This window comes from Camelus bactrianus, unplaced genomic scaffold (genome assembly GCF_048773025.1).
Source record: "Camelus bactrianus isolate YW-2024 breed Bactrian camel unplaced genomic scaffold, ASM4877302v1 HiC_scaffold_44, whole genome shotgun sequence".
Taxonomy (NCBI): domain Eukaryota; kingdom Metazoa; phylum Chordata; class Mammalia; order Artiodactyla; family Camelidae; genus Camelus; species Camelus bactrianus.
In genome coordinates this window covers 530,970-819,327 of record NW_027413960.1, presented here as the reverse complement: position 1 = coordinate 819,327, position 288,358 = coordinate 530,970, and the positions used below count along the sequence as shown (strand labels likewise).

Sequence of the window (288,358 nt, the reverse complement as noted above, 5' to 3'; positions counted from 1 at the left end):
AGCTTGTTGCGAACAGAAAGTTTTTTTTCAGTAGCAAACTCCACTCCATACATATATATAGGGAGGTACTAGCACCAACTCGGTTTTACAGTGAAAAATGCAGGATCTTCAAACCAGCATTAGGAAACAGCCTGAGAAACCAGAGTAAAACTTTCTCCTGCAAACAGTTTTCTTTGCGATAGATGAAAGAACGTCTCTCCAAATCCTCAGTTCGGAGAGATATGTGTGTGTGAAAGCCGTCCTTCACCTAGCTTGTTGAGAATACAAAGTTTCCTTTCAGTTGCAAACTACACTCCATACTTATATATGGGGAGGTAGTAGCTCCAACTCGATTTTACAGTGAAAACTGCAGGAACTTCAAACTAGCACTAGGAAACAGCCTGAGAAACCAGAGAAAAAGTTTCCCTGCAACCCGTTCCCTTTGTGCTAGATGAACGATCGTCTGTTGACGTGCTCAGTTCAGAGAGATAAGTGTGTGTGAAAGCCTTCCTTAAACTAGCTTGTTGGGAACACAAAGTTCTTTTAAGTTGCAATCTCCAATCCATACATATATAAAGGGAGGTTCTAGCAACAACTCGATTTCAAAATGAAAACTGCAGGAACTTCAAACCGGCACTAGGAAACAGTCTGATAAACCAGAGTAAAAGTTTCTCCTGCAACCCGTTACCTTTGGGCTAGATGAACGTTCGTCTCTCCACATGCTCAGTTCTGAGAGATAATTGTGTGTGAAAGCCGTCCTTCACGTAGCTTGTTTGTTAACACAAAATTTCTTTTAAGTTGCAACCTCCACTCCATACATATATATAGGGTGGTACTAGCTCCAAATAGGTTTTACATTGAAAACTGCAGGAAATTCAAAGCGGCACTAGGAAACAGCATGAGAAAACAGAGTAAAAGTTTCTTCTGAAACCCGTTCCCTTTGTGCTAGATGAACGAAAGTCTCTCCACATGCTCAGTTCTGAGAGATAAGTGTGCGTGAAAGCCGTCCTTCACCTAGCTTTTTGGGAACACAAAGTTTATTTCAGTTGCAAACTCCACTCCATACATATATATGGGGAGGTACTAGCTCCAACTTGGTTTTACAGTAAAAACTGCAGGAACTTCAAACCGGCACTAGGAAACAGCCTGAGAAACCAAAGTAAAGTTTTCTCCTGCAACAAGTTCCCTTCGTGCTAGATGAACGAACGTCTTTCCACATGCTTTGTTCTGCGAGATAAGTGTGTGTGAATCCGTCCTTCACCTAGCTTGTTGGGAACACAAAGTTTATTTCAGTTGCAAACTCCACTCCATACATATGTATGGGGAGGTACTAGCTCCAACTCGGTTTTACAGTGAAAACTGCAGGAACTTCAAACCGGCACCAGGAAACCGCCTGATAAACAGAGAAAAAGTTTTTCCTGCAAACCGTTCCTTTTGTGCTAGATTAACGAACGTCTCCCCACATAAACAGTTGTGAGAGATAAGTGTGTATGAAAGCGGTCTTTCACCTAAGTTGTTGGGAAAACAAAGTTTATTTCAGTTGCAAACTCCACTATACATATATATGGGGAGGTAATAGCTCCAACTCAGTTTTACAGTCAAAACTGCAGGAACTTCAAACCAGCACTAGGAAACAGCCAGAGAAACCGGAGTAAAATTTTCTCATGCAAACCTTTCCCTATGTGCTTGATGAACGAACGTCTCTCCACATGCTCAGTTCTTAGAGATAAAGTTCTGTGTGTTAAAGCCCAGTTTTGTGTGTGAAATCCGTCTTTCATTTAGCTTGATGGGAACACAAATTTTCTTTTCAGTTGCAAACTCCACTCCATAGATATATATGGGGAGGTACTAGCGCCAACTCGTTTTTACAGTGAAAACTGCTGGAAATTCAAACCGGCACTAGGACACAGACTGAGAATCCAGAGTAATAGTTTCTACTGCCACCCGTTCCCTTTGTGCTAGATGAATGAAAGTCTCTCAACCTGCTAAGTTCTGTGAGATAATTGTGGGTGAAAGCCGTCCTTCACCAAGATTATTGGGATCACAAAGTTTATTTCACTTTCAAACCCCACTCCATACATTTATATGGGGAGGTACTATCTCCAACTCGGTTTTACAGTGAAAAATGCAGGTACTTCAAACCGGCACTAGGAAACATTCTGAGAAACCAGAGAAATAGTTTCTCCTGCAACCCGTTCCCTATGTGCTAGATGAACGAACTTCTCTCCACATGCTCAGTTCTGAGAGATAAGTGTGTGTGAAAGCCGTCCTTCAACTACCTTGTTGGGAACACAAAGTTTCTTTTCAGTTGCAAACTCCAATCCATATATATATATGGGGAGGTACTAGGCCAACACGGTTTTACAGTGAAAACTGGAAGAACTTCAAACCGGCACTAAGAAACAGCGTGATGAAACAGTAAAAGTTTCACCTGCAAACCGTTCCCATTTGCTAGAAGAACGAACGTCTCTCCACATGCTCAGTTCGGAGAGATAAGTGTGTGTGAAAGCTGTCCTTCACCTAGCTTGTTGGGAACACAAAGTTTCTTTACAGTTGCAAACTCCACTCCATAGATATATATGGGGAGGTACTAGCTCCAACTTGGTTTTACAGTGAAAACTGCAGGAACTTCAAACCGGCACTAGGAAAAAGCCTGAGAAACCAGAGAAAAACTTTCTCCTGCAACCCGTTCCCTTTGTGCTAGATGAATGAACGTCTCTCCACGTGCTCAGTTCAGAGAGATAAGTGTGTGTGAAAGCCTTCCTTAAACTAGCTTGTTGGGAACACAAAGTACTTTTAAGTTGCAAACTCCAATCCATACATATATAAAGGGAGGTTTTAGCTCCAACTCGATTTCAAAATGAAAACTGCAGGAACTTCAAACCGGCACTAGGAAACTGTCTCAGAAACCAGAGTAAAAGTTTCTCCTGCAACCCGTTCCCTTTGTGCAAGATGAACGAACGTTTCTCCATATGCTCAGTTCTGAGAGATAAGTGTGTGTGAAAGCCGTCTTTCACCTAGCTTGTTGGGAACACAAAGTTTCTTTGTAGTTGCAAACTCCACTTCATACGTATATATGGGGAGGTACTAGCTCCTACTCGGTTTTACAGTGAAAAGTGCAGGAACTTCAAACCGGCACTAGGAAACAGCTTGAGAAACCGGAGTAAAAGTTTCTCCTGCAAACCTTTCCCTTTGTGCTAGATGAACGAACGTCTCTCCACATGCTGAGTTCTGAGAGATAAGTGTGCGTGAAAGCCGTTCTTCACCTAGCTTGTTGGGAACACAAAGTTTATTTCAGTTGCAAACTCCACTCCATACACATATATGGGGAGGTACTAGCTCCAACTCGGTTTTACAGTGAAAACTGCAGGAACATCAAACCGGCACTAGGAAACATCCTGAGAAACCGGAGTAAAAATTTCTACTTCAACCCGTTCCATTTGTGCTAGATGAGCGAACGTCTATCCACATACTCAGTTCTAAGAGATAAGTGAGTGTGAAAGCCGTCCTTCACCTAGTTTGTTGGGAACACAATGATTCTTTTCAGATGCAAACACCTATCCATAAATATATATAGGTTGGTACTAACTCCAAATATGTTTTACAGTGAAAACTGTAGGAATTTCAAACCGGCACTAGGAAACAGCCTGAGAAACCACAGTAAAAGTTTCTACTGCAACCCGTTCCCTTTGTGCTAGATGAATGAACGACTCTCCACATGTTCATTTCTGAGCGATAAGTGTGTGTGAAAGCCCTCCTTCAACTAGCTTGTTGGGAACACAAAGTTTCTTTTCAGTTGTAAAATTCATTCCATACATATATTATGGGAGGTACTAGCTCCAACTCGGTTTTACAGAGAAAATTGCAGGAACTTCAAACCAGCACTAGGAAACAGCCCGAGAAACCAGAGTAAAAGTTTCTCCTGCAACCCGTTCTATTGGTGCTAGATGAACGAACATCTCTCCAGATGCTCAGTTATGAGAAATAAGTGTGTGTGAAAGCCGTCCTTCACCTAGCTTTTTATTAACACAAAGATTCTTTTAAGTTGCAATCTCCACTCCATACATATATATGGGGAGGTACTAGCTCCAACTCGGTTTTACAATGAAAACTGCAGGAAATTCAAACCGGCACTAGGAAACAGCCTGAGAAAACGGAGTAAAAATTTCTCCTGCAAACTGTTCCCTTTGTGCTAGATTAACGAACGACTCCCCACATACACAGTTGTGAGAGATAAGTTTGTATGAAAGCGGTCTTTCACCTACGTTCTTGGGAAACAAAGTTTATTTCAGTTGCAAACTCCACTATACATATATATGGGGAGGTAATAGCTCCAACTCAGTTTTACAGTCAAAACTGCAGGAACTTCAAACCAGCACTAGGAAACAGCCAGAGAAACCAGAGTAAAATTTTCTCATGCAAACCGTTCCCTATGTGCTTGATGAACGAACGTCTCTCCACATGCTCAGTTCTTAGAGATAAAGTTCTGTGTGTTAAAGCCCAGTTTTGTGTGTGAAATCCGTCTTTCAGTTAGCTTGATGGGAACACAAATTTTCTTTTCAGTTGCAAACTCCACTTCATAGTTATATATGGGGAGGTACTAGCTCCAACTCGTTTTTACATTGAAAACTGCTGGAAATTCAAACCGGCACTAGGACACAGACTGAGAATCCAGAGTAATAGTTTCTACTGCAACCCGTTCCCTTTGTGCTAGATGAATGAAAGTCTCTCAACCTGCTCAGTTCTGTGAGATAATTGTTGGTGAAAGCCGTCCTTCACCTAGCTTATTGGGAACACAAAGTTTATTTCACTTGCAAACCCCACTCCATACATATATATGGGGAGGTACTATCTCCAACTCGGTTTTACAGTGAAAAATGCAGGTACTTCAAACCGGCACTAGGAAACATTCTGAGAAACCAGAGAAATAGTTTCTCCTGCAACCCGTTCCTTTGTGCTAGATGAACGAACTTCTCTCCACACGCTCAGTTCTGAGAGATAAGTGTGTGTGAAAGCCGTCCTTCAACTACCTTGTTGGGAACACAAAGTTTCTTTTCAGTTGCAAACTCCAATCCATATATATATATATGGGGAGGTACTAGGCCAACACGGTTTTACAGTGAAAACTGAAAGAACTTCAAACCAGCACTAAGAAACAGCGTGATGAAACAGTAAAAGTTTCACCTGCAAACCGTTCCCATTTGCTAGAAAAAAGAACGTCTCTCCACATGCTCAGTTCGGAGAGATAAGTGTGTGTGAAAGCTGTCCTTCACCTAGCTTGTTGGGAACACAAAGTTTCTTTACAGTTGCAAACTCCACTCCTTAGATATATATGGGGAGGTACTAGCTCCAACACGGTTTTACAGTGAAAACTGCAGGAACTTCAAACCGGCCTTGCGAAACAGCGTGAGAAACTAGAGTAAATGTTTCTCCTGCAAACCGTTCCCTTTGTGCTAGATGAACGATCATCTCTCCACGTGCTCAGTTCGGAGAGACAATGTGTGTGAAAGCTGTCCTTCACCTAGCTTGTTGGGAACACAAAGTTTCTTTACATTTGCAAACTACACTCCATATAGATATATGGGGAGATACTAGCTCCAACATGGTTTTACAGTGAAAACTGCAGGAACTTCAAACCGGCAGTAGGAAAAAGCCTGAGAAACCAGAGATAAACTTCCTCCTGCAACACGTTCCCTTTGTGCTAGATGAACGAACGTCTCTCCACGTGCTCAGTTCAGAGAGATATGTTTGTGTGAAAGCCTTCCTTAAACTAGCTTGTTGGGAACACAAAGTTCTTTTAAGTTGCAAACTCCAATCCATACATATATAAAGGGAGGTTCTAGCTCCAACTCGATTTCAAAATGAAAACTGCAGGAACTTCAAACCGGCACTAGGAAACTGTCTCAGAAACCAGAGTAAAAGTTTCTCTTGCAACCCGTTCCCTTTGTGCAAGATGAACGAACGTTTCTCCATATGCTCAGTTCTGAGAGATAAGTGTGTGTGAAAGCCGTCTTTCACCTAGCTTGTTGGGAACACAAAGTTTCTTTGTAGTTGCAAACTCCACTTCATACGTATATATGGGGAGATAATAGCTCCTACTCGGTTTTACAGTGAAAAGTGCAGGAAATTCAAACCGGCACTAGGAAACATCCTGAGAAACCGGAGTAAGTATTTCTCCTTCAACCCGTTCCATTTGTGCTAGATGAGCGAACGTCTATCCACATACTCAGTTCTGAGATATAAGTGTGTGTGAAAGCCGTACTTAACCTAACTTGTTGGGAACACAATGATTCTTTTCAGATGCAAACACCAATCCATAAATATATATAGGGTGGTACTAACTCCAAATATGTTTTACAGTGAAAACTGCAGGAAATTCAAACCGGCACTAGGAAACAGCCTGAGAAACCAGAGTAAAAATTTCTACTGCAACCCGTTCCCTTTGTGCTAGATGAATGAACGACTCTCCACATGCTCATTTCTGAGCGATAAGTGTGTGTGAAAGCCGTCCTTCAACTAGCTTGTTGGGAACACAAAGTTTCTTTTCAGTTGCAAAATTCAATCCATACATATATAATGGGAGGTACTAGCTCCAACTCGGTTTTACAGAGAAAATTGCAGGAACTTCAAACCAGCACTTGGAAACAGCCCGAGAAACCAGAGTAAATGTTTCTACTACAATCCGTTCTATTGGTGCTAGATGAACGAATATCTCTCCAGATTCTCAGTTATGAGAAATAAGTGTGTGTGATAGCCGTCGTTCACTTAGCTTTTTATTAACACAAAGATTCTTTTAAGTTGCAATCTCCACTCCATACATATATATGGGGAGGTACTAGCTCCAAATCGGTTTTACAGTGAAAACTGCAGGAAATTCAAACCGGCACTAGGAAACAGCCTGAGAAACCGGAGTAAAAATTTCTCCTGCAAACTGTTCCCTTTGTGCTTGATGAACGAACATCTATCCACATACACAGTTCTGAGAGATAAGTGTGCGTGAATGCCTTCCTTCACCTAGCTTGTTGGGAACACAAAGTTTCCTTTAAGTTGCAAATATCACACCATACATATATATGGGGAGGTACTAGATCCAACTCGGTTTTACACTGACAAATGCAGGAAATTCAAACCGGTACTAGGAAACAGCCTGAGAAAAAAGAGTAAAAGTTTCACCTGCAAACCATTCCCTTTGTGCTAGATGAACGAACGTCTCTCCACATGCTCATTTCTGAGAGATAATTGTGTGAAAACGGTCCTTCACCTAGCTTGTTGCGAACAGAAAGATTTTTTTCAGTAGCAAACTCCACTCCATACATATATATGGGGAGGTACTAGCACCAACTCGGTTTTACAGTGAAAAATGCAGGATCTTCAAACCAGCATTAGGAAACAGCCTGAGAAACCAGAGTAAATCTTTCCCCTGCAAACATTTTTCTTTGCGATAGATGAAAGAACGTCTCTCCACATGCTCAGTTCGGAGAGATAAGTGTGTTTGAAAGCCGTCCTTCATCTAGCTTGTTGGGAATACAAAGTTTCCTTTCAGTTGCAAACTACACTCCATACTTATATATGGGGAGGTAGTAGCTCCAACTCGATTTTACAGTGAAAACTGCAGGAACTTCAAACTAGCACTAGGAAACAGCCTGAGAAACCAGAGAAACAGTTTCTCCTGCAACGAGTTCCCTTTGTGCTAGATGAACGATCATCTGTCCACGTGCTCAGTTCAGACAGATAAGTGTGTGTGAAAGCCTTCCTTAAACTAGCTTGTTGGGAACACAAAGTTCTTTTAAGTTGCAATCTCCTATCCATACATATATAAAGTGAGGTTCTAGCAACAAATCGATTTCAAAATGAAAACTGCAGGAACTTCAAACTAGCACTAGGAAACAGTCTGATAAACCAGAGTAAAAGTTTCTCCTGCAACCCGTTACCTTTGGGCTAGATGAACGTTCGTCTCTCCACATGCTCAGTTCTGAGAGATAATTGTGTGTGAAAGTCGTCCTTCACGTTGCTTGTTTGTTAACACAAAATTTCTTTTAAGTTGCAACCTCCACTCCATACATATATATAGGGTGGTTCTAGCTCCAAATAGGTTTTACAGTGAAAACTGCAGGACATTCAAAGCGGCACTAGGAAACAGCCTGAGAAAACAGAGTAAAAGTTTCTTCTGAAACCCGTTCCCTTTGTGCTAGATGAACGAAAGTCTCTCCACATGCTCAGTTCTGAGAGATAAGTGTGCGTGAAAGCCGTCCTACACCTAGCTTGTTGGGAACACAAAGTTTATTTCAGTTGCAAACTCCACTCCATACATATATATAGGGGGAGGTACTAGCTCCAACTTGGTTTTACAGTAAAAACTGCAGGAACTTCAAACCGGCACTAGGAAACAGCCTGAGAAACCAAAGTAAAAGTTTCTCCTGCAACAAGTTCCCATCGTGCTAGATGAACGAACGTCTCTCCACATGCTCTGTTCTGCGAGATAAGTGTGTGTGAATCCGTCCTTCACCTAGCTTGTTGGGAACACAAAGTTTATTTCAGTTGCAAACTCCACTCAATACATATGTATGGGGAGGTACTAGCTCCAAATTTGTATTACAGTGAAAACAGCAGGAACTTCAAACCGGCACTAGGAAACAGCCTGAGAAACCAGAGTAAGTTTCTCCTGCAACCCGTTCCCTTTGTGCTAGATGAACGAACGTCTCTCCACATGCTCAGTTCTGAGAGATAAGTGTGTGTGAAAGCCGTTCTTCAGCTAGCTTGTTCGGAACACAAAGTTTCCTTTCAGTTGCAAACTCCACTCCATACATATATATGGGGAGGTACTAGCTCCAACTCGGTTTTACAGTGAAAACTGCAGGAACTTCAAACCGGCACCAGGAAACAGCCTGATAAACAGAGCAAAGGTTTTCCTGCAACCCGTTCCCTTTGTGCTAGATTAACGAACGTCTCCCCACATACACATTTGTGAGAGATAAGTGTGTATGAAAGCGGTCTTTCACCTAGGTTCTTGGGAAAACAAAGTTTATTTCAGTTGCAAACTCCACTATACATATATATGGGGAGGTAATAGCTCCAACTCAGTTTTACAGTCAAAACTGCAGGAACTTCAAACCAGCACTAGGAAACAGCCTGAGAAACCAGAGTAAAATTTTCTCATGCAATCCGTTCCCTATGTGCTTGATGAACGAACGTCTCTCCACATGCTCAGTTCTTAGAGATAAAGTTCTGTGTGTTAAAGCCCAGTTTTGTGTGTGAAATCCGTCTTTCAGTTAGCTTGATGGGAACACAAATTTTCTTTTCAGTTGCAAACTCCACTTCATAGTTATATATGGGGAGGTACTAGCTCCAACTCGTTTTTACATTGAAAACTGCTGGAAATTCAAACCGGCACTAGGACACAGACTGAGAATCCAGAGTAATAGTTTCTACTGCAACCCGTTCCCTTTGTGCTAGATTAAAGAACGTCTCCCCACATACACATTTGTGAGGGATAAGTGTGTATGAAAGCGGTCTTTCACCTAGGTTCTTGGGAAAACAAAGTTTATTTCAGTTGCAAACTCCACTATACATATATATGGGGAGGTAATAGCTCCAACTCAGTTTTACAGTCAAAACTGCAGGAACTTCAAACCAGCACTAGGAAACAGCCAGAGAAACCAGAGTAAAATTTTCTCATGCAAACCATTCCCTATGTGCTTGATGAACGAACGTCTCTCCACATGCTCAGTTCTTAGAGATAAAGTTCTGTGTGTTAAAGCCCAGTTTTGTGTGTGAAATCCGTCTTTCAGTTAGCTTGATGGGTACACAAATTTTCTTTTCAGTTGCAAACTCCACTTCATAGTTATATATGGGGTGGTACTAGCTCCAACTCGTTTTTACATTGAAAACTGCTGGAAATTCAAACCGGCACTAGGACACAGACTGAGAATCCAGAGTAATAGTTTCTACTGCAACCCGTTCCCTTTGTGCTAGATGAATGAATGTCTCTCATTCTGCTCAGTTCTGTGAGATAATTGTGGGTGAAAGCCGTCCTTCACCTAGCTTATTGGGAACACAAAGTTTATTTCACTTGCAAACCCCACTCCATACATATATATGGGGAGGTACTATCTCCAACTCGGTTTTACAGTGAAAAATGCAGGTACTTCAAACCGGCACTAGGAAACATTCTGAGAAACCAGAGAAACAGTTTCTCCTGCAACCCGTTCCTTTGTGCTAGATGAACGAACTTCTCTCCACACGCTCAGTTCTGAGAGATAAGTGTGTGTGAAAGCCGTCCTTCAACTACCTTGTTGGGAACACAAAGTTTCTTTTCAGTTGCAAACTCCAATCCATATATATATATATGGGGAGGTACTAGGCCAACACGGTTTTACAGTGAAAACTGAAAGAACTTCAAACCAGCACTAAGAAACAGCGTGATGAAACTGTAAAAGTTTCACCTGCAAACCGTTCCCATTTGCTAGAAAAACGAACGTCTCTCCACATGCTCAGTTCGGAGAGATAAGTGTGTGTGAAAGCTGTCCTTCACCTAGCTTGTTGGGAACACAATGTTTCTTTACAGTTGCTAATTCCACTCCATAGGTATATATGGGGAGGTACTAGCTCCAACCCTGTTTTACAGTGAAAACTGCAGGAACTTCAAACCGGTCTTGCGAAACAGCGTGGGAAACTAGAGTAAATGTTTCTCCTGCAAACCGTTCCCTTTGTGCTAGATGAACGATCATCTCTCCACGTGCTCAGTTCGGAGAGACAAGTGTGTGTGAAAGCTGCCCTTCACCTAGCTTGTTGGGAACACAAAGTTTCTTTACAGTTGCAAACTACACTCCATATAGATATATGGGGAGATACTAGTTCCAACTTGGTTTTACAGTGAAAACTGCAGGAACTTCAAACCGGCAGTAGGAAAAAGCCTGAGAAACCAGAGAAAAACTTCCTCCTGCAACACGTTCCCTTTGTGCTAGATGAACGAACGTCTCTCCACGTGCTCAGTTCAGAGAGATAAGTGTGTGTGAAAGCCTTCCTTAAACTAGCTTGTTGGGAACACAAAGTTCTTTTAAGTTGCAAACTCCAATCCATACATATATAAAGGGAGGTTCTAGCTCCAACTCGATTTCAAAATGAAAACTGCAGGAACTTCAAACCGGCACTAGGAAACTGTCTCAGAAACCAGAGTAAAAGTTTCTCTTGCAACCCGTTCCCTTTGTGCAAGATGAACGAACGTTTCTCCATATGCTCAGTTCTGAGAGATAAGTGTGTGTGAAAGCCGTCTTTCACCTAGCTTGTTGGGAACACAAAGTTTCTTTGTAGTTGCAAACTCCACTTCATACGTATATATGGGGAGGTACTAGCTCCTACTCGGTTTTACAGTGAAAAGTGCAGGAACTTCAAACCGGCACTAGGAAACATCCTGAGAAACCGGAGTAAATATTTCTCCTTCAACCCGTTCCATTTGTGCTAGGTGAGCGAACGTCTATCCACATACTCAGTTCTGAGATATAAGTGTGTGTGAAAGCCGTCCTTCACCTAGCTTGTTGGGAACACAATGATACTTTTCAGATGCAAACTCCACTCCATACACATATATGGGTAGGTACTAGCTCCAACTCGGTTTTACAGTGAAAACTGCAGGAATTTCAAACCGGCACTAGGAAACAGCCTGAGAAACCAGAGTAAAAATTTCTACTGCAACCCGTTCCCTTTGTGCTAGATGAATGAACGACTCTCCACATGCTCATTTCTGAGCGATAAGTGTGTGTGAAAGCCGTCCTTCAACTAGCTTGTTGGGAACACAAAGTTTCTTTTCAGTTGCAAAATTCACTCCATACATATATAATGGGAGGTACTACCTCCAACTCGGCTTTACAGAGAAAATTGCAGGAACTTCAAACCAGCACTAGGAAACAGCCCGAGAAACCAGAGTAAAAATTTCTCCTGCAATCCGTTCTATTGGTGCTAGATAAACGAACATCTCTCCAGATGCTCAGTTATGAGAAATAAGTGTGTGTGATAGCCGTCCTTCACCTAGCTTTTTATTAACACAAAGATTCTTTTAAGTTGCAATCTCCACTCCATACATATATATGGGGAGGTACAAGCTCCACAACGGTTTTACAGTGAAAACTGCAGGAAATTCAAACCGGCACTAGGAAACAGCCTGAGAAACCGGAGTAAAAATTTCTCCTGCAAACTGTTCCCTTTGGGCTTGATGAACGAACATCTATCCACATACACAGTTCTGAGAGATAAGTGTGCGTGAATGCCTTCCTTCACCTAGCTTGTTGGGAACACAAAGTTTCCTTTAAGTTGCAAATATCACACCATACATATATATGGGGAGGTACTAGATCCAACTCGGTTTTACACTGACAAATGCAGGAAATTCAAACCGGTACTAGGAAACAGCCTGAGAAAAAAGAGTAAAAGTTTCACCTGCAAACCATTCCCTTTGTGCTAGATGAACGAACGTCTCTCCACATGCTCATTTCTGAGAGATAATTGTGTGTGAAAACCGTCCTTAACTTAGCTTGTTGCGAACAGAAAGTTTTTTTTCAGTAGCAAACTCCACTCCATACATATATATAGGGAGGTACTAGCACCAACTCGGTTTTACAGTGAAAAATGCAGGATCTTCAAACCAGCATTAGGAAACAGCCTGAGAAACCAGAGTAAAACTTTCTCCTGCAAAAAGTTTTCTTGCGATAGATGAAAGAACGTCTCTCCACATGCTCAGTTCGGAGAGATATGTGTGTGTGAAAGCCGTCCTTCACCTAGCTTGTTGGGAATACAAAGTTTCCTTTCAGTTGCAAACTACACTCCATACTTATATATGGGGAGGTAGTAGCTCCAACTCGATTTTACAGTGAAAACTGCAGGAACTTCAAACTAGCACTAGGAAACAGCCTGAGAAACCAGAGAAAAAGTTTCTCCTGCAACCCGTTCCTTTTGTGCTAGATGAAAGATCGTCTGTCCACGTGCTCAGTTCAGAGAGATAAGTGTGTGTGAAAGCCTTCCTTAAACTAGCTTGTTGGGAACACAAAGTTCTTTTAAGTTGCAATCTCCAATCCATACATATATAAAGGGAGGTTCTAGCAACAACTCGATTTCAAAATGAAAACTGCAGGAACTTCAAACCGGCACTAGGAAACAGTGTGATATACCAGAGTAAAAGTTTATCCTGCAACCCGTTACCTTTGTGCTAGATGAACGAACGACTCTCCACATGCTCAGTTCTGAGAGATAAGTGTGTGTGAAAGCCGTTCTTCAGCTAGCTTGTTCGGAACACAAAGATTCCTTTCAGTTGCAAACTCCACTCCATACATATATATGGGGAGGTACTAGCTCCAACTCGGTTTTACAGTGAAAACTGCAGGAACTTCAAACCGGCACCAGGAAACAGCCTGATAAACAGAGAAAATTTTTTCCTGCAAACCGTTCCTTTTGTGGTAGATTAACGAACGTCTCCCCACATACACAGTTGTGAGAGATAAGTGTGTATGAAAGCGGTCTTTCACCTACGTTCTTGGGAAAACAAAGTTTATTTCAGTTGCAAACTCCACTATACATATATATGGGGAGGTAATAGCTCCAACTCAGTTTTACAGTCAAAACTGCAGGAACTTCAAACCAGCACTAGGAAACAGCCAGTGAAACCAGAGTAAAATTTTCTCATGCAAAACTTTCCCTATGTGCTTGATGAACGAACGTCTCTAAACATGCTCAGTTCTTAGAGATAAAGTTCTGTGTGTTAAAGCCCAGTTTTGTGTGTGAAATCCGTCTTTCAGTTAGCTTGATGGGAACACAAATTTTCTTTTCAGTTGCAAACTCCACTCCATAGATATATATGGGGAGGTACTAGCGCCAACTCGTTTTTACAGTGAAAACTGCTGGAAATTCAAACCGGCACTAGGACACAGACTGAGAATCCAGAGTAATAGTTTCTACTGCAACCCGTTCCCTTTGTGCTAGATGAATGAAAGTCTCTCAACCTGCTCAGTTCTGTGAGATAATTGTGTGTGAAAGCCGTCCTTCACCTAGATTATTGGGAGCACAAAGTTTATTTCACTTGCAAACCCCACTCCATACATATATATGGGGAGGTACTATCTCCAACTCGGTTTTACAGTGAAAAATGCAGGTACTTCAAACCGGCACTAGGAAACATTCTGAGAAACCAGAGAAATAGTTTCTCCTGCAACCCGTTCCCTATGTGCTAGATGAACGAACTTCTCTCCACACGCTCAGTTCTGAGAGATAAGTGTGTGTGAAACCCGTCCTTCAACTACCTTATTGGGAACACAAAGTTCCTTTTCAGTTGCAAACTCCAATCCATATATATATATGGGGAGGTACTAGGCCAACACGGTTTTACAGTGAAAACTGGAAGAACTTCAAACCGGCAGTAAGAAACAGCGTGATGAATCAGTAAAAGTTTCACCTGCAAACCGTTCCCATTTGCTAGAAGAACGAACGTCTCTCCACATGCTCAGTTCGGAGAGATAAGTGTGTGTGAAAGCCGTCTTTCACCTAGCTTGTTGGGAACACAAAGTTTCTTTACAGTTGCAAACTCCTCTCCATAGATATATATGGGGTGGTACTAGCTCCAACTTGGTTTTACAGTGAAAACTGCAGGAACTTCAAACCGGCACTAGGAAAAAGCCTGAGAAACCAGAGAAAAACTTCCTCCTGCAACACGTTCCCTTTGTGCTAGATGAACGAACGTCTCTCCACGTGCTCAGTTCAGAGAGATAAGTGTGTGTGAAAGCCTTCCTTAAACTAGCTTGTTGGGAACACAAAGTTCTTTTAAGTTGCAAACTCCAATCCATACATATATAAAGGGAGGTTTTAGCTCCAACTCGATTTCAAAATGAAAACTGCAGGAACTTCAAACCGGCACTAGGAAACTGTCTCAGAAACCAGAGTAAAAGTTTCTCCTGCAACCCGTTCCCTTTGTGCAAGATGAACGAACATTTCTCCATATGCTCAGTTCTGAGAGATAAGTGTGTGTGAAAGCCGTCTTTCACCTAGCTTGTTGGGAACACAAAGTTTCTTTGTAGTTGCAAACTCCACTTCATACGTATATATGGGGAGGTACTAGCTCCTACTCGGTTTTACAGTGAAAAGTGCAGGAACTTCAAACCGGCACTAGGAAACAGCATGAGAAACCGGAGTAAAAGTTCTCCTGCAAACCTTTCCCTTTGTGCTACATGAACGAACGTCTCTCCACATGCTGAGTTCTGAGAGATAAGTGTGCGTGAAAGCCGTTCTTCACCTAGCTTGTTGGGAACACAAAGTTTATTTCAGTTGCAAACTCCACTCCATACACATATATGGGGAGGTACTAGCTCCAACTCGGTTTTACAGTGAAAACTGCAGGAACATCAAACCGGCACTAGGAAACATCCTGAGAAACCGGAGTAAAAATTTCTCCTTCAACCCGTTCCATTTGTGCTAGATGAGCGAACGTCTATCCACATACTCAGTTCTAAGAGATAAGTGAGTGTGAAAGCCGTCCTTCACCTAGTTTGTTGGGAACACAATGATTCTTTTTAGATGCAAACACCTATCCATAAATATATATAGGTTGGTACTAACTCCAAATATGTTTTACAGTGAAAACTGTAGGAATTTCAAACCGGCACTAGGAAACAGCCTGAGAAACCACAGTAAAAGTTTCTACTGCAACCCGTTCCCTTTGTGCTAGATGAATGAACGACTCTCCACATGTTCATTTCTGAGCGATAAGTGTGTGTGAAAGCCCTCCTTCAACTAGCTGGTTGGGAACACAAAGTTTCTTTTCAGTTGCAAAATTCATTCCATACATATATAATGGGAGGTACTAGCTCCAACTCGGTTTTACAGAGAAAATTGCAGGAACTTCAAACCAGCACTAGGAAACAGCCCGAGAAACCAGAGTAAAAGTTTCTCCTGCAACCCGTTCTTTGGTGCTACATGAACGAACATCTCTCCAGATGCTCAGATATGAGAAATAAGTGTGTGTGAAAGCCGTCCTTCACCTAGCTTTTTATTAACACAAAGATTCTTTTAAGTTGCAATCTCCACTCCATACATATATATGGGGAGGTACTAGCTCCAACTCGGTTTTACAGTGAAAACTGCAGGAAATTCAAACCGGCACCAGGAAACAGCCTGATAAACCGGAGTAAAAATTTCTCCTGCAAACTGTTCCCTTTGTGCTAGATTAACGAACGACTCCCCACATACACAGTTGTGAGAGATAAGTGTGTATGAAAGCGGTCTTTCACCTACGTTCTTGGGAAAACAAAGTTTATTTCAGTTGCAAACTCCACTATACATATATATGGGGAGGTAATAGCTCCAACTCAGTTTTACAGTCAAAACTGCAGGAACTTCAAACCAGCACTAGGAAACAGCCAGAGAAACCAGAGTAAAAGTTTCTCCTGCAACCCGTTCCCTTTGTGCAAGATGAACGAACATTTCTCCATATGCTCAGTTCTGAGAGATAAGTGTGTGTGAAAGCCGTCTTTCACCTAGCTTGTTGGGAACACAAAGTTTCTTTGTAGTTGCAAACTCCACTTCATACGTATATATGGGGAGGTACTAGCTCCTACTCTGTTTTACAGTGAAAAGTGCAGGAACTTCAAAACGGCACTAGGAAACAGCATGAGAAACCGGAGTAAAAGTTCTCCTGCAAACCTTTCCCTTTGTGCTACATGAACGAACGTCTCTCCACATGCTGAGTTCTGAGAGATAAGTGTGCGTGAAAGCCGTTCTTCACCTAGCTTGTTGGGAACACAAAGTTTATTTCAGTTGCAAACTCCACTCCATACACATATATGGGGAGGTACTAGCTCCAACTCGGTTTTACAGTGAAAACTGCAGGAACATCAAACCGGCACTAGGAAACATCCTGAGAAACCGGAGTAAAAATTTCTCCTTCAACCCGTTCCATTTGTGCTAGATGAGCGAACGTCTATCCACATACTCAGTTCTAAGAGATAAGTGAGTGTGAAAGCCGTCCTTCACCTAGTTTGTTGGGAACACAATGATTCTTTTTAGATGCAAACACCTATCCATAAATATATATAGGTTGGTACTAACTCCAAATATGTTTTACAGTGAAAACTGTAGGAATTTCAAACCGGCACTAGGAAACAGCCTGAGAAACCACAGTAAAAGTTTCTACTGCAACCCGTTCCCTTTGTGCTAGATGAATGAACGACTCTCCACATGTTCATTTCTGAGCGATAAGTGTGTGTGAAAGCCCTCCTCCAACTAGCTGGTTGGGAACACAAAGTTTCTTTTCAGTTGCAAAATTCATTCCATACATATATAATGGGAGGTACTAGCTCCAACTCGGTTTTACAGAGAAAATTGCAGGAACTTCAAACCAGCACTAGGAAACAGCCCGAGAAACCAGAGTAAAAGTTTTTCCTGCAACCCTTTCCCTTTGTGCTAGATTAACGAACGTCTCCCCACATACACAGTTGTGAGAGATAAGTGTGTATGAAAGCGGTCTTTCACCTACGTTCTTGGGAAAACAAAGTTTATTTCAGTTGCAAACTCCACTATACATATATATGGGGAGGTAATAGCTCCAACTCAGTTTTACAGTCAAAACTGCAGGAACTTCAAACCAGCACTAGGAAACAGCCAGAGAAACCAGAGTAAAATTTTCTCATGCAAACCGTTCCCTATGTGCTTGATGAACAAACGTCTCTCCACATGCTCAGTTCTTAGAGATAAAGTTCTGTGTGTTAAAGCCCAGTTTTGTGTGTGAAATCCGTCTTTCAGTTAGCTTGATGGGAACACAAATTTTCTTTTCAGTTGCAAACTCCACTTCATAGTTATATATGGGGAGGTACTAGCTCCAACTCGTTTTTACATTGAAAACTGCTGGAAATTCAAACCGGCACTAGGACACAGACTGAGAATCCAGAGTAATAGTTTCTACTGCAACCCGTTCCCTTTGTGCTAGATGAATGAAAGTCTCTCAACCTGCTCAGTTCTGTGAGATAATTGTGGGTGAAAGCCGTCCTTCACCTAGCTTATTGGGAACACAAAGTTTATTTCACTTGCAAACCCCACTCCATACATATATATGGGGAGGTACTATCTCCAACTCGGTTTTACAGTGAAAAATGCAGGTACTTCAAACCGGCACTAGGAAACATTCTGAGAAACCAGAGAAATAGTTTCTCCTGCAACCCGTTCCTTTGTGCTAGATGAACGAACTTCTCTCCACACGCTCAGTTCTGAGATATAAGTGTGTGTGAAAGCCGTCCTTCAACTACCTTGTTGGGAACACAAAGTTTCTTTTCAGTTGCAAACTCCAATCCATATATATATATATGGGGAGGTACTAGGCCAACACGGTTTTACAGTGAAAACTGAAAGAACTTCAAACCAGCACTAAGAAACAGCGTGATGAAACAGTAAAAGTTTCACCTGCAAACCGTTCCCATTTGCTAGAAAAAAGAACGTCTCTCCACATGCTCAGTTCGGAGAGATAAGTGTGTGTGAAAGCTGTCCTTCACCTAGCTTGTTGGGAACACAAAGTTTCTTTACAGTTGCAAACTCCACTCCTTAGATATATATGGGGAGGTACTAGCTCCAACACGGTTTTACAGTGAAAACTGCAGGAACTTCAAACCGGCCTTGCGAAACAGCGTGAGAAACTAGAGTAAATGTTTCTCCTGCAAACCGTTCCCTTTGTGCTAGATGAACGATCATCTCTCCACGTGCTCAGTTCGGAGAGACAATGTGTGTGAAAGCTGTCCTTCACCTAGCTTGTTGGGAACACAAAGTTTCTTTACATTTGCAAACTACACTCCATATAGATATATGGGGAGATACTAGCTCCAACATGGTTTTACAGTGAAAACTGCAGGAACTTCAAACCGGCAGTAGGAAAAAGCCTGAGAAACCAGAGATAAACTTCCTCCTGCAACACGTTCCCTTTGTGCTAGATGAACGAACGTCTCTCCACGTGCTCAGTTCAGAGAGATATGTTTGTGTGAAAGCCTTCCTTAAACTAGCTTGTTGGGAACACAAAGTTCTTTTAAGTTGCAAACTCCAATCCATACATATATAAAGGGAGGTTCTAGCTCCAACTCGATTTCAAAATGAAAACTGCAGGAACTTCAAACCGGCACTAGGAAACTGTCTCAGAAACCAGAGTAAAAGTTTCTCTTGCAACCCGTTCCCTTTGTGCAAGATGAACGAACGTTTCTCCATATGCTCAGTTCTGAGAGATAAGTGTGTGTGAAAGCCGTCTTTCACCTAGCTTGTTGGGAACACAAAGTTTCTTTGTAGTTGCAAACTCCACTTCATACGTATATATGGGGAGATAATATCTCCTACTCGGTTTTACAGTGAAAAGTGCAGGAAATTCAAACCGGCACTAGGAAACATCCTGAGAAACCGGAGTAAGTATTTCTCCTTCAACCCGTTCCATTTGTGCTAGATGAGCGAACGTCTATCCACATACTCAGTTCTGAGATATAAGTGTGTGTGAAAGCCGTCCTTCACCTAGCTTGTTGGGAACACAATGATACTTTTCAGATGCAAACTCCACTCCATACACATATATGGGTAGGTACTAGCTCCAACTCGGTTTTACAGTGAAAACTGCAGGAATTTCAAACCGGCACTAGGAAACAGCCTGAGAAACCAGAGTAAAAATTTCTACTGCAACCCGTTCCCTTTGTGCTAGATGAATGAACGACTCTCCACATGCTCATTTCTGAGCGATAAGTGTGTGTGAAAGCCGTCCTTCAACTAGCTTGTTGGGAACACAAAGTTTCTTTTCAGTTGCAAAATTCACTCCATACATATATAATGGGAGGTACTACCTCCAACTCGGCTTTACAGAGAAAATTGCAGGAACTTCAAACCAGCACTAGGAAACAGCCCGAGAAACCAGAGTAAAAATTTCTCCTGCAATCCGTTCTATTGGTGCTAGATAAACGAACATCTCTCCAGATGCTCAGTTATGAGAAATAAGTGTGTGTGATAGCCGTCCTTCACCTAGCTTTTTATTAACACAAAGATTCTTTTAAGTTGCAATCTCCACTCCATACATATATATGGGGAGGTACAAGCTCCACAACGGTTTTACAGTGAAAACTGCAGGAAATTCAAACCGGCACTAGGAAACAGCCTGAGAAACCGGAGTAAAAATTTCTCCTGCAAACTGTTCCCTTTGGGCTTGATGAACGAACATCTATCCACATACACAGTTCTGAGAGATAAGTGTGCGTGAATGCCTTCCTTCACCTAGCTTGTAGGGAACACAAAGTTTCCTTTAAGTTGCAAATATCACACCATACATATATATGGGGAGGTACTAGATCCAACTCGGTTTTACACTGACAAATGCAGGAAATTCAAACCGGTACTAGGAAACAGCCTGAGAAAAAAGAGTAAAAGTTTCACCTGCAAACCATTCCCTTTGTGCTAGATGAACGAACGTCTCTCCACATGCTCATTTCTGAGAGATAATTGTGTGTGAAAACCGTCCTTAACTTAGCTTGTTGCGAACAGAAAGTTTTTTTTCAGTAGCAAACTCCACTCCATACATATATATAGGGAGGTACTAGCACCAACTCGGTTTTACAGTGAAAAATGCAGGATCTTCAAACCAGCATTAGGAAACAGCCTGAGAAACCAGAGTAAAACTTTCTCCTGCAAAAAGTTTTCTTGCGATAGATGAAAGAACGTCTCTCCACATGCTCAGTTCGGAGAGATATGTGTGTGTGAAAGCCGTCCTTCACCTAGCTTGTTGGGAATACAAAGTTTCCTTTCAGTTGCAAACTACACTCCATACTTATATATGGGGAGGTAGTAGCTCCAACTCGATTTTACAGTGAAAACTGCAGGAACTTCAAACTAGCACTAGGAAACAGCCTGAGAAACCAGAGAAAAAGTTTCTCCTGCAACCCGTTCCTTTTGTGCTAGATGAAAGATCGTCTGTCCACGTGCTCAGTTCAGAGAGATAAGTGTGTGTGAAAGCCTTCCTTAAACTAGCTTGTTGGGAACACAAAGTTCTTTTAAGTTGCAATCTCCAATCCATACATATATAAAGGGAGGTTCTAGCAACAACTCGATTTCAAAATGAAAACTGCAGGAACTTCAAACCGGCACTAGGAAACAGTGTGATATACCAGAGTAAAAGTTTATCCTGCAACCCGTTACCTTTGTGCTAGATGAACGAACGACTCTCCACATGCTCAGTTCTGAGAGATAAGTGTGTGTGAAAGCCGTTCTTCAGCTAGCTTGTTCGGAACACAAAGATTCCTTTCAGTTGCAAACTCCACTCCATACATATATATGGGGAGGTACTAGCTCCAACTCGGTTTTACAGTGAAAACTGCAGGAACTTCAAACCGGCACCAGGAAACAGCCTGATAAACAGAGAAAATTTTTTCCTGCAAACCGTTCCTTTTGTGGTAGATTAACGAACGTCTCCCCACATACACAGTTGTGAGAGATAAGTGTGTATGAAAGCGGTCTTTCACCTACGTTCTTGGGAAAACAAAGTTTATTTCAGTTGCAAACTCCACTATACATATATATGGGGAGGTAATAGCTCCAACTCAGTTTTACAGTCAAAACTGCAGGAACTTCAAACCAGCACTAGGAAACAGCCAGTGAAACCAGAGTAAAATTTTCTCATGCAAAACTTTCCCTATGTGCTTGATGAACGAACGTCTCTTAACATGCTCAGTTCTTAGAGATAAAGTTCTGTGTGTTAAAGCCCAGTTTTGTGTGTGAAATCCGTCTTTCAGTTAGCTTGATGGGAACACAAATTTTCTTTTCAGTTGCAAACTCCACTCCATAGATATATATGGGGAGGTACTAGCGCCAACTCGTTTTTACAGTGAAAACTGCTGGAAATTCAAACCGGCACTAGGACACAGACTGAGAATCCAGAGTAATAGTTTCTACTGCAACCCGTTCCCTTTGTGCTAGATGAATGAAAGTCTCTCAACCTGCTCAGTTCTGTGAGATAACTGTGTGTGAAAGCCGTCCTTCACCTAGATTATTGGGAGCACAAAGTTTATTTCACTTGCAAACCCCACTCCATACATATATATGGGGAGGTACTATCTCCAACTCGGTTTTACAGTGAAAAATGCAGGTACTTCAAACCGGCACTAGGAAACATTCTGAGAAACCAGAGAAATAGTTTCTCCTGCAACCCGTTCCCTATGTGCTAGATGAACGAACTTCTCTCCACACGCTCAGTTCTGAGAGATAAGTGTGTGTGAAAGCCGTACTTCAACTACCTTGTTGGGAACACAAAGTTCCTTTTCAGTTGCAAACTCCAATCCATATATATATATGGGCAGGTACTAGGCCAACACGGTTTTACAGTGAAAACTGGAAGAACTTCAAACCGGCAGTAAGAAACAGCGTGATGAATCAGTAAAAGTTTCACCTGCAAACCGTTCCCATTTGCTAGAAGAACGAACGTCTCTCCACATGCTCAGTTCGGAGAGATAAGTGTGTGTGAAAGCCGTCTTTCACCTAGCTTGTTGGGAACACAAAGTTTCTTTACAGTTGCAAACTCCTCTCCATAGATATATATGGGGTGGTACTAGCTCCAACTTGGTTTTACAGTGAAAACTGCAGGAACTTCAAACCGGCACTAGGAAAAAGCCTGAGAAACCAGAGAAAAACTTCCTCCTGCAACACGTTCCCTTTGTGCTAGATGAACGAACGTCTCTCCACGTGCTCAGTTCAGAGAGATAAGTGTGTGTGAAAGCCTTCCTTAAACTAGCTTGTTGGGAACACAAAGTTCTTTTAAGTTGCAAACTCCAATCCATACATATATAAAGGGAGGTTTTAGCTCCAACTCGATTTCAAAATGAAAACTGCAGGAACTTCAAACCGGCACTAGGAAACTGTCTCAGAAACCAGAGTAAAAGTTTCTCCTGCAACCCGTTCCCTTTGTGCAAGATGAACGAACATTTCTCCATATGCTCAGTTCTGAGAGATAAGTGTGTGTGAAAGCCGTCTTTCACCTAGCTTGTTGGGAACACAAAGTTTCTTTGTAGTTGCAAACTCCACTTCATACGTATATATGGGGAGGTACTAGCTCCTACTCGGTTTTACAGTGAAAAGTGCAGGAACTTCAAACCGGCACTAGGAAACAGCATGAGAAACCGGAGTAAAAGTTCTCCTGCAAACCTTTCCCTTTGTGCTACATGAACGAACGTCTCTCCACATGCTGAGTTCTGAGAGATAAGTGTGCGTGAAAGCCGTTCTTCACCTAGCTTGTTGGGAACACAAAGTTTATTTCAGTTGCAAACTCCACTCCATACACATATATGGGGAGGTACTAGCTCCAACTCGGTTTTACAGTGAAAACTGCAGGAACATCAAACCGGCACTAGGAAACATCCTCAGAAACCGGAGTAAAAATTTCTCCTTCAACCCGTTCCATTTGTGCTAGATGAGCGAACGTCTATCCACATACTCAGTTCTAAGAGATAAGTGAGTGTGAAAGCCGTCCTTCACCTAGTTTGTTGGGAACACAATGATTCTTTTTAGATGCAAACACCTATCCATAAATATATATAGGTTGGTACTAACTCCAAATATGTTTTACAGTGAAAACTGTAGGAATTTCAAACCGGCACTAGGAAACAGCCTGAGAAACCACAGTAAAAGTTTCTACTGCAACCCGTTCCCTTTGTGCTAGATGAATGAACGACTCTCCACATGTTCATTTCTGAGCGATAAGTGTGTGTGAAAGCCCTCCTCCAACTAGCTGGTTGGGAACACAAAGTTTCTTTTCAGTTGCAAAATTCATTCCATACATATATAATGGGAGGTACTAGCTCCAACTCGGTTTTACAGAGAAAATTGCAGGAACTTCAAACCAGCACTAGGAAACAGCCCGAGAAACCAGAGTAAAAGTTTCTCCTGCAACCCGTTCTTTGGTGCTACATGAACGAACATCTCTCCAGATGCTCAGATATGAGAAATAAGTGTGTGTGAAAGCCGTCCTTCACCTAGCTTTTTATTAACACAAAGATTCTTTTAAGTTGCAATCTCCACTCCATACATATATATGGGGAGGTACTAGCTCCAACTCGGTTTTACAGTGAAAACTGCAGGAAATTCAAACCGGCACCAGGAAACAGCCTGATAAACCGGAGTAAAAATTTCTCCTGCAAACTTTTCCCTTTGTGCTAGATTAACGAACGTCTCCCCACATACACAGTTGTGAGAGATAAGTGTGTATGAAAGCGGTCTTTCACCTACGTTCTTGGGAAAACAAAGTTTATTTCAGTTGCAAACTCCACTATACATATATATGGGGAGGTAATAGCTCCAACTCAGTTTTACAGTCAAAACTGCAGGAACTTCAAACCAGCACTAGGAAACAGCCAGAGAAACCAGAGTAAAAGTTTCTCCTGCAACCCGTTCCCTTTGTGCAAGATGAACGAACATTTCTCCATATGCTCAGTTCTGAGAGATAAGTGTGTGTGAAAGCCGTCTTTCACCTAGCTTGTTGGGAACACAAAGTTTCTTTGTAGTTGCAAACTCCACTTCATACGTATATATGGGGAGGTACTAGCTCCTACTCTGTTTTACAGTGAAAAGTGCAGGAACTTCAAAACGGCACTAGGAAACAGCATGAGAAACCGGAGTAAAAGTTCTCCTGCAAACCTTTCCCTGTGTGCTACATGAACGAACGTCTCTCCACATGCTGAGTTCTGAGAGATAAGTGTGCGTGAAAGCCGTTCTTCACCTAGCTTGTTGGGAACACAAAGTTTATTTCAGTTGCAAACTCCACTCCATACACATATATGGGGAGGTACTAGCTCCAACTCGGTTTTACAGTGAAAACTGCAGGAACATCAAACCGGCACTAGGAAACATCCTGAGAAACCGGAGTAAAAATTTCTCCTTCAACCCGTTCCATTTGTGCTAGATGAGCGAACGTCTATCCACATACTCAGTTCTAAGAGATAAGTGAGTGTGAAAGCCGTCCTTCACCTAGTTTGTTGGGAACACAATGATTCTTTTTAGATGCAAACACCTATCCATAAATATATATAGGTTGGTACTAACTCCAAATATGTTTTACAGTGAAAACTGTAGGAATTTCAAACCGGCACTAGGAAACAGCCTGAGAAACCACAGTAAAAGTTTCTACTGCAACCCGTTCCCTTTGTGCTAGATGAATGAACGACTCTCCACATGTTCATTTCTGAGCGATAAGTGTGTGTGGAAGCCCTCCTTCAACTAGCTGGTTGGGAACACAAAGTTTCTTTTCAGTTGCAAAATTCATTCCATACATATATAATGGGAGGTACTAGCTCCAACTCGGTTTTACAGAGAAAATTGCAGGAACTTCAAACCAGCACTAGGAAACAGCCCGAGAAACCAGAGTAAAAGTTTTTCCTGCAACCCTTTCCCTTTGTGCTAGATTAACGAACGTCTCCCCACATACACAGTTGTGAGAGATAAGTGTGTATGAAAGCGGTCTTTCACCTACGTTCTTGGGAAAACAAAGTTTATTTCAGTTGCAAACTCCACTATACATATATATGGGGAGGTAATAGCTCCAACTCAGTTTTACAGTCAAAACTGCAGGAACTTCAAACCAGCACTAGGAAACAGCCAGAGAAACCAGAGTAAAATTTTCTCATGCAAACCGTTCCCTATGTGCTTGATGAACAAACGTCTCTCCACATGCTCAGTTCTTAGAGATAAAGTTCTGTGTGTTAAAGCCCAGTTTTGTGTGTGAAATCCGTCTTTCAGTTAGCTTGATGGGAACACAAATTTTCTTTTCAGTTGCAAACTCCACTTCATAGTTATATATGGGGAGGTACTAGCTCCAACTCGTTTTTACATTGAAAACTGCTGGAAATTCAAACCGGCACTAGGACACAGACTGAGAATCCAGAGTAATAGTTTCTACTGCAACCCGTTCCCTTTGTGCTAGATGAATGAAAGTCTCTCAACCTGCTCAGTTCTGTGAGATAATTGTGGGTGAAAGCCGTCCTTCACCTAGCTTATTGGGAACACAAAGTTTATTTCACTTGCAAACCCCACTCCATACATATATATGGGGAGGTACTATCTCCAACTCGGTTTTACAGTGAAAAATGCAGGTACTTCAAACCGGCACTAGGAAACATTCTGAGAAACCAGAGAAATAGTTTCTCCTGCAACCCGTTCCTTTGTGCTAGATGAACGAACTTCTCTCCACACGCTCAGTTCTGAGAGATAAGTGTGTGTGAAAGCCGTCATTCAAATACCTTGTTGGGAACACAAAGTTTCTTTTCAGTTGCAAACTCCAATCCATATATATATATATGGGGAGGTACTAGGCCAACACGGTTTTACAGTGAAAACTGAAAGAACTTCAAACCAGCACTAAGAAACAGCGTGATGAAACAGTAAAAGTTTCACCTGCAAACCGTTCCCATTTGCTAGAAAAAAGAACGTCTCTCCACATGCTCAGTTCGGAGAGATAAGTGTGTGTGAAAGCTGTCCTTCACCTAGCTTGTTGGGAACACAAAGTTTCTTTACAGTTGCAAACTCCACTCCTTAGATATATATGGGGAGGTACTAGCTCCAACCCGGTTTTACAGTGAAAACTGCAGGAACTTCAAACCGGCCTTGCGAAACAGCGTGAGAAACTAGAGTAAATGTTTCTCCTGCAAACCGTTCCCTTTGTGCTAGATGAACGATCATCTCTCCACGTGCTCAGTTCGGAGAGACAATGTGTGTGAAAGCTGTCCTTCACCTAGCTTGTTGGGAACACAAAGTTTCTTTACATTTGCAAACTACACTCCATATAGACATATGGGGAGATACTAGCTCCAACTTGGTTTTACAGTGAAAACTGCAGGAACTTCAAACCGGCAGTAGGAAAAAGCCTGAGAAACCAGAGATAAACTTCCTCCTGCAACACGTTCCCTTTGTGCTAGATGAACGAACGTCTCTCCACGTGCTCAGTTCAGAGAGATATGTTTGTGTGAAAGCCTTCCTTAAACTAGCTTGTTGGGAACACAAAGTTCTTTTAAGTTGCAAACTCCAATCCATACTTATATAAAGGGAGGTTCTAGCTCCAACTCGATTTCAAAATGAAAACTGCAGGAACTTCAAACCGGCACTAGGAAACTGTCTCAGAAACCAGAGTAAAAGTTTCTCTTGCAACCCGTTCCCTTTGTGCAAGATGAACGAACGTTTCTCCATATGCTCAGTTCTGAGAGATAAGTGTGTGTGAAAGCCGTCTTTCACCTAGCTTGTTGGGAACACAAAGTTTCTTTGTAGTTGCAAACTCCACTTCATACGTATATATGGGGAGATAATAGCTCCTACTCGGTTTTACAGTGAAAAGTGCAGGAAATTCAAACCGGCACTAGGAAACATCCTGAGAAACCGGAGTAAGTATTTCTCCTTCAACCCGTTCCATTTGTGCTAGATGAGCGAACGTCTATCCACATACTCAGTTCTGAGATATAAGTGTGTGTGAAAGCCGTACTTAACCTAACTTGTTGGGAACACAATGATACTTTTCAGATGCAAACACCAATCCATAAATATATATAGGGTGGTACTAACTCCAAATATGTTTTACAGTGAAAACTGCAGGAAATTCAAACCGGCACTAGGAAACAGCCTGAGAAACCAGAGTAAAAATTTCTACTGCAACCCGTTCCCTTTGTGCTAGATGAATGAACGACTCTCCACATGCTCATTTCTGAGCGATAAGTGTGTGTGAAAGCCGTCCTTCAACTAGCTTGTTGGGAACACAAAGTTTCTTTTCAGTTGCAAAATTCACTCCATACATATATAATGGGAGGTACTAGCTCCAACTCGGTTTTACAGAGAAAATTGCAGGAACTTCAAACCAGCACTAGGAAACAGCCCGAGAAACCAGAGTAAATGTTTCTACTACAACCCGTTCTATTGGTGCTAGATGAACGAATATCTCTCCAGATTCTCAGTTATGAGAAATAAGTGTGTGTGATAGCCGTCCTTCACTTAGCTTTTTATTAACACAAAGATTCTTTTAAGTTGCAATCTCCACTCCATACATATATATGGGGAGGTACTAGCTCCAAATCGGTTTTACAGTGAAAACTGCAGGAAATTCAAACCGGCACTAGGAAACAGCCTGAGAAACCGGAGTAAAAATTTCTCCTGCAAACTGTTCCCTTTGTGCTTGATGAACGAACATCTATCCACATACACAGTTCTGAGAGATAAGTGTGCGTGAATGCCTTCCTTCACCTAGCTTGTTGGGAACACAAAGTTTCCTTTAAGTTGCAAATATCACACCATACATATATATGGGGAGGTACTAGATCCAACTCGGTTTTACACTGACAAATGCAGGAAATTCAAACCGGTACTAGGAAACAGCCTGAGAAAAAAGAGTAATAGTTTCACCTGCAAACCATTCCCTTAGTGCTAGATGAACGAACGTCTCTCCACATGCTCATTTCTGAGAGATAATTGTGTGAAAACGGTCCTTCACCTAGCTTGTTGCGAACAGAAAGATTTTTTTCAGTAGCAAACTCCACTCCATACATATATATGGGGAGGTACTAGCACCAACTCGGTTTTACAGTGAAAAATGCAGGATCTTCAAACCAGCATTAGGAAACAGCCTGAGAAACCAGAGTAAATCTTTCCCCTGCAAACATTTTTCTTTGCCATAGATGAAAGAACGTCTCTCCTCATGCTCAGTTCGGAGAGATAAGTGTGTTTGAAAGCCGTCCTTCATCTAGCTTGTTGGGAATACAAAGTTTCCTTTCAGTTGCAAACTACACTCCATACTTATATATGGGGAGGTAGTAGCTCCAACTCGATTTTACAGTGAAAACTGCAGGAACTTCAAACTAGCACTAGGAAACAGCCTGAGAAACCAGAGAAAAAGTTTCTCCTGCAACGCGTTCCCTTTGTGCTAGATGAACGATCATCTGTCCACGTGCTCAGTTCAGAGAGATAAGTGTGTGTGAAAGCCTTCCTTAAACTAGCTTGTTGGGAACACAAAGTTCTTTTAAGTTGCAATCTCCTATCCATACATATATAAAGTGAGGTTCTAGCAACAACTCGATTTCAAAATGAAAACTGCAGGAACTTCAAACTAGCACTAGGAAACAGTCTGATAAACCAGAGTAAAAGTTTCTCCTGCAACCCGTTACCTTTGGGCTAGATGAACGTTCGTCTCTCCACATGCTCAGTTCTGAGAGATAATTGTGTGTGAAAGTCGTCCTTCACGTTGCTTGTTTGTTAACACAAAATTTCTTTTAAGTTGCAACCTCCACTCCATACATATATATAGGGTGGTTCTAGCTCCAAATAGGTTTTACAGTGAAAACTGCAGGACATTCAAAGCGGCACTAGGAAACAGCCTGAGAAAACAGAGTAAAAGTTTCTTCTGAAACCCGTTCCCTTTGTGCTAGATGAACGAAAGTCTCTCCACATGCTCAGTTCTGAGAGATAAGTGTGCGTGAAAGCCGTCCTACACCTAGCTTGTTGGGAACACAAAGTTTATTTCAGTTGCAAACTCCACTCCATACATATATATGGGGAGGTACTAGCTCCAACTTGGTTTTACAGTAAAAACTGCAGGAACTTCAAACCGGCACTAGGAAACAGCCTGAGAAACCAAAGTAAAACTTTCTCCTGCAACAAGTTCCCATCGTGCTAGATGAACGAACGTCTCTCCACATGCTCTGTTCTGCGAGATAAGTGTGTGTGAATCCGTCCTTCACCTAGCTTGTTGGGAACACAAAGTTTATTTCAGTTGCAAACTCCACTCCATACATATGTATGGGGAGGTACTAGCTCTAACTCGGTTTTACAGTGAAAACAGCAGGAACTTCAAACCGGCACTAGGAAACAGCCTGAGAAACCAGAGTAAGTTTCTCCTGCAACCCGTTCCCTTTGTGCTAGATGAACGAACGTCTCTCCACATGCTCAGTTCTGAGAGATAAGTGTGTGTGAAAGCCGTTCTTCAGCTAGCTTGTTCGGAACACAAAGTTTCCTTTCAGTTGCAAACTCCACTCCATACATATATATGGGGAGGTACTAGCTCCAACTCGGTTTTACAGTGAAAACTGCAGGAACTTCAAACCGGCACCAGGAAACAGCCTGATAAACAGAGCAAAGGTTTTCCTGCAACCCGTTCCCTTTGTGCTAGATTAACGAACGTCTCCCCACATACACATTTGTGAGAGATAAGTGTGTATGAAAGCGGTCTTTCACCTAGGTTCTTGGGAAAACAAAGTTTATTTCAGTTGCAAACTCCACTATACATATATATGGGGAGGTAATAGCTCCAACTCAGTTTTACAGTCAAAACTGCAGGAACTTCAAACCAGCACTAGGAAACAGCCAGAGAAACCAGAGTAAAATTTTCTCATGCAATCCGTTCCCTATGTGCTTGATGAACGAACGTCTCTCCACATGCTCAGTTCTTAGAGATAAAGTTCTGTGTGTTAAAGCCCAGTTTTGTGTGTGAAATCCGTCTTTCAGTTAGCTTGATGGGAACACAAATTTTCTTTTCAGTTGCAAACTCCACTTCATAGTTATATATGGGGAGGTACTAGCTCCAACTCGTTTTTACATTGAAAACTGCTGGAAATTCAAACCGGCACTAGGACACAGACTGAGAATCCAGAGTAATAGTTTCTACTGCAACCCGTTCCCTTTGTGCTAGATTAAAGAACGTCTCCCCACATACACATTTGTGAGAGATAAGTGTGTATGAAAGCGGTCTTTCACCTAGGTTCTTGGGAAAACAAAGTTTATTTCAGTTGCAAACTCCACTATACATATATATGGGGAGGTAATAGCTCCAACTCAGTTTTACAGTCAAAACTGCAGGAACTTCAAACCAGCACTAGGAAACAGCCAGAGAAACCAGAGTAAAATTTTCTCATGCAAACCGTTCCCTATGTGCTTGATGAACGAACGTCTCTCCACATGCTCAGTTCTTAGAGATAAAGTTCTGTGTGTTAAAGCCCAGTTTTGTTTGTGAAATCCGTCTTTCAGTTAGCTTGATGGGTACACAAATTTTCTTTTCAGTTGCAAACTCCACTTCATAGTTATATATGGGGTGGTACTAGCTCCAACTCGTTTTTACATTGAAAACTGCTGGAAATTCAAACCGGCACTAGGACACAGACTGAGAATCCAGAGTAATAGTTTCTACTGCAACCCGTTCCCTTTGTGCTAGATGAATGAATGTCTCTCATCCTGCTCAGTTCTGTGAGATAATTGTGGGTGAAAGCCGTCCTTCACCTAGCTTATTGGGAACACAAAGTTTATTTCACTTGCAAACCCCACTCCATACATATATATGGGGAGGTACTATCTCCAACTCGGTTTTACAGTGAAAAATGCAGGTACTTCAAACCGGCACTAGGAAACATTCTGAGAAACCAGAGAAATAGTTTCTCCTGCAACCCGTTCCTTTGTGCTAGATGAACGAACTTCTCTCCACACGCTCAGTTCTGAGAGATAAGTGTGTGTGAAAGCCGTCCTTCAACTACCTTGTTGGGAACACAAAGTTTCTTTTCAGTTGCAAACTCCAATCCATATATATATATATGGGGAGATACTAGCTCCAACTTGGTTTTACAGTGAAAACTGCAGGAACTTCAAACCGGCACTAGGAAAAAGCCTGAGAAACCAGAGAAAAACTTCCTCCTGCAACACGTTCCCTTTGTGCTAGATGAACGAACGTCTCTCCACGTGCTCAGTTCAGAGAGATAAGTGTGTGTGAAAGCCTTCCTTAAACTAGCTTGTTGGGAACACAAAGTTCTTTTAAGTTGCAAACTCCAATCCATACATATATAAAGGGAGGTTCTAGCTCCAACTCGATTTCAAAATGAAAACTGCAGGAACTTCAAACCGGCACTAGGAAACAGTCTCAGAAACCAGAGTAAAAGTTTCCCTTGCAACCCGTTCAATTTGTGCAAGATGAACGAACGTTTCTCCATATGCTCAGTTCTGAGAGATAAGTGTGTGTGAAAGCCGTCTTTCACCTAGCTTGTTGGGAACACAAAGTTTCTTTGTAGTTGCAAACTCCACTTCATACGTATATATGGGGAGATACTAGCTCCTACTCGGTTTTACAGTGAAAAGTGCAGGAAATTCAAACCGGCACTAGGAAACATCCTGAGAAACCGGAGTAAGTATTTCTCCTTCAACCCGTTCCATTTGTGCTAGATGAGCGAACGTCTATCGACATACTCAGTTCTGAGATATAAGTGTGTGTGAAAGCCGTCCTTCACCTAGCTTGTTGGGAACACAATGATTCTTTTCAGATGCAAACACCAATCCATAAATATATATAGGGTGGTACTAACTCCAAATATGTTTTACAGTGAAAACTGCAGGAAATTCAAACCGGCACTAGGAAACAGCCTGAGAAACCAGAGTAAAAATTTCTACTGCAACCCGTTCCATTTGTGCTAGATGAATGAACGACTCTCCACATGCTCATTTCTGAGCGATAAGTGTGTGTGAAAGCCGTCCTTCAACTAGCTTGTTGGGAACACAAAGTTTCTTTTCAGTTGCAAAATTCACTCCATACATATATAATGGGAGGTACTAGCTCCAACTCGGTTTTACAGAGAAAATTGCAGGAACTTCAAACCAGCACTAGGAAACAGCCCGAGAAACCAGAGTAAATGTTTCTACTACAACCCGTTCTATTGGTGCTAGATGAACAAATATCTCTCCAGATTCTCAGTTATGAGAAATAAGTGTGTATGATAGCCGTCCTTCACCTACCTTTTTATTAACACAAAGATTCTTTTAAGCTGCAATCTCCACTCCATACATATATATGGGGCGGTACTAGCTCCAAATCGGTTTTACAGTGAAAACTGCAGGAAATTCAAACCGGCACTAGGAAACAGCCTGAGAAACCGGAGTAAAAATTTCTCCTGCAAACTGTTCCCTTTGTGCTTGATGAACGAACATCTATCCACATACACAGTTCTGAGAGATAAGTGTGCGTGAATGCCTTCCTTCACCTAGCTTGTTGGGAACACAAAGTTTCCTTTAAGTTGCAAATATCACACCATACATATATATGGGGAGGTACTAGATCCAACTCGGTTTTACACTGACAAATGCAGGAAATTCAAACCGGTACTAGGAAACAGCCTGAGAAAAAAGAGTAATAGTTTCACCTGCAAACCATTCCCTTTGTGCTAGATGAACGAACGTCTCTCCACATGCTCATTTCTGAGAGATAATTGTGTGAAAACGGTCCTTCACCTAGCTTGTTGCGAACAGAAAGTTTTTTTTCAGTAGCAAACTCCACTCCATACATATATATGGGGAGGTACTAGCACCAACTCGGTTTTACAGAGAAAAATGCAGGATCTTCAAACCAGCATTAGGAAACAGCCTGAGAAACCAGAGTAAAACTTTCCCCTGCAAACAGTTTTCTTTGCCATAGATGAAAGAACGTCTCTCCACATGCTCAGTTCGGAGAGATAAGTGTGTTTGAAAGCCGTCCTTCATCTAGCTTGTTGGGAATACAAAGTTTCCTTTCAGTTGCAAACTACACTCCATAATTATATATGGGGAGGTAGTAGCTCCAACTCGATTTTACAGTGAAAACTGCAGGAACTTCAAACTAGCACTAGGAAACAGCCTGAGAAACCAGAGAAAAAGTTTCTCCTGCAAACCGTTCCCTTTGTGCCAGATGAACGATCGTCTGTCCACGTGCTCAGTTCAGAGAGATAAGTGTGTGTGAAAGCCTTCCTTAAACTAGCTTGTTGGGAACACAAAGTTCTTTTAAGTTGCAATCTCCTATCCATAAATATATAAAGGGAGGTTCTAGCAACAACTCGATTTCAAAATGAAAACTGCAGGAACTTCAAACTAGCACTAGGAAACAGTCTGATAAACCAGAGTAAAAGTTTCTCCTGCAACCCGTTACCTTTGGGCTAGATGAACGTTCGTCTCTCCACGTGCTCAGTTCGGAGAGACAAGTGTGTGTGAAAGCTGTCCTTCATCTAGCTTGTTGGGAACACAAAGTTTCTTTACATTTGCAAACTACACTCCATATAGATATATGGGGAGATACTAGCTCCAACTTGGTTTTACAGTGAAAACTGCAGGAACTTCAAACCGGCACTAGGAAAAAGCCTGAGAAACCAGAGAAAAACTTCCTCCTGCAACACGTTCCCTTTGTGCTAGATGAACGAACGTCTCTCCACGTGCTCAGTTCAGAGAGATAAGTGTGTGTGAAAGCCTTCCTTAAACTAGCTTGTTGGGAACACAAAATTCTTTTAAGTTGCAAACTCCAATCCATACATATATAAAGGGAGGTTCTAGCTCCAACTCGATTTCAAAATGAAAACTGCAGGAACTTCAAACCGGCACTAGGAAACTGTCTCAGAAACCAGAGTAAAAGTTTCTCTTGCAACCCGTTCAATTTGTGCAAGATGAACGAACGTTTCTCCATATGCTCAGTTCTGAGAGATAAGTGTGTGTGAAAGCCGTCTTTCACCTAGCTTGTTGGGAACACAAAGTTTCTTTGTAGTTGCAAACTCCACTTCATACGTATATATGGGGAGATACTAGCTCCTACTCGGTTTTACAGTGAAAAGTGCAGGAAATTCAAACCGGCACTAGGAAACATCCTGAGAAACCGGAGTAAGTATTTCTCCTTCAACCCGTTCCATTTGTGCTAGGTGAGCGAACGTCAATCCACATACTCAGTTCTGAGATATAAGTGTGTGTGAAAGCCGTCCTTCACCTAGCTTGTTGGGAACACAATGATTCTTTTCAGATGCAAACACCAATCCATAAATATATATAGGGTGGTACTAACTCCAAATATGTTTTACAGTGAAAACTGCAGGAAATTCAAACCGGCACTAGGAAACAGCCTGAGAAACCAGAGTAAAAATTTCTACTGCAACCCGTTCCCTTTGTGCTAGATGAATGAACGACTCTCCACATGCTCATTTCTGAGCGATAAGTGTGTGTGAAAGCCGTCCTTCAACTAGCTTGTTGGGAACACAAAGTTTCTTTTCAGTTGCAAAATTCACTCCATACATATATAATGGGAGGTACTAGCTCCAACTCGGTTTTACAGAGAAAATTGAAGGAACTTCAAACCAGCACTAGGAAACAGCCCGAGAAACCAGAGTAAATGTTTCTACTACAACCCGTTCTATTGGTGCTAGATGAACGAATATCTCTCCAGATTCTCAGTTATGAGAAATAAGGGTGTGTGATAGCCGTCCTTCACCTAGCTTTTTATTAACACAAAGATTCTTTTAAGTTGCAATCTCCACTCCATACATATATATGGGGCGGTACTAGCTCCAAATCGGTTTTACAGTAAAAACTGCAGGAAATTCAAACCGGCACTAGGAAACAGCCTGAGAAATCGGAGTAAAAATTTCTCCTAAAAACTGTTCCATTTGTGCTTGATGAACGAACATCTATCCACATACACAGTTCTGAGAGATAAGTGTGCGTGAATGCCTTCCTTCACCTAGCTTGTTGGGAACACAAAGTTTCCTTTAAGTTGCAAATATCACACCATACATATATATGGGGAGGTACTAGATCCAACTCGGTTTTACACTGACAAATGCAGGAAATTCAAACCGGTACTAGGAAACAGCCTGAGAAAAAAGAGTAATAGTTTCAATTGCAAACCATTCCCTTTGTGCTAGATGAACGAACGTCTCTCCACATGCTCATTTCTGAGAGATAATTGTGTGAAAACGGTCCTTCACCTAGCTTGTTGCGAACAGAAAGTTTTTTTTCAGTAGCAAACTCCACTCCATACATATATATGGGGAGGTACTAGCACCAACTCGGTTTTACAGTGAAAAATGCAGGATCTTCAAACCAGCATTAGGAAACAGCCTGAGAAACCAGAGTAAAACTTTCCCCTGCAAACAGTTTTCTTTGCCATAGATGAAAGAACGTCTCTCCACATGCTCAGTTCGGAGAGATAAGTGTGTTTGAAAGCCGTCCTTCATCTAGCTTGTTGGGAATACAAAGTTTCCTTTCAGTTGCAAACTACACTCCATAATTATATATGGGGAGGTAGTAGCTCCAACTCGATTTTACAGTGAAAACTGCAGGAACTTCAAACTAGCACTAGGAAACAGCCTGAGAAACCAGAGAAAAAGTTTCTCCTGCAAACCGTTCCCTTTGTGCCAGATGAACGATCGTCTGTCCACGTGCTCAGTTCAGAGAGATAAGTGTGTGTGAAAGCCTTCCTTAAACTAGCTTGTTGGGAACACAAAGTTCTTTTAAGTTGCAATCTCCTATCCATACATATATAAAGGGAGGTTCTAGCAACAACTCGATTTCAAAATGAAAACTGCAGGAACTTCAAACTAGCACTAGGAAACAGTCTGATAAACCAGAGTAAAAGTTTCTCCTGCAACCCGTTACCTTTGGGCTAGATGAACGTTCGTCTCTCCACATGCTCAGTTCTGAGAGATAATTGTGTGTGAAAGTCGTCCTTCACGTAGCTTGTTTGTTAACACAAAATTTCTTTTAAGTTGCAACCTCCACTCCATACATATATATAGGGTGGTTCTAGCTCCAAATAGGTTTTACAGTGAAAACTGCAGGACATTCAAAGCGGCACTAGGAAACAGCCTGAGAAAACAGAGTAAAAGTTTCTTCTGAATCCCGTTCCCTTTGTGCTAGATAAACGAAAGTCTCTCCACATGCTCAGTTCTGAGAGATAAGTGTGCGTGAAAGCCGTCCTTCACCTAGCTTGTTGGGAACACAAAGTTTATTTCAGTTGCAAACTCCACTCCATACATATATATGGGGAGGTACTAGCTCCAACTTGGTTTTACAGTAAAAACTGCAGGAACTTCAAACCGGCACTAGGAAACAGCCTGAGAAACCAAAGTAAAAGTTTCTCCTGCAACACGTTCCCATCGTGCTAGATGAACGAACGTCTCTCCACATGCTCTGTTCTGCGAGATAAGTGTGTGTGAATCCGTCCTTCACCTAGCTTGTTGGGAACACAAAGTTTATTTCAGTTGCAAACTCCACTCCATACATATGTATGGGGAGGTACTAGCTCCAAATCGGTATTACAGTGAAAACAGCAGGAACTTCAAACCGGCACTAGGAAACAGCCTGAGAAACCAGAGTAAGTTTCTCCTGCAAACCGTTCCCTTTGTGCTAGATGAACGAACGTCTCTCCACATGCTCAGTTCTGAGAGATAAGTGTGCGTGAAAGCCGTTCTTCAGCTAGCTTGTTCGGAACACAAAGTTTCCTTTCAGTTGCAAACTCCACTGCATACATATATATGGGGGGGTACTAGCTCCAAATCGGTTTTACAGTGAAAACTGCAGGAACTTCAAACCGGCACCAGGAAACAGCCCGATAAACAGAGCAAAAGTTTTTCCTGCAACCCGTTCCCTTTGTGCTAGATTAACGAACGACTCCCCACATAAACAGTTGTGAGAGATAAGTGTGTATGAAAGCGGTCTTTCACCTACGTTCTTGGGAAAACAAAGTTTATTTCAGTTGCAAATTCCACTATACATATATATGGGGAGGTAATAGCTCCAACTCAGTTTTACAGTCAAAACTGCAGGAACTTCAAACCAGCACTAGGAAACAGCCAGAGAAACCAGAGTAAAATTTTCTCATGCAAACCGTTCCCTATGTGCTTGATGAACGAACGTCTCTCCATATGTTCAGTTCTTAGAGATAAACTTCTGTGTGTTAAAGCCCAGTTTTGTGTGTGAAATCCGTCTTTCACTTAGCTTGATGGGAACACAAATTTTCTTTTCAGTTGCAAACTCCACTCCATAGATATATATGGGGAGGTACTAGCGCCAACTCGTTTTTACAGTGAAAACTGCTGGAAATTCAAACCGGCACTAGGACACAGACTGAGAATCCAGAGTAATAGTTTCTACTGCAACCCGTTCCCTTTGTGCTAGATGAATGAAAGTCTCTCAACCTGCTCAGTTCTGTGAGATAATTGTGGGTGAAAGCCGTCCTTCACCTAGCTTATTGGGAACACAAAGTTTATTTCACTTGCAAACCCCACTCCATACATATATATGGGGAGGTACTATCTCCAACTCGGTTTTACAGTGAAAAATGCAGGTACTTCAAACCGGCACTAGGAAACATTCTGAGAAACCAGAGAAATAGTTTCTCCTGCAACCCGTTCCTTTGTGCTAGATGAACGAACTTCTCTCCACACGCTCAGTTCTGAGAGATAAGTGTGTGTGAAAGCCGTCCTTCAACTACCTTGTTGGGAACACAAAGTTTCTTTTCAGTTGCAAACTCCAATCCATATATATATATATGGGGAGGTACTAGGCCAACACGGTTTTACAGTGAAAACTGAAAGAACTTCAAACCAGCACTAAGAAACAGCGTGATGAAACAGTAAATGTTTCACCTGCAAACCGTTCCCATTTGCTAGAAAAAAGAACGTCTCTCCACATGCTCAGTTCGGAGAGATAAGTGTGTGTGAAAGCTGTCCTTCACCTAGCTTGTTGGGAACACAAAGTTTCTTTACAGTTGCAAACTCCACTCCATAGGTATATATGGGGAGGTACTAGCTCCAACCCGGTTTTACAGTGAAAACTGCAGGAACTTCAAACCGGCCTTGCGAAACAGCGTGAGAAACTAGAGTAAATGTTTCTCCTGCAAACCGTTCCCTTTGTGCTAGATGAACGATCATCTCTCCACGTGCTCAGTTCGGAGAGACAAGTGTGTGTGAAAGCTGTCCTTCACCTAGCTTGTTGGGAACACAAAGTTTCTTTACATTTGCAAACTACACTCCATATAGATATATGGGGAGATACTAGCTCCAACTTGGTTTTACAGTGAAAACTGCAGGAACTTCAAACCGGCACTAGGAAAAAGCCTGAGAAACCAGAGAAAAACTTCCTCCTGCAACACGTTCCCTTTGTGCTAGATGAACGAACGTCTCTCCACGTGCTCAGTTCAGAGAGATAAGTGTGTGTGAAAGCCTTCCTTAAACTAGCTTGTTGGGAACACAAAGTTCTTTTAAGTTGCAAACTCCAATCCATACATATATAAAGGGAGGTTCTAGCTCCAACTCGATTTCAAAATGAAAACTGCAGGAACTTCAAACCGGCACTAGGAAACTGTCTCAGAAACCAGAGTAAAAGTTTCTCTTGCAACCCGTTCCCTTTGTGCAAGATGAACGAACTTTTCTCCATATGCTCAGTTCTGAGAGATAAGTGTGTGTGAAAGCCGTCTTTCACCTAGCTTGTTGGGAACAAAAAGTTTCTTTGTAGTTGCAAACTCCACTTCATACGTATATATGGGGAGGTACTAGCTCCTACTCGGTTTTACAGTGAAAAGTGCAGGAACTTCAAACCGGCACTAGGAAACATCCTGAGAAACCGGAGTAAGTATTTCTCCTTCAACCCGTCTTATTTGTGCTAGATGAGCGAACGTCAATCCACATACTCAGTTCTGAGATATAAGTGTGTTTGAAAGCCGTCCTTCACCTTGCTTGTTGGGAACACAATGATTCTTTTCAGATGCAAACACCAATCCATAAATATATATAGGGTGGTACTAACTCCAAATATGTTTTACAGTGAAACCTGCAGGAAATTCAAACCGGCACTAGGAAACAGCCTGAGAAACCAGAGTAAAAATTTCTACTGCAACCCGTTCCCTTTGTGCTAGATGAATGAACGACTCTCCACATGCTCATTTCTGAGCGATAAGTGTGTGTGAAAGCCGTCCTTCAACTAGCTTGTTGGGAACACAAAGTTTCTTTTCAGTTGCAAAATTCACTCCATACATATATAATGGGAGGTACTAGCTCCAACTCGGTTTTACAGAGAAAATTGCAGGAACTTCAAACCAGCACTAGGAAACAGCCCGAGAAACCAGAGTAAATGTTTCTCCTACAACCCGTTCTATTGGTGCTAGATGAACGAACATCTCTCCAGATTCTCAGTTATGAGAAATAAGTGTGTGTGATAGCCGTCCTTCGCCTAGCTTTTTATTAACACAAAGATTCTTTTAAGTTGCAATCTCCACTCCATAAATATATATGGGGAGGTACTAGCTCCAAATCGGTTTTACAGTGAAAACTGCAGGAAATTCAAACCGGCACTAGGAAACAGCCTGAGAAACCGGAGTAAAAATTTCTCCTGCAAACTGTTCCCTTTGTGCTTGATGAACGAACATCTATCCACATACACAGTTCTGAGAGATAAGTGTGCGTGAATGCCTTCCTTCACCTGGCTTGTTGGGAACACAAAGTTTCCTTTAAGTTGCAAATATCACACCATACATATATATGGGGAAGTACTAGATCCAACTCGGTTTTACACTGACAAATGCAGGAAATTCAAACCGGTACTAGGAAACAGCCTGAGAAAAAAGAGTAATAGTTTCACCTGCAAACCATTCCCTTTGTGCTAGATGAACGAACGTCTCTCCACATGCTCATTTCTGAGAGATAATTGTGTGAAAACGGTCCTTCACCTAGCTTGTTGCTAACAGAAAGTTTTTTTCAGTAGCAAACTCCACTCCATACATATATATAGGGAGGTACTAGCACCAACTCGGTTTTACAGTGAAAAATGCAGGATCTTCAAACCAGCATTAGGAAACAGCCTGAGAAACCAGAGTAAATCTTTCCCCTGCAAACAGTTTTATTTGCCATAGATGAAAGAACGTCTCTCCACATGCTCAGTTCGGAGAGATAAGTGTGTTTGAAAGCCGTCCTTCATCTAGCTTGTTGGGAATACAAAGTTTCCTTTCAGTTGCAAACTACACTCCATAATTATATATGGGGAGGTAGTAGCTCCAACTCGATTTTACAGTGAAAACTGCAGGAACTTCAAACTAGCACTAGGAAACAGCCTGAGAAACCAGAGAAAAAGTTTCTCCTGCAACCCGTTCCCTTTGTGCTAGATGAACGATCGTCTGTCCACGTGCTCAGTTCAGAGAGATAAGTGTGTGTGAAAGCCTTCCTTAAACTAGCTTGTTGGGAACACAAAGTTCTTTTAAGTTGCAATCTCCTATCCATACATATATAAAGGGAGGTTCTAGCAACAACTCGATTTCAAAATGAAAACTGCAGGAACTTCAAACTAGCACTAGGAAACAGTCTGATAAACCAGAGTAAAAGTTTCTCCTGCAACCCGTTACCTTTGGGCTAGATGAACGTTCGTCTCTCCACATGCTCAGTTCTGAGAGATAATTGTGTGTGAAAGTCGTCCTTCACGTAGCTTGTTTGTTAACACTATAATTTCTTTTAAGTTGCAACCTCCACTCCATACATATATATGGGGAGGTACTAGCTCCAACTTGGTTTTACAGTAAAAACTGCAGGAACTTCAAACCGGCACTAGGAAACAGCCTGAGAAACCAAAGTAAAAGTTTCTCCTGCAACACGTTCCCTTCGTGCTAGATGAACGAACGTCTCTCCACATGCTCTGTTCTGCGAGATAATTGTGTGTGAATCCGTCCTTCACCTAGCTTGTTGGGAACACAAAGTTTATTTCAGTTGCAAACTCCACTCCATACATATGTATGGGGAGGTACTAGCTCCAAATCGGTATTACAGTGAAAACAGCAGGAACTTCAAACCGGCACTAGGAAACAGCTTGAGAAACCAGAGTAAGTTTCCCCTGCAACCCGTTCCCTTTGTGCTAGATGAACGAACGTCTCTCCACATGCTCAGTTCTGAGAGATAAGTGTGTGTGAAAGCCGTTCTTCAGCTAGCTTGTTCGGAACACAAAGTTTCCTTTCAGTTGCAAACTCCACTCCATACATATATATGGGGAGGTACTAGCTCCAACTCGGTTTTACAGTGAAAACTGCAGGAACTTCAAACCGGCACCAGGAAACAGCCTGATAAACAGGGCAAAAGTATTCCTGCAACCCGTTCCCTTTGTGCTAGATTAACGAACGACTCCCCACATACACAGTTGTGAGAGATAAGTGTGTATGATAGCGGTCTTTCACCTAGGTTCTTGGGAAAACTAAGTTTATTTCAGTTGCAAACTCCACTATACATATATATGGGGAGGTAATAGCTCCAACTCAGTTTTACAGTCAAAACTGCAGGAACTTCAAACCAGCACTAGGAAACAGCCAGAGAAACCAGAGTAAAATTTTCTCATGCAAACCGTTCCCTATGTGCTTGATGAACGAACGTCTCTCCACATGCTCAGTTCTTAGAGATAAAGTTCTGTGTGTTAAAGCCCAGTTTTGTGTGTGAAATCCGTCTTTCAGTTAGCTTGATGGGAACACAAATTTTCTTTTCAGTTGCAAACTCCACTTCATAGTTATATATGGGGAGGTACTAGCTCCAACTCGTTTTTATATTGAAAACTGCTGGAAATTCAAACCGGCACTAGGACACAGACTGAGAATCCAGAGTAATAGTTTCTACTGCAACCCGTTCCCTTTGTGCTAGATGAATGAAAGTCTCTCAACCTGCTCAATTCTGTGAGATAATTGTGGGTGAAAGCCGTCCTTCACCTAGCTTATTGGGAACACAAAGTTTATTTCACTTGCAAACCCCACTCCATACATATATATGGGGAGGTACTATCTCCAACTCGGTTTTACAGTGAAAAATGCAGGTACTTCAAACCGGCACTAGGAAACATTCTGAGAAACCAGAGAAATAGTTTCTCCTGCAACACGTTCCTTTGTGCTAGATGAACGAACTTCTCTCCACACGCTCAGTTCTGAGAGATAAGTGTGTGTGAAATCCGTCCTTCAACTACCTTGTTGGGAACACAAAGTTTCTTTTCAGTTGCAATCTCCACTCCATACATATATATGGGGAGGTACAAGCTCCAAAACGGTTTTACAGTGAAAACTGCAGGAAATTCAAACCGGCACTAGGAAACAGCCTGAGAAACCGGAGTAAAAATTTCTCCTGCAAACTGTTCCCTTTGTGCTTGATGAACGAACATCTATCCACATACACAGTTCTGAGAGATAAGTGTGCGTGAATGCCTTCCTTCACCTAGCTTGTTGGGAACACAAAGTTTCCTTTAAGTTGCAAATATCACACCATACATATATATGGGGAGGTACTAGATCCAACTCGGTTTTACACTGACAAATGCAGGAAATTCAAACCGGTACTAGGAAACAGCCTGAGAAAAAAGAGTAAAAGTTTCACCTGCAAACCATTCCCTTTGTGCTAGATGAACGAACGTCTCTCCACATGCTCATTTCTGAGAGATTATTGTGTGTGAAACCGTCCTTCACCTAGCTTGTTGCGAACAGAAAGTTTTTTTCAGTAGCAAACTCCACTCCATACATATATATAGGGAGGTACTAGCACCAACTCGGTTTTACAGTGAAAAATGCAGGATCTTCAAACCAGCATTAGGAAACAGCCTGAGAAACCAGAGTAAAACTTTCTCATGCAAAAAGTTTTCTTGCGATAGATGAAAGAACGTCTCTCCACATGCTCAGTTCGGAGAGATATGTGTGTGTGAAAGCCGTCCTTCACCTAGCTTGTTGGGAATACAAAGTTTCCTTTCAGTTGCAAACTACACTCCATAATTATATATGGGGAGGTAGTAGCTCCAACTCGATTTTACAGTGAAAACTGCAGGAACTTCAAACTAGCACTAGGAAACAGCCTGAGAAACCAGAGAAAAAGTTTCTCCTGCAACCCGTTCCTTTTGTGCTAGATGAACGATCGTCTGTCCACGTGCTCAGTTCAGAGAGATAAGTGTGTGTGAAAGCCTTCCTTAAACTAGCTTGTTGGGAACACAAAGTTCTTTTAAGTTGCAATCTCCAATCCATACATATATAAAGGGAGGTTCTAGCAACAACTCGATTTCAAAATGAAAACTGCAGGAACTTCAAACCGGCACTAGGAAACAGTGTGATATACCAGAGTAAAAGTTTCTCCTGCAACCCGTTACCTTTGGGCTAGATGAACGTTTGTCTCTCCACATGCTCAGATCTTAGAGATAATTGTTTGTGAAAGCCGTCCTTCACGTAGCTTGTTTGTTAACACAAAATTTCTTTTAAGTTGCAACCTCCACTCCATACATATATATAGAGTGGTACTAGCTCCAAATAGGTTTTACAGTGAAAACTGCAGGAAATTCAAAGCGGCACTAGGAAACAGCCTGAGAAAACAGAGTAAAAGTTTCTTCTGAAAATCTTTCCCTTTGTGCTAGATGAACGAAAGTCTCCCCACATGCTCAGTTCTGAGAGATAAGTGTGCGTGAAAGCCGTTCTTCAGCTAGCTTGTTCGGAACACAAAGTTTCCTTTCAGTTGCAAACTCCACTGCATACATATATATGGGGGGGTACTAGCTCCAAATCGGTTTTACAGTGAAAACTGCAGGAACTTCAAACCGGCACCAGGAAACAGCCTGATAAACAGAGCAAAAGTTTTTCCTGCAACCCGTTCCCTTTGTGCTAGATTAACGAACGACTCCCCACATATACAGATGTGAGAGATAAGTGTGTATGAAAGCGGTCTTTCACCTACGTTCTTGGGAAAACAAAGTTTATTTCAGTTGCAAACTCCACTATACATATATATGGGGAGGTAATAGCTCCAACTCAGTTTTACAGTCAAAACTGCAGGAACTTCAAACCAGCACTAGGAAACAGCCAGAGAAACCAGAGTAAAATTTTCTCATGCAAACCGTTCCCTATGTGCTTGATGAACGAACGTCTCTCAACATGCTCAGTTCATAGAGATAAAGTTCTGTGTGTTAAAGCCCAGTTTTGTGTGTGAAATCCGTCTTTCAGTTAGCTTGATGGGAACACAAATTTTCTTTTCAGTTGCAAACTCCACTTCATAGTTATATATGGGGAGGTACTAGCTCCAACTCGTTTTTACATTGAAAACTGCTGGAAATTCAAACCGGCACTAGGACACAGACTGAGAATCCAGAGTAATAGTTTCTACTGCAACCCGTTCCCTTTGTGCTAGATGAATGAAAGTCTCTCAACCTGCTCAGTTCTGTGAGATAATTGTGGGTGAAAGCCGTCCTTCACCTAGCTTATTGGGAACACAAAGTTTATTTCACTTGCAAACCCCACTCCATACATATATATGGGGAGGTACTATCTCCAACTCGGTTTTACAGTGAAAAATGCAGGTACTTCAAACCGGCACTAGGAAACATTCTGAGAAACCAGAGAAATAGTTTCTCCTGCAACCCGTTCCTTTGTGCTAGATGAACGAACTTCTCTCCACACGCTCAGTTCTGAGAGATAAGTGTGTGTGAAAGCCGTCCTTCAACTACCTTGTTGGGAACACAAAGTTTCTTTTCAGTTGCAAACTCCAATCCATATATATATATATGGGGAGGTACTAGGCCAACACGGTTTTACAGTGAAAACTGAAAGAACTTCAAACCAGCACTAAGAAACAGCGTGATGAAACAGTAAAAGTTTCACCTGCAAACCGTTCCCATTTGCTAGAAAAAAGAACGTCTCTCCACATGCTCAGTTCGGAGAGATAAGTGTGTGTGAATGCTGTCCTTCACCTAGCTTGTTGGGAACACAAAGTTTCTTTACATTTGCAAACTCCACTCCATAGGTATATATGGGGAGGTACTAGCTCCAACCCGGTTTTACAGTGAAAACTGCAGGAACTTCAAACCGGCCTTGCGAAACAGCATGAGAAACTAGAGTAAATGTTTCTCCTGCAAACCGTTCCCTTTGTGCTAGATGAACGATCATCTCTCCACGTGCTCAGTTCGGAGAGACAAGTGTGTGTGAAAGCTGTCCTTCACCTAGCTTGTTGGGAACACAAAGTTTCTTTACATTTGCAAACTACACTCCATATAGATATATGGGGAGATACTAGCTCCAACTTGGTTTTACAGTGAAAACTGCAGGAACTTCAAACCGGCACTAGGAAACATCCTGAGAAACCGGAGTAAATATTTCTCCTTCAACCCGTCTTATTTGTGCTAGATGAGCGAACGTCTATCCACATACTCAGTTCTGAGATATAAGTGTGTGTGAAAGCCGTCCTTCACCTAGCTTGTTGGGAACACAATGATTCTTTTCAGATGCAAACACCAATCCATAAATATATATAGGGTGGTACTAACTCCAAATATGTTTTACAGTGAAAACTGCAGGAAATTCAAACCGGCACTAGGAAACAGCCTGAGAAACCAGAGTAAAAATTTCTACTGCAACCCGTTCCCTTTGTGCTAGATGAATGAACGACTCTCCACATGCTCATTTCTGAGCGATAAGTGTGTGTGCAAGCCGTCCTTCAACTAGCTTGTTGGGAACACAAAGTTTCTTTTCAGTTGCAAAATTCACTCCATACATATATAATGGGAGGTACTAGCTCCAACTCGGCTTTACAGAGAAAATTGCAGGAACTTCAAACCAGCACTAGGAAACAGCCCGAGAAACCAGAGTAAATGTTTCTCCTACAACCCGTTCTATTGGTGCTAGATGAACGAACATCTCTCCAGATTCTCAGTTATGAGAAATAAGTGTGTGTGATAGCCGTCCTTCACCTAGCTTTTTATTAACACAAAGATTCTTTTAAGTTGCAATCTCCACTCCATACATATATATGGGGAGGTACTAGCTCCAAATCGGTTTTACAGTGAAAACTGCAGGAAATTCAAACCGGCACTAGGAAACAGCCTGAGAAACCGGAGTAAAAATTTCTCCTGCAAACTGTTCCCTTTGTGCTTGATGAACGAACATCTATCCACATACACAGTTCTGAGAGATAAGTGTGCGTGAATGCCTTCCTTCACCTAGCTTGTTGGGAACACAAAGTTTCCTTTAAGTTGCAAATATCACACCATACATATATATGGGGAGTTACTAGATCCAACTCGGTTTTACACTGACAAATGCAGGAAATTCAAACCGGTACTAGGAAACAGCCTGAGAAAAAAGAGTAATAGTTTCACCTGCAAACCATTCCCTTTGTGCTAGATGAACGAACGTCTCTCCACATGCTCATTTCTGAGAGATAATTGTGTGAAAACGGTCCTTCACCTAGCTTGTTGCGAACAGAAAGTTTTTTTTCAGTAGCAAACTCCACTCCATACATATATATGGGGAGGTACTAGCACCAACTCGGTTTTACAGTGAAAAATGCAGGATCTTCAAACCAGCATTAGGAAACAGCCTGAGAAACCAGAGTAAATCTTTCCCCTGCAAACAGTTTTCTTTGCGATAGATGAAAGAACGTCTCTCCACATGCTCAGTTCGGAGAGATAAGTGTGTGTGAAAGCCGTCCTTCATCTAGCTTGTTGGGAATACAAAGTTTCCTTTCAGTTGCAAACTACACTCCATAATTATATATGGGGAGGTAGTAGCTCCAACTCGATTTTACAGTGAAAACTGCAGGAACTTCAAACTAGCACTAGGAAACAGCCTGAGAAACCAGAGTAAAAGTTTCTCCTGCAACCCGTTCCCTTTGTGCTAGATGAACGATCGTCTGTCCACGTGCTCATTTCAGAGAGATAAGTGTGTGTGAAAGCCTTCCTTAAACTAGCTTGTTGGGAACACAAAGTTCTTTTAAGTTGCAATCTCCAATCCATACATATATAAAGGGAGGTTCTAGCAACAACTCGATTTCAAAATGAAAACTGCAGGAACTTCAAACTAGCACTAGGAAACAGTCTGATAAACCAGAGTAAAAGTTTCTCCTGCAACCCGTTACCTTTGGGCTAGATGAACGTTCGTCTCTCCACATGCTCAGTTCTGAGAGATAATTGTGTGTGAAAGTCGTCCTTCACGTAGCCTGTTTGTTAACACAAAATTTCTTTTAAGTTGCAACCTCCACTCCATACATATATATAGGGTGGTTCTAGCTCCAAATAGGTTTTACAGTGAAAACTGCAGGACATTCAAAGCGGCACTAGGAAACAGCCTGAGAAAGCAGAGTAAAAGTTTCTTCTGAAACCCGTTCCCTTTGTGCTAGATGAACGAAAGTCTCTCCACATGCTCAGTTCTGAGAGATAAGTGTGCGTGAAAGCCGTCCTTCACCTAGCTTGTTGGGAAAACAAAGTTTATTTCAGTTGCAAACTCCACTCCATACATATATATGGGGAGGTACTAGCTCCAACTTGGTTTTACAGTAAAAACTGCAGGAACTTCAAACCGGCACTAGGAAACAGCCTGAAAAACCAGAGTAAGTTTCTCCTGCAACCCGTTCCCTTTGTGCTAGATGAAAGAACGTCTCTCCACATGCTCAGTTCTGAGAGATAAGTGTGTGTGAAAGCCGTTCTTCAGCTAGCTTGTTCGGAACACAAAGTTTCCTTTCAGTTGCAAACTCCACTCCATACATATATATGGGGAGGTACTAGCTCCAACTCGGTTTTACAGTGAAAACTGCAGGAACTTCAAACCGGCACCAGGAAACAGCCTGATAAACAGAGCAAAAGTTTTCCTGCAACCCGTTCCCTTTGTGCTAGATTAACGAACGACTCCCCACATACACAGTTGTGAGAGATAAGTGTGTATGATAGCGGTCTTTCACCTAGGTTCTTGGGAAAACAAAGTTTATTTCAGTTGCAAACTCCACTATACATATATATGGGGAGGTATTAGCTCCAACTCAGTTTTACATTCAAAACTGCAGGAACTTCAAACCAGCACTAGGAAACAGCCAGAGAAACCAGAGTAAAATTTTCTCATGCAAACCGTTCCCTATGTGCTTGATGAACGAACGTCTCTCCACATGCTCAGTTCATAGAGATAAAGTTCTGTGTGTTAAAGCCCAGTTTTGTGTGTGAAATCCGTCTTTCAGTTAGCTTGATGGGAACACAAATTTTCTTTTCAGTTGCAAATTCCACTCCATAGATATATATGGGGAGGTACTAGCGCCAACTCGTTTTTACAGTGAAAACTGCTGGAAATTCAAACCGGCACTAGGACACAGACTGAGAATCCAGAGTAATAGTTTCTACTGTAACCCGTTCCCTTTGTGCTAGATGAATGAAAGTCTCTCAACCTGCTCAGTTCTGTGAGATAATTGTGGGTGAAAGCCGTCCTTCACCTAGCTTATTGGGAACACAAAGTTTATTTAACTTGCAAACCCCACTCCATACATATATATGGGGAGGTACTATCTCCAACTCGGTTTTACAGTGAAAAATGCAGGTACTTCAAACCGGCACTAGGAAACATTCTGAGAAACCAGAGAAATAGTTTCTCCTGCAACCCGTTCCTTTGTGCTAGATGAACGAACTTCTCTCCACACGCTCAGTTCTGAGAGATAAGTGTGTGTGAAAGCCGTCCTTCAACTACCTTGTTGGGAACACAAAGTTTCTTTTCAGTTGCAAACTCCAATCCATATATATATATATGGGGAGGTACTAGGCCAACACGGTTTTACAGTGAAAACTGAAAGAACTTCAAACCAGCACTAAGAAACAGCGTGATGAAACAGTAAAAGTTTCACCTGCAAACCGTTCCCATTTGCTAGAAAAAAGAACGTCTCTCCACATGCTCAGTTCGGAGAGATAAGTGTGTGTGAAAGCTGTCCTTCACCTAGCTTGTTGGGAACACAAAGTTTCTTTACATTTGCAAACTCCACTCCATAGGTATATATGGGGAGGTACTAGCTCCAACCCGGTTTTACAGTGAAAACTGCAGGAACTTCAAACCGGCCTTGCGAAACAGCATGAGAAACTAGAGTAAATGTTTCTCCTGCAAACCGTTCCCTTTGTGCTAGATGAACGATCATCTCTCCACGTGCTCAGTTCGGAGAGACAAGTGTGTGTGAAAGCTGTCCTTCACCTAGCTTGTTGGGAACACAAAGTTTCTTTACATTTGCAAACTACACTCCATATAGATATATGGGGAGATACTAGCTCCAACTTGGTTTTACAGTGAAAACTGCAGGAACTTCAAACCGGCACTAGGAAACATCCTGAGAAACCGGAGTAAATATTTCTCCTTCAACCCGTCTTATTTGTGCTAGATGAGCGAACGTCTATCCACATACTCAGTTCTGAGATATAAGTGTGTGTGAAAGCCGTCCTTCACCTAGCTTGTTGGGAACACAATGATTCTTTTCAGATGCAAACACCAATCCATAAATATATATAGGGTGGTACTAACTCCAAATATGTTTTACAGTGAAAACTGCAGGAAATTCAAACCGGCACTAGGAAACAGCCTGAGAAACCAGAGTAAAAATTTCTACTGCAACCCGTTCCCTTTGTGCTAGATGAATGAACGACTCTCCACATGCTCATTTCTGAGCGATAAGTGTGTGTGCAAGCCGTCCTTCAACTAGCTTGTTGGGAACACAAAGTTTCTTTTCAGTTGCAAAATTCACTCCATACATATATAATGGGAGGTACTAGCTCCAACTCGGCTTTACAGAGAAAATTGCAGGAACTTCAAACCAGCACTAGGAAACAGCCCGAGAAACCAGAGTAAATGTTTCTCCTACAACCCCTTCTATTGGTGCTAGATGAACGAACATCTCTCCAGATTCTCAGTTATGAGAAATAAGTGTGTGTGATAGCCGTCCTTCACCTAGCTTTTTATTAACACAAAGATTCTTTTAAGTTGCAATCTCCACTCCATACATATATATGGGGAGGTACTAGCTCCAAATCGGTTTTACAGTGAAAACTGCAGGAAATTCAAACCGGCACTAGGAAACAGCCTGAGAAACCGGAGTAAAAATTTCTCCTGCAAACTGTTCCCTTTGTGCTTGATGAACGAACATCTATCCACATACACAGTTCTGAGAGATAAGTGTGCGTGAATGCCTTCCTTCACCTAGCTTGTTGGGAACACAAAGTTTCCTTTAAGTTGCAAATATCACACCATACATATATATGGGGAGTTACTAGATCCAACTCGGTTTTACACTGACAAATGCAGGAAATTCAAACCGGTACTAGGAAACAGCCTGAGAAAAAAGAGTAATAGTTTCACCTGCAAACCATTCCCTTTGTGCTAGATGAACGAACGTCTCTCCACATGCTCATTTCTGAGAGATAATTGTGTGAAAACGGTCCTTCACCTAGCTTGTTGCGAACAGAAAGTTTTTTTTCAGTAGCAAACTCCACTCCATACATATATATGGGGAGGTACTAGCACCAACTCGGTTTTACAGTGAAAAATGCAGGATCTTCAAACCAGCATTAGGAAACAGCCTGAGAAACCAGAGTAAATCTTTCCCCTGCAAACAGTTTTCTTTGCGATAGATGAAAGAACGTCTCTCCACATGCTCAGTTCGGAGAGATAAGTGTGTGTGAAAGCCGTCCTTCATCTAGCTTGTTGGGAATACAAAGTTTCCTTTCAGTTGCAAACTACACACCATAATTATATATGGGGAGGTAGTAGCTCCAACTCGATTTTACAGTGAAAACTGCAGGAACTTCAAACTAGCACTAGGAAACAGCCTGAGAAACCAGAGTAAAAGTTTCTCCTGCAACCCGTTCCCTTTGTGCTAGATGAACGATCGTCTGTCCACGTGCTCATTTCAGAGAGATAAGTGTGTGTGAAAGCCTTCCTTAAACTAGCTTGTTGGGAACACAAAGTTCTTTTAAGTTGCAATCTCCAATCCATACATATATAAAGGGAGGTTCTAGCAACAACTCGATTTCAAAATGAAAACTGCAGGAACTTCAAACTAGCACTAGGAAACAGTCTGATAAACCAGAGTAAAAGTTTCTCCTGCAACCCGTTACCTTTGGGCTAGATGAACGTTCGTCTCTCCACATGCTCAGTTCTGAGAGATAATTGTGTGTGAAAGTCGTCCTTCACGTAGCCTGTTTGTTAACACAAAATTTCTTTTAAGTTGCAACCTCCACTCCATACATATATATAGGGTGGTTCTAGCTCCAAATAGGTTTTACAGTGAAAACTGCAGGACATTCAAAGCGGCACTAGGAAACAGCCTGAGAAAGCAGAGTAAAAGTTTCTTCTGAAACCCGTTCCCTTTGTGCTAGATGAACGAAAGTCTCTCCACATGCTCAGTTCTGAGAGATAAGTGTGCGTGAAAGCCGTCCTTCACCTAGCTTGTTGGGAAAACAAAGTTTATTTCAGTTGCAAACTCCACTCCATACATATATATGGGGAGGTACTAGCTCCAACTTGGTTTTACAGTAAAAACTGCAGGAACTTCAAACCGGCACTAGGAAACAGCCTGAAAAACCAGAGTAAGTTTCTCCTGCAACCCGTTCCCTTTGTGCTAGATGAAAGAACGTCTCTCCACATGCTCAGTTCTGAGAGATAAGTGTGTGTGAAAGCCGTTCTTCAGCTAGCTTGTTCGGAACACAAAGTTTCCTTTCAGTTGCAAACTCCACTCCATACATATATATGGGGAGGTACTAGCTCCAACTCGGTTTTACAGTGAAAACTGCAGGAACTTCAAACCGGCACCAGGAAACAGCCTGATAAACAGAGCAAAAGTTTTCCTGCAACCCGTTCCCTTTGTGCTAGATTAACGAACGACTCCCCACATACACAGTTGTGAGAGATAAGTGTGTATGATAGCGGTCTTTCACCTAGGTTCTTGGGAAAACAAAGTTTATTTCAGTTGCAAACTCCACTATACATATATATGGGGAGGTATTAGCTCCAACTCAGTTTTACATTCAAAACTGCAGGAACTTCAAACCAGCACTAGGAAACAGCCAGAGAAACCAGAGTAAAATTTTCTCATGCAAACCGTTCCCTATGTGCTTGATGAACGAACGTCTCTCCACATGCTCAGTTCATAGAGATAAAGTTCTGTGTGTTAAAGCCCAGTTTTGTGTGTGAAATCCGTCTTTCAGTTAGCTTGATGGGAACACAAATTTTCTTTTCAGTTGCAAACTCCACTTCATAGTTATATATGGGGAGGTACTAGCTCCAACTCGTTTTTACATTGAAAACTGCTGGAAATTCAAACCGGCACTAGGACACAGACTGAGAATCCAGAGTAATAGTTTCTACTGCAACCCGTTCCCTTTGTGCTAGATGAATGAAAGTCTCTCAACCTGCTCAGTTCTGTGAGATAATTGTGGGTGAAAGCCGTCCTTCACCTAGCTTATTGGGAACACAAAGTTTATTTCAGTTGCAAATTCCACTCCATACATATATATGGGGAGGTACTAGCTCCAACTTGGTTTTACAGTAAAAACTGCAGGAACTTCAAACCGGCACTAGGAAATAGCCTGAGAAACCAAAGTAAAAGTTTCTCCTGAAACACGTTCCCTTCGTGCTAGATGAACGAACGTCTCTCCACATGCTCTGTTCTGCGAGATAAGTGTGTGTGAATCCGTCCTTCACCTAGCTTGTTGGAAACAAAGTTTATTTCAGTTGCAAACTCCACTCCATACATATGTATGGGGAGGTACTAGCTCCAACTCGGTATTACAGTGAAAACAGCAGGAACTTCAAACCGGCACTAGGAAACAGCCTGAGAAACCAGAGTAAGTTTCTCCTGCAACCCGTTCCCTTTGTGCTAGATGAACGAACGTCTCTCCACATGCTCAGTTCTGAGATATAAGTGTGTGTGAAAGCCGTTCTTCAGCTAGCTTGTTCGGAACACAAAGTTTCCTTTCAGTTGCAAACTCCACTCCATACATATATATGGGGAGGTACTAGCTCCAACTCGGTTTTACAGTGAAAACTGCAGGAACTTCAAACCGGCACCAGGAAACAGCCTGATAAACAGAGCAAAAGTTTTTCCTGCATCCCGTTCCCTTTGTGCTAGATTAACGAACGACTCCCCACATACACAGTTGTGAGAGATAAGTGTGTATGAAAGCGGTCTTTCACCTAGGTTCTTGGGAAAACAAAGTTTATTTCAGTTGCAAACTCCACTATACATATATATGGGGAGGTAATAGCTCCAACTCAGTTTTACAGTCAAAACTGCAGGAACTTCAAACCAGCACTAGGAAACAGCCAGAGAAACCAGAGTAAAATTTTCTCATGCAAACCGTTCCCTATGTGCTTGATGAACGAACGTCTCTCCACATGCTCAGTTCTTAGAGATAAAGTTCTGTGTGTTAAAGCCCAGTTTTGTGTGTGAAATCCGTCTTTCAGTTAGCTTGATGGGAACACAAATTTTCTTTTCAGTTGCAAACTCCACTTCATAGTTATATATGGGGAGGTACTAGCTCCAACTCGTTTTTACATTGAAAACTGCTGGAAATTCAAACCGGCACTAGGACACAGACTGAGAATCCAGAGTAATAGTTTCTACTGCAACCCGTTCCCTTTGTGCTAGATGAATGAATGTCTCTCAACCTGCTCAGTTCTGTGAGATAATTGTGGGTGAAAGCCGTCCTTCACCTAGCTTATTGGGAACACAAAGTTTATTTCACTTGCAAACCCCACTCCATACATATATATGGGGAGGTACTATCTCCAAATCGGTTTTACAGTGAAAAATGCAGGTACTTCAAACCGGCACTAGGAAACATTCTGAGAAACCAGAGAAATAGTTTCTCCTGCAACCCGTTCCTTTGTGCTAGATGAACGAACTTCTCTCCACACACTCAGTTCTGAGAGACAAGTGTGTGTGAAAGCTGCCCTTCACCTAGCTTGTTGGGAACACAAAGTTTCTTTACAGTTGCAAACTACACTCCATATAGATATATGGGGAGATACTAGCTCCAACTTGGTTTTACACTGAAAACTGCAGGAACTTCAAACCGGCACTAGGAAAAAGCCTGAGAAACCAGAGAAAAACTTCCTCCTGCAACACGTTCCCTTTGTGCTAGATGAACGAACGTCTCTCCACGTGCTCAGTTCAGAGAGATAAGTGTGTGTGAAAGCCTTCCTTAAACTAGCTTGTTGGGAACACAAAGTTCTTTTAAGTTGCAAACTCCAATCCATACATATATAAAGGGAGGTTCTAGCTCCAACTCGATTTCAAAATGAAAACTGCAGGAACTTCAAACCGGCACTAGGAAACTGTCTCAGAAACCAGAGTAAAAGTTTCTCTTGCAACCCGTTCCCTTTGTGCAAGATGAACGAACGTTTCTCCATATGCTCTGTTCTGAGAGATAAGTGTGTGTGAAAGCCGTCTTTCACCTAGCTTGTTGGGAACACAAAGTTTCTTTGTAGTTGCAAACTCCACTTCATACGTATATATGGGGAGGTACTAGCTCCTACTCGGTTTTACAGTGAAAAGTGCAGGAACTTCAAACCGGCACTAGGAAACATCCTGAGAAACCGGAGTAAATATTTCTCCTTCAACCCGTTCCATTTGTGCTAGGTGAGCGAACGTCTATCCACATACTCAGTTCTGAGATATAAGTGTGTGTGAAAGCCGTCCTTCACCTAGCTTGTTGGGAACACAATGATTCTTTTCAGATGCAAACTCCACTCCATACACATATATGGGGAGGTACTAGCTCCAACTCGGTTTTACAGTGAAAACTGCAGGAATTTCAAACCGGCACTAGGAAACAGCCTGAGAAACCAGAGTAAAAATTTCTACTGCAACCCGTTCCCTTTGTGCTAGATGAATGAACGACTCTCCACATGCTCATTTCTGAGCGATAAGTGTGTGTGAAAGCCGTCCTTCAACTAGCTTGTTGGGAACACAAAGTTTCTTTTCAGTTGCAAAATTCACTCCATACATATATAATGGGAGGTACTAGCTCCAACTCGGTTTTACAGAGAAAATTGCAGGAACTTCAAACCAGCACTAGGAAACAGCCCGAGAAACCAGAGTAAAAGTTTCTCCTGCAATCCGTTCTATTGGAGCTAGATAAACGAACATCTCTCCAGAAGCTCAGTTATGAGAAATAAGTGTGTGTGATAGCCGTCCTTCACTTAGCTTTTTATTAACACAAAGATTCTTTTAAGTTGCAATCTCCACTCCATACATATATATGGGGAGGTACAAGCTCTAAATCGGTTTTACAGTGAAAACTGCAGGAAATTCAAACCGGCACTAGGAAACAGCCTGAGAAACCGGAGTAAAAATTTCTCCTGCAAACTGTTCCCTTTGTGCTTGATGAACGAACATCTATCCACATACACAGTTCTGAGAGATAAGGGTGCGTGAATGCCTTCCTTCACCTAGCTTGTTGGGAACACAAAGTTTCCTTTAAGTTGCAAATATCACACCATACATATATATGGGGAGGTACTAGATCCAACTCGGTTTTACACTGACAAATGCAGGAAATTCAAACCGGTAATAGGAAACAGCCTGAGAAAAAAGAGTAAAAGTTTCACCTGCAAACCATTCCCTTTGTGCTAGATGAACGAACGTCTCTCCACATGCTCATTTCTGAGAGATAATTGTGTGTGAAAACCGTCCTTCACCTAGCTTGTTGCGAACAGAAAGTTTTTTTTCAGTAGCAAACTCCACTCCATACATATATATATGGAGGTACTAGCACCAACTCGGTTTTACAGTGAAAAATACAGGATCTTCAAACCAGCATTAGGAAACAGCCTGAGAAACCAGAGTAAAACTTTCTCCTGCAAAAAGTTTTCTTGCGATAGATGAAAGAACGTCTCTCCACATGCTCAGTTCGGAGAGATATGTGTGTGTGAAAGCCGTCCTTCACCTAGCTTGTTGGGAATACAATGTTTCCTTTCAGTTGCAAACTACACTCCATACTTATATATGGGGAGGTAGTAGCTCCAACTCGATTTTACAGTGAAAACTGCAGGAACTTCAAACTAGCACTAGGAAACAGCCTGAGAAACCAGAGAAAAAGTTTCTCCTGCAACCCGTTCCTTTTGTGCTAGATGAACGATCGTCTGTCCACGTGCTCAGTTCAGAGAGATAAGTGTGTGTGAAAGCCTTCCTTAAACTAGCTTGTTGGGAACACAAAGTTCTTTTAAGTTGCAATCTCCAATCCATACATATATAAAGGGAGGTTCTAGCAACAACTCGATTTCAAAATGAAAACTGCAGGAACTTCAAACCGGCACTAGGAAACAGTGTGATATACCAGAGTAAAAGTTTCTCCTGCAACCCGTTACCTTTGGGCTAGATGAACGTTCGTCTCACCACATGCTCAGATCTGAGAGATAATTGTGTGTGAAAGCCGTCCTTCACGTAGCTTGTTTGTTAACACAAAATTTCTTTTAAGTTGCAACCTCCACTCCATACATATATATAGGGTGGTACTAGCTCCAAATAGGTTTTACAGTGAAAACTGCAGGACATTCAAAGCGGCACTAGGAAACAGCCTGAGAAAACAGAGTAAAAGTTTCTTCTGAAACCCGTTCCCTTTGTGCTAGATGAACGAACGTCTCTCCACATGCTCAGTTCTGAGAGATAAGTGTGCGTGAAAGCCGTCCTTCACCTAGCTTGTTGGGAACACAAAGTTTATTTCAGTTGCAAACTCCACTCCATACATATGTATGGGGAGGTACTAGCTCTAACTCGGTTTTACAGTGAAAACAGCAGGAACTTCAAACCGGCACTAGGAAACAGCCTGAGAAACCAGAGTAAGTTTCTCCTACAACCCGTTCCCTTTGTGCTAGATGAACGAACGTCTCTCCACATGCTCAGTTCTGAGAGATAAGTGTGTGTGAAAGCCGTTCTTCAGCTAGCTTGTTCGGAACACAAAGTTTCCTTTCAGTTGCAAACTCCACTCCATACATATATATGGGGAGGTACTAGCTCCAACTCGGTTTTACAGTGAAAACTGCAGGAACCTCAAACCGGCACCAGGAAACAGCCTGATAAACAGAGCAAAAGTTTTTCCTGCAACCCTTTCCCTTTGTGCTAGATTAACGAACGTCTCCCCACATACACAGTTGTGAGAGATAAGTGTGTATGAAAGCGGTCTTTCAACTACGTTCTTGGGAAAACAAAGTTTATTTCTGTTGCAAACTCCACTATACATATATATGGGGAGGTAATAGCTCCAACTCAGCTTTACAGTCAAAACTGCCGGAACTTCAAACCAGCACTAGGAAACAGCCAGAGAAACCAGAGTAAAATTTTCTCATGCAAACCGTTCCCTATGTGCTTGATGAACGAACGTCTCTCCACATGCTCAGTTCTTAGAGATAAAGTTCTGTGTGTTAAAGCCCAGTTTTGTATGTGAAATCCGTCTTTCAGTTAGATTGATGGGAACACAAATTTTCTTTTCAGTTGCAAACACCACTCCATAGATATATATGGGGAGGTACTAGCGCCAACTCGTTTTTACAGTGAAAACTGCTGGAAATTCAAACCGGCACTAGGACACAGACTGAGAATCCAGAATAATAGTTTCTACTGCAACCTGTTCCCTTTGTGCTAGATGAATGAAAGTCTCTCAACCTGCTCAGTTCTGTGAGATAATTGTGGGTGAAAGCCGTCCTTCACCTAGCTTATTGGGAACACAAAGTTTATTTCACTTGCAAACCCCACTCCATACATATATATGGGGAGGTACTATCTCCAACTCGGTTTTACAGTGAAAAATGCAGGTACTTCAAACCGGCACTAGGAAACATTCTGAGAAACCAGAGAAATAGTTTCTCCTGCAACCCGTTGCCTATGTGCTAGATGAACGAACTTCTCTCCACACGCTCAGTTCTGAGAGATAAGTGTGTGTGAAAGCCGTCCTTCAACTACCTTGTTGGGAACACAAAGTTTCTTTTCAGTTGCAAACTCCAATCTATATATATATATGGGGAGGTACAAGGCCAACACGGTTTTACAGTGAAAAATGAAAGAACTTCAAACCGGCATTAAGAAACAGCGTGATGAAACAGTAAAAGTTTCACCTGCAAAACCGTTCCCATTTGCTAGAAGAACGAACGTCTCTTCACATGCTCAGTTCGGAGAGATAAGTGTGTGTGAAAGCTGTCCTTCACGTAGCTTGTTGGGAACACAAAGTTTCTTTACAGTTGCAAACTCCACTCCATAGATATATATGGGGAGGTACTAGCTCCAACCCGGTTTTACAGTTAAAACTGCAGGAACTTCAAACCGGCCTTACGAAACAGCCTAAGAATCTAGAGTAAAAGTTTATCCTGCAAACCGTTCCCTTTGTGCTAGATGAACGAACATCTCTCCACGTGCTCAGCTCGGAGAGATAAGTGTGTGTGAAAGCTGTCCTTCACCTAGCTTGTTGGGAACACAAAGTTTCTTTACAATTGCAAACTCCACTCCATATCGATATATGGGGAGATACTAGCTCCAACTTGGTTTTACAGTGAAAACTGCAGGAACTTCAAACCGGCACTAGGAAAAAGCCTGAGAAACCAGAGAAAAACTTTCTCCTGCAACCCGTTCCCTTTGTGCTAGATGAACGAACGTCTCTCCACGTGCTCAGTTCAGAGAGATAAGTGTGTTTGAAAGCCGTCCTTCACCTAGCTTGTTGGGAACACAAAGTTTCTCTTCAGTTGCAAACTCCAATCCATACATATATATGGGGAGGTACTAGCTCCAACTTGGTTTTACAGTAAAAACAGCAGGAACTTCAAACCGGCACTAGGAAACAGCCAGAGAAACCAGAGTAAAATTTTCTCATGCAAACCGTTCCCTATGTGCTTGATGAACGAACGTCTCTCCACATGCTCAGTTCTTAGAGATAAAGTTCTGTGTGTTAAAGCCCAGTTTTGTGTGTGAAATCCGTCTTTCAGTTAGCTTGATGGGAACACAAATTTTCTTTTCAGTTGCAAACTCCACTTCATAGTTATATATGGGGAGGTACTAGCTCCAACTCGTTTTTACATTGAAAACTGCTGGAAATTCAAACCGGCACTAGGACACAGACTGAGAATCCAGAGTAATAGTTTCTACTGCAACCCGTTCCCTTTGTGCTAGATGAATGAATGTCTCTCAACCTGCTCAGTTCTGTGAGATAATTGTGGGTGAAAGCCGTCCTTCACCTAGCTTATTGGGAACACAAAGTTTATTTCACTTGCAAACCCCACTCCATACATATATATGGGGAGGTACTATCTCCAACTCGGTTTTACAGTGAAAAATGCAGGTACTTCAAACCGGCACTAGGAAACATTCTGAGAAACCAGAGAAATAGTTTCTCCTGCAACCCGTTCCTTTGTGCTAGATGAACGAACTTCTCTCCACACGCTCAGTTCTGAGAGACAAGTGTGTGTGAAAGCTGCCCTTCACCTAGCTTGTTGGGAACACAAAGTTTCTTTACAGTTGCAAACTACACTCCATATAGATATATGGGGAGATACTAGCTCCAACTTGGTTTTACACTGAAAACTGCAGGAACTTCAAACCGGCACTAGGAAAAAGCCTGAGAAACCAGAGAAAAACTTCCTCCTGCAACACGTTCCCTTTGTGCTAGATGAACGAACGTCTCTCCACGTGCTCAGTTCAGAGAGATAAGTGTGTGTGAAAGCCTTCCTTAAACTAGCTTGTAGGGAACACAAAGTTCTTTTAAGTTGCAAACTCCAATCCATACATATATAAAGGGAGGTTCTAGCTCCAACTCGATTTCAAAATGAAAACTGCAGGAACTTCAAACCGGCACTAGGAAACTGTCTCAGAAACCAGAGTAAAAGTTTCTCTTGCAACCCGTTCCCTTTGTGCAAGATGAACGAACGTTTCTCCATATGCTCAGTTCTGAGAGATAAGTGTGTGTGAAAGCCGTCTTTCACCTAGCTTGTTGGGAACACAAAGTTTCTTTGTAGTTGCAAACTCCACTTCATAAGTATATATGGGGAGGTACTAGCTCCTACTCGGTTTTACAGTGAAAAATGCAGGAACTTCAAACCGCCACTAGGAAACATCCTGAGAAACCGGAGTAAATATTTCTCCTTCAACCCGTTCCATTTGTGCTAGGTGAGCGAACGTCTATCCACATACTCAGTTCTGAGATATAAGTGTGTGTGAAAGCCGTCCTTCACCTAGCTTGTTGGGAACACAATGATTCTTTTAAAATGCAAACTCCACTCCATACACATATATGGGGAGGTACTAGCTCCAACTCGGTTTTACAGTGAAAACTGCAGGAATTTCAAACCGGCACTAAGAAACAGCCTGAGAAACCAGAGTAAAAATTTCTACTGCAACCCGTTCCCTTTGTGCTAGATGAATGAACGACTCTCCACATGCTCATTTCTGAGCGATAAGTGTGTGTGAAAGCCGTCCTTCAACTAGCTTGTTGGGAACACAAAGTTTCTTTTCAGTTGCAAAATTCACTCCATACATATATAATGGGAGGTACTAGCTCCAACTCGGTTTTACAGAGAAAATTGCAGGAACTTCAAACCAGCACTAGGAAACAGCCCGAGAAACCAGAGTAAAAGTTTCTCCTGCAATCCGTTCTATTGGTGCTAGATAAACGAACATCTCTCCAGAAGCTCAGTTATGAGAAATAAGTGTGTGTGATAGCCGTCCTTCACTTAGCTTTTTATTAACACAAAGATTCTTTTAAGTTGCAATCTCCACTCCATACATATATATGGGGAGGTACAAGCTCCAAATCGGTTTTACAGTGAAAACTGCAGGAAATTCAAACCGGCACTAGGAAACAGCCGGAGAAACCGGAGTAAAAATTTCTCCTGCAAACTGTTCCCTTTGTGCTTGATGAACGAACATCTATCCACATACACAGTTCTGAGAGATAAGTGTGCGTGAATGCCTTCCTTCACCTAGCTTGTTGGGAACACAAAGTTTCCTTTAAGTTGCAAATATCACACCATACATATATATGGGGAGGTACTAGATCCAACTCGGTTTTACACTGACAAATGCAGGAAATTCAAACCGGTAATAGGAAACAGCCTGAGAAAAAAGAGTAAAAGTTTCACCTGCAAACCATTCCCTTTGTGCTAGATGAACGAACGTCTCTCCACATGCTCAATTCTGAGAGATAATTGTGTGTGAAAACCGTCCTTCACCTAGCTTGTTGCGAACAGAAAGTTTTTTTTCAGTAGCAAACTCCACTCCATACATATATATAGGGAGGTACTAGCACCAACTCGGTTTTACAGTGAAAAATGCAGGATCTTCAAACCAGCATTAGGAAACAGCCTGAGAAACCAGAGTAAAACTTTCTCCTGCAAAAAGTTTTCTTGCGATAGATGAAAGAACGTCTCTCCACATGCTCAGTTCAGAGAGATAAGTGTGTGTGAAAGCCTTCCTTAAACTAGCTTGTTGGGAACACAAAGTTCTTTTAAGTTGCAAACTCCAATCCATACATATATAAAGGGAGGTTTTAGCTCCAACTCGATTTCAAAATGAAAACTGCAGGAACTTCAAACCGGTACTAGGAAAAAGCCTGAGAAACCAGAGAAAAACTTTCTCCTGCAACCCGTTCCCTTTGTGCTAGATGAACGAACGTCTCTCCACGTGCTCAGTTCAGAGAGATAAGTGTGTGTGAAAGCCTTCCTTAAACTAGCTTGTTGGGAACACAAAGTTCTTTTAAGTTGCAAACTCCAATCCATACATATATAAAGGGAGGTTTTAGCTCCAACTCGATTTCAAAATGAAAACTGCAGGAAATTCAAACCGGCACTAGGAAACAGCCTGAGAAACTGGAGCAAAATTTCTCCTGCAATCTGTTCCCTTTGTGCTTGATGAACGAACATCTATCCACATACACAGTTCTGAGAGATAAGTGTGCGTGAATGACTTCCTTCACCTAGCTTGTTGGGAACTCAAAGTTTCCTTTAAGTTGCAAACATCAGACCATACCTGTATATGGGGAGGTACTAGATCCAACTCGGTTTTACACTGACAAATGCAGGAAATTCAAACCGGTACTAGGAAACAGCCTGAGAAAAAAGAGTAAAAGTTTCACCTGCAAAAATTCCCATTGTGCTAGATGAACGAACGTCTCTCCACATGCTCATTTCTGAGAGATAATTGTGTGAAAACCGTCCTTCACCTAGCTTGTTGCGAACAGAAAGTTTCTTTTCAGTAGCAAACTCCACTCCATACATATATATGGGGAGGTACTAGCACCAACTCGGTTTTACAGTGAAAAATGCAGGATCTTCAAACCAGCATTAGGAAACAGCCTGAGAAACCAGAGTAAATCTTTCCACTGCAAACAGTTTTCTTTGCGATAGATGAAAGAACGTCTCTCCACATGCTCAGTTCGGAGAGATAAGTGTGTGTGAAAGCCGTCCTTCATCTAGCTTGTTGGGAATACAAAGTTTCCTTTCAGTTGCAAACTACACTCCATACTTATATATGGGGAGGTAGTAGCTCCAACTCGATTTTACAGTGAAAACTGCAGGAACTTCAAACTAGCACTAGGAAACAGCCTGAGAAACCAGAGAAAAAGTTTCTCCTGCAACCCGTTCCCTTTGTGCTAGATGAACGATCGTCTGTCCACGTGCTCAGTTCAGAGAGATAAGTGTGTGTGAAAGCCTTCCTTAAACTAGCTTGTTGGGAACACAAAGTTCTTTTAAGTTGCAATCTCCAATCCATACATATATAAAGGGAGGTTCTAGCAACAACTCGATTTCAAAATGAAAACTGCAGGAACTTCAAACCGGCACTAGGAAACAGTCTGATAAACCAGAGTAAAAGTTTCTCCTGCAACCCGTTACCTTTGGGCTAGATGAACGTTCGTCTCTCCACATGCTCAGTTCTGAGAGATAATTGTGTGTGAAAGCCGTCTTTCACGTAGCTTGTTTGTTAACACAAAAGTTCTTTTAAGTTGCAACCTCCACTCCATACATATATATAGGGTGGTACTAGCTCCAAATAGGTTTTACACTGAAAACTGCAGGACATTCAAAGCGGCACTAGGAAACAGCCTGAGAAAACAGAGTAAAAGTTTCTTCTGAAACCCGTTCCCTTTGTGCTAGATGAACGAACGTCTCTCCACATGCTCAGTTCTGAGAGATAAGTGTGCGTGAAAGCCGTCCTTCACCTAGCTTGTTGGGAACACAAAGTTTATTTCAGTTGCATACTCCACTCCATACATATGTATGGGGAGGTACTAGCTCTAACTCGGTTTTACAGTGAAAACAGCAGGAACTTCAAACCGGCACTAGGAAACAGCCTGAGAAACCAGAGTAAGTTTCTCCTGCAACCCGTTCCCTTTGTGCTAGATGAACGAACGTCTCTCCACATGCTCAGTTCTGAGAGATAAGTGTGTGTGAAAGCCGTTCTTCAGCTAGCTTGTTCGGAACACAAAGTTTCCTTTCAGTTGCAAACTCCACTCCATACATATATATGGGGAGGTACTAGCTCCAACTCGGTTTTACAGTGAAAACTGCAGGAACCTCAAACCGGCACCAGGAAACAGCCTGATAAACAGAGCAAAAGTTTTTCCTGCAACCCTTTCCCTTTGTGCTAGATTAACGAACGTCTCCCCACATACACAGTTGTGAGAGATAAGTGTGTATGAAAGCGGTCTTTCAACTACGTTCTTGGGAAAACAAAGTTTATTTCTGTTGCAAACTCCACTATACATATATATGGGGAGGTAATAGCTCCAACTCAGCTTTACAGTCAAAACTGCAGGAACTTCAAACCAGCACTAGGAAACAGCCAGAGAAACCAGAGTAAAATTTTCTCATGCAAACCGTTCCCTATGTGCTTGATGAACGAACGTCTCTCCACATGCTCAGTTCTTAGAGATAAAGTTCTGTGTGTTAAAGCCCAGTTTTGTGTGTGAAATCCGTCTTTCACTTAGCTTGATGGGAACACAAATTTTCTTTTCAGTTGCAAACACCACTCCATAGATATATATGGGGAGGTACTAGCGCCAACTCGTTTTTACAGTGAAAACTGCTGGAAATTCAAACCGGCACTAGGACACAGACTGAGAATCCAGAGTAATAGTTTCTACTGCAACCCGTTCCCTTTGTGCTAGATGAATGAAAGTCTCTCAACCTGCTCAGTTCTGTGAGATAATTGTGGGTGAAAGCCGTCCTTCACCTAGATTATTGGGAACACAAAGTTTATTTCACTTGCAAACCCCACTCCATACATATATATGGGGAGGTACTATCTCCAACTCGGTTTTACAGTGAAAAATGCAGGTACTTCAAACCGGCACTAGGAAACATTCTGAGAAACCAGAGAAATAGTTTCTCCTGCAACCCGTTCCCTATGTGCTAGATGAACGAACTTCTCTCCACACGCTCAGTTCTGAGAGATAAGTGTGTGTGAAAGCCGTCCTTCAACTACCTTGTTGGGAACACAAAGTTTCTTTACAGTTGCAAACTCCAATCCATATATATATATGGGGAGGTACAAGGCCAACACGGTTTTACAGTGAAAAATGAAAGAACTTCAAACCGGCATTAAGAAACAGCGTGATGAAACAGTAAAAGTTTCACCTGCAAAACCGTTCCCATTTGCTAGAAGAACGAACGTCTCTCCACATGCTCAGTTCGGAGAGATAAGTGTGTGTGAAAGCTGTCCTTCACGTAGCTTGTTGGGAACACAAAGTTTCTTTACAGTTGCAAACTCCACTCCATAGATATATATGGGGAGGTACTAGCTCCAACCCGGTTTTACAGTGAAAACTGCAGGAACTTCAAACCGGCCTTACGAAACAGCCTAAGAAACTAGAGTAAAATTTTATCTTGCAAACCGTTCCCTTTGTGCTAGATGAACGAAAATCTCTCCACGTGCTCAGCTCGGAGAGATAAGTGTGTGTGAAAGCTGTCCTTCACCTAGCTTGTTGGGAACACAAAGTTTCTTTACAGTTGCAAACTCCAATCCATATAGATATATGGGGAGATACTAGTTCCAACTTGGTTTTACAGTGAAAACTGCAGGAACTTCAAACCAGCACTAGGATACAGACAGAGAAACCAGAGTAAAATTTTCTCATGCAAACCATTCCCTATGTGCTTGATGAACGAACGTCTCTCCACATGCTCAGTTCTTAGAGATAAAGTTCTGTGTGTTAAAGCCCAGTTTTGTGTGTGAAATCCGTCTTTCATTTAGCTTGATGGGAACACAAATTTTCTTTTCAGTTGCAAACTCCACTTCATAGTTATATATGGGGAGGTACTAGCTCCAACTCGTTTTTACATTGAAAACTGCTGGAAATTCAAACCGGCACTAGGACACAGACTGAGAATCCAGAGTAATAGTTTCTACTGCAACCCGTTCCCTTTGTGCTAGATGAATGAAAGTCTCTCAACCTGCTCAGTTCTGTGAGATAATTGTGGGTGAAAGCCGTCCTTCACCTAGCTTATTGGGAACACAAAGTTTATTTCACTTGCAAACACCACTCCATACATATATATGGGGAGGTACTATCTCCAACTCGGTTTTACAGTGAAAAATGCAGGTACTTCAAACCGGCACTAGGAAACATTCTGAGAAACCAGAGAAATAGTTTCTCCTGCAACCCGTTCCCTATGTGCTAGATGAACGAACTTCTCTCCACACGCTCAGTTCTGAGAGATAAGTATGTGTGAAAGCCTACCTTAAACTAGCTTGTTGGGAACACAAAGTTCTTTTAAGTTGCAATCTCCAATCCATACATATGAAGGGAGGTTCTAGCAACAACTCGATTTCAAAATGAAAACTGCAGGAACTTCAAACCGGCACTAGGAAACAGTCTGATATACCAGAGTAAAAGTTTCCCCAGCAACCCGTTACTTTTGGGCTAGATGAACGTTCGTCTCTCCACATGCTCAGTTCTGAGAGATAATTGTGTGTGAAAGCCGTCCTTCACGTAGCTTGTTTGTTAACACAAAATTTCTTTTAAGTTGCAACCTCCACTCCATATATATATATAGGGTGGTACTAGCTCCAAATAGGTTTTACATGAAAACTGCAGGAAATTCAAAGCGGCACTAGGAAACAGCCTGAGAAAACAGAGTAAAAGTTTCTTCTGAAACCCGTTCCCTTTGTGCTAGATGAACGAACGTCTCTCCACATGCTCAATTCTGAGAGATAAGTGTGCGTGAAAGCCGTCCTTCACCTAGCTTGTTGGGAACACAAAGTTTATTTCAGTTGCAAACTCCACTCCATACATATATATGGGGAGGTACTAGCTCTAACTCGGTTTTACAGTGAAAACAGCAGGAACGTCAACCGGCACTAGGAAACAGCCTGAGAAACCAGAGTAAGTTTCTCCTGCAACCCGTTCACTTTGTGCTAGATGAACGAACGTCTCTCCACATGCTCAGTTCTGAGAGATAAGTGTGTGTGAAAGCCGTTCTTCAGCTAGCTTGTTCGGAACAAAAAGTTTCCTTTCAGTTGCAAACTCCACTCCATACATATATATGGGGAGGTACTAGCTCCAACTCGGTTTTACAGTGAAAACTGCAGGAAATTCAAACCAGTACCAGGAAACAGCCTGATAAACAGAGCAAAAGTTTTTCCTGCAACCCGTTCCATTTGTGCTAGATTAACGAACGTCTCCCCACATACACAGTTCTGAGAGATAAGTGTGCGTGAATGCCTTCCTTCACCTAGCTTGTTGGGAACACAAAGTTTCCTTTAAGTTGCAAATATCACACCGTACATATATATGGGGAGGTACTAGATCCAACTCGGTTTTACACTGACAAATGCAGGAAATTCAAACGGGTACTAGGAAACAGCCTGAGAAAAAAGAGTAAAAGTTTCACCTGCAAACCATTCCCTTTGTGCTAGATGAACGAACGTCTCTCCACATGCTCATTTCTGAGAGATAATTGTGTGTGAAAACCGTCCTTCACCTAGCTTGTTGCGAACAGAAAGTTTTATTTCAGTAGCAAACTCCACTCCATATATATATATAGGGAGGTACTAGCACCAACTCGGTTTTACAGTGAAAAATGCAGGATCTTCAAACCAGCATTAGGAAACAGCCTGAGAAACCAGAGTAAAACTTTCTCCTGCAAACAGTTTTCTTTGCGATAGATGAAAGAACGTCTCTCCACATGCTCAGTTCGGAGAGATATGTGTGTGTGAAAGCCGTCCTTCACCTAGCTTGTTGGGAATACAAAGATTCTTTCAGTTGCAAACTACACTCCATACTTATATATGGGGAGGTAGTAGCTCCAACTCGATTTTACAGTGAAAACTGCAGGAACTTCAAACTAGCACTAGGAAACAGCCTGAGAAACCAGAGAAAAAGTTTCTCCTGCAACCCGTTCCCTTTGTGCTAGATGAACGATCGTCTGTCCACGTGCTCAGTTCAGAGAGATAAGTGTGTGTGAAAGCCTTCCTTAAACTAGCTTGTTGGGAACACAAAGTTCTTTTAAGTTGCAATCTCCAATCCATACATATATAAAGGGAGGTTCTAGCAACAACTCGATTTCAAAATGAAAACTGCAGGAACTTCAAACCGGCACTAGGAAACAGTGTGATATACCAGAGTAAAAGTTTCTCCTGCAACCCGTTACCTTTGGGCTAGATGAACGTTCGTCTCTCCACATGCTCAGTTCTGAGAGATAATTGTGTGTGAAAGCTGTCCTTCACGTAGCTTGTTTGTTAACACAAAATTTCTTTTAAGTTGCAACCTCCACTCCATACATATATATAGGGTGGTACTAGCTCCAAATAGGTTTTACAGTGAAAACTGCAGGACATTCAAAGCGGCACTAGGAAACAGCCTGAGAAAACAGAGTAAAAGTTTCTTCTGAAACCCGTTCCCTTTGTGCTAGATGAACGAACGTCTCTCCACATGCTCAGTTCTGAGAGATAAGTGTGCGTGAAAGCTGTCCTTCAACTAGCTTGTTGGGAACACAAAGTTTATTTCAGTTGCAAACTCCACTCCATACATATGTATGGGGAGGTACTAGCTCTAACTCGGTTTTACAGTGAAAACAGCAGGAACTTCAAACCGGCACTAGGAAACAGCCTGAGAAACCAGAGTAAGTTTCTCCTGCAACCCGTTCCCTTTGTGCTAGATGAACGAACGTCTGTCCACATGCTCAGTTCTGAGAGATAAGTGTGTGTGAAAGCCGTTCTTCAGCTAGCTTGTTCGGAACACAAAGTTTCCTTTCAGTTGCAAACTCCACTCCATACATATATATGGGGAGGTACTAGCTCCAACTCGGTTTTACAGTGAAAACTGCAGGAACTTCAAACCGGCACCAGGAAACAGCCTGATAAACAGAGCAAAAGTTTTTCCTACAACCCTTTCCCTTTGTGCTAGATTAACGAACGTCTCCCCACATACACAGTTGTGAGAGATAAGTGTGTATGAAAGCGGTCTTTCAACTACGTTCTTGGGAAAACAAAGTTTATTTCAGTTGCAAACTCCACTATACATATATATGGGGAGGTAATAACTCCAACTCAGCTTTACAGTCAAAACTGCAGGAACTTCAAACCAGCACTAGGAAACAGCCAGAGAAACCAGAGTAAAATTTTCTCATGCAAACCGTTCCCTATGTGCTTGATGAACGAACGTCTCTCCACATGCTCAGTTCTTAGAGATAAAGTTCTGTGTGTTAAAGCCCAGTTTTGTGTGTGAAATCCGTCTTTCACTTAGCTTGATGGGAACACAAATTTTCTTTTCAGTTGCAAACACCACTCCATAGATATATATGGGGAGGTACTAGCGCCAACTCGTTTTTACAGTGAAAACTGCTGGAAATTCAAACCGGCACTAGGACACAGACTGAGAATCCAGAGTAATAGTTTCTACTGCAACCCGTTCCCTTTGTGCTAGATGAATGAAAGTCTCTCAACCTGCTCAGTTCTGTGAGATAATTGTGGGTGAAAGCCGTCCTTCACCTAGCTTATTGGGAACACAAAGTTTATTTCACTTGCAAACCACACTCCATACATATATATGGGGAGGTACTATCTCCAACTCGGTTTTACAGTGAAAATTGCAGGTACTTCAAACCGGCACTAGGAAACATTCTGAGAAACCAGAGAAATATTTTCTCCTGCAACCCGTTCCCTATGTGCTAGATGAACGAACTTCTCTCCACACGCTCAGTTCTGAGAGACAAGTGTGTGTGAAAGCCGTCCTTCAACTACCTTGTTGGGAACACAAAGTTTCTTTTCAGTTGCAAACTCCAATCCATATATATATATGGGGAGGTACTAGGCCAACACGGTTTTACAGTGAAAACTGAAAGAACTTCAAACCGGCACTAAGAAACAGCGTGATGAAACAGTAAAAGTTTCACCTGCAAACCGTTCCCATTTGCTAGAAGAACGAACGTCTCTCCACATGCTCAGTTCAGAGAGATAAGTGTGTGTGAAAGCTGTCCTTCAACTAGCTTGTTGGGAACACAAAGTTTCTTTACAGTTGCAAACTCCACTCCATAGATATATATGGGGAGGTACCAGCTCCAACCCGGTTTTACAGTGAAAACTGCAGGAACTTCAAACCGGCCTTGCGAAACAGCCTAAGAAACTAGAGTAAAAGTTTCTCCTGCAAACCGTTCCCTTTGTGCTAGATGAACGAACATCTCTCCACGTGCTCAGTTCGGAGAGATAAGTGTGTGTGAAAGCTGTCCTTCACCTAGCTTGTTGGGAACACAAAGTTTCTTTACAGTTGCAAACTCCACTCCATATAGATATATGGGGAGATACTAGCTCCAACTTGGTTTTACAGTGAAAACTGCAGGAACTTCAAACCGGCACTAGGAAAATGCCTGAGAAACCAGAGAAAAACTTTCTCCTGCAACCCGTTCCCTTTGTGCTAGATGAACGAACGTCTCTCCACGTGCTCAGTTCAGAGAGATAAGTGTGTGTGAAAGCCTTCCTTAAACTAGCTTGTTGGGAACACAAAGTTCTTTTAAGTTGCAAACTCCAATCCATACATATATAAAGGGAGGTTCTAGCTCCAACTCGATTTCAAAATGAAAACTGCAGGAACTTCAAACCGGCACTAGGAAACTGTCTCAGAAACCAGAGTAAAAGTTTCTCTTGCAACCCGTTCCCTTTGTGCAAGATGAACGAACGTTTCCCCATATGCTCAGTTCTGAGAGATAAGTGTGTGTGAAAGCAGTCTTTCACCTAGCTTGTTGGGAACACAAAGTTTCTTTGTAGTTGCAAACTCCACTTCATACGTATATATGGGGAGGTACTAGCTCCTAATCGGTTTTACAGTGAAAAGTGCAGGAACTTCAAACCGGCACTAGGAAACAGCATGAGAAACCGGAGTAAAAGTTTCTCCTGCAAACCTTTCCCTTTGTGCTAGATGAACGAACGTCTCTCCACATGCTGAGTTCTGAGAGATAAGTGTGCGTGAAAGCCGTTCTTCACCTAGCTTGTTGGGAACACAGAGTTTATTTCAGTTGCAAACTCCACTCCATACACATATATGGGGATGTACTAGCTCCAACTCGGTTTTAAAGTGAAAACTGCAGGAACATCAAACCGGCACTAGGAAACATCCTGAGAAACCGGAGTAAAAATTTCTCCTTCAACCCGTTCCCATTGTGCTAGATGAGCGAACGTCTATCCACATACTCAGTTCTGAGAGATAATTGAGTGTGAAAGCCGTCCTTCACCTAGCTTGTTGGGAACACAAAGTTTCCTTTAAGTTGCAAATATCACACCATACATATATATGGGGAGGTACAAGATCCAACTCGGTTTTACACTGACAAATGCAGGAAATTCAAACCGGTACTAGGAAACAGCCTGAGAAAAAAGAGTAAAAGTCTCACCTGCAAACCATTCCCTTTGTGCTAGATGAACGAACGTCTCTCCACATGCTCATTTCTGAGAGATAATTGTGTGAAAACCGTCCTTCACCTAGCTTGTTGCGAACAGAAAGTTTCTTTTCAGTAGCAAACTCCACTCCATACATATATATGGGGAGGTACTAGCACCAACTCGGTTTTACAGTGAAAAATGCAGGATCTTCAAACCAGCATTAGGAAACAGCCTGAGAAACCAGAGTAAAACTTTCCCCTGCAAAGAGTTTTCTTTGCGATAGATGAAAGAACGTCTCTCCACATGCTCAGTTCGGAGAGATAAGTGTGTGTGAAAGCCGTCCTTCATCTAGCTTGTTGGGAATACAAAGTTTCCTTTCAGTTGCAAACTACAATCCATACATATATATGGGGAGGTAGTAGCTCCAACTCGAATTTACAGTGAAAACTGCAGGAACTTCAAACTAGCACTAGGAAACAGCCTGAGAAACCAGAGAAAAACTTTCTCCTGCAACCCGTTCCCTTTGTGCTAGATGAACGATCGTCTGTCCACGTGCTCAGTTCAGAGAGATAAGTGTGTGTGAAAGCCTTCCTTAAACTAGCTTGTTGGGAACACAAAGTTCTTTTAAGTTGCAATCTCCAATCCATACATATATAAAGGGAGGTTCTAGCAACAACTCGATTTCAAAATGAAAACTGCAGGAATTTCAAACCGGCACTAGGAAACAGTCTGATAATCCAGAGTAAAAATTTCTCCTACATCCCGTTACCTTTGGGCTAGATGAACGCTCGTCTCTCCACATGCTCAGTTCTGAGAGATAATTGTGTGTGAAAGCCGTCCTTCACGTAGCTTGTTTGTTAACACAAAATTTCTTTTAAGTTGCAAACTCCACTCCATACATATATATAGGTTGGTACTAGCCCCAAATAGGTTTTACAGTGAAAACTGCAGGAAATTCAAAGCGGCACTAGGAAACAGCCTGAGAAAACAGAGTAAAAGTTTCTTCTGAAACCCGTTCCCGTTGTGCTAGATGAACGAAAGTCTCTCCACATGCTCAGTTCTGAGAGAAAAGTGTGCGTGAAAGCCGTCCTTCACCTAGCTTGTTGGGAACACAAAGTTTATTTCAGTTGCAAATTCCACTCCATACATATATATGGGGAGGTACTAGCTCCAACTTGGTTTTACAGTAAAAACTGCAGGAACTTCAAACCGGCACTAGGAAACAGCCTGAGAAACCAAAGTAAAAGTTTCTCCTGCAACACGTTCCCTTCGTGCTAGATGAACGAACGTCTCTCCACATGCTCTGTTCTGCGAGATAAGTGTGTGTGAATCCGTCCTTCACCTAGCTTGTTGGGAACACAAAGTTTATTTCAGTTGCAAACTCCACTCCTTACATATGTATGGGGAGGTACTAGCTCCAACTCGGTTTTACAGTGAAAATAGCAGGAACTTCAAACCGGCACTAGGAAACAGCCTGAGAAACCAGAGTAAGTTTATCCTGCACCCCGTTCCCTTTGTGCTAGATTAACGAACGACTCCCCACATACACAGTTGTGAGAGATAAGTGTGTATGAAAGTGGTCTTTCACCTAGGTTCTTGGGAAAACAAAGTTTATTTCAGTTGCAAACTCCACTATACATATATATGGGGAGGTAATAGCTCCAAATCAGTTTTACAGTCAAAACTGCAGGAACTTCAAACCAGCACTAGGAAACAGCCAGAGAAACCAGAGTAAAATTTTCTCATGCAAACCGTTCCCTATGTGCTTGATGAACGAACGTCTCTCCACATGCTCAGTTCTTAGAGATAAAGTTCTGTGTGTTAAAGCCCAGTTTTGTGTGTGAAATCCGTCTTTCAGTTAGCTTGATGGGAACACAAATTTTCTTTTCAGTTGCAAACTCCACTCCATAGATATATATGGGGAGGTACTAGCTCCAACTCGTTTTTACAGTGAAAACTGCTGGAAATTCAAACCGGCACTAGGACACAGACTGAGAATCCAGAGTAATAGTTTCTACTGCAACCCGTTCCCTTTGTGCTAGATGAATGAAAGTCTCTCAACTTGCTCAGTTCTGTGAGATAATTGTGTGTGAATGCCGTCCTTCACCTAGCTTATTGGGAACACAAAGTTTATTTCACTTGCAAACCCCACTCCATACATATATATGGGGTGGTACTATCTCCAACTCTGTTTTACAGTGAAAAATGCAGGTACTTCAAACCGGCACTAGGAAACATTCTGAGAAAGCAGAGAAATAGTTTCTCCTGCAAACCGATCCCATTGGCTAGAAGAACGAACGTCTCTTCACATGCTCAGTTCGGAGAGAAAAGTGTGTGTGAAAGCTGTGCTTCACCTAGCTTGTTGGGAAAACAAAGTTTCTTTTCAGTTGCAAACTCCACTCCATAAATATATATGGGGAGGTACTAGATACAACCAGGTTTTACAGTGAAAACTGCGGGAACTTCAAACCGCCACTAGGAAACAGCCTGAGAAACCGGAGTAAAATTTCTCCTGAAACCTTTTCCCTTTGTGCTAGAAGAACGAACGTCTCTCCACATGCTCAGTTCTGAGAGGTAAAGTTGTGTGTGTTAATGCTCAGTTTTGTGTGTGAAATCCGTCCTATAGTTAGCTTGATGGGAACACAAGGATTCTTTACAATTGCAAACACCACTTCAAAGTTATATATGGAGAGGTACTAGCTCCAACTCTGTTTTACAGTAAAAACTGCAGGAACTTCAAACCAGCACTAGCAAACAGCCTGAGAAACCAGAGTAAACGTTACTCCAACAAACGGTACACTTGTGTTAGATGAACGAACGTCTCTTCACCAGCTCAGTTCTGAGAGATAAGTGTGTGTGAAAGCCGTCCTTCATCTAGCTTGTTTGTTAACACAAAGTTTCTTTTAAGTTGCTATCTCCACTCCATACATATATATGGGGAGGTACTATCTCTAACTCGGTTTTACAGTGAGAAATGCTGGAGCTTTAAACCGGCCGTAGGAAAAAGCCTGAGAAAACAGAGTAAAAGTTGCTCCTGCAACCCGTTCCCTTTGTGCTAGATGAACGAACGTCTCTCCTCATGCTCAGTTCAGAGAGATAAGTGTGTGTGAAAGCTGTCCTTCACCTACCTTATTGGGAACACAAGGGTTCTTTTCAGTTGCAAACTCCACTCCATACATATATATGGGAAGGTACTAGCTCCAACTCGTTTTCACAATGAAAACTGCAGGAATTTTAAACCGACACTAGGAAACAGCCTGAGAAACCAGAGTAAAAGTTTACTCTGCAACCCGTTCCCTTTGTCCTAGAAGAACGAATGTCTCTCCACCTGCTCAGTTCTGAGAGATAAGTGTATGTGAAAGCCGTCCTTTACCTTGCTTGTTGGGAACACAAAGTTTCGATTCAGTTGCAAAATCCACTCCATACATTTATATGGGGAGGTAGTAGCTCCAACTCCGTTTAAAGAGAAAACTGTAGGAACATCAAACCGGCACTTGGAAACAGCCTGAGAAACCAGAGTAAAACTTTCTCCTGCAACCAGTTCTCTTTGTGCTAGATGAAAGAAGGTCCCTCCACATGCTCAGTTCTGAGAGATAAGTGTGTGTGAAAGCCGTACTTCACATAGCTTGTAGGGAACACAAAGGTTCTTTTCAGTTGCAAACCCCACTTCTTTCATATATAACGGGAGGAAGTAGCTCCAAATCATTTTCACAATGAAAACTGCAGGAACGTCAAACCGGCACTAGGAAACAGCCTGAGAAACCAGAGAAAAAGTTTACCCTGCAACCCGTTCCATTTGTGCTAGATGAACGAACGTCTCTCCACATGCTCAGTTCTGAGAGATAAGTGTGTGTGAAAACCATCCTTCCCCTAGCTTCTTGGGAACACAAAGTTTCTTTTCAGTTGCAAATTACACTCCATAAATATATAATGAGAGGTACTTGCTCCAACTAGATTTTACAGTGAAAACTGCAGGAACTTCAAACCGGCATTAGGAAACACCCTGAGAAACCAGAGTAAAACTTTCCCATGCAAACAGTTCCCTATGTGCTAGATGAACGAACGTCTCTCCACATGCTCAGTTCTGAGAGATATGTGTACGTGAAAGCGGTCCTTCACCTAGCTTGTTGGGAACACAAAGTTTAATTCAGTTGCAAACTCCACTCAATACATATATAAGGGGAGGTAATAGCTCCAACTCGGTTTTACAGTGAAAACTGCAGGAACTTCACACTGGCACTAGGAAACAGCCTGAGAAACCAGAGTAAAAGTTTACCCCGCAACCCGTTCCTTTTGTGTTAGATGAACGAACTTCTCTCCACCTACTCAGCTCTGAGAAATAAGTGTGTGTGAAAGCCTTTCTTCACCTAGCTTGTTTGTTAACACAAAGTTTCTTTTAAGTTGCTATCTCCACTCCATACATATATATGGGGAGGTACCAGCTCCAACTCGGTTTTACAGTGAAAACTGCTAGAACTTCTAACCGGCACTAGGAAACAGCCTGAGAAACCGGAGTAAAAATTTCTCCTTCAACCCATTCCCTTTGTGCTAGATGAGCGAACGTCTATCCACGTACACAGTTCTGAGAGATAAGTGTGTGTGAAAGCCGTCCTTCAACTAGCTTTATGGGAACACAAAGTTTATTTCAGTTGACATCTCCACTCCACACATATATATGGGGAGGTACTAGGTCTAACTAGGTTTTACAGTGAAAACTGCAGGAACTTCAAAAAGGCACTAGGAAACAGCCTGAGAAACCAGAATAAAAGTTTCTCCTGCAAACCTTTCCCTTGGTGCTAGATGAACAAACGTCTCTCCACAAGCTCAGTTCTGAGAGATAGGTGTGTTTGAAAACCGTCCTTCACCTAGCTTGTTGGGAACACAAAGATTCTTTTCAGTTGCAAACATCATACCATGCATATATATGGGGAGGTACTAGCTCCAACTCGGTTTTACAGTGAAAAGTGCAGGTACTTCAAACCAGCTCTAAGAAACACCCTGAGAATGCAGAGTAAAACTTACTCCAACAAACGGTAGCCTTTGTGCTAGATGAACGATCGTCTCTCCACATGCTTATTTCTAAGAGATAAGTGTGTGTGAAAGCAGTCCTTCACCTAGATTGTTGGGAACACAAAGTTGATTTCAGTTGCAAACTCCACTCCATACATATATATGGGTACGTACTTGCTCCAACTCGGTTTTACAGTGAAAACTGCAGGAACTTCAAACCGGCACTAGGAATCAGCCTGAGAAACCAGAGGAAAACTTTCTCATTCAAACCGTTCCCTATGTGCTAGATGAACGAAAGTCTCTCCACATACTCAGTTCTGAGAGGTAAAGTTCTGTGTGTTAAAGCTCAGTTTTGTGTGTGAAATCCGTCCTTCAATTAGCTTGATGGGGACACAAAGATCCTTTACAGTTACAAACACGACTCCAAAGATATATATGGAGAGGTACTAGCTCCAAATCGGTTTTACAGTGATAACTTCAGGAACTTCAAACCAGCACTAGGAAACAGCCTGAGAAACCAGAGTAAAAGTTACTCCAAAAAACGGTACACTTTGTGCTGGATGAACGAACGTTTCTCCACCAGGTCAGTACTGAGAGATAAGTGTGTTTGAAAGCCGTCCTTCATCTAGCTTGTTTGTTAACACAAGGTTTCTTTTAAGTTGCTATCCCCACTCCATACATATATATGGGGAGGTACTATTTCCAACTCGGTTTTACAGTGAAAACGGCTAGAACTTCAAACCTGACGTAGGAAAAAGCCTGAGAAACCGGAGTAAAAATTTCTCCTGCAACCTGTTCCCTTTGTGCTTCATGAACGAATATCTATCCACATACAAAGATCTGAGAGATAAATGTGCTTGAATGCGTCCTTCACATAGCTTGTTGGGAACACAAAGTTTCTTTTCAGTTGCAAACTCCACTCCAAACATATATATGGGGACGTAAAAGCTCCAAATCGTTTTCACAATTAAAACTGCAGGAACTTTAAACCTGCACTAGGAAACAGCCTGAGAAACCAGAGTAAAATTTACCCTGCAACACGTTCCTTTTGTGCTAGATAAACGAACGTCTCTCCACCTACTCAGTTCTGAGAGATAAGTGTGTGTGAAAGCTGTCCTTCACCTAGCTTGTTTGTTAAACAAAGTTTCTTTTAAGATGCAATCTCCACTCCAAATATATATATGGTGAGGTACTAGCTCCTACTCGGTTTTACAGTGAAATCTGCAGGAACTTCAACCCGGCATTAGGAAACAGTATGAGAAACCGGAAAAAAGTTTCTCCTGCAAACCTTTCCCTTTTTGCTAGATGAACGAACGTCTCTCCACATGCTCAGTTTTGAGAGATAAGCGTGCGTGAATGCCATTCTTCACCTAGCTTGTTGGGAACACAAAGTTTATTTCAGTTGCAATCTCCACTCCATACATATATATGGGGAGGTACTAGCTCCAACTTGGTTTTACAGTGAAAACTGCAGGAACTTCAAACCGGCACTAGGAAAAAGCCTGAGAAACCAAAGTAAAAGTTTCTCCTGCAACAAGTTCCCTTTGTGCTAGATGCACGAACGTGTCTCCACATGCTCTGTTCTGCGAGATAAGTGTATGTGAAACCTTCCTTCACCTAGCTTGTTGGGAACACAAAGTTTATTTCAGTTGCAAACTCCACTCCATACATATGTATGGGGAGGTACTAGCTCCAACTCGGTTTTACAGTGAAAACAGCAGGAACTTCAAACCGGCACAAGGAAACAGCATGAGAAACCAGAGAAAGTTTCACCTGCAACCAGTTCCCTTTGTGCTAGATGAACGAAAGTCTTTCCACATTGTCAGTTCTGAGAGATAACTGTGTGTGAAATCCGTACTTCACCCATCTTGTTCGGAACACAAAGTTTCCTTTGAGTTGCAAAATCCACTCCATACATATATACGGTGAAGTAAAGTTCCAACTCGGTTTTACAGTGAAAACTGCAGGAATTTCAAACCGACACTAGGAAACAGCCTGAGAAACCAGAGCAAAAGTTTATACTGCAACACGTTCCCTCTGTGTTAGATGAACGAACGTCTCTCCACATGCTCAGTTCAGAGTGATAAGTGTGTGTGAAACTGTCCTTCACTTAGCTTGTTGGGAACACAAAGTTTCCTTTAAGTTGCAAACATAATACCATACATATATAATGGGAGGTACTAGCTCCTACTCGGTTTTACATTGAAAACTGCAGGAACATCAAACCAGCACTAAGTAATAGCCTGAGAAACCAGAGTAAAAGTTACTCTAACAAACGGTACCGTTTGTGCTAGATGAACGAACGTCTCTCCACATGCTCAGTTCTAAGAGATAAGTGTGTGAGAAAGTCGAACTTCACCTAGCTTGTTGGGAATACAAAGTTTATTTTCAGTTGCAAAATCCACTCCATACATATATATGGGGAAGTACAAGTTCCAACTCGGTTTTACAGTGAAAACTGCAGGAACTTCAAACCGGCACTAGGACACATCCTGAGAAACCAGAGTAAAAGTTTCTCATGCAACCCGTTTCCTTTTTGCTAGATGAACGAACGTCTCTCCACATGCTCTGTTCTGTGGGATAAATGTGTGTGAAAGCCGTCCTTCACATAGCTTGTTTGTTAACACAAAGTTTCTTTTAAGTTGCTATATCCACTCCATACATATATATGGGGAGGTACTAACTCCAACTCGGTTTAACAGTGAAAATTTCAGGAACATCAAACCGGCACTAGGAAACAGCCTGAGAAACCGGAGTAAAAATTTCTCCTTCAACCCGTTCCCTTTGTGCTAGATGAGCGAACGTCTATCCACGTACACAGTTCTGAGAGATAAGTGTGTGTGAAAGCCGTCCTTCAACTACCTTTTTGGGAACACAAAGTTTATTTCAGTTTCAATCTCCACTGCAAACATATATATGGGGAAGTACTAGGTCTAACTAGGTTTTACAATGAAAACTGCAGGAACTTCAAAAAGGCACTAGGAAACAGCCTGAGAAACCAGAATAAAAGTTTCTCCTGCAACCCTTTCCCTTGGTGCTAGATGAACGAACGTCTCTCCACAAGCTCAGTTCTGAGAGATGGGTGTGTTTGAAAACCGTCCTTCACCTAGCTTGTTGGGAACACAAAGATTCTTTTCAGTTGCAAACATCATACCATGCATATATATGGGGAGGTACTAGCTCCAACTCGGTTTTACAGTGAAACGTGCAGGAACTTCAAACCAGCACTAAGAAACAGCCTGAGAATGCAGAGTAAAAGTTACTCCAACAAACGGTAGCCTTTGTGCTAGATGAACGATCGTCTCTCAACATGCTTAGTTCTAAGAGATAAGTGTGGGTGAAAGCAGTCCTTCACCTAGCTTGTTGGGAACACAAAGTTGATTTAAGTTGCAAACCCCACTTCATACATATATATGGGTAGGTACTTTCTCCAACTCGGTTTTACAGTGAAAACTGCAGGAACTTCAAACCGGCACTAGGAATCAGCCTGAGAAACTAGAGTAAAACTTTCTCATGCAAACCGTTCCCTATGTGCTAGATGAACGAAAGTCCCTCCACATGCTCAGTTCTGAGAGGTAAAGTTCTGTGTGTTAAAGCTCAGTTTTGAGTGTGAAATCCGTCCTTCAATTAGCTTGATGGGGACACAAAGATTCTTTACAGTTACAAACACGACTCCAAAGATATATATGGAAAGGTACTAGCTCCAAATCGGTTTTACAGTGATAACTTCAGGAACTTCAAAAAAGCACTAGGAAACAGCCTGAGAAACCAGAGTAAAATTTACTCCAAAATACGGTACCCTTTTTTCTAGATGAACGAACGTCTCAACACATACTCAGTTCTAAGACATAAGTGTGTGTGAAAGCCGTCCTTCACCTAGCTTGTGGGGAACACAAAGTTTATTTCAGTTGCAAACTCCAATCAATACATATATATGGGGAGGTACTAGCTTGAACTCGGTTTTACAGTGAAAACTGCAGGAACTTCAAACCGGCACTAGGAAACATCCTGAGAAACCAGAGTAATAGTTTACCCTGCAACCCGTTCCTTTTTTGCTAGATGAACGAACGTCTATCCACGTACTCAGTTCTGAGAGATAAGTGTGTGTGAAAGCCGTCCTTCACCTAGCTTTTATGGAACACAAAGTTAATTTCAGTTGCATTCTCCACTCCATACATATATATGGGGAGGTGCATGGTCTAACTAGGTTTTACAGTGAAAATTTCAGGAAGTTCAAACCGGCACTAGGAAACTGAGAAACCAGAGTAAAAGTTTCTCTTGCAAACCGTTCCCTTTGTGCTAGATGAACGAAAGTCTCTCAACCTGCTCAGGTCTGAGAGATAAGTGTGTCTGAAAACCGACCTTAACCTAGCTTGTTGGGAACACAAAGATTCTTTTCAGTTGCAAACATCATACCTTACATATATATGGGGAGGTACTAACTCCAACTCTGTTTTACAATGAAATCTGCAGGAACTTCAAACCAGCACTAAGAAACAGCCTGAGAAACCAGAGTAAAATTACTCCAACATACGGTACCATTTGTGCTAGATGAACGATCGTCTCTCCACATGCTCAGTTCTAAGAGATAAGTGTGTGTGAAAGCAGTCCTTCAACTAGCTTGTTGGGAAAACAAAGTTCTTTTCAGTTGCAAACTCCTCTCCATACATATATATGGGTAGGTACTTGCTCCAACTCGGTTTTACAGTGAAAACTGCAGGAACTTCAAACCGGCACTAGGAATCAGCCTGAGAAACCAGAGAAAAACTTTCTCATGCAAACCGTTCCCTATGTGCTAGATGAACGAAAGTCTCTCCACATGCTCAGTTCTGAGAGGTAAATTTCTGTGTGTTAAAGCTCAGTTTTGTGTGTGAAATCCGTCCTTCAATTAGCTTGATGGGGACACAAAGATTCTTTACAGTTACAAACACGACTCCAAAGACATATATGGAAAGGTACTAGCTCCAAATCGGTTTTACAGTGATAACTTCAGGAACTTCAAACCAGCACTAGGAAACAGCCTGAGAAACCAGAGAAAAAGTTACTCCATAAAACGGTACACTTTGTGCTAGATGAATGAACGTCTCAACACATACTCAGTTCTGAGAGATAAGTGTGCGTGAATGCTGTACTTCACCTAGCTTGTTGTGGACACAAAGTTTCTTTTCAGTTGCAAACTCCACTCCATATATATATATGGGGAGGTACTAGCTTCAACTCGTTTTCACAATGAAAACTGCAGGAACTTTAAACCGGCACTAGGAAACAGCCTGAGAAACCAGAGTAAAAGTTTACCCTGCAACCCGTTCCCTTTGTCCTAGATGAACGAACGTCTCTCCACCTGCACAGTTCTGAGAGATAAGTGTGTGTGAAAGCCGTCCTTTACATTGCTTGTTGGGAACACAAAGTTTCCTTTAAGTTGCAAACATCATACCATACATATATATGGGGAGATACTAGCTCCAACACGGTTTTACCGTGAAAACTGCAGGAACTTCAAACCAACACTAAGAAACAGCCTGAGAATGCAGAGTAAAAGTTATTCCAACATACGGTACCCTTTGTGCTAGATGAACGATCGTCTCTGCACATGCTAAATTCTAAGAGATAAGTGTGTGTGAAAGCCATCCTTCAACTAGCTTGTTGGGAACACAAAGTTTCTTTGCAGTTGCCAACTCGACTTCATACATATATATGGGGAAGTACTAGCTCCTACTCGGTTTTACAGTGAAATCTGCAGGAACTTCAACCCGGCACTAGGAAACAGCATGAGAACCCGGAGTAAAAGTTTCTCATGCAAACCTTTCCTTTTGTGCTAGATGAACGAACGTCTCTCCACATGCTCAGTTCTAAGAGATAAGTGTGTGAGAAAGTCGTCCTTCACCTAGCTTGTTGGGAATACAAAGTTTATTTTCAGTTGCAAACGCCACTTCATACATATATATGGGGAGGTACAAGCTCCAACTCGGTTTTACAGTGAAAACAGCAGGAACTTCAAACCGGCACTAGGAAACATCCTGAGAAAGCAGAGTAAAAGATACTCCTGCAACCCGTTCTTTGTGCAAGGTGAACGAACGTTTCTCCACATGCTCAGTTATGAGAGATAAGTGTGTGTGAAAGCCGTCTTTCAACTAGCTTGTTGGGAACACAAAGTTTATTTCAGTTGCAAACTCCACTCCATACATATATATGGGGAGGTACTAGTTCCAACTTGGTTTTACAGTGAAAACAGCAGGAACTTCAAACCGGCACTAGGAAACAGCCTTAGAAACCAAAGTAAAAGTTTCTCCTGCAACCCGTTCCCTTTGTGCTAGATGAACGAACGTCTCTCCTCATGCTCTGTTCTGCGAGATAATTGTGTGTTAAACCGTCCTTCACCTAGCTTGTTGGGAACACAAAGTTTAATTCAGTTGCAAACTCCACTCAATACATATATAAGGGGAGGAACTAGCTCCAACTCGTTTTCACAATGAAAACTGCAGGAACTTTAAACCAACACTAGGAAACAGCCTGAGAATCCAGAGTAAAAATTTACCCTGCAAACCGTTCCTTTTGTGCTAGATGAACGAACGTCTCTCCACCTATTCAGTTCTGAGAGATAAGTGTGTGTGAGAGCCGTCCTTCATCTAGCTTGTTGGGAACATAAAGATTCTTTTCAGAGGCAAACACCAATCCATAAATATATATAGGGTGGTACTAACTCCAAATATTTTTTACAGTGAAAATTGCAGGAATTTCAAACCGGCACTAGGAAACAGCCTGGGAAACCAGGGTAAAATTTTCTCCTGCAACCCGTTCCTTTTGAGCTAGATGAATGAAAGACTCTCCACATGCTCATTTCTGAGCGATAAGTGTGTGTGAAAGCCGTCCTTCACCTAGCTTCTTGGGAACACAAAGATTCTTTTCAGTAGCAAAATCCACTCCATACATATATAAGGGGAAGTACTAGCTCCAACTCGACTTTACAGTGAAAACTGCAGGAACTTCAAACCGGTACTAGGAAACAGCCTGAGAAACCAGAGTAAAAGTTTCTCCTGCAACCCGTTCTATTTGTGCTAGATGAAAGAACGTCTCTCCACATGCTCAGTTATGAGAGATAAGTGTGTGTGAAAGCCGTCCTTCACCTAGCTTTTTATTAACACAAAGATTCTTTTAAGTTGCAATCCCCACTACATACATATATATGGGGAGGTACTAGCTCCAACTCGGTTTTACAGTGAAAACTGCAGGAACTTCAAACCAGCACTAAGAAACAGCCTGAGAATGCAGAGTAAAAGTTACTCCAAAAAACGGTACCCTTTGTGCTAGATGAACGATCGTCTCTGCACATGCTCAGTTCTAAGAGATAAGTGTGTTTGAAAGCCGTCCTTCACCTAGCTTGTTGGGAACACAAAGTTTCTTTGTAGTTGCAAACTCCACTTCATACATATATATGGGGAGGTACTAGCTCCTACACGGTTTAACAGTGAAAACTGCAGGAATTTCAACCCGGCACTAGGAAACAGCATGAGAAACCGGAGAAAAAGATTCTCCTGCAAACGTTTCCCTTTGTGCTAGATGAACGAACGTCTCTCCACATGCTCAGTTCTGAGAGTTGAGTGTGCGTGAAAGCCGTCCTTCACCTAGCTTGTTGGGAACACAAAGTTTATTTCAATTGCAAACCCCACTCCATACATATATATGGGGAGGTACTAGCTCCAACCTGGTTTTACAGTGAAAACTGCAGGAACTTCAAACCGGCACTAGGAAATAGCCTGATAAAACAAAGTAATAGTTTCCCCTGCAAACCGTTCCCTTTTTGCTAGATGAACGAACGTCTCTCCACATGCTCTCTTCTGCGAGATAAGTGTGTGTGTAACCGTCCTTCACCTCGCTTGTTGGGAACACAAAGTTTATTACAGTTGCAAACTCCACTCAATACTTATATATGGGGAGGTACTAGCTCCAACTCGGTTTTACAGTGAAAACTGCAGGAACATCAAACTGGCACTAGGAAACAGCCTGAGAAACCAGAGTAAAAGTTTACCCTGCAAACAGTTCCTTTTGTGCTAGATGAACTAACGTCTCTCCACCTACTCAGCTCTGAGGGTTAAGTGTGTGTGAAAGCCGTCCTTCACCTAGCTTGTTTGTTAACACAAAGTTTCTTTTAATTTGCAATTTTCACTCCATACATATATATGGGGAGGAACTAGCTCCAACTCGGTTTTACAGTGAAAACTGCAGGAACATCAAACCGGCACTAGGAAACAGCCTGAGAAACCAGAGTAAAAATTTCTCCTTCAACCCGTTCCCTTTGTGCTTGATGAGCGAACGTCTATCCACGTACTCAGTTCTGAGAGATAAATGTGTGTGAAAGCCGTCCTTCACCTAGCTTTTATGGAACACATAGTTACTTTCAGTTGCAATCTCCACTCCATACATATATAAGGGGAGGTACTAGTTCCAACTTGGTTTTACAGTGAAAACAGCAGGAACTTCAAACCGGCACTAGGAAACAGACTGAGAAACCGGAGTAAAAGTTTCTCCTGCAAACCGTTCCCTTTGTGCTAAATGAACGAACGTCTCTAAATATGCTGAGTTCTGAGATATAAGTGTGTCTGAAAACCGACCTTCACTTAGCTTGTTGGGAACACAAAGATTCTTTTCAGTTGCAAACATCATACCATACATATATTTGGGGAGGTACTAGCTCCAAGTCGGTTTTACAATGAAAACTGCAGGAAAATCAAACCAGCACTAAGAAACAGCCTGAGAAACCAGAGTAAAATTACTCCAACAAACGGTACCATTTGTGCTAGATGAACGATTGTCTCTCCACATGCTCAGTTCTAAGAGATAAGTGTGTGTGAAAGCAGTCCTTCACCTAGCTTGTTGGGAAGACAAAGTTTTTTTCAGTTGCAAACTCCACTCCATACATATATATGGAAGATACTTGCTCCAACTCGGTTTTACAGTGAAAACTGCAGGAACTTCAAACCGGCACTAGGAAAAAGCCTGAGAAACCAGAGTAAAACTTTCTCATGCAAACCGTTCCCTATGTGCTAGATGAACGAAAGTCTCTCCACATGCTCAGTTCTGAGAGATAAATTTCTGTGTGTTAAAGCTCAGTTTTGTGAGTGAAATCCGTCCTTCAGTTAGCTTGATGGGAACACAAAGATTCTTTACAGTTGCAAACACCACTCCAAAGATTTATATGGAGAGGGACTAGCTCCAACTCTGTTTTACAGTGAAAACTGCAGGAACTTCAAACCAGCACTAGGAAGCAGCCTGAGAAACCAGAGTAAAAGTTACTCCAACAAACGGTACCATTTGTGCTAGATGAACGAACGTCTCTCCACCAGCTCATTTCTGAGAGATAAGTGTGTGTGAAAGCCGTCCTTCATCTAGCTTGTTTGTTAACACAAAGTTTCTTTTAAGTTGCTATCTCCATTCCATACATATATATGGGGAGATACCTACTCCAACTTGGTTTTACAGTGAAAACTGCAGGAACTTCAAACCGGCACTAGGAAACAGCCTGAGAAACCAGAGCAAAAGTTTATCCTGCAACTCGTTCCCTCTGTAATAGATGAGCGAACGTCTCTCCACATGCTCAGTTCAGAGTGATAAGTGTGTGTGAAAGCTGTCCTTCACCTAGCTTGTTGGGAACACAAAGTTTCCTTTAAGTTGCAAACATCATACCATAAATATATATGGGGAGGTACTAGTTCCAACTCGGTTTTACAGTGAAAACTGCAGGAACTTCAAACCAGCCCTAAGAAACAGCCTGAGAATGCAGAGTAAAAGTTACTCCAATAAACGGTACCCTTTGTGCTAGATGAACGATCGTCTCTGCACATGCTCAGTTCTGAGAGATAAATTTCTGTGTGTTAAAGCTCAGTTTTGTGAGTGAAATCCGTCCTTCAGTTAGCTTGCTGGGAACACAAAGTTTCTTTGTAGTTGCAAACTCCACTTCATACATATATATGGGGTGGTACTAGCTCCTACACGGTTTTACAGTGAAACTGCAGGAATTTCAACCCGGCAGTAGGAAACAGCATGAGAAACCGGAGAAAAAGTTTCTCCTGCAAACGTTTCCCTTTGTGCTAGATGAACGAACGTCTCTCCACATGCTCAGTTCTGAGAGATGAGTGTCCCTGAAAGCCGTCCTTCACCTAGCTTGTTGGGATCACAAAGTTTATTTCAGTTGCAAACTCCACTCCATACATATATATGGTGAGGTCCTAGCTCCAACTTGGTTTTACAGTGAAAACTGCAGGAACTTCAAACCGGCACTAGGAAAGAGCCTGATAAAACAAAGTAATAGTTTCCCCTGCAACCCGTTCCCTTTTTGCTAGGTGAACGAACGTCTCTCCACATGCTCAGTTCTGAGAGAAAGTTTGTGTGAAAGCAATACTTCAACTAGCTTGTTTGGAACACAAGTTCCTTTTCATTGGCAAACTCCACTCCATATATATATATATATGGGGATGTACTAGTTCCAATACGGTTTTACTGTGAAAACTGAAAGAACTTCAAACCGGCACTAGGAAACAGCGTGAGAAAACATTGTAAAATTTCACCTGCAAACCGTTCCCTTTGTGCTAGATGAAAGAACGTCTCTCCACATGCTGAGTTCGGAGAGATAATTATGATTGAAAACCGTCCTTCACTTAGCTTGTTGGGAACACAAAGTTTCTTTTCAGTTGCAAACTACTCTCCCTATATATATATGCGGTGGTACTAGATCCAACACTGATTTACAGTGAAAACTGCAGGAACTTCTAACCGGCACTAGGAAACAGCCTGAGAAACCTGAGAAAACTTTCTCCTGCAACCGTTTCCTTTGTGCTAAATGAACGAACATCTATGCACATGCTCAGTTCAGATAGATAAGTGTGTGTGAAAGCCGTCCTTCAACTACCTTGTTGGGAACACAAAGTTTCTTTTCAGTTGCAAACTCCACTCCATACATATATATGGGGAGGTACAAGCTCCAACTAGGTTTTACAGTGAAAACTGAAGGAACTTCAAACCGGCACTAGGAAACAGCCTTAGAAACCAGAGTAAAACTTTCCCCTGCAACCCGTTCCCTTTGTTCTAGATGAACGAACGTCTCTCCACATGTTCAGTTCTGAGAGATATGTGTGTGTGAAAGCCGTCTTTCACCTAGGTTGTTGGGAAACAAAGTTTCTTTTCAGTTGAAACCTCCACTCCATACATATATATGGGGAGGTACTAGCTCCAACTCGGTTTTACAGTGAAAACTGCAGGAACTTCAAACGGGCACTAGGAAACACCATGAGAAACCAGAGCAAATGTTTCCTCTGCAACCCGTTCCCTATGTGCTAGATGAACGAACGTCTCTCCACATGCTCAGTTCTCACAGATATGTGTGTGTGAAAGCCGTCCTTCACCTAGCTGGTTTGGAACACTAAGTTTCTTTTCAGTTGCAAAAAACAGTCCTTAAATATATATGGGGAGGTTCTACCTCCAACTCGGTTTTACAGTGAAAACTGCAGGAACTTCAAACCGGCACTAGGAAACAGCCTGAGACACCAGAGTAAAAGTTTCTTCTGCAACCCGTTCCCTTTGAGCTAGATGAACGAACATCTGTCCACATGTTCATTTCTGAGAGAGAAGTGTGTGTGTAAGCCTTCCTTCACATAGCTTGTTGTTAACACAAAGTTTCTTTTCAGTTGCAAACTCCACTCCATACATATATGTGGGGAGGTAATAGTTCCAACTCGGTTTTACATTGAAAACTGCAGGAACATCATACCGGCACTAGGAAACATCCTGAGAAACCAGAGTAAAGTTTCTCCTGCAAACATTTCCCTTTGTGCTTGATGAATGAACTTCTCTCCACATGCTCAGTTCTGACAGATAGGTGTGTGTGAAAGCCGTCCTTCACCTAGCTTGTTGGGAACACAATGTTTATTTCAGTTGCAAACTCCACTCCATACACATATATGGGGAGGTACTAGCTCCAACTCGGTTTTACAGTGAAAACTGCAGGAACTTCAATCCGGCACTAGGAAACAGCCTGAAATACCGGAGTAAAATTTCTCCTGCAAACCGTTCCCTTTTTGCTAAATGAACGAACGTCTCTCCAAATGCTCAGTTCTGAGAAATAAGTGTGTTTGAAAGCCATCCTTCACCTAGCTTTTTAGGAACACATAGTTTCTTTTCAGTTGCAAACTCCTCTCCTTATATATATATGGGGAGGTACTAGCTCCAACTCTGTTTTACAGCGAAAACTGCAGGAACTTCAAACCGGCACTAAAAAAGAGCCTGAGAAACCAGAGAAAAAGTTTCTCCTGCAACCCGTTCCCTTTGTGCTAGATGAACGGACGTCTCTCCACATGCTCTGTTCTGAGAGATAAGTGTGTGTGAAAGCCGTCCTTCACCAGGCTTGTTGGGAACACAAAGTTTATTTAGGTTGCAAACTCCACTCCATTCATATATATGGGGACGTACTAGCTCCAACTCGGTTTTACAGTGAAAACTGCAGGAACTTCAAACCGGCACTAGGAAACAGCCTGAGAAACCAGAGTAAAAGTTTCTCCTGCAACCCGTTCTCTTTGTGCTAGATGAACGAACGTCTCTCCACATGCTCAGTTCTGACTGATAACTGTGTGTGAAAGCCGGTCTTCACCTAGCTTGTTGGGAACATAAAGTTTCTTTTCAGTTTCAAACTCCACTCCATACATATATTTGTGGTGTTACTAGCTCCAACTCCGTATTACAGTGAAAACTGCAGGATCTTCTAAACGGCAGTAGGAAACACACTGAGAATCCAGAGTAAAAGTTTCTCCTGAAATCCATTCCCTTTGTGCTAGATGAACGAACTTCTCTCCACATGCTCAGTTCTCAGACATTAATTTTGTGAAAGCCGTCCTTCACTTAGCTTGTTGGGAACACAAAGATTCTTTTCAGTTGCAAACTCCACTCCATATATATATATGGGGATTTACTAGCTCCAACTCCTTTTGACAGTGAAAACTGCAGGAACTTTACACCGGCACTAGGAAACAGCCTGAGAAACCAGAGTAAAAGTTTCTCCTGCAACCCCTTCCCTTTGTGCTAGATGAACAAACGTCTCTCCACATGCTCAGTTCTGAGAGGTAAGTGTGTGTGAAAGCCGTCCTTCACCTAGCTTGTTGGGAACACAAAGTTTCTTTTCAGTTGCAAACTCCTCTCCTTACATATATAAGGTGATTTACTAGCTCCAACTCGTTTTGACAGTGAAAATTGCAGGAACTTCTCACCGGCACTAGGAATCAGCCTGAGAATCCAGAGTAAAAGTTTCTCCTGCAACCCGTTCCCTTTGTGCTAGATGAATGATCGTCTCTCCTCAAGCTAATTTCTGAAAGATAATTGTCCTTTAAAGCCGTCTGTCACCTATCTTCCTGGGAACACAAAGTTTCTTTTCTTTTGGAAACAACACTAGATTTATATTTATTGGGATGTATTAAGTCCTACTCGGTTTTGCTCTGAAATTCGCATGAACTTCAAACCGGCACTGGGAAACATTCTAAGAACCATTATAAGTCTTTCTACTGAAACCATTCCCTTTTGCTTGATGATCGAACCTCTATGTGTTGAATAATGTGTGTTAAGTGTGTGGGAAGTCTTTAGTCTTCTATGTTTTGGGAACACATTTTTTTTCTGTTGGAAACTGCCCTACATACATATGTATGGGGATTACTAGCTCCAACTCAGCTTTACAGAAAAACTTCATGAAATTTACCCGGATCTAGGATATGATACTGAGAAACCAGAGTATTTTTTCACTACAGTCCATTCCATTTATACCGGATGATCGAACTTCTGTTCTCTTTCTCAATTCTGACAGATAAATATTTGTGCATGGCATCAGAAACCTTACTTGTTGTGAATACAGTTTCTTTTCAGTGGGTAAATACACTACATGCATATATATGGGGTGGTACTAGCTCCAACTTTGTTTTACAGTGAAAACTGCTTGAACTTCAAAGTGGCAGTCTGAATCATACTGTGAGTCCAGGGTAAATGTTTCTATTTCAACCGTTTTCCTTTTTATAGATGAACTAACTTCTCTCCAGTTGCACAATTCTGAGTGTATAGTGTGTGTGAAAGTCTTCAATCAAATTTCTTGTTCAGAACACACATTTTCTTATGAGTGGGTAAATTCACTACATTTGTATAAATGTGGAGATACTAGTTACAACTCATATTTACAATGAAATCTGCATGAACTTCAAACCAGCACTATGAAGCCTACTGAGAATCCAGTGTAGGTGTTTCTGCTGCAAACCATTCCCTTTATGCTAGACAAATGAGTGTCTCTCCACATTCTCAATATTCAGAACTGAATGAGTGTTGAAGCCATCCTTCAACTACCTTGTTGAAAACCCAGAGTTTCAGTCCAATGGAAATTACGTTTCTTTCATATATATAGGAACTTTCTAGCACGGACTCGGTTTTATACTGCAAACCGCTTTTATTTGAAACCGGCTTTGAGAAACATGCTGACAACTCAGAGAATCTGTTTCTGTATATCACTTAACCTTCAATGCTGGATGAAAAATCTCCTCTCCACAAGCTTACTTCTGACATCTGAATTTGTTTTGGAGATGACCTTCACCTAACTTGTTTGAAAACCAGATTTTCTGTTATAGGGGAACTAAACTACTTACGTATCTAAGGTCAGGCGCTCACTCCAACGTGGTTTTCCACACTAAATCGCTTTTACATTGAAAACGGCGTTAGGAAACATGCTGAAATTTTAGAGAATGTGTGTCTGTAATACCTCTGCATTTTATTCTGCATGAAGGAACTCCTCTCAACATGCTCAATTTTCATAACTCAATGAGTTTGGAAGCTGTAATTCACCTAGCTTGTTGGAAACCCAGAGTTTCAGTCCAAGGCAAACTAAGCTGCTTCCATATATATCGGGATGTAATAGTACTAACTCAATTTTAAACTGCAAATCGCCTTTACTTGAAATTGCTATGAGAAACATGCTGAGAAATCAGAGTAATTGTTTCTGTATGTCCCTTAACCTTCAATGCTGGATGAAGGAACGCCACTCCACAAGCTCACTTCGGATATCTGAATGTGTTTTGGAGCTGTTCTTCAACTAACTTGTTGGAAACGCAGAGTTTCTGGTATAGAGGTGTTAAGCTGCTTACATATCTAAGGGGAGACACTCTCTCCAACGCGGTTTTCCACTGCAAACTGGTTTTACATTGAAAATGGCGGTAGGAATCCTGCTGAGAAATCACAGAGTGTGTATGAAGTATACCTCTGCATTCTATGCTCTATGAAAGAACTTCTCTCCACATGCTCAATTTTCAGAGCTGTATGATTTTCGAAGCCGTACTTCACCTAGGTTGTTGGAAACCCTGAGTTTCAGTTAAGGTAAACTAAGCTGCTTTCATATATATAGGGACGAACAAGCATGAACTCGGTTTTACACTGCAAACGGCTTTTAGTTTAAACCGGCCTTGAGAAGCATGCTGAGAAATCAGAGTAAATGTTCATGTATGTCACATAACCTTTAATGCTGGATAAAAGAACTCCTCTTCACAAGCTCACTTCTGACATCTGTATTTGTGTTGGAGCCGTCCTTCCCCTAACTAGTTGGAAACCCAAATTTTCTTGTATAGGGGAACTACTCTTCTTACATATGGAAGGGGAGGCACTCGCTCTAAAGCGGTTTTCCACAGCAAAACGCTTTTACATTGAAAACGGTGTTAGGAAACATAGTGAGACATCACAGACTGTGTGTGTAGAGTACCTCTGCCTGATATGCTGCATGAAGGAATGCCTCTCAACATTCTCAATTTTCAGAAATATATGAGTATGGAAGCTGTACTTCACCTAGCTTGTTGGAAACCCAGAGTTTCAGTCCAAGGTAAACTACGCTGCTTTCATATATATGGGGACGTACTTGCACCAACATGGTTTTTTACTGTAAACCACTTTCATTTGAAAACGGCTTTGAGAAACATGCTGAGAAATCAGAGTAATTATTTCTGTATGTCACTTAACCTTCAATGCTGGATGAAAGAACGCCTCTCCACAAGCTCACTTCTGACATCTGAGTTTGCGTTGGAGCCGTCCTTCATCTAACTTGTTGGAAATCCAGAGTTTCTGGTATAGGGGAACTACGCTACTTATATATCTAAGGGGAGACACTCGCTCCAATGCGGTTTTCCACAGCAAACTGGTTTTACATTGAAAAAGGCGTTAGGAAACATGCTTAGAAATCAGAGAATTTGTGTCTAGAATACCTCTGCCTTTTATGCTGCATGAAGGAACGCCTCTCAACATGCTCAATTATCAGATCTGTACGAGTGTGAAAGCCGTTGTTCACCTAACTTTTTGGAAACCCAGTGTTTCAGTCCAAGGTAAACTATGCTGCTTTCCAATATATGGGGATATACTAGCACGAACTCGATTTTTCACTGCAATCGGCTTTTACTTGAAACCGGCTTTGAGAAACATGCTGAGAAATCAGAGTACTTGTTTCTGTATGTAACTTAACCTTCAAGGCTGGATGAAAGAAACCTCTCCACAAGCTCACTTTTGACATCTGAATTTCTCTTGGAGCTGTCCTTCACCTAACTTATTGGAACCCCAGAGTTTCTTGTATAGGGGAACTACGCTACTTACATATGTAAGGGGGGGCTCTCGCTCCAACTTCGTTTTCCAGATCAAACCGCTTTTACATTGAAACCGGCATAAGAAACATGCTCAGAAGTCAGAGAATGTGTGTCTAGAAGTCCCTCTGCCTTTTATGCTGGATGAAGGAACGCCTCTCCACATGCTCAATTTTCAGGAATGTAGGAGTGTGGAAGCCGCCTTTCACCTAGCTTGTTGGAAACCCAGATTTTCAGTCCAAGTTAAACTTCACTGCTTTCATATATATGGGGACGTACTAGCACGAACTCAGTTTTTCACTGCAAACCGCTTTTACTTGAAACCGGGTTTAAGAAACATACTGAGAAATCAGAGAACGTGTTTGTACATTTCACTCAGCCTTTTATGTTTACTGTGAAATGCTGGTTTGAAAGAAAAATCACTTTGCTTTGGTAAACTGCTTTGAATTGAGTTCCTCCGCTTTGATATGTAAATTGGGTAGTTCCCGTTTTCCAGAAGCTCTGGTTTTCCAACATGTTAGAAGGACGTCTCCAACACAAATTCAAATGTCAGAAGTGATCTTGTGGAAAGGTATTCTTTCATCCAGCATTGAAGGTTAAGTGACATACAGAAATACTCTGAATTCTCAGCATGTTTCCTAATGCCAGTTTCTAAGGAAGAGCTATTTGCTGTGGAAAACCGCTTTGGAGCGAGAGCCTCTGCTTAGATATGTAAGCAGCGTAGTTCCCCTAGACCAGAAACCCTTGTTTTCAAAGAAGTTATGTGAAGAATGGCTCCAACTCACATTTAGATGTCAGAAGTGAGCATGTTGGGAGGCGTTCCTTCTTCCACCATTGAAGGTTAAGTGACATACTGAAACACTCACTCTGATTTCTTAGCATGTTTCTGAAATCCGTTTCAAGTAAAAACGTCTTGCAGTGGAAATGAGAGTTGGTGCTAGTTCGTTTGCATATATATGAAAGCAGTGTTGTTTCCCTAGTCCAGAAACTGTTGGTTCCCAACGAGCTAGGTGAAGGACGGCTTCCATACATATACAGATTTGAAAATAGAGCATGTGTATAGGTCTTATTTCACCCAGCATAAAAGGCAGAGTGACATGTAGAAACACATTCTTTGATTTCTCAGCATGTTTACTAATGCCGATTTCAAAGTAAAAGTAGTTAGCTGTGGAAATCCACGTTGAAGCGAGTGCCTCCCCTTAGACATGTTAGTAGCGTAGTTCCGCTAGACCAGAAACAATGGGTTTACTGCAAGTTAGGTGAAGGACAGTTCCAACACACATTCAGCTGTCAGACGTGAGCATGTGGAGATGCGTTCTTTCATCCAGCATTGAAGGTTAAGTGACATACAGAAACATTTACTCTGATTTCTCAGAATGTTTCGCAAAGCCGGTTTCAAGTAAAAGCGATTTGCATAGGAAAACCGAGTTGGTGCTAGTACTTTGCCATATATATGAAAGCAGTGTAGTTTCCCTAGTCCAGAAATTCTGGGTTCCCAACAAGCTTGGTGAAGGACGGCCTCCACACTTATACAGATCTGAAAATAGAGCATGTGGAGTGGCGTTCTTTCATCCAGCCTAAAAGGCAGAGTGACATGTAGAAACACATTCTCTGATTTCTCAGCATGTTTACTAACGCTGGTTTCAACGTAAAAGTGGTTTGCTTAGGAAAACCGCGTTGGAGCGACTGCCTCCGGTTAGATATGTAAGTAGCGTAGTTCCCCTAGACCAGAAACTCTGGGTTTCCAACAAGTAAGGTGAAGGACACCTCTAAAACACATTCAAATGTCAGAAGTTATCATGTGGAGAGGCGTTCTTTCATCCATCATTGACGGTTAAGTGACATACAGAAACACTTACTCTGATTTCTCAGTGTGTTTTTCAGAGCCGGTTGCAAGTAAACGCGGTTTGCAGTGAAAAACCGTTTTGGTACTAGTGCATCCCCATAGATATGTATGTAGGGTAGTTTCCCTACCCCAGAAACTGTGGGCTCCCAATTAGCTAGTTGAAGGACGGCTTCCAAACTCATACATTATCTAAAAATTGAGCATGTGGTGTGGAGTTCTTTCATACAGCATAAAAGGTGGAGTGACATATAGAAACACTAACTCTGATTTCTCAGCATGATTCTGAAAGCCGGTTTCAAGTAAAAGCTCTTTGGAATGGAAAAGCCAACTGGAGCTTGTGCCTCCCCTTATATAAGTAAGTACCGTAATTCCCCGAGGCCAGAAACTGGGTTCTCAAAAACCTAGGTGAAAGTTGGCTTCCACTCACATATGTTTCCAAAATGGAACAAGTGTAGAAGAATTCCTTTATCTCACCTAAACAGCAAGGCTAAATCTCAAGCACTTACCATGATTTCTCTGCATGTTTACTTGAGTAGATTTAAAGCTAAAAGCATTTTTCGCTCAGAAACCTAGTTAGAGCTTATTCCTGCTGTTATATATATTGGTCGGGCAGTGGCCCAACACACCAATTCTGTGTTTCCAGCAGGGTTGGTGAAAGATGGCTTCCACACACATTCGGTTTTCTCTCCTCCTCACTCTTCTGCTTAGACATCAATGCCGGTTGTGTATTGTGGAAGCGAAGGAAATTTTTTTCATTTAGGGTCAGCCTCGGGGAAAACTGAGACCTGCTTCTGCTTCTTTTCCCTGCTAGATTTCTCCTTGGTGCATTTCCAATCCTCAAGAGTGAGTTCCTTTAACCAATTAATTATTTCAAAAAAATGAGCAGGTTTCCATAGGGCCATTACTTCTTTTATATTCTTGCTTTTTAATACCTCTCTTCCATCTCTTTATCTCCAGGTGTCTTATTTCTATGTCCTTTGGTTTGGGCTGATGGCTAATCAGCATTAGTGTAGAAATTGTTGCTTGATATTACTGATCTATATTCTTTCCATGGATATTTGATTTATCATTGGATTTTAGGGAAGATAGTTTCTTTAAAAAAATTCTGGTAAGTAACTTGTGGGGGACTCTGATTCTGTTGGTCTAGAACTATAATGCTTAATTTCTGAATAAGTGATACTTTCACAGAGCTCAAAATTCCAAAGGTTTGAGTGCCACCACTGTCCCAAAGACTTTCAAACTTTTCTTTGTGGGCACTCAGAACTGAGTGTGTGTGTGTGTGTGTGTGTGTGTGTGTCCTTCTGGACTTAGTTTAGCCTGAAATGAGCAAAGGCAAGTACCCCCCATTTTACACAAACAACAGACGACTTTCACAATTTGATACCTTTTAAAAATATATGAACTGTAATGTTGTAGAATTTTACAAGAGGCAGTGACCTTCAGGACTGTCAGCAATGGAGGCAGAACAGTTGGAGGGACAGCAGGTGCTCGTGCTCAGTGGCTGAAGTCACACAACATCCACGGCCACCTCTGGTTAATCTTATAGAGTGGGTGATGTCTGCAGACTTTCAGGGCTGTGACCCCCTCCCCTCCAAACATATATATTAGGAAAAGTGGTGAGCCTCAGTATGAGAAACAATAAAGAATTAGTAGGGGAAATTGAGTTTATTGTTTTTAAAAGAAAAATTAGCATCCAGGTAGTTTAATTTCAGCTCTTAATAGACTGATGTGTTGACATTCACAAGGATGCGTAAACACCTGCCAGATCATGGGGCAGGACCAGAGACTCTGAAGCAGCAATCACCACACACAACTTCCACTGCTGTCCTTGACAGCCTTATAGAATTACTTGATTAAGAAAAGGCCATTGATGTTAAATATCATCATTTTGAGAAACCAGTTCTTTTGAAATCTTATATACTAATGTAACTGAATTGGATAAAGAAATGCTAAATGTGTAATAAAGTATCCAAAGAGTAATGATTACTGAAAACAGCACAAATTAAAGAGGACCACAGCATAATGTGCATATATATTTTAATGATCTGGAAGAATCAGCTCAGCAGTGTATTCGAGACATCTAGAGATGATGTCAAAAGGGGGTGTCTTTGGATAGCTTTTTGTGAATGTTAGAGTGAAGTCAGGGTCAGGTACACAAATTTAGTTTAAAAACAAAAGGTGAACAAGATTTCTTTCCAAAAACCTATTGTGTCTGGTTAGAAATCATCAAATCCAGGGTCAAGGGAAGGAAAAAAAACCTAGTGACCACGTGACTGTTTCAGGAGCTGGTAGTAAAATGAAAGTTGACAATTGTGTAAATTAGATATGATCTTGATGTCCAACTGACCCAAAGATTTTTAGTCCATGTGCCAAAAATATATCAAGGAATAAATAGTGATCTATGTTTTATCAGCTCTGTTATCCCCTCTTCAAGCCTGCATTCTGATTGGGAAACTAAGAACTTCTACTGCAGGGAGGGGGATTTTCAAAAATGGAGTGTCCCCCAACCGAGAAAATAAAATGTAGCCATACACTGTAGAGACACAAGGAGATCTGTTGAGCCAGATGACACTTGCTTTACTGTCAACTAGTAGGAGGTGCAGCTTTTTGATGACTTGGGTACCACGTTGCTGCTTTTCTCAAGGTATTGCCCACGGCTCTTGAGAAGCGATGAATTAGGGCCAAGGGATTAGCCTCCAAATGCCCTTTGCCATGGATGTTGTCTCTATTCTCCACTTTTAAGCTTTAGCTTAGACAAGTTGCAGTGTCTTGCCAAGTGAGCTACAGACAGTAAGTGAGTCTTGAAGCACACGGCTCTTTCCTCCTCACTGCAGCAGAGAACCTCTGCATTGGAGCATCCTGAGATGTCATCGATTGTCATTTTTCATGTTAGGAATCAGTAAAGATGCTATGTCCACATGGATGAGGAGGGTAAGATTTCAGTCTCTAAAGTGGCAATGATGGGTTGACCTTTTCACTTAAAGAGTCTCACATCAACAAATGCATGTGTGTTCTGGGCCAAGAAGAAACAAGTGTTTGAAAAAGAATAGCATGAAAGGTCAGTGGGACATGTCAGGCATCTTCTTCATGTCCTCAAGTTCGGGTATCCAACATGGTTTTCCTATCCAGAGTGATACTGACAATTTGCCATGCTCTGTACCTCATGTATACCAAAGGCTTTCCTAAATAAAATATCTAGAAATGGTAACATTCTTGATATGTGTTAAACCGAGGGAGGTGAAGGATTTAAAATTAGTCCCTAATGTGCATTGATTTTTTTAAAGACATCAATTTTATAGAAACTTTTGAAGAATTAAAGTGACAGAAAATTACAAAGCACCTTTTCCTTCTGGTAAGAAAGGGTTCTGTATTCCTTTATTGATGAATCTAACATAGAATCAGTACTAATATTGTTTGTTTTGTAATTAGCATTTACAGAGTGATTCACAGATATTCTCCTATTTCTTCTGTGCAATGACCTCTGGAAGATAAGATTTCCTAGTTATGCTTTTTAATGTCTATTTTTAACTCTGTCTAAAAGCAGATTGATTGAGCCCCATTTTCTCAATTTAGAAGGCTGGACTGATTAATTGTGTCAGAACATTCCAGGAGACAGAGGAAAGGAAGAGACAGAGGTTCTACACGATGGAAGCTGCTCCTGAAATGATTTGACCAGCAGTCTTATCCATTTTTCCCAAGGCTGGAAACAAAACATAACCCAAGACAAGGAAAACAGGGAGCCCATGTGACTCCAGCCTTGGCACGTAGAGTCACGGCTGTACTCCTGTGCCTTGGAGAGGAGGATTCTTTGGGTCTCTGTTCTGCAAACTCTGTTTTGCTTTATCTCCACAGTGTCTTGTTTTCCTGGCATATGCTGAAACTTGATTTACATTTCATAGCATTAAAACAAAAATCAAGATCTCTTTATCATTTATTAACTATTTGGTAAATAGTTTTTGGTGAATATTTAACTTAATTATTAGGTCTTACCATGGCAATGCACAACACCTAGTTCCCCAGAAAGCAGTGGCTTAAACATGCTATAATTTTATTTCCCTCTTACATAAAGAAGTCAAGCAATCGGTAGCCCAGGGCTGGTTTGCATGATGGCCCCTGGGTCAGAGAACAAGATGTCTGTTATCTTCAGCCCATCAACCTGATGGCCCAAAGTGGCTGCCTGAGGGTAAACCATCAGGTCCACATTCCAGGCAGTAGAGAGGAGGGAAGAAAGGTGCTTCAGTTCCCTTTTGGGATGGTTCTGTAAAGTCCCAGGTAGCTTTCCTGCTTTTATCTTGCTTTAGACAGAGGGCTGAGAGACAGCTTGCTATGAGGTAAGCTCAACTCAGGACCAGCCTGCTCCCTCGAGGGGAGGGGAGGGAGTGGGCGGGGAGGAACCCATCATCATGCACATAGTGTAAGACACCACGATGAGCCACCGGGGGCCTCTGCAGTCCGCCCATTGCTTCGGGCTGCACTGAGCGGTTGGTAACGGTTGAGATTTTCACGTAGAGGTGCGTGTATGCTTGAACAATTGCTCAGCTCATTTAAACTAGTGGCTACCAGAGCACGTTGGAGAACACATTTGTTCTCACCTTCTAGCCAGTGACCCTCCCGCCAGGTTTCTGTCCTGCTGTTCATTTCCACGTTATTTTCCAAGACTTCCAGAGGAAATGTAAGCAGCCTGATGCTCAAATGCTTTTCTGTGTGATTCCCCCCTTGTTCTTTGAAGGAACAACAAATTGCCTAGAGAAGAGTGGACAAAATTCCAACCCTCCATTTCTTTAAAGCTCTGAGATTTGGTGTTAGGAAATAGAAGAAAATTCCCGAAACACCATTAAGAAACATTATTTCTTTCAAATGTGATTTGGAACAGCAAAGGACAATATATTTTATAGAACAATTTTTAAGACAACTGAATTTGCAGTAAGTTCACATAATGAAACTTCCAACAAGTCTTTATATTTCTCCTGGAAATTCCTTGGCTCTTGGTATAAATTATTAATTAATATCAGCTTTCTATTCTTTCTCTTACTGTAGTTGTAGAGTTAACGTGAAAATAGCTTGTGTCACTGAGAAAGCCTCCTGGTCAGCCTTCTAGTTAAACAGCTTGTGCGCATTTCGGTGGCAGGTGTGCTAAATAGTAGTTTTCAGGCACTTGAGGGATGCCCATCACACCAGCACTGTGGGAGCCTATTTCTCACCCACGACCAGGTGAGACCCGTCTTTCCTCCGCTGCCTCGCCCAGCCCCCCTCATTCTGGTTCTTTCTCACCACCCATTTTCATCAGGTTCAGCCCTGCACCGGCAGAGCAAGTCTTGGTTTCTCAAAGACCAGGATCTTAGTTCTAGGCTTTCTGTTAAAGGAAAGTGTATAAAATCAGGCAAATTTATGTGTCTTTTGAGGCCTCAGGATCTCTGCAATTAAAACAAGAACTTGAGTTACAATACTATTCTTTTCCACTTCTGAATTTCTATAACTCCACACAATAGCTTTTTTATTAATTAGCTAAAAATTTTCCAGAATATATTTTCCTAAGTTTCACAAATATCTGTTACTTTATATTTAAAGATGCTATATTTAAGAAATGGAATAATTATTTACTTTTAAAAAGTAATTTAAGTCAAGTAATGTTTGATACTGAATGTTTACTATGAGTTCAAGTATGTAAGCTTAATTTTTGTGGCACTGTCAATAAACCACACAACGTGAGAGTTCTGGGTTAAGTATTATCTGGGGCAAAATGAGGACCAGAGCCCAGGTGTCAGCATCTCAGAGAGCTCGGAGGAACTGCTCTGAAGTTGAGGGGGTGTTCAGCATTATATGAGATTTCATTGAATGGGGACGTGCAGTCAAGTATACGTTAAGTCAGAGGCTGCTGCTAGTCGAGGAACAGGTGTCTCTGTTAATGATTTTAGTGCTTTTCTAGATAGGAGGAGATGCAAGAATTTGGGCTCATAAAATTTCCTGAAAATGTCTAACTATCTGAAAGATTTTCTGCCCATTTTCCCAGAGCACAGAGCGCCCCATTCCTGATCTCCACAGTGAACTACTTTCAGAGGGTGTTCAAGGTCAGCAGCTGCAGCGGCTCATGACTTAATCAAATCAGAGGCAGATGACAAGTGCCAATTTTTAGTTGACAATATGTATATATTGTAGGAAAAAATGTTACTTTCCCACCCTACCCCTGTTTTACTTTTAGTTAGAGCTCAACTGATAACTGTTAGATGACTTAAGTCAGATGAGGGGTGAAGGAGTCGTCTCGTGAGCCGGCCAGTGTTCTATGTCAGGCTCCTTGATCACATTCAATTTTCTTTCTGTTCAAACAGCATGCATCTGATTTTATGAAGTTTGGAGCCTGTCCTGAGCACATGGGGTCTGGAGGTGGCCCTGTTCCTGTGGTGTTTGTTTATTCTGTGAATTATGGTGTGAATCTTTATGTGCCCAAGCTTCATCATAATTTCAAACTCTAAGGATTTAAATATGGGAGATGGATGCCAAGTTCTGGGAATAGATTTTCAGGATAACAGCCAGGATTGGTAAAAAGTAGGCAGAATGGATACAGCCTTTAAAAAAGAAAAGTTATTTTACAATTTCTGGCAGATAAATTAAAGTCCTTGTTGGGATTCTATCAAGAATGTTTAATTGGGAGACCTACTTCCCATTTTCAAGAAATAAAATAATTTTATTATTTGTTTAGTGCCTACTGTCTAACAAATAAGTATCCCCTTTGCATATAGTTTTATCGTTTAATCTCTACAAAGATTCCCTGGAGAACACACGTGTCACAGGTGAGGGAACCAAGATCATCCAGGGTAAGTGGCTGGAAGGCAGATGGGCTGGAGGGCTTACCCTCCTTCAGGCTGAGACAGAGACACCAAGGTTTATTGACAAGCATGTAGCTGAAGTGGTTTATTTAATACTTTGCTTCCTTGATGAATTGGATCTCTTGAAATTGTTTATGTCTGGCTTATCTTCCCCTCTCTCCTCTGCCTCAGGACTTCTCCTAGTAAGTAGTATGAATTCAGCCTGAGCTGATTCAGGAAAATCAGAAAATAAAAAATTAGCCCACACAAATGACTGCTTAGTCCTTGTAATTCAGTACTACCTAAAACTCTCAGAAACGCAAGGAAGGTGTCTTACCTCTGGGACTGAGTGCATTTGAAGAGTGAGAAATGTTAAGTGTGATCTGGTAAAGGCACAGGCTCTATAGACAAAGATCCGGGTTTGGATCCTGGCTCCATCAAGTACTGGAAACATGACCACCTAGAGCCTCAGTTTCTTCATGTGTTAAATGGGCTGATGGAGCTCACCTCCAAGTGGTCAGGTCAAAACGATAAGGTACGAGTGACTCTCAGGCAGAATGCTTGGCAAAGTGCTAGTTGCTCTTGCTGCTTTATAATGTCCTCTTAGGTAATTCCGTTGTCCATTGGCTTGAGAATACCTCCTCATTTGATTTAAGAAAAATAGCATGCCTTAAGAATTTTAAAAATAAGGAATGAAGATTTACTGATTAATGCTGGGTGTATTTTTATAGGTCATTTATTAAAAAAAAAGTAGGAGTTCTCTAAAGAGAATTTATTCAGTGTGCCTAGAATATGATTCAGTTAAAAATGATTTTCCTTTAAATACTTTTCAGAAGTTTTCTGTGATATTTTTCTTGAAAAGTACTTGAAGAATTCTGAGGAGATTTTACATTTAAAAAGTTTATTCTTGTAACAATTGACACATTAAATAAATGATTCATGATCCTGGACAGCATAAAGCCCTGGCTTTTTTTTTTTTAATATATATAATTTTGGTGGTTAGTTCTATGACATTTTATTGGGTAGAAGTATCTCCATTTCCATTTTACAGGCACAGAAGATGAGTCATACGATACTCAGTATACAAGAGCAGCAGAGGCTGATTAATTTGGGCAGAAGAGTAAAAGGGTGTGGAGATAAAAATCCTTGATTCTCAAACTGGACACATTCTGCAGTGCTGTGCTGCTGAAACGGTTTTGAATTTGCTTCTGGGTTGTCCTAGGTTTCGGCGCATGTGCCTGGGAAGGTCTCTCGGGCAAAGATGCTTATTTAAGAAGGTTGTCATTGTAAATGCTCTTAAGAGGATTAAACAAATTCCACAGCAAATAAATGAACATGTTTGGAAGGTTTTCCATCCTCATGTAATTTCCAGAAAACAGACATGAATCACTTGCTAAACCAAACACACAGGTATAATAATGAGCCTGGCTCACATGACTGGACAGCACGGAGGGAGCCTCATCTATTGGCGTGGGTTACGCTGCAGGAAGCGCACCTGAAATTTTAATTAGAATTTATTTCCAGCGAGTGCTGATTCCGCGTTTTTCTCCCCAAAGTAAGGAAGCGCCCTCCTTGCCTGGCCATCAGTCTGCAGAGCCCCGTGGCTCACACACTCCCCTACTCATCAGGAGGCTGATGGAGCCAGTTTGCTTAGACACACTTAGCTACACTCGCAGCGGGGATCATCAGTCTCTTCTGTGTGTTCACCTCCACGTGTAGGGGAGAAAATGGACTTTTGCTGCTGACAAACGCTAATTGACTACCAGTTGTTTCAGAGGGACTGTGATGTTGAAAACTGGTGTCCCTTCCATTTTTATATGTTGGATGCAAACTGCACAGCGACACCCCCACTGGAAGTACAACCACCAGGGAGGGTGTCGGAGTTTGAATCTGTGTGTTTTAGTATTCAGATCCTGGCACTGGTTAGCTTTCAGTGTTCTCGCTGGGTTTGGGAGACTGTTTCTCGAGCGATTTCTTTGGCTTCCAATAAATTTGCAAAGCCGTCTCCTTCAGTGTAGTTCTGATGAGTTGAGTTGGGCAGGGCATGTGAAATTGAGGCGGGCAGAGAGGTGCAATGAAAACTGGCCACCATCTGGTTACCTCTCATTATTTATGGTCCAAAAATGCTTGTCTTCTTTTCTTTTCTCCTCCATCCATCCCTTCAGGTCAGGGAGTCGTCTTCAAGAATTTCTTCCTAAAATGTAAAGTAATGATGAAGGCAGTGTGTTTCTGTGGTTGATTTCATTTGATTTGGGTTCACTGTTAATGATTTTCTGGTGAGGTTCTTATGAGCTCTTAAAAGCTGGAAGAGCAGCAATACCAAGGAGAAAAAGTCAGAGAAACGAGTCAGCTGCCCCTGTGAGGTCTGGGGGACGAGGGCAGGAGGTGGGGCAGAGGCAGCACTGTGGCCTCCCCTGCAGTCCTGAGGGCAACGTGAGCATGTAAAGCCAGGGTCTCTTGTCACCATGTGTTCTAACAGGACTCCCACTAAACGAATGCGAGGAGATTTGGGGAGGCCTTACCATTTACCCTCTTGTCAAACATCTTTATTGCTGACTATATTTATTCAAGATGACACAGACATCACCTGCAGAGCGTGAGGGAGCGGTGCTCGCTTCCTGTCTTGCCCGCCCCAGGCTCACTCATCAGACTCCTGATTCTTGCAGGCACTGCAGTGCCCATGGGGGGCGCTCTGCTCCTGGGGGTCTCTGCTCCTGGGGGGGAGCTCTGCTCCTCGGGGAGCCGGGCACTGGAGTGCGCACATTGGAGCTGGTCGCACCAGCGCTGATCCCTCTCCACGTGATGAGCCCTTTGTGTAAGTAGTAGAGGTGGGATCCAGAGTCTTCCTGTGTCTACGGAGTTCTCCAGTAAAGCCAACTTGGAGGAAAGAAAGAAAATGCCTACTGTTCCATGACTGTGTCCTAAGGGTTTAAAGCTCACTGCGGAGCACATGTGAGATCTCATCCAGTAAATACTCTGGGGTCTTTACTCTGACTTGTCATGAATTTGGCATTCTCATAATGTTATTTCTCTTAAAATATTTCTAAGCAATCATTTTTGTGTGATGGTTATTGTGCGTAAGGGTCCTGAAGAAACTGTTGTGGATGGAAGTGTGGGCATCAGTGGTACCAGAAGGGCTGGTGGCCCTGGGGGCTGCCCGACCTCCACACCATTTGTTACCAGCAGTCTTTCAGATCGCATCTTATTCCAGAGCTCATCGGGGCTCCCAACTCACTACGTGCCTTGAGAGAATATTTGTTCAGAGGGGAGGGCACAGGGTGCTTCCAAGTATGGGTTCCCTGTCTAAAGGTGGCACTGGCACAAATCCTTTATTCATGGAGTAATGAAGCCCCCCAGTGTTGTGGCTAATTGGGCCTCCCTGTCCTTCTTTATGTTAGGAGCCAGAGGGCTTGGGTTAGGCCCCCAAACCTGTTTTTGGTGAGCTTTCAGCACTACCACACAACCTGGGGGCCTCGAGGACAAGTAGGGTCCCACAGACAGATGTCTGGATGGGTGGCGATCAGGCCCGAGTCTTGAAAGAACAGAGATTCCATTACTGTTTTAACAGTGAAATTGAGGGAGTAATTCTGGAAGGTCTGATGCAACTGAGATTAAAATTATTATATGGTTTTTATTGTTAGAAGTAGTGGTTTTTAACCCTTAGACCCAGTCCCCCCTGTTTATAATAAATATTTTGTAACCTTTCTTTTCTGGTACCTGGAAGTGAAAGTCATAGAAAATGTAACCTAACTAGAAATATGATAAACAAATAGACAGGTAGATGGAAATATGTGGTACCTAAATTCTTATATTATGGGGTATTTTATATTCTATGCTAATTAGTGACCTCTCAGGACAAAAGGCACATACAAAGGGAGTCACTTCTAATAAACTATTTTTCCAAGCCTTACCTAACTGGGAAACAAGTGGCTTCAGAATGTTAGAGCACCTCCCAGGTCCCCGGGGAAATCTCCTTGTCAGAGTTACACTTGCTGATGGTGTCCTGTGCCAAGTGCAAGAAATGCGTTTCAGAAGTGGCCCGGAGGCTGACTCCGGGGATTCCTTCTCCGTCGCAGCTGTGAGGGAGCCTTGCCTTTCCTGACCACAACCACAGAGGCGATTTTGAGTCTCTGAAAACGGCCATACCAGTGTATAGCACAACCCTCACAAGATATGTTGAATAAAGTAGAAAACTTTGTGTCTCCTTTAGGATAGAAATAGGGTATAAAAGAAATCATGAATTAAAAAATTCTAGTGCCCGAATAAGTGCTACATTACACTGGCTGCATTATAAGGTTAGGCAACTTCATTACAGCTTTACATACCACATCTTGTAGTTAGAGTATATTAATCTTTTCTTCCTAAATAAAAAAAAAATCATTTGATATGTTCTTGTGTCAGAGGTGACGAGCAGAGAGCAAGTGTAAAACCGGAAATCGTGGTGCTGGTTAGGCTAAGACCATCTCCGTCACTGCGCAGATCATCTTTACTCATTTTACTGCACTTTTTAGAATCACCTTCTCACTTGGAAAAAACCCCTGTGTCAGTTGGATTTGTTAGTAAAACAATTATTTTTCTTACTTAGAACACCAGTGATGTTTTCAAGATGATAAAAAAAATTTGCCCATGGCATTTAAACAGTTTCTTGTTCTCGTAACTCATGGCTTACGGTCTCGTATTTGTCACAATTGGAGAACTGTGTTTTCTTTGTGCAAATTCTTATTGCTTTGGTGACGCAGGGACACTTGTCCTTACTGGATGGAGTATGATAGTAGTTTTTTGCATTCTCTCCCTAAATCTGGAGTCCTGTGTTATGTTTCCTGTTAACTTAAAAAATAGGAATATTGTTATTTACCTAAATATCTAACCTCACACCAGTGATGCATATCAAATTGGTCCAAATAGGAATTCCAATATAAAATGAGACAGTAATTTCACAACCCACTTTTCCAAAAATTTGGATTGATGGTTCAATTACACCAGGGACATTAGCTGTTTTAATTGAATCAATCATTGCTTTCTTCAATAAAATTTTCCATTCCATCTGCTCTTTTGGTTTATTGTTCTTCAGTGTTTCATTTGCTTTCTTTCCCAAAAATATATGATTTTGGCTTTTGTCATTAAAAATCCTCGCTGGTTTTGCTACCTCATGCTGGAGAGGAAGGCTTGTGACTGTTTTATAGTCACTGGTTTCATGGTTGTATGAGTGCTTAATGCCACGTTGCAGGGGTGTGCAGACCTAATGAAGAGTGTACATAAAAGGCTTAGTCTACACTGAGTGCAGGGTTAGTGTTCGCAGCCCATGTCATCAGTATCATAATTAATCCATTACAATCATCCTCTATTAATCAGTGTTATCCTTCTAACATCTCCAGGAGAGGAAATGTAGTAGTGTAAATGCAAATCTTTGCCAAATATTCAGTCAATTCAACACCTTTAAAGCTTTGCTCTCAATAGGACTGTGTGCCTGGGATCCCTACTTCTGCTCCTCCTGACCCAGGACGCGGTCCCCACGGCTGATGATCCGCGAGACACTGGATTCTTGGTCCCATGGCTCTGTGTGTTCTGAGACATCTGGGGACTTCAGCACTGTTTTAGGGGCTTTGGGTCCCACCTCTTCATAGCATTGCTGAGATGAGATCTGTGGGTTCACCCTCATTCTTGAGTGTATTGTGCATTTTTTCTAGAAGCAACACACGCCACAGTGGCAGCACTGCTTTGACCACGTGCTGGGACAGTGTGTGCTTGTCAGTTCTTGGGTTTAAATTTTCTGTTCTAATTTCTAAAATGGGGTATATTGACAGAAACACTCCATGTAAACAGAAGCTCTGTGGGGTTTTCAGCAACTTCTAAGAGCATAAATATTCCTGAAGCAGCTAACATTCCTCCCAACAAGTGAGAAGCAAGCTGGCAAGTCCTGGGTGCCTGTGGCGGCCAAGCTGTGCAGCCCAGGCTGCTCACCGTGGAGCAAGGAGAAAATCTTAAAAACCTACTTCCATGCTGTCTTTCACAGAATCTCAGAAATGAAAGTTTTAATATTTAAAGAGGGGTGAATTTTTAAAATAAATTTTTTATTTTTTTTCTTTTTCAGTTTTATTAGGTAGAATTTTTGCAGTTCAACTTCACATACACATATTGCATGTAAATACATGTATAGAGTATACTGCATTTTTTAGTTTACATATATGTACTAATTATTGTTTCTAAGAGATTAGAGCTTTAGATTTTTAAAATTAGTTACCAGAGGAATAAGGACATCTACAAAAGAATAAACAGAATATGGTAATCTAATCACAAAGGACAGTCAAATGTGCTTGCATATATTCAAGAAATCAAAACATATTTAGTTCATTTGTGGTATTATTATTATTGCTATTAATTTAAATTCCCCATAAATGAAGTCATATGGCATTTTTCTTTCTCTTTCCACCCCACTTCACTTAGAATGACAGTCTTCATGTCCATCCATGATGCTGCAAATGACATCTTTTATGGCTGAGTAGTATTCCATTGTATATATGTATCACCTCGTCTTTATCCGGTCATGTGATGATGGACATTTGTGTTGTTTCCATGTTCCTTTTTCTATGTCCCTTCTGGCAACAATTACGGATTTTAAGTATTTTCCACCTTAAAATCCTTCCTGAAGGAGATGTGGTAACTGGAATCAAAAACAGTTACAGCACAGGGTTGTTTGTGATGGGCCCTGGGGGCTTGGTAGAAAGGTTGGCAGAAAGGATTTCAGATTCTGATCAAGTGATTCGTCCTCTTGTAGCCCTGCTGGCTGCCTCTCTCACGGCCTGCCCTACAAGTCTGACCAGTCCCTTCTGTGAATCCTACTGTATTGTGCACAAATTTTGTCCAATTGGTGTCATCCAGTAGGGACCTTAAGTGAGGCACCCAAGCTCCTGTGTTGGTTTCTTCCATCAGCCCTTAACTTCCTTGGGAGCCAGGACTGTCTCATTGCCTCAAGGATCCCTAATGCTTAGTGAGATGCCTGATAAAGCTGGTACTTAACGAGCACATGGGTCAAATGGAAAAACCTGATCAAAGAAAAGGCCCTCATTTTTCAGACATGCCTACTTGAGTACACAGGGTAAAATGACATGTCTTGTTGGATTTGCTGTCAAATACTTCAACAAAGGACAAATAAAAGAACAAAGGTCTGAATAAAGGAAATGTGGAAAAGTTTGTGAATTCCTTAATGTGGGTGATGGGCTTATTGTACTATACTTACTGATGTATACTTAAGTTAGATTATAATTTTACTGTCATTAGCTGAATAGCAAGTATTAATATGTATTAATTGAAATCCTTAGAACTGAACAAACTTACCCCACACAAAATCCTTAATATCCTAGTAGTTTGTCTTACAGAAATCTTTTCCCACAAAGACAGGAAAAAATGGAAAGGCAGATCCGTGCAGTATTTCCATGTTGTCAAAAGACAAAATGCCGATACAAAAGAAGAGATTGTAAAAAAGATAAAGAGGCTGAAATCGATGTCCGAAAAACCTAGCTAACACTCCTAAATGGCCCAACTTAACTAACTTCAGCACTGCTGCATCAAGAATGGGGCAAATAGCACCTAGTGGATTTTTTTTTAATAAATAAATAATGGTCCAGTTCCTACCACAGGCAATTATGATAAGACTGAGTATAAGTTCTAACACCAACTAGTGTACACATCATAATTTCTACTTGATTCAAACTGCTTCTTCTATAAAATTTGAATCTTTTTATTCTTAAGACAGATTTGTGGCATATGACCTAGTGATAAAATTTTCAACTGGCTTGTATTAAAAAAGTTCACCATAGTGACAGTTTATTACACCAAGTATTCCTTTTTGGGAAACCCATGTGCCTTGTCACTCTCTTTCATAAGATTTCCTGTGGAAAATTCAATCCTTCATTCAGGAAAAGGCTGAGCAATATATCTCATGGAAAACCTTCATAAACTGCAACACAAGAAAATGAAAATGACAGTGAGCAGCCCGTGAAGCCGGCAGACACACACAGCGCACAGCTGTGTTCCCGCCGCACGGCTGTGTTCCCGCCGCGACTTTCTGTAACCAGCAGGGAAAATGTGCATTTCAAGAAATAGACATAAACACTTTTCAGGACCTGAGCACACAATTTCCCTTTCAGGGTTTAGTGGGCTTCCATTTAATTCTATGAGAAATGTTTAAAACAACAGAACAACAGCTGAGATAGGGTTTAAAGTAACTTTTATGTCTTAGTGAAAATAAAGCCAACTGATAGTTATCATTTTTACTTTATTTGATCTCACTCTCTTACTTTACCTCCCCAACCTCCTCCACGAAATGATGGTGAACATCCCCTCCTGGGTCAGAAGGCTAAGTAGAAAGTACCAATCACATGGAGGTGTGCTTTGTTGTTTTATTTTTCAAAACAAACAAGTTTCATTCATGTGATTTAATAATTAATATCAGAAACAAAGTCTACTCAATAAATGGTAGCCAACACATGTCGTCATAGCTACTCATCAGGTTTGGCCCCACGTTACACACTTTTACATGGACATGTGCCATGTGCTGTCATGGGAAACGATGAGTGGGGACAGGGCCTCTGCTCTCACAGGGCACACAGCCTGGTGGGGGAGGCGGTGTTCAATCATTGCCCTTTTTTTAATGTACTTACAAATTATGGGAAATGTTATTTAAAAAGAACAAAATGAGTCAATGAAAGTGAAAAATACAAGGACAGTATTTAGGCTGAGGGAAGACAGGGAACCTCTTTGAAGAGCTGACACTCCACTGAGACCCAAAGGACAACTCCAGTGCTGCAGGTGAAGGGCAGGGACACATTGATAAAGGGCTGATATCCAGAATATACCAAAATCTCTTTAAACTCAACAAGAAGGATGAACAACCTGATCAGGCAAAATGCCTGAACACACACCTCATCAAAGTAGAAATCTAGATGCCAAAGAAGTCTATGGAAAGATGCTCCACAGCATCTGTCATCAAGGGGATGCAGACTGAAACAGCGAGGTACCACTGCACACCTGTCAGAACTGCCAAAACGCAGAACACTGACAGCACCGAATGCTGGTGAGGATGTGGAGTGTCAGGAATACTCATGCATTGTTGGTGGGAATGTAAAATGGCCCAGATACTTTGGAAGGTGGTCTGGCAATTTTTTACAAAACTAAACGTACTCCTAACATATGATCCGGCAACTGTGCTCCTTGGTGTTTACTCGACGAAATGGAAACTTGTGTCCACACACAAATCTGCATACAGATGATAATGGCAGCTTTATTCATAATCACCAGAACTCAGAAGCAACTAAGCTGTTCTTCAGTAGGTGAATGGATAAACTGTGGTCCAGCCAGAAAATGGACTATTATTTGGTGCTAAAATGAAATGAGTTATCAAGGCACGGAAAGACATGGAGGAACCTTAAATGCATATTACTAAGTGAAAGAAGCCAATCTGGGAAGGTTCTGCAACTGTCTGATTCCAACTGTATGGTGTTCTGGGAAAGGCAAAACCACAGAGACTAAAAGATCAGTGGCTGTCAGAGGCTAGAGGGGAAGGAGCAATGAATGAGGTGCAGCACGGAGCATTTTAAGGTCACTAAGACAGACTTCTCTGTATGATGCTGTGACAGTGGATACGTGTCATTGCACATCTGTCCAAACCCACAGAGTGCACACCACCAAGTGTAAATCCTAGTGTCAATTATGGGCTCTGGGTGATGATGCCGTGTCAGTGCAGGTTCACCCATTGTCGCAAATGCACTCTCAGGTGCAGGCGTCAATAGTGAGGAGGCTGTGGGGACAAACTGCAGTTCATACACCCAATCCGGCCCCAGCCACCACTGTGAATAAAGCTCTGTGGGTGTGTGGAATGTCCGGCTGCTCTGGGGTCTGAACAGCAGAGCTGAGCAGCTGCACCAGAGATCAGGAGGTTTGCAGATCCTGAAATATTTACTCCCAAGCCCTTGACAGAAAAAGGGCTCTGCTGAGCCCTGTTCTACACGAATCAGTATTCACCCTGATGAGACAGGACATCAGGGCCCAAACCAGGCATGGTTTATGGGACTGAAGCAATGTTTTAGTTCCAACACCTTTGCTGAAGTCCAGCAGGTCCAGCGACAGATTGTAGCCAGGAAGCGTCTGCAGAAGGAGTCGGTAGCAGGCCTTCCCGCCAGGCTCTGGGATGCCAGGGGCCGCGCGCTGCACGGGGGCCACCCGCTTGAAGAAGGCGGACTTGCAGTGGAAGCCGATCAACTCATAGAGCTCGGAGAGGATGCTGCACTGCTGAATTCTCTCCTAGGAATGCTGAAGCACAGGGAGAAAAGCAACAAGCATCTGAACCAAACATGTAAGTGAAAAAAGACCCGTAAAAAATTTTCCCTTAAAACAGAGACCCAATGACACAGGAAGGAAGAGGAAGGCTGACTTCATGCACTGATGGGACCGGATGCAGAAATGCAGGGAAGCAGCGCTGTGCAGATGCTCCAGACCACCTCTGGGCCCCACCTTTACGCGTTCCGCCTCTCCTTTTACTAGAAAGGCCCGTATTCCCTGAAACAGAGGAATCTGCTACCTAAACATGGGACACAGAGAAGGGAAAGAGGAAAAGGAAGGGAAAGTAAAGGAACAACAGTTCATCTAGACCCTAGGGCTTGGGCGGGACTTTCACCAAACACACAACCTCTCAAAGCACAGAGCACACAGTGAGAGGCTGACAGAGTGACTGCGACTTCTGCTCCTTAAACACCAGCTACCTGCCAGCACACGCTGTGCCCGTTACTGAATCATTACAATCATTTCAGAAACTATTACTACCCCGGCTCACAGGCAAGGAAATCTGAAACTCGGGGAGGAATTATTATCATCCTGGACAAAGTCCCACGGCCCAGAAGTGTCAGAGCCTTCGGCAGACCCTGGACTAAAATGCTCCTCATCACCACGGGCCCTGAGCCTCAGGCTGAGGCCACGTCAGGTCTGCACAGGCCCAGAGCATGAGTCTGTGGGACAGGGAGTGGTCCCACTCGAAGTGCCAGGCCAAGGCCCTCAGGAACCTATGTAATGAAACCAAAACCCCAAACTCATTTCCAACGCACTGCCCTGTCCAGGAGGACTGCTTGGCACATCTGGCTTATCACCTGTGCACAGGCTGTGCAAGGGGCCCAGACAGTGAAGTGACGTCCCAATGGAAGTGGCTTGGAAACCGCTTCATCACAGGACAGACTCTCCCGGCTTCCAATGTTAACTCTCCATTCCATTTCCAACTGGAAAGTAAGTTTAGACTTGTTTTCCTCTCCAGAAACAAAGAGAGTGGTAACATCAGCGGGAAACTCAACACTGAGGAAGAGTCTCCTGGCCATTTGGAAGGATAGGCTGGGAAGGGAACAGAGACAGGGATCAGAAAGACCCGTGTTCCAGTCCAAAGTCTGCACGTCACTCGCTTTGACAGTTTCCTTATTAATACAGGTGATAAAATCTAATTATGATTGTTGGGAAAACTAAATGAAATAACGTACGCCACTAGCATAGGTGTAAAATCCTCCATGAGTGTTCCAGAAATGGACGTGACCATGGTTAGATACTGTGTGCCAAGTCTTGTGTGCTAAGTTCACATCAGCCAGCCAGAGATGTGCCAGAGTATGCCTCAACAGCCAGCAGCCTTCTCCAACGTGGAAACTCACAGTGTCTGAAGAACAGGCAGTGGTGGATGCTTTGGGACACTCTGGAGATAGCACTCCAGTGATGACTTTAAAAAGCTGGGGAGAATTTAGGGGACCATACAGTTCAAATACAGAAAACTCATTCCATGTCTACAAATATTCGTGTCTAGCCATGATGATTCAGAGAGGAAATACATATTCAAACGTACATCATTTTCCCACATAAGTGCATCAAAACAATTTGGAAAGAATGTAACTTTCTTCTCTAGATCACACAGTGGGGATTACAAGGTTTGTACTGAAAGCCCTACGTGTAAATCATCTGCAAACGTAACTGGGTCCATTGTCAGTCATCATCATTCGAAGGGAAGGATGGAAAAGAACAAAACCAAGCTAATACGCTCCGGTATTTTGTTGGGTTAAGATGTCACAGAGGAGACGGACAGCTCAACAAGGAACCACTCGGCCGTGATCACGGAGCCGGGGAGCGGGATGGGCGGCAAGATGTATGGCGCAGCCGTAGCTGTGCCCGCGCTTCTAGGCAGGTACCCAGTCACTTTGACAAGGTGTCAAAAGTGTATGCCCACGTCCTCATCACATGTCATGTATTAAAGAGAAATGGAAACCTATAAACGGCCAATAACCTCGGTGGGTACACCATCCAAAAAGCAAAGTCACAGTTTGACAACTGGCCATCCCGGTTCCCTGGGATTCATTCTTGGAGAACCTTAAAAACCACTCCTCTGTCCTCAAGAAGTGCTGCCTACTTGTCCTATCTTTGGCTCAGTGATACAGCATGTTCACGTGGACTTTAATGTCTGCACAGATTTGACTGTCTTTCTCAAGTTTCACTTGCCCATTCTGAAGAGGACTGAGTTAAGTCCAAATTCCATAAGATCAATTCCCTCCAGTGACAACTCAACGAGTCTGCAATTACAAACCAACTGAACAGGACTGTCCTCAGCTAAAAATGTCACCCACCCTTCACTGTTTTCTTAATCTCCTCTCCTGGCTAATTGCAACAGACTAACACCACCCTCCAACAAGTTCCCCAACTATGTCAAATAGAAAGTAAGGTCCATAAAAGACGAGACAACTCCATAGTCACCTCTGAATTCCTAGCATATATAAATGTCAAAAAATAGAACTATGAATATGGCTTCTTTCCTTTAAAACCTTTCTGGTTATTTAAATGAGACCATGGAAGAGAGGGGTTTGGGTCCAGTATCTTGATCCAGAAGACTCTGGAGATCTTTTTCGGAATGGCTGCCCACTGATTCATTCAAAACACAACTTCTCTTTCCGGGAGGAGCTGTGATTTTCTGCCAGGAGTTTGTTGTCACTCTCATGCCAGAACAGATTTAAACTAAATACTTACATTGGATATGTCATTTTTCCCCGCTTCCAAAAAAATTGACTTTCCTTACTTCCTTGCATTGAGGAATTACTTTTCTTTCTAATTCACCCTTTTATAAAGCAGGATTCTCAGGATGTGCTTGGCCTTACATAAGAACAGCCATCCAACTCCCAGTGTGAGAGGCCTGGGGCTCACGTCTTGCCCTCCTGTCAAGGCAACTGAAACTCAGTTCCGGAGCCAACCAGCCCCCCAGGGCTTCTAAGGCTCCCATATCTCCCAGAATCCCTGCTTTCTGGTTTGACTTGGCTTCTGAGGATTTCCCCTCACTTTCTTGATAATTAGCTGTGCAGCTTGAAAGATGAGGAAGGAAGGTCTTATTTCTTAATCAGCATTTTAAGGAACTTATGTAATGAAGGTTTTCAAGAGTTTCTAGAACCCTCTATTGCCGAGACAGAAAACACACTAGATATTTTCTAAATCTAGCTATCATGTGCATTTTCCTTTGCTTTTGTTTTCTTAACTGCTAGCAGACATTTTTTAATTAAAAAATAAAATAAGGCCCCAAATAGGATAGAACATTGAAAAGGAAACAAAATTAAAGGGCAAAGACAGAAAAATGATAAGTACACTACAAAGTTAATAGAAAACATACACTATGGATCAGATCAGCAATTCTCAGTAACAGCTAATTGAAACCTAACCATGAGGTAAAATGTCTCTCCTGTCAGGAGACGGCCAACAGAAAACAGAATTAAATCAACAAACTAAAATTCTAAGTCTGGCGAGGTAGAGAAGTCTACCAGCTAAATGTGTTTTCTTCTGGAAAAGAGGGAGACTCACAAGATCTTTTCTATGGAGCCTGAGCCCAGGTGAGGACGGTGAAGTGAGCTCTGTAAGTACCCAATTAACAAAGTGATTGATGAATAAAGAGACGTGAGCTTTGATGACAGAGATGATACTACTATTCACTTGTCCTGTAAGTATGTCTTCACGTTCAATGATCAATACCTTGGCATCCTCAGGGATTGAGATTATAGGAAAATGCACAGCCTGGGCCCAGACCTCCTCTGTGATTGTGGCACTGCACTTAGATGTTTCAAGGGCACCTCCAAATCCACCTGCAAAGAGCTGACTTCACAGTGCTCCTCCCATAGCCATCCTGCCCAGGGCCCCTTGTCGGGGGGCAAGGACTCTCTGCCTCTCCCAGCTCAGTCCCATCACTCACAGATGTGACTGGACCCCTCCTTCAGGGCCCAATTTCCTCAGTCAATGAGTCCCACCACCCACACCTCACCAACCAGGTTCTCACTGGCACTCCCTCAGCACTGACTCTGTGCTGGGGACCACGCTGCACATTGTGCACACGTTATCACACTGGATCTCCACAGCAGTCCTGGGAAGTCGGTATATCACTGCTTCAATTTATAAGATAAATTGTTTCACTTCCTTGAGTGTGTCATCCAAAGTGACACGGCTACTGAGCCACAAACCTGGGACTGAAAATCACTTGAAAATTGAACACTGCTACACCTCACAGCCACCCTACTCTGACTTATCACATCACCTCCTGCCGAGCCTTCTAAATGTTTCTAAGCATTCTACAAGACAAAAGTGATCTACGAGAGCACCCCACTCCCCTACTTAAAATCTGACAATGACGTTCCACTTCCCTTAGGAGAAAACCCCACCGGGCCTGAACACAGCCCAACGGCCCGGCATCTGCGTTCCCTGCGTGGCCTCGCCGCCTCACCCACCTCGCAGCGCTACACGTGCTGAGTCCAGGAGAGGGATGCTGACTCCGTACAACCCGGGGCTCGTCTCACTCAAACAATGATCACCCTCTTCAGTGCTGACTCTCAGAAAAATGTTTTCTCTGGATGAATCAATATCTTTTACTTTACAACTTCCCATCATTGATAATGAGCTCCCCCCCAAAAGTGAGAAGACCTAATCCTCAGTCTCCTTATCTGTAAAGTGTGAATAACAAGGAAATATGAGCGGTTTTAAGGAAAATAATATTCATGTGAAGCTGAGGGACAATTCCCAACATACAGTAAGCACTCAATATGTGCTTATTTAATATTAATAAAATAGATTCCATTCCAGCAACCTTAAATGAATGCTTTATGGCTTTGTCCAAAAGACTACCGACAAACTATTGGACGAACCCCTTTGAGCAGATCCGCCCAAGTGTACAGGATAGGTAAGCCTTGACTCCAGTTACAGCTGCAGCCAACCAGCACTACGGGGCAGGGGCAGTTTGCTCAAGCTCTTACATGTTGTTTGAGCATTTAGTTGTAGTTATTGAATAAAGAAAGGTATTATATAGTCAAAGCTCCTGAAACATAAATCTACAAAGATTGATGCAAATTAGGTTTCAAGTACAACACTCTCACTAGAAATTATTTGAAAATTATAGTCTTAGCTCCTCTGCACATCAAAAGGGCATGTTCTTAATGTATCTGACTGTATACACTGAGAGGATTGTTTAAAAGAAATTAAGATGAAGCCATAATGAATAAGCTTTCAGTATAATCTGCACAAAGCCCTACCCAATGGTCTCACTTCTCACTTCCACATAGGTGTTCAGGTAGCTTAACCTGGGTCTTGGTTTCTTATGACATGGGGGTGGGAAGAATTGTGGATAGATTTATGTAGCAAATATAAATCTAGGGTATTTGCTGTGTAGGAATCCTAGAAATGAATAAATTGATATATAGTCCCATCCTTAGGAAGCTCAGCCTTTCCAATTACAACAGCATTAAAAATAAAATGAGAGATACATTTAACAAAATTTTACAAGATTTGCACATTGAACATTTTGAAGTATCACCAAAAAAAATTAAAAGATCTACATATATGGAGGGCATCCCATGTTCATGGAATGGTAGACAATATTGTTAAAAATGTTAAGACTCCCCAAAGTGATCTACAAATTTAATGGAATCCCTATCAAAATTCCAGCTGACTTCTTTGTAAAAATTGAAAAAATGATGCCAAAATTCATATGGAAGTGCAAGGGACCCAGGTCAGCCAAAACAATCTTGAAAAAGAAGAGCAAAGTTGGAGGACTCACTCAAACGTTACTACAAATCTATAGTACTCAAGTCATTATGGCACTGGTACAAGTTTGGATGCATAAATCTATGAGACACAATAAAAAATCAGGGGGGAAACTTACATTTACAGTCATTTTTCCAGAAATGTGCCAACAACACTCCATTGAAATAATAGTCTGTTCAACAAATGGTGCAGAGACACCTGGGTATCTGAAGGCAAAATAATGAGTCTGGAATCTGGACCCCCATATTTTATATAACAAATAAAATATTAATTCAAAATGGATCACAGACAGAAACGTAAAAACTAAATGTATAAACTTTCTAAAAGAAGACATAGTTTAAATCTTTGTGGTCCTAGGATAGGCTATGGCTTCCTAGATACAATAACAAGAGCACAAGTGAAAAAAAAGAGTGATAAAATGGACTTCATCAAAATTAAAACCATTTGTTACAAAGGACATCAGCAAGAAAGTGAAATGAAAGGGGAAGGGGGTAACTCAAGAGATAGAGTGCGTGCTTAGCAAGAAAAATAAAATGAATAAATCTAATTACCTCCCCTAGAAAGAAATTGTTTTAATGTTTAAAAAAAGTAAAGTGAAACTACAATCTGCAGAATAGGAGAAAAATTTTGCAAAGCATATAACTCATAAGAGAGTAGTATCCAGGATATAAAACAAATGCTTACAAATGACCAATACAAAGAAAATCGACCCAATTTTTAAATATGCCAAGTATTTAAATAGATACACAATTGGCCAATAAGCATATGAAAAGATGCTCAGCATCACTAGCGAAATCAACATCAAAATGAGATCTGATTTTACACTCACTAGGATGGTTATAATCAAAACATGGACAATAACAAGTGTCGGTCAGGAGGCAGAGAAATGGGAACCCTCAATATGCAGCCGTTGGAAAGGGGCAATGGTGCAGCTTCTTTGGAACAGCCTGGTGTTTCCTCAAAAGGTTAGAGTTATATGGCACAGCAATTCCACTCCTACATATAGAGTCATCCCTCAGTATTCTTGGGGGGTTTGTTTCAGGAAACCCCCACCCTGGATACCATAATCCAAGGATGTTCGAGTCCCTTTACAATCAGCCATCTGGATCCATGAAGTGGAAACTACAGATATGGCGGGCCAACTGTACAGCCAACAGAATGAAAATATATTCTCACAAAAACTTGCACATCAATATTCATGGCAGTATCATTCAGAGTAGCCAAAGGTTACAAACAATATCCATCCATCAATGAATGGATAAACAAAATTACCAAGAATAGTCCCACAAAATTTTGGTCATTGAATCTTTCACAAAGGAGGTGAGAACATACAATGGAGTAAAGACAGCCTCTTCAGGAAATGGTGTAGGGAAAACTGGACAGATGCATGTAAATCAATGAAGTTAGACTACTCCCTCACAGCATACACAAAAATAAATTCAAAATGGCTTAAAGACTTAAACATGTAGACAAGACACTACAAACCTCTTAGAAGAAAACATAGGCAAAACATCTGACATAAATCTCAACAATGTTTTCCTAGAGCAGTCTACTCAAGCAATAGAAATACAAGCAAAATAATACAAGTGGGATCTAATTAAACTTACAAGCTTTTGCACAGGAAAGGAAACAAAAAGCAAAACAAAAAGACAATCTATGGAATGGGAGAAAATAGCTGCAATAAATGAAACTGACAAGGTCTTAATTCCCAGAATATGTAAACAGCTTTTACACTTAATAAGAAAGAAAAACAGACAATTCAATTCAAAAATGGGCAGAAGTCCTAAAGAAACATTTCTCCAATGAAGACATACAAATGGCCAATAGGCACATGAGAAAAATGTTCAATATCATTATCAGAGAAATGCAAATCAAAACTGCAATCAAGTCTCACCTCTCACCATTCAGAATAGCCATCATTCAGAAGTTCACAGACAGTAAATGCTGGAGAGTCTGCAGAGAATTGGGAACCCTCCTACACTGTGGTGGGAATGCAGTTTGGTGGAGCCATTGTGGAAAAAAGTATAGAGGTTCCTCAAAAGACAAAAAATTGACCTCCCATATGACCCATCAATCCCACTCCTGGACATATATCCAGAAGGAATCCTTATTCAAAAAGACACTTTCACCCCAATGTTCACAGCATCAGTATTTACAATAGCAAGACATGGAAACAACCTAAATATCCACTGACAGATGACTGGATAAAGAGACTGTAGTATATTTCTCCAATAGACTACTATTCAGCCATAAAATAATAATAAAATAATGCCATTTGCAGCAACATGAATGGATTTGGGGAATGTCAATCTAAGAAACGTAAGCCAGAAAGAGAAAGAAAAATACCATATGAGATCGCTCACATGTGGAATGTAAAAAAAAAAAAAATCAAAAAACAAAGACACAAAAAGATAAACTTATCTACAGAACAGAAACAGACACAGAGACATAGAAACCAAACTATGGTTACCAGACGGGAGAGGGTGTGGGAAAGAATATATTGGGAGTTCAAGATTTGCAGATACTGAGTATGTAAAGAATAAACACCAAGTTTATACTGTATAGCACAGGAGAATATATTTAATATCTTATAGTAACTTATGTTTAAAAAGAATATGAAAATGAATACAGGTATGTTCCTATTTAACTGAATTGTTGTGCTGTACACAAGAAACTGACACAACATTATAAACTGACTAGACTTCAATGAAAATATTTTTAAATAGACCAAAAACGAAAAAAAAGAAAAAGGATATTATGAAACCAAAAGAATAAAGTACTGACTCAGGCTACAATATGGATGAACCTTGAAACTTTATGCTAAAATAAGCCAGACACAAAAGGACAAATAGTGCCCTTTAAGGTGAACTGTATCTAAGCGTTTACTGTACTACTTCTGTAAATTTTCTGGAGGTTTGAAGTCTATCAATATCAAAATAAAATATATTATTCATTAAAATCATAAAACGCTTCCTCACAGGAGGGCTTATTTATTAAATGCAGAAATGCATGTAAAGCTCCTGGAAAAACACTTTGTACATCCACACACAGACACTGCTGTCACTCCCGCTCAGAGGGTGGTGCCAGTGCTGATGAGGGCTGCCTCCACTCGCTGCCCTGCAGACAGGAGTGAGGGCCTGGGCTCTGACAGGCAGGGTGAGCGTGACCCTGGGTCAGACACAGCCATGCCCCAGACTCTGCTTTACCCAACTTTCTTATACAAACTGCAACATGTAATGTAAACATGCTACAGGGATGTATCTTACAACACAGGGAATACAGCCAATGTTTACAGTTACTATAAATGGAGCATCTATTGTACACCCGAAACATATCATATTTTAAATCAGCTATATCTTTGTAAAAAATTAAAAAGTAATTTAAAAATGTTATCACTTTAATATTCAATTCGGTTTTTAAGTAACTACTAAACAGCTTAGAATTTATAAAAGCATTTAAGTGTGCTGTTGGTTTACATATTTATTTACTTTCAGCCTCCTGCTAAAAGAGAAATTAAACAATTTTTTTAAACACACCTTAACAACCATAACAACAAAAAGGCAAAACTGAGAGTGAAGAGAAATTGGAGATTCAATACTTAAATGAAACCAGGGGGAGGTAAAGTCATAAAAATGGATTCCCTGGATTCAGGGCAAGTGTTAAAAGCCAACTAGAAATTCAGCTGTAAGATTCTTGGCAGCTAAAGCAAAAAGAAAAGATCATGGGGGGTGGTAGAGCGTGTGCTTAGCGTGCACGGGGTCCCGGGTTCAAGCCCCAGGGCCTCCACTAACAGATAAATACACCTAATTACCTACCCCCCCAAAAGAGCCCCAAAGAAAAGAAAAAGAGAAATTTCTTTCCAAAATAACCTGATATTAAATTTGGATTAAATACTTAAAAAATAAATGAAATATAGAAAAGATGAGTGACACTGTGAAGGAAAAGCCCAGCTGGGCTAACGAGCTAAGTCACAAATATAAGTGTGATAAGTGTCGGTTTACTGATCTAAGTATTGCTGGGCTAACTCGTAAATCTGAAGTTTAGTGTCAGTTTACTGGGCTAATAAGTTAACTCGTAAATCCAAGGTCAACAATTGTCAGTAACGTGATCTGTTCCAAATTCATAAGCTTCAGCGTACTGATTCCTTGCTTTTTGTTATTTGAGCCTTATTGGGTAATAGCCCCTTACTTGTAATTAACCCTATAGAACCTCATGTGTAGGTCTTGGAGGTGCTCAGAGCTTCGGAACAAAAGCCCCTCTGAGCCCGCCAGCGTAATAAATCTCAGTGCTTGTTTCTTGGCTGGCCTGTTGTTTCCATAACAACACAAGCTATAATGCCCGTGAGATAAATCTGTGATGGCTGCTGGCAGGTCCCAATGCCTCACGTGGGAAAATCTGAAACAACCTTCTCACCACTCAGAGTCATCATAAGCCCACCCCACACCTCCCGCTGTTAAATGCAGGAGCACAGGCAGGGCCTGGCCTTTGCTCTCTCTGTGTCATCACAGTGAGACAGGATGGAAGGGGGCAGAGCACAGCCATTCAAGGAAGGCCACAGCAATTAACATCAAAATGGTGAAGGATTCAACCCCCAATAGGCCTTGAGGCTCAGGATGAAGAGATTTAACTTCTAGCAGAGCTTGAGCTTCATTATACACCCATTGTAATAGTAACATGGTGAATAACATGCCCTAGGCACCATGGCAGTCCCAAGGCTAGCCACAAAAGGTCAAAGGGTGGGAAATGGCCAACTCCCTGGGAATCCCAGCCCCTTGCCATTAGGCTGGTCCTTCTACATATTAGCAAATGTAACCACCAAGCCCAAGAAAATGAGCAACACAGCGCCACCTCACGGTCACCCCTCTCTCTCCCTCTTCGGAGAAGGCTCACACTCTGTGGAGTGTGTACCTACTTTTAATCTGAGCATCAAACCCCCACACCTCATGACGTTTCTCTTGCCTTTCAATGTATCTCTCTGAATAAATCTACCTTTACTCAACACTGGCTTGCTCTTGAATTCTTTACTGCACGAAACCAAGGAACAAAATCTGGTGGGACACATCCCAGGGGCTCAACCAAAGCCTGGGACACAGCCCGTCTCATGCCCCACATCTGTTTTCTTGTATCAACAGGACTGGGTTCTGAGGGGAGCTCTGAGGCCCCAGCTAATGGACAGAAGCCGCCCCCAGGGCTCGAATTGGAGGGCAGCCTCTTCCCCAGCAGGGGCCTTGGGTCTGCCCTGTTCTCTGTGTTTCTCTGTTGTGCTGACTCCCCAGCCACAGAGCGTTCTCCCTAGGTCTGTCCCCACAAAACCCTTCTCTCCAAAATACAAGCACATCATATCACAATCCTCTTGTTCAACTAGGAAATGTTCAACCCACTTTTTCCCTCCACAGTAAAGTACCTAACTGTCCTCCCTCCCATCCCAAAACTTCTTTATTTGTGAGAACTCTGCACTCCCCACACACCATCCTGAACGCAGGTGCCTTGCTGGCTGGGACCGAGATGATTCAGTCTCACACAGCCTGCATCCTTTCACTTTCCCCTTGTTACCTTAAAAAAGCCTTTCCTGAGTCACCCACAAATCTGATTCTGAACTTCATAAAGTGCTGAGTTTGCAGTCACTGTGTGCATACCTCCCAGGTTTTGACTAAGTTTCCTTCACAAGATCTTCATTAAGGAGCTGCATCAACAAGTTGAAAGAGGCTATTCTTACATCTGAGCGGAGGAGCCTGCAAAAAACTTAAATGGCTTTGAAGAGAGAGTTAACCAGGGACAGAGAGGTCGCAGGTCCTAGTCAACAGTGTCATGAGGCAAAATGTTCTACAAAGGCTCAGAGTGGCTTCTGAACGTGGAGTCAGCAGGGAGAAGGTGACACGCAGTGAGTGGGGTGTGTGACACAGGGTACGCTCCCCCAGCTGGGGAAGAATTGGATTTTTTTTCTTGTTTTCCAAACAATTTCTTACTACCTTTTTCTCCTATTGTCACATACCATTTCCTACGAATTAAGAATATCAATGTCAGTCATTTGGGCCACTTGGGAGAAGCAACACGATGCCATTCACAGGGCTGGGACATGACAGCCACACCAGTCTAGGTTGAAAGACCAGTGGGGGTATTTCCATGGTGATCACGGGCATGCAGCAAATTCCCCAGCTTTAATGACCTCATCTCAAAGGTGGGGCAATAAATCTACCAAGAAAAGTGCGTGATGATTATGGAAGACATCTGTTTACTAGGTAAGTGCCCATGACAGCTGCAGCTTAATTGGGAATGAGTATGATTAACAAGCCCTGTCTACCTTCCCACACGCTCCCTGCCTTCCTGCCCTGGTGCAGCAGCAGAGTTTGTTTAGCTGAGATGAACGCCCCCAGAGCAGCCCCGACGGGAAAGCTCACAGCTCTGCATTGCGAGGCATGTTCCTTTCCTTCTCAGTGCTGATCACAGTTTGCTGTCATCTGTTTTTATGTTTATCCCTTTTGTAACTTCCTCTCCTCCGGAGCTTTTGCTCAAGCAGAGCGGGGCCAGGTGTGTCTTGCGGCCTGCCCGATATTCTGGGCTGGGAAACAGCCGACCACACATCTGGCTCTGGTGCTGAACGGAGAGGGCAGAAGGCCCTGTGGCCCATGCTGAACCGAGGCCCCTGCACCCAAAATTATGGTCTGACTTTGGGCAAATTACACAGTCTTCTTTACCCTGAGATTCCTCATCTGTCCATGAAAATATCTGCCCATGGCACACAGAGTTACCAAGATTAAAGGAAATCACCAAATTCACAACCTATTCAAGGGGCTACCAGTGCATCCTCAACAGACAAATGATGCCTTTACGGCTCTGACACATGCCAAGCGGGGCGGCCGCACACACTGAACACTGCTAAGTGCCAGTGTGTTAAGTGCTTCATGTGTGCTACAATACTCTTTAGAACTTACAACAATCCCAGGAAGAAACGAATATTATCATGCCCATTTCACAGATTCACCAACAGGTTAGGAGAGGTTACATTCTAGTCCAAGGCCGTATGGTGAGGAAATGGCGATTGAAACTGGAATCTGGGCCCAGGCCTAGGCTCCATCTCTCTCCCATCCACCTGACCACTTGCCTATGAATTCCACCTGTCCAATACACAAGTTTGCAGCCGGCCAGCTCTTAAATGCAATGTGTGCCACCATTTGTCAATGTTGGTTAATTACCATAAACTGTTCTCAGAAACCACTACAGAAAAGAAAGGTGGACTTAAGGAATTCTGCATTGCTTTCTCCTGTAATGTGCAGAAACCCTTCCCTACACCACCAAATCCAAATGTATGCTTCCTCCATGTTTATGTTTGCACACGGCTTATTAAAGTAGAAGGTACCTGCAGTAATTCCATCTTGGTTGCTTTCCAAGGTTGCAGATTATCCATAATCAGTCCGTGAACGAAAATACTACAATGTGAATGAAAATACTGCAACCATGTCAGTAAACAAAGAATGCTGAAACCAAGTCAACAGCGGCTGCCGCCACCACCCAGCGAGGACAGGCCTGCAGCCCAGCCTCTGCAGCAACTCACAATGGTGCCCTCTGAGCAGATTCACAATAAGAAAGGACAGGATACTGGCCCTAGTTAGCTAGGTGCTTGTTTAAAGAATGAATTCAGGGAGTCCAAAATGTTTGCTTCCTCCCATACATAGAAAAGCACTAAATTCTTGAACTTGAGATACCTGGCTTTCTTTAGATAACAAGCAATCTTTTATTGTTCCGACAACCTGGTCTTTGTTGTAAAGCTCCTATATATCTTAGCTACTCCTCAACCTCTCGGGAGAAGTCCCTCAGAGAGATCTGAGAGGTTGTCATCACGGCTCGAGGCATCCCGCCAAATAAAACATAACTCTTAACCTTTAGGTTGCACATGTATTTCAGTCAACAGTTCTGGACACCATGAAGGGACACAGAGCAGACTTTCTCCACCTGAACTCTCCGAGTATCCAGAACCTTGGTACCATAAGTGGCCCTTTGTGCCCATCCGCCTCCTCGGGGAGTCCAGATGAATTTGGGTGAGTCTCTCTTGGTTCTCAGAACTCACATATTGGTTGATGATCCTGAGTTTTATTTGGCGGTGTTTCCATGTAACTGGCCCTCCAGTTGAAAGATACTGGGGTGAATTACCCACCCAGTGGAGACATACTGGTTGGGGCCTGGTTGAAAGATAACGGGAAATACCCACCTTGAGGAGACGTCCGAAGTGGGGCTGGTGGAAACATACCAGGAAAATACTCACCCAGTGGAGACGTCCCGAGTGTGCCCAAGTTGAAAGACACTGGGTTCAGGGCTGAGTGGTTAGGTAAGAGGTTGGTCTAATGTTTTCCTCAATTTGATTACCTCCATTGAATTTTTCAGGATAAAAGTAAAACTCTTATGAGTAACCTTTCAACTCCAAAAATGGGACCCTCCTCCTGGCTGGTAACAGCTTTCTCTGGTGACAGAGAATCTTGCAGGAGTGGTAGAGGCAAAGACTTCATGCCATAGAGTTGTCCCTGAGGGAAATCTTACTAGCAAATTTATTCTGAGAACCCGACCTTACAATGGGGAATAGAACTTTCAAAAAAAATAAAAAACAGAAAAGAAAAGAAAAAATGACAGATTGCCAGCCTCCAACTATTACCGCAGCCAGGTTTATGTACATACAAAACTTACAGCATTAATTGGGAATTAGAAAAAAAAAAAAAACTCACTCTGAAAGTAACTAACCAGGCCTGATAAAAACATTTTTTTGGAATTCTGAACTTATAAAAACAAAATCCCCGTTAGGGGGAACTTGGATTTCTCTTCCTATGTCCTTGAAATGTAAACGTTTTATCTTTCTCTGGGTGTTTTAAATGTGTGTATGTATGTATATATACGTTTACTTTTTTTTTTAAAGGAAACCTTGAGAGTCTGCCATACAAAAGGTTGAAGTATTGTGTACATATGGTGGCCACGCAAATAAATTGGGATTCTAAGCAATTCTTTGATTGTACCAATTGTCAGATATTTTGCCATCTTAAACTTTGTTTCATCAGCCTGGACCACAAAGGCCTTTAGCTTTTGGAGAGTAAACCTTTGAATTTTATTTATGCAACACCCCCACTCTCATGTGGAAGAGCCTCTTCATCTTATTGGTTTAAAATCACTATATATATATAAATTGATGGCCATATGATGGATCCTTTAATTTGGAAAAACTTTTAAATTGGTGAAAGTTGAAAGAGATCTCATTATAAACAGCTGTTTTATTGGTATCTATTAAAATCAATTTTAAAGGTAGAAAAATATATCTAATGTTTAACCTAAGAACTTAGTGAAAAAAATAAAGCTGGGTTGAAAAGCTACATTTGTGTTTTTCCTTTCCGATAAATGTTTCTAGAGATGCTAATAAAAACTTAGAATAATTAATGTTAATTAGGTTGAATAACTGGAAAAATGATTGTTAAAATGTCGAAAAAAAAAGATAAGGGGCTTATCCCAAGTGGATAAATATTTTTATATGGTTATTTTGAATGAGATAAATAAAATGGACATTTTTGGATTTAGGTACAAGGTTTTGATACTACACTACATAAAGTAAAATAAAGGGCGAAAGAGATCACCTAATGCCCCCCAACATTAAAGTTCAAACAAGTCCTTTTTATTTGCCACAGTTTAAAATATATGTATATATAAACTGAAATAGTTGATCAATGATTGGGACAACAGACCAATTAATCAAATTAAAAATTGAGAAGGGTCTAAGCTCTTTGGATGAAACTTGGGCATCCTAGAGACTTTTCTATAAAATTAGATACAATGCACACACAGACACACACACAAAAAGGCTTCTGGCACTCCTTCTAGAAATAAGAATTATTGATTAAAACATAAATATAAAAATTAAAGGTATAAGATTTAATAAAATTGAGATAAAAGTTTGTAAATTTGGTATATTTAAATGGTCTTTATATAAAATTTTTGCTTAATTATGTTGTGGGATTGATATGTTTCAATGGAAAAACACTTCCCCTTCTTGGTATTATAAAGCTGGGCACAAATCTGTCCCTCAGAAAATATTAACTGAACAAAGTAAAAGAAACTATTAGAGTTACATGAGCCGTCCAGTATAACGTAAAACTAAAAACTAATATTCAGTGGCTAATAAAAATAATAATAAGAGGTTTACCCTGGGTTTAACTTATAACTCAAGGAAAAGAGACCTTACTAAATGCCTTATGCAAGCTTTGGAAAACATGATAAAGTAAACCTTAAAGTTTTAAAACACGGAATTCTTTGTTTACAGCTCTTCTCACTGATAAAAAAATGCCAATTAAGGAGAGAAAACTGGGTCTGGGTGACAGAGCAGTTCTCTGGGGAATTGGAAGATTGTGTCTTTGTCTTGCAGATCAGAAATGTAAATACAGCAAACAGTGACCTAGGATTGAGGCTAATTAGCTCAACGAAATAAAACTTAAGGCCAAGAAATTTTTGGCATTTTAGAACTCAGAACTCTGACGTGTCCTTCAGACTTTGTCAAGAAATTTTAAATGTCTGTTTCATAAATAGTAAGCCTTAGTGATTTGAGCAAGCAAATTCACTTTACTCCAACTATTATTATACCTATCTTATAAGTAAGTTTTAAAGTGAAGCTATGAGATCTCTTGCTTTTGTCTGTTTATAAGACTGTGTACACATTATAGATGTGAGATATTTGTACAGCTAAAAAAAAAGTCAAAGAGATCTGCTTAATTGACGTAAAAAATAAGAGCTTGAAAATTAAGTATTTTTAAAATAAAAACTGAACAAATTGACTTTCAGCATCACTTGAACTGGAAAATATTAAATATTAAGATAATATTTGATATTGTTTAGTTTAAGAATGTTCTAATTAATATAGACATCTTTAAAGTCATCAATATTAAGTATAATGCCTTTACTGTACCTGGGTTTAATGAAAGTCAAATAAGATCCTGTTATATCTGTTGCAGATTTGTCAAGAAAAAAAAAAACAGTAATGTGGTGTGGTAAAATTTTAAGTAAATTAAATCCAAATTAGATGAGAGCTTTGGGTAAATTTTTAAAATATATTTTTAAAATGTATGCCTAAGATAATCTCTAAATGTTTGGTATCTTTAAATTCTAGAGTTGTGCTAAATTAAGTCAAATGATAGGATTTTATTAAATAGCTATGCCATTTTCAGATAAAATAAGATTGAAATATGAATTACTTAACATGTAACTTCTTCTTACAGAGAAAATAAAGGTGTTTAGAAATACTAATAAATGGATGATGCCACCCTGAAATAGTCTCTATTATTAAGGGAATGATCTCAGTATCCTAGGAAAGTAAGATAAATGTGTAAAGGAAGATATAAGAATGGAATTATATTTTGTTAATTAAAAATAGCGAATTTCTCCTGAAGCTGGTTACTTCTGAATGGAAGAGAAAATAAGGGACACACTAATATGAGTATAGAAAGCTATGGAATGCTTGTGGAAGAGGAACCCTGAGGAAAGAGTTTCATACGTGGTTGGAATTGGCTAAGTTTAGAATCAACTTGGGCAAAGTAAATGAATCTTAGAAGTAAGCAGGTACAAGACTAGATTTGGTTTTCTCTCTGTTAAGAGGAAAAAATTTTCTTAAAATGTTAATCCACCTTCAGTAACAGATTGTAAAACTTCTTATACCACTTAACTGATCTGTTCTGCCATTACCTTTGACGCATTTTCTTGTTAATGAATTAGTACTACGTTACAGTGATCTATATGTTTATCTGACCAAGTGTTCTGAAATCTTTTAACAAGCTCCCCAAATATCAATTTCTAATTAAAGTTCTTTTAATCTCCAGTTAAGTTTGGGATGCTACAGAGGGCCCCTGAAACATCACAAAGAGAGATTTTAATCTAGTAAATTTCATTTGGCATGTTAAATAACACTGTATTGTCAAATGAATAATAAATCTGCTAAGGTTATATTGTATGAGAAAATATTATTAATATAGATATTGTAGAAATTATATGGACTCCCTAAAATTCTGGTATATCTGAAATGTTACCAGTGATAATTCTGGGTATAGTGACCAGGTTTCTTTATCGATTATAGTGTAACGGTGTTTAACCATGATTTTAAATCTTTTGTCATTTATAGACAGTTAATGGTTGTCTTCTGATGGTTTTGCAAAATGCTTGCTCTTCAAGGAGATTTACTGATTTCTAATAAATTTCAAACTATAGCAGTGAACTAAACTGGGTAAGAAATTTTAAATTTCCAATGAAAACTGTGATTAAAAGAATTAGTTACATGGGACTGAGTAAACTGGTGAATATGTTTATAATTTTTGATTTTGTTTAAAATACTACTGGCTTTTAACCTGTTTCCCAGACATAAAGAATCTCTTCTCTTTAAGCTAGTTATGATTCACAGCAATTTGATAAATTATACCTATGTATTCAGACTTGGAACAGTTATCTTTTCTCTCTATCTGATCCCTCAATCGACTAAAAACTCTTAGGTCCCCAGTGGCTCTATCAGACAAATGAGGAAGATCATCTCCTAACAGATATAGGAATCTCAAGGTATTTTAAGGATTTTAAAGAGAAAAGAATTTACCTAAATCTGTAAGGCAGAAATCCATGACAAGCCCTTGACGGGGCTTTCCTGGCCTTAGCAAACCTTATTAACATTCTACCCTGAGACTCCTAATTAAAAGTTCCAACACAGCCAATTTAAAAAAGCCTATATGATCAAATAATCAGACATCTTGTAAACAAATTAATCTTGACATGGCTTTATTTGAGAAAAATGAGGGTAACTTTAGAGAGAAAAAAGATTATATTTTAGTGGATATTAAATTCTAGTTTTGTTAATTGACGTCCGTATTTACTAAGAAACTTCCCACATCATTCCTTGCTGTTATGTCACATTGCTGTACAGTTTAACTGAATTATTAATAGGATACTCTAGCTTTGTTTCTGAAGCTCACTAATCTATCCTTGGGTAAAGTTCCAATGCCCCATGACCTGCAGCCAGGGGATTATACAAACTGGAACAGGCATGACTTAAAGAACTGTCTCCAAGCTGAATGGAAGGACCGTTTATCAGGTACTCTTAAATAGACCATACACACCAAAGCTGAAGGAAACGGACTTTCGGGTTCATTTCCTATCAGAAATAGCCCCTGCAATGCACTGGCCTATAGAGCACTGCTCACCTTAAAACAATGCCCAAATGGAGAAAAAGCTACCAGGCCAGGATGAGAAGAAGACAATATCTGAGTTAGACAGCTTATCCAAGACACCGGACCAGGCCTGCATAACAATTACTGTGATAATTTCTCCTACCTTTGATTATGAACTACTCCAATTGTTAAGTTTATGGTAAATTACCTATGTCTAGTACTCCTGTGTTACCTTGGTGGGTTTCCCTACTCCAAGGCTCTAACTAGATAGCCCTCAGAAACGTTATTCTAAAAATAAATTATAGTTCTGTTTAGGCCACTGTTGATCTTACAAGGTGGGAGACCTCACCTGGCCAATTAATACCTGCTCTGAGCCTGACCATAAATATGAACTTTCTCATAAGATCACTCAAACTCAATCAGAAACACAAGCAAAATTTTAACCCCAAAATACAACTTCCCGACTATTAAATTCTTACTCGTGACTTTATTAATGTTACTAGCTGTATTACTTATATCCTGTCTATTTTATGAATTTGTCTGTTACATTTCCCAAAGTGTAACTAGGTCTACAAAATTGATGATGGCTAAACATCTTGAAGAAATAGATAAAATTTATAACCCTGAATAAAGTAATTCTAATAGTGTGATTCTAGGTATGGGAATGAGCAATGAAGGGTAAACACTTCCTGGATCATAACAAACTAGTAAGACAGGTGATCCAGAGAAATTTTAGTATCAACAGGTCCTGATAAAAAAACTGACACCTTGAATGGCAACTCAGAAGATTCTTCACCTGAACTAGGATTGAGCCATCCTAGCACCGTGGGACAAAATTGGTCATGAAATGTATCTCAAAATATTGGCAGAATTTAGGACCAAGGGGGAGCACTGTGAATGAAAATACTGCAAACATATCAGTAAACAAAGAATGCTGAAACCAAGTCATCAGCGGCTGCTGCCACACCCCAGCGAGTGCATGCCTGCAGCCCAGCCTCTCAGCCACTCACAGTGGTGCCCTCTGAGCGGACTCAGAGTAAGAAAGGACAGGATACTGGCCCTAGATAGCTAGGTACTTGCCAAAGGAATGAATTCAATGACCCAAATATTTGCTTCCTCCCATACATAGAAAAGCACTAAATACTTGATCTTGAGATATCTGGTTTTCTTTAGATAACAAGCAATATTTTATTGTTCCAACTACCTCGTCTTTCTTGTAAAACTTCTATATATCCTAGCTCCTCCCCTACCTCTTGGGAGCAGTGCCTCAGAGTGATCTGAGAGGTTGCCATCCCGGCTCGAGTCCTCCAGCCAAATAAAACATAACTCTTAATATTTAGGCTGAACTTTTATTTCAGTGAAGTCCCAGAATAGACACAACTCATCAATTCTGTAATGGAACATACTGGATCAGGAAACAAAAGCGTGTTTTAGTCTGGAAAAACTACGGTTTCCTCTTTCTTCCTGTCATTATACAATCCCACCAGAACTCATTAATTTGCTGTCTGCTCATCTGGCAACCAAACTCAGAGAAGAGTCAACTCAGCAGAGTGCTCTACTCGGGAGAACACCCCGCATCAGCACTGCAGGCTGCCTGCCCTCCCGCACGCTCTGCTGACTCCTAGTGTCCTCCTTGACGACCAGGCCAACAGAGCTGTTCCCAACAGCTGCGAAGTCCCACACGTTAAATAAATCATTTTATTTTATACGATATTTTAAGTATATACCCATCTCTGAAAACAGCTTTGCTAGAAGCCCAAATCTTCAGCATCAATGTGCAAAGGCAAATCCGGTCCGCAATGGAAAACAAGACTTAAGACGAAGCTAAGGCGTCCAAAGTACTCTCCACGACCTAAGGCCTCCAAAGTCCCCTGCAGGACCTTCAACCAAACTGCCTGCAGGCGGCAACATGTCTGCTTTTAAAGCAACCCCTTCCTGCCCTCGGGCACTACAATGTCCCACTACGCCCTCCCATCTCAGGGTAAGAGCAGCCGCTGCTGAACCTCACAGGGCAGCACTGACAGGACTGGACAAAGAGGATCAGAGCTAAACTAAGCCTTCTGATGACACGAGCTTGTCACTCTGTCACTTTACAGATGAAGATATATATATAGAGAGGTGGGGTGATTTTGCTCAAAGTCACACAACTAATAAGTGGCAAAGTCTATAACTCTGCTCCTCCCTCCGGCGTGACGCCCCAGCTGGGACGCCCACAGGGTTCTCTCGTGCCTGCCTGAACAGTCCTTTACTGTCACTCATAACCCACCACAGGGTCTGAACCTAGCCTAACTTTTCAGCATCTTTTCCCTTCAGTCTCGCAGGAACAAGGCGGTTTGGGCCATTATATGACTTCTGGCTCCCAGAAGCCTCCATGCTCCAGCTGGTCTTGCCTGTGCATCCGGCCCCCTGATCAGAGGCTCTTCCTCCCCTTCAGGAACACGTTCCCACTCTCCGCAGGGACACCCCCTCAGGGAAGCCCTCTTATAGCCCTCAGCACAGCTGGTGTCCCAGGCCACATCCCGAGCTGCCCCATTAGGACTGCGTGTGCCCAGGTCTGCTAGTCAGACCAGCAGCCTCAGAGCCAGGGATTATGCCCGGGTCACCCTGCAAACCTACTGCCCGGCTCACAGCCCCCAGCCAGCTGGTCACCTGGAAGTCGCAGCAAGTGCCCCACCCAATCCCAAAGTCTCTTCATTTGCCAGCACCACTGATGACTGGTCTCCAACCTTTGGTCAGTTTTTCACAAAACAGCAGCTTCCACTGTGAAGCAGGGGGTTTTCTCTTCTGCTCCCCATCCTTACTGGAAACATCAAGGGAAACCAAAAGGCCTTTTCTCAACATTTTTGTGAGGACACCCTCCCACCCACAATATTCACATGCTCAAGAGCTTTGGGTCTACCTGATTTTGTTTCCCTTACGCTAAGGGGCTCAAAACACTGCGAGATTCTTTCTCTTTTGAGGGTATTTTTACTCAGTTTATCGGCTTTAATCTGTTTTTGACTCTCTCTTCAATATCCCTAGAAGTTGCCACTTCTTATTCCCTTCAGCAGCCTCCCTCCCAACATCTAGTCTAGGAAATCAGCTGTGATGAGGGGCCCGGGGGCAGTCACAGAAGATGCAACTAAGGCACAGAGAGGTGACATAATTTGCCCGAGAAGATCAGCTTCAAGCCCAACACTGTGTGTCACGTCCCTCTGTTTAACTCTTATGCTAAGCAAGCGAACTTTTTGTAGATTATGGTTATAAACAGATGAGGTATGAAAATACATACAAGGACACACATCAACTCTAAGATGCTCATTAACTGCACTATTTTGTTTCTATTATTTTATTTCTATTAAAAAAAATTAAGAACCTCTGCAGTCAAAATAGCAAAATGTCACTGGGCTTTAAATACAGAATATAGAGGTTTTAAGTGTGTCATTACTCATACTTATTTGTATGTTCACAAGACAAACTGATTTGAAAGTCTCTCTCCCCTCCCCCTACTCACAACTGGCTCTCATCTGAGCTCCCAAACCACACATCTAACAGCCTTTCACTTTACCCACAGCTGAACTCATCAGTTATCCCCTAGATCTCCCTCTACAGCTTTCCCTCCTCAGAGCACAGCAGGACCATCATTTACCTCATTAATCCACCCAGAAACCTGTTCCTTACTCCATCCTACCTTCACAGACAGCATTCATCCTTTCCTTTTTACCATCTAAACATGCCTTCAATCTGTTCGCTTTTACCCACTGACCATCCCACCGCTCAAGTGGAAGCCACCAACACTGCCCATCTGGACTCACGAGTCTCCCAAGTGGCCCCAAAGCCACTTTCCCCTACTTGAGACAAATGGGATTGTGTCACTCCCACCCTTTTTGGACTGTTTTCAAACCCACTGTTATTAGAAGAAACTCCAAGTTCTTCACCTGATGAAGGTCTTTGCCATCAAAATGTCAGCTCAGGGAGGGGAGGACACGCCCTCTCCCCTAGGACCCACCCTCTGGCAGAGCATCAGCTTGGGAGGACCTGCTGAGCTACACCAGCCTGTATTCTAACCCTGGTCTTGAGTTCTTAGCAAACTGCTTCAATTATCCATACAAATCCAAGGTAGATTAGAAAGATTTTAGATGTTGAGCTAGACTATTGATTTGGGGATTTTGCACTAGCAACCTGCAAGTACATGTTCTAATGATTCTGTCTTCTTAAAACCACACCCAGATTTAAGTAGTATTTGTGGAATGTCTTCGGAGTAAAAGGGACTGTACTTTTACAGACTTTATGTTTTATACCATGAACAACCCGGACAGGGTCACAAATGGAATCGCCTGACAAGTGACAGAAGACAGGTGAGAGGCATAAAGCAACAGGTCACAAAGATGGTAAGAGCAAAGTTGTTTCTCTAACCCCCCAAAAAATTTTTGAAAGAACCAAAAACTCTGAATTTTGAAAGTAAAATACTATCATATAAAGAAATAAAATAATCCTCTTCATCAGGGTTTCAAGATCTGACTCCAGAATTTTTAGCATGCCATATTAAATCCTAGCACAGAAAAATCAGATGGACTAGTGCTGAGTAAGTTCCAGGAAAACTGAAGTAATTCCTCCACTTGTAAAAAGACATAAACTCACCTGTCGAAGGTGAATGTAAACCGCATTCTGGAGAAATTCGGAAGCTCCCAGGCTCTGCTTCTGGATGGCAAGGACACGGACAGCTTCAAAGCATGCTTCTAACTCAGTCACCAGCATTCTTACACTGCAGGGGGAAACGGAGGCCCTCAGTCAAGAGCAGAGGTGTTCCTGTCGTGTCTCGCAGGCCATGCCTCGGGGACTCATTGCCCTGCAGCAGCCCGGCCCCAGGCGAGGACCAGCAGCGTGGCCCATCCAAGCAGGAGGTACACTGTGCTTGAGAAAGCCCATCCCCGATGGGGGCAAGAGGGGCTGGTGGGTTTGAGTGAACATATAAATGCCCATAGAAATATGCCTGCATTCATTCAAGTGATACAAGCAACAGTAGCAGGCTATTTAACAAAATTTCAACTGTCAGTGGAAATTTACCATTCCTTTCCGCTTGTCCCCTGCACTCTGAGACAGGCTTAGGCTCTCTCACACCGGCAGCTCTGATGCAATAGTTGTGAAGTCATTTTACTTTGCTGCAAGTGTCCTCGCTCCCCGTGTGGCTGTGACTGTCATCTCTTAACACAGTCAGATGTCTTCCTGGATCACTCCCTGCATTCCTTGCTCCTGCTCCTCAGATCCTAAGATAAAGGGCAAGTGAAGACACATGACCAGAAAAGGCACCGTGGACTTGAACGAAGTCCTCAGTATCCCCTAGGTGAGTGCTGCCCACCCCTTACCTTCGATTCTCAAGGTTCTGCCCAGGGTGACACCCAGACAGGAGAGCGTCCTGGGCCAATTAAAAGCTGTGTGACTTGGGCCCTGGGACAGGTGCAGAAGCTGGTTCCAGAGACGTGCCCCTCCCCACCTCTGCTCCCCTCTCTCCCAAGGACCCACTGCCAAGCCCCCAGGTTCCCTGATATTCTGTCCTTCTCTTCTAATCTAATCCAAGCCCTTTTCATCTTCCTCTATTCCCTAATTATCACCAGCTGTAGTGGTTTTTCAGTCACAGTATCTGAAAAAATTTCCGGCAGCTGAAAAAGAGTTCTCCAGAGGTCAATGCCCATATGCTGGTTCCTGAAGAGAGGCCCTGGTTATGGGGTCCCTCACCAACACCCACGGGGCATCAGACATGTTGCAGAGTCGACCACCCCCAACAAGAGTTTGCTGTGACCCCAATGCCCGCACAGCATCCCTGCTCTCATAAATGTATTTGGACCACTTATCTGTTACTAAGAAACAAAAGTAAAAAAATTGCTCATGTTTCTTACTAAAATTATTTATGAGGTGGAAAAAGAAATTGTAATAGAAAAGAATAAATTTGACTGCATGTTAGATCTGTTCCTTTGGCTTTAAACCTCTGCCGTTTTCTAGGCTCAGACTTGGTAGCTCTGTACCTTTTGTAAAAGAAAGTTGCCTTTAGCCTGAAATATCCAGGAGAGCCTATTCTCCGGGCTCTGATCTTTCACGATGTTAACTCTTCTGCACTTATGTAGAGATGGCAAGTTGCAAAATAGAGAATCAACTTTGTTTTTTTTTTTTTTTTGGAGGTTTTAGAGTGGCACCATGATTTGACCCACTTGGACAGCTGCAAGAACAAAGAATTCCAAGGAGAAACAATTCAAACCGCAAGAAGTTTGCAACAACCAACCACATCCCTGCCCATTTTTAGTATAAAAGCGGACTGATTTCTGACTTGGGGGAGACGGTTCTCCAGCAAGTCATTCTGCCATCTTCTGGGTCTGCCAGCTTTTCAAATAAAGTCACTATTCCTTGATCCAACACCTCAATCTCCCGATTTATTGGCCTGTCATGCAGCAAGCAGTACGAGTTTCGAATTGGTAACAAGATGACTGCATTGGAGGTAGTATGTCCCCACTCTTTCCTCGTTTCCAATATGTAACATGCACATCATTTATGATCTAGTGCAAATAATTCATCAAAGACAACCACAGAAAGAAACTACACTCACCTAGCTATCAACACTGAAGTCACAACCTATCAATTTTATATGCCGTTTAACAACACAACTAAAAAACCTAACATAGGGAATTGATTCTACAGAAATAAAATTATTTCTACTCCTTCAAAACCTTTTTTCTTTTCTATTTTATTTTGTTTTGCATATTGAAAAGAAAATAAAAGACAAATCATTTTATTTCACGTATTTTGTTATAGCTACATAATTTAAATACTACAGAGATTTAAATTGCAATAAAAAATTGTTCATATATTGTACAAAGATATATACACAATCAATGTGGATAAGGAAAGGAATGGACATTTACTAAAAATCCACTGCTCATCCCGTCTTTTACAAGCATATCCTGGAATATAAGCTCTATGATCCAGGGGTCCCCCACCTGCATTCTCACTGCTGAGTCCCTTAGTAATCTTCTACCAAGGCACCAGCATAGAACCACGTGATCAGTATTTTAGGTATAAATGAGGGAATTAGCTCGTTCAATTCTAAAACAAAAACCCTAATATAAATACTGAACTTATTTACAGATAAAGAAAATTGGACACAAACAAGTACAGTTTCTTCCCCAAGTTCACAAAGCTAATAACTGGTAAAGGCAAGATTTGAACTCATCTGTCTGATTCTAAAAACTAAGGTGGAATTCCCTTTCGACTGGGGAGGGTCCAGCAGCACAGCCTATCACCCTATCTTTGTTCAGATCTAGCCTTAGACAGCCTGAGACAGCACCCCATTCCTATGGAACTTGAGGGCAAATGATAACAATAAGGATTTTATACCCAGTATTTTCTTAGGTATCATTTATATAAACTGTCAGCAGGACAGCAGATAAACTCTGGGAAATATGAGTGGTTCCAGGGCTTTTTGCTGATTAGAAACTCAGTCTATCAGGACAGAGTGACCTTCCCATGAGAGGCCACATGGACATAAACTAAAGGCAGCTGAGCAATGAAAACTAGCAAGACCCTGGAACTCAAGCAAGAAGGATCCCTGCCATCTCCCACTCTGTTGCCTCTTTATCCACTTGGACACGAAGACAGAAGACCTAGGTTCTTGTCCACGTTACACTATCATGAATTATCACCCATAAAAAGTTACGACTCTATGCTGTCCTAAGTCCTTTCCAACTCAAATATGTTGACACCAATATCTCAGCAGAATGTCTAGGTCTCCACATCCTCTCTTCTATAAGGAGAATAGTTCTATGGCCACAAAGCAGAAATCCAATTAAAAACACCATGCACTAAGCAAGGTGAAATTCTACATAAGAGACTTTGCTCTCATGCTCAGTGAATGAAAACTCAGAAAAATTGGTCCTTCTCCCTCAGCAAGTGGGAGGTATGCTGATTGTGTGTGTGGGTGGGTGTGCGTGTGTGTCTGTAAATCAAATACAATGACGTCTGGGATCTGTACAGATTTTTTTAAGTTACTGTCATTTCATGAGGATGAGACACCCTTTAAAGTAATTTGAATCTAGTGTTCTGAGAGAGCCTCAGGATCTTTTGGTGGAGGAGGGGAAAGGCAAAAGGAAAGGAGGAAAGAAGTAAATGAAGCAAAGGAGTAAGAATACTGCAACGGAAAGGCAAGACATTAATTTTGTTCCTACTTGCATCACAAACAAATTACGGACTGGCTTTGCCCCGATGTTATGTCGAGCACTGAGTTGCAGATGAAGAGATGACAGCCCATTTCTCACTGAGCTTGTGACTGTACGTGGCATCTTATAAAAACAAATCATTTATCCTGATCAAACACTCTAGCAGCAGGCCGTAATTCTCCTATTTTGAGAGACAAGAAAATAGGAGTTCAAAGAGGGTAGATAACTTGACAAAAGTCAGAGGACCAGTAAACAAGAAATGAAGAATTGAAACTCAGACCTGAATGCAGAGTCTCATCTTCCCACTCCCAGGACTGGAAATTCCTTAACACACAGGCTCCCCAGCTCCCCTGCATTGTTCCTGGCACCAAGCATTTCCATGGCAGAGGTCTCCAGTTCTCACAAACACAGCACTCTGTGCAGCCAATGACCTTGATCAGACCTTGATCATCTACCTGCCACGCCCACCAGGCTTCACCATAAAGGTAGGAAAGCTGGCTTTCAAGTGCATACAAAGCCACCCCTGGTCTAACCTGGGCTCTTCTGGGGCTTCTCCAGCCTAAAGGCAGCCATGAAAGTGCTCACAGTTTGTACATGAGCCACACTACCTCTCTCCATGTGTCTCCACACCTATACTTCTTAGCTATGACCATTTTGATAATATTGGAAACAAATTTTTAAAAACACAAAAGAAAGGATCCTGGAACAATTACTTAATACTTACAATTTTAAATGATTTGTTACAAAGTGAGTATTTACAAACCGAATCTCCCTTCCTAGGTGTCAGTTTAAACAGTTTAAAAATATAATAACAAAAAATTTTCACTTACAAAATTAACAAAAACTTCAACAATAATCTGGAATAAACTCAAAATTAATGCCCATGTTGTACATGGAAAAAACTACAGGACTGTACTGAGGGGTAAATAAGAGGTGTGAATGTAGAGACATCAACATTGCATGGAGGAAAACAGTTTTGTAAATATGGAAGTTCTCCTAAAAATAATTCAAAACTTAATAAAAATCCCATGAATACACTTATCTGATATTTTTTTCAACTTGAACATAATATTTTAGAATTCTTCAGGAATAATAAAGTCATAATAATAGCCAAGAAATTTTGGGATGGAAGAAAAGAACAAAAAAATTCACACTGTCAGATAATAATTTTTACAATATGTAAGATTTAGCGCTGGAGTAAGGAAGTAAGATTGACAGAAATAAAGCATGAGCTCAAAAAGAGACTCTAGTGTACATAAGTATTTTGTACATGTGGGATTTCAAATCAAAGAGCAAAATATGAATTCAGTAATTGTCCTGGGACAATCAGAGAATCACCTGGAAAGAACAAATTCTATTCCTGTCATAATGACCACAAAAAAATAATTACAGATAGTGATGTAAATATTAAAATACTAATAACAGCAAATACAACTCTTTGCTCATATTAATTCAACTTCCCCTCACTATAACAAGTACTATTATCATCTCCATCTTAGACATTAAATAAACCTACATAAGAGATTTATACCATTATAAGAAAGTATTTCTAAGAATAATACCAAAGATAAAACCCAAAAGGAAGACATTTACTATCTTAAGAGTATTTTGAGCCACAACAAAAATAAACCTACTGAACAAATGAAACGAAAGAAATGACAAGGAAAAACTCTGTGATAGATGTTGATGAAGACAAGGGATCAATGTTCATAACATACAAAGAACTGTCACAAAGCAAAAAGAAGCTTCCTCACTTACATTTGTGCAAAGGACAAAATGGATCATTCACTTTTCAAAAGTCAGATGGCTAATCAGTGAAAAATGCTCAATACCTCACTGGTCATCAAATGCAAACTAAAACAATGAAAAAGCACTTTTGCTCATCTTATTGGTAAATATTTTTAAAAGATATAGTAGCTAGTGTCCATCTGTGGGAGAAAAAACTGTGAGCGACCTTTTTGGAGGATGACATGTCAATGGATTTGTAAACTCTGAAAAACGTGTGTACACACTGATTCAACCCCACTTCTAGGAATCGTTTCATTTAGAAAAAACATCAGTTCAAATAGATGTACTGTTTACACTGGTGGGAAGAAAAGCTGAAGTGAAATCATATCCAGCGATAGAGAATTGGTTACATAAGTAATTCTACATTTTTCATTCCACACTGGAGAAGGAATTTCTAGTCACTTGAAAGTAGCCTGTGATGAACGTAAATGTCACATCCAGGGACTAAATTTCCAGAAGACTTAACTAAAGGCATGCTCATACAAGATCACAGGAATGTCTGTTAAAGAAAGATGGCAGTCAAACATCCTCTCTGACAGTGGAAAATGGAGAAAACTTAAGTGTCCACCATCAAGACAATGATGTGGTAAATCACGGTGAGCTGTGGACACTGAGGGGGCCAGCGTTTCCCCATGGCCCAGGGCCTTGTCCACAGCACTCTCCCACCAAAGGTGTCCTTGCACAAGAGACCACACCTGCACATCAGGAGACCCCTCCACTCTATCTGAAAGGACCGGGTGAGTCTGGAGTGGGAGGACGTCTATGATATACCCCTGAGTGAATAAAGTGAGCTGCAGAAAACATATAGTATGGCCTTATTTTTCAAAAAAGCATATATACCCACATATACATAGATTTCTCATATATACGTATGTATGTATGGATATATATATATGTCATAGGCATAAAGGTCATGAAATATATACACCACATTGGCAACAGCTTTTACACTCAGGAAATAAGGGGAAGGGAGGTAGGGCTCTTTCGGTACCACCACAGTTCTCTTTTCAGTATTTCAGTTAAGTACACTTGGAATTTAAAAGTTTATTTAAGACCGAAGTAAAATGGACGATGCCTCCACAAGACATAATGCTATACTGGTCATTAAAAATCATGCCAGGGGAGATAGAATATTGTAGAAAAACATGTAATAAGCCGAATGGAAAATGGAGGTCTCCACACAGTAAACAGGCACAGAGTGCTCACTGGTTTTTATGACAGAGCTGATACACACTGATGAAAAGAACAGAAAGTAGATGTTAAAGTGTTAATTATTATCTCTGAGTAGTGGGACCAGGATAGACCCTTTTGCCCCTTTTTTCAGACTTTTATATTAAATACACATTATTTTTCATCTAAAAAAAGCATTTTTAGATGTGTAGTACCACACATTGGAGAATAATACACGAGTACTTACAGAAACAAATAACTAGGAGACACCGCAGCAGCACCACACAATGTAGAACAGGCGATCCTGATTAACATCACGCAGTTACATAAGGACCCACAAAGTGAGAGCACCTGCTGTAACAGGGGGCGGCCCCCTTCTATTTGTCAGTTGTGTCTTCAGGGCTGAGGCAGTTCTGAGCACGGCCAGTGTCAGTGTTGATGTCTGGATGGATGCCACTGGATGTGAGGGCACCTGCAAGCCGAGAGGATTAACAGAAATCATCCTCTGCCTTTTCTGTCTTGTTTCTTTGTTACTTTAAAAGAGAGGCATAAATAAGATAAAGTGTGTATCTTCCCTACTGAAATTTCAGTAATGAAACAGTTTTCAAAGTGTTCACAACTTATATTCTGCCTATAAACGTCTTTTCATCAAAGCTTCATATTTATTAAATGTTAATTAACTCAGTTAATTAACTCCCTGTTGAAACCTTCTACTAAAGAACATGAAATGCACTACGTGAAAGGACCACGCCTGCAGTGACTAGTTTGGCTGTCTTGACGGCAGTGCAGTCAGCCCCCAACATCCCAAAGCTCTGAGCTCCTGATGCTGCTAAGAGAGCACGCTGCTGCCTCAGATGGAGAGAAAGTGTGAAAGCATTTCCTGAAATCTACAGCACTGACAAAACATAACTGACAAATCCCAGGCTCCTTTGAAGCTGTCATTTTCGGTTTCTGGCCAACCCCCGTCAATGAGCAGAATCACCCCATTCCCGAGCAATGGCACTCACTTGGTAAGGAGTTTTGGAGAAATTTCCAGGTATAGAATGTAACCAACTATATGTAGAACTCTGCCAAAGAAACAATGCAATACCCTGATTTTGGAAGACACTCAAAATATTCTCCTAAGCCTTTGTAGCTGGAAAGGTTGGGCTTCTCCTGAGCCACTTATTTATTTCACAGCCAGTGAGCATCTCCCAGAAACCCTGTTACCCTGTGTCTGCTGGGAGCATCAGGTACACTCTTGCTGTCGATCTTATAAGTCACAGGGCAGAGGCGTGTGTCTCATGGCTGCAACCCTCACACAGGCTCGCCTCCTAGCCTCACAGTTTGAACTTGGCCCCATTTTCTCACCTGTTTATTTGGTATCTGTTCTTCTGTAAGCTGCCTGAAATGCTTTTTGGAACAATTCAGAAGAATGAGTGGGTAGATAAATGGACAGAAGGACAGGTGAGAGATGGGCAGACCAAAAGTGAGACTCCAAGAAAAGGGGAACAAATAAAATTTCCTGTGCAAAACCCTCTTCTAGTCAGGGAAGAAAACCACCACGGAGAAGAGTGAAGAGGCAGGTAGCTTAGGACTGTTTCCTGGATTCCATGAAAAGTCACACCAAGAGATGAGAGGGTAGAATTATAAATAATAAAAGAAAAAAAGCACACATGCTTGAAAAATATATCTACAATATGTACTTTCTAAAGAATAGATTCAAATCAGCAGGGCCCAATACCACAATCCTTGGGTATTTACAGAAATGAGAATCCCATCTCCAAACCACAAGGCATCCCTTTGGAGCACTGAGAGTCTACACGGGGCGGTCATAAAGCCATCACCACAAAATCTATGCTATCCTGCACTTACGAGGAACGAGCAGTTGTGCACGCGTGACAGTTACAACCCACAGCACCTCTACGGGGGAGGGAAGCCTAGCGAGCCCCATCTCTGCAGGACAGAAAACCAGTCCTGGAGAGCCTAAGCCGACCTACCAGTTCTCCATCTCACAGGACTGGTCACTCCAGAGCAGGACTCGAACTCGGACCCACGTCTGTAAGCACGATATTATCATGCTTTGTGTGATTTTTGTGTGTATAATACGTTTGTTTCTGGCATGAAAGGATATTTAATAAATGATCGAGTGTCTTGTCTGTCTCATTAGCTTACAATCAATCTTTATACTTTTGAATTGTACTCTTTTCCTCTGGAGAACGGAACGGAAAGAGCGGGGGTCAGAATGAGGTGGAGCTCCATTCTTTATCTGGTATCTCATCTCATCCAAGTCCCCAACCAGGGAGAAGGAGCAAATGTTCTCTTCATCTTTTAAAGAGAGGGCTCCACTGATGATGACTTACTCAACCCAAAAACCAAGGCTGGGGGAAGGGCACATGTAGCAACCAGAGCAATATCAGATGTAGGAAAGTGAAAAGAGCTCACGGGAGGGCTCAGGGGGTCAGCCTGATTTAATTTTAATTGATAAAAAATACCACAATGTAAAAATACTAGCATGCAATGGATTTGCTCTTTCTTGACATCTAGCAAGTTTCACAGCCCACATGTAACATTATCGTCAACCAGTGAAAGGAAGAGTGTACAGACAGGGAAAATCAATGCCACAGGCAGGCTGAAACCCAGGCTGGAGTTTAGGAAGAGAAAGGGCATAGTTAAGAATTGGGGAAAGGCTGGAGGAAAAAATCATCACAAGGACTCTCAAGCATCATCCTACAATCATATAATCATTCATTCAAGAGAGAGTTACTGAGGTAATATTTTGTGCAAGATTGTACACAAGGCAAAGCAAGAGCGCAGCGACCATGTTGGCAGTAAGGGGCGGGGCTAAAATACACTTCTGATCCCGGTACCTTGTACACTTGTCCTCAGTATAAAGGCAAAGAAAAAAAGTAAAATAATATTCTGTGAACTCAAAGCATTGCTGAAAAAAAATTAAAGAAGCCCTAAATACCTGGACAGACACGCCACGTACATTCCTGGAAAGAAGACAATGCTCTTGGAATGGCAGTGCTCCCCAGAGTGATCCGTATATTCTACGTGGTCTCGATCACAATCCCAGCGGGCTCCTCTGCAAAAACTGATTAGCTGCTGTTATAATTCATATGGGAATTCGAGGGTCTCAGTAACCAAAACTATCTTGAAAAAGAAGAACAACATGAGAGGGCATGAAATTCTCAATTTGAAATTTTACAACTGTATCTCTAGGTGAGATTAGAGGCCATTTTTAAGTTATTACTGTGTTTATCCTTATTTTCTAAATTCTCTAGAATGAATATAATTGTTATAATAAGGAAAATAAAAAGTAAGGTATCTTTTAAAACATGCACACCGATTCATTCATTGGAAAAAAAGTATTTTAACTATAAAGAGGTAAACAAATATCTAGTGAAAAAGAACTACTTAAAAACAAGAGTGTATTTACATTTTTCATAAATTGAAAACTGAAAAGCACAAACACATCAAGTTTCTAGGGAGACAGATACAACATATTAACACTTATTTTCAAAAATTCTAATTGAACAATGAAAATTCAAGAAAGGGAAAATCGCGATTGACAGCCAAATGCAAACACATGGAGAGCAAAGGCCTAGAAATCACAGTTCCTTTAACTTTGCTACTATCTCAGTAGGGGAGGAAATTCCTCACTGAAGAGACAGTGGAATCCCATGCATAAGACAGGATACACAGTACAAACTGCGCTAGAATCGGGGGTGATTTTCTTAGAAGAATTCTAAAGTTAGAACATTGCTGAAAAATAATAAATACACTGACAGACAGATTAAAACACACAGTCATATATATTATATAGAAACAGATGAAGTCTGCTCCCATGTTACATAGAAATACAAACATATTTGTTCATTTATGGGCACTGATTACTTTTTCCCAGGTAGAATATTTCAACTAAAACAAATAATCAATAATACACCCCTCTTGTCAAATCTAGTTGATAAGTTACTCTGCTATGTAATCATAATGTGCCTAAGATAGATCTAAAATAAGTGAAAAAGATCTTTGTATGGTTTCTTGAACTCTTCTCAACATTCCAAACTTAATTTTAAAATAGATCTGAGCAGTATTTCTATATTATCTTTTCCCTCATGAAATGACCAATACAGTCTGTTGTCAAAATTCTGTCCTTACAATGATTCACGAGCACCGTATCCTCACAAAACTGCTGGACAGCAAGGCACTATCCAGACACTGTGACCAAACAAATGAAACACAAGGAAGACAGTGACCCTATTCTGGAGGGCTTACCGTCTGTGTCAACACCGGGGTTTTTATTTGATTGGTTTGATTGGGTAGCAAAATAAAATCAATCAAGTACTTTCTTCTTTGAGCATTCTGTAAGTCATGACTGTTTTTAGTGTCATGAGCAGGAAAGACTTAAGCATGACTTGATTAGTTCAAATAGCAACAGCCATCACTGGGGAGTGAGTAATAAAGATGTTAACTGATAGCAATGCTTCTGCCTACATGAGACCTAAAATAAACCTACACTGATCTCTGCAAGGAAAATAAGGAGATGAGGTTCCCAATGAGAAAACAAACAAACAAGAAACCAAAAAAGTAAAGACTTTTTCATTAACGATTCCAGGCAGTAGTGGAGCATGGTGGTGAAGAGCACAGATGCTGGGGACAATCATGAGGCTCTGAACTCCCACAGCACTGGGTAGCTTTGACACTGATAAGTCAGTGAAATTTTCTGCATCTCAGCCTCCTATCCATAGACTGGGGACAACAGCAGCACCCGTCTCCTAGGACGGTCCTAAGAATAAAGTTATTTTATATGTAAATTTTAAATAAAATACCTCAGATTTTAAATATTGCCCCAAAAGCACAAGGAAAAAAGAAAACAGAGATAAATTTGAGTTCATCAAATTTAAAACTTTTCTTCAAAGGACACCATCCAGAAAGTGAAAAAACAACACTCAGGAGAAAATATTTTCAAATAATTTATCTGATTAGGAATTTGTATCTCCAAATAAAAAAGAGCTCCTACAATTCAACAAAAAAGACAACTAAATTAAAAAATGAATAAAGGATCCGAAATGGTATTTTTCAAGGAAAATATACAAATGGCCAATAAGCACAATGAAACGATGTTCAAAATCATTAGCTGTAAGGGAAATCATGTCAAAACCACTAGGAGAAACCGTTTCACACTCACTACATTAGGTTATATTTAAAAAAAGAATAACAAGAACTAATGAGGACACACAGGAATCAGAGATAGCAGCCCTTGCTGGTGAGATGTAACGCTGGTGGCTACTTTGGAAAACAGCCTGGCAGGACCTCAGAGAGTTGAACAGTTGGTTTCTGAATGACCCAGCAATTCTGCTCTGTGGGGACACACGTAAGAGAACTGAAAACAATTGTCCACGTAAAAACTCCTACAGGAATGATCACGGTGCCATTATTCATCACAGCCAAAAAGAAGAAACAACCAAAATGCCTATCACCTGATGAATGGGTAAAGAGAGGGGCCCAGCCATACAGTGGAATATTATTCAGCAATAGCAAAGCATGAAATACTGACCCAGGCAACAATGTGGACAAACATTGAAAACGTTACTCAGTTTGAAAGAAGTCAGTCACAATAGACGGTTCCATTTACATGAATTGACTCGATTTACATGAAATGTCCAGCACAGGCAAATCCACAGAGACAGAAGAGTGGCTCCCTGGGGCTGGGGGAGGATGGGGAAGATGGGAATGAGTGCTTATGCATACGGGGTTTCCTGTTAGGAGGATGAAAATATTCTAAGATTGAATGGGATGCACAATTCTTGGCACAGAGTAAAAATCGGTGTAAATTTTAATGGGTGAATTGTATTAAAACTGTTAAGAACAAAAGCACCTCGGGCCAGTACCTTCCCATAGTAGATGCAAATTGCTAACTTTTATTACAGGAAGAAGAACCTGCCCTCAGCATGAAAGCAGGAGATCAGCAAATATGAGTTAACCGAAATTGGACAAGAGCAGTTCACTTGAAACAGTTGCTGAGTGTATACGAAATATTCAGAATGAAGAAAATCAGTTTGACATCAAGATGAAGCATTCTGCTTCAAATGCAGATCAAGGATTCGGCAAGCCCACCTGCTAGAAATAACCAGAGAAGAAACCTGGTTCTTAAAACAAGCACCACATCCAACAAGGTAATGGTGGTGAGGAAAGCAGTCAGCCAAAAAACTGGAACAGTTTGCTACAAATAATTTCTCCACTGAAATTTCAAAAATAAAATGAAAGTGATGCATCGCTGCACTGCCCTCACGTGAATGGGCTTCCTCTGGTGCTCGACAGTTCTGTAACCCCAAATGAGAGACTCAGGAGAATCAGCATGGCTCCTGGGAGTCCCCAGGTGACTGCCCACCAGCACGCTGACCACCATCACATCTGCCATGGTTGAATTGCAGAGAAGAGACCAACTTCTGAAAGGCACAGGAAATGTTGGCAAGGGAAAAAATGGCTGCAGTCAGTCCTGGGACAGAAGCCCTGACAGCAGAGGCCAGAAGGCTGCAGGTTAACTGGTGTGGCCCTGGGGAAGGAAGGCACCAAAAGGGAGCAGATTTCAATTGTCTTCTCTCTCTCCCTTGGGTAGGAGAGATAAAGCCTGCATCATTCTCACCTGGAACTGTGGGTTATGGCTGGCAGAAGTCGTACCGACACGGAATGATTATTCAAGACTCTGTGGGAAAAGTCCAGAAAAAGAGAAGGAGCCAACTCCACGAGCCTCTCAAATGCTCCTATATTTACTGTGTATAATGTAAGGAAAAAGTCATTAACAGTTGTGTGATAGTAAGTAGGAAATTGAGGAAAGATGGGAGGAGACAGAGATTGTAGAATCCACAATGAGTACAAAGGCTTAGTGTATCTTTAGGGAAGTCATGGGGTGAGGGGAATAAGATACATTCTTTAGATATGTGAATTACAAAGCAGACCACGAGACCAGCCAGGTCCTTGTTTTGGGGATAATAGACTATCTAAAAGCACACAAGCCCAGCTTTTATAGCTGAGGGCCTGGGTCCTTGCTTTGAAATGAGCAGAGTGCTATCTAAAGCATCAACTATACAAGCAAAGCATTGTCTGTGCTTTTTAAGGCAAGGAGACAGGAGTGAGGATGCACAGGCTCCTGCTTGCAAAGCAGTTACTAAGCACACATTTTTCTTCTTAACATTGACAGGCGGCTGGGGTCTGTTACAATTTGTTAACCTAATCTTGGGCTCCCACATGTAACCATTATGGAACCATTATGGAGGATACCCTAGTATAACAAATCGTAGCTCTGGGTCTTTTCCTGCCAGCTTCAGACACTCTAGCAGGATCTAGACCCATCCCTGAATAACGATCCCACAGAACCACCCAGACTCTTAACTCCTGGCGCTTGAAACTTAATTTTAGCTCTACACAACTTAACAAAGAAAAGTTTCAGAAATAGAAGATATTACATTCTTTTATATCTCATCATATGAACTAATTTTTCTGATTGCTCTAAGCTGCTTCTAATTGGTAAATCACCTAATTCTGCAGGTGAATTCAGTACTTTCCTTTGGGCACAACTTGCCAGTTTGGGCTCGCTGAATTCTATTGGTCAAATACTGATACACTTAATTGATTTCATTGTTCATCAGTTTCAGCCGGGAGGAGAGGGAGTGTCACTCTGTTCCTCAGCCCACCCTCAACCCTTTTCTCATCAGCAACTCAGGCCTCCTGAAAATAAAACAAAGAATTTGTTTCCCTTCTACGCTTTCCACAAACCCAACAGGAAACATCAGCCTAGAGAATGAATTCAACACAAATGTTAAAACAAAAATCTATAAAACCTGAAGCAACTCCATCTCCGAATCATGATACACAATGACATGAAAGTAAGTGTGTCAAGCACAAAACATGCGTGAGCCTGACCACCTGATTTCTATTCTTCAAAGGAAGGAAGGTTTTCATATTTTTTATTATCACTCTTTCTCATTGCTTCTGATTAAGCCAAAAATTAGTTTATGAAATAATTAAGCATGCAATAACAGATTTTTGTTGTATCAATTATAGAAGGCATTCAGAGGGGATAGGAAAACCCACCTTTGTAAAAAATGTAAAATTTCTTCCCCTGTTAAGAACACGTATACAAAATGCAACAGAGAATTCAAATTCTTGAGGAGAGGAGCAAAAGCCACAGAATCAAAGCAAAGTCATTACTATGAGTCAATTCAAAATTCACTAGACATGCATGCTCAAAGCATTCAAAGAATTTTAAAGGCACACTGCAAACCATTCACTTAATGATCTGCAGGCTAGAGGAAGAATTTCCCTCTTTAACAGACAACAGAAATCAAAAGGGTGCCCCTCCAAACAAAGACGAAAGATCAATCAGGTTTTTAACAGTTCTGATAAATCAGCATGTTCTAAAGAACAAAATTCAGAAATTTTAAACATTCATTCAAACCACAATGAAACAAGCACATAAAAAAAAAGAAAAAAACCCCAAAGTAACTAAGCACATTGATCATGCACTTGGATCAATGAGAAAGTCTTTTACCCTTCGAAGAAAGAACAGGCTATAGCCTTTTACTTGAAAATTAACACTACTTTAAAGATAACTCCTAAAACGGATTTCATCATTCATGTTGCCTTGAAAATTCTGAGGCACTTGTATCTGATCAGAAAAGCAATTCTGAGTAATATTATGTTACAATTCAGTGCCAGTTAGAAGAAAAAAGAAAAGCTACTGTTTCTCAAATCCTGCACAAAGTGTGAAGAGCCACCCTGACTCTTTCCCCTCCTGTTTTCAAACCTGATGCTCCCCAACCCTTCTGAAATAAGTGTGAGAACCTCGTATTCCCACCAATATGTCAAATGACTAAAGAATATCAATTTACTTGTGTAAATATATGCCTACATCTTGAACTGGAGGAGGAAGGTATCAGAGGGCTACATGGAACTTATTTCTACCTTCCTGAAATCACACACAAACACGTTCACACAGATACAAACACATACACACTGAATTACTGAGCACTTCACAAGCTTAGGAATTCCAACTTCTAGAAGATAACTTTGCAGTTAGTTTAAAATACAAAACTGTCAAGTTTTGAAAGACTTGATCATCTGCTAAATCATCCAAATATCAACGAGACCCAATTTGCCTTCTCTGTAGAATGTAACTTCCCATGATGTCAAAGCAGACCCTAAGAAGTACTGGATCTAAGACTCGTGTTTATCACTAGCTATGATCGTTTTTAAACAAGTAAACAGATTCAGAAAGGTATGTCCCAACATTTATTCTTATTGAAAAAGCATATGTATTCAATTGTCTATACAGAAAATAGGTCCCATTATGGTGTTTAAGAGTTATTTTGTGTATTGCAATATTTACTTTTAAGTGCAGACAAGGAGGTTGGGTATTACTCAGTTGTAGAGCACCTGCTTAGCATGCACAATGTGCTGGCTTCAATCCCCAGTAATTCCTCCCCCCCAAAAAAAAAGTGCTTATTTAAAAATAAGAAAAAGTTATAAAAAAATGCAGACTAAAACCCACTGCAATGTAGAAGCCAGAACTATAATAAAAAACGTGTTTCTATCAAATACTGACTATATGTCAAACACAGGGACAACCACAAATCACCCCTGACAACCATCACGTGTGGTTCTCAGCAACCCTTCTAAGTAGACACGGATGAGAAGCCCAGCACAGCGGATGAGGAGACGCAGCTCGGAGGAGCCGGGGACGCTGACGGTCCTGCTCCCCGTGACACGACGTCAGTCCAGGACAAGCGCTGACAGAGCTGCAGTGAGGGGACATGCAGCTGCGTGGAAACTATGGGAGCTGGGAGTCCCAGAAAACACGAAAAATTGTTCAGTGAAAAACCAGCTCAAATATATTACACTGTGCCACATCCTTTAAACAGGGAACATGAATGAGACCTTTTTGATGCCTCCGTGTCCTTTATGCCATCATCAGTTATTTGCCCTCTCAGCGTGACCAGTGATGAACTGGACCCCATATGAAGTGCACTCAGATGGAAGAACTTTTAAAGCTGTTTTATGAAGTTTGTAAGACTCTGTTTATGCCTCACAGAGGCGGTCATCCTTCACTTCTCACCGGTGTGGACGTACCACCTGAAATCACTCCTTTCTGCTTTTTAAAATCCCTTCATCTAATCCAGACTTTTCAACAGCAAAGAATCAGCTCAACCACAGACAGTGAACAGCTTTTCACCAAATGGACTCGAACAGCCCATCGGACTACCTGGAAGCCCTTTGCTTCTATTAAACCCATTTCCAGGTACTTCATCATTTTCTGATTGGTGGACTTGGCCACTGACTGGCCAACTCAGAGAGCTCCCAGGCTCACATCCGGGGGTGGGAGAGGACCCTGCTGTTTGGAGAAATCAGTGAGGAAGGCGGACATCCTCCAGTCAGGTCTGCATGGGTAGAAGTGCGACAATGTGCTCAGAAATTATACCGTTAGCATCCCTGGGCTCCCATGGACTGGTTTCACATTAACCAAACTCATGACACATTGATGCAAGAAAACCAGAAACTTAACTTATTAATGTAACAGAAGAAGTGAAACTATAAACCAGACTGAAATATCAGAGTTCAACCAAGAGTACATTTTCTCCTCCACGGCCCAATCACGGGCAGGCAGTCACATGGCAACCACGGACAGAAGCAGAGCAGGAAGGGTTTCTAGATTAACTCAATGGACTAAATTTCTGTTATACGAACAGATCTACTGCCTAGAAAATAATTAACGCTAATCTCAGTGCACACTTCGTGGACAGTGGCCGAGACATGACAGGGAGCACCTGTGTAACTCTCCTTTCCCTGTCCTTTCTGGGCTAAATGATGCAAAGTGATACAAAGATTCAAGGATGCAGATACCTCTAAACACCCAAAGCCCATCCCTGGGAGCCTCAAAACTAGACAGCCAGGGTTTAAATACCAGCTCTGCCACTTACTAGTTCTGTGATTTCGGCCAACTTACTTACCCTCTCCGTGCCGAAATTTCCACACTGTAAAACTGGGATAACAATCAAACCTTCCTTACTCGCTTGTTGAGAAGATTGAAGGATTCGTTTCTGTAAAACTCTCAGAAAAGAATGTAGCACATTTTTGGTGTTCAACAAATGTCAACTTAATATAAAAGTGATTTACAAGTCTCCCTTCTAATAATATTTTGTGTTTCCTGGCTAGTATAATTCCCAAAGAATATCCTTATTGATCCTTTTATAAACTCTTGGGGAGCACCCTCCCATTCCATCCCACCACCTGTTTAAACTAGGGAGGGGATGCCTCCTCCCCACTCCTCTGGGCCATGGAGAGTGCTTCTCCCTTCATACCCGTGGCCCCTGGCTCACAGCTAGCCCTCGTCACACTAACAGGGTGATGTGTGAGTTCCGGGAGACAAGCAGGGAACGTGAAACCCTACCTTTCCCTCCAGTGTTGGTCACCATTGGGAAGCACCTGGGATGCTCAGCTCCATGTCAGGACAGCCCTGTGCATGAAGGGGCAGGTCCTCTCAAGGGAAGGCTCGCTGTGGCCCAAAGCTACCTGGGACAGGGTGAGTCTCTAATTCTGGGACACAGTATCATGACATGAATTTTCCCACAGCCCTGAAGTTCATGGAGAACGTGGCTTCATCAGTAACAAAGAAGACATTTATCACCTGCCTACTCTTTTGTGTCATCTCTCAGTTGGCTGCTGGAGACAACATGTATATAAGTATTGGATCCCCTTAGGCCCCAACATATATGAAGTAACAAAAAATTCTGTGGCTTAACGTTGGTTCAGGGCGACTGTGTAACAGTTCTGACTCTGCTGATGCTTAATTATGGGTATACGAACTATGGAACCTCCTCAAATATCTTTCATCATAAAACCAGCTTTTCTTGTTTTCCTGTTTCTTAGTAATTGCCAAAGACTATAAAATGATGGCTTCACACCAAACAGCAGCTAAAGATTATGAGCCCTCTTGACATACCCACTGTGGTAAACACTTTACATAATTTCTAATTCTCACAATTCTACAAAGCAGATACAAACGTCCCAATCTCACAGACGAGGGAAAAACACAGAACGAACTGACTCAGGCTCACGTGGCTCAGTGGCAGCGCGTGCAAGCAAACCCAAGTCAAAACACTACACCCCTTCGTATATGTACCAAATCTCCTACCACCAATTAACACACAGCGGCAGGGTCAATACTCAGGGAACTCAGTACACTTTTCAGCTTTCAGGTGCTCCAGAGGCCGCTACTAGCTGTTTTATAAATTCCCGGCTCACTGGTTTCTAACACTGGAAGAAAAGTCCGATTTTGCCATTGTTTACACAGCAAGTCTGAGATGTTCACAGCGAGATGACAGAATAAAACTAAAATATAAGCAGAACAATTTTTCCAGGTAGACAGACATAATGGACATTGTGCTATTCTGAAGCATCAAGCAAAGAAATCAAAACAAAATAACGTTGTTTAAGCCTTCTTTAACAAACAGGAAAATTAAGACGGTAAGAAGGTGCAACAAGCGCCACCAATGGCTAAAAAGACCTTCCAGGTTGCCAGGAAGCATGCAACACAAAAATTGCCTGTAGGATCATAAACGAGAATCAGATAACTAAAAGCTTCTGTAGCACATACTGCACTTTGCTTCTGGGGAAGGGAGGGGTACTCAGTATTTAATCTGATATTGCTAATACTCCTGAATATAAACAAAAGACACAGGCTCATGGAAACTCATCTTAGAAGAGGAAAGAATCCAGTCCAGACACTTCATTTTACAGGAGGGGAGACTGAGACATGGGATCTTTCCTCCTTGCAATCGGCAGCAAATCTCTCCTAGGCCTCATGTCTTGCACTGTAGCAAAAACCAACAGATCTGTACTAGGCCTATATTCATAAAAGTCACGTCTGTATTTTTCCGAAAGTAAGTTATCTAAGTATCTTGCAAAATACTTCTCAAAGAGCCAGGAAATGTAAAAGTTTGTTGAAATACAAAAACATTTATTTACATATTAAAACAGCATGAGATTTATTCTATTAAAAATGTTACATGTCAAATCAATGTTTTGATATTTTAAACCTGTTAAAAGTGCAGAAAAAAAATCAAAATTTTCTTTAATCACAAAAGAGGGAAGATTATTCCCTGAAAATGATAAATGTGGATTTTTCTAAACTTAATGGATCTGGTTAGAATCCAACGAATTTAAATGTCTGAGTGGATGTTTCACGGCAACATGAATTCTGAGTTGTAACAATACACATTCTGTGTAAATAATCTTCAAGATCGTCTGCTTAAGGCAATTTAACTAGTCCCTGTCTCAATAGAATGATACAGATTTCATTAAAACTTCATAGTGCACTAAAATAAATAAATGAATCCTTGTTACTTTAAGCCATATTCATATATATATCATATATATACATATTAAATATGCATCAGTAATAAGCCACCCTCTTTAGAATTCAGAGTTGATCCTTCTAAAATATCTGTCATTGTGACAGCACATTTTTACTAAGCACCTCTTGGGTTCTTTGTATACAAGGCTACTAACTCTCACAGTCAGTCAAGTTAAATGATATTACTTAAATTTCACAAAACAGGAAATGTACTTAAGCCATGAAAACAACGTATATATACATCATCAGGAAAGAAAGGAATAAAGATTTTCTTAAAATATTCGCTGACAATCTTTTCTTCCATATTAAGACTACATAAAACCAATTCAGTCTTTCTAAGTATTTCTGTCAATAATGCCACTAGAGAAAAACAAGTAACATCATCAGCAGTGGTTGGATTTTCAAAGCCCACTTCTCTTTTGCACTATAATTATTTTTAATGTTTTGTTTTTAGTGCTTACAGAGCACTAAAATACATAAAAATTAACTTTTTATGCCACTACCTGAGAATTGAACATTTGTGAAAATGTACAATTTTAATTTATGCCACTCTGTCTCACATTCTCACTGGTGTCTCCCCTTTGAAGGCCTCATCAGGCTGAGATCACTAAAATCGGCCATTTATGGAGTCACAGGAGTTCGGGAAACCACTCAACGGGAGGCTGATTAGAGGAGCAATTAAGAATGCATCCTGTGCAGCCTGGGTTCCAGCACAGAGCTAGCCACTGCCAGCTGCGTGTGATTTGGGACAAGCTGCTCCATCTCTCAATCCCTCAGCTGCAAAAAAGGAGACACTGATACCTACCCTCAAACACCTGCTATGAGATAAAACATGAGGAAAGCATTTTAGCCTTAGGTAGGTGTCCACTCAGAGCGAGTTTGGTCATTATGATGATGAGGATGTCTGTTAATAAATTGAGCTAAACCAAAAAGGAGAAATTACCTTAAAGGAGAAACATTTTAAGCCAATGAGCATTTCCTTTTGAATGGATTGCAGAATATTCTCTTCATTTTTTAAATAAACCAAGATTTGTCCATTAATAATAGATTTACAGGTTCATGGACAAGTCTCCAGGAAAAGAATTAGAGGCCTCTAACCTCTGAATACTAAGAAAGTAAATTTTAAAAAAAATCAGGGGGGAGATTATACCTCATTTGGGAGAGTATGTGCTTAGCATGCATGAGGCCCTCAGTTCAGTCCCCAGTAACTCCATTTAAAAACTTTTTTTTTTAAGAAATGGAGAATTAAAGCAAAAAGATGGAGGAATACAGAATTTTTTTAGAGACTCATCTCAGATTTAAGATGGGGAAAAAACCATCCATTTCTCAGAGGAAATCTTGAGAACTATGTAAACTGAATCTGAGATGTCTAGTCTTCAAACATTATTCATGAATTCATATTACCAAGTCTTAAAAATACCTGATAACCCACAGTTGTGATACTGATCATAACAGCTGCCAACACGGATCTAGCTCTGGCTAGGAATGCTCTGTTCTGACATCTCTGCCCCTGAGGCCTCACCAGGCTGAGAGCACTAAATTCGGTCATTCATGAGCATCTCGTGTAAGTCCTCCTTTGTGCTCCTCACTCTCCCCTCACCAGCCCCTCTGAGGGAAACACTGTTATCATCTTCTCCACCCGCAGATAAGGCCACTGAGGCAGAGACTAAACCCTTTGCAGTTCATATTGGCATTAAAGGACGTCTGTATTTCTGCTGTTTTGCTTTTGACAAAGTAATCTGAGATATCAATTCAAGGGAGACAGTTAAATAATCAAGTCTGTCAGGTCTTCACCTCAAAGAGCAGATACTATAAATTCCTGATGTAGGATGAGGCTGCCGCCACAAACTGACTCAGCTTGAAATTAATATCCAAGATGAAGCAGCGGATACACGTAAATATTCACGATTGTCAACTCCGCTCACGGGTCTGGGCCCTTCACTGCCTGAACGGGGGTGAAAACTCCACCCATGTCAGGGAGGGAAGCGCGGCTTTTCCAGGTCTCCCCAAGGCTTCACGGGCTATTTCCCCCCACAGACTGTCCTCAACAATTAAAAATCTCTCAAGATTTTTACACCATGCAAAACTGAAATACATTTCTGCAGATGGAGCACTTTCTCAGTCTTAAACCTATTTTGCCTACACTCAGCAGGGGGGGAAGAAACAAGACTCTGCAAAGTCTCTGAGTCTCACCACTCACACTAGTAGAAAGGCCACAGCACAAGATGACTCTTCACAGTGCAGGTTGAGAAGAAAATAAAGCTGCCCCCAACCACAGGCACTCCCAGAGACAGAGCTCAGCAGTCTTCTGCACACTCACGGTTGTGCAGCTCTCATCACCATCTATTTCCAGAACACTTCATCACCCCAAAAGAATCCCCCTGTCACTAGCAGTCACTCCCTAACCCCCCTCCAACTAGCCCTTTGCAACCATCACCTGCTCTCTGCCTCTGCATGTGCCTATTCTGGGCATTTCAGATCACTGAAGTCAACAATATGTGGCCGTTTGTGTCTGCTTCCTTTCACTTAACATGCTGTAGTCAAGGCTCGTCCATGTTGAAGTGGTATCAGCATCTCTCTTTTTTTTTGAAAACGTTAAAGTTTATTAAAGGGTTGTAAGTAATATCAAAAAGAGTAGAGTGGAGCATAAGTGATTGTGTTTCAAAGGGAAAAGAACGGGTTGAGAAGTCAGAATGGACTTCCCAGAACAGGGGGCCTTTTTCATTTTCCTCTCTTTTTCTTTATTCACTCTTACGTCTGAATAATGTTTCACTAAATGGAGATTCTACATTCTGTTCATCCATTCAGCAGCTATGTATGGACGAGGTCCAGAAGGATGAGTGTAAGAGGCGACTTGCATGGATGGCATTTAAGCAAAGGGCAAGATGTGCTTTCAAAAAAACAGCCAACAAACAGAGGCGCAAGGAAATTCAGTGCGTTTCTGAGCAAAGTGCATGCTTGCTTTGGCAGGACAACCATGCAGGGCTGGGGCGGATATTGGCAGGAATCACGGCGCGGGAGTCACCTGAGAATACTCCCCACTGCACGCAGCTCAGCCAATTCTCCTCCCTCATCCTGTATTGTTAGAGCCGTGTTTCTAGGTTTCTCTTATTTCAAGTAATAGCACTTTAACTACATATCTGATCATCTGCATCAGACCACTTTAACTCCAAGGCACAGAAAATTATTCACTAACCGGAGCAGCTCCAGGACATAACGGTGATGGATTAGGGAGTCCTGCAGCATCCCAGCCTGCATGCACAAACCCCACATGTGCCCTGGTGATGTCTGGAAAATTAAACGCATGGAAATATCTCACTGCTGGTACACGACATCTGCCCTCAAATTGCCCCAAAATCATGCTGGCAAAACACTACTCAGCCCTCTCACTACAAAAAAAAAAAAAATGCTAAGAAGGTAAATTTAGGCTCTTCCATTGAAAACCATCAACCATCAATGCCAGTATCTGAGCTGGAATGCTCCTGACTTCTAAAACCACTGCGCCGTTACTTTTCAAATGTGGAAGTCATATATGTATTCCACGTAGATGATATTACAGTAGGATTTTTCTTTTCAAAATTTCCAGTTGCAACATTAGCACAAGAAAGTTTATGTTTCAGCTTTAAAAAAAAATCAATTATTTTCCACTTTCTTAATTTTGAACCTATTATTATTTTATAAATGGAGCTATGCTGCATAATGTAAACCAACTGTTTGATTTCTGCAAACAAGACCTTTATGACCTCACTATTTCAGAGCAAACTTTAATGATGTTTTGAGAGGTGGGGCCTGGGGTGCTCACTAACAGCTCTTTAAATACTGACAAGGATGTGCTATTAAGTAATGCAAAGGCTCTAACTCCACATTAGCTCAGAAACCAAAGAAACTACACCAAAGCCATACTTTATCATTTTTAAATTTAGCTATTCTTTTGAATATTAAATTTCTTAAAAGATATGATTTTTTTTGAGAAAGACAGCAGCTGTATTAAATTTCCTCTCACCAAGAAAGTAATTTTTATCAAGAATAAATACCCCATGGAAATCGAAATTACTGGACTTTTCTAGCTAAGTGAACATGCAGATCTGAACTGAAATCTAAATCCTATCAGATCTCACTCGAACGAGCTCAACAAAGTCCTGGGCTACCCTGGAACTTAGCTCTTCTGTTCCAAATGTTGGCTGAGCTAAGATCATCACACAAGGCAGGGAAGGAGAGAAGAGGAAAGTCCACCTGGCAGCCTCCATCTCTTCTTCCAGCCAAAAGTCGCCTCTTGGGCGACCCCGATAACAAGCCCTCCCCATAAGGAAATCCGGCATCCACATTGCCCCTGCCTTCCCCAAGCAGCCCTGACGCCCCTCTCCCAGCCTGTGAATGGTCTTCTAGTTGCACCCCAGTTGGTGGCACCCTCCCCCTCTTCCCCGCTAAACACACACACACACACACAAAGCAACGGCAGCCTTCCCAAATCACAAAGTTGATTACATCACCCCACTTCAAACCCTTCAGAGGCTCCCTGGTGGAATTCTAGCCCCTCCCCAGACACTGCTCACCCAGCCTCACCCCAGTTCCCATGTCCCCAGTGACCTCAGGGACCCCCTGTCCTGCTCCTACTTCCCACTTGCCTCCAGGCTCATTTTGATTGTTTCCCAAGGAAGACTACCCTCCCTCCAACCTCCGCAACTTGTTCCTCTATTCCTAGAACATTCTAGGGTTAGTCAACTTCTGACACTGCTAAGCTCACAAGAAGCAAACACATTTTGCGTACTAATGTGGGTCCACCCTCTCTCCCCTAGACACACAGAAGTGCGCGTGTTATGAATAAATGAATGACGGGGTGGGTCTCAAAGGGACAGACAGACCTGCTCTCGCCCGTCCCGACCCTTATGTCTGTAGAATATCAGAAGCAAAACCAGAAGTACCTTTCCTGAGGGTCACTTCCTGCTGACACCCTTCACTGCCTTCAGTGTCTGTTCAAGTAAAATCCAACGTCTTCTAAAGCCCTTCACCCCAGGCTCTCTCCAGGGTCCTCCCCAGCAGGGGAACACTCCACCCTGGACCACACAGGGCACTCTCCCCAGGTCCCTACCCCACAAGCCTCCAGGTCTCTGCCCGGGCTGCACCTGCCACCTGAGCCACACTCTTGACTCCTTCTCCTGGCTGACCCTTACTCTGTCCTCACGATTGAATGTAGAGCCCATTTCTTCCAGGAAGTCCTCTCTGATAATGTCCTTTAGATCTTGGCAGGGCTCCATCTATAGCAACAGTACATGGTGACCAACTGGGTGTTTGCCCACTCCTTTGAAACCACGAACTCTTGGGGGCCACGTGGGAAGGAGTGAGAGATTACAAGAGGGGTGGGGGAAGCAAAAAGCAAAAATCACAGCCCAAGTCCCAAATTCAAGGATTTTTTCTCAGAAAAAAGTATAAACTATTTCACGCGTGTGCAATTTGGCTACTATTTTTGTGGCTTGTGGACAGCAAGAGCTTGGTGTTCTAGTCCAAAACCCAGATTACATGCAAAGAAATGTATATATTCATATCCAAAGGAAACCAGAGCTGCTCAACAACAGTTTGCAGATAGAATAGAAAGGAACTTTGATAAAGGCAATCTCTCTCTCCCTCTTCTTTCTTTTCTGGCATCATATAATTTTAGAAGTATTTGCGTGACTAAGAGATGGCTACAGCCCGTGATTCTGCACTGGAGTGTTTGGGGCTGAGGAAGACAAGATTACATTCACTGCGTAAATGCAATCACACCAACACACTGATAGGTGCCGTGGTGGTGGAGCTGATGTTCCAAAGCAGGCAACCTTACTCTGTAAGAGAACTCTAAATAGAAAGTAAGAAATGCAATGTTCTGTACTCAATTTCATTCGATATATGGGTCATTAACTGATAGAATATCTTCACTAACATAACCCAAAAATAAATTATCAACGTCGATTTTCTTCATCTGACCGTTTTATGCTAACTTTGGATATCAAACCCTCACTCCATATGGAAAGCTCAGGCCTACGCTGCAGAAGTTACATCCCGTGGAAGAAAGCCGATCAAGGGAGAACTGGAGAGTTTCCCTTCAGAAGCTGCTAAGTCTGGTTTTGCACCTGTACGTCATTTGCAACCACGTCATCGTCAAGGAATAAGACCTTACCTCTGTGGGGCGAAAAGCACTGCGGTGCTTCCGAACCATCAAAGAACACTGAGCTTTGTGAAACAGTCCTGAGGCACTTAAATCGTACTTTTTGTGAAAGGTTCCAAAACTGACCCAATTCACCAATCCAGGTACAACAGGGAGGTACCGGAATTAGTAGAGAGAACATGCCCTTGAAGTCTGAAAAGGCCCTGCTTGAATCCTGCTACAGCATTTACTAGCCGCTAAATGGACCAATTCTTTAAACCCTCTGAGAAGGCTTCCCAATCCGCAAAAGGGGGCTGCCACTGCCCACCTGGGAGGCATGGATGAGAATGCAACACGCAAGTAGGGCTGCCGACTGGTACCTGACATGGGGCCTGGCTAGCTTCCCTCCACTGCCCTTCTCCCCCTTTAAACTTGCACTGTTCCCCCTGGTAAGGATCAAGCCCCTGGAAAAGACTGCCTGAATCTTCTGTGTATCCCTGGATACATGCATTACCCTTAGGAGGCCAGAAAAACAACTGCCTCCTCCCCAGTCACTATCAATGTTCTTAAGAGTCTGGGTATTTTTAACTCAATTTTTCAGGACTATTCCAGAATTTGCAAGCACCATTCTCCAGCTTGGCTGCCCTCCCAGCGCCCATCCCTTCTCACTTCAGATCCTCTGTCTGATTGCCTTCTGTTCACTGGAAAGCGAGTCCAGTAGGGTGGCGACTCCCAAGGACTCCCTCCCTCCCTCACAGGTGAGTGTGACTACTTTCTCCCCACTCCAACTCCAGCTTCTTAGAAGTCTACCCTCCCGGACCCTGAAGACTCTGCATCTTCCCAAGACACACACGTGGCCACGACCCTCCTTTCAGATTTCTTCCAGGCTGGCCCTGCCCAACCCCCGGCCCCTTAAGGATAAATGGCATTAGTCTGAAAATCACAAACGCCGCAGAATGACACACCAAAGCTGCATGGTCTGGGCTTTCCTCCAACCCAGGCACAGCCCTGCCCCCCCTCAGCCTCAGTCTGCAGCACTCAAGATGATCTAATTCACATGCGCGGCTGTGAACACCAGCTAAGAATGACGAAGCCCAACGTGTATCTCTAGTCCGGCTCCTTCAACTGAGCCCCAGGGCCATAGACCTGAGTGCCTCTTTGAAGTCCTAACTTGGATGAAAAATGGCATCTTAAAAATGACTCATGTCCGCCATTTACTCTGGAATTCGATTCCTGGCAGGTACCTCCCAGACACCCCATTTTAGTAACAGCCCCAGCACCCGCCTATGTGTTTGAGGTCACATTCAATTTCCACTGTTCCATCCCTCGAGCCCTGCCCTGGAATCAGTCCTGTTATATCCGTCGCTAAGCCCATCTCAAGTCTCGTTCTGCAGGGACCATGGCCGGAACCCCACAAGCTCACAGCATGGTGCACTGATTCACAGTCCTTCAAAGGGTGCTCCCTGGAGGGGGAGGCATCTCCTGCCGCTGGTCACTTCAGAAGGCACTGGATTCTCACAAAGGAGGCCCTGGAGAAGGGACTCAAGGTTCTCCCGTGGTCTGAGTTTTGAAGGGCCCGAGGTGTGGGAGAGCTCCTAATTAGCAGACACAATTGCCAGTAAGCAGATGAGGATGGAGGAACCCAGGCAATGCTGTTCTCACTCTGACCCCTGGGCTCTCGGGAGCCATGGGAAAGGCCTGTGTCCAGGGCATAGCCCGGCCATCACAGATCCCAGCCTGCATTTGCCAACCCGGACAGACTAGACTCCTTCTACTTGCGACATTTACTTCTGATCTGTTCCCCACCCACGATGTGATGGACTCATTCAGATATTCTGGCCTATCTCAAGCAAGACAAATTCAGTGAAAAATGAAGTGTCCACATTTGGACCAGAGCATGAAAGGAGAAACAAGGCCTCATGGTCAGCATGATGGTGGTGGCCAAACACTTCCACCGGGTGAGATGAACCATGGTGGGGGTGAGAATCCAAGGTCCTAGGTCGGTCAAAGCATCTTCCTTCACAGTTGTCTGGGGTGGTGGAGACTCACTACCGCAAACCAACGACAAGGCCGTCAGTGGTTGACGTGAACTGCAACAGACACGGAGTCAGCTATTTACTGCCAACATGGGTTAAAAGTAAAGGCCGGTGCAGGGAGGCCTGCACGGCTGCTGAGGCAAACCACAGACCCGGCTCTGAATGCCCACTGGCTGGAGCAGAGAGGAAGCTACGGTCCCCTTTAGCAGTCCCTATTTCCAACAGATCCAGGTGAGCCAGCTACTTGGGAGAAGGACATGTTGTCCTGATACTCAGAAAAACCAGCCTCGTAAAGGGAACAAAAGAGTGGCATGGATTTTAGACCCACTTCTGCCCCTTTATGAAGGCAAAGTAAAGTAAATGGCACGGGAAGTAAAATGCAAAAAAAAAAAAATTAAATAACAAAACGGTGACTGCTTCCTCCAACAGCTGCTCACCCCCAAGCCTGCCACTTTCTCGCCAGTGACCGCTGGCCAGGCAGCGCCGTCACGCACGTCACACAGTGACAGCCAGGAACTGAGTGCCAAGCACGTTTCTGTAAAAGCAGGAATCGAGCAAGATGCTGCAGAATTTGACTTTACAAGTTTAAATACTCCATGAAAAACATCCCTCAGCAGCCGCCTAAATGAATTCACATCTCACTTCTTCAAAACAATCAAACAAATTTAATAAGGGCACATTTGTCACCAAATATAAGGAGGACCAAACTGGTTCCTTAAAGCAAGGATTTTAAGAGGTATCAAACCCCAGCGGGTGATGTGCTAAAAAAAATTAGAAAATAAAAAGATGACAAGGATAATACATGGATCAAGGCGGCTGTTAAGTTTTTGCTTTTTAAAGCGATGGAGACAGCACGGAGGGCGATCTAGCTATTTCCAATGCAGGGTGTGCACAGCCCACATTTTCAGACGCAACAGCATGCTCACAGGGCAGTACAAGAGAAAAAGGAATAAAGAAAAAGGAAAAGAGGAACAAGAGAAAATTAGAAACACACAAGAACAAAAATGACTTTGACAGCACATACAAGAATTTACGTGAGTGTGTGAGGCCAGGGACACGGGGATGGTGAGACCCACCCTCACCTCCTGCACCAAGGAAGGCAGGGGCCTGAGGGGAGGGGCACTGCCGGGGGACACCAACGTGGTCAGCGCCCCTAACCAAAACTCCACATACATGGGTCTAGGCAGGTCTTAAGCTACAAATTGTGGTTCACATTTCAGGCTGGACAGTTTTACGCACTTCCACCAAGAGTAGCAGGAGAGAATTAGGCTCTTTTCCTGCACCAAAGCATTCTTTAAAAAATTAATGTCTGCAGAATAGTAAAAGGAACAATGAAGTAAAAGTGACTGGAGGAGAACGTGCTTGACCCGAGCTCACTGGCCGCGTTATCTCACTGACGTTCAGATGCTGGCTGGGTGCTTTTTGTACCAAAACAGACAGACACACCAATAGGGAGGTTTAATGCGCTGCTATATTTTGATGCCGGGAGCCATGCCTGGTACACGAGGTTCTGGGTAAACAATGGTGACTGTGTCAACCACTATGGGCTAAGCACATATCCAGCTACTCCGCCAAATCCCAAGGGCAGACTTCAAAAGGCAAAAACAAGCAGGCATTCTCTGGTGGGTCCGCAGACTCAGAGCCAAGCAGTTGCTGAGCAAACATTTCACCAGTGCCTCCTGTGACAAAAGAGGAGGCACTGGCCTGGGGGCTGGGGCAGGGCTCCAGGCTTCCACTGCCCACCCACCAGTCTGTCCAGGGGGAGAACATGGTCCCTGCTTACATTGCACCGATGCACCTACCTTGACTGACACCTGGGGGATCAGCAGGAGGTGACATGTGAGGTGAACGGAGTCAGCCTCGGTGTAGCACGGTGCTGGCAGCTGTGCCCTCAGCTTTGCCCAGGCTCCTAAACCTGACACCTCATCTCCAAGGAGCAGATGGGGAGTGCGAGCATGTAGATCACAGGGCCCTGTGAGGACAAGAACAGATCATGGCCACAACATGCCTTGCCCCTTCCTTAAGCATGTCCGGGAGGAACAGAAAATTCATCCAGAGCCTGCTAGGCACCTCACGCAGGTGGGACTCAGGTCCTCTTGCCTATCACTCACAGGGCTGTTCTGGATATTCTTTTTATCAATTCTCTGGCATCTTCTCCTCCAACTTACCAACAACCAGAAAGTAGAATCTGATCTTAGTTAAGTTCAAGAATCACAGAGCACCGCCTCCACAGCGGGCCCGGCAGAACGTGCCAGGTCCTCTGACCGTCACCAGTGGGACCGCCAAGAGCCCTCTCTAGACTCAAGGCCCGAGGCCGTAGGCCGGGGGTACACAGATTCCCTCACTCTCCCCAGCAAAGGGGGACCACCTCTCGGCAAAGGCATCTCACCCTCTTCTGCCCGAGGGACAGCACAATAGATACACGGGGAAACAGAGCAGAAGTTGGGGGTTTAGGCAGCCCAGAAGAGCTCGTCTGTAATTCCGAGGCAAAGTGGGGCCGTTGACTTAATCACAGGGACAAAGTGAGGATGAACATTTCTCTGCTCTTTCCCATACTCCGTGATATGCCTTTCCCTGCATAAGGAGTTCATTCGGAGGTCCCCGGTGGTGTTTCTGATGTCCTAACATGGCATGCTGGCTGTCGGGCAGGAAGAGAGGGCCTGAGCCGAACAGGTGCTGAGCCTGGGAGGCATGAGACACTGGCTCCAAGCCAGCTCAACCAGCGCCTCGTTCTGCCTCTCGGGATTCAGCATCTCATCTATAAGCAAAGGGATGAGACTGTCCCAGGAAAGGCTGCCCAACAGAAATGAAATGAGAGCCATGTAAAGAAAGTTTCCCAGTTGCCACATTTAAAACGGTAAACAAAGAAACAAACCAACAAACAAAAAACAAGTACTAGAAGCTGATTTTAAGAACATATCTTACATAATCTACTGTATGTAAAATACTATCATTGTGACATGTAATCAATATAGGAAGTAACAAGATAGTTTATACGCTTTTAGTAGACAAACCTCAGCGTCTCATGTGCATTTGAAATACAGCACATCTCAGCTCAGACCAGCCTCCTCCCCAGTGCTTCTAGCATCAGTGGCTGTGGCTACTCTATTGAACAGCAACTCCAGGGGTCCCACCAGGGTCCTGGCTGAAAAGCAGGAGTAAGTGTCCACACTAACACTAAAAGGATCTCTCTGAAACAAAGGTGGATTCACTTTTAAATGTCTGTAAACTGGCGGGCTGCACCTCCCTCCCCCCTTGGCTACAAGACAGTCCTATTCCGTGCTGATCCCTTTCTGGATGGAGAGAAGAAACCCGGCACACAGCCAGGGTGAACTGGCCTCCAGGTAAACTTACCTGCTGTCTGTGTCCAGTCCCATGAAGTCCTCCTTCTCAAATGGCATGCAGAGGAGTGGGATCTTGTCCCCAGACTTGTCAGGGGCCCCATCCAGCCACTTGAACTTGAGCAATATGAAGAGTGACTCAGTGAAGTCCTCGATCCTCTTCTCCACCACCCTGCAGTCCTCGTAGATTGAAGGCCACGTCGGTGCATGGCTGCTTAGCTACCTCCCCATGCAGCACAAAGACAAAGAGCTGAGAGTCATTAAGCGTGGTGCCATACAACTCCTCTGCACGTGGAGCTTCTTGAAGGCCTTGGCCGAGAGGCAGTCGGTAATGGTGACAAGGTCCATGACATTGCAGAGGGTCTGGAAGACGTTCCATCCATTGTCGGGCGCATAGTGGTGCCTGTTGTGCATACAGAGTGCGCCCTGGGAGCTGCACGGGCTGATCTGGCTCACCAAGGAGATTCGCTTATAGATGCAAAAGAAATTCTCCTCTGAGATGATCCCCACTGGTTTGACCATCACGGGAAGTCTCATAGTCCTCAGCACACTGCACGTAGCCAGGGATGCTCATGTTGCAGGCCCTGCCGAGAGTGGAGAGGAGTTCGAGGTAAATATTGTGCTGTGGGCTGCTGGCGCCTCTGGGTTGCGGTGACCTGGTGTGTACCAGCCAGAAGGCAGGGGAAGCCCAAGCAAATCCAGGGGTACAGTTTGTCCTTCAGAGCTTGCACATGGCTACCATAGCTCGGATCACTTTACCCAGCTTTTGGTCTAGGCTTCCTGCCCCTGCAGAGGAGGGTCATTTCTTGTTTTCTGTTTCCAAGCCCCTAGCAAGGCCCTGATGCAAAGTCACTGCTCAAAAATGCTGAATAAAGAAATGAACAAAGGAACTGCTTTCCGCAACCCCCTTCAGCAGAATATAAAGAAAAGGACAACAGTAGGAGCAAAAGATCTGGATTTCAATTCCAATTTATTTGAACCCCTAAGCTCCAGAATAATGGATAAGAAAACTTGCCTTGGGGAGGAGGGTACAGTTCAGTGGTAGAGCACGTGCTTATCATGTACGAGGTCCCAGTACCTCATTTTAATAAATGAAACAAATAAATAAACCTAATTACCCTCCTCAAAAAATACTTTTTAATTCAAAATTCAAAAAACACCTTGCAATTGACACAACATTGTTAACTTGACTGTAGTTAAATTAAAAAAAAAATCCTTGCCTTACAAGAATATATCTGGATTACGGAAGTTTGCAAATGTAAAATGCCTAGGGTACCACCTGCATAAAAAGGGGTGAATACAAATTTACTATCACTCCTTTATGAGCTATATTTCCTTTGGGGTGGTTATAACCTCTCAGAGCTAATTTTCTCAGATTTAAAAAAAAGTAAACATTACCTGATTCTCAGTACTACTTAAGAATCAGATAACCCTATGAAAGCATCTGACCCACAATGGTTACTCAATAAATGTTTGTTGAATGAATGAATAAACAAGTAAAATGAATGCTGCTCCCTGCCACAGACCATCATAATGGTACTGCCTGGGAATCCAAAGCCCACGTTCCACCCGTCTCTGCACTAACCATGTGGGTGACCTGGGCAGGCCTGTGTGCTTCTCTAAGCTCCAGTTTAATCGTGAATAGAAATGAGGGCAATAACACAAACCTCAAATTGTTAGTGAGTCAGTAATGAATCGTACCCCAACTTTGCAAGATGGAACCATAAGGAAAACTTGGCAAAGGGTCCACAGGCCCTCTCCATATTATCTCTTACAACTACATGGGAATCTACATTATATCTCAAAATAAAATTTCTACTTTTTTAAAGAGGCTATTGAGGTTAAAAAAGCTCACTGTCTCAAAAAAGTAACACACAGAAAAAATAGGACAATGCCCAGCACATGAGATACACTCAGTTAACTTTCCCACTGAACCCACTGGTCCCTCCAACTTCAGAGCAAGAGGATGGGTCCTCGTGGCAAGAGGCCACTGCACCTGAAGCTAACAAAGCTAATGGTCCCCACTTCCAAGAGCCCCTGTCACCACCCTTGTTCTAATTTTGTATTTGTAATTTTTTTCTTTTTATTAAATAGAAACTCCCAATTGCATAGCCTTCACCTGACTAGACATCATAATGGCAGCCCTTCAAAACCTAACCACAGAGATCATGATGGCAGCCCTTCTTGGTGAAACAATAAAATGAAAAGCCATTTCCACAAGACCTCTGTGTAAATCTACTAGGGAACTTCATCCTGGACTGAGGAAGAGGACTGGGGAGGAAGGGGCAATCTAGGGCATAGAGAACTATGGGCCACCTGTCCCACGATGGACTTTAGACTCAACCCTCACCCTCCAGGAAATTTAAAATACACAGCGACATAGTGCTATGGGCAAGATTTGTTTTTTTAAATCCCTGAATCCCTTTAAGGTCTTGTTTCTAGTGAGACACAGATTATGTGTATAATGTTTCACAAAAGCCTTAAAATATTATCACCCCAACTTGACACATCAAGAAACTGAGGTAGAGAGGTTTATCACATTGTACAAGATTAAAGAGAGGCCACAACAGACACCATATTTAAATTGAAGCCCCTGCTCCAGTGCTCACACTAGAAAGTGTGACATACTGCCCCTTTTCTGCCCTCTCCCTGCAATAAATCTCTGAAGAGTATTTTCTGTGACACCTGGAATCACAATCACATCAATTTTCCACAAAGAGCTATGTCACTCCTTGCAGGACGTAACAAAATCTAAAGTGGGATGGGAGGAGAGATTTGCATTTTCTGTTTCTCAAAGGAAACATGGCTTTAAAAGAAACTAAAAAGCACTTATCTAGTGTAAGCCCTCATTGTGCAGAGAAAGAAACGGAGGGTCAGAAGAGATGAGGAAAGGGCCTTATTAACAAATATTGCCTCAGCGCAGCACCAGGCCAGACCTGGGCACTGCTGGGGGAGGATCTGGGAGGCCCAGGAGAATGAGTGTTAGAAAACCGAAAGAGAAGAAGCATACAAGGCCCCGTCTCTACACCACCATAACATGAAATTCCACCAAATTACCCAGTATGGGGGCAGCCAATAATAAGGTGGGGTAAACAGGTTACAGAAACCTGGAAGTCTCAACCATAGTGGAAATTCCAACATTTACTATGTTTTTCTCCCAGTTCAAGCATCAACTCAGTGGGCACTCTGTACCAGGGACTACACTAGGCATGGAGTTCTCCCAAATACAGATCACTATTACCACGAGTGCAAACCACATAAAGTCCACCAGAAAAAAAGTGCTCACAGATAAGATGGAATTACTGAAACTGAAAGCAGCCAAAGAGCTTATATTACTAGGAAAAACGGTGCTGCTAGAAATGGACTGATGGACATAGAAAGCAAACTGTGCTTAGCAGGCAGGAAAGGGGAGATTAACAGATACACATAAATATAAAATAAATGACAAGGACCTACTATATAGCACAGGGAACTATATTCAATTTCTTGTAATGAGTTCTACTAAAAACAATCTAAAACATATGTATATACATATGCATATGTTTATAACTGAATCTCTGCTGTACACCTGAAACTAACATTGTAAATTGACTACACTTCAATAAAAAATAAATTAAAAAAATAAGTAAAAATAAAAGCAACGCCATAAATAAAAAAAAAAAAGAATACTGTAATCCCCTTAGCTGTAGGTGCTGGAGAATCCTGGTTGCAAGCACCAAGTCCACTGGATCAATCCAGCACTGGCTGTCACTCTTTCTGACCATCAGAGAGTCACTTGGCTTCACTGAGGTTACTTTTCTCTTCTGTGAAAGGCTACAGTAGCAACTAACGATGTATAGAATATCATCATTCACAAGCCCAAACAATTAGTGAGGACTTCCCATGGGCCAGGCTCTGGAGAGATGAAAAGATACGGTCCCAGATATATTCATGGGTAGAAGAAATTTATGCCATAAAGACATTAATTCTTCCTGTTTTGATACACAGATTCATTGCAATTCTGATTAGAATTCCTACCAGATATTTCATGGAATGTAACAAGTTAATTTATGGTCAGGAATAACCAAGAAACTTCTTTAGAAACACCACTGGGGAGGGGTGTGTATGTCACTCATTTCCACTGGTCTTTCTGATGTGATGAAAACGTTCTGGTATAATAATTGTTGCACAACTGTGAATATGCTAAAAGTTGCTGAATTGTACCATTTAAATGGATGGACTTCATGGTGTGTGAACAATATCACAATAAAGCTGTTATATGAAAAAATATTTCTTGACAATTATTTTTTCCTCTATACTACTAGTCTGCCCCACGATTTAAGAAAAACAAAAAACCAAAACAAACCAAACTGTGCCAGGAGCTCTTTAGGGCTGCAATGTCCCTGGGTCTCCAACGCCTCTGGTGGTGCTGTTCCTGTTAACGCACCCTAGCTGGGCTGGGCTAGTTAGGGACTGTAACTATCTTTTTAAAATCGACGGTTACACGTTTCACCCTGGGAGAGGGAAGGAAGGAGGATGTCACAGCCTCATGCCTTCAGCCCATTTTTAACTGAACCAAGCCCTGCTTTCAACACTGTAATCCCTGGCACTATAAAAACACGTGACATCAACAAGCACCGCCATCATAACACCTGAAAGTTTTCAAGGTACTTACGTGGGGCAGAAATACTGAGGGAGGAAACAGAAGCTCGCTCAGCACTGAGGATCCACTTTCCCGACTCCACCAGAAGCTGGGCTTTACAGCCGGAGGCTCTCAGCCCAGGGAGTAGCGCCCACGCCGCTGAGCTTGTCCTCAGGGAGCAGGAAAGGAAGAGCAGGGCAGCCCCGGGGTCGCGGGGCAGGGAAAGCGGAGGGGGGGTGGAAACGCGGGCTGCAGCCCCGCTCGGAGGCCAGCCCCTGCCCCAGCCTCCAGCCCCCGTCTGGGTCCGCAGACCCCGCCCGCCCGGGACACAGCCCTCCCAGGGGCGGGGACGGGCCGGCGGCCGAGGGGAGGCAGCCCGGGAGGAGAGGACTCGCGGGCGGGAGAGGGGAAGGTGTCGCCAGCCGCGGACTGAGGGGAGCCTGGCGGGGTGAGAGGCTGCAGTTGCACACCTGGCCATGGACAGGTGTGGCCGGGGCGCCGGGGTAGGTGGCGCGGGCAGAGGGGTCTGTCCCGAGCAATTCAGCTGAACACAGGCTGACTGGCACCCTGGGGGGCTGTGACATGCCGACCGCCCTCCCGCAGCCGCCTGACCCCATTCCCGGGAGCCCCACACCTTGCACTTCCACAGCCAGAGGCCCCGGCCCCGGGCAGGAGTTAAAGGCCTACCGGTCGACAGAGCTGAGCAGCCTTTGGGGCCGATCCCCGGCTCGGACCTGGAGCTTCCAACCCGCGGTCCAGCTGGCACCGACTGCCCATGCGCAGGAGGGCCAGCGATCCACTCTGGGTTCTGCGAGAGAAGGTGGGGCAGCGAGGGAGGGAGAAGATGGGAGGGGGAGGAGAGGAGGGGAAAAGTGGAGGGAGACAGATGGACAGGAAGAGCAGAGAAAAGGGAGGGATCTGGAGAGGGGAGGGTCGTAGCGTAGATGGAGAGAAAAAGCTTTACCTCTGGGGGCACCCCGAAGGAGGCGGCAGTCCTGCCTCTGTACCATTCTGTAACCCTTCAAGGCCCGCAGCTCATGTCCGATGCTTCTGCAGAACCCCTATGGGTATCACACCCGTTGCCCCCACGAGGAGCTGGGTTTTCTGTTGCTCTGGGAACCAAGCACCCGCAGGTGTTGTCACTCAGAACTACCTTGGGAAGAGTACCTATTCCCCTTTTACACTCTGGGAAAGAGGCAGGCATGATCTCTGCCTTAGTTCCTCTCTCCCAGGTGTTGGGCTGGCGGGGAGCGGGGTGGTACAAGATCAGAGCCCCAGACACAGCAGACTGCCTGAGTGTTGGTGCACAGTCCCCATCCCTCCTGGGTAAACCACACCCCACCCTAGTGGAACCATCAAGGGCTCACAGTAGTTCCCTGGGTGTGGGAGAGCTATCCTCATGTAAAGGAAAAGCCCAGCTGGGCTAACAAGCTAAGTCACAAATCTAAGTTTGATAAGTGTCGGTTTATTGATCTAAATTCCACTGGGCTAACTCGTAAATCTGAAGTTTAGTGTCAGTTTACTGGGCTAACAAGCTAACTCGTAAATCCAACCTCAACAGGTGTCAGTAACGTGATCTATTACAAGTTGATAAGTTCCAGTGTACTGATTCCTTGCTTTTTGTTGTTTGAGCCTTATTGGCTAATACCCCTTACTTGTAATTAACCCTTTAAAACCTCATGTGCATGTCGGAGGTGCTCAGAACTTCGGAGCAGAAGCCCCTCTGAGCCCGCCGGCATAATAAATCTGAGTACTCTAACCCTCCCAGTGGTGCTTGTTTCTTGCTGGCCTGTTGTTTCCATAACACTCAGTTCCAGTGCCCAGCTTGCTAGGTATATAGGAGTGTTACCGAGTCCAAATTCATTCTCTTCAGTGCAGGACAGGCCAATAAGTTGGGAGACCAGGTGTTGGGGCAAGGAATAGCAAGTCTCTGTAGACCTAGATGGCAAACTAATGTCCTGGAAAACCATCTCCCCAAGTCAGAATTCAGGCTCCTTTCCTACGTGCTTGGTTGTTGCAATCTTCCTGGTGTAGGAATTCCTTGTTGTTAGAATCCTTTGTTCTTGCAGCTATCTGCCTGGGTCAAATCTCTGTAAACCTCCAACAAAACAAACGTTATTTTCTATTCTGTAATTTGTTATCTTTTTATGAATGAAAAAGTGTTAAATATCCTTAAAGGTCAGAGCCTTCAGAATAGGCTCTCCTGTATATTTCAGGCTCTAAGCAACATTGTTTTACAAGCAAGATGAAGCCTAGGAGACAGAGCATAGGGTTAAAGTCAAATGAAAAGATCTAATATGCAGTCAGATTTGTTCTGTTCTATTACCCGGGCAGAAGCCACTTGAGGATTTAAATCCCTTTAAGTTAAAAATAACTAAAACTTTAAAGGAATTTACATACATAGTTGGGAATGTGCATACCATATCTGGAAAAGCATCCAAAGGATAGTAAACAGTGGCATCTCCAGGGAGGGCTGGAAGAACAGAGGATGAGGGTAAACTTCTTTCACTTGTGTATTTTTGTGCTCTGTTTGAATTTTTTTAACCATTTGCATGTATTTCTTTTTCAGTTAAAAGAATGTGTAATGGAGCAAAGGAGTAATTAGCTCAGCAAATACAGCAGCCATGGAATCACTGAGTCAATCACTTTTGACTTAAGCCAGGAAGCATTTATTGACTCTCTCCAATGTGCCCAGTGCTTTTTTAAGACTTCTTTTATTATTATTATTTATTATTATTATTACTATTATTATTATTATTATTGTTATTTTTATTTTATGAAATAATAAAAAGGTATCCCCCATGCCTGCCCATGGCTGGTGGAAAACCAACTGAGTTTTTATTGAGTTGTTTTCCAAGGAGTAGAGATGAGTTATAAACTGAACACATCTTCAGGGCAAAACAGGTGGAGTGGTTTTACAGCACGCCAGACAGCTATGAAGGGTTTTCAATAAAGGTGCCAGAGGCTGAGAGAGAAAGCCTCCAGGGCCCTACAAAAAGCTGCCCAAACTGCCTTCTCCATGGCACTACTGAAATAGGAAAGAACAAATCTGACTCCATATTTGATCTGTTCCTTTGACTTTAAGAAAACCACGTTAATACGCTCCAGTCTTTTCATGGGTTATGATGTCACAGAGGCGACGGACAGGTCAACAAGGGACCACTCTGCCGTGATCACTGAGCCGGGGAACGGGATGGGCGTCAAGATGTATGACGCAGCCATAGCTGTGCCCTTGCTTCTAGGCAGGTAACCAAAGTCGCCTAGACAAGGTGTCAAATACTTGTGCCCACGTCCTCATCACCTGACATGTATTAAAGAGAACTGGAAACCTATAAAAGGACAATACCATTGGTGGGTACACCGTCCAAAGAGCAAAGTCACAGTTTGACAACTGGTCATCCCGGTTCCCTGGGATTCATTCTTGGAGAACCTTAGAAACCACTCCTCTGTCCTTAAGAAGTGCTGCATATTTGTCCTATCTTTGGCTCAGGGATGGAGCATGTTCAAGTTAACTTTAATGTCTGCACAGATTTGACTGTCTTTCTCCAGTTTCACTTGTCCATTCTAAAGAGGCCTGAGCTAAGTCCATCCTCCGTAAGATCTATTCCCTCCAGTGACAGCTCATTGAGCCTGCAATTAAAAGCCAACTGAACAAGACTGTCTGTCCTCAGCTAAAAAGTTCACCCACACTTCACTGCTTTCTTAATCTCCTCTCCTGGCTAATTGCAACAGACTAACACCTCCCTCTACCAAGCTCCCCAACTATGTCAGTTTTTCTCCCCAAAGAGAAAGTAAGGTCCATAAATGAGGAGTCAACTCCATAGTCACCTCTGAATTCCTAGCATATAGTAATGTTAATAAATAGAACTATGATTATGGCTTCTTTCCTTTAAAACATTTCCGGTTATTTGAATGAGACCTTGGAAGAGAGGTGTTTGCCGTCCAGTATCTTGATCCACTAGGCTCTGGAGGCCTTTTTCGGAATGGCTGCTCACTGATTCATTCAAACCACAGCTTCTCATTCCAGGAGTAGCTGTGCTTCTCTGCCAGGAGTTTGTGGTCACTCTCATGCCAGAAGAGCTTTAAACTATATCCTTACTTTGGATTTGTTATTTTCCCCTCTTCCAACAAAATTGACTTTCCTTACTGTCTTGCCTTGAGGAATTTTTTTTCCTAGTTCACCCTTTAGTAAACCATGCTTCTCGGGATGGGTTTGGCCTTACATATGATCAGTCATCCAACTCCCAGTGTGAGAGGCTTCGGGCTCACCTCCTGCCCTACTGTCAAGGCAACTGAAACTCAGTACAGGAGCCAACAGGCACCCCAGGGCTTCTAAGGCTCATGTATCACCCAGAATCTCTGCTTACTGGTTTGTCTTGGCTTCTGAGGATTTCCCCTCACTTTCTTGACAATTAGCTGTGCAGCTTGAAAGATGAGGAAGGAAGGTTTTATTTCTTAATTCGCATTTTAAGAAACTTGTGTAATGAAGGTTTTCACAAGTTTCTACAACCCTCCATTGCCGAGACAGAAAACACACTAGATATTTTCTAAGTTTAGCCATCATGTGTATTTTTTCTTTTGTTTTCTTAACAGCAAACAGACATCTTTTAATTAAAAAAAATAAGGCCCCAAATAGGATACAGAAAGGGCATACAAAATTAACGGGCAAAGACAGAAAAATGATAAATACTCTACAAGGTTAATATAATACTTACTCTATGGATCAGATCAGCAATTCTCAGTAACAGCTAATTGAAATATGACCATGAGGTAAAAGGTCTCTCTTGTCAGGAGATGGCTAATAGAAAATAGAATTAAATCAACAAACTAAAATTCTAAGTCTGGCGAGGTACAAAAGGCTACCAGAAAAATGTGTCATCTTCTGGAAAGGAGGGAGGCTCACCAGCTCTTTACTGTGGAGCCTGAGCCCAGGGGACGTCGGTGAAGTGAGCTCTGTAAGTACCCAATTAGCAAAGTGGGTGATGAATAAAGAGACGTGAGCTTTGATGACAGAGATGATACTACTATTCACTTGTCCTGTAAAGTATGTCTTCACGTTCAGTGATCAATACCTCGGCGTCCTCAGGGATTAAGATTATAGGAAAATTCACAGCCTGGGCCCAGACCTCCTCTTTGAGCTTGTGACACTGCACTTAGATGTCTCAAGGGCAACTCCAACTCCACCTGCAAAGAGCTGACTTCACGGTGCTCCTCCCATAGCCATCCTGACCAGGGCCCCTGGTCGGGGGGGAAGGTCTCTCTGCCTCTCACAGCTCAGTCCCATCACTCAAAGATGTCACTGGACCCCTCCTTCAGGGCCCAGATTTCCTCAGTCACCGAGTCCCACCACCCACACCTGTCCTACCAGATACTCACTGGCACTCACTCAGCACTGACTCTGTGCTAGGTACCATGCTGTACACTGTGCACATGTTATCTCACTGGATCTCCACAGCAGTCCTGGGAGGTCGGTACATCACTGCTTTTATTGATTAGATAAATTCTTTCTCTTCCTTGAGTGCATCATCCAAAGTGACACGGCTACTGAGCCACAAAACTGGGACTGAAAACCACTTGAAAATTCTACACTCCTACACCTGGCAGCCACCCTAATCTGACTCACCACATCACCTCCTGCTGAGCCTTCTAAATGCTTCTAAGCATTCTACAAGACAAAAGTGATCTACGAGAGCACCCCACTCCCCTACTTAAAATCTGTCAATGACTGTCCACTGCCCTTAGGAGAAAGCCCCACCGGGCCTGAGCACAGCCCAACGGCCCGGCATCTGCGTTCCCTGCACGGCCTCACCGCCTCACCCACCACGCAGCTCTACACTGGCCGTGTCCAGGACAGGGATGCTGACTACGTACAACCCGGGGCTCGTCTCAATCGAACAATGATCACCTTCTTCAGTGTCCACCCTCTACACTGCTGACTCTCAGAAAAATGTTTTCTCAGGATGAATCAATATCTTTTTCCTTACAACTTCCCGTCATTGATAATGAGCTCCACCCAAAAGAGAGAAGACTTAATTCTCAGTCTCCTTATCTGTAAAGTGAGAATAACAAGGAAATATGTGAGGTTTTAAGAGAAATAATACTCATGTGAGGCTGAGGGACAATTCCCAACATACAGTAAGCAATCAATATGTGCTTACTTAATATTAATAAGAATATAATGCATTCCAGCAACCTTAACTCAATGTTTTATGGCTATGTCCAACAGACTACAGACACACTGTTGGACGAACCACTTTGAGCAGATCAGCACAAGCATACTGGGAAAGGTAAGCGCTGACTCCGGTTACAGCTGCAGCCACCCAGCACTATGGGGCGGGGGAAATTTCTCAGACTATTACATGTTCCTTGAGCATTTAATTGTCACTAATGAATAAAGACAGGTATTCTTTAGTCAAAGCTCCTGAAACATAAATCTTCAAAGATTGATGCAAATTAGATTTCAAGTACAACACTCTCTCTAGAAATTATTTGATAATAGTCTTAGCTCCTCTGCACATCAAAAGGGCATGTTCTTAATGTATCTGACTACACCAAAAATGTTGTTTAAAAGAAATTAAGATGAAGCCATCCTAAATAAGCTCTCAGTATCATCTGCACAAAGCCCCACCCAAGGGTCTCATTTCTCACTTCCACATAGGTGTTCAGGTAGATTAACCTGGGTCTTGGTTTCTTATAACACGGGGGTGGGAAGAGTTGTGTATAGATTTATGTAGCAAATATAAACCTAGGGTATTTGCTGCGTAGAAATCTTAGAAATAAACAAATTGATATATAGTCCTACCCTCAAGAAGCTCAGCCTTTCCATTTACAACAGCATTAAAAATAAAATGAGAGATACATTTAACAAAAATTTACAAGATTTGTACATTGAATATTTTGAAGTATCACCAAAAAATTTTAAAAGATCTACATATATGGAAGACATCCCATGTTGATGGAATGGTAGACAATATTGTTAAAAACGTTAAGACTCCCCAAAGTGATTTACAAATTCAGTGGAATCCCTATCAAAATTCCAGCTGACTTCTTTGCAAAAATTGAAAAACTTATCCCAAAATTCATATGGAAGTGCAAGGGGCCCAGGACAGCCAAAGCTATCTTGAAGAAGCAGAGCAAAGTGGGAGGACTCACTTTAAAGGGTACTAAAAAGCTATAGTACTAAGTCAGTATCGTACTGGCATAAGTTTGGATAAATAAATCTATGAGACACAATTAAACCCAGAGGGGAAAAACTTACATTTACAGTCAGTTTTCCACAAGGGTGTCAACAACACTCCATGGAAAGAATAGTCTATTCAACAAATGGTGCAGGGAAAGCTGAGTATCTGCAGGCAAAAGAATGAATCTGGAATCTGGACCCCCATATTTTATATAACAAATAAAAATTAATTCAAAATGGATCACAGACAGAAACGTAAAAACTAAACCTATAAACTTTCTAAAAGAAGACACAGTATAAATCTTTGAGGTCCTAGGATAGGTTTTGGTTTCCTAGATACAATACGAAGAGCACAAGTGATAGAAGAAAAAAGCAGATAAACTGGACTTCATCAAAATTAAAACCTTTTTGTTACAGAGAACATCATCAAGAAAGTGAAATGACATGGGAAGCGGGTATCTCAACTGATAGAGTGCATGCTGAGCAAGAAAAATAAAATAAATCAATACATCTAATTACCTCACCTGTAAAGAAATTGTTTTAATGTTTAAAAGAACTAAAGTGAAAGCACAATCTGCAGAATAGGAGAAAAATTTTACAAAGCATGTATCTAATAAGAGACTAGTATTCAGGATATATAACAAATGCTTACACCTGAACAATACAAAGAAAATCGACCCAATTTTTAAATTTTCCAAGGATTTAAAAATATACACAAATGGCCAATAAGCATATGAAAAGAAGCTCAGCATCACTAGCCAAATTAAAATGAAAATGAGATCTTATTTTACACCCACCAGCATGGTTATAATCAAAACATAGACAATAACAAGTGTCGGTCAGGAGGCAGAGATACCTCATATGCGGCCAGTGGAAAGGGAAAATGGTGCAGCTTCTTTGGAGAAGTCTGTTGTTTCCTCAAAAGGTTAGAGTTATATGGCTCAGCAATTTCACTCCTACATGTAGAGTCATCCCTTAGTATCCTCGGGGGGTTGGTTTCAGGAACCCCCCATCCTGGATAACATAATCCAAGGATGTTCGAGTCCCTTTACAATCAGCCATCTGGATCCATGAAGTGGAAACTACAGATATGGCGGGCCAACTGTACAGCCAACAGAATGAAAATATATTCTCACAAAAACTTGCACATCAATATTCATGGCAGTATCTTTCAGAGTAGCCAAAGGTTACAAACAATATCCATTCATCAATGAACGGATAAACAAAATTACCAAGAATAGTCCCACAAACTTTTGGTCATTGAATCTTTGACAAAGGAGGTGAGAACATACAATGGAGTAAAGACAGCCTCTTCAGGAAATGGTGTAGGGAAAACTGGACAGCTGCATGTAAATCAATGAAGTTAGACTACTCCCTCACAGCATACACAAAAATAAATTCAAAATGGCTTAAAGACTTAAACATGTAGACAAGACACTATAAACATCTTAGAAGAAAACATAGGGAAAACATCTGACATACATCTCAGCAATGTTCTCCTAGAGTAGTCTACTCAAGCAATAGAAATACAAGCAAAAATATACAAGTGGGATGTAATTAAACTTACAAGATTTTTCACAGCAAAGGAAACAGTAAGCAAAACAAAAAGACAACCTATGGAATGGGAGAAAATATTTGCAATAAATGAGACTGACAAGGGCTTAATTCCCAGTATATATAAACAGCTTTTACACTTCATAAGAAAGAAAAACAAACAACTCAATCCAAAAATGCGCAGAAGACCTAAAGAAACTTTTCTCCAATGAAGATATACAAATGGCCGATAGGCACATGAAAAAATGTTCAATATCGTTATCAGAGAAATGCAAATCAAAACTGCAATCAAATATCACATCTCGCCAGTCCGAATAGCCATCATTCAGAAGTTCACAAACAATAAATGCTGGAGAGGCTGTGGAGAATAGGGAACCCTCATACACTGTGGTGGGAATGCAGTTTGGTGGAGCCATTGTGGAAAACAGTATAGAGGTTCCTCAAAAGACAAAAAATTGACCTCCCATATGACCCAGCAATCCCACTCCTAGGCACATATCCAGAAGGAACCCTAATTCAAAAAGACACCTACACCCCAATGTTCACAGCAGCACTATTTACAATAGCAAGACATGGAAACAACCTAAATGTCCACTGACAGATGACTGGATAAAGAGGTTGTAGTATATTTGTACAATAGACTACTATTCACCCATAAAAAAATAATAAAATAATGCCATTTGTAGCAACATGAATGGACCTGGAGAATGTCATTCTAAGTGAAGTAACCCAGAAAGAGAGAGAAAAATACCATATGAGATCACTCACATGTGGAATCTAAAAAAAAAAACAAAAAAAGAAAAAAACAAACAAACAAAAAGATAAACTTATCTACAGAACAGAAACATACACAGAGACATAGAAACCAAACTATGGTTAACAGAGGGGAGAGGGTGTGGGAAGGAATAAATTGGGAGTCCAAGATTTGCAGATAGTATGTATAGAGTAAACAGCAAGTTTATACTGTATAGCACAGGAGAATATATTTAGTATCTTATAGTAACTTATGTTGAAAAAGAATATGAATATGAATACAGGTATGTTCCTATATAAATGAAGTGTTTTGCTGTACACAAGAAACTGATGCAACATTATAAACTGACTAGAATTCAATGAAAATATTTTTAAATAGAGAAAAAACGAAAAAAAGAAAAAAGGTATCAAATCAAAAGAATAAATTACTGATTGAGGCTACAACATGGATGGACCTTGAAAGTTTATACTAAAATAAGCCAGACACAAAAGGGCAAATAGTGCCCTTTTAGGTGAACTGTCTCTAAGCATTTATTGTACTATTCCAGTACATTTTCTGGAGGTTTGAAGTCTATCAAAATCAAAATAAAATGTATTATTCATTAAAAACATAAAATGATTCCTCACAGGAGGGCTTTAATTATTAAATGCAGAAATGCATGTAAAGCTCCTGGAACAACAATTTGCATGTCCACAGACACTCACTGTTGTCACTGCCACTCAGAGGGTGGTGCCAGAGCTGATGAGGGCTGCCTCCACTCGCTCCCCTGCAGAGAGGAGTGAGGGCCTGGGCTCTGACAGGAAGGGTGACCATGAACATGGGTTAGACAGAGCTACCCCCAGACTCTGCATTACCCAGCTTTCTTATACAAACTGCTCCATCTAACATAAACACGCTACAGGGATGTATCTTACAACACAGGGAATATAGCCAATGTTTTACAATAACAATAAATGGAACATAAAAATAAAAATTGTGCAACTATTGTACACCTGAAACATATATCATATTGTAAATCAGCTATACCTTTATAAAAAAATTAAAAATAATTTAAAAATTTTATCACTTTAGTATTCAATTCGGTTTTTAAGTAACTACTAAACAGCTTAGAAAGTATAAAATATTTAAGTGTGATGTTTGTTTACATATTTATTTACTTTCAGCCTCCTGCTAAAAGAGAAATTAAACAATTTTTTTAAACACAGCTTAACAACCATAACAACAAAAAGACAAAAGTGAGAGTGAAGACAAAATGGAGATTGAATACTTAAATGAAACCAGGGGAAGGTAAAGTCATAAAAATGAATGCCATGAAGTTAGGGTAAGTGTTAAAGGCCGACTAGAAATTCAGCTGTAAGATTCTTGGCAGCTAAAGCAAAAAGTAAAAGATGATGGGACGGGTGGTAGAGCTCAGTGGTAGAGCGTGTGCTTAGTGTGCACGGGGTCCTGGGTTCAAGTGCCAGGGCCACCACGAACAGATAAATACACCTAATTACCTACCCCCTAAAGAGCCTCAAAGAAAAGAAAAAGAGAAATTTCTTTACTAAAAAAGCCTGATATTAAATTTAGATTAAATACTTGAAAAAAAAAAAAAAGAAAAATAGAAAAGATGAGTGACACAAGTGATAATGCCCATGAGATAAATCTGCAGTGGCTGCTGGCACGTCCCCATGTCCCACGTGGGAAAATCTGAAACATCCTTCTCACCACTCAGAGTCATCCTCAGCCCACATCACCCCTCCCCCTGTTAAATGCAGGAGCACGGGTAGGGCCCAGCCTTTGATCTCTCTGGGTCATCACAGTGAGACAGGATGGAAGGGGGCAGAGCACAGCCATTCAAGGAAGGCCACAACAATTAACATCAAAATGGTGAAGGATTCAATCCCCAATAGGCCTTGAGGCTCAAGATGAAGAGATATAACTTCTAGCAGAGCTTGAGCTTCATTATACACCCATTGTAATAGTAACATGGTGAATAACATGCCCCAAGGCACCATGGCCATCCCAAGGCTAGCCACAAAAGGTCACAGGTTGGGAAATGGCCAACTCCCTGGGAATCCCAGCCCCTTGCCCTTAGGCTGCTCAGTCTACTTATTAGCATATGAAACAACCAAGCCTAAGAAAATGAGCAACACAGCGCCACCTCGCGGTCACCACTCTCTCTCCCTCTTCAGAGAAGGCCCACACTCTGTGGAGTGTGTACCTACTTTTAATCTGAGCACCTGAACCCCATACCTCGTGGCCTTTCTCTTGCCTTTCAATGTGTCTCTGTGAATAAATCTACCTTTACTCAACAGTGGCTTGCTCTTGAAATCTTTCCTGCATGAAGCCAAGGACCCACGTCTGGTGGGGCACATTCCAGGGGCTCAACCAAAGCCTGGGACACAGCCCGTCTCATGCCCCACATCTGTTTTCTTGTATCAACAGGACTGGGATATGAAGGGAGTTCTGAGGCCCCAGCTAAGGGACAGAAGCAGCCCCCAGGGCTCAAAATGGCGGGCAGCCCCTCCCCCAGCAGGGGCCCTGAGGTCGGCCCTGTTCTCTGTGGTTCCATGTTGTGCTGACCCCCTAGCCAGACAGCGTTCTCCTAGGCCTATCCCCACAAAACCCTTCTCTCCAAAATACAAGCACATCATGTCACAATCCTCTTATTCAACCAGGAAGTTTTCAGCGCACTTCTTCCATCCCTAGTAAAGAATCTATCTGTCCTCCCTCCCATCCCACCACTTCTTTCTTTGTGAGAACTCTGTACTCCTCACATACCATCCTGAACGCAGCTGCCTTGCTAGCTGGGACCGAGATGCTTCAGTCTCACACAGCCTGCATCCTTTAACTTTCCCCTTTCTAACTTAAAAAGCCTTTCCTGAGTCTCCCACCCCTCTGAATCTGATCTTCACAAAGTGCTGAGGTTGCAGTCACTGTGTGCATACCTCCCAGGTTTTGGCTAGTTTTCCTTCACAAGATCTTCACTAAGGAGCTGCATCAAGAAGTTTAAAGAGGCTATTCTTACATCTGAGCTGAGGAGCCTGCAGAAAATTTAAATGGCTTTGAAGAGAGAGTTAACCAGGGACAGAGAAGCCACAGGTCCTAGTCAACAGTGTCATGAGGCAAAATGTTCTTCAAAGGCTCAGAGTGGCTTCTGAACACGGAGTCTGCAGGGAGGAGATGCCAGGCAGTGAGTGGGGTGAGTGACACTGGGTACGCTTCCCCAGCTGGGGAAGAATTGGATTTTGTTCTAGTTTTCCAGACAATTTCTGACTAACTTTTTCTCTTATTGTCACATACCATTTCCTACGAATTAAGAAAAATCAATGTCAGTCATTTGCGCAACTTGGTAGAAGCTACACGATGCCATTCAAAGGGCTGGGATATAACAGCCACACCAGTCTAGGTTGAAAGACCAGTGGGGGTATTTCCAAGGTAATCACGGGCATGCAACAAACTCCCCAGCTTCAATTACCTCATCTCAAATGTGAGGCCAATAAAACTACCAAGCAAAGTGCGTGATGATTATGGCCGACATCTGTTTACTAGGTAAGTGCCCGTAAGAGCTGCCGCTGAATGGGGAATGAGTATGATCAACGAGGCCAAGTCAACCTGGTCACACGCGCCCTGCCTTCCTGCATTGGTGCAGGACCGGAGTTTGTTTAGGTGAGATGAACGCACCCAGAGCAGCCCCGAGGGGAAAGCTCCCAGCGCTGCGTGGCGAGGCGTGTTCCTTTCCTTCTCAGAGCTGATCACAGTTTGCAGTCATCTGTTTTTACATTTATCCCCTTAGTACCTGCCTCCCCTCCGGAGTTTTGCTTAAGCAGCACAGGTCCAGGTTTGTGTTACTGCCTACTGGATATTCTGGGCTGGGAGACAGGCGACCCCACGTCTGGCTCTGGGGCTGAACGGAGAGGGCAGAAGGCCCAGGGGCCCATGCTGAACCGAGGCCCCAGCACCCAAAATTATGGTCTGACTTTGGGCAAATTACACAGTCTTCTTTACCCTGAGATTCCTCATCTGTCCATGAAAATAACTGCCCATGACATATAGAGTTTCAAGGATTAAAGGAAATCACCAAATTCACAACCTATTCAAGGGGCTACCAGTGCATTCTCAAGAGGCACATGCTACCTTTAAGGCTGTGACACACGCTAAGCGGGGCGGACAGACACAGTGAACACTGCTAAGTGCCTGTTTGTTAAGTGTTTCATGAGTGTTATAATACTGTTTACAACTTACAACAAACCCAGGAAGAAACGAATATTATAATGCACATTTCACAGATTCACCAACAGATTAAGGGAGGTTACACTCTAGTCCAAGGCCCTTTGGTGAGGAAATGGCGATTTAAACCTGTATCTGAGCCCAGGCCTGGGCTACATCTCTCTCCAATCCACCTGTCCAATACACAAGTTTGCACAGGCCAGTTCTTAAATGCAATGTGTGCCACCATTTGTCAATGTTTGTTAATTACCATAAACTGCTCTCAGAAACCGCTACAGAAAAGACAGGTGGACCCACATCCCTGCCAACAAAGTAGAGGAATTCTGCCTCGCCTTCTCCTGTAATGTGCAGAAACCCTTCCCTACACCACCAAATTCAAATGTATGCTTCATCCGTGTGTATGTTTGCACACGGAATATTAAAGTAGAAGGTACCTGCAGTAATTCTATCTCGGTTCCTTTCCAAGTTTCCAGATTATCCACAATCAGTCCGTGAATGAAAATACTACAATGTGAATGAAAATACTGCAACCATGTCAGTAAACAAATAATGCTGAAACCAAGTCATCAGTGGCTGCCGCCGTCCCCCAGCGAGGACAGGCCTGAAGATCAGCCTCTGCAGCCACTCACAACAGTGCCCTCTGAACAGAATGAGAATAAGAAAAGACAGGATGCTTGCCCTAGATAGCTAGGTGCTTGTCTAAAGAATGAAACCAGTGAGCCCAAATGATACATAGAAAATCACTAAACTCTTTAACTTGACATACCTGGCTTTCTTTAGATAACAAACAATGTTTTATTGTTCCAACTACCTGGTCTTTGTTGTAAAGCTCCTATATATCCTAGCTCCTCCCCAACCTCTTCGGAGCAGTCCCTCAGAGCGATCTGAGAGGCTGTCATCCCGGCTCGAGTCCTCCAGCCAAATAAACATAACTCTTAACTTTTAGGCTGCACATGTATTTCAGTCAACAGTTTTGGACACCATAAAGGGACCCAGAGCAGACTTTCTCCACCTGAACTCTCCGAGTAACCGGAGCCTTGGTATCAGTAGTGGCCCTTTGTGCCCATCCACCTCCTCGGGGAGTCCAGATGAATTTGGGTGAGTCTGTCTTGGTTCTCGGATCTCCCATATTGGGTGATAATCCTGAGTTTTATTTGGCGGTGTAACCAGGTACCTGGCCCTCCAGTTGAAAGATACTGGGGGGGAATAACCCACCCAGTGGTGACATACTGGGTGGGGCCTGGTTGAAATATAACGGGAAACACCCATCTTTAGGAGACGTCCAAGGTGGGGCTGGTTGAAAGATACCAGGAAAATACCCAGTGGAGACATCCAGAGTGGGTCCATGTTGAAAGACACTGGGGTCAGGACTGAGTGGTTAGGTAAGAGGCTGGTCTAATGTTTTCCTCAATTTGGTTACCTCCATTGAATTTTTCAGAATAAAAGTAAAACTCTTATGAGGAACCTTTCAACTCCAAAAATGGGACCCTCTTCCTGGCTGGTAACAGCTTTCTCGGATGACTGAGAAACTTGCAGGAGTGGTATAGGCAAAGACTTCATGCCATAGAGTTGTCCCTGCGGGAAAACCTACTAGCAATTTTATTCTGACAACCCTACCTTAGAATGGGGAATAGAACTTTCAAAAAAAAAACAAAAAACAAAAAAAAAAAACAAAAAAACAAAAAAGAAAGGAAGAAAGAAAAGGAAAAAAAGAAAAAGAAATGACAGATTGCCAGCCTCCAACTAATACCCCAGCCAGGTTTATATACATACAAAACTTAGAAATTAAATTGGGAATTAAAAAAAAATCTCACTCTTAAAGTAACTAACCAGGCCTGATAAAAACATTTTTTGGAATTCTGGACTTATAAAAACCAAAACCCTTTTAGGGGGAACTTGGATTTCTCTTCCGGTGTCCTTGAAATATAAACGTTTTATCTTTCTCTGGATGTTTTATGTGTGTGTATGTATGTATATATGTGTTTCCTTTTTGTTTTTAATGGAAAATTTGGACTCTGCCATGCAAAAGGTACAAGTATTTTGTACATATGGTGGCCACACAAATAAATTGGGATTCTCAACAATCCTTTGTACCAATTTTCAGGCATTTTGCCATCTTAACCTTTGTTGCATCAGTCTGGACCATGAATTGCTTTACCTTTTGGAGAGTAAACTTTTGAATTTTATTTAGGCAGCACCCCTACTATCATTTGGAAAAGCCTCTTCATCTTATTTGTTTAAAATCACTATATATATATATATATAAATTGATGGCCATATGATGGATCCCTTAATTTGGAAAAACTTTTAAATTGGTGAAAGTTGAAAGAGCTCTCATTATAAACAGCCGTTTTATTGGTACCTATTAAAATCAAGTTTAAAGGTAGAAAATATATCTAATGGTTAATCTAAGAACTTATTTTAAAAAAACTGGTTTAAAAAGCTACATTTATGTTTTCCCTTTCCCATTAATGGTTTTAGAGATGTTAATAAAATCTTAGAATAATTAATGTTAATTAGGTTGAGTAACTGGAAAAAAGAATGTAAAAATGTCGAAAGATTTTTTTCTTAACAGAAAAAAAAAAAAAGATAAGGGGCTTACCTCAAATGGGTAAATTTTTTTGATGGTTATTTTGAATGAGATAAATAAAATGGACATTTTTGGATTTAGAGACAAGGTTTTGATACTACACTACGTAAAGATAAAAAAAAAATGGCCAAAGAGATCACCTACTGCCCCCCAAAATTAAAGTTCAAACAAGTCCGTTTTATTTGCCCCAGTTTAAAATGTATGTTTTTATAGGGATAGATACATATAATATATGTAGACTGTGATATTTGATCAATGACTGGGGCAACAGACCAATTAATCAAATTAAAAGTTGAGAAGGTCCTAAGTTCTTTGGCTCAAATTTGGGGATACCAGAGACTTTTCTATAAAATTAGATACAGTAAAAAAAAAAAAGAAAGAAAGAAAAGAAAAGAAGGAAAAGGCTTCTGGCATCCCTTCTAGAAATAAAAATTATTGATTAAACCTAATAAATATTAAAATTAAGGGTATAAGAGTTAATAAAATTGAGATAAAAGTTTGTAAAATTGGTATGTTTAAATGGGCTTTATATAAACTTTTTGCTTAATTATGTTGTGGGATAGATATGTTTCAATGGAAAAACGCTTCCCCTTCTTGGTATTACAAGGCTGGGCACATATCTGTCCCTCAGAAAATATTAATTGAACAAAGTAAAGGAAACCAATAGAGTTACATGAGCCTTCAAATATAATGTAAAACTAAAAACTAATATTCAGTGGCTAATAGAAAAATATAATAAGAGGTTTACCCTGGGTTTAACTTATAACTCAAGGAAAAGAGGCCTTACTAAATGCCTTATGCAAGCTTTGGAAGACAAGATAAATTGAACTTTAAAGTTTTAAAACTTCGAATTCTTTGTGTACAGCTCTTCTCACTGATACAAAAAAGCCAAATAAGGAGATACAATTGGGCCTGGGTGACAGAGCAGTTCTCTGGGGAACTGGAAGTGTCTGTCATTGTCTTGCAGATCAGAAATGTATATACAGCAAACAGTGACCTAGGACTGAGCCTAATTACCTCAATGAGATAAAACTTAAGGCCAAAGAAATTTTTGACATTTTAGAACTCAGAACTCTGATGGGTCCGTCAGACATTGTCAAGAAATCTTAAATGTCTTTTTCATAAATAGTAAGCCTTAGTAATTTGAGCAAGCAAATTCAGCTTACTCCAACTATTATTATACCTATCTTATAAGTAAGTTTTAAAGTGAAGCTATGAGATCTCTAGCTTTGGTCTGTTTATAAGCCTGAGTACACATTATAGATGTGAGATATTTCTACTGCTAAAAAAAAAAAAAAAAAAAACAAAGTCAAAGAGCTCTGCTTAATTGAAGTAAAAAGTAATAGCTTACAAATTAAGTATTTTTAAAATAAAAACTGACTAAGTTGACCTTCAGGTTCACGTGAACTGGAAAATATTCAATATTAAGATAACACTTGGTATTGTTTAGTTTAAGTATGTTCTAATTAATTAGACATCTTTAAAGTCATCAATATTAAGTATAATACCTTTACTGTACCTAAGTTTAATGAAAGTCAAATAAGATCCTGTTATATGTTACAGATTTGTCAAAAAAATAATAGTAATGTGGTGTGATAAAATTTGAAGTAAATTAAATGCAAATGAGATGAGAGTTTTGGGTAAATTTTTTAAAATATATATTTAAAATGTATGCTTAAGATAATCTCTAAATGTTTGGTATCTAAATTCTAGAGTTGTGCTAAATTAAGTTAAATGATAGGATTTTATTTAATAGCTATACCATTTTCAGATAAAATAAGATTGAAATATGAATTACTTAACATGTAACTTCCTCTTACAGAGAAACTAAAGGTATTTAGAAATATTAATAAATGCTTGGTGCCACTCTGAAATAGTCTCTATTATTAAGGGAAAGATCTCAGTATCCTAGGAAGGTAAGATAAATGTGTAAAGGAAGATATAAGGAATGGAATTATATTTTGTTAATGAAAAATAGTGACTTTGTCCTGAATCTGGTTACTTCTGAATGGAAGAAAAAATAAGGGACACACTAATACGAGTATAGAAAGCTGTGGAAGGCTTGTGGAAGAGGAACCCTGAGGAAAGAGTTTTGTACGTGGTCAGAATTGGCTAAGTTTAGAATCAATTTGGGCAAAGTAAATGAATCTTAGAAGTAAGCTGGTACAAGACTAGATTTGGTTTTCTCTCTGTTAAGGGGACAAAATTTTCTTAAAATATTAATCCACCTTCAGTAACAAATTGTAAAGCTTCTTATGCGACTTAAGTGATCTGTTGTGCCTTTACCTTTGAAATATTTTCTTGTTAATGAGTAAGTACTACTTTACAGTGATCTATACGTTTATCTGACCAAGTGTTTTGAAAACTTTTAACAAGCTCCCCAAATATCAATTTCTCATTAAAATTCTTTTAGTCTCCAGTTAACTATGGGATGCTACAAAGGGTCCCTGAAACATCTCAAAGAGAGATTTTAAAGTAGTAAGTTTCATTTGGCATGTTAACTAACATGGGAAGTATTGTCAAATGAATAATAAATCTTCCTAGGTTATATTGTATGAGAAAATATTATTAATATAGATATTCTAGAAATTATATGGACTCCCTAAAATTCTGGTATATCTGAAATGTTACCAGTCATAATTCTGGTTATTGTGACCAGGTTTCTTTATAGATTACAGTGTAATATTTTTTAACCATGCTGTTAATTCTGTTGTCATTTATAGGCAGGTAATTATTTTCTTCTGATGATTTTGCAAACTACTCTCTCTTCAAGGAGATTTACTGATTTCTAATAAATTTCAAACTATAGCACTGAAATAAACTGGGTAAGAAATTTTAAATGTCTAATGAAAACTCTGATTAAAAGAATTAGTTACGTGGGACTGAGTAAACTGATGAATATGGTTACAACTTTTGATTTTGTCTGAAATACTACTGGCTTTTAACCTGTTTACCAGACATAAAGAAACTCTTCTCCTTAAACTAGTTATGATTCACATCAATTTGATAAATTATACCTATGTAAGCAGACTTAGAACAGTTATCTTTTCTCTCTATCTGATCCCTCAAGAGACTAAAATCTTTAAGGTCCCCAGTGGCTCTATGAGATAAATTAGGAAGATCGTCTCCTAACAGGTATAGGAACCTCAAGGTATTTTAAGGACTTCAAAAAGGAAAGAATTTACCTAAATCTGTTAGGCAGAAATCTATGACAAGCCCTTGACGGGGCTTTCTTGGCCTTAGCAAACTTTATTAACATTCTAGCTTAAAAGTCCTTATTAAAAGTTCCAACACAGCCAATTTAAAAGAGCCTATATGATCAAATAATCAGAATTAACTTGTAAACAAATTCACCTTGATTTGACTATATTTGATAAAAATGAGGGAACTTTAGAGAGAAAAAGATTATATTTTAGTGGATATTAAATTCTCGTTTTGTTAATTGTGCTCTATATTTACTAAGACATTTCCCAGATCATTCCTTGCTGTTATGTTACATTGCTGCAAAGTTTAATTCAATTATTAAAAGGACACTGTATGTTTCTTTCTGAAGCTTAGTAATATATCCTTGGGTAAAATCCAATGCCCCATGACCTGCGGCCAGGGGATTATACATACTGGAACAGGCATGACTTAAAAAACTGTCTCCAACATGAATGGAAGGACTCTATCAGGTACTCTTAACTAGACCATACACAGCAAAGCTGAAGGAAACTGACTTTCTGATTCATTTCCAATCAGAAAGAGCCCCTGCAGTGTACTGGCCTATAGATCACTGCTCACGTTAAAACAATGCCCAAATGGAGAAAAAGCTACCAGGCCAGGATTAGAAGATGACGACATATGAGGAAGACAGCTGACCCAAGACACCAGACCAGGCCTGTATAACAATTACTTTGATAATTTCTCCTACATTTGATTATGAACTACTCCAATTGTTAAGTTTATGGTAAATTACCTATGTCTAGTACTCCTGTGTTACCTTGGTGGGTTTCCCTACTCCAAGGCTCTAACTAGATAGCCCTCAGAAACGTTATTCTAAAAAGGAAATTATAGTTCTGTTTAGGCCACTGTTGATCTTACAAGGTGGGAGACCTCACCTGGCCAATTAATACCTGCTCTGAGCCTGACCATAAATACGAACTTTCTCCTAAGATCACTCAAACTCAGTCAGAAACACAAGAAAAATTTTAACCCAAAAATATAACTTCTTGACTATTAAATTCTTAATCGTGACTTTATTAACGTTACTAGCTGTATTACTTATATCCTGTCTATTTTATAAGATTGTTTTCTCTTACATTTCCCAAAGTGTAGCTAGGCCTACAACAAGATTGATGATGGCAAATCATATTGAAGAAATACATAAAATTTATAACCCTGCATAAAATAATTATAACAGTGTGATTCTAGGTATGGGAATGAGCAACGAAGGGTAAACATTTCCTGGATCATAACAGACTAGTAAGACAGGCCATCCAGAGAACTTTTAGTATCAACAGGGCCTGATAAAAACACCTAACACCTTGAATGGCAGGTCAGAAGTTTCTTCAACCTGAACTAGGAATAAGCCTTCATAGCACCCTGGGACAAAATTGGTCATGAAATGTCTCTCAAAATATTGGTCGAATTTAGGACCAAGGGGGAGCACTGTGAATGAAAATACTACAATGTGAATGAAAATACTGCAACCATGTCAGTAAACAAATAATGTTGAAACCAAGTCATCAGCAGCTGCCGCCATCTCCCAGGGAGGACAGGCCTATAGCTCAGCCTAGGCAGTCACTCAGAATGGTGCCCTCTGAGGGGACTCAGAATAAGACAGGACAGAATACTGGCCCTAGATAACTAGGTGCTTGTAAAAGGAATGAATTCAATGAGCCAAAATGTTTACTTCCTCCCATACAAAGAAAATCACTAAATTCTTGAACTTGAGATGCCTGGATTTCTTTAGATAACAAGCAATCTTTTATTCTTCCAACTCCCTGGTCTTTGTTGTAAAGTTCCTATATAATCCTAGCTCCTCCCCTATTTCTTGGGAGCAGTCCCTCAGACAGATTTGAAGGCTGTCATCCCGCCTCGAGTCCTCCCTCCAAATAAAGCATAACTCTAAACTTTCAGGCTACACATTTCTTTCAGTCGACAAGTCCCAGAATAGACACAACTCATCAATTCTGTAATGGAACACACTGGATCAGGAACCAAAAGCATGTTCTAGTCCAGAAAAACTACGGGACCCTCTTTCTTCCTGTCATTATACAATCCCACCAGAACTCATTTATTTGCTCTCTGCTCATCTGGCAACCAAACTCAGAGAAGAGTCAACTCAGCAGAGTGCCATGCTGGGGAGAACACCCCGCAGCAGCATGGCGGGCTGCCTGCCCTCCCGCAAGATCTGCTGACCCCTAGTGGCCTCCGTGGGGACCAGGCCAACAGAGATATTCCCAACAGCTGCAAAGTCCCACACATTAAATAAAAGCGATTTATTTTATACGATATGTTACGTATATAACCATCTCTGAAGACAGCTTTGACAGAAGCCCAAATCTTCAATATTAATCTGCAAAGGCAAATGCTGCCTCCAAGGGAAAACAAGTCTTAAAACGATGCTAAGACCTCCAAAGTCCTCTCCAGGACCATCAATCAAACTGCCTGCAGGCCTGCAGCTGCAGGCGGCTACATGTCTGTTTTTAAAGCAACCCCTTCCTGCCGTCAGGTGCTACAATGTCCCTCAACGCCCTCCCAACTGTGGGTAAGAGCGGCCAATGCAGAACCTTGCAGGGAAGTACTGACAAGACTGGACACAGAGGATCAGAGCTAAACTAAGACTTCTGATGACACGAGCTTGTCACTGTGTCATTTTACAGATGAAGATATATAGAGAGAGGTGGGGTGATCTTGCTCAAAGCCACACAGCTAATAATTGGCAAAGTCTGTAACCCAGCTACACCCTCTGGTGTGACGTCCCCGCTGGGACGCCCACAGGGTTCTCTTGTGCCTGCCGGGCCAGTCCTTTACTGTCACTCATAACCCACCACAGGGTCTGAACCTAGCCTGCCTTTTCAGCCTCTTCTCCCCCTAGTTTCTCAGGAACAAGGCTGCTCGGGCCACTGTGTGACTTCTGGCTCCCCAAACCCTCCGTGCTCAGGGTGGTCTTGCCTGTGCATCCAGCACCCTGCTCAGAGGCTCTTCCTCCCCTGCAGGAACACTTTCCCAATCTCCACAGGGACACCCCCTCAGGGAAGCCCACTCTCGCCCTCAGCATGGCAGGTGTCCCCGGCCACATCCTGAGCTGCCCCATTAGGACTGCCTGTGCCCAGGTTTGCTAGTCAGACCAGCAGCCTCAGACCTAGGGATTATGCCCTGGTCACCCTGCAAACCTACTGCGTGCCTCACAGCCCCCAGCCAGCAGGTCACCTGGAAGTCGCAGCAAGTGCCCCACCCAATCCCGAAGTCTCTTCATTTGCCAGCACCGCTGATGACTGGTCTCCAAACTTTGGTCAGTTTTTCACAAAACAGCAGCTTCCACTGTGAAGCAGGGGGTTTTCTCTTCTGCTCCCCATCCTTACTGGAAACGTCAAGAGAAACCAAAAGGCCTTTTCTCAACCCTTTTCTGATGACACCCTCCCACCCACAATATTCACATGCTCAAGAGCTTTGGGTCCACGTGGTTTTGTTTCCCATACGCTAAGTGGCTCAAAACACTGTGGGATTCTTTCTCTTTTGAGAGTATTTGTTTGTACTGAGTTTATCGGCTTTAATCACTTTTTGTGTCTCTCTTCAGTGTCCCTAGCAGTTGCCACTTCTTACTCCCTTCAGCAGCCTCCCTCCCAACATCTAGTCTAGGAAATCAGCTGTGATGAGGGGCCCGGGGGCAGTCACAGAAGATGGAACTAAGGCACAGAGAGGCGACATAATTTGCCTGAGAAGATCAGCTTCAAACCCCAACACTGTGTGTCACGTCCCTCTGTGTAACTCTTATGCTAAACTAGTTAACTTTTTATAGATTATGGTTATAAACAGATGAGGTATCAAAATACATACAAGGACACACATCAACTCTATGATGTTCATTAACTCCACTATTTTGTTTCTATTTATTTTATTTCTGTTAAAAAAAATTAGGAACCTCTGCAGTCAATATAGCAAAATGTTAATGGGATTTAAATCCAGAATGTAGAGGTGTAAGTGTATCATTACTCATAATTATTTGTATGCTCACAAAATGATTTGACAGTCTCTCTCCCCTCCTGCTACTCGCTACTGGCTCTCATCTGAGCTCCCAAACCACACATCTAACAGCCTTTCACTTTACCCACAGCTGAACTCATCAGTTATCCCCTAGATCTCCCTCTACAGCTTTCCCTCCTCAGAGCACAGCAGGACCATCACTTACCTCATTAATCCACCCAGAAACCTGGGCCTTACTCCATCCTACCTTCACAGACATCATTCATCCTTTCCTTTTTACCATCTAAACATGCCTAAAGTCTGTTCGTTTTTTCCCAGTGACTGTCCCACCGACTGTCCCACCGCTCATGTGGAAGCCACAACACTGCACACCTGGACTCACGAGTCTCCCAAGTGGCCCCAGAGCCGCTCTCCCATACTAGACACAAATGGGATATTGTCACTTCCGTGCTTTTATGACTCTTTTCAAACCTACTGTTCTTAGAAGAAACTCCAAGTTTTTCACCTGGTGAAGGTGTTTGCCATGAAACTTTGAGCTCATGAACTTCAGGACCCCCCTCCTTCTTGGCCCTCCCCTTTCCCCAAGGCCCCGCCCTCTCCCCCTCAGCCCCACCCTCTGGCACAGTGCTGGCTCAGGAGGACCTGCTGAGCTACACCAGCCTGTATTCTAACCCTGGTCTTGGGTTCTTAGCAAACTGCTTCACTTATGCATACAAATCCAAGGTAGATTAGAAAGATTTTAGATGTTGAGCTAGACTATTGATTTGGTGATTTTGCACTAGCAACCTGCAAGTACATGTTCTAATGATTCTGTCTTCTTAAAACCACACCCAGATTTTAGTAGTATTTGTGGAATGTCTTCGGAGTAAAAGGGACTGTACTTTAACAGACTATATGTTTTATAACATGAACAACCCGGACAGGGTCACAAATGGAATCGCCTGACAAGTGACAGAAGACAGGTGAGAGGCACAAAGCAACAGGTCTCAAAGATGGTAAGAGCAAAGTTGTTTCTCCAACCCCCCAAAAATTCCTGAAAAAACCAAAAATTCTGAATTTTGAAAGTAAAAGGCTGTCATATATAGAAATAAAATAAATGATCCTCTTCATCAGTGTTTCAAGATCTGACTCCAGATATTTTAGCAGGCCATACTGAATCCTAGCACAGAAAAATCAGATGGACTAGTGGTGAGTGAGTTCCAGGAAAACGGCAGTAATTCCACCACTTGTGTAAAGACATACACTCACCTGCCGAAGGTGAATGTAGAACTCATTCTGGAGAAATTCGGAAGCTTCCAGGGTCCGCTTCTGAACGGCAAGTACACGGACAGCTTGGAAGCATGCTTCTAACTCAGTCACCGGCATTCTTACACTGCAGGGCGAAAAGGAGGCCCTCAGTCGAGAGCAGAGATATTCCTGTCGTGTCTCCCAGGCCGAGCCTCGGGGACTCAGTGCCCTGCAGCAGCCTGGCCCCAGGCAAGGACACGCAGCGTGGCCCACCCAAGCAGGAGGGGCACTGTGCTTGCGAAATCCCATCCCCGATGGGGGCAAGAGGGGCTGGTGGGGTTGAGTGAACCTATAAATGCCCACAGAAATATGCCTGCATTCATTCAAGTGATACAAGCAACAGTAGCAGGCTATTTTACAAAATTTCAATTTTCAGTGGAAATTTTGCCATTCCTTTCCGCTTGTCCCCTGCACTCTGAGACAGGCTTAGGCTCTCTCACACCTGCAGCTCTGAAGCAATAGTTGTGAAGTAATTTTACTTTGGTGCAAGTGTCCTCGCTCCCCGTGTCACTGTGTCTGTCCTCTCTTAACACAGTCGGATATCTTCCTGGATCTCTACCTGAGTTCCTTTCTCCTCCTCCTCAGATACAGAGATAAAGGACAAATGAAGACACGTGACCAGAAAAGGCACTGTGGACTTGACCAAAATCCACAGTGACACCCTAGGTGAGTGCTGCCCACCCCTTACCTTCGATTCTCAAGGTTCTGCCCAGGGTGACATCCAGCCCAGAGAGGTGGCCCAATTGAAAGCTATGTGGCTTGGGCACGGGGACAGGTTCAGGAACTGGTTCCGGGGCCAGGCACCTCCCCACGTCTGCTCCCCTCTCCCCCGAAGCCCAGCTGCCAAGCACTCAGGCTCCGTGATCTGATGTCCTTCTCTTCTACTCTACTCCAAACCCTTTTCCTTTTCCTTTTTTCCCTAATTATCCCCAGCTGGAGTGATTTTTCAATCGTAGTATCTAAAAAATTTCCTGTAGCCGAAAATGAGGTCTCCAGATATCAATGCCCATATGCTGCCTCCTGAAGAGAGCCGCTGGCTAGGGGGAACCTCACCAACACTCACGGGGTATCAGACATGTTCCAGGGTCGGCCACCCCCAACAAGAGTTTGCTGTGACCCTTATGCCCACACAGCACCCCTGCTCACAAAAATATAGTTGGCCCACTTATCGGTTATTAAGAAGTAAAAATACAAAATTGCTCATGTTTCTTACTAAAATTATCTATGAAGTGGAAAAGCGAATTGTAATAGAAAAGAACAATTTTGACCCCATGTTAGGTCTGTTCCTTTGGCTTTAACCCTGTGCCCTGTTTCCTAGGCTCAGACTTGCTATCTCTGCACCATTTGTAAAAGAAAGTTGCCTTTAGACTGAAATATCCAGGACAGCCTCTTCTGGCCGTGATCTTGAAGGATGCTAACTAATCTGCACTTAGGTAGAGATGGCGAGTTGCAAAATAGAGAATTACTTTGTTTTATTTTTGGAGGTTTTACGGGGCAACATGATTTGATCCACATGGACAGCTGCAAGAACAGTGGATTCAAAGGACAAGCAATTCATACAACAAGAAGTTTCCAACAACCAACCGCAGCCCTGCCCCTTTTTAGTATACTAGGAGACTCAATTCTGACTTGGGGAAGATGGTTCTCCAGGACATCAGTCTGCCATCTTCTGGGTCTGCCAGGTTTGCAAATAAAGTCACTATTCCTTGCTACAACACCTCATCTCCCAGTTTATTGGCCTGTCATTTGGTGAGCAGAATGAGTTTGGACCTGGTAACAAAATGACTGCATTGGAGGTAGTATGTCTCCACTGTTTCCTCATTTCCAATATGTAACATGCACATTATTTATGATCTAGTGCAAATAATTCATCAAAGACAACCAAAAAAAGAAATTATACTCACACAGCTATCAACACTGAAGTCAAAACCTGTCAATTTTATATGCTGTTTAAGAACACAACTGAAAAACCTAACATAGGGAGTTGATTCCACGGAAATAAAATTATTTCTACTCCTTCAAAACTTTTTCTTTTCTTTTCTATTTTATTTTGTTTTGCTTATTGAAAAGAAAATAAAAGTCAAATCATTTTATTTCACGTATTTTTGTTATAGCTGCATACTTTAAATACTACAAAAAGACAAATTGCAATAAAAATTGTTCATATATTAGTATAAAGATATATACACAATCAATGGGGATTAGGAAAGGAATAGACATTTACTAAAAATCCACTGCAATCCAGTCTTTTACAAGCATATCCTGGAATATAAGCTCTGTTATCCAGGGAGCCTCACCCACATTCTCACTACTGAGTCCCTTAGTAATCAACCACTAAGTCACCAGCATAGAACCATGTGATCAGTATTTTAGGAATAAATGAGGGAATTAGCTCATTCAATTCTAAAACAAATACCCTAAAATAAATACTGAACTTATTTACAAATAAAGAAAATTTGTCCCCAAAAAAGTAAAGTTTCTTCCTCAAGGTCACAAAGCTAATAACTGGTAAAGGCAAGATTTGAACTAATCTGCCTGATTCTAAAAACTAAGGTGGAAATCCCATTCGACTGGGGAGTGTCCAGCTGCACAGCCTATCACCCTATCCTTGTTCAGAGCTGGCCTTAGACAGCCTGAGACAGCACCCCATTCCTGTGGAACTCGAGGGCAAACGATAACAATAAGGATTTTATATCCAGCAGTTTCTTAGGTCTCATATATATAAAGTGTCAGCAGGTCAGCAGAAAATCTCTGGGAACCATGAGTGGGTCCAGAACTTTTTGCTGATTAGAAACTCAGTCTATCAGGATAGAGTGACCTTCCCATGAGAGGCCACATGGACATAAACTAAAGGCAGCTGAACAATGGAAACTAGCAAGACCCTGGAACTCAAGCAAGGATCCCTGCCATCCCCCACCCAGTTGCCTCTTCATCCACGTGGACATGAAGACAGAAGACCCGGGTTCTTGTCCAAGTTACACTATCATGGATTCTCACCCATAAAAAGTTATGACTCTATGCTGTCCTAAGTCCTTTCCAACTCAAATATGATGACACCAATATCTCAGCAGAATATCTATGTCTCCACTTCCCCTCTTCTAATAGGAGAATATTTCTGTGGACACAAAGCAGAAATCCAATTTAAAAAACCATGCAAGAAGCCAGGCGAATTTCTGCTTAAGAGACTTTGCTCTCATGCTCAGTGAATGAAAACTCAGAAAAAGTGGTCCTTCTCCCTCAGCAAATGGGAGGTAGCCTGATTGTGTGTGTGTGTGTGTGTGTGTGTGTGTGTGTGTGTGTGTGTGTGTGTGTAAATCAAATATAATCATGTCTGGGATGTGTACAGATTTTTTTTAATTTCACTGTAATTTCATGGGGATGAGCCAACATTTAAAGTAATTTGAATCTAGTGTTCTGAGACAGACTCAGTCTCTTTTGGTGGAGGAGGTGAAAGGGGAGAGTAAAGGAGGAAAGAGGTAAATGAAGCAAAGAAGTAAGAATACTGCTAGGGAAAGACAAGATGTTAATTTTGTTCCTCATTGCATCACATACAAATTAGGGACTGGCTTTCCCCTGATGTCTTATCGAGCACTGAGTTGCAGAAGAAGAGGCAACAGCCCATTTCTCACTGAGATTGTGACTGTACGTGGCATCTTATAGACACAAATCATTTACACTGATCAAACACTCTAGCAGCAGGCTGTAATTCTCCTGTTTTGAGAGACAAGAAAACAGGAGTTCAAAGAGGATGTATAACTTGACAAAAGTCAAAGGACCAGTAAACTAAAGAGGATGAATTCAAACTCAGATCTGAATGCAGAGTCTGCTCTTCCCACTCCCAGGACTGGAAAATCCTTAACACACAGGACCCCCAGCTCCCCTGCAGTGTTCCTGGCACCAAGCATTTCCCATGGTAATGGTCTCCAGTTCTCACAGACACAGCGCTCTGTGCAGCCAATGACCTTGATCAGACCTTGATAATCTACCTGCCACGCCCACCAGGCTTCACCATACAGGCAGGAAAGCTGGCTTTTAAGTGCATACAAAGCCACACCCGGTCTAATCTGGGCTCTTCTGCGGCTTCTCCAGCCTAAAGGCAGCCATGAAAGTGCTCACAGTTTGTACGTGAGCCACACTACCTCTCTCCATCTGTCTCCCCACCTATACAACTTAGCTATGAACATTTTGAGAATCTTGGAAACAAATTTTTAAAAACAGAAAAGAAAGGATTCTGGAACAAGTACTTAATACTTACAATTTTAAATGACAAGTTACAAAGTGAGTATTGACAAACCGAATCTTCATTTCTAAATGTCAGTTTTAATCATTTAAAAATATAATAGCAAAAAATTCTCACTTACAAAATTAACAAAAACATAAACAATAATCTGGAATAAATTCAAAAATAATGCCCATATTCTAAATGGAGAAACTTCAGGACTGTACTGAGGGTTAAAGTAAGAGTTATGAATGTAGAGACATAAACATATTGCATGGAGGAAAGCAGTTTTGTAAACATGTAAGTTCTCCTAACAATAATTCAAAACTTACTAAAAAATCCCATGAAAATTCCAATCTAATTTTTTTAACTTGAACAAAATATTTTGGAATTCTTCAGGAATAATAAAGTCATAATACTTGAGAAGAAAATTTGGGATGGAAGAAAAGAATCAAAAAAAATCAGACTGCCAGTTATTAAATAAATTTTTACAATATGTAAGATATGGTGCTGGAGTAAGGAAAGGAGACTGACAGAAGGGAACCATGAGCTCAAAAAGAGACTCTAGTGTATGTAAGTATTTTGTACAGTTTGGATTTCAAATCAAAGAGAAAAGTATGAATTCGATAATTGTCCTGGGACAGAGAATCACCTGGAAAGAATAAATTCTATTCCTGTCATAATGACCACAAGATAAATTGCAGATAGTGATGTAAATATTAAAAAGTACTAGTAACAGCAAATACAACTCTTTGCTCTTATTAACTCAACTTCTCCTCACTATAACATGTACTATTATAATCTCCATCTTAGAGATTAAAAAAACCTACAGAAGAGATTTATTCCATTATAAGAGAGTATTTCTAAGAATAATGTCAAAGATAAAACCCATAAGGAAAACATTTACTATCTTAAGAATAGTTTGAGCCACAACAAAAATCAAAAAACTTCCTGAACAAAATGAAAGGAAAGAAAAGACAAGATAAAGCTCTGTGATACATGTTGATGAATTCACGAAGTTAATTTTCATAACATACAAAAAGCTGTCACGAAGCAACAAGAAGCTCCCTCACTTAAATGTGGGCAAAGGACAAAAGGAATTATTCATTTTAAAAAAGTCAAATGGCTAATGAGTGAAAAATGCTCAAAACTTCACTGCTCATCAAATGCAAACAAAAACAATGAAAAAGCACTTTTGCTTATCATATTGGCAAATATTTTTAAGATATTCTAGCTAGTGTCCATCTGTGGGAGAACAAATCATGAGCGACTTTTTCAGAGGATGACATATCAATGGATTTGTAAGCTCTGAAAATGTACATACACACTGACTCAACTCCACTTCTAGGAATTGTTTCATTTAGGAAAAAAAAATCAGTCCAAAAAGATGTACCCATCAGGGCATTTACACAGCACTGTTTACAAAGGTGGGAAGAAAAACTGAAGTGAAATCATATCCAGTGATAGAGAATTGGTTACATAAGTAATTGTGCATTTTTTCATTCCCCAATGGAGAAGGAATTTCTAGTCACTTGAAAGGAGTCTGTGATGAATGTAAATGTCACATCCAGGGACTAAATTTCCAGAAGCCTTAACTAAAGGAATACACATACAAGATCACAGGAATGTCTGTACAAGAAGGATGCAACTCAAACATTCTTTCTGACAGTGGAAAATGGAGAAAACTTAACTGTCCACCATCAAGACAATGATGCGGTAAATCAAGGCAAGCTGCAGGCGCTGAGGGAGCCGGCGTTTTGCCGTGGTCCAGGGACTTGTCCACAGCACTCTCCCACCAAATGTGTCCGTGGACAAGAGACGACACCCGCACATCAGGAGACCCCTCCAATCTATCTGAAAGGACCGGGTGAGTCTGGAGTGGGAGGACGTCCATGATATACCCCTGAGTGAATAAAGCGAGCTGCAGAAAAACATATAGTATGGTCTCATTTTTAAATAAAGCATATATACACACACCTATACATTGATTTCCCATATGTGTATATATATGTATCTCATAGGCATAAAGGTCATGAAATATATATACCAAATTTTCAACAGCTTTTACTCTCAGGAAATAATGGGAAGGGAGTTACGGGCCTTCCTGTACCACCACAGTTCTCTTTTCAGTATTTCAGTTAAGTATACTTGGAATTTAAAAGTTTATTTAAGTCCGAAGTAAAATGGATGATGCCTCCATAAGGCAGAATGCTACACTGGTCTTTAAAAATCATGCCAGGGGAGATAGAATATTGTAGAAAAACATGTAATAAGCCGAATGGAAAATGGAGGTCTCCGAACAGTAAACAGGGACAGAATGCTCACTGGTTTTTATGACAGAGATGATACACACTGATGAAAAGAACAGAAAATAAATGTTAAATTGTTAATTATTATCTCTGAGTAGTGGGACCAGGATAGACTCTTTTGCCCTTTTTTTCAGACTTATTATATTAAATGCACATTATTTTTCATCTGAAAAAAGCATTTTTAGACGTGTAGTACCACGCAGTGGGGAATAATACATGAATGCTTACAGAAACAAGTAACTAGGAGACACCGCAGCAGCGCCACACAATGTAGAACGGGCAATCCTGATTAACACCGCTCAGTTACATAAGGATCCACAAAGTGAGAGTACCTGCTGTAACAGGGCGTGGCCCCCTTCTATTTGTCAGTTGTGTCTTCAGGGCTGAGGCAGTTCTGAGCACGGCCAGTGTCAGTTCCAGTGTCTGGATGGATGCTACTGGAGGTGAGGGCACCTGCAAGCAGAAAGGAAGAACAGAAACCATCCTCTGCCTTTTCTGTCTTGTTTCTTTGTTACTTTAAAAGAGAGGCATAAATAAGATAAACTGTGTATCTCCCCTAGTGAAATTTCAGTAATGAAACCGTTTTTAAAGGCTTCAGAGCTTATATTCTGTCTATAACTGTCTTTTCAACAAAGCATCATATTTATTAAATGTTAATTGACTCAGTTAATTAACTCCCTGTTGAAACATTCAAGTAAAGAACATGAAATGCCTTACGTAAAAGAACCACACCTTCAGTGACTAGCTCAGCTGTCTTGACGGCAGTGCAGTCAGCCCCCACCATCCCGTGGCCCTGAGCTCCTGATGCTGGTAAGAGAGCGCGCTGCCGCCTCAGATGGAGAGATACTGTGAAAGCATTTTTTGAACTCTACAGTACTGACAAAACATAACTGACAAATCCCAGGCCCCTTTGAAGCCGTCATTTTCTGTTTCTGGCCAACCCCCGTCAATGAGCAGGACCACCCCATTCCCGAGTCATGGGACTCACGTGGGAAGAAGTTTTGGAGAAATTTCCAGGTACAGAATGTAACCAACAATATGTAGAACTCTGACAAAAGAAAAGATGAAATACTCTGATGTTGAAGACACTCAAAATATTCTCCTAAGCCTTAGTAGCTGGAAAGGCTGGGCTTCTCCTGAGCCACTTATTTATTTCACAGCCAGTGAACATCTCCTACAAACCCTGTTTCCCTGTGTCTTCTGGGAGCCTCAGGCACACTGTTGCTGTCGATCTTATAAGTCACAAGGCAGACGCGTGTCTCTCATGGCTGCCACCCTCACACAGGCTCGCCTCCTAGCCTCACTGTCTGAACTTGGCCCCATTTTCTCACCTGTTTATTTGGTATCTGTTCTTCTGTAAGCTGCCTGAAATGCTTTTTGGAACAAGTCAGAAGAATGAGTGGGTAGAGAAATGGACAGATGGACAGGTGAGAGGTGGGCAGACAGACAGAGAGACTCCAAGAAAAGGGGAACAAAGAAAATTTCCTATGCAGAACCCTCTTCTAGTCAGGGAAGAAAACCGCCATGGAGACGTGTGAAGAGGCAGGTGGCTTAGGACTTTTTCCTGGATTCCATGAAAAGTCCCACCAAGAGAGAGGGTAGAACTATAAATAATAAAAGAAAAAAGCATGCATGCTTGAAAAATATATCTACAATATGTACTTTCTAAAGAATAGATTCAAATCATCAGGGCCCAATTACACAATCCTTGGATATTTACAGAAGTGAGAATCCCATCTCCAAACCACAAGGCATCCCTTTGGAGCACTGAGAGTCTACACGGGGCTGTTATAAAGCCGTCACTGCAAAAGCTATGCTCTCCTGCACTTACGAGGAACGAGTAGCTGTGCTCGGGCTGCCCACGTGCATCATTTACACCCTACAGCACCTCTACGGGGGAGGAACGCCTAGCGAGCCACATCTCTGCAGGACAGAAAACAAGCCCGGGAGAGGCTAAGCCGACCTACCAGTTCTCCATCTCACAGGACTGGTCACTCCAGAGCAGGACTCGAACTCGGACCCACGTTTGTAATCACGGTACTACCGTGCTTTGTGTGCTTTTTGTGTGTATAATACATTTGTTTCTGGCATGAAAGGATATTTAATAAATGATCGGTTGTCCTGTCTATCTCATTTGCTCACAATCAATCTTTATAGTGTTGAATTGTACTCTTTTTCCATGGAGAAAGGAATGGAACGAGCAGGTTTTAGAATGAGGTGGGGCTCCATTCTTTATCTGTTACCTCATCTCATCCAAGTCCCCAACCAGGGAGAAGGAGCAAATGTTTTCTTCATCTTTTAAAGAGAGGGCTCCACTGATGGTGACTTAACTCCAAAACCAAGTCTGGGGAAAGGGCACATTCAGCAACCAGAGCAGTATCACCTGTAGGAAGGCGAAAACAGCTCACGGGAGGGCTCAGGGGGTCTGCCTGATTTAATTTCAATTGATAAAACAATAATACACTCTAAAAATAATAGCATGCAATGGATTGGCGCTTTCTTGACATCTAGCAAGTTTCCACAGCCCACATGTAAATTTATCGTGAACCAGTGAAAGGAAGTGTCTACAGACAAGAAAAATCAATGCCAAAGGTAGACTGAAACCCAGGCTGGAGGAAAGGAAGAGAAAGGGCATAGTAAAGAAGTGGGGAAAGGCTGGGAAAAAAATCATCATAAGGACTCTCAAGCATCATCCAACAATCATATAATCATTCAAGAGAGAGAGAGTTACTGAGGTCCTATTCTGTGCAAGATTGTAGAGTGGGTGAAGCAAGAGCGCAGCAACCATGGTGGCAGCTAGTGGCGGGGCTCAAATACACTTCTGATCCCGGTGCCTGGCACACTTGTCCTTAGTATAAAGGCAAAAAAAAAAAAAAAAGTAAAATAACTCTGTAAACTCAAAGCATTGTTAAAAAAAAAAATTAAAGAAGACCTAAATACCTGGACTGAAAACAACGCACATTCCTGGATCAGAAGATAGCGCTCTTGGAATGGCAGTGCTCCCCAGAATGATCCGTATATTCAACGTGGTCTCGATCACAATCCCTGCGGGCTCCTCTGCAGAAACTGACTAGCTGCTGCTACAGTTCATATGGGAATTCGAGGGTCTCAGTAACCAAAACGTACTTGAAAAAGAAGAACAATGTGAGAGGACTTGTAATTCTCAATTTCAAACTTTACAACTGTATCTCTAGGGGAGATTAGAGGCCATTGTGAAGTTATTACTGTGTTTATCCTTATTTTCTAAATTCTCTACAATGAATATAACTGTTACAATAAGAAAAATAAAAAGTAAGGTATCTTTTAAAACATGCACACCGATTGATTCATTGGGAAAAAAATATTTTAACTATAAAGAGGTAAACAAATATCTAGTGAAAAAGGACTACTTAAAAACAAGAGTGTATTTACATTTTTCATAAATTGAAAACTGAAAAGCACAAACACATCAAGTTTCTAGGGAGACCGATGCAACATATTAATAGTTATTTTCAAAAATTCTAATTGAACAATGAAAACTCAAGAAAGGGAAAATCACAATTGACAGCCAACTGCAAACACATGGAGAGCAAAGGCCTAGAAATCACAGTTCCTTTAACTCTGATACTAACTCAATAGAAGAGGAAATTCCTCCCTGAGGGGACAGTGGAATCCCATGCATAAGACAGGATACACAGTACAAACTGCACTAGAATCTGGGGTGATTTTCTTAGAATAATTCTAAAGTTACAACATTGCTGAAAAACTATAAAAACACTGAAAGACAGATTAAAACACACAGTCATATATATTATATAGAAACAGATGAAGTCTGCTCCCATGTTGCATAGAAATACAAACATATTTGTTCATTTATGGGCACTGAATATTTTATCCCAGGTAGAATATTTCAACTAAAACAAATAATCAATAATACACATCTCTTGTCAAATCTACTTGATAAGGTACTCTGCTATGTAACCATAATGTGTCTAAGATAGATCTAAAATTAGTGAAAAAGATCTTTGTATGGTTTCTTGAACTCTTTTCAAAATTCCAAGCTTAATTTTAAAATAGATCTGAGCAGTATTTCTATATTAACTTTTCCCTTGTGAAATGAACAGCACAGTCTGTTGTCAAAATTCTGTCCTTACAATGATTCACGAGCACCGTATCCTAACAAAACTGCTGGACAGCAAGGCACTATCCAGACACTGTGACCAAACAAATGAAACACAAGGAAGACAGTGACCCTATTCTGGAGGGCTTACCGTCTGTGTCAACTCTGGGGTTTTTATTTGATTGGTTTGATTGGGTAGCAAAATAAAATCAATCAAGTACTTTCTTCTTTGAGCATTCTGTAAGTCATGACTCTGTTGTTAGTGTCATGAGAAGGAAAGACTAAAGCAAGACTTGATTAGGTCAATTAGCAACAGCCATCACTGGGGAGTGAGTAATAAAGATGTTAACTGATAGCAATGCTTCTGCTTACATGAGAACTAAAATAAACCTACACTGATCTCTTTAAGGAAAATGAGAAGATGAGGCCCCAATGAGAAAAACAAAAACTAACAAGAAATCAAAAAAGTAAGACTTTTTCATTAACGATTCCAGGAAGGAGTGGAGCATGGTGGTGAAGAGCACAGATGCTGGGGACAAACATGAGGGTCTGAACTCCCACAGCACTGGGTAGCTTTGACACTGATAAGTAAGTGAAATTTTCTGCATCCCAGTCTCCTATCCATAGACTGGGGACAACAATAGCACCCGTCTCCTAGAACGGTGCTAATAATTAAGTTATTTTATATATAAAAGTTTAAATAAAATACCTCAGATATTAAATATTACCCCAAAAGCACAAGGAAAAAGAAAACAGAGATAAATTGGAGTTCATCAAATTTTAAAACTTTGCTTCAATGGACAACATCCTGAAAGTGAAAAAACAACACACAGCAGAAAATTTTTTCAAATCATTTATCTGATAAGGAATTTGTATCTACCAAAAAAAAAAAACCATAAATAACCTCCTACAACTCAACAATAAAAAGGCAACTCAATTAAAAAATGAATAGAGGATCTGAAAAACATTTTTCAAGGAAAATATACAAATGGCCAATAAGCACAACGAAACGATGTTCAATATCATTAGCTGTAAGGGAAATGAAGTCAAAACCACTAGGAAAAACCGCTTCACACTCACTACAATAGGTTATAATCAAAAAAAGTGTAACAAGCACTAATGAGGACACAGAAGAAACGGAGGTCGCAGCCGTTGCTGCTGAGGATGTAACACAGCGTAGCCACTTTGGAAAAACGCCTGGCAGGTCCTTAGAGAGTTGAACATTTGGTTTCTGAATAACCAGGCAATTTTGCTTCCTGGGCACACACGTAAGAGAACTGAAAACAAATGTTCACATAAAAACTCCTACAGGAATATTCACGGTGCCATTACTCATCACAGCCAAAAAGCAGAAACAACACAAATGTCTATCACGTGATGAATGGGTAAACAGAGGGGCCCAGCCATACAGTGGAATATTATTCAGCAATAGCAAAGCATAGAGTACTGACCCAGACCATAACATGGACAAACATTGAAAACGTTACTCAGTGTGAAAGAAGTCAGTCACAATAGATGGTTCCACTTACATGAAGTAACTCGATTTACATGAAATTTCCAGCAGAGGCAAACCCACAGAGAGAGAAAAGTGGCTCCCTGTGGCTGTGGGAGGATGGGGAAGATGGGAATGTCTGTTTATGCGTAAGGGGCTTCCTGTTGGGGGGATGAAAATGTTCTAAGATTGAATGGGATGCACAATTCTGGGCATAGAGTAAAAGCCACTGTACATTTTAATGGGTGAATTGTTATTAAAACTGTTAAGAACAAAAGCACCTCAGGCCAGTACCTTCCCATAGTAAATGCAAATTGCTAAATTTTATTACAGGAAGAAGAAACTGCCCTCAGCATGAAAGCAGGAGATCAGCAAATGTGAGTTAACCGAAATTGGACAAGAGCATTTCACTTGAAACAGTTGCTGAGTGTACACAAAATATTAAGACATGACAAGGAAAATCAGTTTGACATCACGAAGAAGCATTCTGCTTCAAATGCAGATCAAGTATTAGGCAAGCCCAGCTGCTAGAAACGACCAGAGAAGAAACCTGGTTCTTTAAACAAGCACCACAGCCAACAAGGAAAGAGTGGTGAGGAAAGCAGGCGGCCAAAAATCTGGAAAAGTTTGCTACAAATAATTTCTCCACTGAAAATTCAAAAATAAAATGAAAGTGATGTAATGCTGTGTTGACCTCACGTGAATAGGCTTCCTCCGGTTCTCAACAGTTTTGTAACCCCGAATGAGAGACTCAGGAGTATCAGAATGACTCCTGGGAGTCCCCAAATGACTGCCCACCAGCACGCTGGCCACCATCACATCTGCCAGGGTGGAATTGCAGAGAAGCGACCAACTTCTGAAAGGCACAGGAAATATTGACAAGGGAAAAAAAGGCTGATGTCAGTCTTGGGACAGAGGCCCTGAGAGCAGAGGCCAGAAGGCTGTAGGTGAACTGGAGTGGCCCTGGGGCAGGAAGGGACCACGGGGGAGCAGATCTCAATTCTCTTCTCTCTCTCCCTCGGGTAGGAGAGATAAAGTCTGCATCCTTCTTACCTGGAACTGTGGGTTCTGGCTGGCAGAAGTCTTACCGACATGGAATGAATGACTCAAGACTGTGGAAAAAGGAAAGAAAGCGAGAGGGAGTAGGGAGCCAACTCCAAAAGTCTCTCAAATGCTCCCATATTTATTGTGTATAATCAAAGAAAATAGTCTTTAACAGTTGTGTGATAGTAAACAGGAACTTGGGGAAAGACAGGATGAGATAGAGATTGTAGAATCCACAATGAGAAAAAAAAAGGCTTAGTTTACCTTTAGGGTGTCATGGGGAGAGGGGAACAAGATAAATTTTTTAGATATTCATTACAAAGCAGACCACCAGTCCAGCCAGGTCCGTGTTTTGGGGATAATAGACTATCTAACAGCACGCACGCCCAGCATTTATAGCTGAGGGCCTGGGTCATTGCTGTGCAATGAACAGAGTGCTATCTAAAACCTCAAATATGCAAGCAAGGCATTGTCTCTGCTTTTTATGGCAAGGAGACAGGAGTGAGGATGCACAGGTGCTTGCTTGAAAGCAGTTACTAAGCACACTTTTTCTTCTTAAAGTTGACACGCGTCTGGTGTCTGTTAAATTTGTTAACCCTATCATGGGCTACCACATGGAACCATTATGGAGGACACCCTAGGATGACAAATCCTGGCTCTGGGTCTTTTCCTGCCAACTTCGGCCATTCCAGCAGGGTCTAGACACATCCCTGAATAACGATCCCACAGAACCACCCAGACTCTTAACTCCTGGTGCTTGGAACTTAATTTTAGCTCTACACAACTTAACATAGAAAAGTTTCAGAAATAATAGATATTATATTCTTTTTATATCTCATCATAGGACTGATTTTCTGATTGCTCTAAGCTGCTTCTAATTGGTAAATCATCTAATTCTGCAGGTGAATTCAGTACTTTCCATTGCGCATAACTAGACAGTCTGGGCCCTCTGACTTCTATTGGTCAATAAATACCGATACACCTAATTGATTTCATTGTTCATCAATTTCAGCCTGGAGGTGAGGGAGTGTCACTCTGTTCCTTAGCCCACCCTCTAGTCTTTTCTCTTCAGCAACTCAGGCCTCCTGAATACAAAACATAGCATCTGTTTCCCTTGATCTACACTTTCCACAAACGCAACAGGAAACATCAGCCTAGAGAATGAATTCAACACAAATGTTAAAACAAAAATCTACAAACTTGAAGCAACTCCATCTCCGAATCATGATACACAATGACATGAAAGTAAGGGTGTCAGGTACAAAGCACGCATGAGCCTGACCACCTCATTTCTATTCTTCAAAGGAAGGAAGGTTTTCATGTTTTTTATTATCATTCTTTGTCATTGTTTCTGATTAAGCCAAAAAATAGTTTATGAAATAATTATGCACTGCAATAACAGATTTTCGCTGTATAAATTACAGAAGGCATTCAGAGGGGATAGGAAAACCCACCTATGTAAAAAATGCAAAATTTCTTCCCCTGTTAAGAACACGTATACAAAATGCAACAGAGAATTCAAATTCTTGTGGAGAGGAGCAAAAGCCACAGAATCAAAGCAAAGTCATTACTATGAGTCAATTCAAAATTCACTGGACAAACATGCTCAATGCATTCAAAGAATTTTAAAGGCACACTGCAAACCATTCACTTAATGATCTACAGGCTAGAGGAAGAATTTCCCTCTTTAACAGACAACAGAAATCAATAGGTTGCCCCACCAAATCAATAGGTTGCCCCACCAAACGAGGACGAAACAACAATCAGGTTTTTAACAGTTCTGATAAATCAGCATGTTCTAAACATCAAAATCCAGAAATGTTAAACATTCATTCACACCACAATGAAACAAGCACTTAAAAAAAAAAAAAACAAAATCCGAAGAAACTAAGCACAATTATCATGTACCTGGATCAATGGGAACTTCTTGTAACGCTGGAAGAAAGAACAGGCTATAGCCTTTTACTTAAAAAATAAAACTACATTTAAAGATAACTGCTAAAACTCATTTCATCATTCATGTTGCCTTGAAAAATCTGAGGCACTCGTATCTGATCAGAAAAGCAATTCTGAGTAATAGTATGTTACAATTCAGTGCCAGTTTGCTTTAGTAGAAAAAAGAAAAGCTACTGTTTCTCATCCTGCACAAAGAGTAAAGAACCTTCCTGCCTCTATCTCCTCCTATTTTCTAAGCTCATGCTCCCCAACCCTTCTGAAAGAAGTATGAGAACCTTTTATTCCCAACAATATGCTAAATGACAAAAGAGTATCAATTTATTTGTATAAATATATGCCTACACCTTGAACTGGAAGAGAAAGGTATCAGAAGGCTATATGGAACTTATTTTTACCTTCCTGAAATCACACACACACACACGTTCACAGAGACACAGACATGTACACACTGAATTACTGGGCAATTCACAAGCTGAGGACTTCCAATTTATAGAAGATGACTTTGTAGTTAGTTTAAAATACAAAACGGTCAGCTTTTGAAAGCCTTCATCATCTGCTAAATCATCCAAATATCAACGAGACACAATTAGCCTTCTCTGTAGAATATAATTTCCCATGATGGCAAAACAGACCCTAAGTTGTGGATCCAAGACTCGTGTTTAACACTACCTATGATCATTTTTAAACACGTAAACAGATTCAGAAAGTATGTCCCAACAACATTTATTCTTATTGAAATAGCATACATATTCAATTGTCTATACAGAAAATAGGTCCCATGATGGTGTTTAAGAGCTATTTTGTGTATTGAAATATTTATTTTTAAGTTCAGACAAGGAGGGTCTGTATTACTCAGTTGTAGAACACCTGCTTAGCATGCACAATGTGCTGGCTTCAGTCCCCAGTACCTTCATAAAAATTAATAAAAATAAGTGCTTATTTAAAAATAAGAATAAATTTATAAAAAGAGTAAATGCAGACTAAAAACCACTGCAACCTAGGAGCCATAATTTTAATAAAAAAACAAGAGTTTCTATCAAATATTCACTATATGGCAGTCACAGAGACAACCACAAATCACCCCTGACAACCATCCCTTGTGATTCTCAGCAACCCTACTAAGTAGACACCGAAGAGAAACCCAGCATTGCAGATGAAGAAACGGAGCTCGGAGGAGCCGAGGACGCTGACCGTCCTGCTCCCCGTGACACCACGTCAGCCCAGGATGAGCGCTGACAGAGCTGAACTGAGGGGACACCCAGCTGCACGGAACCTTGGTGCACTGGGGAGTCCCAGAAAACACTCAAAACTGTTCAGTGAAGAACCAGCTCAAATATATTACATTGTGCCACATCCTTTAAACAGGGAACATGACTGAGACCTTTTTGATGCTTCCATGTCCTTTCAGCCATTATCAATTATTTGCCCTCTCAGCATGCCCAGTCATGAATTGGACCGTATATGAAGTGCACTCAGATGGCAGAGCTTTTAAAACTGTTTTATGAAGTTTGTAAGACTCTGTCTATGCCTCACACAGGCGGTCATCCATCACTTCTCACCGGTGTGGATGTACCACATGAAATCACACCTTTCTACTTTTTAAAATCCCTCCATGTAATCCAGACTTTTCAACAGCAAAGAAGCAGCTCAACCAGAAACAGTGGATAGCTTTTCACCAAATGGACTCGAACAGCCCATCGGACTACCTGGAAGCCCTTTTTTCTATTAAACCCACTTCCAAGTACTTCATCATTTTCTGATTGGTGGACTTGGCCACTGAATGGCCTACTCTGAGAGCTCCCAGCCTCACATCCGGGGGTGGGAGAGGACCCTGCTGTTCGGGGAAATCAGTACAGAAGGCGGAAATCTTCCACCCAGGTCCGCACGGGTAGAAGTGCCACAACATGCTCAGAAAATATACCGTCAGCAACCCTGGGCTCCCATGAACTGATGTCACATTAACCAAACTCATGAGAGACTGATGCAAGAAAACCAGAAATTGAATTTATTAATGTAACAGGAGATGTGAAACTATGAACCAGACTGAAATATAAGAGTTCAACTATGAGTACAGATTCTTCTCAACGGCCCAATCACGGGCAGGCAGTCACATGGCAACCATGGACAGAAGCAGAGCAGGAAGGGTTTCTAGATTAACTCAATGGACTAAATTTCTGTTATACGAACAGATCTGCTGCCCAGAAGACATTTAACGCCAATCACGGTGCACTGTCCGTGGACAGTGGCTGAGACACGACTGTGAGCACCTGTGTAACTCTCCTTTCCCTGTCCTTTCTGGGCTAAGTGATGCACAGAAGTACAGAGATCCAGGGATGCAGATACCTCTAAACACCCAAAGCCCATCCCTGGGAGCCTGGAAACCAGACAGCCAGGGTTTAAATACCAGCTCTGCCACTTACTAGTTCTGTGACCTTGGCCAACTTACTTACTCTCTCTGTGCCTCAATTTCCACATTGTAAATCTGGGATAACAATCAAATCTCCCTTACTCACTTGTTGTGAAGATTGAAGGATTCATTTCTGTAAAACGCTCAGAAAAGAATGTAGCACATTTTTGGTGCTCAACAAATGTGAATTTAATAAGAAAGTGATTTACAAGTCTCCCTACTAATCATCTTCTGTGTTTCATGGCTAGTCTGAGTCCCAAAGTAAATCCTTATTTCCCCTCTTATAAACTCTTGGGGAGCACCCTTCTCTTGCATCCCACCACCTGTTTAAACTGAGGGAAGGGATGCCTCCTCCACACTCCTCTGGTCCATGGAGAGTGCTTCTCCCTTCACACCCCTGACCCCTGGCCAACGGCTAAAACTCCTCACAATAACAGATTGAGGTGTGAGTCCGGAGAGACAAGCAGGGCATATGAAACCTTTCCTTTCCCTCCAGTGTTGGCCACCCTTGGGAAGCACCCGGGATGCTCAGCTCCATGGCAGGGCAGCCCTGTGCAGGATGGGGCAGATCATCTTAAGGGAAGGCTCGCTGTGGCCCAGAGCTAACTGGGACTGCATGAGTCTCTAATTCTGGGACACAGTATCATGACACGCATTTTCCCACAACCCTGAATTTCATGGAGAACGTGGCTTCATCAGTAATAAAGGAGACATTTATCGCCTGTCTGTTATTCTGTGTCATCTCTCAGTTGGCTGCTGGAGAAAACATGTGTATAAGTATTGGGTCCCCTTAAGCCCCAATATATATGAAGTAACAAAAAATTCTGTGGCTTAACATTGGTTCAGGGTGACTGTGTAACGGTCCTGACTCTGCTGATGCTAAATTATGGGTATAGGAACTATGGAACCTCCTCAAATATCTTTCATCATAAAACCAGCTTTTCTTATTTTCCTGTTTCTTAGTAATTGCCAAAGACTGTAAAATGATGGCTTCATACAAAACAGGAGCTAAACTTTATGAGCCCTTTGACATTCCCACTGTGCTAAACAATTTACATAATTTCTAATTCTCACAATTCTGCAAAGCATATACGAGCATCCCCATCTCACAGACGAGGGAGAAACTCAGAACAAACTGACTCAGGCTCACGTGGCTCAGTGTCAGCGCGTGCACGCAAACCCAAGTCAAATCACTACACCCCTTCTTATATGTACAAAATCACCTCCCACCAAATGACACACAGCGGCTAGGTCAATACTCAGGGAACTCAGTACACTTTTCAGCTTTAAGGTGCTCAAGGGGCTGCTTCTAGCTCCTTTATAAAAGCCCTGCTCACTGGTTGCTAATACTGGAATAAAACACCCATTTTGCCATTGTTTGCACAGCAAGTCTGAAATGTTCACAGTGAGATGACAGAATAAAACAAAGATATAAGCAGAATAATTTTTCCAGGTAGACAGACATAATGGACATTGTGCTATTCTGAAGCACTAAGCAAAGGAATCAAAGCAAAAAAATATTTGTTAAGCCTTCTTTTACAAACAGGAAAATTAAGACTGTATGAAGGTGCAACAGCGCCTCCTATGGCTATAAAGACCTTCCAGGTTGCCGGGAAAGATGCAACACAAAAATTGCCTGTTGAATCAGAAACAAGAATCAGATAACTAAAAGCTTATGTAGCACATACTGCAGTTTGCTTCGGGGAAGGGAGGGGTATTCAGTATTTAATCTGACATTGCTAATACTCTTGAATATAAACAAAAGACACAGGCTCATGGAAACTCATCTTAGAAGAGGAAAGAATCCAGTCCAGCCACTTCATTTTACAGGAGAGGAGACTGAGATCTGGGATCTGTCCTTCCGGCAATCAGCAGCAAAGCTGTCTCTCCGAAGGCCTCATGTCATGCACTGTAGCATAAACCAACAGATCTGTACTAGGCCTCTATTCATAAAAGTCACGTCTGTATTTTTCCAACAGTAGACAATCTAAGTATCTTGCAAAATACTTCTCAAAGAGCCAGGAAATCATACAAGTGTATTGAAATACAAAAACACTTATTTGCACATTAAAACAGCATGAGCTTTATTCTATTAAAAAAAGTGACATGTCAAATCAATGTTTTGATATTTTAAAACCTATTAAGCATGCAGAAAAATAAATCAAAATTTCTTTAATCACAAAAGAAAGAAGCTTATTCCCTTAAAGTGATCAATGTGGATTTTTCTAAACTTAATAGTTCTGGTCAGATTTCTACGAATTTAAATGTCTGAGTGGATGGTTACACGGCAACATGAATTCTGAGTTGTAACAACACACATTCTGTGTAAATAATCTTCAAGGCCGTCTGCTTAAGGTGATTTAACTACTCCCTGTCTCACTAGAATGATACAGATTTCATTAAACCTTCATACTGCACACACACACACACACACAAAACCCTGAATCCTTGTTACTTTAAGCCATATTCATATATTCATATATATGCATATTGAATATGCATCAGAAATAAGCCACCCTCTTTAGTATTCAGAGTTGATCCTTCTAAACTATCTGTCCTTGTGACAGCATATTTTACTAAGCAGCTCTTGGGTGCTTCATAAACAAGGCATCTACATCTCACAGTCAAACAAGGTAAGCGTCATCACTCAAATTTCACAAATGAAGAAATGTACTTAAGCCATGAAAACAACTTACATATTCATCATCAGGAAAGAAAAGAGTAAAGATTTTACTTACAATATTCACTGACAAAACTTTCCTCCATACTAAGACTACATAGAACCAATTCAGTCTTTGTAAATTTTTCTGTCAATAAGCACCACTAGAGAAAAACAAGCAACATCATTAGCAATGGTTGGACTTTCAAAGCCCACTCCTATTTTGCACTATAATCATTTTTAATGTTTTGTTTTTAGTGTTTACAGAGCACTAAAATAAAAAAATATAAACTTTTTAAGTCATTGCCTGAGAATGCAACATTTGTGAAAATGTACAATTTCAATTTATGCCACTCTGTCTCACATTCTCACTGGTGTCTCTCCTTTGAAGGCTTCATCAAGCTGAGATCGCTAAAATCATTCATTTATGGACTCACAGGTGTTCCGGAAACCACTCAACATGGGGCTGATCAGAGGAGCCATTGAGAAAGCATCCTGTGCAGCCTGGGTTCCAGCCCTGAGTCTGCCAGCGCCAGCTGCGTGAGATTTTGGACAAGCTGCCCCATCTCTCAATCCCTCAGCTGCAAAAAAGGAGACACTGATACCTACCCTTAAACACCTGCTATGAGGTAAAACATGAGGAAAGCATTTTAGCCTTAGGGAGGTGTCCACTCAGAGCAAGCTTGGTCATTATGATGATGAGGATTACTTTTAATAAGTTAAGGCAGACAAAAAATTAGAAATCACCATAAAGGAGAAACATTTTATGTCAATGAGCATTTCCTTTTGAATGGATAGCAGAAAGTTTTATAGAATTTTTTAATAAGCCAAATTTTGTCCACTAATTATAGATTTACAGGTTCATGGACATGTCTCCAGAAAAAGAATTAGAGGCCTCTAACCTCTGAATACTAAGAAAGAAAAGTTTAAAAAAAATCACGGGGGAGATTATACATCACTTGAGAGAGTATGTGCTCAGCATGCATGAGACCCTCAGTTCAGACACCAGTAACTCCATTTAAAGACTTTTTTTTTCAAGAAATGGAGAATTAAATCAAACAGATGGAGGAATACAGAATTTTTTTAGAGACTCAACTCAGATTTAAGATGGGGAAAAAATATCCATTTCTCATAGGAAATCTTGAGAACTATGTAAACCGGATCTGAGTTGTCTAATCTTTTAACATTATTCATGAATTCATATTACCAAGTCTTAAAACTGCCTGATAACCCACAGTGGTGATACTGATCATAACAGCTGCCAACAGGGATCGAGCTCCGGCTAGGACTGCTCTGTTCGGCCATCTCTGCCCCTGAGGCCTCACCAGGCTGAGAGCACTAAATTTTGTCATTCATGAGCATCTCATGTAAGTCCTCCCTTTGTGCTCCTCACTCTCCCCTCACCAGCCCCTCTGAGGGAAGCACTGTTATCATCTTCCCCACCCGCAGTTAAGGCCACTGAGGCACAGAGACTAAACCTGCTCCAGGTCACATCGGCATTAAAGGACGTCTATATTTCTGCTGTTTTACTATTGACAAAGGAATCTGAGATATCAATTCAAGGGAGACTGTTAAATAATCAAGTCTGTCAGGTCTTCACCTCAAAGAGCAGATACTATAGATTCCTGATGTAGGATGAGTCTGCTGCCACAAACTGACTCAGCTTGAAATTAATATCCAAGATGAAGCAGCGGATACACGTAAATATTCACGATTGTCAACTCCGCTCACGGGTCTGGGCCCTTCACTGCCTGAACGGGGGTGAAATCCCCACCCCTGTCAGGGATGGAAGCGCGGCTCTTCCCAGTCTCACCCAGGCTTCACGGGCTGTTTCCCCCCACAGACTGTCCTAAACGATTAAAAATCTCTCAAGATTTTTACACGATGCAAAACTGAAAGACATTTCTGCAGATGGAGCACTTTCTCAGGCTTAAACCTTTTTGCTTACACTCAGCAAGGGGGAAAATAACACATGACTTTGCAAAGTCTCTGAGCCTCACCACTCACAGGAGTAGAATGGCCTCAGCACAAGATGACTCTTCACGGATGAGAACAAAATAAAGCCAACCCCAACCACAGGCACTCCCAGAGACAGCGCTCAGCAGTCTTCTGCACACTCATGGTTGTGCAGCCCTCACCACCATCTATTTCCAGAACACTTCATCACCCCAGAAGAACACCCTTGTCACTAGCAATCACTCCCCAAACCCCCTCCACCCAGCCCCTTGCAACCATCACCTGCTCTCTGCCTCTGCATGTGCCTATTCTGGGCATTTCAGATCACTGAAGTCAACAATATGTGGCCGTTTGTGTCTGGTTCCTTTCACTTAACGTGCTGTTATCAAGGCTCGTCCATGTTGAAGTGGTATCAGCATCTCTCTTTTTTTTTTTAGTGTTAAAGTCTATTAGAAGGTGGTAAGTACTATCAAAAAGAGTAGAGAGGAGAATAAGTGATTGGGTTTCAAAGGGAAAAGGGCGGGTTGAGCAGTCAGGGAGGACTTCCCAGAGCAGGTGGCCTTTTTCATATTCCCCTTTATTTATTTTTTCTTTTTTATTCACTCTTAGGTCTGAATAATGTTCCACTACATGGAGATACTATATTCTGTTCATCCATTCAGCAGCTATGTATGGACGACGTCCAGAAGAATGAGTGTAAGAGGTGACTAGGCAGGGATGGCATTTAAGCAAAGGGCAAGATGTGCTTTCAAAAAAACAAAAAGCCAACAAACAGAGGCACAAGGAAATTCAGCGTGTTTCTGAGAAAGTGCATGCTTGCTTCAGCATGACTGCCGTGCAGGGCTGGGGGGGGAGTGACAGGAGACACAATGAGGGAGTCACCTGAGAATATTCCCCACTGCAAGCAGCTCAGCCAATTCTCCTCCCTCATCCTGTATTTTAGAGCCATTTTTGATAGGTTTTCTATTTCAAGTAACAGTACTTATTTACACATCTGATCATCTGCATCAGATCACCTTACCTCCAAGCCACAGAAAGTCATTCACTGACTGGAGCAGCTCCAAGACATAACGGTGATGGACCAGGGAGTCCTGCAGCATCCCGGCCTGCAGGCACAAACCCCAACAAGTTCCATGGTGATGTCCGGAAATTAAAATGCATGGAAATATCTCACTGCTTGTGCACGATATCTGCCCCCAAATGGCCCCAAAATCATGCTGGCAAAGCACTACTGAGCCCTCTCACTACAAAAAAAAAAAAAAAAAAGAGAGAGAGAACAGAAAAGAAAAGAATAAATCTAAGAAGGCAAATTTAGGGTCTTCCATTGAAAACCAGCAACCATCACTGCCAGTATCTCAGCTGGAATGGTCCTGACTTCAAAAACCACTGCGCAGTTACATTGCAAACGTGATAGACATATATGTATTCCACGTAGATGATATTACAGTAGGATTTTTCTTTTCGAAATTTCCAGTTGCATCATTAACACAAGAAAGTTTATGTTTCAGCTTTAAAAAAATCAATTATCTTCCACTTTCTTAATTTTGAACCTATTATTATTTTATAAAGGGTGCTATGCTGCAAATTATAAACCAACTGTTTGGCTTCTGCCAACAAGACCTTTATGACTTCACTATTTCAGAGCAAGATTTAATGATGCTTTGAGAAGTGGGGCCTGGGGCGCTCACTAACAGCTCTTTAAATACTGACAAGGATGTGCTATTTAAGTAATGCAAAGGCTCTAACCCTACATTAGCTCAGAAACCAAAGAAACTACACCAAAGCCTTACTTTATCATTTTTAAATTTTGCTATTCTTTTGAATATTAAATTTCTTAAAAGATAAGATTTTTTTTGAGAAAGACAGCAGCTGTATTAAATTTCCTCTCACCAAGAAAGCAATCTTTATCAAGAATAAATACCCCTATGGAAATCCAAAAGACGGGATATTTCTAGCTAAGTGAACATGCAGATCTCAACACAAGCCTAAATCCTATCAGATCTCACTGGAACGAGCTCAACAATGTCCTGGGCTACCCTGAAACTTAGCTCTTCTGTTCCAAATGTTGGCTGAGCTAAGATCATCACACAATGCAGTGAAGAGAAAAGTCCACCTGGCTGCATACGTTTTCTTCCAGCCACAAGGTGCCGCTAGGGGGTCCCCGTTAATAAGCCCTCCCCATGAGGAAATCCGGCATCCACACTGCCCCTGCCGTCCCCAAGCAGCCTCGACGCCCCTCTCCCACTGGTGGCCCCCCAGCCTGTGAATGGTCTTCTAATGACCCTCCCAATTGGTGGCACTCTCCCCCTCTTCCCCGCTTCACACACACACACACACACACACACACACACACACACACACACACACACACGGAGCCAGGACAGCCTTCCCAAAGCACAAATTTGATTACATCACCCCCAATTCAAACGCTTCAGAGGCTCCCTGGTAGAGTTCTAGCCCCACCCCCGACCCTGCTCGCCCAGCCTCACCTCAGTACCCAGGTCCCCAATGACCTCAGGTGCCCCCTGACCTGCTGCTACTTCCCACTTGCCTCCAGGCTCATTTTGACTGTTTGTCAAGGGAGCCTTCCTTCCCTCGAACCTCTGCACTTTGGGTTAGGTGCCCCTGCTGTGTTCCTAGAACATTCTATGCTAAGACAACTTCTGACACTGCTAAGCTCTCAAGAAGCAATACATTTTGCTTACTACTGTGAGTCCACCCTCTCTCCCCTGGACACTCAGAATTGCATGTGTTATGAATAAATGAATGAAGGGGTGGGTATCAAAGGGACGGGCAGAGCTGCTCTCGCCCACCCTGACCCCTTCTTTCTGTAGAACCTCAGAAGCAAAACCAGGAGTACCTCTCCTGAGGGTCACTTTCTGCTGACACCCTTCACTGCCTCTTCTGTGTCAGTTCTAGTAAAAAACCAAGCTCCTCCAAAGCCCTCCATCCCTAGGCCCACTCCAGGGTCCTCCCAAGCAGGGGCACCCTCCACCCTGGACCACACAGTGCACTCTCCCCGAGTCCCCACACCACAAACCTCCAGGCCTCTACCCTGGCTGCTCCTGCAACCTGAGTCACCCTCTTGATTCCTTCTCCTGGCTGACTCTTACTCTGTCCTCATAACTGAATGTAGAGCTCATTTCTTCAAGGAAGCCCTCTCTGATGATGTCCTTTAGATCTTGGCTGGGCTCCCTCTACAGCAGGACTGCTTGGCGACCAACTGGTGTTTGTCCACCTGCTCCTCTGAGACCATGAACTCTTGGAGGCCACGTGGGAAAAAGGAGTGAGACGATAAAAGGGGTGGGAAGAGCAAAAAGCAAAATCACAGCCCAAGTCCCCAAATTCAAGGATTCTGTCTCAGAAGAAAAGAATAAAATGTTTAATACGTATGTCATTTGGCTATGATTTTTGTGGCTCATGGAAAGCAAGAGGTTGGTGTTCTAGTCTAAAATCCAAGTTACATGCAAAGAAATGTACATATTCATATCCAAAGGAAACCAGAGCTGCTCAACACCAGTTTGCAGTTAAAATCAAAGGAACTTTGATAAAGGCAATCTCTCTCTCTCTCTTTTTTTTTTTTTTTTTTGTATCATATAGTTGAAGTATTTGTATAACTAAGTGATGGCTACAGCCTATGATTCTGCAGTGGAGTTTTTGGGGCTGAGGAAGCCCAGATTACATGCACTGTGTAAATACAATCACACCAACACACTGACAGGCGCCCTAGTGGCTGAGCTGAAGTTCCAAAGCAGACAACCTTACGTTGCAAGACAGCTCTCATTAGAAAGTAAGGAATGCAATGTTCTGTACTCAATTACCTACGTTATTTGGGCCATTAAGTGATAGTGCATCTTGTCTAATGAAACCCCAAAATAAATTGTTAACATCGATTTTCTCCATCTGACACTTATTTGCTAACTTTGGATAACAAACCCTCACTCCATACGGAAAGCTCAGACCTATGCTGCAGGAGGTTACATCCCGTGGAAGAAAGCCTATCAAGGGAGAACTGGAGAGTTTCCCTTCAGAAGCTGCTAAGTCTGGTTTTGCACCTGTACGTCATTTGCAACCACGTCATCATCAAAGGAGTAAGACCTTACCTCTGTGGGGCGAAAAGCACTGCGGTGCTTCCGAACCATTAAAGAACACTGAGCTTTGTGACACAGCCCTGAGGCACTTAAATCGTACTTTCTGTGAAAGGTTCCAAAACTGACCCAATTCACCAATCCAGGTACAACAGGGAGGTACCGGAATTAATAGAGAGAACATGCCCTTGAAGTCTGACAAGGACCTGCTTGAATCCTGCTACGGTATTTACTAGCCGCTAAACGGACCAATTCCTTAACCCCTCTGAGAAGACTTCCCAATCTGCAAAAGGGGGCTGCCACCGCCCACCTGGGAGGCACTGATGTGAATGCAACACGCAAGTAGTGCGGCCGACTGGTACCTAACACTAGGCCTGGCTAGTTTCCCTCCGCTGCCCTTCTCCCCCTTTAAACTTGCATTGTTCCCCCTGGTAAGGGTCAAGCCCCCGGACCAGACTGCCCGATTCTTCTGTGTATCCCCGGATACATGCCTTACCCTTAGGAGGCCAGAAAAAGAACTATCTTCTCCAACGTCACTATCAATGTTCTTAAGAATCTGGGTTTTTTTAACTCTATTTTGCAGGGAGACTATTCCAGAACTGTCCAACCACCATTCTCCACTTTGGCTCCTCTCCCAGCGCCCGTCCCTTCTCACCTCAAATCTTCTGTCTGCTGGCCTTTTGTTCGTGAGAAAGAGAGTCCGCTAGGGTGGAGACTCCCTAGGCCTCTATCCCTCCCTCACAGGTGAGTGTGACTACCTTCTCCCCACTCCCCACTCCGACTCCATCTTCCGAGGAGGTTCCCCTCCTGGAACATGCAGCCTCTGCATCATCCCAAGACGTGCATGCGTGGCCACAACCCTCCATTCAGATTTCTTCCTGGGTGGCCCTGCCCACCCCCAAGACCCTTAAGGATAAATGCCATTGCTCTGAAAATCCCAAACGCCACTGACTGACACACCAAAGCTGCATGGTCTGGGCTTTCCTCCAACCCAGGCACAGCCCTGCCCCGCCTCAGCCTCAGTCTGCACCTCTCGAGATGATCTCATCCACCTGCATGGCTGTGAACACCAGCTAAGAATGACGACTCCCAACGTGTATCTCTAGTCCGGCACCTTCACTTGAGCCCTGGGGCCATAGACCCGAGTGCCTCTTTGAAGTCCTAACTTGGATGACAAATGGAATCTTAAAAATGCCTCATGTCCACCATTTACTCTAGAGTTCGATTCCTGGCAGGTACCTCCTAGGCTCCCGATTTAATTACAGACCCAGAACCCACCTAGGTGTTTGAGGTCACATTCAATTTCCCCTGTTCCTCCACCAGGCCCTGCCCTGGAATCAGTCTTGTCATTTCTATTGCTAAGCCAGTCTCAAGTCTGGTTCTGCAAGGACCACGGATGGAACCCCACAAGCTCACAGCAAGGTGCAGTGCGTCACAGTCCTCCGAAGAGGGCTCCCTGGAGGGGGAGGCATCTCCTGCCGCTGGTCACTTCAGAAGGCACTGGATTCTCACAAAGGAGGCCCTGGAGAAGGGACTCAAGGTTCTCCTGTGGTCTGAACTTTGAACGGCCCGAGGTTTGGGGGAGTTCCTAGTTAGCAGACACACCTGCAAGTGAGCAGATGAGGATGGGGGAACCCAGGCAAGGCTGTTCTCACTCTGACCCCTGGGCTCTCGGGAGCCACGGGAAAGGCCTGTGTTCAGGGCGCAGCCCAGTCTTCACAGATCCCAGCCTGCATTTGCCAACCCAGATAGCCTAGACTCCTACTTGCGATTCTTCTGTTCTGTTCCCCCCCAGAATGTGATGGACTCTTTCAGAACGTCTGGCCTGTCTCAAGCGAGACCAAGTCAGTGAAGGATGAAGTGTCCACAATTAGACCAGGGCATGAAAGGAGAAACAAGGTCTCATGGCCAGCATGACGGTGGTGGCCAAACTCTTCCCCCGGGTGAGAAGAACCAGGGTGTGGGTGAGAATGCAAGGTCACTTCACAGCTGACTGGGGTGTTGGAGACTCACTACCGCAAACCAACGGCACGGCCGTCAGTGGTTGACGTGAACTGCAACAGACACGGTGTCAGCTATTTACTGCCAACATGGGTTAATAGTAAAGGCTGGTGCAGGGAGGCCTGCACGGCTGCTGAGGCAAACCACAGACCCGGCTCTGAATGCCCACTGGCTGGAGCAGAGAGGAAGCTACGGTCCCCTTTAGCGGTCCCTGTGTCCACCAGATCAAAGTGAGCCAGCTACTTAGGAGAAGGCCATGTTTTTCTGATACTCAGAAAAACCATCCTCGTAAAGGGAAAATAAGAGTGGCATGGATTTTAGACCTGCTCCTCCCTCTCTATGAAGGCAAAGTAAAGTAAATGGCACGGGGAAGGTGAATGCAAAAACAAAAAACAAAACACTGGTGACTGCTTCCTCCAACAGCATCCCCTGCAGCTGTCCACCCCCGAGCCTGCCACTTTCTCACCAGTGACCGCCGGCCAGGAAGCTCCGTCACGCACGTCACACAGTGACAGCCCTGAACCTCGTGCCAAGCACATTTGTGTAAAAGCCAGAATCAAGGAAGATGCTGCAGATTTTGACTTTCCAAGTTTAAATACTCCATGAAAAAAATCCCTCAGCAGCCGCCTAAATCAATTCGCATCTCACTTCTTCAAAACAATCAAACAAATTTAATATGGGCGCATTTGTCACCAAACATAAGGCGGACCAAACTGGTTCCTCAAAGCAATGATTTTAACAGGTATCAAACACCAGTGGGTGATGTGCTAACAAAGCAAATATTCCAAAAAACTAGAAAATAAAAAGATGACTAGGATAATATATGGATCAAGGCAACTGTTAAGTTTTTGCTTTTTAAAGCGATGGGGACAGCACAGAGGACAATCTGGCTATTTCCAATGCAGGGTGTGCACAGCCCACTTTTCAGACTCAACAACATGCTCACAGGGCAGTACAAGATAGAAAGGGAAATAGAAAAAGGAAAAGAGGAACAGTGAAAATTAGAAACACATGAGAACAAAAATAACTGACAGCAATTACAAGAATTTACGTGAGTTTGGTGAGGACAGGGATGAGGGGACGGTGAGACCCACCCTCACCTATTGTTCCAGGGAAGGCAGGGGTCTGAGGCGAGCGGAGCTGATGGGGGAACCCAACGTGGTCAGTGCCCCAAACCTAAACTTCACCTAGATGGGTGTAGACAGCTTTTGAGCTACAAAATGTGGTCGCATTTCAAGCTGGACAATTTTACTCACTCCCACCAAGAGTAATAGGAGAGAATTAGGCTCTGTTCCTACACCAAAGCATTGTTTAAAAAATTAATGACTGTGGAATAATAAAAGCAACAATGGAGTAAAAGTGACTGGAGGAGAACGTACTTGACCCGAGCTCACTGGCCGCATTATCTCACTGATGTTCAGATGCTGGCTGAGCCCTTACGGTACCAAAACAGACAGACCCACCAGGAGGGAGGTTTAATGCGCTGCTGTATTTTGATGCCGAGAGCCATGCCTGGTACACAAGGTTCTGGGTAAACAATGGTGACAGTGTCAACCACTATGGGCTAAGCACATATCCAGCTACTCCGCCAAATCCCAAGGACAGACTTCAAAAGGCAAAAACAAACTGGCATTCTCTGGTGGGTCTGCAGACTCAGAGCCAAGCAGTTGCTGAGCAAACATGTCACCAGTGCCTCCTGTGACAAAAGAGGAGGCACTGGCCAGGGGGCTGGGGCAGGGCTCCAGGCTTCCACTGCTCACCCACCATTTTGTCCAGGGGGAGAAGGTGGTCCCTGCTTACGTTGCACCGATGCACCTACATTGACTGACGCCTGGGGACTGAGCAGGAGGTGACAGGTGACGGGAATGGAGCCAGCCTGGGAGTGGCACGGTGCTGGCATCTGTGCCCTCAGCTTTGCCCAGGCCACTACATCTGCCAGCTCATCTACAAGAAGCAGAAGGGGAGAAAGCCGTGTAGATCACAGGGCCCTGTGAGGACGAGTACAGGTCATGGCCACGACATGCCTCGCCCCTTAAGCCATAGAGGTATGTCCGGGGAGGAAGTGAAAATTCATCCAGAGCCCGCCAGGCACCACAAGCAGGTGGGACTCGGGTCCCCTGTGCCTGTCACTCACAGGACTGGTCTGGACTTTCTTTTTATCAATTCTCTGGCATCTTCTCCTCCAACTTACCAACAACCAGAAAGTAGAACCTGATTTTAGACTCACAGAGAATCGCAGAACACCTCCTCCACATCGGGCCCTGCAGCACATGCGAGGTCCTCCGACCGTCACCTGTGGGACTGCCATGAGCCCTCTCCAGACTCAAGGCCCGAGGTGGTATGGCCAGGGGGACACAGATTCCCACACTCTCCCCAGCAAAGGGGGACAACCTCTCGGCAAAGGCATCTCACCCTCTCCTGCCCGAGGGACATCTCGATAGATACACAGGGAAACAGAGCAGAAGGTGGGGGCGTAGGCAGCCCAGAAGTGCTCGTCTGCACTTCCAAGGCAAAGTGGGTCCGTTGACCTAATCACAGGGACAAAGTGAGGACGAATCTTTCCCTGCTGTGCCCCATGCTCCGTGACACGCCTTTCCCTGCATAAGGAGCTCATTTGGAAGCCCCTGGCAGTGTTTCTGTTGTCCTAAATTGGCATGGTGGTTGTCAGGCAGGGAGAGAGGGCCTGAGCCGTGCAGGTGCTGGACCTGGGAGGCAGGAGACACTGGCTCCACCCCCAGCTCAACCAGCGCCTCATTCTGCGTCTCAGGATTCAGTATGACATCTATAAGCAAAGGAATGAGACTGTCCCAGGACAGGCTGTCCAACAGGAATGAAATGAGAGCCATGTAAAGAAAGTTTCCCAGTTGCCACATTTAAAAAGGTAAACCCCCAAAAAAAACCCTAGAAACTGATTTTAAGAACATATCTTACTTATTCTACTGTATGTAAAATACTATCATTTTGACATGTAATCAATAAAGAAAGTAACAAGATAGTTTACATTCTTTTTACTAGACAAGTCTCAGCGTCTGATGTGCATTTGACCTAGAGCACATCTCAGCTCAGAGCAGCCTCCTCCCCAGCTCTGCTAGCATCAGTGGCTTTGGCTACTCTATTGGACAGCAACTCCAGGGGTCACACCAGGGGAATTGGCTGAAAAGCGGGAGTAAGTGTCCATAATAACCCTAAAAGAATCTCTCTGAAACAAAGGCGGATTCACTTTTAAACATCTGAAAACCGGCGGGTTGCACTTCCCTCACGCGTTGGCTACAAGACAGGCCTCCTCCTTGCTGATCCCTTTCTGGATGTAGGGAAGCAACGCTTCACACAGCCAGGGTGGCCGGGCATCCAGGTAGACTTTCCTGCTCTCTGTGTCCAGTCCCATGAAGTCCTCCTTCTCAAACAGGATGTAGAGCAGGAGGATCTTGTCCCCAGACTTGTCGGATGCACCGTCCAGCCACTTGGACTTGAGCATGATGAAGAGAGACTCAGTGAAGTCCTCGATCCTCTTCTCCACCACCCTGCAGTCCTCGTAGTTTGAAGGCCACGTCGGTGCGCGGCTGCTCGGCCTCCTCCCCATGCAGCACAAAGAGCCGAGAGTCATAGAGCGTGGTGCCATACAGCTCCTCTGCAAGTGGAGCTTCTCGAAGGTCTTGGCCAAGAGGCAGTTGGTAATGGTGACAAGGCCCACGACCTTGCAGTGGGCCTGGAAGTCACTCCACCCATTCTCGGGCACATAGTGGTGACTGTAGTGGATACAGAGTGCCCACTGCGAGCCGCACGGGCTGATCTGCCTCACCAAGGAGATTCGCTTATAGATGCACAAGAAATTCTGCTCTGAGATGATCCCCACGGGTTGGACCACCACGGGGAGAGTCTGGTGGTCCTCAGCACACTGCACGTAGTCAGGGATGTTCATGTTGCAGACCCTGACGAGAGGGAAGAGGAGACTGAGGTACATACTGTGCTGCGGGCTGCGGGCCTCACTTGGTTGCGGTGACCTGGTGTGTACCAGTCAGAAGGCAGGGGAAGCCCAAGCAAAGCTGGGGGTACAGTTTGTCCTCAGCGTCTGCACATGGCTACCGCAGCTCAGATCACTTTACGCAGCTTTTGGTCTAGGCTTCCGACCTCTGCAGAAAAGGGCCATTTCTTGTTTTCTGTTTCCAAGCACCTAGCCAGGCCCTGATGCAAAGTCAGTGCTCAAAACTGCTGAATAAAGGAATGAATAAAGGAACTGCTTCCACACCCCTCAGCAGGATATAATGCAAAGAAACACAGTAGGATCAAAAGACCTGGATTTCAACTCCAATTTATTTGAACTCCTAAGCTGCAGAATACTTGATAAGAAAACTTGCTTTGGGGAGGAGGGTACAGTTCAGTGGTAGAGCACATGCTTAGCATGTATGAGGTCCTGGGTTGAATCCTCAGTACCTCATTTTAAAAAAATGAAACAAATAAATAAACCTATTTACCCAACTCAAAAAATATTTTTTGAATTCAAAATTCAAGAAAAAAAAACACCTTGCAATTGACACAACATTGTAAACATGAGTATACTTCAATTAAAAAAAAAATCCTTGCCTTACAAGAATATATCTGGATTATGGAAGTTTACAAATGTAAAATGCTTAGGGTACCACCTGCATAAGAAGAAGGAACTGTACAAATTTACTATCCCTCATTTATGAGCTATATTTCCTTTGGGGGGTTTATAACCTCTCAGAGCTAATTTTCTCAGATTAAAAAAAAGAAGGAAACATTACTGGATTCTCCATACTGCTGAAGAATCAGATAAACCTATGATAGCATCTGACCCACAGAGTTTACTCAATAAATGCTTGTTGAATGAATGAATAAACAAGCAAAGTGAATGCTGCTCCCTGCCACAGAGCATCATGATGGTACTGCCTGGAAATCCGAAGCCCACGTTTCACCCGACTCTACACTAACCATGGTTGACCTGGGCAGGCCTGTGTGCTCCTCTTAACCCCAGTTTAATCATGAATAGAAATGAGGGCAATAACACAAACCTCAAAGGGTTAGTGAGTCATTACTGAATTGTATCCCAACTTTGCAAGATGGAACCTTTAAAGGAATTTGGGCAAAAAGTCCGTAGGCCCTCTCCATATTATCTCTTACAACTACATGGGAATCTACATTATATCTCATAATAAAAAGTCTAATTTATTAAAGAGGCTATTGAGGTTAAATGAGCTCACTGTCTTAAATAAGGAACACACAGTACAAATAGGACAATGCCTAGCCCATGAAATACACTCAGTAAACATTCCCACTGAGCCCACTGGTCCCTCCAACTTCAGAGCACAATGATGTGTCCTCATGGCCAGAGGCCCCTGCACCTGAAGCTAACAAAGCTAATGGTCCCCACTTTCAAGAGCCCCTGCCACCACCGTAGGTCTAATTTTGTACTTGTAATTTTTTTCTTTTTATTAAATAGATAAACAAAATTGCATAGCCTTCAGGTCACCAAAATCTGACCACAGAGATCATGATGGCAGCCCTTCTTGGTGAAACAATAAAATGAAAAGCCATTTCCACAAGACCTCTGTGTAAATCTACTAGGGAACGTCATCTTGGAATGAGAGGAAGAGGACTGGGGAGGAGGGGGCAATCTGGGGCACAGAGACCCATGGGCCACCTGTCCCACGATGGACTTTAGACCCAACCCTCACCCTCAAGGAACTTCAAAATAGACACAGACAGAGTGCTGTGGACAAGATTTTTTTTTTTTTAAAGAAATACCTGATTCTCTCGCAGGTTTTGTTTCTACCGAGAAACAAATGTCTTATGTGTATAATGTTTCACAAAAGACTTAAATTATTATAACCCCAACTTGACGCATTAAGAAACTGAGGGAGAGAGGTTTATCACATTGTGCAAGATTAGAGAGAGGCAAAAAAAATAAAAGATTAGAGAGGCCACGTCGGACACTGTATTTAAACCCAAGCCCCTGTTCCAGTGCTCACACTAGAAAGTGGGATATACTGCCCCTTTCCTGCCCTCTCCCTGCAATAAATGTCTAAAGAGTCTTTTCTGTGCCACCTGGAATCACAATCACTTCAATTTTCCACAAAGATCTATGTCACTCCTTGGAGGATGTGTCAAAATCTATATGTTGAATGGGAGGAGAGATTTGTATTTTCTGTTTCTCAAAGGAAACATGGCTTAAAAGAAACTGAAAAGCACTTTTCTAGTCTAAGTCTTCATTGTGCAGAGAAGGAAATGGAGGCTCAGAAGAGATGAGGAAAGGGCCTTATTAACAAATAATTCCTCAGCGCAGCACCAAGCCAGCCTTGGGCACTTCTGGGGGAGGATCTGGAAGGCCCAGGAGAATGAGTCTTAGAAAACGGAAAGAGAAGAAGCATACAAGGCCCCGTCTCTACACCACCAAAACATGAAGTTCCACCAAATTACCCAGTATGGGTGCAGCCAACATTAAGGTGGGCTAAACAGGTTATAGAAACCTGGAAGTCTCAACCATAGTGGAAATTCCAACATTTACTATGTTTTTTTTTCCCAATTCAAGCATCAGCTCAGTGAGCGCTCTGTACCAGGCACTACACGAGGCCTGGAGTTCTCCCAAATACACAACTCTTATATCATGTGTGCAAACCACACACAGGCCCACCAGAAGGAAAATGCCCACAGATAAGGTGGAATTACTGAAACTGAAAGCAGCCAACCAGCATATATTACTAGCAAAAACGGTGCTGCTAGAAATAGACTCATGGACATAGAAAGAAAACTGTGCTTAGCAGGCAGGAAAAAGGGGATTAACAGATACACATTAATAAATATAAAATAAATGACAAGGACCTACTATATAGCACAGGGAACTATATTCAATTTCTTGTAATGAGTTGTATTAAAAACAATCTAAAACATATGTAGATACATATGCATATGTTCATAACTGAATCTCTGCTGTACATCTGAAACTAACATTCTAAATTGACTACACTTCAATAAAAAATTATTTTAAAAAATAAGTAAAAATAAAAGCAACGCCATTTAGAAAAAATAAAAGAATTCTCTGATCCCCTTAGCTGTAGGTGCTGGAGAATTCTGGTTACAAAACCAAGTCCACTGGATCACTCCAGCACTGGCTGTCACTCTTTCTGACCATCAGAGAGTCACTTGGCTTCAGTGAGTTTATTTTCTCTTCTGTGAAAGGCTTCAGTTGCAATTAACGATGTATAGAATCTCATCATTCACAAACCCAACAATTAATGAGGACTTCCCATGGGCCAGGCTCTGGAAATATGAAATATAGGGTCCGAGATATATTCATGGGTAGAAGAAATTTATGCCATAAAGACATTAATTTTTCTTGCTTTGACAGACAGATTCAATACAATTCTGTTTAGATTTCCTACCAGATTTTTTATGGGTAACAAGATAATTTATGGTCAGGAACAGCCAAGAAACTTCTTTAGAACCAGCACTGGGAAGGGGTGGATAGGTCATTCATTTCCACTGGTCTTTCTGAAGTGATGAAAACGTTCTGGAATATTAATGGTTGCACCACTGTGAATATGCTAAAGCTGCTGAATTGTAGCATTTAAGTGGGTGGACTTCATGGTGTGTGAACAATATCACAATAAAGATGTTAAATGAAAAAATATTTCTTGACAATTATTTTTCCCTCTATACAACTAGTCTGCCCCACAATTTAAGAACAAAAAAACCAAAACAAACCAAATTTTGCCAGGAGCTCTTTAGGACTGCAATGTCCCTGAGTCTCCAAAGCCTCTGGTGGTGCTGTTCCTGTTAACACACCCTAGCTGGGCTGGGCTAGTTAGGGACTGTAACTATCTTTTTAAGATCGACGGTCACACTTTTCACCCTGGGAGAGGGAAGGATGGAGGATGTCACAGCCTCATGCCTTCAGCTCATTTTTAACTGAACCAAGCCTTGCTTTCAACACTGTAATCCCTCTCACTATAAAAACAGTGACATCATCAAGCACCGCCATCATAACACGTGAAAGTGTTCAAGGTACTTACCTGGGGCAGAAACACTGAGGGAGGAGACGGAAGCTCGCTCAGCAATGACGCTCCCTTTTCCCGACTCCACCAGGAGAAGCTGGGCTTTACAGCCGGAGGCTCTCAGCCGGGGGAGCAGCGCAGACGCCACTGAGCTGGACCTCAGGGATCGGGAAAGGGAGAGGAGGGCAGCCCCGGGGTCGCGGGGCAGGGAAAGTGGGGGGGGACGAGGGCTTCAGGACCGCTCGGAGACCAGCCCCAGCCCCAGCCGCCCGCCCCCATCCGGGTCCGCAGACCCCGCCCGCCCGGGACACAGCCCGCCCAGGGGCGGGGACGGGCCGGCGGCCGAGGAGAGGCAGCCCGGGAGGAGAGGACTCGCTGGCGGGAGAGGGGAAGGGGACGCCAGCCGCGGACTGAGGGGAGCCCAGCTGGGGCGAGAGGCGGCAGGTGCACACCTGGCCCTGGACAGCTGTGGCCGGGGCGCCAGGGCAGGAGAAAATTCCTACCGGGCGAAAGAGCTGAGCAGCCTTTGGGGCCGATCCCCGGCTCGGAGCTGGAGCTTCCAACCCTCGTTCCAGCTGGCACCGACTGCGCATGTGCAGGAGGGCCAGCGATCCTCTCGGAGTTCTGTGAGAGAAGGTGGGGAAGCGAGGGACAGAGAAGATGGGAGGAGGAGGGGAGAAGTGGAAAAGTGGAGGGAGAGACAGATGGACAGGAGGAGCAGAGAGAAGGCAGGGGTCTGGAGGGTGGAGGAGAGTAGCAGTGATGGAGAGAAATAGTTTTAACTCTGGGGGCATCCTGAAGGAGGCAGCAGTCCTGCCTCTGCACACTTCTCTAACCCTTCAAGGACCACAGCTCATATTTTACCTCCCTGGTCCAGCACTCCACCCAACGCCTCTGCAGGACCCCTACGGGTATCACACCCGTTGCCCCCAAGCGGAGCTGGGTTTCCTTTTGCTCTGGGAACCAAGCACCCTCAGGTGTTGTTGCTCAGAACTACCTTGGAAAGAGTACATATTCCCCTTTTACACGCTGGGAATCAGGCAGGCAAGATCTCTGCCTTAGGTCCACTGTCCCAGGTGTTGTGCTGGCGGGGAGCGGGAGGTACAAGTCAGATTCCAGAAGGAGCATACTGCCTGAGTGTTGGTGCATAGTCCCCATCCCTCCTGGGTAAACCACACCCCACCCTCGGGGAACCATCAAGGGCAAACAGTATGTCCCTGGGTGTGGGATAGCTGCCCTCATTTCCAGTGCCCAGCTTGCTAGGAAGATAGGAGTGTTACTGAGTCCAAATTCATTCTCCTCATTGCAGGACAGGGCAGTTAGTTGGGGGACCAGGTGTTGGGGCATGGAATAGAAAGTTTCTGTAGACCTAGATGTCAAACTAATGTCCTGGAAAACCATCTCCCCAAGTCAGAATTCAGGCTCCTTTCCTACGTGCTTGGTTGTTGCAATCTTCTTGGTGTAGGAATACTTTGTTGTTAGAATCCTTTGTTCTTGCAGCTATCTGCCTGGGTCAGATCCCTGTAAACCTCCAACAAAACAAACGTTATTTTCTATTATGTAACTTGTTATCTTTATATGAATGGAAAAGTGTTAAATATTCTTAAAAGTCAGAGCCTTCAAAATAGGCTCTCCTGTATATTTTAGGCTCTAGGCAACATTGTTTTACAAGCAAGATGAAGCCTGGGAGACAGAGCACAGGGTTAAAGTCAAAGGAACAGATCTAATATGGAGTCAGATTTGTTCTTTTCTATTACCAGGGCAGAAGACACTTGAGGATTTAAATCCCTTTAAGTTAAAAATAAGTAATAATTTAAAGGAATTTACATACATAGGTCGGAATGTGCATAGCTTATCTGGAAAACACAGAAAGGATTGTAAACTGTGGCATCTCCAGGGAGGGCTGAAATAAGAGAGGATGAGGGAAAACTTCTTTCACTTGTGTATTTTTGTGCTCTGTTTGAATTTTTTTAACCACATGCATTTATTTCTTTTTCAGTTAAGAAAATGTGTAATGGAGCAAAGGAGTAGCAAGCTCAGCAAATACAGCAGCCATGGAATCACTGAGCCATCAATTTTGATTTAAGCCAGGAAGCATTTATTGACTCTCTCCTATGTGCCCAGTGCTGTTTTAAGACTTCTTTTATTTTTTTTTTTTATAAAATAATAAAGTGCTATTCCTCACCCCTGCCCATGGCTGGTGGAAAACCAACTGAGTTGTTATTGAGTTGTTTTCCAAGAAGTAGAGATCAGTTATAAACAGAACACATCTTCAGGGCAAAACAGGCCGAGTGGTTTTACAGCACACCAGATAGCTATGAAGGGTTTTCAACAGAGGCACACAGAGGCTGAGAGAGAAAGCCTCCAGGACCCTACAAAAAGCTGCCCAAACTGCCTTCTCCATGGCGCTACTGAAATAGGAAAGAAAAAATCTGACTCCATATTAGATGTGTTCCTTTGACTTTAACCCTGTGCCCTGTTTCCTAGGCTTAGTCTTGTTGGTTCTGCACCTTTTGTAAAACAATGTTGCCTAGAGCCTGAAATATACAGGAGAACCTATTCTCAAGGCTCTGACTTTGAAGGATATTAACACTTTTCTATTCACATAAAGATAACAAGTTACAGAATAGAAAATAACATTTGTTTGTTGGAGGTTTACACGGATGTGACCCAGGTGAAGAGCTGCAAGAACAAAGGATTCTAACAACAAAGAATTCATACACCAAGTTTGCAACAACCAAGCATTCCCACTTCCCATTTTTAATATAAGAAGAGCCTGAAATCTGACTTGTGGTGATGGTTCCCCAGGACATTATTCTATCATTTCTCAGCTGGCTTTCCAAATTAAAGTCACTATTTCTTGCCCCAAAACCTGGTCTCCTGATTTATTGGCCTGTAATGCACGAGCAGAACAAGCCCTGACTCGGAAACACAAACAGACATTGAAAGTACCCATTTGGTATATTAAATGACCTGCTTCTACTCATCTTCCTGATGTTTTATTCTCTTGACCACTCCTGCTATGTTTATGAAAAACCTGTCATGTGGACACATTTCCACCTCTAGCCACTACCCTTCCAGGTAAGAACTGATGCCAAGAAGGCAATGGAAGTTGCTAGAAGGTATTACCTGGCCAAAATAGAGCAGAAGTGGGTTCTGGCTGATGTTCAGGAGCAGGCTGGAACACCTGACAAGATATTATAAGTACGGATAGACAGCTGGGCACCAAAGGAGAAGCTTCTAAACTTCCATGAGGGACTTGTTGGATAGGAAGGAAAAGTCCCATACTATAGCTCGGATCACACCACGAGCTTCCTGGGCGAGTCTGGGCAAGTAATTTAAAATCTCTTGGCCCGTGCTGTCCAACATGGGAGCCACCAGCATCATGCAGGATTATGAAGTTATTCTGTAGCCAGACAGAATTATAAAAAGACATTTTATTGCAAAGGCCCAGCAGGTATAATATTTAAAAACGTTATTGGTTATCTTGACCTAACGAGTTATTTTTGTATGTGTAGCTTTCTGTGGTTTGTAAGGCCTGTGACTAATGATTCCGTTACAGTGAAGTGTTTTGAAATTATAAGTTACTGGACACAGTACCCTCATATCACAGTTGAAAAAAACTGATCCACATAAGCAAGGTGATCTGACATATTAGTTATGAGCAGGGGCTCTGGGGCCAGCCTGCCTGAGTATAAATTCTCACTCTGCCTCCAGGGGGTTCTGTGTGAATCTTGGACAAATTATTGTTGTTTTTGTTGTCATTGTTATTATTTGTGCCTCTTTTTCCTTACCTTTTAAGTAGCGAGGAATATGTAGACTCTATCTCCTACTGTGTTGGCAGGATTAAATGAGTAAACGTCTGGGCTGCCCACTTCCCTGGGTTTCAGCATTCTCCAGGCAATCAGTGCCAAACTCAGAGGCATTCTCCACTGTCTTCGTCAGTCTGGGATGCTGTAACAAATTACCGTGGGTCGGGTGGCTTAAACAACCAGCATATTCCTTATGGTTTGGAGGCTGAGACTTTCAATGTCAATGTATCCTTGAGAGGATTGCCAGCTCGAAGATGGCTGTCTTCCCAATATCTTCATATCTGAGAGCAGAGAGAAGCAAGCACTCTGGGGGCTTGTATAAGAACACTAATCCCATTCATGAGGGCTCTACTCTCATGACCTCATTTTATCCTACTAATCACCTCCCAAAGGCCCCGCCTCCCAATACCATCACCCTGGGAGATGGGGTTTTGACATGGATTTTGAGGGGATGCAAACATTCAGTCCACACATCGGCTAACTCTCCCCAACATGCAGTCATCAAACCTGTAGCTAATTTCAAAGTAATGTTTATATCTCTCTGCCCATTTCCATTCCTACATCCACTATCACTGAAGCCCTGTTACATTTTATTCCTTATTTATCTGGTAGAGATTTAATTGATTCCTCTAACTCCAATGCTCCCCTCGCTCCAGTCTGCTTAACAGCCCTGCCAGGTAGGTCTTCCTTAAATCACCTTCCCACTTTACCTGGTTGTTTTTTAGGTGTAAATGTCAGAATCCTCTCCACACACCATCCTATACCTTTAATCCGTTAAACTACGGCTCACTATGTTATTTTCCTTTTACCAATGTAAGAAATTTCCATAAGCTTAAGAGCTTAAACCAGCACAGATTTATCAGCTTATGGCTGTGGAGGTCAGAGATCCAACACAGTTCTCATTGGGCTAAATTCAAGGTAGCAGCAGGGTTCCTTCCTTCTAGAAGGTCTAGAAGAGAATGTTTCCTTGTTGTTGTTTTTTTTTTCCAGTTTCCAGAGGTCACCCACCTTCCTTAGCTTGTGCCCCACGACTTCCTCCATTTTCATGGTCAGCAGCCTTTCTGAACATTGCTCTATGGCTACACCTCCCTCTGATTTTCAACTCAGCTGGGAAATGTCATCCATTTTAAGGACCCCTGTGATTACATTCGGCCCACCTGGACAATCCAGGCTACTCACCCTATTGTCTCATCTCAGGATCCCCTTGTCCCATCCCATTCAGGCATTATGAATGTGGCTGTGACACTCACCTTGTGTAACTTTTCCTCTCATGAGCATTTTATGGTTCAAGGCACTTATGAATGACTTTTTGTTTTTCTTCCTTAGCCTTTCTACATTCAGTATGTCTGGTGAGATTATATGAATCCTTTTTATTTGTCCCCCTGCACTAATGTTTAATAATGTATCATGGGTTTAAAATGCTAACTGATAGACAATTTAGAAGACAGAAATCCTCTAAGATTTTTGTCCTAAATTATCTGTCATGCATTTTGCCATGTACAGTAACATGTCACAGTGGCTACCCTGTGGCCAGGGAGGGACATGATTCTGCCATCACACTCCCCTCATTCTCACCAATGTGCTGATCACCTAACCAAGGACCTATGCTCCCCGCTTCGCTCACTTCCTCCTCCTTTCCATTGACTACCCTGTTCCCATCGCTTCCTTCATTCAGCACATCAGGATTTCATGACCACATTCTTCTCTAAATGGAATGGGTATCTTGAAACTAAAGTCTGACAACTGTTCTTACTGTATATGCACACACTGACCTGCACATAACCCCGTCCAGCTCTTTATTTTCCTAGAATCTCCCAGAGGAGTCAGTTAAATGATGATGGTGATGATGATGATGATACTGACAATGATGACAGGGAACTCTCAAGGATTCTGATAAAGAGGGAATCAATAAAGGGAGGGAATTATTGCAAAATTGCCCCAGAGACAGGCTTAAAAGTAAATAACTGCTATAGTGTTTAATGAAATTGAGTAATATTTAACTATTTTTAAAACTTTATATCACTGAATTTAAAATTTTAATGGGAATTCTCATTCACCAGTAACCAAGATTCAACTCTAGGACCAAAGTCTAAGGATTTCGATCTTCTAACAAATTGTCCACTAGCCTTTTAAACACGTGATCCTTTTAAAAAGCTTAGTGCTGGGCTGAAAATAAGCAGGATTCATATAATCTCAACAGACACAGTGAATGTGGAAAGACTAAGGAAGAAAAACAAAAAGCCATTCATAACATCTTGAACTTCACATTGCTCACAGGAGAAAATGTTAGCCAAGGTGAGCGTCACATCAACATGACGCCTGAGTGGGATGGGGAAGCTGATCTTCCTCATCAGACATTTATGCTGATTTGTTAGATGCCAACACAGTTTCCTCATTGGATTTGCTTCTAACAAGTATGGAAGAATTTACGTTCTACCAAAAGCAGTCTAAACATTTTCCCCTGCTGTCAGGTCTCTGGACTGAATGTCCCCACAAGAAGGACATGAATATGTTTCATAGGGAATTCTTCCTGAGAAGCAACAGGATTTTCGAGGGCAGAACTGCAGGCCCCCCATGGAGGGCTGGAGGAGGGCTACAGGGGGCACTGGAAAAACAGCAGGAGTGAGTTCAGATACTACTGCTCAGGTCGCCAAAGACAGCATTGCTATCTCTGAGGATATGACATTCTCCCGAAAGTTCCATTAGTGAAGGTACCTGTGAACACTAAGCAGGTTGTTAAGACACAGCAGCACATAATTTGCTTCACAGCTCAATTACAGTATGTTTTGATATTTGGAAAATAATTAGCCCATTGTCCTTTGAAACTGCAGCAGTAGCAATAGAAATAAAAAAGGCTGAGCCGTCTTGGAGACAACAATCAATAAACAATTCTAAATCTGCAGGATTCCTTGACGATATGCAAGCAATGAGCTAGATGTGTGCTGCAGATACTTCTTACTACAGGGCTCACTCCTGCAAAGCATAGAACTAGTTTTCTCAGCAGACAGTGGGAATCAAGTCAAGATTCCAAATCCTGAGAGATTTACTATATGACAGGAAAGACCACACAAGTACATCCAGCCAAATATGAATAAATGTAATCAAATATTATCAAATGTGATTGGAGCACAGATGAAACAGAAATTCCTTTCACCTGGGATCTAGAGAGACTTCTTCAGAAAATGTGGCTTTGGAGATGGCCAAAGACATGGGTGGAATTTTGGCAGAACAGGATGTAAGGAATTTTAAAACTGATTCTAAAATTCATATAAAAATTCAAAGGATCCCAAATATCCAAAACAATTTTGAACAAGAAAAACAAAGTTGAAAGACTTGCACTATCTGATTTTCAGCCTTTTTTTTTTTTTTTAAACTACAATAATCAGAAAGTATGGTGTTGGTGTAAAACAGGAAAATAGAATAATGGAGCAGAATAGAATGTTCAGAACTAAACCAACACTTATATAGACAATTGATTCTCAAAAAGGATGCAGTGGAGAAAGGATCTTTTCAACAAGTAGTGCTGGAAGAATTAGAGAGTGATATGCAAAAAAAAAAAAATTAACTTTGATCCACACCTCACAAAATATACAAAAATTAACTCACAATGGATCATAGATCTTAATAGGAAATCTAAAACTATAAAACAGCTAGGAGAAAAAGCATAGGTTTAAGCTTTGTGACCTTGGGTTTGGCAAATATTTCTTTGCTATGACACCAAAAGTATAATCTATTTTAAAAAGAAACTGATAGAGTGAACTTTATCAAAATGAAGACTCTTCAAAGCTGTTCTAAACACTGCTAAGCAAATGAAAAGACAAGCCATAGACAGAAGCTATTTGCAGATCATATATCTGATAAAGGTCTCTCTTTGTATCTGACCCAGAATAAAGAGGTCTCAAAACTCAATAATAATGCAAACACCTGAATGAATGAATGAGGCCAGAAAACACACTTCAGTAAAGATATCCAGATGGATAATAAGCATATGAAAAGATGCTGATTAAAGATGCCATTAGTCATTAGAGAAATGCTTTTAAAAACCACAGTGAGATACTAGTACACATACATACAAGAATGAATACGATAAGAAAGACGGACCTTACAAAGCGCTGGCAAGGAAGTAGAGCAACCAGAGCTCATACACACCACAAGGAATTTACAGTAGTACAACCATTTTGGAAAAGTCTTTAACAGTTTCTTTAAAAAAGGTAAATACCTATCTACCATATAACCCAGATATTCCTCATCTGGTGCTTTAGAAAAGAAAAGCATATGTCCATATAAAGACTTGTAACCAAATATTCACTGCAATTTTATTTATAATAGCTCAAGTTGTAAATAACCCATGTATCCATCAAGAAGTAAATGGAGAAACAAATGATGGTCTATCCAAACACTGCTCACAACAAACTATTCAGTAAAAACTCAGCACTAAACAATACTCTGCTATAAGACAAATAAGCTATTAATACAGCAACACAGATGACTCTCAAAATAATTACACTGAATGAAAGAAGTCAGACAACATAGAGTAGATACTGCATTAATCCATTCATACAAGGATCTTGAAAATGCAGACCAATATGTTGTGATGGAAAGCAGATCAATGGTTTCCAGGGGAAGAGATGGGGAGGGAGGGAGGGACAACAAATGGCAGGAGAGAAGCTTTGTGGGTGATGGGTATGTTCACTCTCTTGAATGTGGTTATGGTTTCTTGGGGATATACTTATGTCAAAACGTATTAGCTGTACACTTTATACGTGTGAAAATTACTTTGCCAAGTGTACCTCAAAGCTGTTTTAAGAAAAAAGGCACTTCAGTCCTGATCCACCTCAGCGCCTGATTGGAGTGACATGATCAGTCCCTCACCCTGTTTGCCTAACAGGAAGGTAGAAAACCTCTCACGGAAAATAACATATGGATTTTTCATTTGCAATGTCTGCCATGTAATAAAGAATTTCAAGACATGCAACATGTCAAGACTATATAACGGATAATATGAGAATAAGAAACATTAGACAAAGGATGCAAACCCCCAGGTGATGTAGGCATCAGAGTTACCGATAAAGGCTATAAAATACTTTTAATATATTCAAGAAAATAAGGAAATTATGGGAGAATAGATAACAGGGTAAAGACTTTCACCAGAGAAATATACTGGAATGTATTTTTAAGAAAAATCAGACAGATAGTCTAGAACTGAAGCTTTCAGCTCTGGAAACAGGTAAACAGAGCTAATTAGGATCCCTTTTAAGTAAAACTTTCAGTAATGCCGGGTAAACTACAACAAAAGTAATACAGAGCTAACTATGGAGAGAGAAGTTCCCAGGTGACAATACAAAGAGGACACTTAAAGCCCAGATTGGTAATCTTGTGAGCTGATGCCACGGCATCCTGGAGGGAAGGGTTTTTAATCTGCATGTATATAGGGATACAATGTCCATTTAGGGAAAAGGGTCCATACCAGATGTAGAAGACTCTTCCTTTATATTTATACAGTCAGAGACAGAGATGTAAAGTGGCAGCAGAGGTCACAGTGACACAGGGCCCTGGGCCAAGGAGTGTGAGCACCTCTGCAAGCTGGGAAAGGTAGGAAGACGAATCCCTCCCTAGAGCCTCAGTGTGGAATGTAGCCTTGGCCACACGTTGGTTTTAGCCCACTGACATAGACTTTGCACTTCTGCACTCTAGAAGAGTGAGAGGATGAATGTGTATTGCTTTAAGCCACTGAGTCTGTGGTCCTTTGTTACAACAGCGATAGGAAAGGCACTCAGGAACCAACATGAACATGAACCCCAGGCTGCCTGCTGTGCCGGCAGGAAGTCCTTTGTCTCTGATCCTGGGGGAGTCTCCTGTCTTCTGGCAGCATCCACAAACTGCCTCATGCTAACTTGGCAGCTTGCAGAGGGTTAAATCTTAACCCTGCAAGGTTCTTGATATTTAGTTAATAAAAATGATGCTGTCATCATGGGTATTTTTCCATCTTTTAAATACCCTTCAGTCTTCTAATAAAGCTACTTCTAATTGAGAGACAGTGTAAATAGTTTTCAATCTTCATAATAAATAACTGTGGTTTTGTTTGGTTACTTAAATTGTGAATAATAATATTCACATTAGTAAAAGTTATTAAAATCAACATTGTTTAATGAAAATATCATTTCTTTTTGCATGAACATGTATTAGCTACAAGAAATGTTCCATGCTTTGTTCTACGATTTACGGTTAGAGCCTTAAAGAATAATATTTTCCTCAAAAGATATTATGGTGAAGGTATTTCTTTAGGTGGAACACTTCCTGCATCATATCTGGTTCATGGCTCAGGCCACTGGGAACCTAGAGATGATAGAAATTAGGAGGCATTATAAACACAGAATCATTTTTAAAGGAATTAAAAAACTGGATGTGTGAAAACAAAGAATCAGATAATATTCTGGTGAAATAAATGTATTTTTCAGCTTAAGCAAGACATGGAGTGAATAAATCTAAAATTAAAAAAACACTCAGAGATTAGCAGCGAGTCATGCATGCAGTGTGACTGATCAAAACCAAGTTGTTTCCAAACCAGTGTGCAGGCTTGATGCCTTCATCAATCAAGTCTGTGTGGCACCAGGCCACCTCAAATACATGTTGATGAGGTATTTATAAGCCCTTCACCATCCCAGCACAAAGCCCACACATGAGCCACAAGACCATCACCTACACATCTGCAAAACACCCAGCATGGTGAATAGCACTTTTCTTGTTCAGTAGCCGGTGGCAGGGCACTGTGAACAGACAGAGACACAGGGACACAGGGACACAGAAGCACCTCCCCTCACTCAGCTGATAACCTTCTGTGCATTCCTGGGGACAGGATTGTCATAAAATACACCATGGATTGATCCTCCTCCTAGGAAAGGAACGGTAGGGCTGTCCTCAGGTTTGAGCAAGGGTGGCTGGAGGATCTCAGAAGAGCTGTTTCAGCACAACCAATAGAAATGTCGGCCACCGTGACCACGAGAGACAAGTCTCCTGCCATCCCGGTAGGCATTTGGGCTCCTGACAAAAGCTGGGCTCAGTAAAGGCTTGAGTAGAAGGCACAGAACTGAGGGATGCCCCAGCAAGAGACAGGAGGTAGGGCCTGGTTTATACTGCTCTGGGTGTATCCCAGCCTCATCCGAATACGAAATCAGAAATTTGCAAAACAGCAGAGCTGGGATGGCTCACCTACTCCAGACTCCTCACCTTACAGTTTAAAGGGTCGCAGCCCTGAGAGGTAAAGCAACGTGCTAAAGGCAGAGCGTGGAAGTGGCAGCACCAGATAAAACGCACCGTGCCAACCCCCGTTCAAGGCCGCTGACACTGAGGAAGGGGCCAAGGTTTCCAACTAGGAGAATGAGACAGTGTAAATACTTTGTTCCCCCCAAAACCCCAAATGTTTCTTAAAGGCACAAAATCTCACCTTAACTAGCTCTCTTCTGAGGGGGCTCTCTTCTGTCTCCGTCTTTCTGTCTGTCTCCATTTCTCTCTCTCAGACACAAACACATACAATTTTGTGAAAGGGGACTTCCTGCCATACAAAGACAGACTTCACATCTTCAGAAAGACACTTGACAAAGCACGTTTCCAATTCAAGTCTTTGTGTGAGGTCTGGGCAACTGGCTTATTTTCTAGAACAATTGGTGGTTTCAAAATCAGGAGATCATCTTCCCCAAAGGAAGAATTCTGATCCTGTTGATGAAGTTGGGGATGTCACATTTCATGAGCCTGTTCGGCTCCTCCTCTGGCCACCTGCTGCATCTGATGGCTTCCTGGAGCCGAACATCACTGTCAAGGGCTATAGTTGGTATACAAGCTTTGGCCTTGTCCAAGTGGTCCACTTCATTGACGTAGCAGTGAAAGAGGGACCTAGATTCGTCATTGCCCTGCCAGAGAACACCTTGGGCAGCAGCAGTCTTCCAAAGTCTGACACAAACCTGTTCAGTCTGAATCTCTTCTCGGGAGACTCTGTATTGCTATAAAGAAAACCAAAATAAAAGATCGCTCACACCCTAGCTCAGTGACCTGAAAAATCATAGTTTTTGCCATCTACTGAGAGCAAATCCCTGCACAGAGCATGCTGAAAAGCACTGGAAGTGAGAGATATCACTTCTGAACACATAAAATTAAACCCAAGGCAAAAGTCACAAGTGAGGGCCCTTGGACCATCCTGAAAAGACATCGCTCCGTGAGAATCAATATTGGTGCATTACACACCAGTGTTTCTCAGTGGGACACTCAGATCATCTTCATCAGAATTATTTAAAGTGCTTCTTAAAATGCAGAATATTGGGGTGCACACCCTCAGTGTCTCCAGAGTTAGGGACGTGTAGTCTGTATTTTCATAGCCACCAAGATCACTAAACATGCTCAGGTTTAGCACCGCATTCTACATCGGGTCACCTGAGCAACGACAACGCTGTCTCACAGGGTGGGGTGTGCCATGTGTGTCAGGGTGCTGTCCTACCCACGTGTCTCCCCTGAATCTCAGAACTGACAGTGCAGCCCCATTGGGCAAGAAATACCACCATTTCACAATGCATATGCAGGGCGCCCGACTGACAGATACAATCAGTGATAGGAGAGGGGACAAAGGTCAGGTTCCTGATACCTTGTTTCACTTACTGTGGGACAAATGATCAATTCAAGTGTAATAAACCAGTGGATGAGTGAATAACATGACTCTCGTTAGTCCCAAAAGTGTCTGGAAGAGCGAGCCTGGGCACACTGAGAACCATAACAGCCCATCTACTTAATTGCCATCCTCCCCAGATTTATGTAAAGGTTACTTCCACCCAGGCAGTGACTCCTGAATGGCAAGAATCATCTGAACACACTCTCAAATCCAGAACAGAAGCTGACAACAATTAGGCTCTGGAGTCTGTGTTTAGCGAGTGTGGAATCTCAGTGATGCCAGCTCTTAGACCTTACCTTCCCATCCCACCCCTCACGATATGGCCCTTATGACCAGCTCTCCCGGGGCTGCGGCCATGGAACCCATTTACAGGACTGGAAGAATCTGATCATGTAAACCATCCCCAGATAAACATCAAGAGTCACCTGCATTTCAGGGATCAGTAATCCCAGAAGCTTTGCAGTTCAGGCAGCTGAGGGATTTTTATATCAGCTCTGCCTTCTACTGAGACTGCCTGGGTGACATCAGACAAGGAATTCTCAAAAGCCTGAGCTTTTCCTTTCAGGAATAATCTACTTAAAAAATCTCGTTGACCACTCAACAAATGTGATGTGAAGATCAATGATTTACGCAGGAGGACAACATTCACTAGGTAGAGGATTTAGAATCAGAGAAAAATCATTTGAGAAAGATTGACAGAATGTAGCTTTAATGCAAATTTAAGTATTCTTACCTTTCAGTAAATCATCTTCCCCTACTTATCACTTCACCCAAATTTAAAAGATGTTTGAGAACAGGGATGACTGTGCCAGCAATCTGTGACCCAATAACCTAAAATGTCACCTAGGAAATAGAGGGGAGTAACACATTTTTAAAAAGCATGGTGAAGATGGCAGGGCCATCCCCCAACTCCAGACTAAGAAGCTCTGTATAATAGCATTCTTGCCTGCCTGGGGCATCAGCTGATGTGAAAACCCACCCAAAAAACTCACTGTCCAGCAGCTCTTCCGTAACACAGGCTACACTTTCTCAGAATTAAGAATTGGGTCCAGTAACCCCTTTGCTGGAGAATAAAGACAAAGAAGAATAAGAGAGTTCTGCCCCTCCCCAGGGGAGAGCCCAGACCTTGGGATGCATGCGCTGCGCCCACCTCCCAAGAGAATGATAAACTGGAGAAGGGCATCCTGCGAAACTGGGGCAGCAAAGGTTGAGATGGGAACAAATTGACCAGCTGTCCAGGGACAGCCCCCTTCGTCGCTGCTTGGCGGCTGCCTCCTCCCCCTCAGCACATCCTGAAACTGTCAGGGAAACTGTGCCTTGCGACCTGGGGCAACAGAGGATGCCCCCAAGCCAAGCTTCGGGGGAGATGGGGGCTAAACCACCAGCTCCCAAGCGGCAGGCTCCATACCCCCGCCAACACCCCGCCACCCCCGCACCCTACCGCAAACCCGGGGCAATATCACCCGGAGAAGGGTGACCTGGGAACGAGGGGCAGCAGAGTTCTCCCCACGTCAGGCCTCCAGAGAGGTGGGATCTTATTCTCCAGCTCGCCAGGGGCAGCCCCCCTCTCCTCTCCCCCACCCCGATCTCACCGCGCCCACCTCCCAGGAGCAACCTGACCGGGTGTGGGATGTCGGGTCAATCTTGGGAGGGAGAGGCCATCCCCAGGCCAGGTCAGGGGAGAGAAGAAGTGGCCCCATTAGGCGGGGCAGCCGGCCGTCGCAGCTGCCTCTGCCCCTCGACCGCATCGCGCCCGCCTCCCAGGAGCAAGCTGACCTGGAGACGGGCATCGGCTTCTTGGGCAGCAGAGGACGCCCCCAGGTTTGGCCGCGGGGAAGAGGAGAGCAAAGTGACAGGCTCCGCGCTGCAGGTCCTCTACCCCCGCCATCGCCAACCCCGCACCTTAAAAGCACCACCCAGGGCGCCCCTCCCCCAGCAGGATCAATGGGACAGGTGTGTCTGGTGATCTGGGGCAGGAGAGGCCACTCCCACACCAGGACAACAGGGAGACAGGAGTCAATCCACCAGCTCCCCAAGGCAGCCCCCTACCCCCGCAGCAGCCACCACTCTTGCCCCCTGACCTCACGGTGGCCTCCTCTAGGGAGCAGGCTGACCTGGAGATGGACGTCCGGCGAACTAGGGACAACAGGGACCGCCCCCAGGGCAAACCATGGGGGAAATTGGAGCAAATGGACCGGCTCCAAGGGAAAACCTGCCGCTGCTTCCACCACCCACAACGTAACACGCCCGCCTCCTGGGGTCAGGCCGACTAGGATACACGTGTCTCTTAACCCAGGGCAACAGAGACCGCCCCCAGGACAAGCCGCGGGGAAGATGGGAACAAATGGGCCCGCTCCCCCGCTGCAGGCCCCCGACCCACGCCACCCCTGCACCCTGACTACCCTGCCTCCCGCCCCCAGCAGGCAAAGTGAGACAGGGATGTCCCTGGACCTGGCGCAGCAGAGGCCGCCTGCAGGCCACGCGGCACAGACATGGGAGCTAATCCACAAGCTCCCCCGGGGCAGCCTCCCTATCCCCGCAGCCACCACCTTCCCAGCTCCCTGACTGCACAGCACCCATCTCCCAGGGTCAAGCTCACCTGGAGTCGGACCTCAGGCAAATCTCCGGTGGCAGATGTCACCCCCAGGCCAGGCCGCGGGGGAGAGAAGAAATGGAGCAGCTCCCTGTAACGGACCACTCCCCCTGCCTCCGCCGCCGCCGCCTCCCAGGAGCAAGCTCACCTGGAGACCTGCGTCCCGCCTCTAGGGCAGCAGAAGCCGCCCCTGGCTCCGCCGCGGGGGAGAGCGGAGCGAATTGACCGGCTCCCCCGCGGCAGCACCCCTACCCCCGTGGGCGCCGCACCTTAATGGCACCGCCCCCACTTCCCAGTGGGAAAGGTGTGTCCGGCGACCTGGGGCAGCAGAGGCCGCTCCCAGGCCCGGCAGCCGGAAGAAGGCAGGTATTCCACCAGTTCGCCAGGGGCAACCCCGCTCCGCCCCCCTGCCACTGCCGCCGCCCCCTGACCTAACCGCCCCACCTCCCAGGAGCAAGCTTACCTGGAGTCCAACATCTGGCGAATCTCCGGCGGCCAAGGACCCCCAGGACAGGCTGCAGGGAAGAGAAGAAATCGGGGCTTGCCCGGGCAGGGCAGCCTCCCACCTGCCGCCGCCGCCGCCGCCGCCGCCGCCGCCCCAAACAATTGCACTAGCCTCCAGGGGTCAGGCTAACTGCGAGGATGTGCACTTGCCTTCTGATCCTGGCCACGTGCCTGAGCACCTCCCTGCACCTCTACACTCCCTGCACCTCTGCACCCCTGCCACTCTCTGCACTTCTGCACTGCCTGCACCCCCGCATCCCCTGAACTGCCTGAACCCACCACAACCCCTTCACCTCTGCCACCACTTACACCTTTGCACTGCGTACACTCCTGCACCCCTGCATGTCCCACACACCACCTCTTGGGCCTGTGGCAGAGTCTCTGCTGTTAGACCAATGCACAGGGACTCACATCTTTGCCAGTATATTATGCATCAGTGGACGTCTGGGTTTAGCTGCAGGAAGGTACATGTTCCCAGTCACTAGACTGGGCCACTAGAGTGATCTCTGTGAGGCCACCCAGGACGGGCTCAGAGATGCTGTTCTCTGGGAAGAGAGGAGTTGAAACCGGTCTTGAGGGCAGAGCTGTGCTCACCAGGTCGTCCACGCTTCATGTTTCACACAGGGCTTCGGAGAAGTGAAATGGATCCGGCCAAGTAAGACAAGACTGCTGTGCGCCCACCTCAGTCTTGGGCTATGAGGCAGACCGACTGGCTCCCACCATCAGGACCCAGTTTGGGCACCTGAATGGTCCCTTGGAGACATCCCATCAGTTCTCAGGAAGAAGTCTGGCTGCTTCCATCCCATGGCCCTCCCTCCCACTGTGCTGGCCTCAGGAAGGTTCCTTATTTGGGGAAGAAGGCAGCCCACCCCCTAACCCACCCCTCACCTTTCTCTAACCCAGGCTGGTGCTTTCTCTGCCCTTCAGAGTCTGGAAAGCCATTCCTCTTCAGTTATGTCCCTTCTGAGATGGACTTGCTTCCACTCAATTCTAGGCGAGGATGCACCATGGAATGCACTGGGTAAGAGAACCAAAATAAATAGTTTCTTCTGTGAGGTTTTCTGTTTATCTACTGGGGCTGGGCTGTGTGTAGTTTGCTACAGCTATTCGTGCGAAAGGCTAAAGCTGCCTGTGTGTCCTTGTTTTCATCTCCCCGCTGTCTTTGGGTTTTCCATAGACACTCCTGAGACATTTACTTCTTTTAATTTTATTCCTGTTATTACACAGGGACACTACTGACATGGAGGTAGGGTGTTGGGGGAGCAGGACAGATTAGGGCATCTGTAGTCCTGTGATTAGTTCTCATTGAGCCTGTGCCCTGAACTGTGACCTCCACAAGTTTGTCTCTTTCCCCCACCCCAATTTGGGCGACACAGAAGGTATTTCCCTTCCTCCAAGTAGGTTAGGCTCTGGTAAAATAATTTCTCGTTAAAAAAAAAAAGAAACAAAACACAACCCCCCACAATGGAAGAGAATGTTCTCGGTGTATTTCAATAGAGCTATTTTTTCCTTTCCTGGCAGGAGGCTTGAGGAGTTTTCCTATGATCTTCACTCTGAGAACAGGGTACGGTCCTGGAGGTAAAATGCATGAAAAAGAGCAGGGGGCCCCTCTGACTGGCCCCCTGGAGTTGTCACACTCAGACTTCCCCACGCTGAGCCGCCAGCTGGCCTCAGGGACATGTTAAATCTGCCTGCCCCCGGGGATCTTACAAAAGCAGGTTCTGCCCTGGGAGCTGTGACTCTCCAAGCCTGCCCGGCTGCCTCTCTGGGTTGGGAGCAGCTTTCCCCCTCAGTTTTCTTGTGGATCTAAGAAGATCAGTAGGTTTTCAGCTCCCTCAGCTCTGGTATTGTTTTCAGGACAGAAGGAGCAACTTCTGAGCTCCTCACAAGCTGGACCAGAGGCTGGAAGCCTCCCCTCCTCTGCCTTGATGCAGACAATCAGTGGCTGTGGTTCTAGCCGAGTTTCTGAAGTTGTGGATTTAAACACACTCATCCCAGCCCCCACAGGAGCACACAGTCCCATAAATCCCTACAACTTCCACTGGTAACTACGGAGCTGATGAGGACACGGGTCTCGGAGCTGCAGAGGCCTGACTGCAGGACTTGCTCCATGGCCTATTAACGTCGTTGCTCTGGGCCTTGTCTGAAGTGGCTTGCTTACTGCACCTGGTACATGGGAAATATAAAATAAGTACTAGAACCTCCACTTTTCTCCCTCTTGGGTCTTCCAACCTAAAAAGTAATGTGAACTCAGACTGCCTAGTCACCACAATGAGGTCCGACCAGCCCGGCTCTCCTGAGGGATGGGCACTGACTTGCACATTAACTCGGAACAGTAGGGGAACCGCCTTCGTCTAACTGGGCCTCTCCCCACATCGGGCACGCCCTCAGCTGAGACGGGGCCAACTACCCAATTGAGGTGTGTGCTGGTGGCTTCAGTGTGACCTGGCCCTGCCGGGACATGAAACTGCAGTGAGGTGGAGTGTCAGGAGGAGGGGGGTCCCTGCTGGGCAACAGGGGGCCTGGTAGCACCCTGCCCAGCCTGGTGCCTGGGGCTCCCCAAAATCTCCTACGGCCCCCGGGTCGGCTCTGGTCCGGGCCACTCCATGCACCCTCCCAGTATCTTTTCATTAAGTCCCTTTTTTGCTTTTATCAGCCAGAGGTGGCTTCTGTTGCTTGTTCAGTGAAACAGTGCATCAGGAAACCAGACTATTTCTAAGATCAGTAAAATACCAACTTCGGTCATATCGCCGGGCAGACCGTGCAGCACAAATTCCCGCACAGGGCTGTGCAAATGCCTTACGTGAAGGGTCCTCATCATCTGTCTTCAGAGATACAGAAGCTGGTGTTTCAGGTAAAACCTCAGGGAGGGATTGAGGAATCCAAAGCTGGTTGGTTTCAAAGACTAACTGGTCGGACCAGACCCCTGAGCTGTGGTCAGAAGCCTGGCTCAATGTCACGCAGACTCAGCACCCTAAGTGTCCGGTGGGGCCGGTGCTGTTCCCTTTACAGGCTCTCGTTGGGGAGTCAATGTAGGCCCTTACACTCAGCAGGGAATCCAGCCCTCTTAGCCCCCACCCTGTGTTCCATGACACAAATATCGGGAGTGTTTAATTTTCATATTTGTTTAGGAGGATGAAGGTGGGGCAAGAGGAGGCATAAATTCACACTTAGTGACACCAAGTCACAGCCAGTACCTCCTCCTCGGAGAGCTATGTGCTCCCACAGTGGTGGCTGGGGGGCTGGGTAGAGCCCCTCCACTGGTCACAGAGGAATTAACTCCGCTGGCTGCAACTGATGGGTTGGACAACCAATCCAGAGGGGACAGAGCATCTTTCCAGGGAATTTGGAACTGAAACACAGAAATTAATTTCACTCATCTGGGGATTGGGAGGAGGGTGGGAATCAAATGAAACCAGAGCAGGAGAGAAAGTTACAAGTGAATGAGAAAGAGACAGAGAGACTGAGCTTGTGAGAGTAAATAGTGTGAAGGAAGGGTAACAATCAGGGCACAGAGGAATTCCAGCTCCTGGCTGTCTAGTGTGTCCCAGCCCATCAACAAACCTGCGGGATGGTTAACAGCATTCCAGTTTTGCAGATTAGGAAACAGGCTGAAAGAGGCGGGGGTTGGCTTTGGGTGCACAGTTAATTTAAGTGCCACTGGACCCCTCAATTCCCACTGCCTGAAGGTACCATGATCCTCAAAGGGACCCTACTGTGCTGACCGCCCAGCACCCTGATCAAAGGGACCCTGCGGGAGTGGGAACCTCTCTGAGTTTGGAGAGTTCCCTGCACCGAGATTCCATGCATCAGCCGGCTCCCGCTCACCCCAGGTTAACGTCTCCCCAGCTGTGCAGTCTCCCGACACGCTTCCCTCCCTGCCAGGCACCCCCGTTCTTACCACTGAGTGTACTGCAGGAATTCAGACACAGGGATTCCCAAAGCAATGCGAGCCCACCGGCTGTACAAACAGCAGACTCCCAGCCCCACCTGGGCTCCATGGGGATAGTAGGTATCCTCACCTTTCATGTATCTAAGGCAATCTGTTTCTTCAGCTGGAGGCTGTAGAGAAAAATAAAAGGTCCAAAACATTGTTCAGTGAGGAATTCCTCCAAGGACCTGACTCCAGAGTCTACAAAAAGTTGTGCTGGCTGCTCCTATCCCCGGACTTTGGGTGAGGTGGATTATTGATCAGCACAATCGCCGGTGGCCCAGCTCCTGGGCTTGGCTGCCCAGAAGGGGCTGGGGGAATAGGTAAGGCCAGGGCACGCAGGAAAGACCTGACCTCTCACCTCTGCACTTGTAAACCCTTCCCCAAATCTCAAGGCATCGGACAGAGTGCAGCCATCACAATGTTGAGATGCTCCCATCTCTTCACTCACTCCTGTCGGTTCACTTACGTGCTGAGCATCCACTAGGTCACAGGACATGAAACATAGGATGGCCGATGGGACAGGCTTGGTACTTCCCCCTGGATCCTGTTCAATCTGATGGAAGAATGATCACTCATAAACGGTTTCTCTAAAGGATACATAGACAGAAAACAAACTGCAGAGTGAATCAAATTTTAAAATATAAATGAAGATCCCCCAGTCTCCCCGCCTATGGTTAACAGCATAAAGAAAATAGATCTTGCCTTTGATCACCAAAGAAGTGGTCACCCCCTCTCAGGAGGAAAGGAGAGTTATTCTTTGAGCAGGACACAGAAGTGCTCCATCGGATTGGACCAGGACCTCTGCATTCATTCAGAAAATCTGTATAAGCTCCTACTTCTTATGGGAATCTAGTAACTATACCCTTTCCCAAGGCTCTTGGGCTTTATTAGTCAACAAAATAGACATGACTCCCCATCACTGGGGGCTCAGAGTTTTAGCAGAGAAAACAGGCAACATGTTGGGGGTAGCAAGAGCTTGGGGAAAAATAAGAGAGATATGAGCAAACTCAGGTGATGGTGGTGGGGTGGGAGGCAAGCAGGAGGGAATAAGGCAATCCTGGCAGATCTCACGGAGTAATGAACTTGAAGCAGAATAGATCCGGAGGAAGAAGGAAGAGCCGGAGCCAGAGGCCCCCAGAGTGATGGGGAGAGTGTGGGCAGAGAGGCAGAGCACGCCGGGTCCTGGAAGGCTTTGGGATGACTTTGGCTCCTAAAGGAATGGTGACCCTTTTAGTGAGTTTTGATGGGATGGGTGATGTCCAATTTATGCTTTTGTTTTGGTTTTTTTGGGGGGGAGGGTAATTTATTTATTTTAGTGAAGGCGCTGTGGTTTGAACCCAGGATCTCATGCATGCTAAGCATACGCTTTATCACTGAGCTACACCTACCCCCTCAATGTATGCTTTTATAGGCTCCCTCTGACTCTGTGTGGATGAGATTGTAGAAAAGCAAAGATGGAAGAAGGAGGCTATTTGGTGTCCAAGAAGGGGCTGAAGGTGGCTCCTAGGAGGGTGGGGAACAGGGAGTAGGTGGTTAATTAATTCAGAGTAGCCAGAATTTTCTAACAAGCTGGATTTGCTGTGTGTGTGTGTGTAAGAGAAAGAGAGAGAAAGAACATGGTTCCACCATCTGGACCTGGAAAATGGGATGGATATCCTCTCCATCCACAGGGGATGGGACAAGATGGGGCTGAGCAGGTGGAAAGGGGCTGGAAACAGCTCAGTTCTTCAATGTCATGGTTAAGGAATCTATTAGCTATTGCCACAGAAATGCCTAATAGGTAGAGGAGTCTGGGTTTTCTTTTCTTTCTTTTTAACATTAAAAAAATATAATTTAAATGTATTAATTTTATTATGTGAATGAATTTGGAATTTTATTTCATGCCAAGGTATATGTTATAATAGCCAAATGGAAAATATATCAGAAAAGGGGAGAAATGAGGGCTTTCACATAAACTGACTGTCCATAACGTAGGTAAAATTTCAATAAAACCAGTCTTCATGCAAAAACCTCATCTTGGTGTTACATAAAATTAAATGAAAAAGGACTATGTTGATGTAGCATTATTTCATGTTACATAATAGCCCCAAACAAACACACTGTTTAACTATGAGGCTTGTAGAAATACTATTCACTTTATTGACATAAATACAGAAATGCAGAAAGGTTCTAAGTTAGAATAAGCATCTTAGTGGAAATAATAGAGATCTGAGCATTTTACATATGTATGGACTGATTCAAAATTTGGAAAAGTAATTTACACAGTAGTATGAATGTGAAAGCAAGATGAATGAAAGAAAAAGAATATGAGTATCAGGGAGAGAGTTCCAAATGGAAAGGCCAAATCAGGGATTTTTGGAGAAATCGAGAAATTGATGGCATGTCAATTTCCAAGTCTGGTTGCTTCCACCAAATGTATAGCAGAGAGATAGGGGAGAGACCAAGGACCCAACCTGAGGGGGAAAGCTGCTCCCAACCCAGAGAGGAAGCCGGGCAGGCTTGGAGAGTCACAGCTCCCAGGGCAGAACCCGCTTTTGTAAGAACCCGCTTTTGCAGTTCCCCTTGGAATTTAGGCATTTCTGGTATAAGAAATGAGAAACAGTTTGAGAAAATCCCGGCTCAGAATTACACAGCACAACCGCATCTCAGAAGTATATACATCCGTAAAAAATTTTAGAAGCAAAACTCCGTAACTACTCTTAAAGACTTTTGCAAACCTGGGCCTGCCCAGATGTTTCCAAACTGGAAAGGAACTCCAATCACTTGCCTGGTACTGGGACCAGAGGCTGGCCACCCTTTTCTGTAAAAGCAAGAGAGTAAATATTTTCAGTTTTGCAGATCATTTTGTTGTAACCATGCAGGTCTGCAATAAGAAAGCGAAGAGCACTGGGAGACAGGAAACAAATTGGCATGCCCACACCCTCCCTTCCACTCAGGGCAGCTTCTCTGTGGTGGGGAGCTTTGCCACAATCAATTGCTTCTTTGTTTCCATTGGTTTCTTTGTTTCCACCTTACTGCTCAAGCTCAGAACTTCAGGTGGGCCTGGTCCTTCAGCATCCATGGAGAGAGAAGGCTGAGCAGGTGTGGGAACCCCACCTGATGGAGAAGAGATTGCTGGGAGGGACACTGTGGTGGCCACCATGACACGAGACAATCACACCTTCCGGGGTGAAAGGGAATGAAGACAAGGGAGGGACACAGCATTGGGACCCCTAGGTCGCCTGCCAGGCTTGCTCTCCCTCCACGGCCACCCTGGGGGCCTGGGTGGTGTTGGAACTCAGCTACAGTGATTAGGCTGAGGGGACTCAAGATAAAGGACCCTCCGTCTCCACACCGGGTTCCAAACGCAGCCTCTCTAAGTCTACCCTCTGTTTCTGGAACTCAGCTGGAAGAATACATGATCAGGCCAGACCCAGAACCCAAGGCAAAAAAGACAGGGGTCACATGGGGTTGTATCCCCGTGCTCAGCGGTCTGGGTCTCCTTGCAAATCTGCAGAAATCCCTGTTCTGCCTCATTCCTGGGAGAAACCCCACATCTGCTCTGTCTGTTCGTCTCTTGAGGCTATTGTCCTGGAGGGATGCAGAGTCCTTGAACCTGGCCCTCCAAACGTACATAAGCAGCCTGTTCAATAAAACAAATTATGCACTTTTTCACATTTGCCAGTTTTTTGATTCCACAAAGGCTGCGGGACTCTTTCTCACAGTCTCCTGTGCCCCCACCACTTGGTGGCCCTCTCCTCATGGAAACACGATTTCCCCCAACTGCACCCTGCCTCCCAGCTTGTCAGAGGGGAGTGACCCACAAAGACACAGGTGTTTGTGAGGATCCTGTCCCCCAGCAGAAAGCCTACTCCTGGAGCCATGGACAGGGATCTGGCCTCCTGAGCCGCTCAGCACTAATTGAAAGCCTAAACTGGGGACCCCGAACATTGCTGAATGACTTTCTGAGTCACCTGGGTTGGAGGGGCCTGATTTTTCTTTCCAAGAATGGATGTAGCGCAGCCTCCAATTTCAGGGCTGACATTCATGATGTATCTAGTTCCCCCAACTGCACCCCAGGAAGGAAAGGCCCTTCCATCCCACTGGTTAGAAACCCAGCCCAGGGGAGTTCTGAGGCACGGCATTTTTGTCATGTCCAGCATCCCTGCAGAGTGGCCCTTGCCTCTGAATGAGCCCCTTCCCTGGGCCTTCCCTGCCCCGACATGACCACACCCCAGGTGGTGCTGGGGAATGCAGGGAGTGCAATGAGGGGTGGGGGGAGCAGAGCCCCTTTCTCTGGAGTGAGGGTTCTTGGGGAGACCACAGAGCAAGGCACACCACCCCCACCCTATACCCCAAACTCTTAGCCCCGCCAACACAGGGGCCGCTCTGCACCCTCTCACCGTGTCTCTCCTGGGAGACTGCACCCAACCCGGCATCTGGCACCCCAGCCCTACCTCCCCTCTTATGACAGGTCCCATCTTCTTGGAAACTGCCCAGCAGCTTGAATTCAAGGCCGGCAGCGGGCATGGCGGATCTGCAGTTCAGGTGCCCTACCTGGTCAGCAGTGCATGCCTGGGCTCAGTCCTCTATCTTGCCCACCGGCAGCCTGGGTCCACGTCCGGTTCAAGCGGAGGCCGCGGAGCCCAGGCTGAGCCCCACACACGGACAGGTGAGGGTGCCCTCGCCCCGCTACCCCGCTGCCCCGCCCACTGGTGGCAGCACCGCCCCAGACTCCGGCCGGCGCCATCTGCAGGTGAGGACGTCCCCGCGGCCCCGCCTTCCCCGGCCCCGCCCAGCTGCCCCAAAAGCCTCCAACCACCCCCGTCCTGGCCGATCCCTTGCTCCCATTGGCTCCGCAAGTTCTGCCCTCGCACATCTTGACTCGGAAGGACGCACGACGCAAGCGCAAGGGGAGGGCCCAGCGGCGTTGCCATGGCTACAGGCGCCGCGGTCCGCGCGGGCCGGCGTGCGCTTCTGGGGCGGGGAGCGGGCTCCGGAAGTGTGCAGCTGCCTGGGACCATGGCGGTGCTTGCTGCTGGGGATGGCGGCTTGCTCGGCCGGGTGACTAGTTCTGGCCTGGTCACTCGGCGGCCGACATCCTGTCTGGGGCGGCGTCCCACAGACGGTAAACGTACGTCCGCGACGTCGGACATGGCCCGGGGTGGGATCGGGGTTCGGGCGGTGGCCGGGGAGGGCTGTGGTGCAGGGGAGCGTGTTGGGGCTGGGCGGGGCAGGGCTTGGGCACAGCCTCAAGCTTTCCTCCCCCTCAGGCCCTGGGGCTGGGGCCGCGAGTCTGGGTCGCCCTTTGTGGCCGCGGCCTCCCAGAACCCCCTGGGAAGGGCAGGCGGAGGACCCATCTTAGAAGAAGCGGGGCCTTACCCTGGTTTTGAAGAGCCCCAGAATCAGATGTTGGAATGGGCTGGTTTATCAGCCTTGTTTATTTGCAGGGAAACTTCAGTTCCATCCAGATGTTGGTTCCTTCATTCAACCTCAGGAATAAGACACAAGGGTCAGTGCCGATAAGCAGTTATCTAGGGCTTGACTCAAAATAAACTATGCGGGGTGTAGGGATGGTAGATGGGACCCTCCCTCTTGAAGTTAGCAGTCTTCTGGGATTAGAGGCCCCAGTTGAGGACTGCATCCTCATCTGCAGTAATGGAGTTTGTGAGAAACACACAGAGAAGGGAGGGGTGTGGTGGCGGTAACTCATTACAGAATCCAGGACCCTTGCCTGGCTCTTGTGTAGAAGAGTCTCGCCTTGGATAGGGCAGCAGTTATCAAAGTGTATCCAAGGCCCCTGAGGTGCAAGACCATTTTCATAGAAACGCCGGGATGTCACCTGCCTTTTGCACACTCTTGCTCTCACGAGTTCCTGAGGGGTTTTCCAGGGAAAACCTGGCCTGTGATATCACAAAACAGGGAATGCAGAGGCAGATAGGAGAATTCAGCTCTCACCAGTCCAAAAGAGATTTGCAGAAATTAAAATCACTGCTATTCTTCTCACTAATGATTTTTCTTTGAAAAATAGAATTATATTTTGTTTAAGAGTATTAATGGTAACATACAGTAGATTGTTAATTTTTTAAGTGAATTCATACACTTTTTCTGACTTCTTATTTAACTTCTAACAGGAAATATTGATAGATTAAACTCACATAAATAGCATCCTTTTGGAGTTCTCAGTAATTGTTAAGAGTGTATAGGGTTCTGTAGAACAAGAAGTTTGAGAGCCCCTGGAGAACGGGTGCTCAGATGCTAGTCAGGTGCTTAGTGGTGTTAGACGGATGCCAAGATGTCTTCCGCAACTGCTCCCGGACTTGAAGTAATTGGCCACATGGAGATGGGTGGGCAGTGCCTCCACTTTACAAACCAGAAGCTGCTGAATGTGTCTGGATTGTAGGCCATGGGCTGTGCAGGGATTCCCGTTGTATCTGTCCTATCTAAGCCGGGATTCCTGTGCAGAGGCCTGGCCCTGATGACCCGCTCTCCTTTGCTCCCTGCCAGGTACCTTCTGTGTGACTTCAACCCTCCAGAGGGCTTCAACCTCCATAGGAACGTCTGCATCCACATCGCCTTCCTCCTGAAGACCCTGCTGAAGATGGAGAAGCCAGTACTGGTGCTATTCCCTTGGGGCTACCTCTACCACTGGCAGAGCCCCGATCCCTTGTCCGACTCCTTTGACCTCCCAAGTCTCAACAGAAACACCCCTGACATTGAGTATGAGCAGTTCATTGCAGGTGAGGTGGTGGTCATTTAACTGGGGCCAGGTGGTCGTTGTTCTGGTTCCGATCTGAACATCGGGCCATCTTACTTTGGGCTTGTTGGTCTGCTTAGGGGCCCTGCTCATGTTTCCTACACTGCAGGTGAATTTGGTTTATCCATAGTTTTTTTGGGAAATCAATTTGAAGTGTATGAGCTCTATGTCCCCTCACCTCTGAAAACCCTGGCCTCCTGGTGAGATGGAGTAGTGACAAGGAGGCCACTGCCACAGAGGACTTGTCCCAGAAAGACTCGCTCCCTGTGCAGTCAGGGCTGTTCTTACCTGTAGGAAAACACGATGTGTGTGTAGCATGGGCCACATGCTGGAGAAGATATGTAACTGCCCATCCAGTATAATTTGGTCCTGCTCAAGCTACCCATTTTAAGTTTTGTAAGAGGGAAGTGTTCAAGATTTTCTTTGAATAAAGGTATTTAGAGCTTATCAATTTTTTTTTAAATTGAAATGTGGTTGATTTACAATGTTTTGTTAGTTTCAGTTATACAGCTGTTTTGTTAGTTTCAGGTATGCAGCATAGTGATTCAGTTGTACATATACATAGTCTATTCTTTTTCAGGTTCTTTTCCATTATAGGTTGCAAGATATGGAATATTCTTCCCTGTGTTCTACAGTGAATCCTTGTCGTTTGTCTGTTTTACATATAGTAATTTATATCTGTTAATCCCAAACTTCTAAGTTTGTTTTATAAGTCTGTGAGTCTGTTTTTGTTTTATAAATAAGTTCATTTGTATCATTTTTTTAAAATTCCACATATAAGTGATATCATATGATACTTGTCTTTGTCTGACTTATTTCACTTAGTGAGATAATCTCCAGTTCCATCCATGTTGCTGTAAATGGCCTTATTTCCTTCTTTGTTATGACTGAGTAATATTCTGTTATATCTAAGTACCACATCTTTATCCAGTCATCTGTCAGTGGACGTTTAGGTTGCTTCTATGTCTTGGCCATTGTAAACAGTGCTCCTGTGAAAATTGGGGTGCAGGTATCTTTTGGAATGAAGGTTCCCTCTGGATATATGCCCAGGAGTGGGATTGCTGGATTAGGTGGTAAGTCTTTTTTTTTTTTTTTTTTTTTTTTTTTTTTTGTCTTTTGAGGAATCTCCATAATGTTTTCCACAGTGACTGCACCAAACTACATTCCCACCAACAATGTAGGAGGGTTTCCTTTTCTCCACAGCCTCTCCGGCATTTATGGTTTGTGGACTTTTGAATGATGGCCATTCTGACTGGTGTGAGATGATAACATTGTAGTTTTGAGCTGCATTTCTCTGATAATTGAGGGATATTGAGCATTTTTTTATATGCCTATTGGCCATTTGTGTGTCTTCATTGGAGGATTGCTTGTTTAGTTGTTCTGCCCATTTTTTGATTTGGTTGTTTATTTTTTTCTTATTAAGTTGTATGAACTATTTATATAGTCTAGAAATTAAGCCATGGTCAGTCTCATATTTTGCAAATATTTTCCCCAATTCCATAGGTTGTCTTTTAGTTTTACTTATGGTTTCTATTGCTGTGCAAAAGTTTATAAGTTTAATTAGGTCTCATTTATTTATTTTAGCTTTTATTTCTGTTGCTTGGGTTGCTTAGATTGCCCTAGGAAAACATTGCTGAGATGTATGTCAAATAATGTTTTGCCTATGTTTTCTTGTGAGAAGTTTATAGTGTCTTGTCTAATATTTAAGTTTTTAAGCCATTTTGAGTTTGTTTCTTTTTGGTTTTTTTGCGGCTCTATTGTATGCTTTTGATTTGTGGTTACCTTATTCTTCAAATATATCAACCCATTACTATATCTATTTCCTTTAGACTGATAATCACGTAGGCTCCATCACATCCTAAGAATAACGAAGAAAAAAAAGAAAGAAAAAAATCTATATTTTCTTGCTCCCCTCTCCAATTCCCAACCTTTTTTATTTTGATGTCCTTTTTCATTTTTACATCTTTATGTTTATTCTCTTGTAACTCGTTATTGCATTTCCAACTATGGATTTTCCTGTTTCTATAGCATCCTGCTTCCTTTCTGTTTAGAATGGAACCTTTAAATATCTCTGTTAGGTTCATTATTGCTAAGTTATCTCACCTCCCACCTGCCCCCTCTCCCCTCCCCCCCAGGCCTCTGAATCCTCAGTCCAGGAAAGCTAAACCATTCTAGCCTTCATCGGTTCTGGGAAAGCAATCTTCAGAGTGGGAAAAGACATTGAAAAATAATATTCTGTGAGTTGCTTTCTACCCTTGCCCAGAGATGAGAAACATCTGAAGGTGGAGGAAAAAAGTTGGAGGTGGGGAACACAAAGTCTTTTCTCCTTTTGCTACTGAAGAAATGATTGCTTTTTTAATTAGTGATGATGCCCTTTAAATTGGTGATATCGAGATTCCACAGCTTCAGCGCCTGTGAATAACCAGCCGGTAGAAAGCTCTCTAGGGCCCCTGCAGTGGGAAAGGCAGCCCCTCTGAGCACCTGTTGTTCTTGATTCTTCCTGCCTCCACACGGGTTCGCTAGGCACCGTTCAGGACAATGCAGTTACCCAAGGGGGAGGGCGGGGAGACCTCTGCTGTGTGGCCAGCCACAGGAGCTCACACTTGAAGGACAAAATGTAGAGTAGTGGGGCGGTCATAGGAACAGAAGATGGTTGAGACCCAGGATATTGTCCTGGAGTCCAGCAGCCGAGGCTGGTGGGGCAGATAGGGCCCTGGGGTGTGGGCAATCCTTGAGGGGTCTGAAGCAAAGATAGGAACCAAGAGACTGGATTCGTGTGGGGGTACGGCACCCCTTGGAGTCTGCGTGGCAGCTCAGCAAGCCCAGGGGGAGCTGGCACTTCCCCAAAGCTGGGTTGACAGGTCACAACCAACTCACTGGGGACAGAGAGGCACTGAGTCATTTTTAACTTTCTGTCCCTCTTCCTGGAAAAGAAACTGCTGCCTGTTAAATAGCCTGTGTCGTTAGTGAGAATTAAAGTCATGAAGCAAGATTGCCTCAAAAGTCATCCATTGTGTAGTTGTTAATAAGGGTCAAATGCAAACTTGAATAGATGAAATGAAGCATTCATCAGAGGATTTCAAAGTCCTTTCAAATAAAAATTCTTGCTGCCTTTGTTCTTCATTTCATTGTTCACTTGGTGATAATAATAGTAACCAAAGCAATAGCAAACCCTTACACAACTCTGTCCTGCTGTTCCAGGAACGCTGTGTTCATGACAAACAATGAGTTGGCACCACTATGAGTTCCACTTTAAAGGTAAGGACATTCATTAATCACACGGCTAATAAATGGCAGAGCTGGGACTTGAACCCAAGCTGTCTGGCCCCAGAGCCCCCTCTCAGCCCCTTCACTGCAGCTCACTTGGCATGCCCGACACAGGCCAACATTTAAGAGCAGCGTGACCTTGGCCAAGGCTGCTTCACCGCTTGGTCTCTGATTCCTCATCTGTAGAATGGGGGTGTGGGCAGTGAACTCTATGAGCTCAGTGGTCACTTCCTCCACTCTGCTATTCTACTGCTTTGAGTTAGTTTAATAAGTATCCGAGCCCCTACATGGCCCACACATGGGCTGGCACTTTGCTAGGCCTTGGGTTACGGACCAAAGATCTGCCTGCTTCTCCAAGGAGCCTGTGTCCCTCCACGGCAAACAGCTGCGAGGCCCAGGCTCCCTCGGTGGCAGTCGGGGACTGGGCAGGAAAGTCTGATAAGAGAAGATGGAGGCAGAGCCCCTCCAGGAACATTGGTGGCCACACAGCTCTCAGGAGCAAGAGCTTCTGTCCAGGCTTCTGAGAGGGGGTTCCTCATGAGGCCAGTAGTCCCCCCAACCTAAGCCCTCAAGACAAAGATCCAGCCATCCCTTCAGTGTCACCATAGAGCCAGTCCATCCTCATCACTGTGCCTCTGTGCTCCTTTGTCCTGGGGCCTCTCTTCCCCTACACACAGAAGACTCTTCTCCCTCTCTTCTCTGAGTGTCCCCTCACTTCACCCGTGGTCCCTGCTTCCTGGGCAACCATCTCTTTGCCCACTCACACCCCCCCATTTGATCAGGAGGCTGGGTTGACTTCCTTGTGCTCACTTTCCACCTTCAGATCATTGCTCCTCCTCTCTTGGGAGCACCTGGAAAACCCAGATCCATTCCTAGCAGTGCCTGCCACCCTGGCCTCCCGGCTCATCTGCCTCAGTCAGGAGCACCTGGACCACCAGCTCTGTATTGCCTCACCTCCTATCATCAAGATGTCAAACTTCATTCTCCCTCCACCACCCAGTATGGTCATTGTAGGGTCTTCTTCTCCGTCAGCCTGAGCCAGCCACCCCCCATTCACCCTACCCCCGGTCTCATACCCGGGCGTGTCTCCACCCCAGGTCCAGCCTCTCTCCTTTAAGTGCCCACCTCTAGCCATCCAGCTGCTTCTCCACCAGCCTCCCTGGCGCTCCTTCACCTTCACTGGGGCATCATGCACTGACTCCTCTGCTTTCCTGCCTGTCCACGTTCCTCTTACTTCCACTTCCCCAGCGTGTATGCTGCCCAATCCGGGGACTCGGGAAGCCAGGCAGAGTGTACCAGACAGCAGACAAGAGTGAAGCCCTGCTCAGAAATCAGATAGGTTCCTAGGTCTTGGATGAGTAAGGAGGCTTACTGCTCATCCTTGATCCCTTTGCTGGTGGCCAAAAGTGACCAAGGTCCACGAGAGCACTTCTGGGAGCTGCCTGCCAAAACCTGCAAAAGGACTGCTCAGGACTGGCTCTGCAGTAGGAGCAGAGGAAGGAAATGTCACCTCTTGGTGGACATTATTGGTGATGGCAGTAGGAGGCCTAGCAGCCTTGGTATAGTGGTTGCAGGACAGGGTCCTAGTGGATCATCGTTTTCACCTCTCTTAAAAATCATTGCTTCATATATTGTATCCATTTTGTGGTTTATTTTAGGGTGGTAAATATGGTGTCTGTTACTCCATATTAGCTGGATTGATTAATTTTTTTTATTCTTAATTTTCTCTTCAATGATTTGGAAGCTATATTGCCTTTTAATGAAAATTCTCTCTAAATTTTTATAAATCATCTCTAAGTTCATAACTTTATATGTAATTGGACCAGTATCCCTATAACACTATCAAAAATGAAATAATCTATTAGATCTTGTTCCTCAATAATGATAAATTTAGCATATTTTACCTCTCTGCTGTTCCAGATTGTGTGTGTGTGCGTTTGTCTGTGTGTGTGTGTGTGTGTGTGTGTGTGTGTGTGTGTGTATGTATGTGTCCTCCAGTTACTACTTTTTAGAATGTTGCTTCCAGTTTGTTATATTAACAATGAAAATATAGGTATAAACTTCTTGGATTTCATTGCTCACTACCACTATTTAATACCATGTATTTCTCACTTTTGAGTTATTTACTTATCTGGATTTTCAAATCAACTGGACACATGATTGGCTAAGTTTTTTCGAGCAGTGGACTTGGAACACTTTCATGTCTATATGCAGCTTTATGTTCTCCTCCTCAACAACTCTCAGCATGTTGTTGACGGCCCAAGCCTTGTTTTAAAATATGGCATTGTTTTTCATCACCAAAAAAAAACAAAAAAGTTTTCTTCATTTAAAGTGCTGTCTTTTTATGACTGGCTAGTCTTGTCTGGTGGATAGAGATTTACTTAACCTTCCCCCTTCTTTTCACCATAGCTTGGATTCATTGAGATGTATGTTTTTACCACTTCTCAGATGGGCTTCCGCTTTGACTTCCGGTTTAAACCATCACCCCACTCTTTTTCTCCATGCTTATTCCTGAAAAAGTGAGATCTCTATCGGATTAAAGGTGGTTCCCGTCAGAGATGTGTGGCTCCCTGTCCAAAGGTCCAAATGAAGAGAAAAGGAAAGATTCCTGTTTCTGGTGGTTACATTTTGTCAGCTGAGAGATCTAGTTATCCATGTGGCTGCGGTGGAATCTGCAATATCTTGGCTCAGAGTTTCCTTTTTCTGGCTTACTAGGGGAGCCTCATTAGCTGGGGTCACGGCGCTGTGGCCGTTGTCAGGATCCCGGGGCTGAGGCAGCCCCTCTCCCCGCCTTGTTATTTTGATCTTGCAAACTGGGTCCCAGCTATGCTAACCCTGCACCTGGCGGCCAGGATCGCACCCCACGTGACGTGTCCCCAGTTCCTCGGCGTCCCTCACTGCTATCAGCTAGCTCCAGTAAGGGTACGAGCTGGCTTCCACTGCGGTCCTTCCTCCTTCCTCTGCAGGCAGGCCCTCCTTTCCCACTATTTGGCCCTAAACTTTCTCTCCTGCACTACATAAGCTGAAGGAATTCCTCAGCGTTTCCAGCAGGTAGATGGTGCTCTTCTATGTTTGGACCCCTTCAGTGCTTGCAGTGGAAATTTAGGAGGTGGGAAGGAAGAGCTTGGGGGCTCTCCATATCTAGGGGCTCCCTATCCAGCAGATTCAACTAACTGTGGTATGAAAATATTCGTGAAAAAACAGGAAGTTTCAAAAAGCAACACTTGAATTTGCCAAAACTGACAACTACTTACATAGCATTCATGTTGTATTAGATACCGTGAGTAATCCAGAGATGATTTGAAGTACACAGAAGGACACAGCAAAAGAGAATGTGACAACGAATGTACGTGTATATTCATGTATAACTGAAAAATTTTGCTCTAAGCTGGAATTTGATGCAACATTGTAAAATGACTATAACTCAATAAAAAATGTTATATATATATATATATAAAGTACATGGGAGGGTGTACATAAGTTCCATGCAAGTCTTATGCCATTTTATACAAGAGGCATCAGCATCCATGGATGTTGACGTCAGGGGGGAGTCCTGCAGCCAGTGCCCCATGGTTACCAAGGGATGACTAGAAGTCCAGGCTCCTTATCCCAGGCTGTCAGGTCCCCACATGGTCTGAATCCTACCTGTACCACACTTCCCTTGTCACTCTCCTCCAGCCCTGGCAGACTGTCCTCTGATTTTTGAACAGGTGACACTCACTGTGCTTCATATCTGTCCCATAGAAATACCCGTTACTTTCTGAGTATGGCTCTGCTTTCACAAAACGGGCTGCATTGTCACTAGAGAAGACAGTGTGGAATTTTCTTTAAAAACTGAAAATAGACTTCACTCATGATCCAGCCTTCCCACTCCTGGGCATATGTCAGAAGAAAACTCTAATTCAAAAACTCACATTCACCTCAATGCTCACAGCAGCACCATTTATAATAGCCAGGACATGGCAACAACCCAAATGTCCATCGACAGCTGACTGGATAAAGATGTAGTAGTATATTTATACAAAGGAATACTATTCAGCCATTAAAAAGAACAAAATAATGCTATTTTCGGCAACATGGATGGACATAGAGATAGTCATTCTAAGTGAAGTAAGCCAGAAAAAGAGAAAAATGCCATATATCACTTATATGTGGAATCTAAAAAAAAAAACACAAATGAACTTAACTACAAAAGAGAAACAGACCCACAGACATAGAGAAACAAACTTATGGTTACCAGGGATAGAAGGGGATGGGAAGGGATAAATATGGGAATTGGAAAAGTGTCCCTCTTGGGGAGTTATGGAAATGTTAGCTATCTTGATTGCGGTGAAGGTTTTCTGGGTGTACACATCTATCAAATTCATCAAATACTACATGTGAAATATGTGTAATTTAGTATACAGGAATAATACCACAATAAAGGTGCCTGTAAAAAAAAAAAAAAAAAAAAAAAAAACAAGAAAAGATTGGCGGCATTTTGCCCTACGTTTTTATGTGTCTTTAGTGAGTGGGTCTACAAGTTTCCGGTCTGCCATATTTTCTGAACCAGAAGTGCACTCCTTCCCTTTTCTTTGGTAAACTGTCAGTGGGTGGCATTCATTCCCGTGGCTTCAACTGCTCTCTGTCCACTGATTAACTGTCAAATCTTTTCCAGCATGGACATTTCATTTCAGTCCCAGAAATATTCTTCTAATTGACAAGTAGATATTCCCACTTGATTAGCCCATAAAAATCTCAAGCTCTGTGTGTTTGAATTTACACTCGCTCAGAACTAGGTTTACTTCTACAAACAATGGCAACACTATCCCATCTGTTTTCCTTGACATACATCTGGGAGTTTTCCTTTACTTTTCCACTCCCTCACCCCCGTCAGTACAGCAATTCTATTCCTTAATGTCCCCCAACTAAGTCCCTGCTCCTCGCTCCCCACTGCATTAATTCACACCCCTTGCTAGTCTCCCGAGTGCTGTTCTTTAGAGTGAACAATCCACTTTTCTCACTTTTAATGGCTAATCTGTGTCACTCTCCTCCTTAAAACCCCAAAGAATTCCCCGCTGCGTATGTGAGGGAGTCCAAGCTCCCCGATTTAACGTCACACTTTCTCATCACCTAGTTGTTGCTTTTTTTCAGCCTCAGCTTCCGTTAGTTCCCAACAGCCTCTAGCCTCACTGACCTTCCTTCCCTAAGTGCAAAGTGCTCTTCGACACGACCAGGAGTCTGCACGAGACACGCAAGCTGCCAAGAATCCCGTCCCCACACGCACTCTCCTGGTCTAGAGATTTGCTGGAATCCTTCAGATGTCAGTGCAGAAAGCATTTTCTCTATGACACCTTCCCTACTTTCTAGAACCCTGCCCCTGGCAGTGCAAAAGCCCCTCTGAACATACAGTATACATGATGCCAAGTGACTTACCACATTGTTTTGAAAACCTATTCAAATTTGTCTCTTCCACGACACACTGTGATCTCCTTGAGGGATGGGTGGCTGTGTGGTATTTGCCTAGACAGCTAATGTTTGGCACAGACTCCGGGCCATCGGAAACACTCTGCTGACTCATCAAGAAGAATTGCAGTCTTTGCGATGTAAGAAAGACTACATGATTTCTGAATTTACAACATCCGGCAAGGGTCCAAATAATTTCACATAGAACTACAGAGGAAAAATATGTGTCTTCTTTTCCTCTTTGTGAGCCCGAGATCATAGGCATCCTGGAACGTAGGTGTCACTCTAAGCTGTCTGTCCCCTAGGCTGTCACGTCCAGATTCAACATATTTTTTAGAAGTTGTAGGGATACGTGTACATCGCCCCATATTGCAGCAAAGGGTGCTTCAACCTGACCAAGTTTAATGTCCATATAAAAATCAGAAATCTTCCAAACTGAAGCCTGAAGAAACGTTTCCCGTCTCTCCTTCCAGTCTGTCTTTCATCTGCACCCCAAATCACCACTGCTCATCTGCGTCAGGCCACATTCTTCCTAGAAACATTGTCGGTGGGACACTTGGACGAGAACTAATTACAGCAGTCATGAAAATGTTCCCATGAACGTAGGCTCTGCACAACAAGGATGTTTTGACCTGAGGCCTCAGCCGTGGCCTGCAGGGTCTGTTCTCATGTTCTGCCTGGCTTCCCTGCAGATGTTCAGCAGAAAATCAAGCCTGCAGTTAAAGTCATAGAAGGCCCAAAAAATCCAGAAAAATAGAGTGAGATTCCTTTCCTTGGGAATATTTTTGAAACTCACCCACTAATAGGAAGAAGAGATGTAAGAGGTTGGTTTCAGAGCAGATGATGTCAAACTGCAGGTGTGTCAGTTTTGTCATTGTTGCCCGCTAGTTGGCTTTCTGCTGCTTCTAACACGCCGCTGTTTAGAGAAGTGGCCTGACTCGGCCCTCAGAGCAGAAAGGTGAGCTGGGCCTGGTGACAGCCAAGCTCCTCTGCTGTGTAGTAAACCACTGAGAAGGAAGAGATGGCCCAGGGCTTCCTCTGACTCTCTCCCTCAGTTATAAACTATGAAGGGAAAATGGAACAAAAAATCTTAATTCAATATGGTATTGTCAAAGTATAAAAATAATTGTCTTTGGAGGGGATGGTATAATTCAAGGGGTAGAGTATGTGCTGGGTTCAATTCGCAGTACCTCAATGTAAAAAAATAATAAGAAAAAGTCTTTAAAATAAAAGAAAAATATCAAATAAGAAAAGAGATCTCAAACAACCCAAGTTTAAAAAGAAAAAATGTCTTTTAAAAATAGTAGTCACCTCGGTCTTTTGCTAGATTAGGAGTTTGGGATTAACAGATACACACTACTATGTATAAAATAAATAACCAACTCCCAGGTCCTTAATAACCTAGTTCAACCTGAATCCTGTCTCTTTTTTCCCCTAAGCAACCCATGGAAGCATCTGAAATTCTCATCTTATAAAAGAATTCATTTAAAGGCGGTTTGAAAGTTACTGGTTAAAACAGTTATTTGTGGTTCCATGAATATAGGTCTAGTTAGAAAGACAGACAAGAAACCAGTAAGCAAAAAAAATATATGACATACTGCCAGGTACTAATAATTGTCACAAAGAAACATAAAGCATATTAGGAGAGAAAATGATTGAATAGGAAATATGTGCATGCTATTTTAAATAATGTGGTCGGATAAGTCCTCTCTGAGGGTAAAATAATTTGAACAAAGTCCTCAATGAAGCAAAAGAATAAGCCACGTAGGTAACAGACAAGAAAAGCCTCCCAGTCCGGGAGAAGTGTAAGTACGAGACTTGGAGTTACAAACACAGCTGTCCTGGTGGGGACCATCTGGGCGGTGAAGATGGGCTGGAGCAGATTGGTGAGAACTGGGACTGCAGAGACGGGTGAGGGACCGGATCACACAGGGCCTTGGTATGGACTCTGGATATCCTTCTGAATACAATGGAAAATCACGAGAGTATTTTGCAAAGTGGAACAACTTGATCTGATTCACACTTTAATAAGACCACTGTGGGTAACATATGGGGAATAAGCAATGGAAGCAGGGCAAGGTAAGCTGATGGGAAGCCAGTGGGAAGAGTGCTGCTGACCTGGAGAGAGACACCGAGGTTGGGCTGGGATGATAGCAGGAGACGGGCTGAAATGGGGACACGATTTGACAGTAACGGTCACAGGCCTTAATGCTTGAGTTGGACACAGACACAGAGTGGTTCAGGGTGATGAGTATGTGATATTTGGGGCGGAGCCACAGTTTTTGTGCAGAGACCTGACAGGAGAATAAAGTGGGGACGCTGACGTTGGTAAGAAGGGTTGGTGGGTGTTGAATTCCCCCAAGAGCCTTGTCTCTGTTTCTCTGTAGATGAAGTCAGCAGAGCAGTGATGTGTTTCCCTAGTTCTGCAGTGAATTGCGTGTCCTTCTCATTGACAAATTCGTGAGGCCGACCTGCCTATACAATTTCAACATCTTGAATCTGCTTCTTTCTATCCAGGAGGAGATTTCCAACTAAGATGCCAATCAAAAATTCCCGTATCCAGAGTTAGAGCTGTGTGACTTTGGGATAATCTCAGAGATGCCTCCACAGAGGCTCGGTGTGCTCTCCCTCCCTCAGAGCACACAGTTCCCTTCAGTCCGGTGGGTCTCAGTGAAGAAGATTTCACAAATAGCCCCTCTCAGGCCTTGGGGACCAACCTCCTGCTTGGCCGAGCTCTGAAAATGAGCACGAGATCCGGGCAAAGGGCCTTCTCCAGGGCTCCATCTGGCAGATTACATGAGGACAGTGCACAAAAGAGTGGGAGGGTTGATGGTATAAATGGATTTTAATTTTTGCTCTGAATCTGATTCTGTCTTTCCGTTTTGTTAAGGAACAGTTCGTAGGTCAGACATGATTCTCCTTTTTTCTTTCTATTTGATCATCCAACAGATTTAGATAGGGTATTTGTTTTAGGGTAAGAATCTTTAAAAAAAAAAAACTTATGCAAATAGCGTCTTGTTAGGCATTTGGACAAGTAAATTCTCCCAGCAGTATTGAACCCCCTTGTTCCTCCAGGAAGTCTCCAAATGTATACATGTTCCAAATCTGACCCAAAACCAATGAGGCTTTTTTTTTTTAAGCACTTCACCGTGGACAAAAGATGTCACTAAAGAAGGTGAGAAAACAGCAGGTCCCCATCATCCAGAGTCCCTCCCAAAGAGCCCACAGAAGTAAAGAGGAGATGAACGAGAGAAACTGTTTATTTATACACACGCAGGAGCCAACCAGAAAAGTAACTACCATGTTAAGTGGTGAAATTTAAAGGCATTTTTATCAACCTAACTTAATAGGGCAAAGGGAGAGGAGAGAATTGGCTTCCATGACAGGTTTTCTTCTACATCTATTGAATCTCAGGTGTCTTCAGCTTAAAGTGCTTTTGTATTAACCATGGGTTTTATCTGACTTTCCATTCCTCGAACTTTGTTTTCTTTTTCAAGATTCACTCATGTATTCTGAGCCCCTGGATTTTCCACGTGAATTTTAGATTGATTGTCAATTCCTGCAAAGCACCACCTGGGATTTGGGTAGGCATTTTTGAATCTTTAGATCTATTCGTGGACTATTGTCATCTTAGTAGAATGAAGCCTTCTGCTCCATGAATATGGGATTATTCTCTGTGAATGTAGGTCTTAATTTCTCTCAACAGAATCTCTAATCTATTGTAGTCTTCAGTGTCCAAGTCTGGTACTTCTTCCTCACCTCTTTTGGATGCTGATTCAGAAGAGACACGACGTCCTGGATAACCTCTGCTGCCACGGAGCTGACATGGATCTGAGTCCTGAGAAGGCTTTAAATTCTTTTAAAAATAGGATTAATGTACTTTAATTACTCCATAGATGAGTAATGAATGGGTCACATTAACATAGGATTTTAATCCTTTTAGAATTAGTAGAGTAATACAGACACATTACAAAAAATTGAAATATTGCCTAAAAGAGAAGAGATTTGTAATTCCCACCCACAGAGTTGTCTGTCATGAATGATTTCGTGCTTATGTCTCAGTGTCTCTCAGTATGTCTCTCTCCATCTCTGTCTCTCACACACTCACAATCAGATCAATTTACACCTATATTGATTTCACACATATGTGGTAATGCAGATGGGACCATGGGTGCAGACAGTGGGTCTGCATACTTCCACCCTGAGGCCTCCCTTGACATTGGGTTGAGACCAGTCACCCACTTTTCCAAATGCACAGCATTCATTCATCCACATGAACCAGAACGAATGGACCCCATCCCCTCTCCATCAACATTAGTGTTGCTTTAATTCCAACTGTTTCAACCAGTGCTGTGATGAACACCCTTGAAAAGGCATCTTTGAACTGATGTGTAAGGATGTTAGTGGGATGAACTGTAAGGATCAGAACTTCTGGGGAAGAGATGCGTGGCCCTTTGATGCGTCCTGCACCCTCTTGTCCTGAAGAGAAGCATCCCTTCACTCTTCCCTCCAGGGGATCTGCTGGAGCTTCTGCCTGCTTACATTGTCATCAGGGCTGGTTGTCACCTGACTAAAGACCCGCCAGTGTGATGGTGACCGGTGCTGTCTCTGCAGGGTTTCCGTCTGCCTGTGTTCTCACATGAGATGTCAAGCATCTCTAACACAGACTGACCACCTGCATTGCCTCTCATTGGAACTGCCCATTCCTGTTCATTTTCTGTTTAGAACACTGCGTTTCAAAAGGATTTTGGACTACAGGGATGGGAAACCTTTCTCCAACCATGGGTTATGAGGAATGCATTTTCCAGGTTCTGGTTTCACTTTCAAGCAGTTTTTCTGGGCTTTTGCTAATTTTTTTGATTTGTTTGGTTTTGTTTTTGCCACAGGAAGAGCTAAGCGTCTCCCTTCTGTCTTCTGGCCGTGGTGTCACAGGGGGAACAGCAGTGTCTACCCTGAGATTATGCACAGAGTTACTAAAAGGGCTTCATTTTGTACATCACATCTTTAATCCCCCTGGATAGCCCCTTAAAATGATAAAAATGCTGTTTCAAGTGAAAACAAAAAAAATCCCCAGCCCCAGCTTAAAACTTTTGGCAGGGACAAAAAAAAAAAACTTTTTAAAAGTTTCGGGAACAACAAGGAGAGGTAAAGACACGCAGAGAGAAAGAGGACTTGGGGTTGTCAGGGGCTGGGTTAGGAGGGAGGGGAGTGCACGCTCTGGATCCAAGGTTTCACTTTGAGGAAAGAAATAGTGTGAAACTAGATGGTAGTGATTGTCGCACAACATTGTGAATGCCCCTAATGCTCCTGAGTTGCACAATTTAAAAGGGGAAAAGTCTATATTTTATTAATGAAACTCTAAAAAGAAAAATAAAGGATGTCATAAATGACGTGAAACAAACAAAGGAAATTAAAGAAAACCAAACAAAAACATCTCCAGAGGAAGGGAAGTCAAGTTTGGGAGGGGGAGGGGGAGGGGTCTGATGGTGGGATTTTGGAGAACATTTTGGAGAAGAAGGTGTGGGTGGGTGCAGAGGGGGCTCTGCCCCAGGGGGTGGCGATGCGTGAACTGGTTCTCGGTTGCCCAGCAGTCCAGGTGCAGATGCAGGTTCAGGAGGAGCTGCAGGAGCGGCAGGAGGGAGCTTGGGGCCTCCTGCTGGATCCAGATCGTCCTTTTTTTCGTCTCTGACATCTTCCCCTGCCCCTGCCTCCTCTGTAACTATTGGATGTGGAGAGAGTTTTAAGTCTTGTGGAAGAGCTCATGCTGTGGGAGAGGAAAAATTTACCCACCTGCCTCCATTTCCATGTGCCTCTTCAAGGACAGAAACATTCCCAGAGCTTTCCAGACAGCTCCCACCCAGAAAGTGCCCACAGGATGTGTTCTGTGACTGAATTTTTCCAGACAGCTGGTCTGAGGACATTCTTTGCTCTGTTCCCAACAGTAGCCTCTGGGGACACCTCCCTGTGTGGCCCAGCCCTTGCCCCTCCCTCACCTACACACATATACTAGCCCCGCCTTTCTGACATTCGGGCTCTGCTTCTGGGGCCCCTGGTCCTCCACCTGACTTGCAGCGAGGTGGGCACGGTGCTCCAGGTCAGAGCCGGTTGTGCTGAACAACCCGTCAGCACTGGGCAGGTCCCTGGGGGGAGCCCTGGTTGATGTCTGGATCTGAGGCGTGTCCCACTGATTTGTGGGCCATGGTGGTGGGGACCCCTCCATATCCAGACACACCTGAGGGCTGGGCTTGCCCTCAGAAGAGTGGCACAGCAGCTCTTCACTTGGGGAGGTGGCGTTGGTGTTCTTTTTCATCAGCTCCTGTTCAATAATGTGGTATGTGGCTCTGCAATGACAGTGACCAGCAGCTGACCCGGCCTGGAAGTCTCAGAGCCCTGCCAGGACAGGAACACTCCTGATTCTGTCCACACGACCCTCTGCTGTCAGATCAGATGGGGACCTTGTTCAGCTCAGACTCCCAGGAGGAAAAGACATACCCAGGGAGCATGGGCCCCACCTCGGGCAGTAGGACAGTTCCCTGGCTATCCTCATCCCATCCAGCCAGCTTTGACCTGGGCTGTGGGTGTGACCGGCCCCCCAAGCCTCTGACCTGCTCTTGCTTGAGGCAGAAACACATCCCCAACGTGACTGCTCCACTTCCACCAGCCAGGAAGGGGCCGTGGGTCTACCTGGGTGGGATCCGAGTGGTGGCCTGGCTTGGGCGGGCCTGCCCTGGGCCTCCCTGTGTTACCTTTGGGTCTCTCGGGCCAAAAGGCCAGAGGCACCTTGAGTGAGACCTGACCCAGCGCCGGCAGCGTTTTTACAGCCCCTATCTGCGGGCTTTCCGAGGTCTGCGGCCTCGGGATTTTGGGATGCAGCAGAACATGCCTCTGTCTCCAATCAAGTGAGCTGAGTAGGGACTTCTCTACAGAGTGGGTGCCTGGTGACTTCGGTTCCAAATTCTGTTGGGCTCTATTGCCAGGGAAGTGAGGTCACTTCCTGGGGTCCACTTATCCAAACTTCCTCCTGGCACAAAGCTCCCCAAGGGCCTTTCTGGGCTGCCGATCTCTCATTTCTCACTCCATGCCATGTCCACACACAGTGACACCAACTCAGCCCACCTCCCATAGCCCTGGGGAGGCCTGGATGCAGCCAGCGCCGCAGCTCTGAAGACACAGTTGGGTTCAGAACTGGCTCCCCCCTCTCAGCAGTGCGGTAACCCTGGACAAGCCACGTGCCTCTCAGGGTCTCCCCAGTCCCCCATAGGCACATTGGGTATCATTCTGGCCCCTGCTTCATAGAGAAGCCATCCTGTCTCTAGACCTACAAACACCTACTGCATCTGTCACCCACATGGGCTGGCATCACAGGGAGCTCGTGCACAGACTCAGCAAAGGAAGGACCCCACAGAGGGCTGGCAGAGTGCAGAGCACATGCCAAACAGGCCTGGGTCTGCCCTGGGGTCTGGAGAAAGTCACTTTCCTTGCTGCTTGCTTCCCAGCTCCCAGTCATGCGACTGAAATTAAATACAACTGTGACATTGTCCGCTCTGGCATACAACCTCCTAGGTCATTCTTTCATGTTGACCTACAGGCCCAGTTTCCCATCTCGGCCTCTGTGGTGGGCTGCCCCACAGTGCTTCCTATTTTTTCCCTCTGTTCCCACGCTATTGTGTGATCCCAACCCCCTACCCTGGAGGGTGGATGGACTTTGGGACCAGGTTCTGACATGCAGACTGACTTGTGAAAATGTGCATGAGTTCCACTCATTACCAGCTCCAGAGTTCCTTCTCTCTGTCTCTTTCTCTCAGTGCCTCTCTCTCTGACTTGTCTCTCTCTCTGTTTCTCTGTCTCCCCCTGCTTCTCTGTGTTTCAGTCTGTCTGTCTCTTTTCCTATATGTATGTGTATGTATATTTATGTGCATATTTGTGTACTTATGTGTGTGTATTTTTCGGGCCCAGGGCAGGTCACTTCTCAAAATCCCTTGATGGCATATTGATTATTTTGAATTCATGTTACTAAAGAAAAATTATCTTTGAAAATTGTGCAAGAACTTTGGTGGGATCTTCTCTAAGGATCAGCACTACTAGGGAAGGGATGCACCTGTGGCACTTTGATGTATCCTGCACCTTGTTCTGCCAGAGAGAAGCGTCCATTTGCTCTTCCCTTCAGGGGACCTCCTGGGTCCTCTGTCTGCTCACGTTGTCACCAGGGCTGGCTGTCACCGAGCTAAAGACCTGCCAGTGTGATAGTGGCCAATGCTGTCTCTGCAGTCTGTCTGTCTCCGTGTCATCACCTGAGAGGTCGAGCATCTCTAGCACACACCGGCCACCTGCACTGCCTCTCGTTGAAACTGCCTGTGTGTGTTTTGTTTCTTTTCAGAACACTGGGCTTCAAGAGTTTTTTGGAACATGGGGATGTGTAGCTTTTCTCCGAACTTGGGTCATGAGGAAAGCTTTTTCCAGGCTGTGGTTTGTATTTCCAGTTGTCTTACTTGGCTTTGTTTTCTGCTTTTGTTTGGTTTAATTTTGTCACAAGAAGAGCTAAGCATCTCCCTTCTGGCTCTGGTTTCACATTTATAACAGCAGTGCATCCCCCGAGATTATGCACAGAGTTACTAAAAGGGATTTATTTGGTATGTCTCATCCTTAATCCATCTGGATTTTCCTCTAAAAATACAAAAATGCTAATTCAAGTCAAAACAAACAAACAAAAAATTCACCCGTCCATACTTAAGATATGTGGGCAAACAAACAAAAAGAAGCCACCTTTTATATGATTTCATTGATAGGGAACCTCCAGGATAGGTAAAGACAGAGAGAGACGAAGGGGATTAGGGCTTGTCACGGGCTGGGGGAGGTAGGATGTGGGGTGCGCTTTGTATAAAAGCTTTTACTTTGAGGAAGGAAATAGTCTAAAACCAGTGGTGTTGGTCTCACAGCATTGTGAATTCACTTATTGCTCCTTAAAACTGCACAATTAAAAATGGGAAAAGGCCAAACTTTATTCTTATAAACTTAAAACAAAAATAGAATATAATATAATATAATAGAAAAAAAAAAACTCTGACTCCATAAAAGATCTGTTCTTTCGGCTTTAACCCCGTGCCCTCTTTTCTAGGCTTAGTCTTATTGCTCGGAACCTTTTGTAAAACAATGTTGCCTTTACCCTGAAATATACAGGACAGCTTATTTTCAAGGCTCTGATATTTAAGGATATTAACACTTTTGCACTTACATAAAGGCAACAAGTTGCAGAATAGAAAATAACTTTTGTTTTGTTAGAGGTTTTACAGAGGCTCCATGACCTGGTCTACGTAGACAGCTGCAGACTAAGATAATGGCAGACTAATATCTTGGAGAACCATCTTCCCCAAGTCAGACTTCAGGCTCCTTTTCTGCTAAAAAGGGGAGGGGCTGTGGTTGGTTGTTGCAAACTTCTTGGTGTAGGATTTCGTTGTTCTTGGAATCCTTTGCAGCTGTCCACGTGGATCAGATCATGGTGTTCCTGTAAAACCTTCAACAAAACAAACTTTTTCTATTCTGCAACTTGTTATCTTTACAGGAGTGCAAAAGTGTTAATATCCTTAAAGGTCAGAGTTTTGAGAATAGGCTCTCCTGTTTATTTCAGGCTAAAGGCAACATTGTTTTACAAAAGGTGCATAGCTAGCAAGACTAAGCCTAGAAAACAGGCAGAGGGTTAAAGGAAAAGGCACAGATCGAATATGGAGTCAGATTTGTTCTTCTCTATTACAGTGACTTTTGGTGAGAAATAAGAGGATGATTCCTGGGTGGGTCCTCCACTGTCCCAGGCTGGAGTTCAGGCAGGATCCCTGCCAGATTCACCATGACTTTGGACATGATCTCCCACAGAGAAAGTGACAATTATTGGATTAAAATTACCTGTCAGAATCCCTTCAATTGCCTGTAAACTGTACGACAGCAGGGGATGTCTCAATAGCCAGTCAACTGCCAGTCTCCCCTGATGCAAGGAACAAGCATCGCGGCAGGCTCCATGGTGGCCTGGCCAGTGCACCTGCCTACTTTGCTCTCCAGCCTTGGCTTCCGAACTTTGACTCTTTAAAAGCTCCCGTCCCTCTTCCCTCTGGCCTGGTGTGAATGAACAAGATCCCTGCACCCAACTGGGCTGAGCCCAGGCCACGAACACAGCCCCATGCACACAGCCCACCATCTGCTGTCTACCCCTGGGCTCAAGTGCACCCTTTGAATTCCCCCAACCCAAAGGTCCGCATGCCCAGTACCTCCGCCCTACGGGTCCAGATCACCATCAGGACCATCAACCACCCAAGGCCCAAAGGCCAGTGGCTGGCAGCCTGGGGTCACCCTGACCCATCAGGTCAGTTGAGGCACAGGGTGCGGGGATCAGGGTGCCAGGGCGGGAATTGGAACAGCCTTCAGCCCAGCCTGCCTCACCCTGGAGCTTCAGACATTAACTATGAAGGTGCACACTAGGCTGGATCCCCCACTGGTGGCAGTAGTCATCATTACTGGAGCCCGGATTTCCCCACCCCAACCACTGGGTGAGGGGTGAGGTAGTCAGCTCAGAGTAGGGGTGCACTCAGAGCGAAGGGGATCCCATGGTGAGGGGGTACAGGTTGAGGGGGGTGGGGCCCGCTCAGGCTGGAACTGACCTGGCTGAGAGGTGAGGGGGAAAATTTCAGGATGTTGGGCATCCTGTGGTGAGGCATGAGGGGTAAGCTTGTGGGTGTAGGGGCCATAGGTTAGGACCTAGCAGGATGGAGTGTCAGGGCTGGGACCTCGGTGTGAGGAGAAGGAGCCCTGTCTTCAAGGTCTGGTGGGAGACTGGGCCTGGCCAGGGGTGGGAGGGTAGTAACAGGGAGGGGAAGATGAGCAGGGGAATTGGGGCTGGCGGGGTGTGGCCTGGCCCAGGGCAGTCGTGGTTCTAGTTCATTGCCAGGACCCAGTCGGTGGCGGGGTGAAGGCTCTGGGGACAGAGACACGGTGGGACGAGCAGGAGGGGCCCCACATGGCTCCTCCCAGCCCCAGTGGCCTGGTCCGGTAGAGCAGAAGACCCACCCGGGCAGTCTTCGCTGTGGGCTGAAGGAGGAGGGTCGCGCACGCACAGATGGACAGAGGCGCGGACCCAGGATCCCACCCAGAACGCGTGGAAGCTGGCGGCAGCAGGTTGCTCCTGGACCAGCTCCTGGAAGAGGAACAAGGCCTGGGGTCTGGACCGCCGCTTGCCCTCGGCTCGGCTGCCGCTGCTGGGCAGTTAAGGGGGCGCTGGTGGGGGCGTGCTGCTTAAAGCTGGCGGGTGACATCTGAGCTGTGCGGCTGGGGAGGCGCCCAGGGAGGGGTCCGGAGGTGAGGTCCAGGCCGCGCGTCCCGTTAGGACCCTGAGGCGGGTCCCAGCTGCCGCTGTGGCTCATGGTAACCCCGCTATTAGTAGTTCCTAAACCCCGCGTTTTTGCCACCGCTTATACCCTGGTTTAGGAGAGCAGGTACAGCCCCGGGAGGTGGGAGGGACCCGGAAGGCTCCGGAGCATCTCCGACTGGCCCTCAGACCATGGCCTGCTACTGGGAAGTGGGTGCGGTGCGGGCGCGGGGCCTCGGATGGAATAGGGGCTGCCCCATGAGAGCCCCTGGATTTGCTCCCATCTTCCCCGCGGCCTGAACTTGGGGGTGGCCTCTAAAGCCCCAGGTTCGTGGTACTGAAGTTACAGGTCAGGCTGCTCCTGGGAGGTGGGCACGGTGCGATCAGTGTGCTGGGGTGGCTGCAGCAGCAGCGGGAAATGGTCGCAAACCCCTCGCTCTCACAAGGCAGCCCCAATCCCGACATCGCAGCCGCCACGATTGCCTGACAGCACAGCACCCGCCTTCCAGGAGCAGGCTGACCTGTAACCTGAGTTCCACGAACCTGGGGCAGCAGAGGCCAAGCTCAGGCTATGCACTGGGGAGTTTGAAGCAAATCCACGGGCTCCCATGGGCAGACCCCATAACCCGCCACCGTCTTCGATCACACCGCACCCTCCTCCCGGGAGCAGGTTGACCTGGGGACCGTGTCTGAAGCAGCAGAGGCCAAGCCCTGGACAGGCAGTGTGGGAGATGGCGGCAAATCGACGAGCTTGCTAGGTCGCTGCCCATCTCCATGCCGCTGCCCCAGGTTCGTGGATCACTTGATTTCAAGTCAGTGGGTTCCTGAGAGGCAGGCTCTGTGCACTCAGGAGGCGGGGCCCTTGGGGAGGGGTGCTGCCCCAGGGGGAGCAGGTGGACTTTCTCCCATCTCCCCCACTGCCAGACCTGGGGACGGCCTCTGCTGCCTCAGGTTGCAGGACACATGTCATGTCAGCCTGTCCCTGGGAGGAGGGCTCAGTGTACTCGGGGCAGCCTCAGTGGCTGACAAGGATTTTAGAAGTGGGCTCTAGCCCAGCATAACTAACTCCTTTCTTCTCTTGCTTTCTCAGTTGGTGGCTGTATCGGCTTTTTCATTATAGGTTATTGCTCGATAATGAACATAGGGTTCTGTGCTATACAGAAGAAACTTTATTTAAAATCTCTTTTTATATATAGTGGCTAACATTTGTAAATCTCAAACTCCCAAATTTAGCCCTTCCCATCCCCTTTCCCTGGCAACCTTAAGATTGTTTACTAAGTCTGCAAGTCTGTTTCCATTTTGTAGATGAGTTCACAGAGTCTTTTTCTCTCTTTTTTTAGATTGCACATATGAGTTGGTATCATTTGGTATTTTTCTGTTTCTGGCTGCTTTCACTTAGAATGACGATCTCTAGCTCCATCCATGTTGCTGCAAATGGTTTTATTTTGTCCTTTTCATGGTAGAGTAGTATTCCTGTGTATAAATATACCACAACATCTTTATCCAGTCATCTGTTGCTACATTTAGCTTGCCTCCATGTCTCGGCTATTGTATACAGTGGTGCTATGAATACTGGGGTGCAGGTATCTTTTAACATTGGAGTTCCTTCCAGTTATATACCCAGAAGTGGGATTACTGGGTCATAGGATAAGTCTACTTTTAGTTTTTTGAGGGATTTCCATGTTTTCTATAATGACTACACCAAACTGGATTCCCACCAGCAGTATAAGAGGGTTCCCTTCCCTCGACAGCGTCTCTAGCATTTATCATTCATAAACTTCTGAGCGATGGCCATTCTGACTGGTGTGAACTGATACCACATTGTAGTTTTGATTTGCACTTCTCTGTTTATTAGTGATATTGAGCATTTTTTCATGTGTCTATTGATCACTTGTGTCTTCATTGGAGAAATGCTTGTTTAGGTATTCTGCATATTTTTGGATTAAGTTGTTTGGTTTTTTATGTTATTAAGTTGTATGAGCTGTTTATATATTCTGAAAATTAAGCCTTTGTTAGTCTTATCATTTGCCAATATTTTCTCCCATTCGTAGGTTGTTGTTTTACTTATGGTTGCCTTTGCTGTGAAGAAAATTATGAGTTTAACTGCGTCCCATTTGTTTATTTTTTTCTCTTATTTCCATTGCCTGGGTGGATTGCACTAGGAGAACATTGCTAAGATTTATGTCAGATAATGTTTTGCCTATGTTTTCTTTTAGGAGATTTATCATGTCTTGTCCATCTGCATCTTAAGCCTGTACTCTAGATCTGTGCTTCAGTTTTGAATTTTGAGCTTCTTAGAGAACACCTACCCTTAGCTCATATGTCAGATTCAACATGTCTAAAGCTGGTTTCATAATCTTTTTTCTTGCAGCATCTCCAGTTATTCAGTGGGGTAATCATTCTTCTGGTCTTGAATAGCCAAAGGCTTGGAATGGTCTTTGATTCATCTTTCTCTCACCACCCTCCACATTTTGTCAGCTTCGGGAACTGTATGTTTTTGGTTTCAAGTGTCTATTCTGATTGCTGATACTCTGATGAAGAGCTTTCATCCATGATATATGAATTTTTCCTTCTGTTGAATTCTTGGATATTCTCTCCCCACCCTTTCAGTCAACCTACAGTTTTGACCCTCCAACATCTAGAGTCAAGTCAAAGACTTACCACAACCAGATCTCAGCCAGGTAGTCAACCATTATGTGACTTAGCCTCCTAGGGTAACCTGTGCCTTATTGAAAACCAGGAGTCACCAGGCTTTTCCTATCCAGTCCTCAGTTAAAATAGCTAAGAATTGCCCTGAGAACTAGTTGGAGCCCCATCCCCTTCATACACTCTTCCCTATTTACTCCAAATACTTCTAGCTCCTCTTTGTATTCCTGCACTGTTCATGATCGTTAGCCTGTAATCTTGGATTTGAGTGCTGACTTGGTACCATTCCCGGGTGGTTTCCAATGTGTCTCCTCACTTAGCTCGTAACTGGAGAAGACTCCCTTGTTCAGCCTCCTTTATACCCCTCACCCTGCTTAGCATCGGGCAATAGCAGGCATCCAGGCAGTGGTTACCTACTTCATTTATTCACAGGGGTGGTGGTGTGGAGTATAGCTAATAACTATTAATTCAGTGTTGCAATTAAAAAAGAAAGCCAAGAAAATCCATAAAACTTTATCTCCATGTTCAGTTTAGCGCTTTACCTCAACAGTTTCCTTAACTCTGTGTTTACATTCACATAGTGTTCAGTGCTTGTACAGTTCCCTGAGGCAAGCAGGTGAGATGTCATTATGCTTGACTTTCGCTTTACATTTCATATTGGATATATTTGTGCAATGACAAAACCTCCTTTTATAAGTAAACAGCCGGAAACCCAGAGAGACTAAGAGCCTAACCCAGGGTCGCCTGGTTAGTGTTGGGCACAGGCCAGGACCGCGGTTCACATCTTCCAGCTGCTCCTCTTCCAGTGCCTTTTTATTCCAGTTCTGGGAAATGTAGCCCCATCAGCCAAGCGGCCAATTCACATTGTTGCCCCTTTACCTGCCAGTGATGGCAGTGCTACAAAAAGTGGCAAAGGAAAGGTCAGAAATAGGAGTGATAAAAGACATGGAAGTGTGGGAAATGGATCCTGAACCTCCTCCTCCCTAGTTGAGCGCCTCACAAGTGTCCCACTCTGACAGTGCTGTTCATTGTTTACAACATAGTCTTTAAAATCAGACTGATATTTTATAGGACATGCCTTTATCCTGGTCCCTTTCCTGCTAGTAGTCACCGTCATGGGCAGAAAGTGCCTGACTATGCTCTGTTTGTCACGTAGGTGGGAGGGAAATTGAGAGAGGGAGTGGGTTGAAAGGAAGCCGAGCTTTTTACAGCTCTGTTGTTCTAGGACCAGAGCAGTTCCACTCTTGCTTTCGTCACCTCTCCACCTCCGAGTCCCAGCCACCCACTCCTGCCTGCTTCCCCACATGCCACGCCCTGGGGGAGGACAGGGTGGTGGGCAATGCCCCCTCCGCCCTCCACTCTGGGAGGTGAAGGAGTCTGCTTTACCTTTTGAGCTATTTTGGTAATTGGACTTTTCCAGCTTTTCTAGTCATCTCCTATCCAGCTCTGAGAAATTGGAGATGTAACTTAACCATCCATGGACTATACTAATGTATTCAGTGGCATTAATGTGATGTTGCCTGTAAGGTGTTCTGTGACTGGATAGGAGGTTTTTTGTCTCACAGGATGCTTCACATCCAATTCTAAAAGCCTACAGGATGCAGGTGTAATTCAAATTTTTACATGTCTGTAAGGCAGAAATGAACATTATTTGGTAATATGACCATATGTTCATAGATTACAGTTAGTCCGCTTGCTCTGTATCTGATAAAAGTTTAAATTCCAAACGCTTGAATAAAATTTGTGGAACATGTCTTTGGCCTGTAACTAGTTGCAAAAACTGAAATCACAACTCTACCACAAGCCACAGTGTTTTCCAGTAGAGAAAGCCCTCTACTTTTACAACCTCTAAGTAATGCGGTGGTTCTTTGGGTGAGCTGAGGAATACCAGAGTATTTTGTTGGAAAACTAGAGTGGCATGACAAGTATTCTGGGACTGGTTACAGTTGAATCTCTACTTCCTATATCCTGGACTGATTACAGATGCAATGTTAGTGCAGTAACCAGCTCCTGAATGCATGTGTAGCTAGGAAGACAACAGAGAAAATAGAAGGGATATAAAGTAATGGAGGGACTTCAGACAGTACAAATGGTGACTTTGAAACCACCAGCTGCTGACGTGAACTTGGCAGGAATTTGTGAGAAGTGGTGAGTGTCATTGCAAGCAGAAGAGTCCTGCAGCTTTTGGGGTGAACAGGCAAAGGGGAGAGAAGATATGGTGGCCACCCTGGGGCTATTTGTGTCTTGAATGTGAAAATATCTGGTCCCATGTTCAATTTTGCAGCCACAACTTCACATGACTCAGGGCATTATTTCCACCAGAAAACCATAAAAACCTAAACAACCTCTGTTTCCCAAAGCGTTTGTTCTCGATCTGAGATGATTGTCCTGTGGTGGGAGGTAACTGGGCGATGGGGCCTGTTACATCACCCCCTTTCACTAAAAGTCTACCTCGCTGCATTTCACCCTACTCCTAGATGTGCTGTCATTCTGTTACACCTAGACCTGTGAGACGGGCTTGCCTGAATCCTCACGTGAAGAGGGACCGTTATGTGCAGTTTTAAAAAATTGCTTGGGTCATGTCGTCCTTTGTTCCCTCCATTGGAAATCACTATTCCAGGGCAAATATTATGCATCTATAGAAACTATATTGTTTGTAAGATGTCTTCAGAAGTTTTGCAGTAGGTTTAAATATTTGCTTGGTGATGGCGTCTTGATTGTTTGAAGGAGGCAACCCTCACTAGGGGCTTTGTTTGCTTCCTGTCTGAGATTTCCTTTACTGGCAGTAGAGTGTTTGTAGGCAGAGTAAGAAAGTTACCTAGTCTGAGAAGCCGAACTTGCCTGCAGCTCGGAATTGGCAGAAGAGTCAGTTATGGAAGGAAGGCTTTAGGATTATCTGGTAGCAGAGTTCTGGGATGCAAACCCTGGGAAACCTCAGCTTTTGTAGAGTATGTTATGTAACAAAAGGCTAGTGGATAATTTTAACACTTGTTATGGGATGTAGAGTTGGGGAAAGACTTAAAAGTGAAATAACCTTAAAAAAGAATCTCCAAATATTTTAAAGAAGACAGTTCTCAGAATGAGAGCTTTACTGGAAAAGACTAGCTCTTCACTTCACAGGGGAAGCAGGGGGCAGGTGTAACTGCACTTACGGTAACTTAGAAGGTAAACCTCACCCTCCCACTTAGCTGTGTCCTTGTGTACGTTCATCTCCCACATCTGCAGTTTTACACATGATGTGTTGTTTTATGGTACTCCATTCTGCTTCTGAATGAGAGACTGACACAAAGTCACATAGCAACTGAAAAATTGTGCTAAGGACTTTATTGTTAAAAATGTGGACCTGTGGCAGGATGCTGCATTTGCAGGTGACTTTCGGTACAGAGAACACTTAAAAGAATGCAGTGTTATTTCTTTTTTTATTCCTTTAAGCCTTTGAATAGAAGGTTTTCTTTGCAGAGTTTCTGGAGTACATCAGAACAAGCAGGAACTAAAAATAGCTTTAAGAAAGCACCAGTATAGACGTTGCTTATAGTATGGTATCTGTCTTAAAGTTAATTCTTTAAAGCAGGAAGTTGTAACTCTGAATTTCTTAAGCAAATATAAACATTCTTGACTCTTAATGACATTCTTTGTGGGGTGAAGCTGCTTTTGCTTCCATTCTGAGCATTGAAAGGCCTTCTACGATACTTCTACCAGTCCTCAATGTTTTATTTTCCCTCTGATGTGAACTTGTTATTAAACTTGAAGCAGATATAAATATCATTAGCTTGCTACATATGTAGATATTCAGTGTTACATAGTCAGAAAGTTTGTGTACATCACACGTATCTACACAATTCCCCCCTTTCCAACTGTGTTCCTTATGAAAGGATGGTGGGAAATGGCATTATGGGGATATGTCTTACACTACACAGTGTTTCCCCTGTTCCCTCTACCAGATCTGGATGTTCTTTCATCTTTCCGTTTCTAGACTTACAAGCTCTTTTTCTTAAGCCAGGTGTAACTCATCCCCCTGCACACACATCGATGCGTGTACACACACACACACACACACACACACACACATTCTGCCATAGGGAGTAGCGTGCACCATCCCATTCTCCCACTCCAGCTCTGATCCCACCCACTAGAGGCAGTGTCTTGCACGAATTCATTTGTAAGTTCCGTTTTAAAACTCGAGTGGTCGGGAAATAGGATGGATATCCACACCTATTAGGCAGGCCCTCAAGGATAACTTCTATGGTTAATGCCAGGTTATCTTAATGTTTGAGTACCTGGATTTTATGTCTTCCTCTGCCACCTGTGTGACCCATGATTCCAACATTTCTGTCTCCGGCTAGACTTTTTCTCTCCAACTCTGGACTCTTACAATCTTCTGCTGATTTGACATCTTCACTTGGAACTCTGATATCTTAAGACCAACATGTGTAAAAACTGAGCTATTGGTCCTCCTACCAACCAAACTGGTTCTTTCTGCAGCCTCCCCCATTCAGTTAGTGGAAACTTAATCCTTCCAGCTGCTTGGGTCAAAAATCTTGGAGTTATTCTAACTTTCACTGACATACCACTAGAATTCTGTCTATAGATCTGGTTTAACACTGCCTTTAAAACATATCCAGAACCCAGCCGCTTCTCACCATGGCTCCTGCCTCCACTGCTGCTTCCCTGCCCTGAGCCAATGTCCTCTCCTCCTGCACAGCCCTTCTCAATAGCTTCCCTCTTTTAATCTCTGAACCATTTTGACTATTCTCACCTGGCACTCAAGTGAGCCTTGAAAACCTAAGTTAGATTGTGTCTTCCTTCTGCAGTGCATCCCCATTTCACTCCGGGTAAAAGCCACAGTCCTTACAACGTCCTCCAAGGCCGTACAGGATCTGTACTGACCCTTCCCTGCAGCTCCAGCCGTGCCCGCATTCTGGAACATGCGAGGTGCGTGCTGGCCTTGGTGATGGTTATTCCGTCCACCTGGGACTTCTCACTTCCTAGTCCTAGTCGTAACCTCAGTCCTCAGTGTGCCCTGCTCTGGTATTTAATACAACATCACCCTCATCCCATACTCTCAACCCTATTTGACTTGCCCTTTTTTCTTTTTTCCATGGTTCCTCTTTCCTAACATACCACTTCCTCTGCTGCTCTGTTGTGTGAATTGTCATCTCCACCCCCTACCCCAGCTAGACTCCAAGCTCCGTGAGAACTGGAGTTTTGTTTTGTTTATTGATCTATTCCAAGTGCCTAGACTAGTCCTGGGTACATAGTAGGCAGTCAAAAATTATTTGCTGAATAAATTAAAAGACTATTTTAAAACTGAATCATCCTTTCAGGAATGGGTGTGGAAAGGAAGCTGCATGAAGGAAAATGGCGCAGTAAATAATGATATTTGCCTGTTGTTCTTTGTGTGATATATATGTGTTTTAGTCTTAATTTGGTATCCCAGTTTCTTAATTTAATAGCTGTATTAAGGTGTAATTTACAGGCCATAAAATTCACACATTATAATTGTTCAAGTCAGCCATTTTAGCTATTTCTAGAGTTGTGCAACTGCGTCCTCAAAAAGTCCCCTTGTGTCTGTCCATATGCAGTTCGCCCTCCCCTCAGTGGTACCCTGATATTATATCTTTTTGTTTTTTTGGCAATCACATCTCAAAAGAATAATTTACACAGCAGTACTAATATAGCTTTGCACTTTTAGAAATGACACACTTAAATATGAAATCAGCGGTCATTGCTAAATGTAGGCAGCAGTATCAGACATCGGTGAGAAGAATGGACTTGAGTGTCAGACTGGCTGCGGTCTTACCCAGCTCCACCATTTACCAAGTTACCCAAATTATTTTCTGCCTCAAGCTCTTTATCTGTTATATGGGGGTAATAATAGCAGCTTACAGATTTGTGAGGATTAAGCAAACAGGGAAACAAAATTTAGTATAGTGGCCAGCTTATGTTATTACCTAAAAAATAGCCTTGCAGGTAGAGAGCAAAATTCAAATCAGTTTCTAAAGTATGTGTAAAATATGATCTAGTTCCTGCCTGGTTTGTAAACATGTATGCTTACTGCAGAATGTACAGGCAGGCTAATATCCAACAGAAAAGATCATTTCTCAGCATTTCTTTCAAAGGTAGTTGCAAAATCATTTTTACTAAATTTTCTGTGCCCATCTCTGACAGAGATTTGACACCAGGGAGGTAATTATCTACTTTTCTGTTAAAATCATGCTGACCATCAGAAAGTGTTCTGAATTATATTTTAGCATTTATGTTGGGAAATACTGTGAGACTTCTTCAAAATTAATGGGGGGACTGGCATTCATTGTAGCTCTTGTAGCCTGATAAGCCTGCACTAAATTATCATTTTTTAACTTTTAATTAAAGTAATTAATTAATTTTTTTGCAGGGGGTGGTAATTAGATTTTTATTTATTCATTTTATTTTTAGAAGTACAGGGTATTGAACCCAGGCCCTTGTGCATGCTAAGAATATGATCTTTCACTTGAGCTATACCCTCCCCTCTAAATTATCTTTAATAAGGTCTTTTTCTCTGTTTTGTTATTTTCTTTTATGTACAGATGCACAAAGCAGGGTCATCATAATCCTCTCAATTCCAAAGTTGATAATAGTGAAAAACATTGCACAGTGACAGTGAATCCTTGGCATATGAAGAAAGATTGTAAAGTCCTGAATGAATTAAGAAGTTATTGTTAAATTAACATACATGTAACCATGGCTCTCTTACCTTTATTTTTCACCTTATAATGAAGATACTCCACACCCGTCAAGGTTTCTTTGTTTGATATAGGGAATATCTAAACCCTTTTCTGCAAGTTTTTTAAATAAGTAAGATCAGGTAATTTATCAGAAGTGG

The 288,358-nt window shown here is 43.0% G+C and overlaps 1 protein-coding gene and 3 long non-coding RNA genes across 5 annotated transcripts; 1 reads left to right on the top strand and 3 right to left on the bottom strand.

Moving 5' to 3' along the window:
• Positions 1–110,023: 110,023 nt before the first annotated feature.
• Positions 110,024–176,960, bottom strand: LOC141576900 (uncharacterized). Its single transcript, XM_074360280.1, has 9 exons — positions 176,933–176,960; positions 171,580–172,557; positions 166,939–167,509; positions 165,387–165,556; positions 144,982–145,166; positions 142,279–142,503; positions 135,937–136,136; positions 135,511–135,634; positions 110,024–111,952 (listed from the first exon to the last, which is right to left on the bottom strand). Exons 1-3 carry the CDS (start codon positions 176,958–176,960, stop codon positions 167,496–167,498), a joined length of 1,020 nt encoding a protein of 339 aa, XP_074216381.1. The 3' UTR covers positions 110,024–111,952; positions 135,511–135,634; positions 135,937–136,136; positions 142,279–142,503; positions 144,982–145,166; positions 165,387–165,556; positions 166,939–167,495.
• Positions 176,961–200,627: 23,667 nt separating this feature from the next.
• LOC141576904 (uncharacterized) lies at positions 200,628–247,386 on the bottom strand. Its single transcript, XR_012505318.1, has 10 exons — positions 246,001–247,386; positions 245,755–245,864; positions 243,810–244,362; positions 236,348–236,507; positions 233,057–233,289; positions 232,572–232,711; positions 205,783–205,967; positions 203,831–203,890; positions 203,175–203,295; positions 200,628–202,454 (listed from the first exon to the last, which is right to left on the bottom strand). It is a non-coding gene; the product is annotated as an uncharacterized LOC141576904 (long non-coding RNA).
• A 1,039-nt stretch (positions 247,387–248,425) lies between these two features.
• LOC141576906 (uncharacterized) lies at positions 248,426–256,766 on the bottom strand. Of its 2 annotated transcripts, XR_012505319.1 has the most exons (8): positions 256,589–256,766; positions 254,770–254,852; positions 252,519–252,605; positions 252,020–252,180; positions 251,683–251,729; positions 251,316–251,470; positions 249,007–249,135; positions 248,426–248,663 (listed from the first exon to the last, which is right to left on the bottom strand). It is a non-coding gene; the product is annotated as an uncharacterized LOC141576906 (long non-coding RNA). The 2 variants fall into 2 exon arrangements; XR_012505320.1 differs by lacking the exons at positions 248,426–248,663; positions 249,007–249,135 and adding an exon at positions 249,326–250,284.
• Positions 256,767–256,983: 217 nt separating this feature from the next.
• Positions 256,984–263,422, top strand: LOC141576899 (uncharacterized). Its single transcript, XR_012505317.1, has 3 exons — positions 256,984–257,165; positions 258,539–258,771; positions 261,990–263,422. It is a non-coding gene; the product is annotated as an uncharacterized LOC141576899 (long non-coding RNA).
• Positions 263,423–288,358: the final 24,936 nt, after the last annotated feature.

What these genes read in the sequence shown, in the direction of transcription:
- LOC141576900 (XM_074360280.1), bottom strand. Translation starts at nt 176,960, where the DNA reads ATGGTACCTAGCACAGAGTCAGTGCTGA. An exon ending in TAGCACAGAGTCAGTGCTGA is followed by an intron (nt 172,558 to 176,932) that starts GTGAGTGCCAGT and finishes GAAGGGTTACAG; the next exon opens with AATGGTACAGAGGCAGGACT.